This window comes from Mesocricetus auratus, unplaced genomic scaffold, assembly GCF_017639785.1.
Source record: "Mesocricetus auratus isolate SY011 unplaced genomic scaffold, BCM_Maur_2.0 Super-Scaffold_100003, whole genome shotgun sequence".
Lineage (NCBI taxonomy): Eukaryota > Metazoa > Chordata > Mammalia > Rodentia > Cricetidae > Mesocricetus > Mesocricetus auratus.
The window spans coordinates 96,925,355-97,182,703 of record NW_024429188.1 but is presented as its reverse complement, the minus strand read 5'-3'; the positions used below and the strand labels follow the sequence as shown (position 1 = coordinate 97,182,703).

Here is a 257,349-nt window from a genome sequence, read left to right as displayed (position 1 = left end):
GGGACAGTTCCTGTAGCACCCTGAAGTGGGGGAGAGCAGAGCTGATTGCCCCCATAAGATCCAATAAGTCTGGGCGAGGGCAGCAATGGCCTACAGCAGAAATGTCTAGAGAACAATGTTTCTTCGTCTCACTCAACTAACCTTTGCAGTAGAAAGTCAAAAAAGAATGAATGACCCACGCTGGCTACTCACAACCTGGGCCCCTCGGATAAAGATGCTTTCCTTCGCAGTCCCTCTCCTCCTCGATGTGGCAGTTGGATCACAGGCCACTGTCAAGAGCCCTGTCTTATCGCCATGGGGCTCCCTTGATTGATTTGGATAGTTTCCTCGTAGATTCAGTCGCATCTTCAGAAGCGCCAGCTATCTCTGAGGCACTGTTCTGCTGTGGAGCTGCGTTTAGAAGGAAGACAAAGGTCACTTGGTTGTTGACACTTTTGGTGAACGGAGGCTGCCTGTAACGTTTCAAAGATTCTTCATAGTATATATCATGGATTTCCACATCCTCTGTGGTACATTGAAACACTGTCCCATGTACCTTGCAGATACGTTTGGATGTAGATTTGGAACAAACTGCCTGGCTTGCTGCAAGGTGGAAACACCTTTTGACTTGGTCTTTCAACATGTGTTGAGTGCCACCTATGTGCAGAGAATGATATTGGGGAGTTTGGAGAGAAGATTGAGACCGCAGGGTCCTGTCTTAGGGGATTCCCAGTCTGAGGAAAGAATCGGTGCATTTCTTTGGGATCTCCCAGGCTGCAGAAGGAGCTAAGAGTCCCGAGTGGACAGACAAACGACCCCAGGGCCCTCTTATAACGGGGAATCCCAGTTGACTGTAAAAGAAATCCAGCTGAGTTTGGATGGAGCCTAGAGGTCTCTCCCCGTAAGCAGACAAAACTAGGTAGGGGACAGCTCCAAGCAACAAGAAAGGGAGCATGGCAGAAGCTGCAGAATGTCTCCCAGCAGTAAAGAGGATCCAGGAGGCAGCATCTCCGGTGGGGGGGCGGATTGGGGCACAGGTCAGGAGGGTGCCTTTTTTAATTGGGTGGGATTTTGAGGTTTTGCAGCAATCACGGGGCCAGTCCATGTAGAGGGTACTCGCTGAAAGACAGGAGAAATAAGGGAGGCAGATGTTACCCAAGTCTTTGTTTGTTTTGTTTTTCCCAGACACGGTTTCTCTGTGTAACAGCCCTAGCTGTCCTGGAACTAACTCTGTAGACCAGGCTGGCTTCAAACGCACAGAGATCCGCCTGTCTCTGCCTCCTGCACGCTGGGATTAAAGGTGGCCCCGTGCACCACCACCGCGGGCTAGTTACCTCAGTTTTACACGCAACCTAGGCAACCAGCCCAATTCTAAATCAGTTGCAGATGCAGAGGAGAAAGAAGGCAGAGTCAGGGAAGATCTTGAGTAAGCCCCTACTTGGTAATACAGAGGGACGAGGGGAGAAAGAACATGTTCAGGGTCAGAAATGGATTAGGGTGTTGTGGGGATCCCAAATAGGGTCCTTCTCCAAATGCCCAGGTATCCTGACAGCTGTTAAGGAAATCAGGTAAGAAAGGGTTAAGTGTGCCCCTCCACTGATCCAAATGCTTCCTTGTTTGAAAGCCTTCAGGTCTCTACAAACCCTCTGGACCCCGGCCAGGCAGGCATTGTCCGGCGAGCGGTTGTGGGTTGTCCGAGCAGCCGCTCAGCCTTTGTTGTGGGGCCACCTCGGGGTTCCCTCTCGCGTCCTGGATAGGGCTGCAACGTGCTTGCCTGGAGGGGGGGGCGGTGCGGGAGGCTCTCCCCCTCCCTCTTCCTGCTCTTCTCCCCCCCCCCCCGCCAGCCCTCCCGATGACCACATGACCAAGTGGGCTCGTGGCCAAACCACAAGCTACAAAATGCAGCCCCCAAAGTGAGCCGGGAAGCATTCTCTCTAGCAGCCTGGACCAAAGGATAGTTGCGAGTCGCGGACCGAGCACAGCCAGCTACTTGGAGAGTTTCTGCTGCTGTCCCGGAGCCACCTAGGCCAGCTTCTCCGCGCTGCCCCGCGGCAGGAGAGGAGGCTGCTGCAGAGCAGAGGCGGCGAGCAGGCGTGGGGCCGGCAGCCAGCGGCGCTGCTGGGGCACGCACCCTCCCGTGGTCCGAGAGCCACGCGAACTCCGTGCCCGCACGAGCCAGCCCCGGCTCGCGCTTTTCTCGGCGTCCGGGGTGCCCGGCCTCTCTGCCCACGCGCCGGCTCTTCAGGGCGGTTGTGGACCGAGTTACAACATGAATCTGCGACTCTGCGTGCAGGCGCTGCTGCTGCTCTGGCTCTCCTTGACTGCGGTGTGTGGAGGTGAGTGCCTGCCCTCCCTGCTCGCCTAGGCTTCCTCCGGGACTCTCCCTAGCTACAGCCTGCGCGATCCTCTCTTTCCACCCCACGCGCGCGCTCTTCCCGCCTCCCAGGAAACCCGGCGCGAGCCTTGCAAGAGCAGCCACGCGCCAGCCACACCGGGAGGCCGATTGACAGGGCATCTGGGGCCAGGGAGAGACGTGCTTTGAAGCCACTGCTTCCCGGGACAGTTCGGGGTTTGGTATTATCACGTACATCACCGCTTGGCCCTTCTTGAATGCCCCTCGCAGTTTAAGGCGCTCAGGGCCACAAACTTGCACCCTATGTCCTGCACCCTGCACCCCACGTGGTGGCGGGGAGAAGGATGGGGGCATGTCCAGCTCATTTCGTGGATCAGTGGATCGGGCGACTGACCTGAGCTGAGTGGTCAGGAATCATTGTTGAAGGTCTCTAGGTCTTGGAGTTTAGGGGCCGCTGGCAAGTTCAGGGGCTTAAGCCGCTGGGGATGATGTGCCAACATGTAGACGTGACACTTGTTGCATAGTCTGGAGCACGCTGCGGGGGCGGGGGCGACCGCAGTGGCTAGTGGATCCCAGCTGTTGCCTGAGTGCAAGCAGAGGAAGCCTACTTAGGCAGATCTGGACCGGACAGGGTCAGACTGGTCTCCTTCTGTACTCCAAGGCCATGGATGATCTTGGTACCTACTCCGTTGTGGGACACCTGGCCCACAATCTCCATCTCTCCGGAGACTTGCTTCTTCTATATTCTGGCTTTATCTTCCACTCTTGCCCCAGGTAGAACTTTGGTCCCCCTGTCTCCAGGTACCAAACCAGCAAACGCAGGCCCTTCATGCAACTCAGGGAAGGGAAGTCGCCTTCAATTCCACCTGTACCCATCTCCCACCTGGAAATTCTTGGCACTGGAACTCCTTTGCCTACTTCGGTCCTGGTCTTCAGTATCCCAGGAGCCCCTGCCCAGGCTGCCTGCCCTCTGTGCGTCAGAGCCTCCTGGAGCTGCCAGCTCCCACCTTCAGCTGCCCCAGTCCTGTGATCTGGCTGTCATCGCAGCCTGCCTGGCACAGCAGAAAGGGAAGGTCAAGACCAGGTGGACAATCGCCAGTACCAGGGCTGGCTGGAGTCACAGGGAAGTGGGAGTGAAGAGAGAGAGAGCAGGACAGTGGGTTTCCTAGAGGAAGAGCCCAGGAACTTATTTAGTTTGACCCCCCCCCCCAGAAAAGGAGGATGGCGAGCTGCCCGGGAGCCTCTGGGGTCCTGGCCAACTCTGCCCGGCTCTCTTGGTAGCTACCTCCTTTCTGCACTCTTGTTCTTTGTCATTGCCCTGCATTCGGTACATTGTCAGGCTTCTCAGGAAAGTACATTGGCCTGGTTGGTGCCTCCTGCCTCCAGGTAGCTGTGCAGTAGTCTCCTTCAACACCCTAGCACCCAGACGGCCACCTCCTTGGAATGAAGGGTGCAGACTTTCTCCCCAGAAACTCCTGCCACCCGGGCAGTGGCAGGAAGGGAGCAAAAGCTATGAATAAAGACACCATGGCAGCCTGTCCCTTTACCCTGGAGCTTACACAGCCCGCATAGTCGGCAAGACAACACACCTTCATAGTTTGACTTCAGGCAAATAGTCTGAGGAGTGCCTTTAGAGAACATGATTGGGTACAGAAAGGGTACCTCAGAGGACGCTGGACCACTTGGAGCTGCATACTTCCCCAGAGGGTGAGGGGCGGGAATAAGGGAAGCTTTGGCTAGTAGATACTCTGTGATATTACTAGTAAAGGGGCGAGCTAATTTCAAGGAAGTAAAGCAGGCTTCCAGAACATTTTGGGTTTCTGGTCTAGATCTTGAAACTTCTTGCTCTGTCTCCTAATTTTACATTAAATCTTCGACACACCCTAATGTGAGTATAAGCATCACCTTTACACTTTATTTAAGACAAGCATTGGCTACCTTTAAAGCTCTCCCTAGTTTCCCACCTCTTGACCACTCCCAGAGCCAAGGAGGGCACCTTCTTAGAGGTAGCCAGCAGCCAGAGGTTCAGGTATGCACACTCCTCCTGTGTCCTGGTCTAGAAAGCAGGGCCCTAGAGTAACTTTGTCCTTAGCACAGACTTGCATGAGCCAGTCCCCACAGTTCCAGGCTCAGAAACTTCGTCCTCTTCTCTTCCACTTTCTGTTCGGACTTGGAATGCTCACCTTCCCTCTTCTCCCCTCCTCCAACTCCCGCAGACTCCCCACTGCCTCCTGACCTGGGATACACTTTGCTCTTCTGAGTCTGAGAGTTTCTGAGTCCAGGCCAAGTGTCCCTTGGTCTCCGAGCACCATTTTCTCTCGGTCTGCTCCCTGCATGGCAGCTTCTACTCCAGTGTGCAGTGTAAGGACAGCTTACTGTACCCCTTCCACTGTGGAGGACATCTCCACTCCATCCCCAATTCTAAACTCCAGGCATCCTTGTAACCTGAGCTAGGACCTCAATGGGAAAGTCCTAAGGCTAGTCAAGTGGAGGGCAGGCTTTTCAGAGCTTGATGGAGAGAAACAAGGCTGGCAGTAGGAGACAGCACAGAGCCTTGGAGAAGGTGAATGTGCAGGAGAAGAGCGTCTCATATCCCAGAGACACAAGCATTACTACAAAGCAGTGGACACAGCGTCACCAGTGGAATCTCCACCGGAGCCTAGGGGTGGGCTTTTAAAGCAATCACCATACAGAGCAAACCCTGAACGAGAAGCTTAGTGCACCATTCCTGCTGAGGTTGGCATGTTCCTGAAAAGTTTCACAGATTCCTTTCTGTGTCTCAGCAGGGTTGGAGCTCAGGTTGTGTGAAAGTCCAATCCTGTTCTTCCCCTGGCTGCAGTTCCCAGCTTGAAAGTGCTGTTGCGTCACTCTCATGAACAAGGGCTCCAATCCTCTTGGCTTGAGATTCTCTGGAATATAGCTCCTGCTTCCTTTTAAGCAGAAGATGAGTTGGAATGGCATATTGAAGTGTATTGGGGGTATTCCCTGTCTCCAAATGGGGAATGCCTTTTGTACAGCCAGGACCTCTGCTGTGATGAGAATCAATGGCCTCTAATTTGTTCTTTCAGACAGGAGAAAGCCAGGGTTTCAGGTATCGGCTTATCTGACTAGACTCAGCAGCAAAAGTAGGAAACAAGTGGGAGATGGGATCAGAGTGCAGGAGGTGCCCATAGACTTCCTGCGATGGGGAGGACAATGAGATCCAACCCAATAGGATGGAAGAGGCTAAGCAAGTTCTGGGGTGGCCACTTTCCCAGGCCTGTCTGAGCCTCAATAGGCTCAGGGTGGATCTTCTCTGCAGGTCTAGAGTCTAGACATCTTCCTGGCCTGAGTCCGAGTCACTGTCAGCATGTTGCTCATTCTGGCTTTTGACTTCCCTTCCTATAGTGTGTGTGTGTGTGTGTGTGTGTGTGTGTGTGTGTGTGTGTGTGTGTATGAGTAAGTGAGTGATACTTTCTCCCTCCTGGCACTATCCATACCTATTTACCCCATGCTTGCTATACCTCTAGGATACCATGGCTTGGACCATTGTTCCAAATCCAGTCTTTGAAGGCATGGACATGAGAACCAAGGTCTCAATTTTTTAAGGCCCATAGGGTCTTCTACCTATGCGTGGCCACATACATTCTGGGCACAGTTCTTACTATCCCCTACCTGAAACATGTCTCTGGTTCTGACTTCTTATCAGCATCACTAAAACTCACTCTCAAGGCTCAGGGTAAGCTTTGATAAGATCTAAAAGTCAGAACATTGGCTGGATCAACTTGTGGGGACCGAACAATGGTGTCCCTGAGCCCCTTCACAGATGGTAGCAGGAGGGCAGTTCTGGATGAGTCAAACAGAAGCAGTCCCTAACCCTTGTCATCATCATTCCTCCACCTCCAAAGCACTAATATTATTTTTAACTCTCGGCTCTCGTGAGTTAGAGGTTTAGAGCCTCAGCGAACACATTGACGCACTTTAACCATGAGCACAGAAGTGTGGCAAGTTAACCCGTGTAAACCCCTGGGTCCTAATGTGTCTGGTGTATTTTCTTGGACGAGAATGGGAAGGTGTTTCAGGGATAGAGACTGGGGGTGGGGTGGGGGAGGGGCGGGGGTGGGGACATGTAGTGTGCCTGTCTGGGGAGGAAGAACAGCAGCCCTAAAGGTCTGCACTGAGGGACACAAGGACAAACCTCGCCCACTTTTGGCCCAAGAGGATGCTAAATGCCTGGAAATTGTGTGCAAGCTGAGAAAGACTCATGAGAACCAACGGGCCAAGGAAAGAACTAGAGTATGGGGGTGTTGGAGGCAGGGAGGGTTGTGGGAAGGAGGAGTAGCCAACTGGATGCTGTCTGGAAACTGTGAGACAGCGGTGGGAATTCCTTGATGGATAGCACCGAGACTCCCTGGATATATAGCTGAAGGCAAATCTGATGGTGTGCAGGGAACAGGGGCTGGCATTCATTATCATTGGCCTCAGGCACTGCTGTGTTTCTGAAGGCCATTCCCATACTGGGCATTGCATAGACATCCTACTCCTCTGCCTCTTCCCCCGAACCATCTCATCCCTGCACACTGTTTCTAGGGTCCAAGGGAGTCTCTGGGTATTAGCTCAGCTTTCCTGGCTGGACTTCTGGCTCTGTGAGAGCTGGCAAATGTGCCTTCTCCCTCATCTTCCCCAAGAACATCCTGCACAACTTGGATTCCATTAGGGCTCAGTGGCATCAGATGACTTCTGCACTAAGCCAGATGTGGGCAGATGGAGACAGGAGCCTGGAAGGGCATAACAGAAGCCAGGTGGAAAGAATTCATATTAGAATTTGGATAGGAGGTGTGATCTAGAATGGTAGATCGGCGGGGTGGTGCCAACCCCAACAGCCTACACCACTACTCCTGGTGCGTAGGCATATTTCTTCAGGGCGACAGCTCCTGCACTCATTCACTCACTTGTGCCATATTTATTAGGCTCTGGTCACAGGCTGAATAGAACCCAGTGCAAAGCAGGCTGAGTCAGTTATGTTCTAGCCACATTCGCAAGGAAAAGCCTCAAAGATACCTAACTACTGATGAGGTGCCCGAAGGGGGCAGATAAGATCTCTAGCACACTGAAGTGAGTCACCCTGTCTATCCAAGGATGTAAGCATAGGGTGACATGCATTTGGTATTTGCTTTAAAATATTGCAGCCAAGAAAAAAAAGAACAAGCGAAGCACCATTCAATAACTGTAATGTTGTGTGTCTGAAATGTTTGCAGTACACTAGCTGTAGCGGTGCCATAGGGATCAGTGTCTGTGCACCCCAGCCAAGTTGTGCACTCCAGTCACGTATAGGCTTAATGCTGCAGAGTACACCCCTAGTCATGACATTTCCAAAGGAAGCGCTTGCTTGTGCATGTCAGATACATGATATAACTTTCCAAAGGATATAAAATCAGTTACCTCAGGCAAAATGAGTGGTTCCGTTTGCCCCAGAACAGGGTACGAATGGCACATCTTTTCATCAGGGTAGAATAGAAAATTATGAGGGGCGCCATCTTGTGGAGAAGTTGCCCTGTCCCTTGGACCGTGGCCTCTGCTGTCTCCTCCATCTGTCTTCCTGGCTAACAGATTCTCTCCTCTCCACAGTGCCACTGATGCTGCCTTCAGACGGGAAGGGGCTAGAAGAAGGCAACATGCGCTACCTGGTGCAGCCCAGAGCTTCGAGGACTGGACCAGGCCCCTGGCAGGGAGGCAGGAGGAAATTCCGCAGACAGCGCCCCCGTCTCTCCCATAAGGGCCCCATGCCTTTCTGAACCAGGTATTAGAGCCCCTTGTCAGGTGGTAGCCCTAAAGGATATGGACAGCCTACTATGGAAGGCCAGACACAGTAGGGTCTTAGAGCTTCCTGGGAGCTAGTATAGCAGTTTAGCTACTCTTCTGTTTTATAGAAGAGGAGACTGGCCCAGAGAAGGGCTTAGTGCTTGGAGTCAATCTCCTAACTCCTTCCCAAGAGTGGAGCATTTTATGTTCCTCTGCTCTTCTGCCTGGGATTGGACAGGCTAGTGCCGCTGGAGAGTTCTGGAAGTCTTAGCAGGCCATGACTGGAGAGGTGTGCTGATGGCATGCCTACAGATAGCCAGTGTGTACGCTTACCAGGACTACAGGCGAGTGCGAAGGCCGCAGAGAGCCTTGGGACTGTCAGGCAGGGGACAGAAGAGGCTTGGTGGTAGTGTCCAGAGCAGTGAGAAGCAGAGAAGAGTAAAAGGTGGCCAGAGAGCAGGGCCCCTGTGGCCTGGCCTGATTCCCCTCCCCCTGCAGCAGAAACAAGGGGATCAACTTGGTGCCCTGGGAGTTAGGGTGGAGTGGACATGACTTCTGTTTCCTCTCTTTTTTCTGGAGGATTCCCCTGACCTAGTATGTGTCTGTGACTTCTCTTTAGGATTGAAGAGCTTTCCAAGTGTCAGATGGGTGCCGTTCTCTCTACTCCACAGATTCTTACCATCTCTGGGACCCTCACATCCGTTTGGCTCTCATCTTGCACCTGTCATGGCTGCTGCTGGTCCCGGCTCCTCTCACCCACCAAGTTCCTCTAATGCCGTGATCCTGCCCCTCATTTGGATGATTCCATTTCTCTCACAAGGATCCATTTGGCTCATCATCCTGGTCACTCCTTGGACTGCCACTGGAGACCCAGCTTCTCCTTGGCCTGATCCCCATTCTAGTCCCTATCTACTGGCCTTAGCATTCACTTGGCCCGTCCCTCTTCTTATTATGTTGGGAACTGGACAGAAACACTCCCATCTTCAATGGATTCCTGCACATTCATACTTTCTTAGCAATCGGACTGCTCACTTAGAAGGGAGTACAGAGACGTGCAATGAGAGACTTTGGTTGAGTGGGATTGGATGTTGGGATCCAGAGGAGGTACACTGGGGACACCGAAATGTGGGCATGGTGGAGGGATCAGGAGGAATTGCTGTCACGGCTTCTGCCTTAGCTCGCGCTGGTCCTGCTAAGGAAGAGGCAAAGGAGAGGGGCTCATGAAGTGTTTTGTGACTGTGTCTTCTAACATCCTTGTCCTTTCTACTCTCCTGAAGCCAGTTCAGTCTCCAGGTCAGAAGAGGAGAGTGCTGAGCATGACATGGTTCCATACTCTCCCGGGAGTAAAAGTTAACTAAGCACGATACTTGTTTTTGCCAAAAAAATAAAAAATAAAAAATAAAAGTTACAGAAAGTCAGAGCCCAAAGGACCTTGAAGATCACTTGTTTCCTTATGCAAAAGCTTGCACAAACAGAGGCCCTGGAGAGAGAAGTAGCCTGCTCAGAGTCACTGCAGAGTCTCAATGGGGACCAGGTCTCCCAACTCCCACTTTATGATGTCCTTTTTCCTCTTGATGATGTCCTTTCAAAGAAAATGAAGTGCCTTTTCTGGGTTTAGTGCAGAGGGTAGCTGGGAAGGATGGGGAGGGAGAGGCTGTGAACTGCCCTGTGTGAGCATGGAACGTCCTTCTCCCAACCTGGCCTGGAAGAGTTCATAAATGGTGAGATGTCCCCACCCCCCACCGATAGGCCGGGTTCCAGCCGCACGCCCAGGCTCAAGCTATTTTAATTGGGGTTCTCAGGCACTGAAACTACCATTTGACCCCTGACACTGGTTATCATGAGCCCCTATGTTGACTGGACCCTTGTTCTTGTGGCTTTGGGGGGAGTGTCAGAGGATGGAGAAAGGGAAAGAAAGGAAAGAGAGAAGGAAGAAAGGAGGAGAGATGGGAGGATATGTAGATACGGTTCATCACTCCACCAGGAGGCCCCATCTCTTGGCAGGAGCCCTTTGCAGCCCCTCCCTGGAGGGACACCCTTATCTTTTGCCTGAGCAGTTGTTCTTCTCAGAGGCCTCCCAGGAGGGAGAAAAGAGAAAACAGAAGCTTAATATTCACTTACATATGTGTAGGGCAGGGGGAGTCAGGACCCCCAAGCCCCATAGTAACCCCAGGATTGCCTCTCCACCCCTCCCCAAAGCCTTTTCTTCCCGTCTGCTGCTGCTGCTGCTGCTGCTGCTACTGCTGCCATTTCAGAGGCCACCCCAGGGATCTGGGCCAGGCATGGGGTCCTAACCCCTTGAAGTGGGGGCTAGCTGGTGCCTCTTCTACTGCTGGTGCCTCTCCTCTACCAGGGACTGTGCCTTCTTTCTCTTTGTCGTTTCTGCATCTCCTGCCTTATCAGCCTGCCATCCCCAGCCCCACAGGGAGAGAAGAGGACTATGGCTGAGAAAGAGGAGAGATAGCAAAGGAAGAGAGATAAATGGGCCTGGTGGGCTGTCTTATTTAAAGTGGTTGTGTATGATTCTTATACTAATTTATATAAAGTTATTAAGACCTTTTGAGTTTAAGAAACCTGTCCCCCGAAGGTGTTCGCTGTGTTTGTAAAGATTGTTCTGTGTAAATATATCTTTATAATAAAGAGATAAAAAACTGACAATTTGCCCTTACTCTTTGAGGTCATATTCCTTCCCCCCAAGGACCATGCTTGTCCCAGAGCCCACAGATTGCACGTGTAGGGAGGTGTTTGCATCCCGAATCGGTTCTAGGTCAACTGGCCTCAAACTGATTTGCCACAAGCTCACAAAAGGGCTCTCTATGTCTAAGGGCCAGTTCACATAAATTTGAGCCCCTTTTAAGTCCTTTGGCATCTGTTCGAATGTCCTCATTTTTTCTGGCAGTGTCATTTAAAGTTTTTTTTTTCAGAAGCAATTCATTTAAGGACATACTGATCAAAGGTGGGATTTGTACTAAACGTTGTTTTGTATCCCTGGTGGGTGTCTACTGTTTTATCTGCTTTTGAATACTTTCAGGACTTTTTCGCCAGTTTGCCTTTCTTGAAAAATGTTGTTTTCAGCCATAAATACATTTGGTAATGACTTTGTATGTATCATTTTATGTTTCACAAAGTGGAGTTGCTTGATGAATGAGATGGCCTGAAAAATAAAATGTAAGGAGTTCAATACAATTCTGCCCCATCTGTCTTACTTTCTCTTGCTTATTGTCAAAATGTCAATATCTTTCAGAATAGACAGGAACATTGGGTACATGCTAATTTGGTTAATAAACCCATTAGGTGCGCACAAGCATACACAATGCAGAGAAAGACACAATGAGGACAGAGAAATTGTCAGAATAGATACGTTTGATAAATCTTGTGAGAAATTCTGTAGACTTGCCAAGTATTTAATTTTAAAGAAAATGCCTTCAGACAAACTTGCTAAAGAGTCATAAAACTGCTCAATAGGCGATAACACTGAAAAAGTCACCTACAAGCACGCTTAAGTATCTCATCATTAACAGCTTGCTGCACTTCGTGCCATAGTGATTTAAAAATATGGCATTTTGTTGGGAGTGCCTCTTAGGAAAACGTGTAGTTTTGGAATTGCTGGTTTGCTGTTTAAGTGCACTGGTCGTCAGAGGAACTTAGCGTGTTTAGGCAGAACTTACTTTATACAGATTGGTTTGTTATCTCCCTAATCCATCTACCCCTGGGTTTAATTTCACATGGAATCAAGGACAAAGGGGATCATAAATATTCTGACCCACAAGTGTTCAGGCTTTTAGCCCTTTAAAAGAAAATAATCCATTTTGTCGTTATGACATCATGGACGTAAAGGCTGTCACTGCTTTCTTACAGATGAGAAAACACACTAAGAGAGGGGAAGAAGCACTTGGCCCAAAGTTTCATAATGTGACTATGGAATCTACATCGTGAATTCCAGAATGCAAACTCTGTAGAGTAGGTTTCCTAAACATGAGAAAATGAAGTATAAAATATGGGTTTTTGTTCCAATAAGTGAAACTGAACTTTGGAGTAGGAGACAGCATAGCCTGATGATATCAGGGAGAGTGGAGAGAGGCTGAGTGATTAAAACTGACCCATGAAGACCCAACAGCATCTGGGAAGAGGATGGTGAACGGGGGAGGTAGGGGATAAGAAAACAACAGCAGCCGCCAGGTTGCACAGGGCAATACACTTGAACTGGGTACCAGTGAGTTGGAGTGAGCTTGACTTCCTTGAGACAGCGGAAGAAAAACTAATAATGTCCCTCTGTCAAGATGACTTGAGACCTAACTAGAGCAGGACCATATAAGTTATAGCCATTGGAGATATCTTGAGTTGAACAAATATGATAGTATCAGAGTAGTATCAGTGTTGATTGTCAAAATGCTGAGCTTTCCAGGAATATCCAGTGCTGACCTTGAGACCACCCATGGCCCAGGATCACTATGAATGTGGCCCAGCATAAAGGCATAACTATACTTTTTTCCTATTTACTTATTTGTGTATGTGTGTGCTTGTGTGTGTGTGGCCTTGCTTTCCACAATGCATATGTGGAGGGGCCAGTTTGTGAAGTTCTTGACTGTGGCAGTTGTAGATGTCAATGTCACACCAAATAAATGCACGCATACTCTTATAATCTACAAGTTGAGGTTAGACCCCTCTACTAGACAATCAATAGCGCCTCACCTGACAAGACTGAGTTGTTCAGGGTGTCGTGCAAAGAACCTGAAAAACAATGCTGCTTCCAAATCCACCTAGAAACTGGGCGCCTTTGAAGTGACAGAGATTGGGGAAGCAGATTCGGGACATGCATGGCTTTTCACACCCAGGTGTTGGTGTCAAATGAGCATTGGTTGCTATGGAGCCTTCCTCTTCATCCTCTCTAATTGACTTGGGACCCCTAAGTGGGGCTGGGCTTCTCTTCCACAACCAAAGTGCCCATGGGGCCTGGCCGAAGCGGTCATTCTAGGGTGCTTATGTAATTCTCCTTCTAAGATCTAAAAGCTATTCAGCGGCGTTTCTCAATCCAAGGGTTCTCTCTGCCCAGATTGAACCAGTGCCAGCTAGCCACCAAAGAAAATGGTGGAGAAGACATAGTCAATACTTTCCTGTCCTGGCCGGCAAAGGCTGTTCACTCTGCCAGCGTTTCTTTGGAACACCCAAAAGGAAGGCCTCGCGAGGTCTCCTTTGAAAACCTACTTTTCCCTTCCTAGTGGCCAGTGTTTGGAGAGGTAGCCTGGCAAGGAACTCCCATGCTGTGGCTCTGGACTACAGCCGAAGGGTCAGAGGTACACGGAGACACTTCCTTGAATGTCTCACCTCCGGGGGTCAGATACTTTTTCTGTACAGTGTTTTCAGATCTGTCCCACCTATTAATTATGTCTGTCTTATCCTACAGAAGCAGCCATAGCACATAGATCAATTGGCGTGGCTCTGTTCCAACCAAGCTTTATAAAAACAGGTGGCAGGCCAGAGTTTGGCCAACTCCTCTCTCAGGAAGCATCAGCCAGTTTTTTTGCCTCACCTGCGGCAAGGCGGGAAGACTAACTTTTTGCAGCCAAGTGTACAGCTGAGGGACTGTCATCAACTGACTGCAATATGATCACTGAACCGGGATGCGATAATAGTGTCCCAAAGTGCTTCCAGTGGAAGGAGAAGCATGACTTCAGGATCATGGGTCAAGCCGGGCAGTGGGGCTGCACGTCTTTAATCCCAGCACTCAGGAGGCAGAGTCAGGTAAGATCTCTGTGAGTTTGAGGTCAGCCTGGTCTATAGAGTAAGTTCCAGGACAGCCAGAGCTGTTATAGAGAGAAAGAAACCCTGTTTCAAACAACAAGCAAAAAAAAAAAAAAAAAAAAAGAAAAGAAAAGAAAGAAGAAGAAGAAGATCATGGGTCAAATCCTGGAAGGCAAGGTCATGGCCAAGGTGAGCCCTCTTCCTTCTTGCCTTGGATGCTGCTGCTTACTTCCCAGCTGTGATTAGGAACACGTGAAGTGTTCCACACAGACCTCAGCTCCCAGGGCTGGCTCACTAAACAGGTGCAGTTATTATGTGCACTCAGCCTCAAACGAGCCCTGAGAGGTGAATAGGGAAACCATTACCTCCTCTCTATACAGGGAGGGAAAAGGGCTTGAGGAGGTGAAACTACTTGTTCAAGTGCATGGAGTAGCTCTACTTGGCAAGCCAAGCTTTAAACCTAGGGCTAGCCTCAGCGTGGGTTCACTGTTCTGCTCCTAAATGGTCTGCATGTCATGCGAGTGTGCCTTGGTCACTGGAAACTTCAACTCTCCTGGACAACACACAAGGCCTTCTCCAGGGACAGATTCGACCCACAGCGTTCTCCCTTGTGCCAGCTTTGGCTTGGGCTGCAGCCTGGAAGGCCTCTCCAAAGATGCCAAGCACTCAATATTAGCCCTCCATCTGGGGACCCTGAGATGACCTTGTCGGGCTAGACACCTGCTCCAGGAGACTTACTTAGTAGTTAGGGGTCCTTCCTCTAAGGAGCGGGGCCTGTGAACCTAGGTTCCAGTCCTGAATCTGCCTCTGCATTGCTTTTCCAGGCATCCTGGCCATGCCTTTCCTTGGCTGCTTTAGGACTCAGCCTCTCCCCTCCCCCAGCTTGAGTAGCTAGATGGCTTTGAAGCACCTGGGGATGAACGCTGCTTATAGAGTGGATCCCAGCAAACTGAAATGCTTCAGGTGCATTGGGCTGTTGTCCCATGGCTGAAGTTCTGGTCTGGGAGACGAAATAGACATAGGGTAGGACGTGAACTCCAACTTGAGAGGGAGGCTGTTGCTGGATTCTGTGGGTCGACACCACTTTCCTTTACTCCAGGGAGGCTGGTACCTCCTTGTGCTCCTCCCATTGTGCAAACAAAATGCTTTCCTGTCTTCTTTGGTGTTGAAGAATTGGTAGGCCATAGTCGAGGGAGCTCCCAAGTTCAGAGCTCTAGATCCGACCTCAGCTTGGCCAGTAGCTGATTGCGTGATTCCAGACAGGTCACTTCATCTTTTGGAGTTCCAGTTTCCCCTCATCTGTTTGCATAGGAAAATCTACAGGTGGTTTCCCTGTCTTAGCCATAAAGAATCCCAAGGTCAGAGCAGACGAGCCTGGGAGGTCATTTTGTAAGTCAAACCCTTCCATCTTTACAGACCAGAAAAGTGACACTTGAAGGAGGGCGTGACTAGGTAACTCCAGAGTGCTTCTCATGGGCCACCTGCTTTGCCTTAGTCTCCATCACAATCCCATTCTGTAGCCGAGGAAATGGGGCATCGAAAAGCTAAATCACCCACTAGTGTAAGAGTCTTGCGTGACATATCTAGGTGAGCTCAGAACTAAAGTGTGTTTGCTTTAAAGGAAGCAATAGCACTGGAGACAGGATCATCACACCATCTTCCCGGGCCTCAATGTTTTCCTTTCTGAAATGAAAATCACAATCGTCCTTTGTAGGCTTACACTAACCGAAGTTCTGAACTTAAAATGTTTGGTATAGTGCCACTGTTGTAGAATATTATCTTAACTAGGCAAAGATGTGTTACATTTGTTTATGCTGCAGAATGTTACTTTAACTGCGTAAAGATGTGTTACTTTTGTTTATGCTGAATTTGTTTTATTATGAAAAGATGTGTTGCATGAAAAGCGGCGTTGAGTCTGTCTCGCCTTGCCTGCCTAAGGCACCTGATTGTTCTATTAAAGAGGCAGAGAAAGGATAGGCGGGGCTAGGCAGCAGAGAGAATAAATAGGAGAAATCTGGGCTGCGAAAGGAAGAACGAGGAGGAACCAGAGAAGGAGGCAGAGAACGAGGGACAGGCCTCGGGCAAGAAGCCAGGCAGACACCAGCCGCAGGACATACGAAGTGAAAGTAAGAAAGGTAACGTTCCCTGAGGCAAAAGGTGGTTAAAGGGAAACAAATTAATTTAAAAGAGTTAACCAGAAACCTGCCTGAGCTAGAGCAGGCATCAAGACTAAGAAGTCTCTGTGTCATGATTTGGGAGCTGGTTGGTGGCCCCAAACAAAAAGCCTGGTACAATGCCATGAGCCAGTATCCGTGCATGCATACATGTTTGAGTGTGTAAAATATTGCTTCCTTCAGCAGGTGCTTAATACCCCTCATGCTTTGCATGCAAAAGTGTTTTATAGGTGTAGAAAGCTATAGAAATTCTTTTCTCAGCATGTGATAGAGTTCAGTGGTTGAGTATGTGCTTAGTATGCATTAAGTTTAGGATTTCACCCCCAAAAGAAATTTTAACGTTTGCCAAATGTGTATAGAGTGCCTATTATGCATCACATTCCATATAACTTGGAGAGAGGGAGGGGGAGGGGAGAGGGGAGGGAAGGTGGGAGCGAGGGAGAGACAGAGACAGAGAGGTTATTCAAAATCGCAATAGATGTTTAACCACAGGGCCCTGGAAGAAAGATGAGGGCTTCTAGGCAGTTTCTCTGGGGACTATCCTGGTGTCAGAGAAGGCTTCTTAACAGGAGACTTGGAAGATGAGACCCCAGGAATAAGTCTGGATCAAAAAGGAGGGGAGGTCCTTATAGAAGGAGCCCAGAGCTCCTGTTGAAACACCGAGGTAGGACGGGATAGACATGATTTCTTTTTAAAGCCACTTTCCAGGTGAGGAAAGGAGGTTGTGAGACACTGACTTTGCCCAGTGAGATTCCGTTGGACTCTGACAGGCTGACTGATTTCCTTTCCCTACCCTAGCCTGGGAAGGCAAGGTACCTGATGGTAGTTAAGGCATTGTCTCAGCTGCTCTTATCAATTTTACCAATTGCTTAGGAAGGGCAATGCCCCTTCCCTTACAGGAGAGTGTGGTTGAGTGCACCTGGGCCAATTTTCAAGCTGGCAGGATACTTTAAACGCTTCTAAGTTTTGCGATCCTATCCGGTGGCTCAGCGGGGCTATGTCCAGCCTGCTTGCTCAGTTTTTGTATGAAATCTGGTGTGGCGTGAGAGGCTTCCCCCTGCTGGTGTAATGTTGGAACCGCAGAGATATTTTCTCCATTGAGCTCCACACCTGCCGGTGAATTCTTCAATGGCTGTTTGCTTCCGATCTATCTACTACGACTACGGCAGCCTCTGACTACACGAACTGTGTTTGAGCAGAGTATGTGTTTGGAACACGGAGAGAGATTGACATCTAAGGGTGCCAAAGAGCAGTAGTTATGCCTTTTTTGTGGTCTCCTTTCAGGGCTGTTCTGGACTGGTTTCTGGCCCTCAATGACTGCTTCCTTCAGTGAACTCCATGTTACCACTGGTGGTTTCTTCCACACCAGGGTCCCATCTGCCACCCTGCAGTGCCTAAGGGAAACTGCATACCTTCTCCAGACAACAGCAGATATTATTGCATGTGTTTTGGGGAAACCTTGCAAGGAGTGTGTCTAGCCTCTAAGTCCCATTCCCTGGGCTCTTATCTGCCCCTGTCTGTGCTGATGAAGCTGTATAGGGTGTTTTCTGCCCAGAGAACACTCTGGTTACAGAACATTTCTGGGCCACGATAGTTAACCAAGATTTTCAAAGGTGTCACTCCACCTACTTTCCACACTCCAGGTACTGTGTGTATTTTAATCCAGAGCTTTGGGAGACATGAGTTAGGGTATCACTCCTGTTCCCAAGCCTCTTCTAAAAATACTAGCCCACCCTGCATAGTCTCAGCAAGCAAAATCCCCTGGTGAGGTCATTAGCTGAGTATCTGAGTCACTACATTGGGACAAAAGTGTCAGATATATCCTAATGAATCCCTGGACTTCACTCAAAGGGAAAGCTTCCGGGCGAGCTCAGAGACATGGGAGCTCTGGAAAAGCCCACTGGACTTCTAGAAACCAGCTTCAAGTAAATGCTCACACACAGGCATCACTTTGTCCTTTCCCCATGGGTAAAGGCCACCAGCCCCACCCAGAGCATTTCTAGGAGTTCCTCTCTTCCACTCCCCTAACTGTGGCTGCGACTCTTTTTCATGCACAAGCACGAGCAGGGAGGAGCTGCTTCCCTCGGGTTGCCATTGCCAGGCCTGGCTCTTCTCCTACCCTACACCTTGCTCTTTTCATCTGCTGTCCTTGCTCTCGATAGGACGGTCCTGAGGTCTGAGTGATGTTGTGACAAAGGAAGCTGTCATGCCAGCTCTGCACGATAGATAATGAGACCTCTCCTCATCATCCACCTTCACTTCCCTTAAGTATACTGTGGACCCTTGCTGGGGTCCTTAGGCTCAGTGAAGACACGGAAACCAAGAGCAACCTGAAAAGAAAAGTCACTACTAGAAGCATGCAAATGGAAGAGTCCAAAGCCTCTGGGTCAGCAGCACAGAGCCCTGTCCTTGGCAGGATGCCTTCCTTTCCTGGATGGTGCAGGAGGATGCGCAGCCTATATATAGTCTTAAGCATCCCACACTTAGTGGGAACTTAACCAGAACCATCATACCAAAAGGCAAGTCAATATTTATCAAGCACTGATGTGTACTAGGTACTATTCTGTGTGCTTTATATCTACAAGACTCAATGGATCCCCAGGACAACTCCACAGGTAAAACTCTCACCCCCTTTGTGAATGGGAAAAATAAGGCTCCATAAGCCTAAGCAAATTGCCTAAAGTCACACAGCTAGTAAGCTGTGCCAAGATTTAAAGATCATAACCTACCTCCAGGAAGTCACTACTATGATCTAACAGTTTATACGATCTGTGCTGAGTAGTAGTTTGGCCTATGCTTGCTTTCGTCTAGTAATGAGGAGTTCATTACTTCTCAATGGAGCCTGTTTTGGTTTCACACTGATAGACTCTTTTGGCAAGTCCGGCCAAGTTTTAGTGACCCAGACCTCACAGTTATCTAAGTTCCCTGGAGATACAAGTGTGGAGTAGGTTATAGGAAATGCTCTCCTTGTGCATCGTCACAGAGAGCGATCTTGGCATCACTTTTCTTTTGCAGGAGTGTTGCTGTCATTCAGTCACATCTGTCTCCTGATCACAGAATCCTCCAAGGCACCTAGGCTTCTTTGCTCCCTCACGGTCCTGATGCAGTGGCTGAGAACGAGTCAGGATGAGTGACTTGCCCAAGGTTCTGTGGCAGTTGAAGCGGAAATTAAAATGGTTCTGTCTGCCTCAATAGTCTTTTCAGTTGAGGACAGTGGATAATCAGGCCTTCTCTCTAGTTCTAACCCAGAACATCCACAGCACAGTATTAATAGGTGCTCACTAATGCCAAATGAATGCATGGGTTCTAAGAGTGTGACGGGCAAGCCCACAGCCTCCTTTCTGGCTGGCCTCAATTTCCTGGAAGAGTTAGTTTTGATTCCTGCTTTGAGATCCTTAAAAGCAGCATTTCCATGGTAACAAAGCATAGACTTGCCACTCTAAGGCCAAATTCTTTTCTGTCGCAGAGAACCTGAGCTCAGTCCAGAAAAAATACCCTAAATGCCTCCAGTGTCTGAGGAGCAGGCCACTGTCACTTGGGAGACCTGAGGAGTAGGCACTGCCAAGGGCGGATCCCCCAGAGCATATCTCCTTGGGGGAAGTTCTTGGGCCCATCGACCTTGCTAGGGTTTCCATGGTAACAACACTAGGCTAATGGGTTGCCAGGGTGACGGCGCTCTACTGCTAAGATTGCACAGGACTGGACCACACAGGGCTGCTGAGTTGAAAAGATGCTAATAACACCTTTCTGAGTCTCTATGACAACAACACTCAAACACCCTGTTGGCTTTGTCCCGAATGCAGATTAGGCCCCCACACTTCACCCTTAGCAAAGAACACCCTGGAAGGTGGGCCCCCTAACCCAGTGTGCTTAGGATTTGACCCCTGCCATTCCTTTTTAGAGGGAAGGAAAGGTCCAGGTTTATTTCCCCTCCTCAGTCTCACTCTGCTTATGACACTGCTTCTCAGAGAACATGGTTGAAACAGCCTGGGACAGGAACAGGGCTTGGCCTGATAGGTGTAGGAGCAAATAGAGCTTCGGGAACCTCTGGGGTCCAATGCCTCTCTTACTGAGGCTGCTCTCAGGCCACTTGAGTTCATGTATTCGAGGAACAAAGCCAAGAACATGAGGCCAGACTTTCCAAACTCTTTCCAAAGCCATGGCACATATAAATTGTATCAAAGCAAGATCAAGCTCTCGGCGTCAACCATGGCGTCTCATTCTTCCAGTGTCTTCCTGAGGCACCTACTGTTCTGTGGAACACAATTAGAAAAGTCTCACCTTTGGGTAGGTCCATTTTGAGTTCCCTATGTGGAGAGACTGAGAACCAGAGAGGTTGAGTGACTTGCTTAAAGCCAGAATGAAATCCCCAGGGTTCTTGTATTTGTAGTGTCACTTCTCTTAAATCAGATGCTATGAACTTCTGGATGACCTCTTGCTTGGACTTTTTGACTTTTAGTTTTTCTGCTTGTTCCTACAGTTTATAATAAAGGTGTGTTGGGAGGAGAGAAGGTTCCATCGTGGGGCCCGGCAGAAACGTTTAGGATGGATCTTCCAGAACTGACTTCCATACTTGTGTGCTAGCCAGTAGGTTAATACATTCTTTCTGTGCTAGCCAAAGTGATGCCTTCATAAGATACCACCAAAGCAGACATGGTTGGCTCCATTTAATGGAGAAAAAGGAAGGGGACTTGAACCTCAGTGTACCAACCTGGGTGAATATCTCTTCACAAGGGTGCTATTTAATAGCTCCAGCAGAGAATTTTGTGGACAGTGCTGACCTATGACCTCTCTCTGGTGACACTGAACTGAAGTATGTGGATTCATCCAAGTCATTAGAGACCCTTTATACCTGCTTCCCATCCCCCACCCCCACCAATAACCACATACAATAGACCGCCTTGTCAGGGGGACTGGAGGACAACTCTATTCTCTAAAGCAGGGAGCATTATTTTTTCGCAATGCTGTGCACTGCAGGCCATAACAGGCACATGATCTTATTACTATGATTTCTAGTTACCATGGAAACTCAGGAAGGTGTATGAGCATCCGCTGCATCAGAGGTTTGTACTGATTGGGTGTGGTATACACACCTAAAATCCCAGTACTTGGGAAGCTGAGTCAGGGGTATGAAGAATCCAAGGCCAGCCTGGTCTATAGAGTAACACCTTGTCTCAAATAAAACTAAACTAAAATAGCAATGACAAAAATGGTTAGTAGGGCTAGCAGGATTGCTCATCAGGTAAATCACTTGCTGTGCAAGCCTACTGACCTGAGTTCAATTTCTGGAACCACGTAAAGGCGGGAGCAGAGAACAGACTCAGCAAAGTTGTCCACTGATTGTTGCGTGTCCTCTGGCACCCGTTCACCTACATGCACATCACACCCATAATAACAAAGTTGCTTTAAAAGGTCTGTGTAATCCCTTCGCTCTCAGGTAGTAGCACAATCACCTCCGTGTTTCTTGAATGCATGGACTTGTTTGGTGGATGCAGTTCCCAACTTTTTGGCGCTACAGCAGCTGACCAAGTATACAGGCTGCTTGTGGTGACTTTTCCAGGACTTTACCTGGACTCTGTCAGCACTGAGCTTTCTCAGGGTGCACCCTCCCTCCACCTGAATAGTCTTTTTTTTCCGCTAAAAGTTTATTTTCAGTTTTTATGTGTGTGGGTGTTTTGTCTGCATGTATGTCTGTGTATCACATGTGTGCCTGATGCCCATGAAAGTCAGAAGATGGCGTTGGATCGATGAAACTGGAGTAACTGATAGCTGTGAACCACAATGTGGATGCTGGGACTAGAACCCAATGCTCTGGAAGGAGCAACCAGTGCTCTTAATTGCAAAGCCATTTCTCCAGCTCCTATCTGAACATTATTCCAGTCTTGAACCCTTTGGGTGCTTCTGACAAAACTCTGAACACTGGATAATTCATCAACCACAGAAATTTAATTCTTGTAACTCTGGAAGCTAGGGATCCAAGAGGAGGGTGCCAGTAGGTCAGGTACCTGGTGAGGCCTGCTGTCTGCTTCAGGATGGCACCCTGTTGCAAAGTCTTCCAGAGAGGAGGAACAACATGTCCTCACATGGCAGAAGTGAAGAATTGGATACCAACATCCTTCTCTAGTCATCTTTTAAGTCTCCAGTCCCTGAGGGCTCGACCCTTGAGACTTACCTCAAAAAGATGTGTAAATATATCTGCATATGGGTATGGAAACATGAGGGAAGGTCTTGCCCATAGATGCCACAGGCATGAGATCCCCTGGAGCTGGAGCTATAGGCAGTTGTGAACCACCTAGCCTGGGTTCTGGGAACCAAACTTGGGTTCTCTTGAAGAGTAGTAAGTGCTCTTAACTGCTGAGTCACCTCTCCAGTCCAGGATCCCATCTCTTAAGACCAGCACATTGGACTTAATTTAAGTAATAGTTCTCCCTTGAATTCTTTCTGCTGTGGGGTCACTTTTTTGCTTCTCTCTGCTTCACAGTCACATAGTAGGTGCCTATGAACAGAGATAAGGACATCTTTCCTCTGTTCCTTTGTGTTTCTACCCTGGTTTGGTGTTTTTAAAGCTCTGCTGTTCCTACAAAGGTCAGAGACCCTCATGAGAAAATAGATCTTTCCCTTTTGACAGGAGGCCAAGAGGGAGGTACTTCAAACACTTTGGCATGTACAGGTTGTATGGAGAAGTATGGGTTTCCATCAACCTCAAATCATGCCCTGTTGTGCCACTTCTAAGGGGCCTTGAATGAGAGTGGCTCCTTGGCCAGCAGAACCAGCAAGCACTACTACAAGCATCTTTCCAGGATGGAAACAGTCAAACCAGATGGCCTGGATTCCAGTTCCAGCTCTGCTACTAAGCAGCTGTGTGCCTATAGGCAAGGTGTGGAACTGGCTAAAGGCCATTGTCCTCACCTGGAAAATGGAGGTCCTGCTAGGTCCTACTTATAAAGCTCTTCCATGTTAGCTTTCTCTGTGTGAGTTGATGCTTGGTACCAAGGATACACCCAACAAAAATGGAAGGCCTAGAAGTGCTGTAGTTGTTGTTCGGTGGCCAAGCATTCATGCAGTGTGTGTGTGAGGTTCTGGGTTCACATCTCAGTGTCACAAGAAAGGAGAAGTGAAGAAACTCTTTATCCCCATCAAGGGTGGGACATTCCTCCCTCCCACTTATGTAACACAAAAAAATAAAAGACCCAGAGACTGTTACTGGGTTTGAAGCTTCAAGTCGAAGATAGAAAAGCAAAGCAGCTGGTCACTAACCTCTTACCTCTACCTGGGGCTGAATGGGCTGATCGGGCTGATCCTATCTCCACAAGCTGTCACCAAGCCTCAGACTGTGACCTCTCCCCAGCTTGGCTAGAGAATGAATGCCTCTGATCCTTGCTTCTGACTTTCCTAATGTTGGGATTAGAGGTGTGAGCTATAATTCTCTTTTAGACTGATTTTACTCCTGTGTAGATCTGGGTGGCCTTGGACTCAGATTCATCTGTCTCTTAATCCTAAATTCAAGGTGTACTACTACTATTTAGCTTCTGGCTTCTAGAACTAAAGGTGCGTATCACCACTGCCTGATCTCTATAGCTCGAGACTGACTTTGCTTTTCTAAATCCTCAGTCAAGCTTTAATCATAAGTAATATATGACTACACACTTATGTCCCACCCATTGCCACCACTCCACTTTCTGATCAGAGTTGTCCTATTGTCCCATGGGAAGAAAGCCCCGACTGTCTATTCTAGTCTTACTGATGGGGACTCAGAGCAGGGTTTTGTGTTTATTTATGATACATTTGTTGAACACCTAACATGTACTACTCTCATGGTCCCTTGAGTGTCCTTTGGAGCAACTCTAGCACTGCACAGGAGAATTTCTACTGCAGCTGCCCAGTGCTCTTTCCTTCCAGCTGCAGCGAGCTTCTGCCCTGCCCCAGTGGCTCTGCACTATTGAGCCATACTCCCTGTTGCTTTGTACTTCTGTTCTAGAACATGAGAGTCTGCATAGTCTCCGGGCCCCCTGATAGCACAGTCAAGTGTGTTTCTACTGGGTTGTCCTAAGATCAATCATGGAGGGCTGGGTTCCCTGGCTACTGTAAGGGCTCTAGTTCTGTCTCCTGGGGAAGGGTGGAAGGCCAGGTCAGCTCAGGTATGTGGCCTAAGGTAGAGGTTCCAAAAGGAGACCCCAATCTCACCAGTAAACTTATGCTGCAGTCCAGGCAAAGGCTGGATGAAAACAACCTATCAGCTGTGCCTAGTGCTTACTAGGTCTTGTGTTGTGCTTATCAGCTTCCTGAAGAACAAGAGAGGCTGAGCAGTTGGGGGGGCATATAATAGGTAGATCCCAAGCAGGGCTGCCTGCCTGCCTGTTGTCCCTGCAGGCATTGTTGGTTGGCATTAATCTCCCATATACTATTAGGTCTCATCCAAGCCCAACTAAATCCTGTGGCTTGAAGTTCAACAGGCCAGTCTGTAAGGGTTTTCCCAACACACCACCTTCTTACCCCCAGTGTCTTAGTTTTTGAGTTATGGCCTGCTTGTTTTCCTGCATGGACCTAAGATGTGGTTCTTAATTCAGTTCTTTGTGCTGTGAGGACAGTGCCTCATCCTCATAGACACAAGGACGACAGCTAAGGTCGCTTTTGAGCTGGGACACAGGAACCAGCACTGAAGTTGAACCACCCAGAGGCAGAATGCCTGATTCTCCATTCTGGTTCATGTCTCCATCGTGTATATGACTTGGGGAATGCCATTTCCCTTCTCTGTAACTGCTTCCTCATCTGTGAAATTGAGGTGATAGCCTACCAGTCTCACTATGTAAACACGAGGTTCACATAAGAATGGATCTGTGATAACTTTAAGCTGCACTGTGCTTATAAATACTCATAGGGGATGACAAGATGTCTGTCTTAGGGTTTTTATGCTGTGAACAGACACCATGAGCACAGAAACTGTTTTTTTTTCTTTTTGATTTTTGGTTTTTCTCTGTAACAGCCCTGGTGGTCCTGGAACTCACTTTGTAGATCAGGCTGGCCTCAAACTCACAGAGATCTACCTGCTTCTGCCTCCCAAGTGGTGGTATTAAAGGTGTGTGCCAGAAACCCTGTCTGGAAAAACCAAAAACTAAAAAAATAAAGGCATGTGCCACCACTGCCTGGCTAACCCTGACAACTTTTGTAAAGGAAAACATTTGAGTGACTTATAGTTTCAGGGGGTTCAGACCATTATCTTCATGGTGGGACATGGCAGCCTGCAGGGAACCTTGGTGCTGGAGAAGGAACTGAGAATGGGAGAAGGAGCTATATCTTGATCCTACAGGCAACAGGAAGTGGTCTGAAACACTCTGTGGCTTGAGCATATATGGGACCTCAAAGAGACACACTTCCTCCAACAAGGCCACACCTCCTAATAGTGCCACTTCCTACGAGCTTATGGGGGCAATTATATACCGCAATGCCCTTCTACCTCTTCTGGCTTCCACCATTCTCCTCCATGCCCTGAAGTGTATTTCCATTGACCAGCTCCTTGCCCTTCTTCCTAGGCCCACAAATGTGCTCAGAGATTCCTTGTCCATCTCCAATGTTCTTCCACAACCAAACTTCTCATTTAGATGGTGTTCAACCATATGCCTTCATTTTTTTATTCTCACATTCCTATCTCTTGATGCCACTCTCCCCTCTCAACTTCCTTTATGGTCTCAGCAGCCCCTTTTGGTTCTAATGGTCCTCAGAGCACCACTTTCTGGCATTCGTATCTTTGTCCAATCTACCCCACCTTGACTGTAGGCTGAACCTAGAAAGGTAACTAATGGACAATGGTAAGATGGATAGGGAGGCATTTGTAAGACTATGCTATAAGACAGTGATACCTGTCTTTCTCGTATTCTCTCACCACCCTTTCCTTGCTCAGAGGAAGCTAGTTACCATGTTGTAAGCTACGCTCTGGAGAGTTCTACATGGCAAAGTACCAAGGGCTGCCAAAACCCAGTAAGTTACTGAGACTCTCCATCCTATAACCAACAGATACCAGGACACTCCTGCCAGGATCAATGTGGTTGAGCTTGGAAGTGAAGTCTCTCTCAGTTGAGTACCTTAGCCAGAGACACATCTTTACAGTGTAAACAAATATTCTGCAACAGGATACCATTTTATATAAAGTTCAAATACTCATAAAACCACTTTTTACATTGCTTATAGATGCAATGCATTATAAAAGTATTAAAACACAAGCTCATTTCAGCTGCACATATGGTAAAATTTGAGCTATATGGAGTAGCATGGCCTCTGCACAAATCTGTGAAGTATTTTATATGGAGAATCTTGCCTATGCCTCACCATACTAACTGTGGCGTTTTGAATGAAAATGACTTACATGTTTAAATACATGGCTCCCAGTTGGTGGGGCTGTTTAGGAAAGATTAGGTGATGTGACTTTGGAAGAGGTATATCACTGGGGGTAGGCTTTGATATTTCAGAAGACTTGTGTCACTCCTTTGTCTCTTGCTTGTGGATCTAGATGGAAGCACTTGATTGTTCCTGTTGCTGTGTCTATGTTAATGGACTCTACCCCTCTGAAGTCATGTCAAATTAAGTATTTTCTTTTATAAATTGTTTTGATCATGGCGTTTTATCATGGCAATAGAAAAATAACTAAGATGGAAGTTAGTTCCAGGGAATGGGCTGTCGCTTTGAAGAACGTTACCATGTTGTTTTTGGAGGAATATGGAGGACTTTGTATTAGAAACAGGGTTGAATGTTGAAAACAGAGGTTGATGGACCATTTTAGTAGGAGCATGGAAGACAGTAGTGCTAAGAGTAATGTGGAATGTGGAGGCCTTGCTTGAGAGGTTTCAGAGGGGAACAATATAGCAACTGGGCTAGAGACAATTTTTGTGATATTTTGACAAAGATTGTAGCTGTTTTCTGCCCTTGATCTAAGAATTTGCCTGGGACTAAATAAAAAGTAGTGAACTGACTTCTTTGCCAAAGGAGATTTCAAGACACTGTGGTTATTATGTAGGTATACAATGAAAAGGAGGAAGTGGGGCAAACATAAATTAAGAATACACTGTTTGAAGAGGAAAAGCACCAGGGAATTTAATGTAGGCACCCAGGGTTGTGCTGAACGAGATGAAGAGACTGAGAGGCCTGATAAGCACTGGAATAAAGGGAGGGGTGCCCCCAGGCTAAGACCCTCTTCCAGCTAAGCTTCCAACTTGTAAAAGGAAAAGGCCCAAGGGATTTTCTCCTCTTAGAAAAGAAAAACAAATCAAAGCCACTGTGAATGTGATTCAAGGCGGGTAAGTGAGCACCCCAACAGTGTTACTCTTGTAGGGCTAGCTTCAGACTCATAAAGGGGTGCTTGAGCGAAAGGGTCATGGAGGCTTCTGTGGTTAAGGAGAACCACTGAAGCCAGACATGTGGCAGGGGGAGTCCCTGCATGGAGGCCCTGAGAGGCCTTTACATGAAGCTGTAAGTGAAACCCGGATTTCATTGGAGATTCCAAGACGTTAGAAGTGCCAAAGCTGTGAAATGCATGGCAACAAGAGCTGCACATAGAAAGTGGAACCAGCCCATGAAAGAGAAGTGTATTGAAGGCAACAGAGGCAGAAGGGTGGAGCCATCTAAAACTCTCCAACCATCAGACAGGAATGATAGAATTTCGAGTTTTTCCTACTAGGTTTTGGTCTTGTTTTGACCCAGTATTTCCTCAGTAGGCTCTGATCCCTTCCCTTTGCAATGATAATATATATTATGTGCCATTCATTGTATGTTGGAAGTATGTAATTTGCTTTGCGATTTTTTACAGGGGGTTACAATGAAGAGATTGCTTTGAGTCTCAGAAGAGAGACCTGGACTTTGGATTTTTAAACAGTGTTGAGACTGTGAAAGACTCTGGGAACTTCTGAAGTTAGACTAAATGCATTTTGCATTGTGATATGGCTACAAGCCTAGGGTGACCAGGGAGTGGAATGTAGTGGTCTAAATGAGAATGCCCCCCCATAGGCTAATATGTTTGAAAACTTGGGTTCCCCAATTGATGGGACTGTTTGGGAAGGACTAGGAGGTGTGGCCTTCTTGGGGGGGTGATATGTCACTGAAGGTAGGCGTTAAGGTTTCAAAAGACTCACCATTTCCAGTGTTCCCCCCTTGCCTTCTGTTTCCGGATCAAGATGCGACCTCTTGGTTGTTTCTGCCGCCAAGCATTTGCTCTACAGTTATAGATGCCAAATCTTTAGCTGTTAAACATTTTCTTTTATAAGTTGTATTGATCATGGTGCTTTATCCCAGTAGAAAGGTAGCTGAACACCCACCATCCCGCTGTGAACTAATACAGCACTAACTTTCACCTCGAGTGTTACAAAAGGCTTGAGCTCGGTCTTCCTATCTCCGACCTTTCAGTTTATTCCCTGGAATGGTCATTGACTGTCTATGCTTAGGTGTCTGCCCAGAATCCTTTGCTAGCACCCATCTCCTTCAGTATGATGACAAATGACCCTTTCAGAATTAGTCTCAATGCTTTCTAGCCTGACCTTTCTGCCATTATCTTAGGCCCTCCACTCCAAACAGAGCAGCTTGCTGGCCAGTCCCTGTCCACTCCGTACAGTCCCACCTCACAGCCTTTGTACTCGCTACCACCCTGGTCCAGAATGTCCTCTTGCATATTTGCTTTAAATGATGCCTCCTTATAGCGCCCTGATTTTAAAATAAAAATACTCCTCTAAAGTCCTCTTTCCTCTCTGCTTTTTGCCTACACCACTAACCATGATATACTATATGTTTTATTTCTTTATTGCTTTCCTCACATGAAACTGTAATCTCTAAGTCAGTGGTTCTCACCTTTCCTAATGTCTTGACCCTTTAATACAGTTCCTCATGATGATGGTCTACACAGTGGTTCTCACCCTTCCTAATGCTGTGACACTTTAATACAGTTCCTCATGTTTGTCTAGACAGTGGTTCTCACCCTTCCTAATGCTGTGACCCTTTAATACAGTTCCTCATGATGATGGTCTACACAGTGGTTCTCACCCTTCCTAATGCTGTGACCCTTTAATACAGTTCCTCATGATGATGGTCTACACAATGGTTCTCACCCTTCCTAATGCTGTGATCCTTTAATACAGTTCCTCATGTTGATGGTCTAGACAGTGGTTCTCACCCTTCCTAATGCTGTGATCCTTTAATACAGTTCCTCATGTTGATGGTCTACACAGTGGCTGTCACCCTTCCTAATGCTGTGACCCTTTAATACAGTTCCTCATGTTGCGGTGACCCCCAACCATAAAATTATTTTCATTGCTATTTCATAACTAGAATTTTGTTACTGTTATGAATTGTAAATAATCTGACATGTAACCCCCATGAAAGGGTCATTTGACCCTCAAGGGGTCATGACCCACAGATTGAGAACCACATTAAGACAATTGGATTTTTCTCGTGTTTCCTGAAGGGGCTGTGCAGCAGCTGGGCATTAGGGACAGCCTCTATCCAGAATATTTTGCGTTTTTGTCATTGAAGTTTTCCTAGATGTGGCTCAGTTCTACATCTACAGCAAAGGTAGCATCCGGCCCTGCCATTCCTGAGTGTTTCCCAGATAATAGATCAGATAAGAGTGAACATATGAGAGTGTGTGAAGACGTGTGTGGATGTGGGTAGGATTGGGAATAGAAGGCAGGGTGTGACTGTGGGGCTAATTGTGTGCTTATGCTCTGGGGAGAGAGGTAAGATATGCTCGGCAGGATAAGGGTAAGCCCAAGGCATAAAGGCCTAGTTAGCCCCAGAGAGTCCATCTTTGTGGCCAGCAGGTGTCCTTAGTATGGCTGGCACCAGGATCGAGTGATATCCTCCCAGTGTCCCTGGAGGAGCCAGGAGTGCTGGTGACTAGTAGGCCAAGCATCTCTGAGGAGGTGGGGGCCAAGCCTCTGGCATTTCCCCTCATGAGCCAAAGGAATGCCGGAGAAGCCCCAAGAACAATGGGGAGCTGACAGCCTCTCAGAGGATCTGTGACGTGGGCCCTAAAGAGGGAATGCACAGCTGCTGGCCAGAACTTGGGAGGGGAGGGGTCTGGCAGGGATACAGAGAGGCTAAGGAATCCTTGAAGGAAGAAGACGGAAGCAGCTGGGGATGACACTGATCGGCATTTCCCGCCTCAGGATGCCCTCCTGCTTTCTTCACTTCCACTGCAGCTGCAAAAGCAAAAGCTGCAACTTCCATCCGGTCCCCAAAGGCCATTCTAGAACTTCTGGAGTTGTAGGCCCCGGTGAGCCACGTCCACTCTTCCACCCCACCCAGTCCCAGAGGAAGGCAGGCAAACTGTCTACCTCAGAGTAGAGTGCCTTCGTGGCCTAAAGGAAAGTGTTTGCCTATGTAGCCCTTTTCCACCTTTGCCCAAAGCGGCTAGGAGGGCATCTGTCTGAAGGTGTGCGCACCTTCTTGCTCTCACTGATGTGCATCTGCATCCGTTGCTCAGCCTCCGTCTTCTCTGTGGGTGCTTCAGTGAACAGTGTTTAGTCACAGGCAGATTGAAGCCTTTCTCTTTAAGAACCTCTTGGTTTTTTTCTCACCGTGGTAAAAAAAAAAAAACTTCCCATTTTTAGAGCAAATGCCTGAGATAAACACATTGTAAAGAGGAGAGGTCTGTTTCATTTTAGTGCTCTCAGTCCATAATCAATTGGCCCCATTATTTTGGCCGTGCGTAGCAAGGTAGCACACCATTGTGGGAGCATGCAACGGAGAGAATTGCTCACCTCATCCCTGGTAAGGGAAAGAAAGCAAGAAGATGACACGGAGTCCCACAGTCTCCTGCAAGAGTAGCACCCCTATGTCGGTTGGGATTGACTGTGAACTTGACTGGATTGAGAGGCACCTAAGTAATTAGCAAAACACACCTTTGGGAGTGTCCATTAGGCTATTTTCAGGGAGGATACTTGCTTTATTCTGTTGCTATGATAAAGTGATCTGACCAAAAGCAACTTGAGGGAAGGGCTTATTGGACTTACATTTCCAGGTCACAGTCCACCTTGAAAGAAGTCTGGGCAGGAGCTCATCAGGAACTGAAACAGAAATCAGAGTAATTCTGCCTACTGGCTTGCATACTTAGCTTTCTTGTACAACCTGGGATCAGCTGCCCAGGGATGGTGCTGCCACAGTAGGCTGGACCCTCCTGCACCTATTAGCAATCAAGACAATGCCCACACATTCTTTTCTCCTGTAAGTTACCTGCTCAGGTATTTTGTCACAGTGACACAAAGTCTGTTTAATGCAGCTCCCAGTGACCCAACTTCCTTCTGGTAGGCCCTATCTTTGGAAGGTTTCACTACGTCGCAACAATGCCATATTGGGTACCAAGTCTTAACACGTGGACCTTTAAGGGACATATAAGAATGACCCTATATTAGACGGTCCTTCTGCAGACACCTGAACACTGTCGGGGTAGGAATGACCTCAGGTGTGGATACAATAACAGTTACCCTTGGTTGAACATCTTTAGAGCACAGGGGAGCAGCCTGCTCATCACCTTGTAGGTACACAACAACAAGCTGTTGTTGACTTACAGCAGGTCAGCTGGGCTGATTCAGAGAATCGAGTGGCTGAGGACCAAAATTAAGGGTGAGCTCTGCTGGAGATCAGACACCTTAGAACCGTTCAACATGAGACCCGGTACCATAGTCTATTTTGTTACTGTAACAGAATACCGCAGACTTGGTCATTTACAAAGGAGAGAAAAACTTATTTTTCTCATTGTTCTGGAGACCGGGATGTCCCAAGGCATGCTGAGAGCATCTGGCAAGGACTTGAGTGCTTCAGTGCTGTATGGATGATTTCACACGAGGGCAAGTGACAATGTGCAAAATAACCACAGTGTAAAAAAGCCACTCTAATAAGAATGAGCATACTCCTGTCAAAACAAACGCGTTCCTTTAATCCATTCATGGTGGCTGCACCTGCCAGTAAGCCTCACTCCTCAACACTGCTGCACTGAGACTTAATGGTCCAATACATGGGATTTCAAACCAGAGGAAAAAGTGCTTAGAAATCAATTAAACTTCTGCTGTGTAGAACCATTACCATCAACCACATCTGGCTAGAGAGCATTTGAAATGTGGCTATTGCAAGAGAAAAGATGTTCTCTAATAGACAAATATATATGAGAAGTAGAAGAATTTGCTTGAGGAAAATAATGTGAAATATTTCATTAATACTCTATACTGATTATATGTTAAGATGATGACATTTAAATTTTTGTATATAATCAAATAGACTACCAAGTATATAAAGGGGGTGCTGCAGGTATGGCTCAGTGGTTAAGGATACTTGCTGCTCTTCCAGAGAACCTGAATTCAGTTCTCAGGTTCCATGTCAGAGGTTGACTGCTTGTAACTCCAGTTCCAGAGGATTCAACTCCATGTTCTGGATCCCAGAGGCACCTGTATGCATATGTATGCCATGTGTACACATACACACAAATCAAAAATAAAATAAACTTTAAAAGAATTGCGAAGGGGCAGGAGGAGCCCTTTGAAGCGGAGGAATACATTCACTATCTGATTGTGACGATGGTTTCCCAGATGCTAACATACATCAAACCACACACTTTCAATATGTGTACTTCATTATGTGCCAGCTGTATAGCAATAACACTGAAAAAAATTCCCACAATAGCTTCACCATTACTGCACGAGAGGGTGGAAGGACTAATTTCCTCTCTTTAAGCTTTTTCAGTGAGGCTACTAGAGTATTTTGAGTTACACATGCGACTTGCATTGCATTTCTATTAAGCAGGGCCAAGCTAGAGGTTCTTTTCATTTTACATATTGTAAAACTAAGGCACAGAAAGGAGAAGGAGCCTGCTCATATAATGAGATGGAGAAGATATTTTACCTCACAGCTAGCACCAGCATCCACAGAAGTAGGGGTATGCTGGCAAAAACCTTGAAGTCTGCTTTTAAGGGTAGAAAAAGGATGCTCGTCCCTGGCTTTCATACCTATAATAGGTACAAAGACCTTTGGAGGCAAGGGAAGAATTTGGAATCACTTTGGAAATCTTGAAGGAAAATGGCAAGGAAGAGTGGAGAAAGGGACTTGGAAGATGCAGGCAGATGGAGGAAGCTTGGGTACTCCCCCAAGAGCTCAAGAGCTCAAGCTCTTGAACTTCCTGAAAGAAGTTCTTGCTCTCTCATCGTGTGCTTGGGAAGAACTGAGGAAGGGCCAAGGTTTCAAACCTTGGTCACTGTGGTAGGAGACCATGCCCAAAAACCACAGGAACTGGGGGGGGGGCAAAGAGGGGCACAAGGTGCACTTTCCCTATTTCCACATCCAGTGAAATTCACATATCATGGGTAGGACTCTCTTGTCATTGACCTTGGCACAGAGGTGAAGGGAGGCTAATTAATGCCATTTAGGTCTTAAAGGTCATGGGGACCTGGGGAAAGCTTAGGAATCCACTTGAGTGGTTAGAAATGCGAAGTCAAAGAACAGAGGGACTGTAGATTTGATTACTATCTCCCACCCCTTCCCTTGATTTAACAATTGAATAATAATAAAAGGATTCAGGAAGCTTTTGACACACAAAGCCAATCTCCATCCCCACTCACCATGCTAGGTGTTGCAAAATGCACAAAAGAAAGCACAATCACTTGAAGCCTACAGAGAAGTCACTTCAAGAGTGCAATGGACAGGAATCAGATAGCAGGGTAGTTGAAGGACACAGGGACTCGGGAGAACACTGAGAAAATAGCTCGGCAGGGTGGTAGAGCCCAAGTCCAGCCTTGCTAGATAAAGGGCCTGATTCAAGGGACTTCTGAGTATGTCTAGAATCCTTGGGGAGGCGGGAAGGGTGAAAGGAAGCAGACAGCATCTGGCAGTACAAGCACACCAGGAACCGAGTAAGTTGTCTGAGAAGGATGCCACTTCTGTTTTCTGGGAAGTACTGACAATTCTGAGCTGAGAATAGGCGGAAAGCTGTCTAGATTGGCTCAGGGTATCTCATGATCACCAAGAGGGGTCAGTGTGATGGAGACCACTTGGTACGCACTTTCACTCTGTTCCCTTTGGACTCTTCTCCAAGGTCTGCTGTTCTGACGAAGGATCACTGGCATGTACATCTTCCCAACTTGATAGTGACGGGTAAGTCTAGCTCATGACATCGTTCTGGGAAGAGATGAAGTCCTGAGTAAATGTGTGTTGTTGACCTGAACACATCCATGTTGATGACTCCAATGCCTAAGACCCACTAGAATATCAAAACCCTCCCCGGGTCAGGATAAGGGAAATGGCAAAGCCTTCCCCTGATTCAAGTATCTTTAGCTAAAATCAGTGCATGCAGAAAATCTTAGCTTCTTCCTTCAGGAGAACAGCAACCTGAAACTCTTCTCCAGGAAAGATCCAGTTAAAAGGTTGGGGGGGGGGACATTTCCCCTGAAGTGGGTCAGAACATGGCATTTGATTTGGGCTTCAAAGGAAGGCAGGGATGGCAAGTTATTGATACTTTATGAAGACGATGACTGTATTATTAGATTGCCTTTTGAAAAATTATTTTATTGAACATGTGTGTTTTGACTGTCTGTATGTTGACTGCCTGCATGTATGTAGATGCACCTGAATGCACCTGGTGCCCATGGAGGCTAGAAGAAGGCATTGAATCCCCCTAGAACTGGAGTTACAGATGGTGGTAAAGCCACCACAGGGGTCCTGGAAGCTGAACCCAGGTCGTCTGCAAGAGCTACAAGTACTCAGCTGTTGAGCTCTCTTTCCAGCCCCGTGCTGTCTTTTTCTATGTGCACTGCAAATGAGTAATCTAGGCTCACCACAATCCTATGAAGTAAGTACCCTTACCATCCCCATTGAACAGATACAGAATAGAAGCTTAGCAAGGTTCAGTGTGTTGCTCAAGGCCACACAGCTGGTTAGAGCTGGAACTAGAATCAAACTTAGCAGATTCTATGCTGTAGCTACTATTCATACTACCTCTGGGATGGGCACAAATGGTATGAGGGTGGGTGATACAAGCTATGCCTTGAATAAGCAGAATCAGGGATTGATGCAAGAACACCTGGCTGGCATCTTGTGGAAGGCAGAGGTTGTCTGGATGGCCTGAAGGAGAAGTCATCCAAGAGCAGGTAGAAAAAAGTGTTTCAAGCTCCATCTTCAGGTACCCAAGGGTGCCATAGTGCTTTGGAGGATTCACCAGTAGCAGCATCCATTCATGCCTGAATCAAGCAAGGAGATGCCCCTCACCCCGACTGTACCCAGAGGCTGCTCACTTTCCAAAGGGCTTCACTGAGCCCCCACTTAGTATCTGTGAAGCTCTAAAGTCAATGTTCATTTGAGGACAAGAATGGAAAATCCATCATGCTCCAGGCAGGAAATTCCACAGTGAAGGCCCTTGAACTGTATCCCTGCGGCATGAGCCATCCCCCATGCAAGACAGGTTCCGTTCCTGTTTTGTTTGTTTGAGGACTGGATGTTGTTATTCCTGCTCTGCCTGTGTTTATGTCAGAGGACGTTTACCATCAGAAAACAAAGTCCAGGCCAGGGTCGGGCCAGTGCAGCCCACTGTGGAGTCCTTCACTGTGGCATTTCCGGGCTTGCTCGTCCTGATGAATTTCTCAATTGAACAACATCAAAGATCTTCTCTTCTAGCCTTTCTCTCATCTTCAAGGGACTGTGGTGCTGAGAGGAAGCCATTTGATTCTTGAAGCAAGGCAACATTCTAGGCTTGACGTCCCTGCCTGACTCCAGCCTGAGTGCCAAACAGAATAGTCTCGTCCATTATACCCAGTAAGCAGCATCATAGAATGCCAGGCCCTGACCATCAGTCTTCCTTCAGGAGGTATTGATTTTCAGGAGGCCAGGGCCAGGCCTGGAAGGGTAGCCTTGGGCATCACTTCTCATTGAATCAGATCTCAGAAGTGGAATGCTAGACCGCAGAGGCAACACCACCTGCCTCCAGTAGGAGCGTCTTCATTTTGCAGATGAAATAACGGGGAGGCAAGTGGTCTAAAGACGAGGAAGTGTGCAGGAGTGGTGCTGAAGATCAAGGCTAGAAAGAGAGAAGATTGAGAGTTGGAGAACAAGGGCTACACACAGGGTCTCTGAAGCCTTCATGCCCGAAGTCCCTCAATGCCTTTCCTTCGTTTCCTCTCAGGCCTCCATCTTGGGTGCTTGTCTTCTGGCCTGGGCCAGAGCAATCTCTTTGACTCTTTATCACCTACTGGTTCCTGCTACCAGCTGACACGTAACTAATTCCATCTCCTTGACAGTTCAATGTAAGCCCCTTTGTCTGATGTGGCTCTCACTGTCCTTCCGTTCCCTGTGGGCGCCAAAATGTCTAGGCTGCAACATTTTGCATTGTGCCATGTACCAAATAGCTGTGGGTTTCCTAACATCGTCCTATGTGAGTGAACCCTATCCATCAGTCAGAATACAGACTTCTCCTCTCCCTCCTTGCCTTCCATTCAGTAAATGATGCCCTGTGGGCCAGTGAGGTATAGATTTAATCCAGGTTCCTGGTCAACATGGAAATGAACTGACCATTTTGACTACTAGTGACTGAGGACAGGGACAGTGAATGGGCTGGTAACAAATAGAATTAAATGCAAAAGATAAGAGGAAAAGGGCAGGCCCTGTAACCCAGTTGGTTGAGTGCTTTCTTAGTTTGTACACCAGCCATGGATCCTATCCCCAGCATTACAAAATTTGTAAAGTATATAAATACATAGGAAGAATTTGATTGGGAAAAGAAGCCACTTCCCAAGCAAATGGAGGGACATGGTGCATTGGCGATATCCAGAAACTGAGGACAGTAAAGAGAAAAATGCTGACAGGGGACCCCTCTCCTCCACTGTCAGTCCTTCCACCTGGCACTGGGGGATAGGGAATGGGCACTGTACCGAACCAGCCAGAAATATTCCCTGGCCTGGGTCTTGTGGACATCATACTACATGCTCATCCCCCTAGATTTAAGGTCTTCCGAGTGAGGCACTTAGATCTGAGCATCAGCACCTATGAGAGGAACAGGCAGATTGGTCCTTCTGTAACTTTGGTTCTTCTCACTACTTCTCCCAGCACCTAGCATCATTCCTGGAGTGTACAGAGTGCTCAGCATGGTCTCAGTAATAGAATCGTGTGCTTATATATCACCTACTACGTGACAGGCTATGCTAGGTGCTTTACAAACACAACCTCAACCTTGACAACCCTACCAGGACAGTATTATATTTTAGGTTCATTTATAGATGAAAAATCAGGGTTGGAGCTATAGCTCAGTTGTTAGAGTGCTTGCTTAGCAGCCATAAGGCCCTGGGTTTACTACCTATTACTGTAAAAACTAGGCATGGTGGCATATGCCTGTAACCCCATCACTCAGAAGGTAAGATCAGGTTTAAGTCCATCCTGGACTACACAAGACTGTTTTGAAATGTGTTAAGTAAATAAGAGTAAATGCTGTTCAGAAGGTGAAATGGACCTTTATGAAAGGTCAGACACCAAGTGTATGCTTAGGTTGGTACCCAGTTCAAATCTACCTGATGCTAGAGTCAGGTTCACAATCAAGCTGCACGCAGTGTGGAATTAAATCCCCGACAATGACCTCATCAGCACTGTGCTAAAACCAAAAGACATTATAAATCTATGAAATCGGGTCTGAGATATATGCCCCCCTGAGCTTTGAAGGTACCTCTTCAGATGAAACTCTTAACAGGGGAGTGACTGCAGTATGGGGACTGATGGAGGATACCTATGCCAGGGCTGTTTTCACACTGAAGATAAACTAGTAAACTAAGAAGGCAGGCAGAGAGCAAGGCTTTTGTCCTTGAGGCTCCCTGCCTGCCCCTTTCATTAGTAGGGAATGGGGTCCTTCGGCATGGCTACTTCTAAAGCTTGGGGGTGGGAATTTACCTTTGGACATAACCTCTTATGCCAAGCCCCATCCAAAGAGAAAAGATCCACCTAGGCCATATCAGGCCAGTGCAGAAGGCCTTGTACATACAAATCATGGGGCCTGGCTCCTGGTGGCAGCCCCACCCACTTCCGGTCTTTGTTCAGGAAGTCACTTTCTTGGTAACATCTATCCTGGTCACCATATTTAAAATTGCTCCTATTCCTTAGTCTCCTTCTACCTTTTATTTTTCTCCAGTGATGTTGATCACCAAGTGGCATTTCTGCATGTTCAGTTTGTCTTCTGTCCCTCTCTACTGCACTGTGCACACCACAAGAGCACAGGACTCTAGGCTGCTGCATTTCCTAATAGAATCTCAGGACCAAGAATTGTACCTGCATGAGGGAAGTCGGGGCTTCAGCTGTTTGTGAGCTGTGTATGACACTCCTCACTCTGTGACACTCCCTGACTCTTCCTCAGGGACACACATGGGGCTTAGGAGTAGCCTTCATAGAGTGAACTAAGCAGGCCAGTGTGAGACCCTAACTTCAAGTAGAGACAAACCCTTGCATACATGACTTCCCTGCTGAGATCAGTGACTGCACCCTGTGTGCTCAGAGAAGGGCTGAGGTTCAGGTACGAAACTGATGCAAAAACTCAGCAGTATTGGGGAAGTTGTTTGTTTACCACAACTGTCAGCAGACAGGATCTAAACTACGGGAGGAGTTGATGTAGCACTTCCTAAGCAACCTGGGTCAACAATAACCACAACAAAAACAGGGGAATTCCCCAGGTTAATGACTAATAATAGCTCATTTTATGCTTGCCAACTGTGTGACCTCGGGCAACTTCTTTGACCTCTCTGAGCGTAGACTCATACGTTAAAAAGTGGGCTTCTATGAAACTAAGATGAATTAATAGAAGGGAGGCCTCAGAAACAATGCACAGTAGTGGGTGATCAGTATATACATGTTACTCACTCTTTGGGGTGGTGTTTTTAGATCATCAGTGTCTCTAGAGTGGACCCATGGTCCCATGAGTCTAGCACAAAATACATAAGCTGAGGGAGGAGACTATGATGCTATTGTGGACAGTAAGAGCACTATGAGTTGGTAGCATTTAAGCTGAGACTGGAATGATGGAAATGGTATAGCCTGCAAAGACCTGGGGGAAGAACTTTCCAGACACAGGGAACAAACAGTGAGTGCAAAACACCAGAGGACTTGGGGCTCTCCTGGAATGGATTTGGAGGCCATTGCTCCTGGATGGCTGAAGGGCCATCAGCTGAACCCAGCAGGACTAATAAGTCACAGAGGGAGGATGCCGATGGGCCCAAGTAAAGGTTGGTCTCACATTAGCTCATTCCCTGTAACAGCCTGTCACAGCACATTACAAAATCATCCACATTCAGTCAGGGAAAGACCCCCCCCCAGTCATCCATTTCCATGCCTGGGTTTTAGACATCTCAGAGCCACAAAGTGTCTCCATCTTTGATTTTGTCAATTTAGACTTCACACTTATTCATACATAAGCCGAGCTTCCATTTTTTTAAGCCCCAGTCTCTTGTAGCCCAGCCTTGAACTTGACTGATATATAGCTGAAGATGAACTCCAGATCTTTTGTCCCCATCTCTTGAGTGCTGGGATTACAGGCATGTACTGCCATGGCTGGCTGAGGCTGGGCTCTGAGATATGACTTTGTTAAGCTGCCTCCCAACAGTTGTCTAATGAAGTTCCTGTGTCAAAGAGCAAGCTTCCCAGTATGTCCAAACCACACTGGGAAAGCTGAGAAATTTACATGGTAGGTAGGTTCCCCAAAACTCCTCCTTGGCATCATTCTACTATGATTGATTTGTAGTGGTGAATAATTGGAGGGAAGAAGACAGACACAGAGAGAGTGAGTGTTGCAGTATGTGATAGTCTATGGATTAATGTTAGTCTTTGAAAAATTCATCTCAATTTCTTGAGTGACTCTTGATATCTATGGTGAGACATGTTCACACACTGAGTAGGAGACATTAGGCCTTCAAAATGTATCAAATTCTGGAACGAGTTCCCCACACTTCACCCTCTGCACAAGAACCCCCATTCCAAGTCACGTTGGACATCTTGATGGCGGCTTCTATTTTTTTAAACAAAGTCTCACTGTGAAGTTCAGGTTGGCCTTGGATTTATAATCCTTCCAACTTGGCCTCTAAATGCTGGGATTATAGGCAAGTGTGTTACCACACTCAGTTTGTTTGCTCTTTGAAACTTGGTGGATAATCCCCGTCTGTCTCTTTCTCTTTGTGAGTTTCCTATCTGACATCTCAGACTTGTCCTTTGAGCCTAGGACATAGTATATGGTAAAGATTATATGCAACCAATATTCTTGTTAGCCTGTAACTTCCCAGCATCCCTTGCAGTTAAGTTTAGGCAATATAATAGTTTTAACTGAGAACGAATCGATGGGAGTACTGTGTGCTCTTACTGGGACACAGTATCAGGAGTTGCTATGCTTTTATGGACTGGATTATATCCCTCAAAATATTTGGAAGCTATTTTAGAGTATGTGGATCTGGAGCAAAGAACTCGGGGTAAATGGGTTCAGAAAGGTGGGACGCTAGCTCAGTACAATTAGTACCCTTATCAGAAGGGACCTTTCTCTTTGTCAAGTGAAGATACAGTGAAGACACCATTCCCAAGACAGGAAGCTGGCCCTCTGTAGACACAGAGCCTTCCAGTACATCAATGGTGGACTTCCCTACCATCAGAACTGAGAATGGGTGCCCAATGGTTGTTGCTCTAGCTGTTGGCTGCGGTAGCCTGAGCTCCAGCTCCATGTGTCTCCGGGTCTCTTTAGTCTGGAATTCTTGGAAGGTGCTGGTTTCAGATAGTTTCCCTAGCTGCTCTCCAGCCTCTGCTAGACTGTGAGAAAGAAAGGGGCCTTTGCTGTGTAGCTGATTTCGGGGAGTCTGTTACTGCAGCTTGCCCTGCTGAATACACTTTGCAAACAAAAGGACTATCCAAGCAAGTACAGACTGAGCTGGGGGAGAAGGAATTGGGGGGGGCAGGCAAGTCCTGGGAATTAAGACAAGAAGCTTTGCTTCTTGGCTCCCTGGATGCAGCAAACAGTGACTGTTTAAACTGTGAAAACAAGAACGGAGTTGGAGCTGTTCACAAGATGGGACATAGCGAGAGGTAAGGCATTGTTTCGAGAAAAGCTCCGTTCAAATGCGTACTGCTTCCTTACAGGGGTCATGCCTTCATCTTCTGAGTCCTTTCTTCAGGGCTGCTTTTCAGGGGAGGGCTGAAAGGACCGGGCCAGGCCATGGGAGCCTTCCTGGTCACAAAGCAGGAAGTGGACTGCACAGTGGAGCCCACAGTTAGCCCTCTGCTGCCCCGTGAGGAGGTTTGGGTATCTCTCCTTGTCTTCAACTTCCTTAGGATTTCTCTCTCCTTGTCATACTCTCCTGGGCCATGCCACCCACGTGCCCAACGCTTTAGGTCAGGGGTTCTCAACCTGGGGGTCGCAACCCCTTTGGCAAACTTCTGTCTCCCAAAATATTCACATTATGACCCATAACAGTGGCAAGATTACAGTTATGAAGTAGCAGGGACGTAATGTTATGGTTGGGGGCCACTACAATGGCAAAATTACAGTTATGAAGTAGCAAGGAAGTAATGTTATAGTTAGGGGTCACTACAACATGAGGAACTGTATTAACGGGTGACAGCATTAGGAAGGGTGAGAACCACTGTCTAGACCATCAACATGAGGAACTGTATTAAAGGATCACAGCATTAGGAAGGGTGAGAACCATTGTGTAGACCATCATCATGAGGAACTGTATTAAAGGGTCACAGCATTAGGAAGGGTGAGAACCACTGTGTAGACCATCACCATGAGGAACTGTATTAAAGGATCACACCATTAGGAAGGTTGAAAACCACTGTGTAGACCATCAACATGAGGAACTGTATTAAAGGATCACAGCATTAGGAAGGGTGAGAACCACTGTGTAGACCATCAACATGAGGAACTGTATTAAAGGGTGACAGCATTAGGAAGGGTGAGAACCACTGTCTAGACCATTAACATGAGGAACTGTATTAAAGGGTCACAGCATTAGGAAGGGTGAGAACCACTGTCTAGACCATCACCATGAGGAACTGTATTAAAGGGTCACAGCATTAGGAAGGGTGAGAACCACTGTGTAGACCATCAACATGAGGAACTGTATTGAAAGGTCACAGCATTAGGAAGGGTGAAAACCACTTCTTTAGACCATTCATGAGAAAGGTTGGAATTTAAATTGGGAGTCTTCAATTTTATTTTTGTCAAGACTCATCTATAAGAATTTTCATCAATCAGAGGAAGCTTTCCAAATTCTTTTCCTCATTCAAAGCTAAGCTCAAACCTGAGCCACCCCTTGAACCCCAAGGAAAGCTTCTCTTAGTAGTAATGCCCATGGACCCTCGTAACACAAATTATAACTGATGTTCACTGAGGTCACTATTTCCCGAGCATGGTGCTCGCGCATTTTGTTTCTACGCTGTCTCATCTGACCATCCCCACTTTACACCCAGGGAAGTGACTTAGCTAGACTTGCACAGGTAGCAAGCATATGGCCTAGCTGGAAAGCAAACATTTCTGATTCCCAAGCCTTCATCCTGCTCAGCACCCTCTGTGGTTCCCAGAAGCCCAGGCCCCATCATAACCTGTCTTGAATTGTTCTGAAACAAAAGCTAAAGACAAATGAATTTCCCATTTCCTTCAAGTGTTGTATGACCTGCAAGGTCTTAGAGGGCAGGGGTGCCTGCTTCTAATTAAAATTTACTGATGGGCTGGAGAGATGGTTCAGTGTGGTTAAGAGCACTGGCTGCTCTTCCAGAGGACCAGGGTTCAATTTCCAGTACCCACATGGCAGCTCACAGCTGTCTAGAACTCCTGTTCCTGGGGACCGGACACCATCATGCAGGCAAAACACCAATGCACATAAAACAAAAAACCCTTCCCCCGTTGGACAGGACTGTACAGTTTAAACTGGTTGCCTGCATCTATACTCTCATCTAATCTTTACTCCATTCCTGACATACTTGTGTAGTTTATAGACAAGGCAATCAAAGCTCAGGGTTTCATGATACGCAAGGGCGGGGAGGGAGGTGTATCCGGTGAGCAAACCCAATTTGTTTTCTTTATCACAAGGTGCCTCTTACTTGCTAAGGGGGTCTCTGCTAATCCTGCTAATCCTTTTGCCTCTCTTCTGGCAATTTGCTATGCTAAGCCTTATTTCCACAGGTTCTAAAATAGCTCAGGTCCGTAATGGCACTCTCTGGTTTCATCTCCAGTCTTTGGTGTTGGAGCCAAGGCCCAGTGAGTTGTTGAGTGGACATTCACCAAGCAGGGTGTGAGTTAGCTTCTGGAGACCCTGGGACTGGCAGCTAGGCCTCAAAGCTGAGGACAAGGCTCAAGAAAGATGTGCTGAAGGACTTTCTACAACAGGGGAGCTAAGGCTTTCCTTAAGGGCTCACTAAGTGCTTATCTACTGTTTCCATCACCGTCTCCCTTGATACAAGTGAAAAGTTGGGCACATCATAGAAACGGGAGTCTCTAGCCTAGCACTGTGGCTTCTCCATCTAGGCCGGCAGAAGGGCCAGGGGGTTCCAAGAGAACTTCATCAAGAAGGGTAAGGCTTGGATGCCGAGGACGGAAGAACGGCATACCTGTCAGAAAGCCATTCTTGGCTGGACATCTGCTTGGATAGCAGGCTTGTAGCGCTGCCTTCACTCAACATACGGCAGCATGGGAGAGGGCTGGGCAGTGACCATTGTAGCGGGCCCCACGGGCAGCACATTTTTCCTGCCATCAAGGAGCCACCTGAGAAGGTCACGTTTCATGAGTTGTGTTACCTTATTCCACCCCCAAAGACTGGCTGAGTGAGGGGCCCTAGAAGCAAAGATCTTTGGAGATCCCCTGGAAGGGAAGATAAGTGTACACTGGAGGGGTGTGTGTGTGTGTGTGTGTGTGTGTGTGTGTGCGTGTGTGCGCGTGCGTACGTGCACACCTGTGCTCCCCATTGAATTTAAGGCTCTGCAGTGAATCAGTAGGGGCGAGACCCAGTCCCCCATTACCCTGGATCCGTCTTACCTTTTTTTAAAGGACTTCCAGCATCCCCCATCTCCTGGAGTTTCCTCCAAGGCTAGGCTGGCCTAGCAGTGAGAGAAGACTAAGGTTTGGAGTTCAACATTATGCATCAGGCCTACGGGTGAGGCCAGTGATGCTCCTGGGCACTGAGTGTTCTGAGGTGTACACTCTGAGCTATGACCCTGCACCTTCTCAGGTGGCACCTTCGAGTGAGCAAGAGCCTTCCTTAGGTCCTGGGCTGGAACTCAGACGCCCATTGCAAATTGCAACATGAGAACCTCTTGAGATTTGACGCTGAGGATGTAGGGATATGAGGCTGGCACAGCAAGCCCGCCTTACAACAGACGTTGACTCCTGCAAAGCCACGTCAAGTCCACACCCCAAGGTCGAGTGGTTTTCGGAGTGTGAGAAAGGACAGGGCATCGAAAAGGAGGTCTGGAGATCTAGTTCCAAGCCCCCCTCTACCAAAGCAACTTGGTGCCTTCCCTCCTGCAATTTAGGGACAGCATCTCCCTCGTAGAGAGACAGTGAGGACATGGGGTCTTGCCTGGAGAGCTCTGGCCTCAGATCGGCTACTACCATTCACTGCTTCTCTGACCTGATTTATTCTTCGTAAGCCAGAGGCTTCCCTGCGAACAAATAGTTAAGTAGAAATAGGGAGATTTCTCTCAACTGTGTGAACAGAGGCAATTGATTCAACTGCTTTCTTAAGGCTCCTTCCTGTTTCCTGTTTCCATGATTTTAAAACAAAGCACAACAAAACAGAAATCTCCTCGAAACTGATGCTGAGAGCCAAGTCAGCTTTCGGCACCATTTCCCCTCCAGCTCCGCCCACCAGCTAAAACTAAGCGTATACTGCCCTCTGGTGTCCACTAGTGTTACTGCACTCCTAGTGGCCTATTGATGCTTCAGATTTAGAATCAATACTTCATTCACACGTCTTCGTTCATTCACACCTCACACTTCTATTGATTGGTTCATGCTGGCCAGCAGCTGTGCTGTGCACTGTGGCGACAAAGATGCAGAAAGCCGATAGATTTCCTTTAAAGAGGCCACACTCTTGTAGGAGAAACAGATTAAAGACGAAGATAATTTTATTTTTACTTGTGTGTGTTTGTAGGTACGTTTATATGCTGAGACATCTTGAGACCCGCATAGGATGTTTGAATAGTAAAATAAGTGTAAAGGACCATTTAATCCTTTGCTGAGCAGTGCCTGGCTTGAGGGGGGCAGTGAGAGATGAGATCTTAGCAAGAACATGCTTTTGTTTGTTTTTGTGGTTTTTTGAGACAGGGTTTCTCTGTGTTAACAGTCCTGGCAATCTTGGAACTCACTCTGTAGACCAGGCTGGCCTCCAACTCAGAAATCTGCCTGCCTCTGCTTCCCCAGTGCTGGGATTAAACGTGTTTGTTTTTAAATTATGTATACAGTAGTCTATCTGCATATATGTCTGCAGGCCAGAAGAGGGCACCAGATCTCTTTACAGATGGTTGTGAGCCATCATGTGGTTGCTGGGAATTGAACTCAGGACCTCTGGAAGAGCAGCCAGTGCTCTTAACCTGAGCCATCTCTCCAGCCCAGTTGTTGCCCCTTCTCTTTTGCCTCACCTGGATTCCATTCTCTCTACCCTTAAGCTCTTTTCTCTCACAGTCTCCTATGTACCCCCTCACACATACCATGGGGGGGGGGGTTAAAATCTGTACTCCACATATGAGACAAAACAAAATACTTGATTTTCTACGTCTGGCTTGTTTCATTTAATGTAATGTTCTTCAGTTGCTATCCATTCTCCCATGATATGATTTCATTCTTATTCATGCCTGAATAAAATTGTTCTATGTTGCCAGGTGGTGGTGGTGCACACCTTTAGTCCCATCACTCGGGAGGCACAGGCAGGAGGATCTCTGAGTTCGAGGCCAGCCTGGTCTACAGAGTGAGTTCCAGGACAGCCAGAACCGTTGCACAGAGAAACCTGTCTCAGAAAAAAAAATTCTATTATATATATGTACTGTGCTTTCTTTTTGCGTTTGTATGTTGATTGGAATTTAGACTATTCTGTCTTCCGGCTATTGTGAATGACGTGGCTGCTCAAGTGTTTCAAGGATAATCACTGAGAGCCCTTTGGGCACATCCCCAGGAGAGGGCTGGATCATTTAATAGTCGTATTGTCAGTGCATTGAGGAACCTCTATAGTTACACCAGCTCACCCCATATAAATGTTCTACTCTCCTCATATGCTTGCTAGCATTACAAATTGCTTTTATTTTAGATGTATGAATGTTTACCTTCCTGTATGAAAGTGCACTCTGTCTATGCCTCTTACCTATGGAGGCTAGAGGAGGGTGATAGATCCCTGAAACTGGACTTCTACATGGCTGTGAGTTGCCAAGTTGATATCTGGTCTTCTGCAAGAACAGTAAGTGTTCACTGAGCCATCTCTCTGGCCCCAGCATTTGTTTTCTGACAGCCACTCTGAGTTGAGAGGGAGTCCCAAAGCAATTTTAACTTGTACTTTCTTTATGGCTAAGGATGTTGAATGTTTGTTAAAATATTTATTGGTAATTTCTAGTTCTCTTTTTGAGAACTGACTATTCAGTTCATTATCACACACATTAATTGTGGGAAATTGGGGCTTTTGGTGTTTAATTTTTGCATTTCTTTGTATGTTCTAGATAGTGATCCCCTGTCTGATGTACAGTTGGCAAAGATGTTCTCCTAGCTTGTAGATTCTTTTCAGACTCTGGAGATTGATTTTATGCAACCCAATTTGTCAGTTGTCAGTATTACATCCTGTGCTATTGGTGCCTTCGTCTTGAGGCGTTTTATCTTGCATTCCCATAGCAGAAAGCTTCGGATCTTACATTAAGGCCTTTGATCCACTCTGAACTGATGTTTGTATTAGGGTAAAAGAGACGGATGTAGTTTCATTCTTCGACATGTTCTTATCTAGTTTCTCCCTCACAATTTGCTGAAGAAGTGGGCATTTTTTTCTTATGTATGTGTTTGACACCCTTGTCAAAGATATGGTAGCTATAGGTACTTGGGTTTGTTTCTGGGTCAGTCCTCTATTCCAATCCTTTGGTCTATATGTCTTGTGTGTATGTGTGTGTGTGTGTGTGTGTGTGTGTGTGTATGTGTGTGTATGCGTGTGCGCACGCGCGCCACTGGTGGTGGTTTCTGGATGAATGAATTTGAGTTCTTCAGGTGATTGGACACACACACACACACACACATCCATATACAAAGAAGCACATTTAGGTGAATACAGGATGTTTGGTATGTTGGGGGTATAATGTGGGTTCAGGGTACCAGAAGGAAATGAAGGTGAGGAGGCATTCAGGCAGAGATAGTCTTGTGTGTCATGTGAAAAGCTTGGACCTGATCCCTGGATGAGCAGGGATTATTGATGGCTTTGAGTAGTCTGAATGTCTGTAAGTTTGTTTTGGTGGTTTTGTAAGGGATGAAAGGCTGGGAAGCTCTCGGTCTGGTTGCTAGGTTTAGAAACAAAACAAAAGGAAAAAAGAGTAATAAACAAAATGAAACACAGATGGTCCAGTTAAATTTGAACTTCGTATAGAGAACATTTTTAAGTGTGTGACCCAAATGTAGTACAAGATAGACAGAAAGAGATTCTATTTATCTAAGATTCAAATTCAGCTAGATGGCTTATAGTCTGTCTGTCTTCCACTGGTGATTTAGAACCATCACAGGGATGGCGACGGTTACTGGCTTGGGCTGCGATGGGGACGGAGTTTGATAGAAGTGGCAACAAACTTGGGATGATAAGGATGTACGAACACGAAAGAGAGGGAGGTGTGAACATGAGTGTGTCCAGTTTGGTTATTTAGCCACACCCTAAGCCTACCCGCCACACTCCCTGTGGTCAGGTGTCCTTCTAAAGCACGCCCAGTACTGTGGCAGCCGGGAACACAGCCATCTCTGCACAGCCCTGGCATTCCCAGTTCAGTCCCGCCTCCTCCATTTGTCATCACGAACCTCATCCCTTGCTTGACTCAGGTCATCTGCTAGGGGCTGGTGCCTAGGAAGAAACTAGGGTCTCTCTGCATTTCTGTTGCTTGCCTTTCTGCACTAGTGTGCAATACAACCAGGGGGTGCCCAGACTAAGTCTCACGGCAGAGCAGGATAGATTCCTTCCACCAGGGAGGGAAATTCTGGTTCATTAGTATTCTCCAATTTCCTTTGAGGCTATTTTTTACCTAAAGAAAGCTCAGAGCAAAATAGCATTCTGATTTCGTCAGGCTTCTTGTGGCCCCAAAGTGCCTCTGATTGGTCATGGAACGAAGGTGACTTGGGGCTGGTCTCTAGATCAGTGGAAATGCTTTACATTGGAATCAGAGATCCCGCTCCTGCAATTGGCCACGCATCAAGAGTGCTGTCGATGCTCATAGCCCTTATGGTTGTGGGTCACACGTTTGCTTGGGAGCCTGCTGGTGAAGAGCCCAAAATAACATCCAATGAATCAGCCGTTCCCTGGGTTCTCCTCGCTTGGCAAGACGTGGGAAGATGCTCCAGGATAAGCAACCTACTCAGGGCCTTCAGAATCACTAGCCTTCTTCTGTATCTCACAGAGCCTACCTTACAAATAAAGCTCCTTTTGTGTACACTTCCACCCAGAAAACTGATGTGGGTATGAGATCTCACAACATGGTTCCTCGTGATGGATACACGGTCAGGGCAAGCATCTAGACTGGCCATCTCAGCAGGTGACTGTCCCATTCTCCATTATACCGCCCTCCCTTCTGGAGTCACAAGAATCACAAAGAACCGTCTATCTCCTCCACAGAGCAGATTGGGAGTATGCAACAGGAGGCAATGTTCAGGACTCAAAGAAGGGGAGGTGAGAGAAAACCAGGCCTCAGGTGACTCTGTGCGCTGGCAATCAAGGCAGCAGTGTTAGGATCAGATCTTGGACACTAACAAGCCAGGTGTAGCAATCCGTCTTCAATAGGCCAACTAAACAAATAAGCAATAGTGAAAATTCACAGGAGAAAAGGGTTTTGAATATTCATTTTCAACTCTGAGCAATAACAGCTCACAAAGTATCTGTCCAAGCTAAAGAAAGTCAAATGCATAGTGTTTTTTTAAAAACCCTTCTAATACTTTTCAGATTGTAAGATTTGAGCCTCTATAAGGATCATTTTGCTGGCTCTGATCTCACGTTCCCATCTCTCTCCCTTGTCCACAGGGTCTCTTCTAGTTGTCTACTTGAAAAATGAATCAGGGATCACTTCATCTTTTCTGGGATTACCTCAGTTCCTGGAGCAGCTCCACAGCCTACAAATTTTCCAGAATTGTGAGCCTCTGGGGGTTTAGTGAATCAGGGGTGGGCGGCACTGTAGTCATGACCCTTGAGTTGTGCAATACCCTCGCTTCATTCTAGCAACTAATGAACGATGTTTGTCCAACCTCCTGGCTGAGGGGCTTGCGTTCTTCCTGTGTCTTCGAGCCACTGGCCTGCTCTGCTCCCCCCTGAGAAGCCGAGCTTTATAGCCCTATTTCCTGGTCAACTCCAACATACACATTGTGCACATACACACTGTTGGCTCAAAGTGAGGCGCCTGGACCAACTTCTTCCCAGCTAAGGGATCTATCTGCCTGCTGTGTACTAGCTCCATAAAACCCCGATCCCACAGTTCCCACAAGGCATTTGCCTATCTACTGTGTCTCTAACCTAATCATCTTCCAGGGACCTCCTTAAGCAGACGGAACTCCTGCAGTGGTGGGAATTTATCTTGTTCTCAGTGTATGGTGTGGATCCAACTCTGCACTCTCCAGATGGCTATCCAGTTGTCCCAGCACTGTTGATTGAGTGCAGACATGAGAACCAGTTCAGCACAATGAGAGGCTTGGACAGCGAGAAGCGCACAGGGACTGGGAAAGCGTGTGGGAACAGCAGGTGCACCAATTCCCATCCCCGCCATGCTCGCTCTAGCTGCGAGTGATTAGGGGTGAAGTGGCTGCACCAAGTCATATTTATCTTTCTGTTGGCCTTCTGAGCATTTATATGTGCATTTTATTGAGTTAAATGTTCGATGTCGTGGACTTACTAGCAAAGCCTGTGTAAAAGGGCCCAGTCTTCCCTGGTGGGGCTCAGAGCAGCCCAGGCTAGCTTACAATGTTGAGGAAAAATTCTGCAAAGGGCCGGGCAGTAAATGCTTTTGTCTGCGGGTATCTGTGGCAACTTCTCAACTCTCATATTGTAGTAAAACACAGTTAATAGGTAACATGGAAAAATAGCATTGTTGTGCTCCAGTCCGACTTATTTTCAAAATCAGATGGTATGTTGGATTTGGATCATGGTTTGCAAATCCCTGTGAGCCAATAGAACGGAATTCTACAGGATTTGTCCAGAGGCAAAATACACACTTGTCATACTGTATAGTATAGTACTAAACATATTCACCAAGAGTCCTTGTGGCTAGGCAGGTGGGCAAGGCTTCTGGCTAAGGTCCCTCCGTCTACTCTCATAAAGCAGGCTGTTTTGTCGTTCTGAGTTTCCCAGACTGTCCCTGAATTTAGTCTACATCTCATCTAGGCCCATTATACAGAGGTGTGTTCACTCCCATCAATCCCCTACCACCGACACCAGACGATACTGCAATTCAACGAGTTCACAGAATGCTCAGAAAAGATGGGTTTGTGGTGGTATGATGTTTTAAGTAAGAGAGAAACTGGGACATATACGCATTTACTTAATCTCAACCTGATTTATGCCTACATAGAGTGAGAAATTGCTGGTACAAAGTATTCTGAATTATGCCTGACGCAAGCAAATGTGTTCTGGAATCAACGTGAGATGTCACTCTGCCGCTCCTTGAGCCGGTGGCAGTTCTCAGGTAGGTTTTGTGATAATATCACTTCCCATGACTGAGCATAATGCCTATATTTAAAGAGAGCAGTGTGTGCCGGGCATGGTGGTGGCACACACCTTTGATCCCAGCACTTGGGAGGCAGAGGCAGGCGGATCTCTGTGAGTGAGGCCAGCCTGGTCTGCAGAGTGTGTTCCAGGACAGTCAGAACTACATGGAGGAAATCCTGTCTCAAAAACGGAGAGGGGGATAGAGGGGGAGAAAGAGGGAGAGGGAGGTGTAAGGGGTAGAAAGGGGGAGGAGGGATGGGTGCATATAAACTTGTATCTTCTGGGAACATTGGGAATACTCAAGGGACATCCCCCCGCCCCTGGGATCATTCAGTAGTTCCTTAAGTATCTGTCTTTAGAACATAAACCGAGTAGGTCATGACCCACTGTGAAATGGCAGGGATAGATACTGCTTCAGATAGAGGTTTGGGACTTGGTACACATACTTGGCAACCGCAGGCAAGAGAATGAGCTAGGTTAATGGAGAGTGCAGTGTAAACCCCAGCACACGGCACCAGTTTGTGGTGGAGCCAAGAAGCAAAGGGAGCCTGCCACAGCACCCCCAGCTAGTGAGGCTGGAGGAAAACTAGGGAAAGTGTTTTCCAAATTAGGTCACATTCATGGGTCCTGCGGATTAAGACTTGAACATATGCATTTGGAAGACTCTAATGCAACTCACAGCTACCGTCCACCTCTGTTCTTGTACTCCTCCAGCCACACGGCTTAGGGACCGTTCTGTTTCTTCCAAGTTCTCATTTGTGGTTCCTCCTGTCCACTCCCGCTCCTCCAGCTGGTCCAATCACTTTTATTCTCTATAGAAGATCATTAACTGTAGGCAGCAAGATTACCTCCCAACCGCGGTTGGCGCTTTCAAAATAACTGACAAAGGAAAATGCTATTTGATTTGGCATGGTGTTTTGTGGAATACAGGGCTGAAATCTCCACTGCCTTTAGATAGTTTCAATTTAATTTTGGAAAAAGGCTTTGTTTTTGTTGGCTGTTTGAGCTACAGTGGAAGAGAAATGATGCCAAAATAAGAAAAGAACTCGTTTTAAATGCTTTTAACTGAGAAAGTCATCCTCTGCTGCCACCTACTGGCCATAGCTGTATCCTGCATGTGATCCTTGTTCTTCAAAACCAGAGTCACTGTTACAGGCATTATTAGCTATAGCTCATTGTCAGTAAAGTGGTGTGTGTGTTTGGGGGGGTCGTTTTGGATATTTATACTCTGTAGAACTCTTCCTAGGGGGTACAGAGAATATGGGACATTAGTAATCTTCTTTGTCTAAGTTGGAGGAGAGACACCCCTCAATGTGAGGGTGAGGACATGGGACTCGCAAGGCCTCCGTCACCTCCACATTTGAGCAAGACACTGTGTTCATTCATCCCAACACACAGACATTTCATTCTTTCATGAAATAATGTTTTCATTAATCTTTTCCTGAGCATGACAAGCAATACAGGCTTGCTGGGAAACCTCTAGAAACCCAGAGAAACAGCAACGTTAACTAAAATCATTGAGGTTGGCAGCAAAGACTGACTGGGGGGCTCCCAGCAACACTCCCAAAGTCACCGTGGGTGCGCATATCATTTAGGGCAAAATTCTGCTTTCTGTATAAAGGCAATGGGCATCATCAAGACAAACCTTCCAGTTTCCCTCTTAATGGCCACCAAACGTCCCTCCATGCACATTCTGAAGTCGTCGTGATCGAAACTTCTGTCAACAGTTTAGCATGCCATTTCCTGGTATCAGTATTCACATGTACTAATTGAGCAACACAGCACGCCTCACAATGAGGTTTCCATACATGCATGCTTAAATCACATGTAACCTAATCACCCTTTCATTTTCCCTTCGTCCCCCTCTTTGGTGTCCCCTCCCCTCAAGTAGTCCCCATTCTACTTTTTTGAGTTCTTTACCTCTAGTTTGCACATAGTAGAAAGATGTGACCTTTTTTGTGAGACTGGCGTATTTGGTTTAACATGACCATCTCCAGTTCATCCAACTTTCCCATGAATACCCTGGTTTTGGTTTTCTCTGTGGCTGAATAAAGTTCCATTGGGCATACATAGCTCATTTTCTTTATCCATTCGTCTGTTGATGGCCCATCTAGGCTGGATTCATTTTCAAGCTATTGTGAATAGTGTACCAACAAGCATGGTTGTCCATAGCCCTGAGTACATCTACTTAGAGTCCTTCAGTATAGGCCAGAGTGGTATAGCTGGGCCATATGGTCATTGTATTTCCAGCTTTTTGAAGAAGCTCCAATCAATTTCTATAATTGCTGTACCAGTTTACATTCTTAGCAGCACTGAATACTCACCAGCATTTTTCTTCCTAAAAGCCCCTCTGACTGGGTTAGATGGAATCTCCAACATAGTTTTCTGTTTGTTTGTTTTTGTGGTGTTTTGAGACAGGGTTTCTCTGTATAGCCTTGGCTATCCTGGAAACTCACTCTGTAGAGCAGGCTGGCCTTGAACTCACAAAAATTCACCTGCCTCTGCCTCCCAAGTGCTGGGAATATAGGTGTGTGCCACCACCACCTGGCTGTTTTTTTAATAGTAGAGCAAATGTGGATTTATTAAGGAGAAGTGAGAAAAGTACAGGGAGGGCAGGGACTCTTTAATGTTCCTTGCACTGATGGCTAAAAATACCGAACATTTTCATATGCTTACTGACTAATTGTACCTCCTTTGAGAACTGTCTGCTCAATTAACTTGCACATTAAGAGGTTGGATTATTTGTTCTTTGAAAACCATTTTATTTATTGCTTCATAATATTTTTTGGTTTTTTTTTCTTTTTTCTTTTTGAGACAAGGTCTCTCAACATTGCTCTGGCTGACCTGGAACTCCCTATGTAGACCAGGCTAGCCTCAAACCCACTGGGAGTCACCTGCCTCTGCCTTCTGAGTGCTGGGATTAAAGGAGTTGCACCACCACCAACTGGCTCAATATTTGTTCTTTTGATGCTTATTTTTTGAGTGTTTTATCTATTTTAGAAAGGTACTAATTTATTTGTCAGAGGAATACATGGCAAATATTCAGTCATTCTGTGGCTGTTTCTTCAGTTTGCTTTGCTGCACGTCCACTATTTTTGTGCGTATATGTTATTTTAAAATTTGATTTTTGAAAATTGGGAGCATTTACATAACTATACATAGCCTGCCTGGCTTTTATACTTAATGTTACATCTTACCAGTTTTTTTATGACACAATTCTTCAAAAATATTACCTGATGAGGGGTGAGAGCTATATTTATCTATAGATACAAGGATAAATATTGGCAATACAGGAATTATGCTGGCTTAGTAAAGTGACAGAGGTTTTCCTCCAATATACATGAGTTTACTAGCCTTGGGGTAGGTGGCTAGGTTTTTCAGTACAGGCATGTTTTCTCTTGTTGAGTGGGCTTTAAGTCCAGTTATAGAGCTGTTGGTTACTGCCAAGATACTCATGCCACTAATGTACTTACTCTTAGGACTCTTGTGCCATGATGGTTGTTTTAGTTCATAGGTGTCATATCTGAGTAGGACTTTTAGTAGCTTCCCTACTTTGGAAGCTTACACAGCACCTTTTGGAACCATGAAACTAATCCTCAGGTCGGAGGCTTTCAGGTCAAATCTAGCTCTGATCATTTGGGTCTTGTGTCCAAAGTACATGGTGCCTTCAGCAATAGGGAGTTAACCTTCAACTTCTGGAAGGCAACCATGGTCAACAGCAACTATACTGTTTTGGAAGTTTCTTGGACTTCTTGATCAACAACTTAAAAGGGTTTTCATGCTTGGAATTGGGTTTTCTTTGTAACTAATGTAGTCAATTACTGAAAGCCACAACTGATCAAAATGTAGAAAACAAGTGATGGTACCTAGCCCCAACTGATACATGTACCACACAACTTCTGCCTCTAAGGCCCAGGGAACATCTCAAAAGAGATGGCAGAAAGTATATTATAAGACCCAGAGGAACAGGAAGTGAGATTGAGTCTCCTACAAATTTCAGGGAAGCTACACCTGTAAAGTCTTACCAATGTGGCTTTCTAAACAAGACTTGAGCAAAGTCAACAGCAATATACCTGATAACATGGAAGGGGGAGATATCATGGAGCCTGAACTCTAGACCAAGAACTATAGGCAACTAAGGAATGCTGAGAATAGAAGAAACAGTCATCCCAAGGCATCCCATTGGTTATCCAATACCAAGTGCTTAGCCCAGAAATCATATACATATAATTAATGTTATATAGACTGAGCAGGTGTATTTATATATGTAAATATGTGTATATGTATATCAAGAAGGAAAAGAGGTCATAAATTTGAGAGACAGCCAGGATGAGGGTAATATGGTAGGGTTAAAGTGTGAAAAGAGAAGGGGGAAGTTATGTGATTATATTGTAATTACAAAAAATAAAAATTAAAAATATTAGTTATTGGGGGATGATGAGATGGTTCAAAAGGTGAGGTGCTTACCACCATACCTGAGTTTAGTCACCAGAACCCACATGGTGGAAGGAGAGTACCCAACATCTACAAGTGACCTTCTCACCTACACACACACACACACTAAATATTGAAAAACATTAAAAGCATGTGTGGGGTTGAGAGTCTATCTCAGTGGTAGCATATGCCTAGCATGCTCGAGACCTTGTGTTCTAGCACTGTAAGAAAAATTACTTGGAAAAATCTCCATACTAACTTCCATAATATCCTATCCATAAAATTCTAGGTATTTAAAAATAGCCTGTCGATTGGATTCACTATGTAAATGCTTTCTAGTTTTTGACCTGAATATATGATTCTGGGTTAAATATTCACAGATGTATTTATGCTTGTTTTCCTGGCCTGTACCAATACTGCAATAATCCATGATAGAGATTATGGAATGCCAGGCATTGGAGAAGACGATGGGGATAGCTAGTGAGAAAGAAAAAAAACAGAATCTTGTTACCCACAGAAGTTCTGGTCTGGTGACAGTGTGGCTTTGATCAAATGGTGAATGTATAATTACAGACTGAAGAGGAGACCAGTCCTGACTGGGTGGTGGCCAAGGAAAGCTCCTCAAAGAATATGAGTTACCGTTGAGACTCAAGGTAGTTGTTGCTAAAGTAAGAAGGGCCAGAGTATTCCAGAGGGAAGTACAGTCAGTGCAATCCAAGAGGATTATGGGTAGCAATGCACAAGAGAAGACTTGCACCTGAAACCTTCAGGTCAGCAGGAACTTGTGGGTCCCTGTAAGCAACTGGACGGTTGCAAACAGAGGGGTAATGTGATCAGACTTGCCTTCTGAGGATCAGTGTAATTTTATTGAAGCTCTAATTTGGGGGAAAATTCATGACATACAATGTGCTGCCTTAGCCATTTTAATGTACACAGTTCAACAGTCTTAAGTGTAAACACATTGTGGTCCAAAAATTTTCCATCTTGCAACAGTGAAGTTCCATACCCACTGAAGAATTATTTCCCCTGTCCCCAGTCCCTGGGAGCCTCCATTTGACTCTCTCTATGACTTTACTACTCTAGGTGCCTCCTTAGTGGAATCATTTAATATTTATCTTTTTGTCATCAAAGTTCATCTGTATAATATCAGTAGAGCCTTCCTTTTAGAGACTAAATATTCCATTATTTGTACACACAACATACTATTTATTTCTCCCTTTACGGATGGATAATACAGTTGCTTCTGCCTTCTGTCTATTGTCAATAATATTATGAACACAAATGAGCAAATATGTCTTCGAGAACTTTATGTAAATTATTTTAGATATATATCCAGAAGTATGTTTGCTGGATTATATGGTAGTTCCATTTTTAATTTTTTGAGAATCCTTGTTAAGAAAAGTAAATTCAAGGGCCAGTGAGATGGTTTAGCAAGTAAAAATGCTTGCCACCAATTCTAACAACCTGAGTTCGATGCCTGGGACCTACATGGTGGAAGGCGAGAACCAACTCCTATGAAACGTCCTTTAACTTTATATTTGTGTCATGGTATATATATGTGTGTGTGTGTCTCTCTCTCTCACACACACCCAAATAAAATTTGTGAAATAAAAAAATTAAAAAGCAAATTCAGGGCTGGTGAGATGACTCAGTGGTTAAGAACACCCTGCTCTTCTATGATCTGGGTTTGATTCCCAGCACCCACATGGCAGCTCAGAGCTGTCTGTAACTCCAGTTCCAGGGGGTGTGATGCCACCTTCTGGCCTCTGTTGGCACCAGGCATACATGTGGTATATTACATGCTTAACAAACCTAAATTCAACACGATTTGTTGCCTGCAAATCAAAAGAAATGATAGTATTGCATGGCTGTTAAAAACTATCGTAAGCAGGGTAGTAGCCCATGTCCTTAGTCCCAGCACTTGGGAGGTAGAGGTAGGTGAATCTTGGAGTTCAAGGCCAGCCTGGTCTACAGAACGAGTTCCAGGATAGCCAGGGCTACACAAAGAAACAGTCTCTAAAAACCAAACCAAACCAAAAACTTAACTTCTTGAACTATATTAATGTACTCCACTAATCCCCCAGCTGCTCACATACAAACACGTAAGTTTCTCCAAAGTTAGCAGAACTCAGAATGAATAATTGTATACACATTTTAGGAACAAGTATTGCACACAGACTTTTTGTCGTCATGTATTTTCAGGAATAATTTTTGTTAACCAAATACTATTCAGCACTTGTCCTTTGCAAGGCTCTGTGGGAAAACTCTTGACATTCTCAATTTGGTTCCCTCTTTCTTGGGGCTTCAGGCCTGAGGGGCAGCGACACTTGGTCAGGTGGCGTTCTAAAAGTGGCCCAGAGGGCAAGTTCAAGGAAGGCAGGAGGTACGGTGCAAGGCAGCGTTTCTAGAGGAGATGATAGCAGGTTTGCTTGGGCCCGAACAGGAATTGCATACCAGATTTCTCCTGCATATCAGATATTTACATTATGATTCATAACAGTAGCAAAATCACAGTTATGAAATAGCGACAAAATAATGTTATGGTTGGGGGGGGTCACCACAACATGAGGCACCGTTACAGCATGAGGACGGCTAAGCTAGAGGAGGCAAGGGACTGACTGATAGGACTGGGCAGTGATGTAGGTTCATTTACGTGAGGGGAGCGCATAAGGACGTTGGGAGATGCAGGCCCAGAAGGGGGCAGAGAAGGCTCAGGCAGGGCTCTGAAGCCCAGGTTGAAGTAGGGCTTCTGTGGTGAGTGGGATTGAGAGGGCACTGCCGCAGGACGTTAGCGAAATGCAGCGATGTCTGAGATACACTGAAAGAATGAGGTAGGGTGGACGTCTCTAGCTGTGCGCCTCAGATCTGTGACAGCAGCTTGAATTCTGTGGGGCCCAGAGAGTGGGCAAAGAGGGCCCAGGTGCGGGAAATTTTGAATGTCTTAAACTTGGCTCCATTTCTTAGGGTGCCTCTTCATACATTTAAGTCCATCCCCCAACTCTCTTTCCTCTTTCCCCTTCCTCCCACCCCTCATCTCCCTCTTTCCCCCTTTCTTCCTTCCATCCCCCTTTCCTTTCTCCCATCTATCCTCCCTCAACTCTCTTCTTCTGCATTTTTGTCTGTTTTTCCGCTATCTTATCTTTCCTTTTTAAAAAAGTCTTATCTGCCGTCTGATCCATTTCAGTTTCTTTCAGAACCTTACAGAGTGGCCTGTAGTTAGTGCTTGATAAGTACTTGCTGAATTCTAATTGGTACGTGACTACAACTGGGGCTCAGGGGCCTGGAGTAGGCAAAGGCTGAGGCTTTGAGACAGAGGAAGCTATCTGGAGAAGCTGGTTAAAGTCTAAGCTGAGTATCGGCTACCAGCAGGATATTCAGCTGATGCTATGTGCTGGGGATGAGGCTAAAAGGAATTTAAAGGGGCCTCTCTGGTTTAGATGTTGAATGTTTCCTGAAAGTCCACGTGGAAAGAGTGTGGATCTTCAGGGTGATGATACTAGGAAGGTGTTGTGAAACTGTCTTCCAGGCGTGACCTGGCCATTGCCATCTTGGGATCAGAGCAGCTGAGATTGAGAGCCTCATGAGATACTCTATTATCATTTCTGAATAGGAAGTTTGAGGGGAAGGGAACGAGGCCTTCCCCTGAGATTCCAGACACATGCTTCCTCTCGTCCGTCCCTGCTTACACGTCATCTTGTCCCAGCAGCACATGGTTTAGGGAAGTGTAGAGTGTGTATAGGTGGTGGAAGGCTGCCTGGGGTAGACACTCCAGAGATGCAGCTCTTCTGAGTCATCACTTGTGCTGGGTGGGGCTTTGTGGTGATGCAGCTGTTGGTGAGTCACCCATGCCCCTGTAAGGAACTGGAACAAATGCACTCATCCACCAAACTAGACTTGGCGAGAATCAGTTCTTTGCTCTATTGCTGTCCTGCCTATCTTGGGGTAAACCGACTCTCCAGAAAAAGTAACACAACAGAGGCTACTGAAACTTTTAAGAGGTAGGGCTTAGTGGGGAGATCCTTCGATAAGTGGGGAGCATGAACTTCAAAGGACTTGCGGGACTCCATTCCTTTTTTCTGTCCTGGCTTAGAGACTTTGTTCACCACGAACTTCCCATGACTACCATCTGGCAACCCCCCCACCCCCAGGAAGCCAAAGAAATGAGGCCACTTGATTATGGACCAAACCTCCCAAATCAAGAGCTAAGTAAGTCCCCTCTCCTTTAATTATTTCAGGTATCTTATTATAACAAGGGGAGCACACACCTATATTTATTCATTTTCATTTCAGTGGGGGAGATAACAATTGTTCCTAACAGCCCAATTCAGACTCTGGGGTCACATTCTACTCAGTCATTAGCAGAGTAAGTTATGTCTCTTTGAGCCTTTCCTCAACTGGAAATGGGGATAAGTAGTAGTTTATAAGACCACTGTCAGGGCTAAAGGTGATGAGAAATAAAACAGTATAGCACCATGATAGCTCTTGTGAAAGAAAGGAGCAGGGGAAGGATAGGGAGGGAGGGAGGGAGAAAGGGAGGTGTCACTCTATCACTCTTTGGACAAGAGACACCCATAGCTTCTTGTTGCAAACAAAATCAAATGGAACTCCTGTCCTTGACTTTCCAGGCTGTCTGCGATCTAGTCCCCAGCTATCTCTTGTCCAGCACAACCTCCCCGTCTGTCACTGCGCTCTGCCTGGCTGTTCTCGGAACACAGCAAGCTGTTTTTCTGCCTTAGGACCTTTCTTCCCTTCTTTTGTTGAGATGTAATCTTGGCTGGAGCCTGAATGTTTGGATTCTGTGGTATGTATTGTGTCACCGCCATTCAAATACAGATAAGGTATCTTTTAGCTTCCAGGGAATTTGGAAGATTACCGACACATCCTTGAAGGCACCGTCCCTGAGCGGGTCCTCTTGCTGTTGTACTGTCTGTTGCTCGAGCTACTGTGTTCTCTCCATGGTGCTTGCGATGATCTGCAGTTGCTCTGTGAACTATGTGCGTGTTGTCTCCACCCCCAGCTGCTCCACCCTCCCATGGAAAGCATGTGTCTTGTTTACTTCTATGAGTCTAGCACCCTGAATAGCAACAGTACATATAGGTACATATAGGAGGCACCCAAGAAAAGTTATCAAAAATGAATTATCAAAATGAAGATGCAAGAGGAAGTATCATGGTTGATGGGCCCGGGGTGGGGGGAGTCTAGCAAGGGTGGGCGGAGAAAACTTTAAAGGCACAGATGGAAGAGTTGGCCTTAGCGTGGAAGGACGCCACTTACTTCTGAGATAGGTAAGAACGAGAGGGTGAAGACAAGAGATACTGTCATGTGCGGGGCAACTACTTGAGAGGGCTGCTTCTGCCAGATGGCTTTGACATGTCACAAAGGGTATGGTTACCTCCTGGGAGCTGAAGGGCAGAAGAGGGGTCTGAGCTTGGAAGTCAATTGTATATTAGAATAATTAGGTTGTCATTTATTGAGCACTTGTTTACAAGGGGCTGTTCTAAGCCTTTAAAATATATTAACTGAATGTGTCATCACCATGAGTTGATGAGAAGGAGGACTATTATTGCTTCTATTCTAAGGTTGGGATCACGGCAATTTGGATATATTTTGAGTGTATCAAGCCAAAGTTCATGTATTATAAGCTTGGTCCCTGGTGTTAAGATGGCAGGAATCTTGAAGAGGTGGCACTGAGTCATTCCTGGGGATGCTGCCTTTGAAGGGGTTTAATGTAGTTCTCAGAAGATGTAGGTTTACTCTAAGTGGGTTGCTGCTAAAAGAGAAGAGCTGCCCCCTAAAACTCTTGCTTCCTGTGTGCCCTTTTCCTATTGCAGTGTGCCTTACATGATGTAATCCACTATGATGTGATGTAGCCAGAAGTCCCTCACTATAGCTGAGCAGATTCCAACACCATGCATGACACATCCAAACACTGAGCTGTAGGAACTTCTGTAGATAAGAGCCCAGCCTCGGGTAGTTGGTTATAGCAATATAAAATGAACTAAATATATATCAATTTTGACTTGCTAATTATATAGCAGTGGAGCTGTGGAAAATGTGGAACCAAGGTGGCAGGGGTGGGGTGGGGAGAAGAGACAGAGATCAATTAACTTTTGCCTAAGGAAACGCACCATACACAGCAGATCTGGGATTTGAACTCATGTTGGAGTCTACATGGAAAGGCAATAATATTTCCTATCTCTTTAGTTCTTAGTGGAACATGTAAGAGATGAGCTAGATGTGGATAGGAAGCTCATGGAACCACTTGTGATGGACACAGGGGTAGTCAGCCATAATGCCATGAAAGAAAGCCAAGGAATGGGAGGAGAGAAAGTAAATGGGACAAAATGGTGAGCTAGTGTTCGGCACAGCAAGCTGGGATCTGAGGCTTTCTGAAATGTGAGGCTTAAACTGGGAAAGAATTCTCAGCTCATTGAGAGGGGTAAATTCACACATGTGTATGTGGAGAGAGATTCATTCCATAAACTCTGTGACTCTAGAGAGCCCTGACTAATATATCAAACCTCCTAATGGCATGACCCTTTAATAACCGTTCGCCATGTTGTAGTGACATCCAATCATAACATTTATTTCATTGCTACTTCATGACTGTACTTTTGATACTTTTATGAATTAATCAGTCAAAATAAATATCTATGCCTCTTAAACTACCTAATCTTGTCTATGGCCATACCACTCTGAACATTCCTGATGTCATCTAAATTACCCAATTCTCATGTATTCTGTTATAGAGACAGAATGTTGAATAAGATACCTACCTATACACCTACTCTGAAATTTGGAGGTGAGTTATATTCTTCCTGGTAGTTCTTAATCTCTCAGGTGATTCTGTGTAGTGTGAAGACCAATGTCCTAGGATGCTCTAAAGATACTTTTATGCCTACGACCTGAGAGGGAAATCTCACTCAAGGGTCTTAAGTGGGGCCATGGCAGTGGGAATTTTTAAAGGGGGCAACCATTAGAATAGCTTGCAGGTGTTGCTGATGCTGCTTGGGGACCACAGTCTGAGAACCATAGCTGTAGATGACTACTATGAAGGTCAGGACTGAGAACCACTCACCTAAATTGCAGATGACACCCCCCAGTCTGGCCCTGTCATGGCTTGAAAGCAGGATTTGGGAGCAGGCAAACACCTTTTCTTTACCAAGGGAGTTAGAGGGATAGGAATAGTTTCCCCAGAACAAAGGCGATGGAAAGTAGCACTGTGGGCTAAGAATCAATTCAGGGAAGGAGTTAGAGGTGGTCCGGGTAGCAAGGACCATAAAGCAGGGAGAGGCAGAAGTCAGGCACACCAGATAAGGCAGAGCTCCTTAAAGGGAGCAAGAGGCTAGAAGGGAGGATGGGGAGGGCAGCCAGTGTGGCTCCCAACGTTGTACAGCAGCCAGGTGTTTCACATGGGTGTGCTTGTTGTTCAATTTTTTAAAAATTTGAGCATGTGTAACTGAAGAGATGTCTCAGTTAAGAGCTGGTACTTTTCTCAGGAGGATCTGAGTTCTGTTCTCAGCACCCACATCAAGTAACTCACAACTACCTAAAAACACAGCTCCAGCTCCAGGGGATCCGAGGCCATCTTCTGCTCTTGTGGGTACCTGCACATATCTGCAAGCACATGCACACAAATGAAAAAATCAAACAACCCCAATCAAGACAGGGTCTTGTTACTTAGGTAAGACTAGCCTTCATCTCAGCATATAACCCAGGCTGGCTTCTAAATTGGTTTGGTCTCCCAAGCAAACAGTGGGCATTACAGATTATACCACCATATTTAGTGTTAAGTTATATCCCGATTCTACTTTCTAAAAGATTCCTGTGGGCCATCATGATGGGCCAGTGAGTGACAGGAACTTGTCACACAAGCCTGACAACCTGAATTCAATCCCTGAATCCCAGTATAAGGAGAGAACTAAATCCTGAAAGTTGTTCCCTACCCTCTTCCCCCACAATAATAATAATAATAATAATGATAATGATGATAATAATAATGATATAATACTAATAATTTAAAATGTGTTACAGGTAAGGTCTGAAATAGAGGCATAGGTGTGGTATGTGACAAGTCAGATGGTGGAGAGCTGAACAGACTGAGTACAAGCTGGTTCTCGTCTAGCTGACAAGGTTATTATCATTAAGTAAGAAATCTTAAAGCCTTAGGTACAGTCAGTTTGATAGCAACAGAAAGCTGGGAGTGGGAAATCTATATAGCAGCTTCTATGTGCCGTGCTGGCAATAGTGCATGGCACATATTAATGTACTTTCCATTTAACAATGTCAGACCTCGAAGGCCAGGAGAAAGTTGGGATATTGTTCTAAATGTACCGGGCCATGTTTCAGGTTTTTTTAAAACAAGGAAGTGATGAGACTGATGTAATTATTCCACATAAGGTCAGTATTATACTTGTTTCATTTTACAGGCAAGGAGACTATAGGGTAACTAGTCCAAAGTCACGCATAACAAAGAAGCGGCAGAAACTGAATTGAACAGCAGACTCAAGGCAACTGTGGTTAAATGTTAACTGGTGAGTGTAGGTTAAGGTTATGTAGGGTGGTCACTGACCCATGTCAAACTGTGAAGCAAAGCATGGCAGGTCAATCATTGTCCCCTCTGAAACTCCCTATTTGAACAATGACAATGGATTAGATCATTTACTAAAGCTCTCTCCTTAACATTTTGTGGTTTTATAGTTACACTGCTTAGCTACGGATTATTAAACCACACCGAGAGCCGGTTCAACTTGCCTTGCAACAAAAAGGCTCTAATGGGGTCCCTATAACATGAGAGCAGCAGGGATGGTGCAGATGCAGCCTCTCTAACTTCAGGCAAGGACAGCTATGGTGCCTGCTATACCATATACCCCCTGCTACAAAGAAACTGCTGGGTGTCAGTCTCCATTCACAGAAGGAAACGCCTTCTTCTGCTAAGCGTTTGGGTGGAGCTAGAACCCCCCCCCCCCGACGATTCCTAACACTGAGTCAGCACATGCATCTGGCAGGCTCACAGAGGGAAGGAACTGGAAAAAGGCCCTGGTTGAGAAGAAACCTCCGGCTGAAGTGTCTTCAGTCTTAAGGGGAATGAAATCGGAAGCCACACTTCATGCTGCAGACGGGCCAAGGGAACAGTGGTGTTCTGTTGAGCTGGGAAGCATCCTCTCCAAGTGCCAGAGAGCTCATACCAGAGCCAACCCAAAGTGTTTGTAAATTTATGCACCTTATCACCCCAAGTACTAAGCTGGTTTTCAGAAGTTATAAAATGAATGATGTGCAAACAGGCTTTTTGGGAATCACATCTGATCTACCTGGGCTGAGAGCAATGGCTCCTCTGAAATGTGTGTATGTTAAGGACTTGTCAGACTTCTGGAGCTGGTGAGAGCATGGATGTGACCTTTATAGGATTAGGAATCAATATCCACCTGGGCAAGATAGTGTGTGGTATGACTACAGCACTAGCTACAAGGGAGGCTGCATCAGAACCATTGATTGAGTGGAGAAGTTCAAGACCAGCTTCAGCAATATACTAAGATTCCATTGCAGATCCCATCCCAGGGGATGGGGTGGGATGTGTAATGGAACAGATGAACTCACTGTTGCCTGAAACCTTAGGGTCAAAATAAGGATCTTTGATGGCCCCAAAAGTACATGACTTTTTTTTCTTTTCGACACAGGGTTTCTCTGTATTGCTTTGGAGCCTGTCCTGGAACTTGCTCTGTAGACCAGGCTGGCCTAGAACTCACAGAGATCCACCTGCCTCTGCCTCCTGAGTGCTGGGATTAATGGAATGCGCCACCAATGCCTGGCTAGTACATGACTTCTTTATCAGTCTCTGAAAATACATGGCTTCTCATCTCTTAGGGAAAATGTTTTTATTTTTTCATTAAACAGATCTATCTATCTATCTATCTATCTATCTATCTATCTATCTATCCATCCATCCATCCATCCATCTATCTATCCTGCTATAACTCCATCTCCTGGGGATCTAATTACTTCTGCAGGCAACTGCACACATGGTATGTGAGCTGCCAGATGTGAGTGCTAGGAACCAAAGCTGAGTCTACTGTAGGAGCAGTAAGTGCACTTAACAGTTGAGACATCTCTCCAGCCCCAATTTTATTTATCTGTGTGGTCATGCCACAGCAATGTGTAGAGCTCAGAGGGCAGTTTTTACAAGTGGGTTCTGAACTTAGGGCATCAGACTTGATGGCAAGTGTCTTTACCCATGGAATAATCTCAGCAGCCCAAGAAAACATACTTTTGTGGTCCTGGTGTTGTGGATCAAACCCAAGGCTTTGTGCATGGTGAGTAAACACTCTAAAATGGAGTTACAGACCTAGTGCAAAAATTTTAAATGGCATTTCTCTGTAAGCTGGGTGGTGACAGGTACAAGTATAGTTGATGGGGACTGCAAAAAAGCCAAGTGAGACCAAGTGACATAAGCCTCCTCCCTCTAGTTCTTTCTTACTAAAATAACAATTTTCACACAACATATATTTATTCAGAAAATTGCAATAAATTATAATAAAAAAGATGACACAAAATACAGAATCCCACTAGCAGCTTTGCTTAGTGATAAGACATTTTTGTGAAATATAACGTACAACTTCAGATTAAGAATCAGAAAACAGGGAAAGGGAAACTAACGTAATATCCAATAGACTTGAGTCATTTCTTCCCTAAGACACTAGGTGCTGAGTCTTTCCCTACCATTTGGATCTGAAATCCTTAATTTAGTACCTTGGAGGAAACAGGGATTAGAGGTTGGGGTGCTGGATAGGCAGCATAGGGAAGCAGGTTTCTTCATCTGATCTGTTTTGTATCCCCTATGTAGAGATTGTCTAAAACCCTCAACCCTATATACATCCTAGGCCAAGGTGAACAAAAGGTTGAGGCAGTGAAGCAACTTGGTGCTTTGGCCTGATGAAGGAAGGACACTACATGCATGCTCCACAGAGCCCTACTAACCATATTCCTGGTCACCCAAAGACCCAAGGTTGGCAAGATACAGAATGGGCACAAGAGAGGCATTTGCCTGTGGACCACCTTGCCCCAGCTCCTATCATTTGCTTTTTCAGCAATTACGTTCTTTTTGGGGGTGGGGTTTGAGACAGGGTTTCTCTGTATTGTTTTGGAGGCTGTCCTGGAATTTGATCTGTAGATCAGGCTGGCATCGAACTCACAGAGATCTGCCTGCCTCTGCCTCCTTAGTGCTGGGATTAGAGGCGTGTGCCATCACCGCCCGGCCAGCAATTACTTTCTAGCCTAATAGACATGACAATAATCTTTGCTCTCAGTCTTCCACTAACCAACTGTTGACCCAATCAGATCTTCAGTGAGCTGGCACCAATACTTTATTTCCCAACTTCCAATTGGGTAAGGGCTTAAGTGGTCTATTGCAGGATACATACCTTTTGTTCTCCAAAGAACTCAATTTTAAGGAGACGAGGGAACTGGAAAACCATTTGATAGATGTTTCCCTAGCCCTTTCCTGGTTGTTACAAGAGTCATGGAATCAGTACCCAAGATTGTACACACAGCCTTAGACAAGCTTGTTACACCCAATGTTAACAGGCAAGAATGACACCACTTGGGTTGGCTTCGATGAAAGAAAACCAAGCAAGTAAATTTCACCAGGCAGTTAGTAGTCAGTAGCTGGTGGCTTGTATGTCAACCAACATATTAGTTTTTAAAAAGTCTGTCTGTCCCTCAAAGCTTGAATAAAATGAAAACCTTGGAGTCATTTCTGGTGGGAGAGGTAATGTGTGTGTGGCTGGTCCCACTGACCAGTCTCTCTTACACAGCACTGGATATGGTATTTAGGAGTCAAGGGCAGTCTTTAAATTCTTTACTTGAAGGAGCCAGATGTGGAGCCCAGAGTCAGCTCTGCTGAGAGAGGGCAATGTCTTCCCCTGCTATGTCAGAAGACAGAAGAAAAGATTCTGAGGGTTACCCTCAATATTTGGTCTGGGGGAAGAAGGAAGGTCCATGGGGCCTCACTTGAGGTGCACAGACTCCCTTTATGACTGTGATGCAAACATTATTCTGGAAGTGGGTTTCTAGTGGAAGATGAGTTCCCTACCACCCAGGATTACTCCTCATGTCAAGTGTGGGTACTAAGAGGTAAGGGGGAGTAGGAAACAGGAGCTGTCAAGCATGGATATTATCACTCCTGAAATACTCACAGTGCTTTCCTCACATCAGTGGGATGCCATCTCTTATAGTCCATAACATCATGTAACCAAACATGATCTCAGACAAGGGGATATGCTTCCACCAAGTGTGGATCCACAAGACGACCAATATTACAGTGTCACATAGACATCATTGTAGTAGAAATGCACAAATGCATGTAACAAGCACATGGAGACAGTGAACTTCACTGTTGAGGACACCCACAGAGTCTCTAGCCTCATCCAGGCTTCCTTCAAAGTGATAGCATGAACAGAGGAAGAGTGCAAAGTAGTGACACGGGGAGAGGGTGGATCCAAAGTGCATTATAAAAGGACCACAGCCAAGTCTGAGTTACAGCAAGTAGTGCTTGCAGGCCTAGAATGGGAATGCCTCACAATCTAGGCCTAGGGTATTAAGGTAATTATGATGACTGGGAAGCAGGGCAGAAAACACACCCCTAGGTAAAGGAGTGTAAATGCAGACCTCTTTGCTTTACAAAGAGTAAACACAAAACACCAAAATATGGTAACTTTGGCTTGGCAATATAGGATTTTACTGTGTAGGATATGGTGAGGAGGGATTAAGAAATTCTTCCCTTTGTACTATTAACAAAACTTAAGATCCTGCAGTAGATCCTTTTTTTGTGTCATGACTTTTTCAAATAATCATGAAATACTTGGAGCCCAAGATCTTCCTTCTCTAGAATCTTAGATAGGGAAAGACTTAGTCGTCTTCACTCCCGAGCAGGAAGCCCAGAAGGAACTGGATGGCACGCTGGCGGTCACTTGGAGTCTGTCTTGCTATGAGGTTTGGTGGAGGCCTTAGGAGAAGGCTACTGAAGAGAGTAGCTGGAGGGTAGGAGAAAGAAAAGGAGAAACCCATTGTCAGACATGACCTAAGCAAAACCTCAAGGTTTGGTGTGCAGGGAACAAGAACAGTAGTAGGAAAATGACTGTAATGTTCCCGAGCACCAAATATGGTATACGCTATGCAAAATGCATACAGATTATTCTTAGCAAGCACTCCACACCGACTTTATCATGAAGTATCCTTACCGATCATGTTGGCGCTGACATTGTTGTAGTCAGAGAATTTTAGGAGTTCACGAAGGAATGCCATCAAGTAGCGGAAAACATTTCTATGGCATCTTGGAAGCTGGGAAATTACCTGATTATTAAAGAGGAGTATGTAGTGAGGTAAATAGCTTAAAGGAAATAAGAATTTATAGCCGCCATAAGAACAATTTGTAATCTAACTCTTACAGGTCCCATTTGTCTGTCACTACCCTCTATTACTTGCTCATGACTAGTATATTACATGCTGAATTCTAACTCTGAAGTAAGTATGGTTTGGTTTCTCCCTATTCAATGACCAGGTCATGCCCTCACCTCAGAGTCATATTCACAAAGTGCTTCACCAGAAGGTAAGTGTTCATCTGTTTATTTCATTTTCCCCCAATAGCAAAGGCATCTGTCAACGTAAGTTTTTTTCTACTATATTACTTGGAAATGATGGGTATATCATACCAACACTAACTAATGTGATTTATAGCTAGTTTCAGCCATTGTGGACCAAAATATTCTCAAGATTAAAAAGAAAAGTTGGAAGGAGGAGGAGGGAGGAAGGAATGAAAGGGGAGGGAGGGAAGGGAGGAAGGAGAAAGGGAGGGAGGAAGGAAAGGACGAAGAGAGGAAGAATGAGGGGAGGGAGGGAGCATGGAGGCAGGAAGGAAAGAAGGGAGGGGGAGGAGGGAGAAAGAAGGGAGAGAAGAGGGAGGGAGGCAGGAGGACAGAAGGGAGGGAGAAGGGTGATGGGGAAGTCCGTCTGTGTATATGTTGTCTTATTGGTTGATAAAGCACTGTTGGCTAATAGGGAAGCAATATAGGTGGGACTAGGAGTTGAGGAGGAGTCTGAGAAATGTAGTCAAGAGTTGAGAGTCACCATGTGATCCCGGGAGGAGAGGGCGCAAAGTCTGGTGTTCTTGATAAGATAAACCCTTATAAAATATATATTAGTAATTATGGGTTAATAATTAAGACAGAACTAGCCAAAGAGAAGCCCTGGATAGCAGCATTGCAACTAATAGAGTGCCTGTGTGCTATTTGGAAGCTGAGACAGTGGTGGGACCCAGGCAGCTGGCAGGAAGAGTACAGGTTACAAATGGCCCCAACGTTGGTTGCATGAGTTTCCACATAAACTTAAAAAAGTTAAAAGGATTTAAAAAAAAGGTACAGAGACAAGCATGGCTTCTTGATAGCAGCATTTTCTTGGGTGGGCTGTTTTGCTACAGACAAGCAGAGACTTGCACTGCCAGTGCTGGCGGTAAACTTACACCCACCATCTTAGAAATTACAGCAGTTAAAACAGCCACAGCTTTTAACAGATAAGACACGTGGCCAGAAAAACAAAGATTTACAGTAAAGTCAGATTCAGATGACGGAAAACCTCTAAAGGGTTCCTGCTTCATGGAAGAGTCTGCCAGACATTCTGCAGGACACAGAAAAATGACTGACAGTCTGCCAGTGCAGACAGACAATTTAAAATTTCCTGCTTTGTTGAGAAGTCTGCCAGACCTACTGTGGCCTATGGGCTGAAGACGGATGGCCCAACTTTACAGAGGAACTTTGGGTGACTGTTCAGGTAGCAAGATGTCTGTCAATTTCAGTGTTTATATGTTATCCTTCAGTGGTCTCTGGTGGAGTTGAAGATAGATATAGTTTTCCTTAGTTATGATAAAAGATAAGCTACATATAAGACTTTAGACTCACACAGATAGGATAGATGATAAAATACTTTCTTTAAATCTTACTAAACATTAGTGGACTAAATATTGTAACTGTGTTCTTGATAACTGTTCTGTTATATATAATTTGACTATGTTAAAGTTAAAACCTTTCTTTTTATTTAGAAAAGAGGAGATGTGTATGTTTTGTTGGTTGATAAATAAAGCACTATTGGCCAATAGGGACGCAAGTTAGGTGGGACTAGGAGTCGAGGAGGAGTCTGGGAAATATAGTCAAGAGTGGAGAGCTGCCATATGATCCCGGGAGGAGAGGGTGTAAGTCTGGCATAATCAGTAAGATAAAACCTTATAACAATATATATTAGTAATTATTAAGACAGAACAAGCCAATGAGAAGCCCTGGACATTGGCCGACAGCACTGTAACTAATAGAGTCTCTGTGTGTTATTTGGGGGCTGAGACAGCAGCAGGACCCAGGCAGCTGGTGGGAAGAGTACACATTACAGAAGGGAAAGGAGGGAGGGAGAGAGATTGGGTGGGAGGGAGGGAGGAAGTGAGATTGGGAGGGAGGGAGTGAAGGAGTTTGGGAGGGAGGGAAGGGAGGAAGAGGAAAGGGAGGGAGGGAAAAGGGAAGGAGGGGGGAAGAAGAAGAAAGAGGGCTTCTAACTGCTACCTACTTTTCCTGGTAATGACAGCTAGAATTGCACTTAAAATTAGTTTTGGCAAATACCACAAGGGTTCAAATAACCACCCCACTAAGTCTTGTGTTAACAGAAATAGGTTAGCCAGGAAACATTCTAACATAGCAGAAAATAATAGTACCTAAATTCAAAAGTTTCAACTTCATTTAACTTATAGTGTGTGTCGGTGGCAGGGCTCTTGCGACCAGAGAACAACTAGTGAGCATTGGTTCTTTCCTTTCATCACTTTGGTTCTGGGGATCAAACTCAGGTCATCAGGCTCGGTGGCAAGGACCTTTATCCACTGAACCATCTTACTGGCTCCCCTAAGGGTTTTAAACAAACCCAGGCCCATTCTATCACACAGCTTTGTTCTGTATGGGAGAACCTGCACTGGGCATATCCTCAGAGCAGCAAAACTCACCTGTCTGCAGATCCGTGGATCATGAGCAGAATCAAGACACCGCTGATACAGCTCATAACAGATGACCGGCTCTGGCAGGGCTTCCAGGAAAATAAGCAACGCTTCAGCCACAGAGTGGTTACTGCCAGCTGAGTAGCCTTGAGTTAAGGGAAGAGGGACCCAGAGAAAAGCCACACAGACGTCTGACTCAAGCCTCTATAGGGATGTTTTTTTCTTCTCTTTTAGGACACACTGCTCCTGACTGGTGTTTGATAATGGCCCAGGTACTCGCAGCCAAGGAGGTACAGAATTGGCCAAAGGCCTGGAGGGTCCCTTCACAAAACTAGAGACTCAGGGAGCAGAGGCAGCCCAACAATAGTGTCCACTGGATGGAGGAAGAGACAAGGTGCCAGTGTTTGTCTCATTCTTCTTCCTGCCCTGGTGATAGCACGTGAGCGGGGAGCTTAGCAGGAAGGAGCAGCTGGCTGAAGCAGAGCAGTACTGGGGTGTACATCCTACGTCCCATGCTCACTACAAGTTGTTACCCACCCCTGATTCCTTAGTCTGACACTAAGGGAGACTAAAAGTGCCTGAAAGGTCTTGAGAAAATAATTGGATAGTCAGTGACTCTCCTATAAGACAGCAACAAAAATCAGTGCAGAAACACAAATTTCAAATGCAGGTGGGAAAACACTTTGGCCATGTATCTGGACAGCTTTTCAAACCTTGGGCAGAAAGGATACGGATTGTCTCAGGAATACTGGTATCCAGACAATCGATGATCTGCTGCAACTCCTCTTGCATTCCAGGGGTTTGGAACAGGTCCTCCTACCAAAGAAGTCAGCATGAAGGGAAGAAGGCAAGCTCTCCATCTACTGAAGTTCTGAAGCTTGCCCAGAAACCGGGAGAGCAGCAGAAAGACGGGTAAATGTGGCACTCACATTAATGGTTAGGGAAGGAGGTGTGGATGGGGTATTGCTTTCCTTCAGCGTTTCTATAACCCACGTGAAAGTTTATTTCAACAAGAAAATGACCTATCAAAAATGACATGTCAGCCTCTACCTGATAGGGCAAAGGACTAGATGGCCAGATCAGGAAGCCAGGCAGTCCACTGACCTCTGGAAAACAAGACAGAGCACACCCCGCATAATCACAACCATATCAGATGTGGACAGAATTGGATGCCAGGAAAGGAGGAAATGGCACTTTTATGATAAAACTTGGTTTCCCAGTTATACTGGTCTCAGTATGTCTGAGAATACTATCTCCAATTTGATTAAAAAAAGTTCTTCTTGTAGGGGATGACTTGGGCGTGGCTAGTGTTTTAGTACAGGATTGATTTAAAAGAAAACTCAGTGCTATGGTAAAGAAAGGGTCTTGAAGTTTGCTTCAATTTTAAAACTCAGCTAGAATAGGCATTAGACTGGAGTACTCAGTCGTTCAGGGAAAAGTGCATAAGCCACAGACATTCTCAGTTCTGGTCTCTGCTAGTGGACTCAGCGTGTGGTCTCAGGCACCTGCTTAGCTTGTGTGCTTTAGAGGTCTGACAGGGCAGCTGCATGGAGGTTGCTTGGGATGGGGGAAGCACTATGCTCGCAGGACGCAACATAATTTCCTATAGGACTCTCACACATTATGCAGCTTCAGGGAAGGTTTTCACACTTACCTGGTGGCATGCATATCTGAATAAGTGATCTACCAGAAGCCAGATCTCCTTGGGAACCTGAAGGGGTCGCTCACTGGCACCTTCATCCAAGGGGACCATCTGCAGAAGGGATTTCTCCTAACAGATGAAAAGGGGTGAAAATCAAAGGAGCCTCAGAATAAAGAGACATTTCTTTAAAAATGTGCTCAACTGGGTGCAACGTGATCTTTGTCTCTTATGTTTTTGCATTTTTTTCTCACAAGGGCCATCCACGTTCAGAAGGCACTCAGTGATGATCCCAGTGGTTAAACAAGCTCCTTTCCAAACTGCTTCTTCAGTCAGTCAGTAAGCATTTCATTTGTACTTGTGGTGTGCATCCCGTGGATGCATTCCACTTTCTGAAGTGAGAACCAGCATGGCAAGAATATAATATAGCCACAGTAGAGTCTACACATGACCAGTAGCTAGACCATGAAATCACAGTTGTTTGTTCCGCACCCCGAGGGGCCATGTTTACACTTAAGTTTCAGTTTATTCTACACTAACTCTCCCTTCAGGTCTCACCACAAATACTACTGGGAGTTCTCATTGTTTCTTGAACTAAATTGATTTGCTTCTGAGGAATTAAAGATAATTCTGCATATTAGATGCACAAATATGAATGCTTCAGGCTTGATCCAAATTTCCAATCATAAGCTCAAAAATTCAAAACTAATAACCTGGAGCTAGTACCATGAAAACTCAAGGGTCTACTTCCAGAAGTTATTATTTATATTAATAGCTCAGCAAAGATTTCTAGGGGCCATTATTTGTTTTACCTACCTTTCTATTTTTAGTCTTCTGAAAGAATATAAGACAAAAATCCAGAAGTGACATATCAGACAAATAACTAAATTCAATGTATAAAATACACCCATTTATCTACCAGCACTCAAGTAAATGTTGATTTATTTTAGGTTTATAGATTCACATATAAAACATCTGAAAAACATATCTAAAATAGGCTACAGGGCACCTGAAGGCCGCCTCCAGAAGAACCCCAGTGGACACAGCCATGTTAGCTTTTACCATCCTCATCCTTTTGCCACCTCTAAGTCATACGTTATATATTGTCAACTTTCAGCTTCTTGTCTGACACTGTTCTGTCCAGAACCTCCAGCCATATAGCTTTAAGGGAAAGAAAAAAACCATGTAAATATGCACACAGGGGCCACATATACTACAGCAGTGCCCAGGTTTTTCTTAACATGTAGCTTTTTATTTTTTAAAAAATGATTACTTTTATTTCATGTGCATTCATGTTTTGCCTGCATGTATGTCTACATGAAGTTGATGGGTCCCCTGAAACTGGAATTACAGGCAGTTATGAGCTGCCATGTGGGTGCTGGGAATTGAACCTGGGTCCTCTGGAAGAGCAGTCAGTGTTCTTAACCACTGAGCCATCTCCCCAGCCCCATTGTGGTGCTTTTTAAATAAGCACCAATGAACTTTCTGAGCTGCTACACCCTTTTCAGGGAAGAGAAGGGAGTATAGTGATTGTTGGTTACCATTTCAAATCTCTATACATATCTATTTTCACATTTATTTCCTTTCTTTTCCTGGGATGCTATGTGTTGATATTCACATTTTGTTGGTGACTCACCCACTGACTTCATTCTGGTTGTATTACATGCAGGCATCCACTTGCTATTTGGGCCCAAACACTTCATAATGCATTCTACTAACTTTCTGGATCAAACGGAACACATGGGCAGATTCTTTAGCAGATGCCTCCAAATTTACCATATATAAATTATTCATCATTGACTCATACATTAAAAAAATCTGACATCCAACTAAAGGTTTTAACCTGTCCTATGGCATTAATACAACATAAGGCACTGTCTAATTGAATAGACAGACATGGACTGCCCTTAACAGAGAAGAGCTAAGAAGCAAAGATGTCTCAAGCCTTAGTGGTTTAAAAGGTTAATAAAATGTCAGTAGGTTATATACAGCATCTACTCTCCCCTTCCAAATTCACGTGTGATAATAGGAAATGTCACACTTGTGGTTCTGAAGTCTAGAAAAGGATACAGTAAGAAAATGGAGAAAGAATATTTATAAAAATGTTCTGTACATTATTGTGAACTCTGGTGTTCGAAGGGGAACCAAGACACTCTGCCTTCTTTCAACAAGACATACTCTTTGCCCTATAAGCCTATACTTTGTCATCTTAATGCTAGTACTTAAAGAATCTCCACTTCAAAATGTATTCAACTCCACCCAATAGAGAGTCTCAAGCACTCTATGAACATGCCCTGGAATATCTGTTGAGCTCCTGCTCCTGCATTCGGCAGCCCTGAGGGGAGCCTGGAGTTTCCAGTTGATGATGGAAGAGGCCGTGAGGCACAGCAGGAGGGACATACCACTGGACAGTCAGGAAACAGTACCCACACCTTACATTCGGGTGCTCAGAGGCAGTGGGACTTTTTATAGCATTTTCTACTTTTTTGGACATTGGACCTTGCCTGCTAGAACACAGAAAATATCTTTCTCTGTCTAAAGACAGACGGCTGGATTAGATGATTTATGATTTTACTCCATTTATGATTTAGCTCAACAATTCTATGCTCTGTTTCTTGACCATATCTGGGTATTCTCTGAGTAGTTAACTGCTATTATCAAGACCCCTAAATCACTCCTTTGTGTGTATGGTCCATGTACATGTGTGCATATGTGTGCATGCAAAGCAGAGGTTTCTACCAGTTGCCTTTGTGAGTCTATCTCCATCTTATACTTTTTGAGATAGGTTCTCACTGAGTCTATTAGACTGGCTGGCTAGTGAACTCCAGGGACCTACCTGCTATCTGTTCCCCAGGACTGGCATTACAGATGTGTGCTACTGTACCCAGTTCTTTTGTTTATACTGGTGTTGAATCTGAACTTGAGCCCTCATGGTTGCATGACAAAGACTTTATTCACTGGGCCATCTCCACAGCTTCCACATCACTATTAATGCAACCAGAATAGCATTTTTTTTGTTTTACTATCATTGGAAGCAGGGGCAGCTAACTAGAACCCTCCAACTTACGAGTTTACAGATAAGATATATCAAGACAAATCTGGGCTAGAGATGTAGCTGCATGGTACGGCACTTGTCTGGAAATTAAGAAATGCCAAGGTGGCTGGGGTACAGCTCAATGATAGTGCATTTGTCTAGCATGTGTAAGGTACTAGGTTTCATCCCTTGTAAAACGCGCACGCACACGCACACACAACACACACACACTCACTCTGATGGCTAGAGATGAAGCTAAATTGGTAGAATGCTTATCTATCATCTACTATAAAGTCCAAGTTAGATTTTCAGGACTTCACAGAACCAGGAGTGATGAAATTCCAACACTGGGGAGGTGGAGGTAGACGGATCAAGAAATAAAGGTCATTCTTGCTACATAGTGAGTTTGAGGCTAGCCTGCAATACACAAGACTCTGCCCCTCAAAAAACTGTATCCTTGAGTTTTATTTGTTTTACATGCAGAGTATCAACAACTTGTCAGATGGATAAACAAATGTTCCTGTACTTTGAGCATACTTCAAAACACCTGGCAGGACAACAGGGCTTATTAGGGAATTCTCACCGAGTCAGAGGCCTCTGATATGAGAATGCTTAAGGACAAGTTCCAGGGACCACAGTTAAGTGTTAATCAAGCACAGGGAAACCTTCATTACCACCAATGGATTGAATTACCTTTTCTAGGAAGCTGTCTTCTTCCTGAGAGCAGAGTAGGAGAAAAGTCATTGGCAGATAGACAAAGATCAGCGTTAATTCACAGAATTAGAAACAGCTCAGTATTAATTAGATCTTGCTAGCTTGCTAGACACATAGGCTTTTAAAAGCTTTGAATCCTTCAAATGGTGAACATTGAAAACAGAACATTCTGCACATGCAAATTCTTTGTCATGCATATAGCATATTATACAGTTCGCTGCGATTATCACTTAAAACCATCCTTCTACAGGCCTTGGCTTTGTGCCCTTGGGGAGTTGCCTGAGGAGCCAGTCAAGCCTGGTGCTGGGTCTTCCTGTTTACCTGCTGTCATGGGCAGTTCTTAGCTCATCCTCATGCTGTTTCCATGGAAGAACTTGGCTGCTGGACCTGAGAGTAGACACTCAGAAGCAGGGGTAAGCTGCTCCTTTCTATTGCTGTTCTCATCCCAGATAGTCCCCAGAATCTCCAAGAGCCTCCAAGAGCTTTGTCCCTCTCCTGGTACCCACCCACCTCCTTGAAGGCCTATATAGATTCACCAGATTTTGAAGGTCGTACTGAAATGTAAATGAATTTCATCTCAGAGCTTTGTGGATCAGAGTCAATCAGATTTCTATTTTCCTAGTGGACATAAAAGACAAAGAAGCAGCAGGGGAAAGGGCACTTTTTGTCTTCCTTGTGATTTCTGCAGTCATTACAACCCAATGAGAGTGAGAGCAGCAGCAATGATACCACCACCTGAGGAATATCAACCACATACCAGAAGCCATGCAAAGGGTTTATATATGATGTCACTTTATCTGCACATCAGTGTGAAACATTATTCCCTTTTTACAGATGAAGAAACTGAGGCTTTGAGAGGTTAAATTATTTGCCCAAGGTCACACATAGGTAATAAGTGACAGAATCAGGATTGGAGCCCAGGTCTGACTAACCCCATTCCATTATCACCATACTTATATAGACAACTCAGAGAGGACAACACACAAGTGCTTCCTAGATAGAGAGGCAGAGAAAAGCTGTGAGAGTACTTCTATAATCAGCTAAGCACAGTGAGAGATGCTATTCACAAGGCAGCATGGTTAATGCTGATGTTAGACAAATCTTCCCCCTGCCAGACTTCATACTGTCTCAGTGTCTTCATCTCTGAAGCAGGTAAAATATTTTCCTCATAGGGACAATGAAGCAATCTAAAGGTAGGAGTGTGTGGTACACTGCCCCAGAGACACTCAACTGGATTCCTCCCGATCCCATTAAAGACCACTGAGAAAATCGAGTATAAATCACATCTCAGGTCTGGTAGGTTTATGGAGAAATCCGAGTCTTCCTGTCAGAGAAACAAGGATTCCTGGAGTGGGAGTGAATATGTATTCCCTGACATTCCAAGTGATAATCCTGAACCTATTTTCCTGAGTTGTTACACATAGCAATTAGGGCTTTCAGTATTGTTACATTATGAATTAAACACGATTTTCCGAGTTTACCTAAACTTAAATACTATGTGCAATAAAGTAGTCAGAATCCTAGTAATAGTACTGATAAGGTACACACTATTCTATCATTATTATATGTCTATAGCTAAAGTTGATTCTGAGTGCCAGCCATCTAACTTAACAAAAGTTTGTACTCTACCATTTTATTAAATTTAGAAATACTTGTTAACAAATCTGGCAGGCTTTACATTTGTCTTCTGATGAACACATGACACATGATATACTGAACAAAATGAAGCAGGGATTGTGTCAATCTAGGCCCTGAAAGAAGTTGCCTTTGAGTGGTGACCATCTACCAGTACAAAGGGATATGCTAAATACTTTCTAAGAGGGCAGCAACAAATAAGGACAGAGAGAGAAGAAAGATGTGGTTGGTCTTTGACCCTGGTTTCCAATTGAGTCTGGGTCCTCCTTAGTCTTAGAACTTACAATCTGATATTCTTAGAATTCATATGTACAAGTTCTCAATACATGGCTACTTGTTCTTAAAAAAGAAAACAAAAAAGGATTTTGTCAGCTGGTGTTGGGACCCGGAGGTTTGTGCATGCTGGGCAAACTTTGTACTACCGAGTCACATCTAAGGCCTTAATTCACATCATTTGGAGGAAGGGATATAACAAGTGGAAGTAAACTAGGCACAGTGCTGCAGGCCTGTTACAGCAGTGAATCAGGAAGTTCACATGGACACAGGAGTTTTAGGGCCAGCCTGGACAACACAGCAAGATCCATGCTCTAAGAAAAGGCTGAGAGGCCAGCATGGGACTGATTCACCATCAGTCTGGGGTCATGAGCTCTCCCTTGTTCAGATCAGCTGTTTCTCTGGGTTTCACCAGCCTGGTCTTGACCCCTTTGCTCATCACTCCTCCCTCTCTGCAACTGGGTTCCAGGAGTTCAGTTCAGAGTTTAGCTGTGGGTGTCTGCTTCTGCTTCCATCAGCTACTGGATGAAGGCTCTAGGATGGCATATAGGTAGTTGTCAAAATAATTATCAGGGAAGGGCATTTAAGGTAGTCTCTCCACCACTGCTTTGATTGTTAGTTGGTGTCATCTTTGTAGTTCTCTGGAAATCTCACTAGTTCCAGATCTCCCCTCAAACCTAGAATGACTGTGGGTGTCAGTGAGGAGGCCTAGGCAATCTATAGTAGATCAGTATTTATCCCTGGCACACAAATGGACTTTGGGTGCCCATCCCACAATGAGAGATGTTCTCCCAGCCTGAACTCTTAAGGGAGGGACTAGGTCCTGCCCTGGATGAAATGACAGACTCTGGAGATCCACCATGGAGGGCCTCACCCTCCCTGGGGAATGAAGTGGTGATTGGGTGGGGCGGGCGTGGATGGGAGGGAGAGGGAGCTGGGACTGACATGGGAAGCAAGCTCGTTTCTAATTTAAATATATAATAAAAAGTGTTTCAAAAATCACAGAAAAACCACTTTTAATATACACTTAAGTAAAAGTTACAAAATCAGAACAAAGAAAAGGTGAACGAGGCAGAAAGAAAAACTGCACAGAAAAGCTAAACAGGGTGACAAAGAAGAACTTACCTTGTTTGTGGGGGTGGGGCATAAGCTAACCAGACAACGTTGAAAAAAATGTCACGGAACAAAAGGTGACACTGAATGACAACTTAATGAATCTAGATTGTCTGCAAACAGGCATGGGGGAACCACTCACTACCTTTGATAAAGGAAAAACATCACCCACCAGAGCACTATTACAGAAAGTCCAATCTGGTAACCCTCAATGGGAAAACATGAAGTGCAGAAACAAAGGGAAACATTATGGTTATCAACATAGATCAAGAGGGAGAAAGAACACCTTAAAATTAATATGGGGGCCAGGCAGTGGTGGCACATGCCTTTAATCCCAGCACTTGGGAGCAAAGGCAGGTAGATCTGTGAGTTCAAGGCCAGTCTGATCTACAGAGACAGTTCCAGGACAGGCAAGACTACACTGAGAAATTCTGTCTTAATAAGCCAAATAAAACGTAAGAACAAATGGAAACTAATATGGGGGCCCATGAAAGAGCTCAGCAGGTAACGGTGTTTGCCACCAAGTTTGACGACTTAAGTTAAATCTCTGAAACTCACATGGTAGAAGAAAAGAACAACCCACAAAAGTGTCTTCTGACCTCTACAGTGTGCCTTGGTGTGACTGCACAAGCTAAATTCTTCCTCATTGGCATTTTCTCCATCCGTCTTTCATCTTTTTTCATGTTTGTACTTGCCACCAAAATCCTTAACCACGTCTGGCATGCCAAACTGGTTTCCTTTTCATTAGCTCATTCTATATGCAACACCAGAAAGTGGTTCCTTCTAATATGTCAACTTACAACCTTGTGTTCATCCCCAGAGCCTCCTGACCGTTCTAGGTAATCTCTGGCTCAAGCACATCTCTTGATTTTGAGACCATTGCCTACCCTATACTACAGGACTAGTTTCAGGCAGCATAACCTGACCCCTCACCCTTCCCAGGGAAATCTTAGAATTTCTCATTCAGTCGCCTTTCTCTTACTTTGCATCCTTTTATTCAAGATGCCCCTTCTAGAAGAGTTACTTAGTCTATACTTAAATACATGTTTGTTTCTTAAGTACTCTGATTTGATTGGGAAAAAATGTCTATGGTCAACTACTACTAATCTACTTTATTCATATGTTCTGAACATATTTCTAGATCATGTTAAAGCTATAAGCATCAAATATACATTAAGACAAAAGAGGCCAATTCTGAGATTGATTTTACAGAGATTGCCTGGTGAATCGATAAGTTTTTATAGCACATAAGGGCTTGAGTAACTATGTAGGAAAGGAATCTAATGTGAATACAAATTACAATCTCCATAACATTCACTTTAAATAATTCCCCCAAATAATGACTTAACCAACTACAGTTAACAGTCGCCAGTAAAGATCATTAATGTTCAAGTGATCTCTAACAAAACTTTCTATTAATCATGACTTAGAATTTAGCTACATTTTGCATGCAAGTATACTTTCATGACCACTAAATTACAGAAACTAACATAATTTCCATACTGCTTTCTATCTAGTGTGTAACAAATATTGGTCATTATTTGGTAGTTAACATGTTAGTTAATAAATCAGAAAATGGTCTTTGTTCTGAAAAAGAATAAAAACAATTACAACAGCAAATAATTCTCATTTGTTCTCTTAACCTAATCCCAACTACCCTAGGACTTATAGAGTCTATTATTGAAAATGGTAGAAAGAACAAAAAGATTCATGACAGTTATCTCATTTTGCATTTGGCAGGAAGCAAATGTAACATAAGAATCTTCCTGAAACAGTATATGGAGACAAAGGACATGCACTGAACTCATTTCTGGCTTCACTATGAATTTATAGCACAAAATACAATAGGGGACATGTACCAGTACTAAGAACACGGTCTCATGGGACTTGAAATATTCCATTGGGTCCTGGAAAAGCATGCGTGAACATGAGACCTCAAGAAGTATTTCAGAGTCAAAATAGGCAGAAAGGTGTTCAGAAAGGAAGTGATTATTTTAGATTCCTGTTCACTGCCTCACAACAAGATGGATAACTTTTTTATTGATGAGATACAGTAATTTAATAACACTGAAATGCAATAAACCATGGAAAGAATGAGAACCCTAAAGTCTACAAAATAAGAACTTTTTAAATGAAACCACTAAACAAAAGATACATTTTGTGTTAAGAGAAATGTTCATTTGTAAGGTTATCATCCAATAAAAAAACTTTTAAAAAGAACAAGTGATGATCATGCATGTATAATTTAATAAAAAGTCATTATGTAGTTACAAATGCCCAAGGTTCTATTTCTTTAACCCTGAGTCAATTACGTCCTAAAAGAGCACAGAGGGCCCTCTACAGAGCCACTGATTACTCTAATGATTTTGTATACTTTCTATTTATGGATGTGGTCAAATTGCCTATAATATATTTTATATACAGTAAGACCTTTTAAAGTTGGTTGAGCCTCCTAGTCACTCCTAGAATAAGGAAAAATTATGGTCAGGGTACTTTATAATGCTGCCACACTATAATGCTGCCACCAACTTTGAGAAAATTAAGTCAAGGTCTAATTGATAGGAAATCAAAAGTAAAGAGGGTATATAAGGATGTTAAAAAAATACCAAGAATGGCCAAATTTGGGAAATATAGACCCTTGCCTGGGCAATTAAACTAGACTCTTAAAAAGCAAATGACAATAAAGAAAAAAATGTAGGATTGCTCTACTATGAAAGGTACTATATATATATAGAGAGAGAGTATATGTGTGTATATGCTATACTGCATGAACCAAGGTTGCATTTTGGTTTTTAAAAAAAATCTAAAAAGAAATTACTAGAAAGTAGAAAAATATGAACATAAACTCTAGATGTTAGATGGTATAGTGGATTGCTGTTAGTTTTCTGAAGTGCAATAATAGTGCTGTGTGTATGTAAGTTTGTCCTTAAGAGATACAGGCTGAGACTATGTTGACTCCTCATGGGAACCCTTATTTGTGAGGAGGAGTGGACTGGGTGGGCTAGGGGGGGTGGGAGGAGGAGAGGTAGCAAGGAGAATTGTGGTTGAAATGTAAAATGACATCAAAAATTAAAAAAATGGAAACAAAGATACAGGCTGAATTAGTGTCAAGCTGATATATTGCCACTTAATTTTAAATGGCACAGAAAAGTTTGTGTGCATGAGGATGAGGGAGTTCACTGTATTCTGTTTTTTGTTACACATTTGACTTTTTCATAAAAAGCAGGACTAGAGAGATGGCTCAGCAGTAAAGAGCATTTGCTCTTGCAGAGGACCTGAGTTAGGTTCCCATTACAGTGGCTCACACCTACACAGTTCCAGAGGAATCCAACTCCCTCTTCTGCCCTCTGTGGGGCATGCATGGCTTACAGACATATATATATATATATATGCCTATATATATATAGGCAAAACACCCATATATACAAAATAAAAAACATTTTCAAAAGATGAAAAATGATAAAATAAAAAGCAGAAACAAAGAAAAGAAAGATAAGGAATAGTGTTTGGAATAAAGTAGAAAAATCATGCAGAATCTATTCTAACAGCTGAAACGCAAAATTTGAAGAGTCTGGTAGGAGGCCCCATGCTTAGCAGGAGATGGCTACTGATAAATTAACCCAATGGTATTTTTGTAGACTTTTTGTCTCATTGCTTTGTTTGGGCATTTTTTTGTCCTACCAGTCTTTTGCATGTTTTCCAATCTTGTGTTTTTATAGTTTTTTGTGATTTTTTCCCCTAGTTTTTGTTTGCCTCTTTGTTTGCTTCCTAAAGCCAGAGAAAGAAAAGGGGGTGGAGTTGGTTGTGTGGGGAGGGAAGGATCTGGGAGGAGCTGGGGGAGGGGAACTGAGATCAGACTATATTGTATAATATTTTTCAATACAAAAAGGGAATATGGTGCTAGAAAAAAAGCAATTATGAGAAATACCAGACTGGCAGGATATGAATTTCTGTAGAAAATGGTTTTCTTTCAAAAACTGGTAGGTAAAACCTTCCATCATGAGAGCTCTATGGAAACAAATACAATTCCCGGGTTGTAATTTGCTGTCTGAGTCACAGGTGCAACAATTCCATGGCAACGGCACAGATACAAGCCAGCAGGCTGCTGCTGCCGCTCTAACCCTTCCTGCTGGATGATACAATCACTAGCTCTGCCCAGGTCTCAGCTCCAATGTGATTTTATACACATGATAACATTTAGCCCTTCATTACATTTGGTAAAAAAGCGAGGAATAAACTTGTAGTGCCACCCTGTACACAAATCCAACAATAGTTTCATCTATCAGAAAGGTTTTTTAATAGGATGAACTTGCTATTAAACCACATTTTTACTGAAAATAATATACTTTTCCTCTTAAGGATATACATATTATATATAATAACTTGGCTTGGGAAAGGGGAGGGAATAATTGTCTTTTCTTGAGTCACATTAAGTGAACAAGCCTCAGTGTACACGCATCTATGGACCGAGTTTACATCTCAGTTGGCAGAGTGCCTACCTAGCATGTGTGAAGCCCTGGCTTTGATCCCCAACACTGCATAAACCAGACATGTGACGTATACCTGTGATCCCACACTGGGGAGGTGGAGACAGGAAGATCAGAAGTTTAAAGTCATTCTCAGTTGAACAGGAAATTCAAGTCCAGCCTGGGTTACCAAAGATAAAAGCTTCTGGAATGTTAGTAAATGCGGATTCATAGGCTCCATATCTTAAGATTCGGTTACTAGTGGTGAATGGGGATAGGGACCGCTACTTGCAGTAAGCTCCCCTAGGGAGTATGATGCAAGTTCTGTAAGCTTTCGCTACAGCCCTTGTTCTCAGCAAAGTTGATATAATGTAGGGAGGGATACTGGAGTGCAAGCCAGAAAATCTGGGTGGTAGATCTCATTTGACTATGGGCAACTGACTGCCTCTGGGCCTCAGTTTTCTTGTATTATGCTTACATAATGAGGATAATAGTGCATGTTTTACTTGCCAAACCTAGCATACATGACAATTTATGTGAAAGTGTGGTAAGCTTGAGCTTAACAAGCATGATAGCTTTGAGAGAGTCTTTATCTTATTTTGGAAGTATATTAACTCTTGTTTTGACTATAGTAGATAATGACGGATTAGCCTCTTCTCTTCCCTCTTAAGCTTAATTTAATTAAAGTAGTGCTAAGATAAAGTGACATTCTTCTGTAATATTTGTCAATTCCCCTGATCCCAGAAGAAGAGAGAGAAGGCACAGGAATAACAGGGATAAAACATGCAAATTAAATGTGAAGACAGTTTATGTTTTAGGATGCTTCTCACCAAGTCTATGAGTTTGGTGACAGGAACTTCTCGGATTGGTCTTTTCATTCGACACAGAGCCTCTAAAGATGTTCCAAAGCAGCTTGGAAGGTAATTTCCACTGATGGTCAAGAAGTAATCTTTGCCTCTGTCCAAATGAAGGACTAGAATATCTTCAATCTTATCTTCACCAGAGTTCAAGATGGTTACAGAGTCTTTGCTGACGTATACATCAAGAGAAATGTCCACTGTCTCATCTAAAATGAAGGAGATGGTGCATTGTAGCACAGAGCTGTCCAGAGGAAAATCAACTGTCCTCCAACACAAACACAAACAAAACAACTGGGAAGGGAGGGGACACAATGAGGTTTCACTAATATGAAGACAGTCAAGTGAGAGACAAGTGGTTAGAGACCTAGAAGTTAAGCCAAGGTGGTGGCAAGCAGAGGCGATGGTAAAGAGAAAACTCACTTGGCTCCAAGTAGCCCTCAAAAGGTTCAGCTCGAAGCCATGGCTTGCAGTATTGGCTGTCATTAAGTTTAGGGATGAAAGAAAAATGGCAGGGAACCTGTCCATTGTTGCTGATCTGGAACTTCTCCTTTTGCAGCTGCCGAAACTTCACATTCTCAAACATAAACTGGGGAATAACAGACAGACACAACCATGCATCACTAGTAGGGGAAGTAAGTTGGATTATTCATAGACAATATGAATCAAGAATAAGGTAATTATTAATCATATATGTACCACATGTATTCACAGACTGAGACAACTTCCTAGCACTGACTTTCATGCGTGATTTAGCTAACACCAGCAAAGAAGGTGTTAGGTAACTTTTGACCCTGTTCAAGGCTACTCTGTTTGTTCCAGGGATCTGAGATGAACATGATCGTGGCCCAGGGTGCTCCTTCTGTGACTAGGCTCTGTTCCCTCAGATACATTAACTGAGCGCCAAACAGTGTAAGTAACATGAGGGCTTTCAAGCTGCTAGGTGCTGCTGTAAGAGCTTATCGTGTATGAGCTCATATGATCCAGAAAAGGGAGCTGCATCTCTGAGAGGGTAAGACACTTCATGTGCTCCTCCATCGACCCAACTGCAAAGCTGACAAGAAACAGTCTGACACCAGTGGAGATGTTAGCCTTGATGCCATTTTAAGTGACGTGGTTTCCTTTGTGTTAACTAATAATGGACAGTAGACAGGAAGGAAAGCTGTGTAGTTTTGCTCACCTCTCTCCTACTAAGTTCCAACGAAGGAAGGAAATCGTTTTCCATTCTGTCCATAATGCGTACGATATCTTCAAAGACCTTCCGATACCTCCGTTCATCGACAACCTTCACCTAACAGGGAAGAAGGCACCATTTTCAGCTCCACATGCTCCTAGCTCATCTCCATGAGAGAGCATCTAAAAATTTCAAACTGGGCATTATGGCAACACCCTTATAAGAAACTGTGGTACAGTCAATACCTTCAAAACTGTAATATTTGCTTCATCCATAACTTTTACCTCAAAGGAAATAGATCTTTATTTAGTCTTATGTAATATCAATTCTGCCATTAAGAATCCTAAATAAATTTTAAAAGTTACTAAAACAAACTAAAATAATAGGCAGTATAAAAACACACTTTAAGGGAAAGATAAAGTCAACTGGCTACATTTCTGGAAAAGTGCAATTTCTATGATGCTTGACAGTAGTACCTCTCTGGGAAGCACTTTTCCTTGCTCCATTGTTAATTATCTGACAGTGGAGAAAATGAGATAATTGCAGTAAAAATGATTTCTTACAGTGTGTAAAATGACAGTGCTAAAGTCCATCCACTGCTACTTTTAACAAGCATAAAGTAGTGAAACTGTAGAAAATATGATTAAAGCATTTATATCCATTAGTTGCTATGCACGTTGGCAGGAATCAGATAATTGCTCAATTACATAACAGGAAAGGTATGGTGTTAATAAATGGAGCCAGCGACCGTTTTAGAAAAGGCCACCACAAAATGTCCTGGAGTAAAAGCATGACAACAGACAAGCCATTTGGAATAATGGGCCAAGAAAGTTTCTAGGTCACATAGCACTTCCAACTTCCTGATATAGCTGTATTAAAACTTTATAAAACTAATGTTATCATTTAGCATAAGTAATGTAACATTTTGTTATATTTGAGACATCAGTTTCCTTTTTACATAAAGTGTAAAATTTCACAAAAATCCATGTTAAAAAAGATTTGTGTAAATGTGGAAAACAGCGGAGCTAAACAGACTAGGGAGTTGTGTTTTTTTTTTTTTTTTGGTTTTTACGAGACAGGGTTTCTCTGTATTGTTTTGGAGTCTTGAACTCATAGAGATCCGCCTACCTCTGCCTCCCGAGTGCTGGGATTAAAGGCGTGCGCCACCAACGCCCGGCGGGAGTTGTGTTTTAAAACACACTGGAGCCATAACTTAGAGAACAGAGAATTGATCACTTTAGCCCCACAGTATGTATACATTAGGCTAAGATGAATCCTAAGTTCTTACAAGGTTTTGTAATTTTTTCTTTCTGAAAAAGTATTTTTAGAACTTTCAAGGCCACAGAAACAAGGAATATTCTGAGAGTTGAGCATTTCTTCTAACTGGCTCCCTGGCAAGGTCTAGACTACTATGTGGATCCCATCAGAAAGACTAGGTAAGCAACAGACTCAACCTGGCTGAGGTGTAAAATCACAGGTTCCGGGGCCTATTAATCACAATCTCGAGGTATGGGCTTCATGAGTTCATCTCTTTCCTTTGTAAAAAGTTCTCAAGGCAACAGGTATTCCCACTAAAATCTGAGAGTCAGTGCTGCAACAGATCACAACCCAGGACAGGGTGAAACACTGTCTCAGAAGAGCTTCATCTCAGACAGCACACAGCAAATCTTTAGAAACTAACTGACAACAGAACACTTGGCTCCTTTGCTAAAAGTCACTGGTGCCAGTGTTGGGGCACAAATGTGTAATGTAGATTTTTGTGTAATGCAGTTTTTACAGCCTCTAATTATAGCTATCCTAAGGCTCTAAAGTATGATGTAGTCACTCAATAAAAGTAAGTCGTTTCTCAGTGGATTGACTCGACCTAATGGGGCATCCAGGATAACAGGATGGTGGGAAGAATCTTACCACATGATACATTCTTTTCAGAAAAGGAAATTCCCAACAAATTAGGAATTTTGTATACAAGGAAAATGACCTACATCTTAACATAATGACTTATAGAGAGATAATACTATATATCACAAGCAAATTTTGGATAAGCACATAGTATGAGACCATTTACAATATACAGACACTTATACACAAAACTATTAATCAGAAAGACATATACAGATGTCTGGCATGGATATAGGACATTTCTATCATCACAGAAGGGGCCAATAATGACACACATCTGTAAAGACAAATAATCATAAGTGATATCAACCTGGCTAGGAAGTAGGGATTTAGGAAAAGTCTCAAAGTGGTTGACCTGGAATGCAAAACCAAGTAGTAGACTACCCAGTTCATCCTAGTGAGGATCACACTAGTTATATCCTGACAGGTTACAAAACCATATATGTGGAAAATCTACAAGAAATAATCAACATATAAATCAGCAAGCTTATAAAATAATTTGCACACTAATAACACAGCTAAAAAAGGGAGAAATGCATTCACAATAGAGGCAAAACATTAACTGACTCTAAATTCAACCCAGAATTCAACCAAATACAAAACAACATAATACCTATGCTGTTTGAGGAGAGCTATAGCACACAGGATGCTCTCTCTTTAATGAGTAGATCTGGTCCTAGTCTGACCAGTCTGTGCCTACATGGCATAAAATATACCTGTACATCAGTAAAAAGACTGAACCATGAAGACATCTAAGGAAAGTGTTTGGGAGAGTTGAGGGGTACTAACCACTCAACCCTGCAAATGATTATTTGTTTAGAGAACATTTATGGCATGCTGGATTACGAACCCACTCTATCTACATAATGTTCTGGAAATAGCTACTTAACACAAACAAATGAATGAGTAATCAACTATTTACCCCAATATGGAACAGGGCGCTAACAGGTTTGTGGTCACTAGTTTTGAGTTCCATGTGACTCCGGTAATGAAGCTGATTAATATTTATTCCTCTCCAAAGAATTCGGTCACACCAGGCTGGAACTCTGCATTTCCCACTGTAAATAAAGGCATGAGTCACAAACAGAGCATACCACACTAGAATGTAGTAACACACATTGGTTTAGAATCACATTAGACCTCTTTTTATAATTTCTAATGGGGCACACACTTCTCTTTCCTGCAGGACCCCACCACCTTCTTCTCTACATTGCAAGCACTGATAATGGCCTGTCTGCTTGTCAGCCACTGAACAACTAGTACTGCTGCCCAGTACAAAGTATGTGCCTAGTATCAACTAGTGGATGGATGGTTTTCCTAAATTTAGGTCTGTATCATAAAACAATGTCACCACAAGGAAAGATGGAACAGCATCTTCTTAAAATAGTCTTCTCAGGTTGGGGTTCCATTCTGAATATTTTTTCTTCCTTTGCTCCACCTGACTGCAATGGTACTTCATAATAGACAACTAATTGAGTTGAAAACTGGCATCCTCAGTTGGGAAGCCTGGGAAATCTATGGGGCCCCTGGTAGTGGATCGGATCAGTATATATCCGTATATATCCCTAGTACACGAATGGACTTTGGGAGCCCACTCCACATAGAGGGATACTCTCTCAGCCTAGACACATGGGGGAGGGCCTAGGCCCTGCTCCAAATGATATGACAGACTTTGAAGATCCCCCATGGAAGGCCTCACGCTCCCTGGGGAGCAGAAAGGGGGTGGGATAGGGATCGATGGGGGGCAGGGGAGGAGGGGGAGAGAGGAAACTGGGATTGATGTGTAAAAGAAGTTTGTTTCTAGTTTAGATAAAAAATGAAAAGAAAACTGGCATCCTCTATTGAAAGACTGGGTTTAATCTCTGGAGAAGAGTAGAGCTTTCTCTTCGAAGCCTGGACTTTGATGAATACATCTAGCTTCTTTGATCGAGATGAACTAACATGCATGCACGCAAGCCTGAGACTAGAACAGTCCACGGAATATCCAGGGCAAGAAAAACTTATTCATCATTCATTAAAATAGAAACGCCTTGTACACTTGATCTAGTAAGTGACTAAAAATTCCTGATCAGTAGCTCTGGAGCTGAATGTTAAGTGGCAGAAGCAAAACAAAGTAAAAGAGGTCCCTTGGTGTCCCTTTTCAATTGTTGACTTGCTCCGTGGGAACACGGGACCCTCACCCCCGCCCCCAGCACCCCATCCAATGCTCTCAGAGTCTGAGCAGATGCGTATGCCCATGGATTCTTTTGTCTTTCAAGATTCTGAACTACTCAGGAAACTAGAAAAAACAGTATGTAGGGGACAAGCAGTTAAAGATTTATTGACAGGGCAACTTTGCTGGTGAAATTAGGAAATCAAAGGGACTCCAAGAAGTAAAGTTCTCTGTTTTTGGCTTCAGACATTAGGATTTCTAAGAAGCCATCAATGGATTATTTTAAGATCTATTTTTAATTTTTCATTTATATGTGTATATATATATGCAGGTTTCCTCAAAGGCCAGGAGAAGGTGTCAGATCTCTTGGAGCTGGAGTTATTGAACTTGGGATCTCTGTAAGAACACCAAGTATGCTAGCCTCTGAGCAATCTCTCCAGCCCCTTACCAATGGATTCTAATGTTCTCAGGACCAAGAATGACAATGCTAGAATTGCTTATGATTCTTTGTTCTCACCTTCTGGTATCCAAAGTTAAGTAGCAGAGAAGCAGTTTGGGAGAGGGGGCTAAGAAAAAAGAATAAGATTGGGAAGGCAAAAATCACTAGTTTGCAGAGGTGACAGAAACAGGGTACCAGAGGCAGAATTCATAAAGTGTCACCAGCCCCGACATCTAATTAATACTTTCCTAATATAAGCTCAGTTTGAAATACTCTTCTGTAACAACAGTATCTTGAGTATGTGATCTTTCCCCTACACTGAGCCATTAGATTTCCCTTTCTGCATATTGAATGTTATAAAAAAACAATGCTAGGATACAGAAAAGATCAAGCCTTAACCTTTTCTGTGAGAAGGTTCTTATCACTTTACCTGGAATCCCATCTGTCAGTTTTAGAATCATACTTGTAAGTGGGAATAAACTTGATTTCCCCTTCATTGAAGTCCACAAAGGCTTTTTTCTGTGTGCGCTGAATGTTTAACTACAGACAGAAAGAAACACCACATAAGCACAGTAACACCACATTAGCAGAGGTGATAATCGGGGTGAATGGCCACTGTTCCCTTTCTAGGCATCCAGTTTTACAGCCTTTTCAACTGTGGAAAAATACAGATAAGATTGTGTATCCTTTTTATTCAATGTCAACATTGCCATAGCATCAGAACTCACCTTCTGACAACCCTTGCTATTAGCACATTGCCATTTTATTGCCAATTATGGCCAAGATAAAATTGTGGAAACAAGGACTCTGAATAATCCTACATTGTTTAGAACTGGGCAGGCATGACCTAGCATAATTATAATTACAACAACAATGACAACAACAACAAAACACCCACAGACACCTTGAAAGAATAACTTCTGAAACCAGTTTCAGTGGGTGAGTCAGGGCTATAGACACGGTCCAGTGGCTAAGTGCTCTTCCAGAGGACCCACACTTGTTGGATGGGTCGCAACTACCTGTGACTTCAGCTCCAAGGTATCCACAGCCTTCTTCTGGCCTCCATGGGCACTACACGCACATGCACCAACCCATACTCACACAATACACACAGTGATCCTCCTGTCTCCACTACCACCTGCTAAAGCTGGGGTTACAGGTACATGTGACCATGCTTGGCTTTTTCTGTGGATGTCGGGATCCAAATTCAGGTCCTCATGCTTGCAAGGCAAGTACTCACTTCTCCTGCCTTATAATCCAGTGTTGTAAAAATTATCCTCACTCAGATATTTTACCAGAGTTCCACAAGACTCAACATTTATCCCAACTGTACCCTTTCTGGAGGCAAGAAAGAGGAGGAAATACAAAGTAGCCATTCAACTTCCGTGTAAAGGTAGATAGCCAAGAAAGACTCACTAAAAACTACTGTGCTGCAAAATCCCTGAATTTTTACTGTGGCAAAAGGCAGTCATAAGGATTTAAAGACATTTAAATCAAGTCATAACTTTGCCTTTCCTCAGTAGGAAGCATTTAACTTCCTTCCTGTACCATGATGTTCTGGGTACATAATCAAAGGAAGTGAAATCAGCATACCGAAGAGATATGTACACATATATTTACTGTGGCATTATCATAATAGCTAAACATAAGGAACCAAGAAAAGTACTTGTTAATATTGACTAGATGAAGGAAACATGGTACACACACATACTATTCAGCCATAATGAATGAAATACTGTTATTTGTAGCAAAATGGATGGGGTTAGACATAATTTGTGTTAAATGAAATACACCAGACATACAAAGACAAATGTTACATTTTAGCTCTCAGGCGTGAAAGTCAAAAGTAGTCAACCCGATAGTAGAATAGTGGTAATCAGAAAGTAGGATGTGAGGGGAGGTAGCATGAAAATAACCTGAGTGATTTTTATGGTGCTGTAGATTGTACCCACAGCATAACACAGATTATGCAAGTGTTCTACCACTGAGCTACATCCCCAGATCCCAGGCGCTGAATCTGACTCTCCATGCTGATACATCACAATAAACACAATGACCATGTGCAATTAATACATATTAATCAAATATAAGATGACATGAAAGAACATTCATTTTATTGTCCAGTGCCTATATTCCAAAAGTTTATTTTTATGTTCAAGGTGGGTTGGCATGTACCTGTAATACCAGCAGTTAGGAGGTAGGGGCAGGAGGATCATAAGTTCAAGGCCAGTCCTGGGCTATACAAGTAGTTTCAGGCTAGAATAGGTTTGATAGTGAAACTGTAGCTCAAAAAGAAAAAAAAATATGAAAATAAAATTTCAACTCATTTACCAGGTTTACACATCAACATAGAGGCTTATATTCATAGAGACTCGTTTATTGAATATCAGGTTTTGTCTGAGCACTGCATAATCAATACTTTTCTCACAAGGACTTTTGTTCTTGTTTGTTTATATGTGTGTGGGCGTCCATGTGGGAAAGTGCAGAGGTCAGAGGGTGATATCAGGATGTTTTCTTTAATCACTTCTCTGTCTTATATTTTGGGACAGGGCCTCTCATTGAACAAGGAGCTCACTGTTTGGACTAGGCTGGTTGGCCAGCAAGCCCTTGGGATACACCTCTCTTTCCCATAGTGGGGGTTACAGATACATGCTACTGTGCCTGGCTTTTACATGGGTACTGAGGATCCTAAGTTAAGTCCTGATGCTAGTGCAACAAACATTTTATCCACTGGGCCACCTTCCCAGCCCTTTCCACTGGTTTTTAACATCGACAACTAAATACCAGTTAGCAGCAACTTATCAACCAGTTCCTATTAGATTATAGCTTATGCTATTCATCCCAAACAAACTTCTTTTATTAGTTTCCCAGTCTCTTTAACAGGGCCTTCCTCTCTCTTTTACCTCCAAGCTGTTGCTCAGCCTGTCAAATAATCATAGAACAATTTTCCCTGTTGCATCTGCTAAACCACATCAATACAGTGGAAGACCATTTCCTCTAGGAAGTATACTCCAATTAACCTCATCCATTCTGCAACCCATGTATATAAATCTCTAAAATTTCTGCCTGATAACGACATGCTAAAAGAATTTTACATTTGCTTTTTGTCACCAATATTATCTCCCTTGAATCTTAGCACTTAAAGCACTCCAAATCTATATATCCTCAGCCGCAATATCTTATGAGACAGTATGAACTTGGCATCTTTTTCTAACATAAACCATGCCTACCATGTGTCTACCTCATAATCTTCACAATCTCTGCCATCGAAAATTCACTTACCTGGTCGAATTTCAAGAGCTTCTGAAGGTCATTTTTATTAATAAGACTTTTCACCTCATTGGCATCAGGCATGCAAAGTCTGTAGTTCAAGTCTCCCAACCAAATGACAACACTGAGGATCAAGAAACAGATTAGAATAGCAGTAATTAGCATTAAAGTCAATCAGAGGTGAACAGAGAGAAGAAAATGGGTAGACTACTTATAAGGATCTATTTATCACTGACAAGGGGTTTAAAGCTATAATTAATTCTTTAGGGGGAAGGTACTGCCAGTACCTAAGAAAGGCAATAGATCACAAAAGAGCTGCAAAAATAGGCACATCACACACAATGGAATGAGAATGGAGCAATACAGTATACATATGGGATTTGGAAGCCAAGGAGTTAATGGACTGAGAAGCATGCAGTTTACTTGCTGGATTAGCTTCAAAATTTTGTCTGGCTGCCTGCCAGGTCTCTAGGCGAAGAGAATCTTGATGCCTTTTGCCTCTCAGAGACCTGAGGTTTTGTAGGCACTGTGTTATGGTTTGGACGGTGGAAAGGACTGACAGAGCCCACTAGGAAAATTAAGTCCGGCTCTCCAGTGTAGCCAACTTTGCTACATCTGTTTAAGATCTGAAGTTCAAGTTCCAGTAAAGAAGAAAGCAGACATGTTAGTCCTCAATCACAACACAGCACCAGGACTTGAGACATGCTAAGACCCTGAAATTACCACATCAAAATGGGTCCCTTTTGAGTCACCTCAAGTTCTCAAAGGCAATGGACTCATGGGAAATAAATTTACAGAATTACTGGGGACTTCATGATTATAAATTTTGAGTCATGACTTTGTCACCATGAAACAGAATTCTATATGATCCTAACTGCTGAAACAATATGGAGACATTCAAATATCACTCTTTCCCTAATTACCCTAATATCCATTGCTTCTAATAATCCTAAATTATCTTTTGATTTACTTACTGTAATTCTCATCTCACACTATTTCTTCCAAATCACCTCTCAGAATTTCAAAGACCAATTCATTTCTTTACAACTGATTATTTTCTATCAGCACTGAGCCCACTCCTCAATGGATTTCTGCTCCTGTCCTTATGAAACCCCATTTTTTGCAGACCTATTACTGCCATCCTGTTTCTAATAATCACAGTGGTTAAAAAGAATAATGTAGATCTGCAGACACAATGTTGTAAAGATAAGTAGGGCAATATGTTCTCATGAAACAAGTATGTGTGTCTGTATATGTATGGAGAGAAGTCTAGAAGAGACTGTTCAGTGAAATGATGCATGCCTCCATAGCCTTTAACTTTCCTAGTAGCTGCACTTAAAATATAAAAGTAAAAATGATTTATTTAATGCAATACATCCAAGTCATTAATGTGTGATTAACATTTTGCAAATTAAGGTATCCCACATTTCCCCTAATAAATTTTCAAAATCTAATATAGTTTTTGCTTACCAACCTCTCGGTTTGACTAATGACTTCCAAATACCAAAAGTCAGATGCTGGCTATCATATTAGACAGTGCAGCTCTAGAAAGTTCTACACTCAAATGTTAAAGATGGTCTCCTTTGGAGAGAGGACTGGCTGGGGAGAAGAGGATTCTAAGCCATGTTAATTCATTTTATCTCCTATTATCACACTTCTACCTCATTTTTAAAAATGACACTAATGCACAGATTCCTTCAGCATTATTTTAGAAGTGACATTAATACAAACCTTTCTTACCCCAATGCCAAACCTAATTTCTCTGCCTCAGTGGATCTCCTATTTCTTAACCACTGAGCCATGTCTCCAGCCTATGAATCTGCTATTTCTAAATAACATTCTTTTCTTTGTGGCCTAAATCCCCCACTCTCCACAGCTCCATAGCTTCTTACTCTATTTAATCACGGTTACCTCTCTATCAAAGGCCATGGAGTGGTAAGCACTTACTCATGCTTCATGATATTCAGTTGTGGGAAAGCCTGATTGGGGACCGTAAAACTCATTCTTGCACAGATGTCTTTATAATCTTGATTCCTTCTTTCAAACTCTTCCACATGGGCAGCCAGATGGGAATTGACAATGCAGAAGGTGGTATTATGAAATACAAATCTCACAGCTACTCCACCTTTGTTTCCCTGTTAGCAAAAGTCATTATCAAATTAGGGATCACAAGGTGTAATCGAATTTCACATAGATATAATCAGTAATTAAATTAATTGCCAAAGTAACTCACCATTTTCCCCATGATTCCAGTTCCAACTGTTTCTGTAGCAACATCACGGATATACCGACATTGATCTTTTCTGGCAAATATAAGAAGCATCATCCCCACAAGGCGGACTAGTTGAACCTATGAGTTTCAGGGAGTTACAAACAGCTAATAAGAGCATCACTCTCTGCTACATAGCTACCTTCCTAGAATGATCAACAAAGATGTCCAAATCTGGATCTGCATCCTCTAATTTCCTATTATACCCCATAAACTGGAAGCCAAGGTTCTCTGTGGAAGTTCTAGTCTCAACTTGATTAATAAAAGTCAGAATCTCTGAGGGCAATGCATAAGTTTGTTCCCCTCTCTCTGTTTCTATTTGTCAGACTGGGGATCAAATAAAGGATCATGAGCATGCTATGCAGGTACTCTACCACGAACTCTTATTCCCAGTTTTAGCTCTCTTTTTAAATCACTCTGTAGCCTATGGATAGTACATGAAAAGTTCAAATAGTAAAGAACAAGCCATTGTTCTTCCTTCTCCCTCCTAGACTCTGATTTCTCATTGTCTCAGATATTTAAATCTACAAACAGTGATCCTTTGAATTTTGATTATTTTTGGTCTAAATTTGAGCTAGAGAGCTGTAACAACTTCACGATTTATGCCACCTACATACATTGTTCAAGAGCATAGAAGAACATTAAATTACTCCTTTTGAGATTAGAATAGTCATCTTAAAATGAAAATAACTCTCCTAGTAGCTAAATGCATCTATCAGATATCTTCTAAAGACTAACAAATTGGACCACCTTGCTAAAGTCAAATTTATTATTTTTCTTTTTTTAAATAAATAGCTAGGTGTTGTGTCACACACTTTCTAAAAACTATTTATTTTGATTTTATGTGTATTTGTGCTTTGCCTGCATGAGGGTGTTAGATCTTGGAATTAGACACAGTTATGAGCTGCCATGTGGAGGCTAGGAATTGAACCCAGGTCCTCTGGAAGAGCGGTCAGTGCTGTTAACTGTTGAGCCATCTGTCCAGCTCCTCAACTTTATTCTTTACCTACAAAGAAGTCTAGAATTTGTTTAAATCTGTATTGCTATTCTTGTTCTGAATGTAAAGCATACTTTATGCACCCATAGGCTTCATTCTGCTTTTCTTGTAGGCATTTAATTTTGGCCATGTTGGAAAACAATTGTAAACTTTCATTACACAGACAGATCAGTTAGCTTATATGTAATTATTCTGAATTATTAATGTAAAAACAATAAATGGTTTTCTTCTAAAAACTACCTAAGTGATAAAAAATTATGAACAGAAAGCTTATGCTTCCCCCATCCCAGAAGTAACTATGGTAGTCTGCTATAGCACAGTATATCATATGGGGAAGAATTCAGCTATTTACCAAACCTTTTGGAAGAGGCTCAGAAAATGGGATAACTCCCAGTGAGGTTTACTTAGTTATGTACTGAAAAAGAGAATCCAGTGCAGCTTACTTTTTTATACTTGGCCTTTGAAGGCAGACCCCTTTCCACAGCCATGGACCATTCTTGCTCTTTTATAGACTCAAAGTAGAAAAAGGCTTCTGTGCTCAAATCCAGCTCCTGGAATCTGAGGGAAAAATGGATGCAGGAGCTATACACAGCCCACAAGTTTTTGGCTATCCTCTTTCCCATTTGCTGAGACATTAGGTAAAGGAAAAAAGGCAAGATAAATTTTATAAAACACACGTAGTTTTTCTAAAGAATCCCCACCACTCTATTCATAGATTATGCAGAAACTAATAACAATCAAAAATCTCTTAGGGTTAATAGTGAAACTTTTCTTTTATAACCGTTTAATAATCACTATGAGAATTTATCTCATCTGTTTCTAGGATGAGCAGTTTCCTTTGTGTTTCGTTCATTTTTTCTTTTGACCCACAAATTAGCCCTCATATATAGTCCACATCAAGTTTTTACCAAACAAGTTTTAGAAAACATAGGAAGACCAGGGATGGGGAACTGGATCAGTAAGTAAAGTGCTTGCTGTACAAGTGTGAGGACATGAGGTTAATCCTCAGCATTCAAGTAAAAAAAAGCTGGGTGTCTAAGCATATGTATGCAATTCCAGCAAGACAGGAGGATCTCTAGGCAAACTCCTGGTTCAGTGGAGAGACCCTGTCTCAAAAAAATAAGGTAGATAGAAGTGGGTAGCAGTTAATGTAGGAACTCACAACTGGCCAAAGTGCTGAGAATTAGTGATGGTGGAGTGCTCTGCCACTATGGGAAAGCTACATCACACATTCCAAGGCTCAGGGAACATGTCAAAGAGGATATGGAAAGAATGTAAGAGCCAGAAGATCGGGACACGTACAGCAAAAGACATCTTCTGGATGACACAGTCATTGCTCCCCTTGAACTTACTACAGCTGTGGTTATCTGCATAACACCTGTACAAGATTGGGCCCATCAACATTTCATCATGGACAGGGGAGGGGTTCATGAGGTCCTACCCCTCTCTGATGGACAATGGGCAGTTAATAGTTGCTGGTAGAAGGGTTGACACTTTCTTTAGTGGTATAGCCACAGATATGTTGCTCATGTGCCAGTAAATAATCTCCCATCCATGCTCACACAAGAAACTCCAACTAAACGCAGTGGGTTATGTATATAAAGTAGACATGAACGTAGGAGGGAGACTTGTTAGGAAGAAAGGTTTCAGCAGGAGACAAAGAAGATAATGGGGGTAGAAACAACTAAAATTCATTATATACATGAATGAAATAGGTAAATAAAAAGGAAAGAAGAGATGGTGATTGTGGAAGATGCCCAATGGTGCTCACATGTACACGCTTACAAACATTTACATACACAAGCACATACACAAAGGTGAGAGAGAGAGGCCCAAGTCATGTTACATTAATACCAAATAGAGGAAAAGGAAGGTCCTGAAGTGGTCTTTACCCAATGCAGTAAATATCAGGAGGATTTGGATCACAGTTCAGCCAAGGTTCTAAGCTGCTATCTGGAGACTGGCCATTCACATTCCATGTTCCAACAAAAAATCTAATACAGCACAACAAAAAATTAATTTGAAAACAAAGATAAAGTATGAACACACAATACTGCTTTTAACACTTCTATGAAAGGGTATCTTGATTAACGTAACTCATCAAAGTATTTTGCCAGATACATAAGAAAAAAATTTGCTCGTAGAATACAAAGGCATAGGTTTATTTTCTCTCTATTTTACATCAAGTGAATCAACAAAAAGGAACTAGGTCCATATTTCAAACAAATGCACTTAACTGTTTTGCCAAATTTCCACTCAATTAAACACCATCCAAATTCATTAAGGGAGAGCTTTAGGTTAGGAAGGGAAAGAGGTATCTTTGTGCTGGGCATATCTAATATGGACAACTGTTCTGTAAGGAGCTCTAGCTAAACTGAAAAAAAAACTACTTCCTGAGGATCATGAGGACAACTGTTTGGGAAATTTTGATGAGGCAGATAGTACACTAAGCAGGAAGGCAGAAGAGATGACTCATGTGACCGTCTTAAATGTTCACACATAAGCGCTGTGTAGAATATGAGGAACTGCAGTTGTGACTGAATTCGAGGAAATGATGCCTGGTAGGGTAGCAGGTGGCACTGGAATCTTGGATTAGAAAGGCATATTCTGCCCGTGAGTAACACACTGGGGATACTTGCCATGCCTCATCTCCTCCCCTTTACATCGCATATACCAGGGTCCAGAAAAGGGGTTGCTAATGAGCCAAGGTGCAATGAAAACTAATAGGAAAGGAATCAGGATAGAACTTCCAATCAAGAGGGCTGGGTGAAAGTTTAGTTAATTCATCGAAACAGTAAATTATGGTAATAATGAACTTTAATTTTTCAGCACTGGCTGCAAAGATTCAACAGGCAAGATGAGACATATTGTTATAGAAGATGTGAGAGGACAATTTTCTATTATATGTGGGTTTGATTTGTTTCTCTAAGTGTGGACAGAAATATTAGTAGACATGGTATCATTAGCAGTTAGGAAATTGAAAGTATAGCTGCTTCATGATTTTAGATATATATACACTTTTGGCCAGTAGAGACACGTGCTGGAGTCAGATGATCATTGCCTTACAGTGTGCTTTGACTCTTAATGAAGCTAATATTTTTACAAATTAAAATACTGCTATATCTAAATTTTTAGACTCAGTGAGTAGAAGACAAGACAAACCTGAAAGACTGGAGGTTGACATACTCTTTTTCTCGCTTTGCAAGGATATGTTTGATGAGACCCTCTCGCTGCCCAGATTGGGTATTTGGTACAAATAGCTTCCGCATAGTGTTGGTCACTTTGGGCTGTTCCTTGTTTGAAGCTTCCTTTTCACGTGGAGGCCTAGCAAATCAAGCAGGGATTCAAAAGAAAAACCGGCTAAAATGTAGGCTTCTTATATGTGGGGGGGGAGACATATGCTGCAACATGGGACTTACAATCTATTCACTGAAGGAGGTGGAGGGGGTGGCTCCCGATGAATTGCTGTGGGGTGGTTTTGTGTGTTCATTTTCTTTTCTAAATGCATAGATGAAAAATTATCCTCAAATCCAAGCAGCCCTGAAGAATACAAGATCCAAAGTCAAACTGAAGATCCAGAGACTCTCCAACATAGCCAGGATAGGCAAGGCTTTTGTTTGCTTATGATCAGTAATGTTGCTAAACAGGAGGATACCACAAGGGTAAGAATCACTTATATTAGGGTAAGACTCATATTCATCCCAGAAGCACTGACACACTAACTGTAATGATAGAAATTTATACTGATCTTGACCCTGAATAATAGAAGCCAACATTTACAGAAGGAATTATCATTTGTCTTCCTTACATTAAAATAACTTCATAAGGTATATAGCATTAAAAATCTTTCCACAATGTAGAGAAGGAAACAGAAGTTCAGAGTTGTTGAGTCACTCGAGAATGATGACATAATTTGTAAGTTTCATGTCAGTATTTTACTGACTTGACATTTGAACCTAGGCTGTCTGGCTGTGGATTCTGTACTTTCTAACCTTATTTTGCCAAGTTGGCTTATAAAGAACTACTATATCATAGAGTGAAGCATTAATTCATGGTCATGGGTTCAGTAAAATCACTCCACACAACCAATTAATTTGAACTAATACAATCTACAGACTCTAAAATGATCACAGCAACCAGAGATAAAGGAGTCTTTTCAATACCTGAATAAGCAGGTTTATCCTTAGTGTCTAATTTCTGGTACCAGCTAGATGAGTCTTTTTGTTCTGGAACAAGAAGCTGTGACTGAGCTGGGAAGATAAGATGTAGGTCAGAAACTGGGAAGACCATTACCAAATTAAAACCCAGAGCTATTTATTTATTCAAAGTCCTTGAGTGCATGGTCAGCACAATTCTAGAAAGGAATGGAAGAGACTAAGGAAATACCAACAGCTCTGAGTCATCTGGGGGCAGAGGGAGGGGGATTACAGGCTGCAGTAAACTGCATGCCATGCCACTGACTTTCTTTTTAGAGCTGGGTAGACTTGTTCCTTAATCCATCCTGGCTTCATTCCTGAAGGGAAAAAAAATCAGCTATCAGGGCTCAAGGGGCAGGGGGTTTTGTTAATGGCTACGTTATGTTCCTCTGAGTGGGCGTGTCAATATTTTACTCCCATTGAAATAGTGGAAAGAAAATTGCTGAGTCTTGAGTTACCTTCCTGAGCCGCAAGGACTTCTGAGAGAAACTTTGCACAGTGTTCTTCATCAGGAATTTCAAAGTGGCGCTCTCTGGTCCAGTCTCCCTGCACGCGAATTTTGCAGCCACCTTTAAAAAGAATGAAATCCACAGATACCTAGCTGTGGGAAACACTGCTTTACTGGGATAATATTCTCAGATTTTCAGTCAGTAGGAGATCTGGATTGCAAATATTCTAGACCCTTAATAAGGTGCACATGTCCAAGAGCAAGGGCTCCGGTGTTGTTGTGTAGAGGGACTGAAGCAGACAGGAAACCCTATGGGAAGACAGTACTCACAGTGCTGAGGAACTGTGTCAATGAGCAGACGGAGCTAGCCATAGGCACACTACAGCATAGCTTCCTATGGCCCGATCTCTCAGATGTCAGTGCAAGCTTTCTGAGTTCTAGCAAGTGATATAGTCATCAATCATCCTCTTCCTACCTCCATACTGGAAATCCCTACCATTTCAAGTCCAGATTATATGGTGTTCTAAAGCATGAAGGCAAGACAGGAAGTAACATGGTTAGGTTCCGAGTAAGTTAAATTTAAAGCCAACTTAAAAAATAGCGGGACTGGTTTCAAGTGTTCTGAGAAGATGTACCTATACCTCCTTAACAAAAGTGAAAAAAAAACTACAAGTAAAGATGAGTATCTTGAATAATCTTGACAATGCAACATAATGATCTATTCCAAGAGTGGGTTGGTTCAAGTATAGTCAATTGAGAAAGAGAATTATAAGCAAATTTACTGGGGCTGGAGTGACAGCTCAGCAGTTGAGGGCACTTGATGCTCTTGCAGATGACTTGGGTTCAATTCCCAACACCCACATTTTACATCACAACCTTCTGTACTCCAGTTCTAGGGGGCTCCAATGCTCTTTTCTGGTCTCTGCAAGCACCAAGCATGCATATGGTGCACATACATACATGCATGCAAAACACCTATACACAGTAAAAAAATAGTAATACTTAAAAGCAAATTTACAAAGGGCTTAGATTTTAATTATTAAAAATATTTTTATTTTTATATGTATAGATATTTTGCTTACATGTATGTCTGTGCACTGCATGTGTGTCTAGTGCCCTTGGAGGCCAGAAGAGGAACTGGGTCCCTCTAGAACTGTTGTTCCAGACAGTTGTGAGCTACCCTGAGGGTTCTGGGAATTGAACCCAGGTCCTTAGGTTGAGCCAGTTGAGCCATTTCTCCAGCCACAGGCTTAAGACTTTTTAAGGGCACAACATACTCTCCTGTTTTCTAATGCCCTAAAATTACCATCTGACAACTATTCAGATTTTATGATTCAAGAAGCCTATGCTTTTGTTTATATTCTTACTATAATTGGTTGACTGCATACATTGTTTTCCTGTGTTTCCAAAGCTATACATTCCTTAGTTAGGTGGACTGTCCTCCACAGTCGGGGACAATCAACCATTTCAGAGTTTGTCTGAGACTTAAGGACTTCCCATGTGTGCTTCAAGACTTTTCATATTATTAGGATGGAAAAAGTCCTGAGCTAATTGGCCACTCTCCTAGTGACAATGAGGACAGACTTCAAGCTAGAAGGCATTTAGCAAATGGCTATGGAACAGGGCTTTTCTACACTTATAAATAATAAAGAAAGGAGAAGATGGAATCCAAATCCTAGTTTCTTCTGTTGGTAATCTAGTTTTGTTTTTGTCTTTATTTTTATCTTCAGAGAACACAGTGATTTTGTTTGGAAATTACCAGTGAGAAGAATAAAAAGGATGAAAGTGGAGATAAAGGAAGACAACCAGGAGTGCCTCAGATAAAATACTTAATGGGGAATCCATCTTACAGAGCAGAACAAAGGCAGGTAGGTAAGTGTCATTTAGGAGCAGTCGTACAGCTACTCCCTTTCTCATGTCAGTTATCATCAGAGTAGGAAAACAAAGCAATCCCTATCTGATGCAAATTGAGTACAAGAACATTTTCTCTCTTTCCCATAAGTCTTGAAAGACAGAATTTAGCAAATACAAAATAGAACTATTTAATGGCCAGAAGATTCCAGAAACTGTTTGCAAATTATCATTGGATGCTCTCTTATGACACTGATTAGAAAATAGAATAAATTATTTCATAATCCAACCTTCTCTCTCCTTTCTTCCACCCTGCCCCAACTTTCTGCCTTCTGTGGGCAGCAGACATTTCTATGTCTTTCACTTCACCTGAACAGTCTTTGTAGCTCATGGTAGTTCTCAGCCACGATTGCCTTGCATCACCAGAGGTTTATTTATTTGTGTGCATATGTATGTAGCCATACATATGTGCACATACAAGTGGAAGCTAGAGATTAAGCTCTGGTATTAGGCCTCACTTCCTCAATAATATCCTAGATGTTTCAGCATGGAAACCCCACCACCTAACACAAGTCAAATCAAGCATCTGACTGTGACCTATTATTCCTCTCAGTTTACTTGCTTATGACCTTTACTGTAATTGTCCTGACCTCACACAACCTCGGCCCATTAATCCCTTCACTTTCTATCCATGGAACCCTTCTTGTTTTCACTTCCCCTTTTCTCAAACAGATGCCATCATCACAGTCTGTTGCAAAAATCCACAACTGCCTTACCTCTGGTCTCCCACAGCACCTATTTGGCTAAATTCCAACCCACAAAAGTCCAACTAATTGCTTTCTCTGTACTTTCACCAGAGCAACCAGAGGAAATAAGCACACAAGTACACATACGGGTTGGGCTGGCCAGATTTATGCCAACTCGACACAAACTATAGTAATGTGAGAGGAGTATATCTCGACGGAGAAAACGCTTCCCTAAGATCTGGCTGTGGGCCAACTTGGAGAGCATTTTCTTAATTAGTGATTGAAGGGGGAGTGAGCCAGTTTGTGAGCCAGTTAGTGGCACCCCTCCATGGCCTCTGCATCAGCTCCTGCCTCCAGGTTCCTGCCCTGCTGTTTGAGCTCCTGTACTGACTTCCTTCGATGATGAACAGTAACATGAAAACATAAGCAAACTAAGACACATATACATTCAGATTTGATAACATAATAAAAGTTTGATCACCAACCTCAAAATGATCTGCTAGCCTACAAAACAATTGTTTCCCATAGTTAACTAGCTTCCTAATATTATCTGGAATAACATCTTCTCATGTATTCTCAGTCAGTGGAATAAAACTCCTTCTCACGTCCTCTCGCACCTCAGCAAGTTGCTTAACATAGATTTGAAGGAACTGAAGCCTACCTGTTTGTACTCATCTCTTCTATCTAATTAAAAGAAGATCCCTTCTACTAAGATTCCAAGGATCCCTCACACATGCTCCAGTCCTCTCAGGAATCATATTTCCTACTATTCTTTGACTAGATGCTCCCCATTCCAAATTTACAAAACCACTCATCCAGTCTGTCTCCTAGGGACATTAGTTGTTACTATTTGAATTGACTCCTCCTCTACGTAATTTTAAAGAAACAGACTTCTTTGAATTAGCCCAAATTATTTTCTCATTCTATATAGCACTGTCCTAACTTTTCTGTGATGATGTGCATGTTCTATGGCTTGGCTGTCCAGTATGGACACATCTGGCTAGTGAGCTCTTGAAAACTGATTACTGAAATGGAGTCCTGAATTTGGATTTTCAATTCTAATTCACCTAAGGTATAAGCATCAAACAGTACTGTGTGAAATAGCACAGTTCTCGATACAAACACATCATTTCTCATGGTTTGTGTATCATTCACGTGCTAGTGGTTTAGATTTTGCTTCTGCATGGCATCTGTTTGACAGTTTGTCATCCACACACAATTGTCTGAAAGAAATCTCATTTAAACATGGCTAAAACTGCATTCACTGGTACTGTGAATCCAGCCATAAACCCATGGTTGGGATACTCAAAAGCCCTAGGGGTAAACCTACTGCTATTACTCTGCTAAATGGACACAGTATCAACCTGCCCTTAAAGCTCTCAGACTTTATCCAAAAGTTTGTGCAGTGGGCAGTGGTTAAGAAAGAATCTCCCAACTTGACAAAAGGCAAAGAGTAAGTGTTAGTGGCATGCTCAACCACAAACGGGACTTCTTTATCATATCCCTTTCACAAGGCTCAGGGATCATCTGAAAGAGCCAGAGGCTGGGGAGATTGAAACAAAACTGTCTTCTTGGCATGACAGGACCATTCTGGCTCCAGCTCACAGAAGCTGTGGCTATGTGCATAGGACCTGCTAAAAACCAGCCAATCAACATTCTAGCATCAAGTGTAAAGGGGCTCATGAGCCCTTAATCCTAACTGAAGAGCTATGGACAGCTGATGGCTTCAAGGGGAGGAAGAGTCAGTTTTATTTAACTGTGTGGCTCCTGGTAGGTCAAGCACCCTGTAGAGGATAACTCCATGCCCAGGAGTAGGTAAAAACGATCAAAATGTATTGTATAAAATTCTAAAACAAATAAGAAAATGTATTTTGAAAGATGAATTCTTGATGGTCCTCTCGAAGGAAAATTCATTCCATCTTCAATATAGTTTTGCAAATGGGCATCATGACCTAAGTTCCGGTTAGAAACCATGTATTCAACCTTGACACTTCTCTTCTTCTCACTTCCCACACCCAGGCCAAGTCTTCTTGATCTTACTTCCAAATTTATCTACCAAATCTGCTCACTTCTCTCCATTTCTATCATCACCATACTCTCTAGCATATACAACCAAAGTAGCCTCCTAAGTGGTCTTTCTGCTTCCAGGCAAGTGATGCTATGTCAGCATAAAATCCCTAACTTCTCATTTTTGAAATCTAAAAATGTAGATTCAACACTGTGGCTTACAAGATTCTACTGGATCAGGCTATATCTTCTCTTGCCTTAGTGCTAAGCCCTATTCCAGGCACCCTAGTCTTTTATTTCCCAGAAAGTATCAGGGTACTTCTAAATTTGGAGTCTCATGACCCCCCATATTCCTCACCCCACCAGTTGTTGCCCGTCTCTTAGGCCTTCTGTTCCAATCTTAATGTCTCTTCTTAGTAAATGTCTTGCCTGACTACCATGCCCAATTTAGTAACCCTTCTTGTAAACGCTGCACTTTTTCTTGTTAGTATTTATCAAATCCATATGCGTGTAAGCATCTAATCTGCTGAAAGTCACTTTCCTGTATTAAAATACATGATCTACCAAGAGTGAGTTGCTTTCTCTTGTCTTTAGAGCCTAGCACAGTGCATGGTATCCCAAATGTACTCAGATGTTTATTGAGTAAATTATAGGCATCTCTATGGCCCTAGCAACAAAAATCACAGAAGGGACTCTTATCTCTGCTATGCTCTGATGATTTTGTGGGATTTACAGCCAGGTCTGACAGGCAGAAGGCACTCAACAAATATTTGTGGAATAATGAATAAACTAGGTAGGGCAATATTTAAAAATTAGCATAATAGGGTTCATCTAAAGGTCATAAAATATAAAGGAAAGAAACGGAAAATATATCCATCTCCATGAACAACAGGGAGAAAATGTAATAAAATTCAATATATACTCACAAAACAGCAAAAACTTAAATGCATTTTTTGCTGTTGGTTTTAGTATGTGACAGAGTCTTTCTGTGTGGCTCAGGCTGGTCTTGAACTTGCTATATAGCTCTAGCTTTGAATTCATGACCATCTTGCTTAAACTTCCAAATATTCTGACTACAAGCACATGCCATGTCTGATTTAAATGCAATTTCTTAATTTTTTAAAAGAACCATCAGGCAAGAATGTCTTTAACTGGGAAATACCACCTGAAGCACCCTCACTAAAACCAAGAGCTACACAAGGATTAACACCATTATTTAACATTGGTCCTCAAATTCTCATTGGTACAGTAAGAGATGATACAGTCAATGGCTATAGATATTAGAAATAAGGCAGGATAGTTATTTGAAGATAATTAAGGTTATCTATGTACCAAAGTTGAAAAACCAGCAAAAATGTTACAAACTAATTAAGTGAAGTGTCTGGATAAACTATCTGTGACTCACTAGCTGTTCAATATGCTAGTAATAAGCAATCAGATGATAACAAAAACTCCTACAGTACCAGCAAATCAAACACACCATGAAATTCCCAAAGATCTGATGTACATTTAAAAAAAACAAGATTTTACTGAGAGCTATAAAAGAGTAACCAAATAAAGAGATTATTATATTCCCTCAAGATGATTTAATTTAATAAAGAAACTATTTAATAAAACTGTGACAAAATAGCTATGGTGAAATATTGGTTATTGGAGGGGCTACCTTAAATGCCGTCCCCCAATAATGAGATTGATGACTATCTTATATGCCATCCTAGAGCCTTCATCCAGTGGCTGATGGAAGCAGAGACAGACACCCACAGCTAAACACTGAGCTGAACTCTGGGAACCCAGTTGCAGAGAGGGAGGAGTGATGAGTAAAGGGGTCAAGACTGTGCTGGTGAAACCCACAGAAACAGCTGACCTGAACAAGGGGGAGCTCATGAACACCAGACTGATAGCTGGGAAACCAGTATAAGACTGATCCAGACTCCCTGAATGTCGGTGTCAGTGAGGAGGCTTCAGCAATCTATTGGGCCTTGGGTAGCAGATCAGTATTTATCCTTGGCATACAAATGGACTTTGGGTACCCATCCCACAATGAGGGATGCTCTCTCAGCCTGGACTCTCTTGGGGGAGGGCCTAGGCCCTGCCCAGGATGATATGACAGACTTTGAAGATCTCCCATGGAAGGCCTCACCTTCCCAGTGGAGCGGAGGGGGATGGGGTGTGGTGTTAGGAGGACTGGTAGGGGGTGGGGGAGAAGGGGAGGGAGAGGGAGCTGGGATTGACATGTGAATATTGTCTATTAAAAATGATGTTTAAACAACCAAGCATGGTGGAATAAGACATTAATCCTGGCACTGGGGAGATAGAGGATCAATGTCATCTTTGACTACATAAGGAGTTTAAGGCTAGCCTAGGATAGGTAGAACTGTCTCAAACAAAGAACAACAACAAAATTATGTTTAAAATCATTTTAAATGACATAAGGGAAATGTCATGGTAAAGTGTTGAGTGAAAATCCATGATAAAAATTGTAAATGAAGCAGCAGGGGTATAGCTCAGTTGTAGAGCACATGTTTACCATGCACCAGGCCCTTGGGGTCAAAGCTTAGCATTACAACCTTCCCACAGAAACTGTGTAGAAGGATTGCATTTATTTGGAAATATAATCTGAAGCAGTAAGAAATCAATATCAATGTTAGCTACAGTATAACCAAGACTATATGATAATTTTCAAAGATTTTAGTTTTAATTATGTGTGTATGTTATGCATGTATGAGGGCAGTTGTCTGTGGAGTCTAGAAGAGGGCATTGGATCCCTTGGAGTTGGATTCATAGGCAGTTGTGAACCACCTGAAGTGGGTACTGGGAACTGAACTTGGGTCCTCTGCAATTGCAATACTTGCTTTTAATTGCTGAGTCATCTTTCCCATTCTACCTAATAATTTTAGTTTGATACTTCAAAACTTTTGATGGCACAAACTATATATAATTAGGATGCACTAAGTTTATAACCAGAAAAATCATTTTCAAGATGTTTACTAGTGATATCTAGACAATATACATTTACACTAAAATCAGTCTTGCCCATTAACAAAGGGTACTATTTTCTAGGGGCTGAACTCAGACTTTCAGTCTTGTGCAGCAAATGTATTTACTGAGACTTCTCCCTGATCCTGTATTCTTAAACAACAACAATAACAACAACAACAACAGGGAGGGTTTCATGTAGCCCAGGCTAGCTTGGAAGAACTAACTATGTAACTAAGGATAAGCTTGAATTCCTGACCCTCCTTCCTGCACTTCAATCACTGTGTTTACAGATATGGACCACCACACCCAGTTTATGTAATGCTGGGGATGGAACCAGGGCCCACTATCAGCTGAACTACATCTACAACCTGCTGCTGTTTTGTCTTCTCTTGTCTAGCTACGAGAAAACACAGATTCTGTCTTGTGTTATTTTCTGTCTTGGATACCTGCAACAGAAGCTAGCAGCTAGGTTTACATAACATGTTAGGATCAGCCTTTAAGATTTCCATATTCTACAATTAAAGAAAGTAATGATAAACCCAAGGTAAAAAACCATTCAATACAAATTAATAGTGCCTAACAGCACCAAGGGCAGAGACCGTCTCCAAACAAAATTATGTACAACCTGTAGCCCCAAGCTAAATGGCAAGTTCTACTTATCCACGAACTCAAGCAAGAGATAAGGCGAACCATATGATTTAGATTCATGTGGCCAGATACACTTTCCATAGCAACCACACGGTAGTCACGGTAGCAATCAAGTGCCCATTTTCTCCTCTCCAGAGCACAGTACAATTAGATGATAAACACAGAACATCTTGCACAGAAAGTCAGTGATTTGCATCTAACTGATAGAAAAATGAAAGCACAGAAACAGCAAAAAGAAGACCATGTTCCCTCTGATGAATGGAGGCCTTGAGGGAACAGGGCTTAAGTAGGACACAAATTATTTCAAAACAGAAAAGAGAATGCTTGAACAAGTAATTTAATGGACTTCGTGCCTTTCAAAGTAATATAAGGAATAGGTGGAATCATTGTGAATTTACACAAAAACATAAAAAGAAGGTGGGAGAAAAGTCTACAATATAATAGTAGTCAAAAGATTACCATTTATTCAGACACAAAGAGAAACAGAAGGGTGACATTTGCAGGAAAATGGGTGTAACAAATTACACTGACAATGTTAACAAAGTATCTCAGCCACAGGAAGACAAATGCTGCATGTGCTTCCTCACGTGCAGAGCCTAAATTTTAATATGTACACGGGCATCTGTGTGCGGGGGTACAGGTTATGACACTGGAAAGGGAACCATGAGAGGAAAAGATCTTAAGGGAAGGGTGGGGAGAGGAGAACAGGGTAAAAGAATGTATGTGGCGTGCAGGCAGGAGGACGAGCAGAGAGGTGAAGAACGGGGTCAGCAGGACGGAGGCAGGCTGGTGTGGGAGGAAAACCAATATACCCAAAGTAGTTTTGAAAATGCCATGACGAAATCTATCCCTTTGCATGCTAACAACAAAGAAAAGGCAACTAATGACTGTCTCGAGAGGGAGAATTAGCCTCACCCAGGGATGAGTCCCTAATTGTTATCCAATACAAAGTGGTCAGCTCTGAAACCATATACACATAAACTATTTCAGCAGATTGTATTTGTACACTTATGCATACATGCACACTTATGTAACAATAATAATAAAAAAGAGGCTATCAATTTGAGAGTAGGGGGGATGTAGAAGAAATTGGAAGCAGGGGACTTTAAAGGGAGAATAGGGAAGAAGGAAAAGAATGTAATTGTATTTTTAATCTAAATACATACATACATACATACATGCATACATACATAAAAATACCTAATATGGCTGGGTAGATAGCTTAGTCAGTAAAGTGTTTGGCATTTAAGCATGAGGACCTGAATTTGATCTACAGAACCTTTGTAAAAAAGCTCGAAATGATGGAGCATACTTGTAATCTGTGTTGGAGATACAGAAGCAGGTAGGTTCCTGGTGCTTACTGGCCACCCAGCCTGGCTTAATTGGTGAACTTCAAGCTGGTGAATCCCTGTCTCAAAAACAAAGGTGGATAACACCTAAAAATGCTACCTACTGTTGTTGGCTCAAGGCCTCAACACAAACAAATGCACACACATATACTCACACATGCATGCTCATCTGCATATATAGACACACACACACACACACACACACATACACACACACACACACACACACAGAAAAAAGTGACCTGTAAACCTTAAGTGCTTTAAGGCTTTTCCTACCTCTTCTTTACAGTTAATTAATTAATCAGTCCTGCAGCAGTGATGCCATCGGTAGTGGCAATACTTGCAGCTGCAAGTGAGTTAAAGCTCTTCAGCACATTTCAGCTTCATAAAGATTCTTAGCGGCTACCTGTGTTTTCTCAGGCTCAGATGGAATGGCTTTGAGAGATGAGGATAATGGGTGGGGTGGCCTTAAGAAAATGGCGACTACAGAATGAGATGGCAAAATATAAGATGTAACCCCAAAAGTTTCTTAAATATAGAGTAATAAAGTTAGTATTTGTAGAATGACAACCAACTCCATTCAGAAAGATACTCACTGTTTGAAGCAATATCAATCAAAAGAGTTTCTTCTGCTTCTGAGGGGAGGAAAAAAACACAACAGAATCACAGAGGAGAAAACTACTCATTACCACCAAAGCACTATTTCATAACTAAATAACAGCATCGCCCAGTCACCCCTTCTGAGTCTTAGAACACATTAAAGAATCCTTTCATTAGTTTTGTTTGGCATATTTTTAAAAAGAATTTTAATGGCCCCAGGTTATAAAGACTATGTACAATTCAACTTAAAAAACAAACAAATGGGAAGCAAGCTTGTTTCTAATTTAAATATATTATAAAAAAGTCTTTCAAAACAAACAAACAAGCAAACAAACAAAGAACTGATCAAGGGCCAAACTGGAGCTCTTCAAAGAAAAGCAAGGGATGGTGACTTAATAGTAGGGAACGTGGTAACATGTTCATGCAAGTGAAGGGGAGTTTAGCTCTCGGTGTTCTTTAGATCTTACAGAAAGTCAGGGAATGGCTATATGCCTCAGAGCAGGATTATTCTCACACAGTTATTCTTTCAACTCAGACACAGTCTCTGAAACTTTGTCAATGATCTCATTATCTCTGTTTTTGCCTTGTCTAAGAGTAGAGTATACTTCAAGTTCTTCCCTCTTAGAATCCAGTGAATGGATGTGGGCCCAAAAGGTATCATACTCAATAAGAAGTTTCGGACACTTATAGAGTACTGTCTTAACTGGAACATTATTCGCAAGATCCATCTACTGAAGTGACCACAGACAGATGACTAAAGGAGATAAAGTGTACACCACACAGTGAATACTATTTAAGGACAAAAAGAATGAAATCCAGTCTTTTTGGCTATTGGATGAAACTGGAGGATATTATGCTAAGGGAAATAAGTCAGTTACAGAATGACGCATATTGATCTCACAGAAGCACAGAGTAGAAGTAAGTACTAGATATTAGGATTGAGTAGTGGATAAAGGGATCAAGAGAGAGAGAATAATGGATAGGAAGTACAGTTAGATAGGAGGACTAAGTTCTGGTGTTCTATAGCATAACATGGTAACATCAGTATATCACACAATATTACAGATCTTAGAATAACTAGATGACTTTGGTGGCTCCCAATACAAAGAAATGTTATTTCAATTTTATCATTACATGTTTCAAATTGTTACACTGTGCTCTCTAATATGCACAAATGTTGTGTCAATGGGAAAAAAAGAAGACACCACAAGCTGTTTGCAAGTTTAGAGTTCTCTTTTCTCTCGCTGGTTTTCCTGTACTTCCTTTTTTTTTCTCCGAGTGTCTGAACTCAACCTACCTTTTCCTCTCTGCCTTCCCTAGATTTGAGCACAGGCTACTGCCTCATGGCTGACTGTGGTTCTGAGTTGAAATCAACCAGGATCTCTGTTGATCAGATGGGAAGCTACACACATTTCTAGCTCCCTCATGACACAAGATTCAACACCAGGTTTCTACTACTCGGGTACAAGAAAGCAATTAGTAAGGAACTAAGTTGTCTAATTGCAGACTGTCTCTTCCAGGGTGATGTAAGTAGGAGATGACGACAGTCTATATTCACCATTGTTCTGTGGTACCCTTTAGTTCCACAAAACTCTGAGTGATTAGTTTTCCAAACAGATACGCAAGTCAGGAAGTAGAAAGGAAATGAAAACCCAAGGGCATAACATTTCAATTTGTCATGGGGGAAACAATGGCATACATGTTTTCCACCGCAATCTAGCAGCTGGCCAGCTACTTCTTATTAAAAAGAATAGAAATGTGACCCTAGAAGTCGTAGGAAAGACCGAAACGATGCTGGGACACTAAAACCTTTGCCTCTTTTGCATCAGGCTGCCACTTATAAAGTAAGGTGTGTGCAGTAACCTATTACAGCATGCACGTACTTTGTTGAGAATGTCTTCCACACAGGGCAGACTCAATAGCTGACTTGCTTTTCCACACACTGTAGACACCACTCCTCTTTCCCTTCCTCCTTTCCCGTCTCTTCTCCTCTCCCTGTTCTTTCTGCTTTTTGTTGTTGGAGGCAGGGTCTAACTACATGGTCATGTCTAGCCTGGGATTCTTGCTTGGCCTCTAATCTGCAATCCTCCTGCTTCTGCCTTCTTCTGGGATATAGGTGTGAGTCACTATGGCCAGCTCAGTAGTTTTGAGTTCTTAATACATACTTTGTTTTCTTTTCAACACACTGTTTTAAAAGTCATATGCACTGACTGTATTCACTTAGAGGGATAAATCCTGAGCAAATAATAAATATGTGGGAAGATTTATGTACAGAGATGTTCACTCCATTACTATTTATACCAGTGAACAGTAATCTAGATGTCAACCAGAGCGAATAATTAGATTATGAGCATAAAATGGAACAGCATATAGACATTGACAGCATGGACAACACTCAATACAGTAGCAAGTAGATAAGAGGAAAAATGTTGCATAGGGTGAGTCCTGCTTAAATGATGTGTTACATGCACAGAGAAAAATAGATGCTAGTTGCCTCTAAAGGACGAGAACGTAGGTGACTTGTTTTCTTTGTGCGCTGCTGCTCTTTCCAGACCTTTTACAGTCATGCATGTTGCTGTTGCGAAAAGATAAAGAGTGAAAGGTGGGACTCAAGTTCTCAGGACTCTGCCCTGGACATAGAGTGCTTCTCCCTGAAAGAAGCACTAGACCTTTGGGAGACATAATCCATTTGTTGTCTAGTAAGCAGCTTTCTCTCTAGAGCAATACTTCCTATACAGCTCTCCCAGTTTTTGAGTTTCATTGTAGCAAATGAAACTCCTCTTTTCAGTCCTCAATGTGAGGGCAGAAAGCCAAGTATTTCCTCCCCAGAGTTATGAATCACCAATGTCAAGACTTGAGAAACCACCATAACTGAGTATGAGATATTACAATCTGATACTTCATGTTACCAAGGTGACTTAAATCCAGCACTTTGGAAACAAAGTGCCAAATGTGTGAATCTTTTACAATGGGCAGAAGCCCAAGGTAGTCATTTAAATCCACATATGCCAGTCATCATAAAAGATTACTTACACATATCTCCAACCCTACTCAGGGGAGCAGGTGGTATATACATATATATTTTAAAATATAATTCTTCAGCATTTTAAACATAACACTTATCTTTTCAATGGCAGGTTAGAAATGTTAACTTTTTCTGTGAAGAGTAATATACTTCATTTTACATGCAGTGACAAATTTGAATATGTATGACATTATACACTGCATTAATGACCAAAGCAAGGCCTTTTTGTGTGTGTGTGTGTCTATTCTTTTTTTTAGGTATTTTTTATTTTTAAATTTAAATTTAAATTCAAAACAAGGTTGCTTCACATGTCAATTCCAGGTCCCTCTCCATTTCCCTCCCCTCCTCCTGTGCCCTCCCACTCTCCCAATATCCCCTCATTTCGCCAGGGAGGGTGAGGCCCTCCATGGGGGTGTCCATAGTCTGTCATTTCATCCAGGACAGGGCCTGGACCCTCCCCCAAGAGTTCAGGGTGAGAGTTCATCTCTCATTGTTGGATGGGAGCCCAATGTCCATTTGTATACCTGGGATAAATACTGATCTACTATCCAAGGCTCAATAGATTACCTAGGCCCCCTCACTGACACCCACATTCAGGGGGTCTTGATCAGTCCCATGCTGGATTCCCAGGCATCAGTCTGGGATTCAAGAGCTAACCCTTGTCAGGTCAGCTGTTTCTGGGGGTTAAACCAGCCCAGTCTTAATGCCTTTGGTCATCAGTCCTCCCTCTCTGTCACTGGATTCCTTGAGTTCAGCTCAGTCAAAGCAAGGCCTTTTAAACTAGCTAAGTCATTAAAGCAAGTACCTTGTACACATCTGAAGTGGCTATTTATAGGAATGACATCTTGGACATGTTGCTCCTTCCCATGCAACTGGATTATTAACCTGGAACACAGAAGAATGCATCAATGAAGAGCTACTGAAAATGCCGAATCTTTCATAACAAAACACCTTGCTATTTGGCTACACAAATCTAATCTGTGTTTGTTAGACTTGCTGCATTAGTCCACTTCATCTGAGTATCCCAATTGGTAGATGTTGCTCAAAGGCTAAAAGGATAATAGTGGTGATCAATCTCTGACCACCCAAACTGGCTTACATGCATAAAGAATATATAATAGTCCTTGTCTTAAAAACAATCTTAAGATTCTTCATTATAAGTTACACACCTTCATGGTATAAACATCAGACTGAGGAACCTATAGCTTTAAGGGAACTCACTTATGACAGGCTCTATGGCTATCTTTTGTCATGGTATTTTTAGTGCTTAGTGTAGAGCCTGTCATACCACAGACACTCATGTGCATTGAATCAATGGATGAGGCAACTTCATCTGAGTATCATCAGCTTTTCACATTTGGCTTCATGTCTTTGACCAAAGAAGGGTTCGGTCTCTTTCACACATACATGCAGGTTGCTGGAAGAATAAAAAGAGTCATTCCTTGACCAATTAAAATAACACCAGAAACCAAAAAGCTAGCCAAAACTCTAAGTGGGTTGCCTTCACACCCTTTGTGTACATCCTCTGTTTCTAACTTCAAGCTGGTATTTTTATGCGAACACGAAGGAATCCAGCTCCCAAGTATTAAGTGAAAGACTTCTAAATTCACATATACTCACTCTCTACACCATTGAGACAGGGTCTCACTATTGTACTTCAGACTGGCCTATAACTCAGTATATAGGTCAGGTTCATCTCAAGTTCATTTTCCTGCCCAGACTCCAAAGTGTGGGGATTGCAGATTCATGCCACCATGTTGGGCTCATTTTTTTATTACTTCTTTTTAGTGGCACAGAATCAAGGTATAACCTAATTGGTAAACAGCCATTGTAAACATCGACTCCTTCCCACATCAAATACTCTTCGTATTTTTTTCAAGAATACCTCTTTTCTTCCCGAGCCCCAGTTCAAATATGACCTCCTCTGTGAAGCCTTTCCCAAATACTTCCAAGCAGAACCAGTAGTGTTCTCCCCTTAGTTTGTCCCTCCAATAGAACACTCAGACAGCAGTTACATTTATTTCTCCTCATTGCCTGGAGCTCCTTGAGAGCTCCAGTTCTGTCTACAGTCCAATAGATACTCAATGACTGCTGGTTGAATAAGTGAACAATTTTATAAGCAGAGGTAAATTTCTAAATGAAACTCCCCAAAAGAAACAAACATTTTAGCATTTGGTTGTCCCCCCCACTCCATATTTTGTTTTTCATTTTGGTCTCTCAAGCAAGGCTCTTCTATATTCAGAACCACAGATCTAAATATGGAGATAGGCTTCAAGTTCTAAGACAAAAAAAAAAAAAACAAAGTAAAAACTTCTGGAGAGAAAAAAACTGTGAGGCTTATAGATGGTATTATAGTTTTAGGTGTCTCTAATGAATGCTTTCAGAAGAAATTTCACTGCCATATATTTAATCCCAGCACTCTGGAGACAGAGGCAGGTAGATCTCTGAGTTCAAGGCCAGCCTGGTCTACAGAAGAGTTCCAGGACAGCCAGAGCTGAAAACAAAACAAGAAATTTCTCTGTGGACTTCCGAATTATACTGCATAGGTTTTGAACTCAGCTATGCAACGTTGTAACAGAGTAAGTAACTTAACTTCAATTTCTAGATCTGTAAAGGGCATGATAAATGCTTAGTGCTGTCACCAGGCCATTTCACATTAGTTGTTGCTGGACCCTTATCATTTGTATAGACTTAGACCACAAGGATTTGATTTCTCTGTAGGGAAATAGTCAAGAGTGCTCCCCATGCCAAGTTTCGATGTTCTTCTAGGACAAGAGATTAGACAGAACAAATTACTTATCCCAAGATCACCTGCTGGCTCCCACTAAGGGAGGGGCAATTCCTGTGTTGTGGTTATTTCAACAATGTAGCGATTCCACTTGATTCTTTTAACTTTGTTTTTAATAGAAGAGGAAACCAAGATACATAGAATCTACTGGTTTGTGCTGGTTCCATTTCTACACACCATTCCCACCTCTCAGCATGGTATTGGAACCATACTGTTCAAGTCACTGTTCCCTTAAATGTATTCCTATTAAACGACTCTTTCTGGATTTTATAAAGTTTAGGGAAAATAACATGAATGTCTCACATCAACACAACCAACCAAGCAGGATCGAGGAAAGAGCTACTTCACAGATTTAGTTGACAATTAGTTACAGTGACATCCACAGCTCCGGCTGAGCTCAGGTCAGGCAGGCAGTTCTTTTCTTCTGTGTGAATTAGACAGCTTGAGAAATAGGATTTAAAAGTAGGGCCCGAAACAAGCACTTTTTCATGCAGAATCCAATGGTAAGAGATTTAAGTGATCAACAATTGTTAAACAGGGAGGAAAATTGATTCCCAGAAACCAGTGAACCAAGGGAAGTAGCTTGAACATATACAGTGATAGGGCACTGCGATATGTAACGGTAACCATGGAAACTTAGGATGAAGCATTATTGGCAAGGGCACAAGGTTAGCAGCTGTGTGATAGCTTATCAAAATAATCTTTTGCTTAACCAGTCAAAAAGTATTTACCGAGCTCCTATCGTCCAAGGAGGTGACTTGCACTGATAAAATGTCAAATGTCACTTTATTTCTATGCATTTCTTTAGCTTTTCTTTCCAACAGTACAGTCTGGTGAGACAGTTATTGCCCTATACCAACAAATTAGTGAATTAATGAATATGCCTTCAAGCAAATAGAAAAAGAGGATCCAGGGACTGGAAGCGCCAGTCGAATGGGGGAAATGTCTGGAACATTAACAATATAGCATTTCCACAGCACTTTTCCTTTGTAAGCCACTTTTGTATTTATGATCCCCCAATTATAACTCCAAAAGGCATAAAGCAGTCTATGCTTTTATTCAACTTAAGAAGAAAGAAAGCAAGGCTCAGACAGCCTTATTAACTTGGTTACACAACACATGTGCAGGAACTAAGAACCCAGGCTTCCTGCTTCCCTGTCCATTGAGCCCTTCCACTGAGCACAGGGCCTGGAGTTATCTTGCAGCTTAGAAGTTGGCGATGGGAGGCCTCTGCTCAGGAAGTGCTAACTCTTCACACCTGGCTGTGAACCTGTTGCCAGCTTGCTTGGCCAAGGTGGGGGGCTCCTTGCGGTTTCGGACTCGGGGAGGTTTATGGAAGAAGGTTCTCTCCTCCGTGGGAGTCAGGTGGCTACTTACTCATATTGCCCGTTCCTCTGGGCTAGGGTCAGGGCGCAAGGCTCCCGGAGGGGACCCTTCATCTCCAAACCCTCCACCATATGCAGGCACTTGGTCAAGGGTCTCTCTCTCTTTTTTTTTTCTTGCAAACTAAGCCAAGGAAGGGTGACACGGGGGGGGGGGGAGCGGGCACACACCGGCCGTCCTCCTTGGTTCCCCCAGTGTCCCCTCCCGAGCCGCCCCCTTCCCCTGCTCCGCTTGCCCCCAGATGCACGGCACCCCGGCCCGCGCCCCCTTCCCCCCGCCCGAGTGGCCTCCCTTCCCCTTCCCCCTTCTCTCAGACGGATACTGCCAGAGGCTGAGCTCCGACCGGGAGCTGCGGCTCCATCAGGGCGGCCTCCAGGCTCTGCGGGGCTGCAGACTGCCAGCGCTTTCCACGACACAGCCTCCTGCGGCCTGCCGCGCACCCGCCTCGGCTTGGCGGACCGAAAGGGCTCCGGCGCCACCGGGCGCTGGGAGCCTGGGAGCCCGGGAGCCCGGGATCCAGCCGGGGAGCTGGGGAGCTGGGAGGAGAGAGTCTGACCCGAGAGAGAGCGGCGCCTCCCGCCCCCGCCCGCCTGCCAGGCCGCCGCAGATTTCGCCCCCTGCGCCCAATCTGGGGAACTGCAGCCAGACATAAGAAGGACTTCAGGACTCCAGACCCCTCCGGACTAGCCGAAGGCGGGCTTCAAAATGCTATCTCCAGCACACCAGAAACGGTTCTGAGGACTTTGAGGATTGTCAGAGAAAAGAAACAGTCACACCAGATGAGCTGGGCCGATAGGATCCACGGCATGCTGCCTTAAAAAAAAGTCCTGAAGTTATGAAGTCCTCTAAGGTGTTTTCTCTTTCCATGTTTTTCCTTCATCCCCTAAATTGGAAAATTACCCATAGCTCAGCCCTCTGTCTCACTCTCTATCCCTGCATTTTATCCTCATCAGGTGACTTCCAACTATGTGAGTTCAAACACACATGCCTACTCTAGGTCTCTTAATATAGCCCATTGTAAAATAACATCATTCCACAATAACATCATTCCACTCAGACATCAACCCTGAAAACTTAAAGCTACATGCATGCTTTCTTCCTGTCTGCTGATCTTTTTAGCCGAATAACCCTTATTTATATTTTCTTTGAAATGACCTTTTCAAATCCTTGTCTTCTATCCTTTTGTACTGCCATGTAAGTTTTTGTGATACCCTACCTGGGTTACTGAATCCACCCCCCCAAAGAAATCCTGTTAGTTTACATCTCTCCTTTAATGTTTCCAGCCTGTTAATAGTCACCAAAAGCACTACCATTTCAGTTGTGTTATTCATTTGCTCCAAAATCTATATTTGACTACATAACAAGACTTACTTTAAAGTTATGCTAGTTAAGATTATACTATGAACAGACTGTAGTATGAATATGACCCTCAAATTGACCCATACACACATAGACCGATACTCACTATATGCCATTTCATATCAGTGAAGAATAGATTCTTCACTAAATACCACTGGGGACATTGATTTTTTCCCATATGGAAAATTTAGATCCTTAACTTACACCATGGATGAAAAAATAGATTCCATGGGGTATTATAGTAAGTAGACAGCCTGAGATCATCAGACAAGTTGTGCATGCTCTGGATATCAGAGCTGGGTAGGTGAGATTAACCAGGTACTTTAGAGCCCAAAAGGTCACAAAAGAGTCCCAGATATCTGACATTAAACTTTTTACACTGTTAGATTTTCACTTTGCCTTGACCTGATTTTAACTGTGTCTAGGTTCTTCCCTCTGGAATAAGAAGGTATGTAAAATTTATTTTGGATTTTATAGTTGGAGCCTGTAGTTTGGATCCTATCGTTAAGAGACTTTAGATCTTTAAAGAGAATGTAGTCTTTTAAAATAATTGGTGTTTTTAAAAGGCTAATTTTTGTTTGTTTTTCTAGATAGGGTTTCTTTGTGTAGCCCTAGCTGTCCTGGAACTCACTCTGTAGACCAAGCTGGCCTCAAACTCACAGAAATCCACCTGCCTCTGCCTCCCAAGTGCTAGGATTAAAGGTGTGTACCACCACTTCTGGGCTAAGACTGAAACTTTTAAAACTCGTACTAAGATTAACATGAGATCCCAGAAAAGAAATAAAATGGATGGTTTAAAATTGTGTGTTTGTGCGTTCAAATTGACAAAGGGTGGAATGTCATAGGTCTTGTAAGCTCAACAAAAGCATAGGCATACCTAGGAGGAAGGAATCCTAACTGGGGAATTGCCTTTATCAGATTGGCCTGTGGAGGTGGGTTCCTGATTACTGAGTAGGTAAAACTGTGCTGTGCTTGAATGGTAGCTAAGCAAACCAAGGAAAAGAAGCTAGTAGGCAGTATTCCTCTATGATTCCTACATGAGTTCCTGCTCTGGCTTCTGCTGCTGATGGATCCAAACTTGTGAGATGAAATAAGCCCTTTCATTCTCAAGTTGATTTTGGTCAGTGTTTTATCACTACAGCAGAAAAAAAACTAGGAAAGGTAGATTAAATATTCAATGGTGAAAAGCAAAACTTTGCAACTTACAGTAGGAAGTGAGAGAGTAGAGGTGGGGGCTATGGGTCAGTGACGCACAAGTCACTGCAACCCCCAGCACTAAAATTATTATCCTAAAATAGAATGAGTACGATACCTTTAGTTGCACTATTTTTCACAGTGTATATAGTTTAAGACAATAGAGTTAGGCATGATGACACATGCCTGACAATCAGTACTCAGTGGCTGAAGCAGGTTGTCTGTGAGTTTGAGGCTACCCTGGGTAGCACAGAATGTTCAAGACTAGTTGAAATTATATAATGAGAGCTTATTCCATGGAAAACAAGGAGATGGAACTCATCTTAGCAGTAAAATGCTTGTTGAACATATACCAGGCTCTAGGTTTAATACCTAACAACACACACACACACACACACACACACACACACCATATAGTAGAAGACAAAATGTGTGAATAATTAATTGTCAAGTATACTTTAGTGACTGCTAAAACATAAATGGATGCACAACTTTATTGTTATTCAGGGAAACTAAAACCTAAAACCATGAAATATTTCTTCACAATCATTTGTTTGGCAAAACATTGAAAAGTTGGGTAGCATGTGTTAGGTCTTAGGTCCTCCACATGTCTAGAAGTGACCTCAAGCTGGGCTATAGAAGGATATCTGGTGGTTAGATAAAAACCGGCATTCCTCAGGAACTTGTGAAACGAGTTATCCATCCTAAATGAATCTCTCCCTCCAGCTACCTTATAATCTGTATGGGTTGTCCATTCTAAGCTCTTCCTTGCTACTCTATTCTCCACTCTCTCCCACTCTCTCACTGTGTCCTCACTCTTGTTATTCCACCATTCTCTCCTGCTTCCCTAGCCCTGACCATGTCCAGTCTTCTTTCTTTTCTCTCTGCTCTGGACTTTTCCAGATGCCTCTCGATAGTTCTCTGTTTTGCTCCCAATAAAAACCTTGCCCCTCCTGGAGCTGTCATGTTGGCAGTTTCTTTACTGCATTCCCTTAGATGCAGCACCAACTGTTTTTGAGGATGTAGAACACTGAGGACTTGAATAGAATTCTAAGCCGGTAAAGAACAATGGACAATGTCTAATTAAAAAAAAAAACCTGAGAACATGCCTTGTGAGAGTTTGAATGCAATTGGCCTTCATAATCTCATAGGGAGTGGCACTATTAGGAGGTGTGGCTTTGTTGGAATGGGTGTGTCCTTGTTGGAGGAAGTGTGTCACTGTGGGGGCCGGCATTGAGGTTTCCTATGCTCAGGATACCGCCTGGTATCTCACTTGATTTCCTGTTGCCTGCAAGATGAAGGAATCTCAGCTGTTTCTCCAGTACCACATCTGTCTGCCTGCTGCCATGCTCCCAACCATGATGATAATGGACTAAACCTCTAAAACTATAAGGCAGTCCCCGCAATTAAATATTTTCCTTATACGTGTTGCTGTGGTAATGGTGTCTCTATATAGCAATAGAAGAAACCCTAACTATGACATTTCTAGGCAGAGACCCTGGCAAAACTAAACTTTCTGAGCAAAGAAATAAATGAATGTCTTATTTTGCATTCTTTGTAACAGATAGAAGCAAATCAAATGCATTTTGGAAGGTGAATGGCTAAATTATAGTTTTCATGAAGGTGATAACTACTACTATTTTGAAATGAAAATGAATGAATTCGACCTTTAAGTAGTAGCAGAATTAAATGTCAGAACGATGGAGTTAAGCAAAAACGTATCATATAAAATCTATGCAAAGTCTGAAAGTTGCAGCACATGACTACATAGATGCACTACATAGCAAAAGAACAATATATAAGGCACAAAGGTGCATGGTCACAAAATTAAAAGTGGAGAAGAGGCCTGACAGGGTACACGTAGCCCTGGCTGCTTTGGAACATACTATGTAAAGCAGGCTGTCCTTGAACTTGTGTTGATCTTCTTGCCTCCTCTCAAGTACTGGGATCATAGCTGCATGTCCTCATACTCAGGTTTTACTATTTATTTCTTAAAACACAAGATGGAAGTTGCTGTTGTTAGATTAGTTGGAACTGGGTGGGGTGTGTGTGTATTTATTCTGTTGTTCAGGTGTTTTCCTCCATTGGGAATCATTTGCAACCAATGAAAATAAAAAGGGAATGATCTGTGGGAGAGGGTGAGCAATGTCAGGTGCTAAAATTAGGCCAAGGAAAATGAAGGCCAAGAGACTGGCTTTGACTGCTGCAAGGAGCCCACTGGTGAACACCAAATGTGTGGTTTCAATTAGATGTGAGTAGAGAAACAAAATTACAGAGAATGCAAGGATGGAGCTCTGTCTTGAGAAAGTGGAGACAAGAGACCACATATTGAAGAGCTTTGAAAATAAAAAGGAGAAAAGTAATTGACTTAACAAGAAGTGTAAAACAGGTTTTTGACAGAGCCCGAAGGCACTTTAAAGCCAGGGAAAGGAGCAAGCATATGTTAGATTAAGTAGGCTGCGAGATCCCATGCAAATTCCCCCAGTAATTGGGAAGGACAAGGATCCAAGCTGGAGATGGAGGAATCAACTTTGGAGAAAAGGCTAGGTTCTCTTTCTTCTCAGTTTATAGTCTCCTCTGAACCAGATAGTGGTTTTTAAGGTTACTCTTTGTTGGATAAAAAAGTAAAGGGATTGCATAGATACTGAAGTTTATTGATGTAAGAACTCTAAAAACTAAGTCTTCCATAAAGGTAAAGATGGCTGCATAGAAAAGACATTCAAGCCGGGCATTGGTGGCACACACCTTTAATCCCAGCACTAGGGAGGCAGAGGCAGGTGGATCTCTGTGAGTTCGAGGCCAGCCTGGTATACAGAGCTAGTTCCATGACAGCCCCAAAAACAATACTGAGAAACCCTGTCTCAAAACACCAAAAAAAGAAAAGAAAAGAAAAGAAAAGAAAAGAAAAGACATTCAAAGGCTGGGGATATAGCTTAGTGGTTGCTTGCCTAGGAAGGTGTGGGAGTCCCATAAAGAGTTAAATGGTCATGGGAGAAAGTTCAAGCAAATGTATTTTTAGCCTTAAGGAAACACAAATCTCAGCAGCATCCCAGTGTGACCGACTTCTCAGTGTGTATCTTTGATCTATCACACAGTGTCAATTAGAACTCATAGGATTTTCAAAAATGAAAACTTGAGATCTCAGGCAGAGTTCTTGGCTAGTATGTGAGATACCCAGGACTCCCTCCCTAGTACTGAAAAAGAATTGACATCTTAAGGCTATAAAATACTAAATGAAACCAGCAGACAAAAGTAGAATAATTTATAATCAAGTAGCTACAATATAATGTGTTCTATCAAGTATATCAATTGTTATTTTTTCCAAAACTCATTATATTTTGTTCTTGCTCTATTTGGGACTTCCTTGTGCTAGTTTAATGCTCTACCACAGAATGTTCAATCTCTGCTTGGTATGCTCCTAGCCCGAAGCTCATGATATCTGAAGCTTGTTTTTAGGTCGAATCTCCCTGCTTCCCAAGTCTGCTTAATTATTACGGAGAAATCACAACTATCATAAATTAAATTAATTATGCACAGACAATTTCAAAAGCAAAATTGCAAAAGCCCTTTCAAAAATTTATAGTAAAATATAAATGTTTAATGCAGTATGGGATGCATTTTAATATGTTTAATTTGAGGCTGGCTGGAGCTTCCACAAGTGAGAGTGCTTAGGGTCTGTGAAGGTAAAAACGACGAGGCCAGGAGGAAAGATTGCATGTAGGTGAGTCAGCAGCCAGAGGCTGGAAGGCAGGCAGACAGAGGCATAAATGATTCATTGATTTTTAAATTACCACTAGTTGAAAAGTCTTGCTTTTCACACACAGAGGTCCAACTACTGGTATTGTTTTCCATACAGCACTGCATGAAGAGCCCATTCTTATTTACATATTTCTGTTTTACATTTCTGTGATGTATTTCTAGCTAGGCATTTCTATTTTGTTTTCATATATTTTCCTTCTGGGTAGAATTTGCACTGAGAAAGGTTTATTACCTGGGGTCATGTATACTGTAGAGAAATGGCAAGAGGCCCAGCAAGCAGAAACAACTAGCCTCCTTTGGCACATATTGCCCTCCAGACTCTCCTTTCCTGCTAAGCCTCACCTCCCATTTGATATTTCCTCCTTTGTTGGCTAAGTTCTCCATTTGCTGCATACATCATTCTTGTCTTTGGACCAGGTCTTGTCTTTGGCAAAGCCAGGCAATGTCCAGACATTCTTGCCTTCCCCTCTCAGAAGCTAGGGAGATCCTACTGGAACAATATGGAATCAGCCTGTTTTTCTAGGATCCAAGGATCTGCCTATGTTGCATTTCTTTTGGTTGGTTGGTTATACATTTTCTTTTAATTTTTAAAATTACATTTGTGTGTGTGCGTGTGTGAGTGTGTGTGTGTGAGTGTGTGTGAGTATGTGTGTGTGTGTGTGTGATATGTGGCAGGCAGAGGACAATTTGAAGGAGTCAATTCTTTCCTTCCAGCATGTGGGTCCCAGGGATTGAATTTATGTTGTCGAGCTTGACAATAGATGCCTTTGTACTCTAAGTCATCTCCTGAGCCCTGACTTTGTTTTGTTTTGTTTTGTTTTTGAGACAGGATCACCCATTCTACAAGTCAGGCTGTCTTGGAACTCACTATATAGAGCAGGGTGGTCTCAAATCATAACAACCCTCCTGCCTCCACCTCACAACAGCAACACCTGCTGGGATTACAGATGTGCATCACCACACCTGGCTTTGAATATATTTTTCCTTCAGTTATATGAGGAAGAACCTTGGGATTTGCACATGCTGTGTCAGTATTGTACCACTGAGCTTCATCCACAGTCCCTGGGTATGTCTTTTCAGGGTTGTTGCTTAAGACTTTTCTTATGTTCTAGCCATCATGCCTTTGGAATTGAAATGTGCAGTAGTTTGACTCAACAAGATAGGTGGGATCATGGCACCAGTCTTTAGTTGTTCATCCACTTGGACACTGCTAGCTTGCCATCTTGGTTTTGACCTTTATAGAAGGTTAATAACAAAAATGGTTATAAAATTTTTGATACCTTTCCAAATATTAGAGGTGGTGATGTTGAAATAGAGTATGCAATCATAAAAGCTCCTGCAACTTGTCAAGATGATACTCATCAAACCCATAAACTGATCAAAATTCTTAGTTTTCATATAAAATTTTCTCAAGTACTTTGGAAAGCCTAAGGAAAAAGCCAAGCTATGGCTAAATTACAAATTGTTATCTCATTCATTAATAATAAAATCATCCACTTTTCCAAAGTTAAGTAAAGATCTCTAATTTTATGTGTAAACAAAATAAAAATTAATGAAGTGAGTGAGTTGATATTTTTTGAACCATGGAATTAAATAGTTACAGGCAGATTTTTTTTACAGGAGAAGACAGACTTTTAGTCATCTTTTATTGTTCTTAGTAGTGATGCATTAGATACTTAAGCCATGAATTTAACCAAGTGACTGGGTAAGTACTCACAAAGTTAAAGTGTATAAGGTCATATACCAACCAAGGTCACCACTGAGGGGTTTTAGTTATGAGTTATAAACATCAGATGCTTTACTATTAGTTTTTAGTGTTAATATACAGAGTAATGGGTTTAATCATAGAATTTTCATACATATGTGTCATTATTATAGTTGGTTCTTATTTATTCTTCTCTCTAGCTTCCCTCCCTTTTGCCCTCAGTAGCTGATTCTTTTCTTTTCACAGCTCAGTCCTCCCTTCCATTTTGTTATCAGAAAACATTAGATTTTGAAATCAGTTTCTGTTTGTGAATGGTGCAAGGTCAAGTAATATTTAATCAACACTGCAGCGGATGCGGTAACATGATCTATGAAGATTGCCTGAGTGCACCTATCCTCACCCTCATGACCCTTACTGATGTATGGCAATGTGGTACGAGACTTGTCTCATGTCCAATGTAGGTGTTACAGAGGGAAAGCAGAATGTATTCTTGATTTTCATTTTAAGTCTCAGTCCAGGATTTAAGAAACAGATTTGGGAAGAGTTCCTATTGATAAATTCATGTTACACCCCTCACTTCTGTTTCTCTGGCTTCAACAAACAAAAGTCAAAGAAGTGATAGGAACATGAGTGGGAAGAGAAGAGAAATTAGGAGCAGAGGTCTTGTGGGAATGATGAGATGAAACTGTGTTGGGGAACAGTAGAGGCCTTGCCCTCAGAGGCCTAACAGAAAGATGGCTCCCTTAATGGATGGCATGTGTGGATAACTGTACACCTCTGGGAAGACCTGTGAACACTACAGTCAGAACGTAAGGAATAGGCTCCTCCCTTCTCCCACAACTGATATTTCGGTCTTATTTTTATAAATTATGGAGTTTGAAAGTCAATATGACTGTTGAGAAGAAGGGAGAAAACAAATCCTAAATTTGATTGATTCTAAGTAGGAAATGGCTGAAAGAGTCCCCAAATAATGAATGAATTGACTGGGTTTTATGTGGATAACCTAATGTGGTGCCTCTGGAAAGAAATTATGTCCAGATACAGGCAGAGTAAAGTCCAGAATTTAGTCCCTCTTGCTTCTGGAGGTATATCCAGCGATATATCTCCCACACAGTAGCAGTAGCATTTCCATTGGCATCTGTAAAACATACAGTATTTTCATAGGGATCTGTTAAGTATTCCTTACAGAAAAAGATTAATGACTTAGGATTTTCCCAAGGATGTTAAACATCAAAACAAATTGCAAAATGCTGTCTCATTTCTTGGGTACATACTCCTTACTTCAATGTCAGTACTAAGTATAGCTCTATCCTCTATCTTCTCTGTTATTTTACCTGATGGAACCTTTGATTCTTCAATACTCACCTTAGGGCCTTCTTCTTTGAAGCTCTTCTCTCATTACTGCTCAACTGGAAAGGAATGCTCGCTATTCTGAGCAACAGTGCCTCTTTGTACCTTTTACAGAACTTCTTGGAACTCTTCAAGGTCTGTTTTGTATCATATTGTTGCAGAACGAAGGAGCACATGATAGCCTCTGTTCATTCTTATCTCTGTTTACTATTTTCTTAGCACTTTATAGTCACACTTTTTAAAGCAAATGCCTGTAGGGTATCTGCTTATATTTTCCACAGTGTGTCTGCTATTTCCTCCCTTTAATGTGCATAAAACAGATAAGCACACTTAACAATTGTAAAGCAAATGCCCGTGTAAATTCTACCTGGTAGAAACAGGAAATCAAATACAGTTGGCACTTGGGACAATAGCTCTAGAGCAAGCATCTCTCCCTTATCATTCCTTCCCCAACCCAGGATTAAATCTGGGCCAGCCGCTGTGCCAGAATTCTCTGAAGTATAGAAATTTCCATTTATTTTCATTTGTCAGGGTTTGTGCCATCTGGGCTGCTAAAAAATCTGATGATTGGGCTAAAGGAGCAGCTTAGTGGTACTAGGCTTCCTTAGCATATTCAGAGCTGCAGATTTGATGCCCAGTACCACAAAAATTTTAGTATCACCTCTGTATATAAATCACTATCTTGACTTTTGTGATCATCATTTCCTTGTTTTTATTTCTGCATTATAACATATGAATATGTGATACATTATTCATATGAATGAATATTTCATATTTTGTTAATTTCATCTAATATTGTGTCATGAGGGTGGATGCATATAGATGTACATTTTCATTGACGTACAGTGTATTGTATTGTGTAGTGACTATATCACAATTCATTCCCCCTGATGAAAGACATTAAAAGGTGTCTTGAAGCTGTCTTTTTCAAGCTATTAAGAATTTTTCTGGTGCACCTAGGAATGATGAATGATTTTCTGTAGGGTATATTTTCCCAGTGGATTTAGTGATCGATGATAAGAAGCAAAGATGCATAGATGATGTATTGTGTGCAAAATTTTTGTTAGAGACCAATAATCATGAAAGAAAAGCACAAGAAGAAGGTTTGGGAAGGCAAGGTGAAATGCAATATAAGAATGAAACTTAAGCCAATCTTTGGAACAAGTAAAGCCCACTGGTGTGTGAAATGGTCCTTTGCATCTCCGCCTTACTTATTCACCTTAGATATGCAAGCATCTCTGTGCAGCTGGGGCAGACTTAGGAAGCTATTAGTTGCAGACGGTCTCTTTACTTTGCTTTTCAAATCTGAACAGAATGCATTTCCCGAAGGAGAATCTAGGTGGCACATCTCTGTCTCTACCACAATGTATGTCTTCAACTCTAGTAACGTAACATAATACCAGACAGGTAGCTGCATAATTTACATTCTCACCTGCAATGTGAGACCCACCTGCTCCTCATCCTTCTCAACTTTTTTATTGTTAGTCTTTAAGGATTCCAGCCATTCTAGTTGATGTACAGAAGCTCTATTTTGTGTTTTTCAGTTTGCTGTTCTCCCAGTGGCTATAGAGGTTACACATGACTTTTGCTTTATTATGTATCTGTTTATCCAGTTGTACTCTATTTGTCTTCCTTAAATCCTAAATGGATAGTGTTCTGCAAATCCTGTTCAAAGGCCAAAGATTAATCTTTGTTTGATCAGTTGTTCTTTGATTGTTTGTTTGAGACAGGGTCTTGCTTTGTAGACCAGGTTGTCCTGGAACTTGCAACTCAAAATCCTTCTCCTCTTAAGTGCTGAGATTACAGTTGTGTGCTGACACACCTGACCATTTATTTGTTTTGTATTTTAATTTTTAAACAAGTCCTTCAGACGATGCTGATGTGCAGGCATGAGACTCACTAGTTAATTCTTGGACAAGGACTTTATCCATTTTTTAATGAGCCATCATGGTAGTTGGTTCTATATATACTGTGTGGTAGTTTAAATGAGAAATGTCTACCATAAGCTCTGGTATTTGAACACTTGATACCCAGTTGGTGGTGTTGTTTGGAAAGTTCTAGATGGCACAGTCTTGTTGAAAGAAATATGTCACTGAGTTGGCATGGACTTTGAGATTATACATCCTGCTCTTAGTTCCAGTTTGCTCTCTCTTTGTCATGCTTACTGTGGAAGATGTGAGATCTCAGCTTCCTGTTCTTGTTGCCTTCCTTGCTTCTTGTTGCCATGCCTCCCCACCATGATGGAATCTTACCCCTATGGAACCATATGTCAAAATAAACTCTTCCTTCTAGAAAGTTCCATTGTCCATGGTATTTTATCACAGCAACAGAAAAAAAGTAGCAAATACGAAAATTGGCATCAGAGAGTGGGCTGTTTTGGAGAAGAATCTAACTGTGTTGATTATTGGAGGAATATGGGAGTAACTGAAACCTTTACCTAGAAGAACGGTTGAGTGCTGAATCAGAACTAGAGACCATTCCTGTGTTATTTTGGCAAAGAATCTGGTTGCCTTCTTGGCCTAAGTACTTTCCTGAGGCTATGTTAAAAAGTAACAGACTCATTTTATTGGTAGAGAAAATTTCAAGAGAAATAATGTTGAATCCGTGGTGTGGTTGTTACTGATAATGGTTATGTAGGTATACAATGAAAATGAACAAGGGCAGAGTAAAATACTAAGTGTCCACTTAGAGAGAAAAGAACACCAGGAAGCTTAATATTCCACTCAGGGCATGTGATGGATGAGATGTAATTGTTAGGATTATCAACATAAAGAAGAAGCTTCTTGCTCTATTGTGGAACAAAGAAAGAGATGTCCCTAGAGTAACACCTCACCCAGCTAAGCTTCTGCTTTGTGAAAGACTGCCCAAAGACTTTTTGCTCCTAGAAAGCAACTGAAAAAAGAGGCTCTTGCTAATGTGAGTCAAAGAGGCCAGGGTCCATTCTAAGATGTCAGCCAAACTTGGTAGAGTTGCTCATCTGAGGCTGATTTTAGAGCGGTGGAGGATTCAAGAGTAGTGGGCTCATGGATTCTTCCTCCTCAGGTTTCAAGGGCCATTGGGACTAGACTGTGTATAGCGGGATAGTTCCTGTGTTAAGACTCTGAGAGTGCAGGTGACCATTGTGTGAAGGCGTTAAAGTGAAGCCTGGGTTGCAGTAGAGACTCCAAGATTACAGAGATGCCAGAATCATAGGATATCTGCCAATGATAGCAATATACAGGGAGTGAGGAAAACCCAAGAGAGAGATGTAGGAGGGCTGGAGCCATCTAAGCTGTTCTGACAATGGATATGAGGCTACTGGATTTGCTGTTTGCCCTGATGGGTTTTGGTTTTGTTTTGGCTCAGAATTTCTTTACTATGCTCCCCCTTTTCTCTTTTGTAATGGTAATGTGTATTCTGTACCATCATATGTTGTGTGTAGTTTGAATAGAAATGGCTCCCATAGGCTCATAGAGTTGAATGCTTGGTCACCAGGGATTGGCACTATTAGGAGGGTGGCCTTGCTGGAGTAAGTGTGGCCTCTAGTTGGAGCAAGTGTGTAACTAGGGAACTAGGGATGTGCTTGAGGTTTCAAATGCTCAAACCAGGCCCAGTCTCTCCCTCTCTGTCTCTCTTTCTCATCTGCTGATCTAGATGTAGAACTCTCAGCTACCTCTCCAGCACCATATCTACCTGCCTGCTACCATGCTTTCCGCCATGATGACAATGAACTTAAATTCTGAACTGTAAGCCACCACAATTAAATGTTTTCCTTTCTAAGAGTTACCATGGTCATAGTGTTTCTTCATAGCAATAGAACAATTGCTAAGACACATTGGAAGTATGTAATTTGCTTTTGGGGATTTTATATGGTGTTACAATTAAGAGATTGCCTTTAGTCTCAGAAGTGATTTTGGACTTTTAAATAGTGTTTAGACTAAGAAAGACTACAGGTACTTTTAAAGTTGGACTAAGTACATTTTACGTTATGATATAGCCATAAATCTATGGGTACCTATGAGTGGAATGTGATAGTTTGAATGAGAAATGTCCCACATAGGCTCAGGTATTTAAACGTTTGGTTCACAGTTGGTAGCACTGCTTGGGATGGTTTAGGAGGCATGGCCTTGCCTGAGAAAGTGTGTCACTACGGGGGATACGTTTTTGGTATTTGTATTCTCATAGCATTTCTAATTTACTTCCTTGAGTCTAAAGATATGAGCTCCCAGCTACCAAGTCTGGAACTTGCTGTCATGCCTCCCCACCATGATGGACTCCTTTCACTCTAGAACTATATGCCAAATTAAAACTCTTCCTTCTAAAAGTGACCTTGGTCATTATATTTTACCCCAACAACAGAAAAAGTAACTGATACATACTGTAAAGGAGCCTTGAAAATGTTATATACATGGCTCTTTCTCTTTGCTGCTGCTAGGCTCTGAGTTTGGATTCTGTGTCCCAGAAGTTGTAATTCCCAGGTGCTGTGTGCTTTTTTTTTCAAGAGAAAAGAGAATGAATACATCATCTGTGGAGTGGATGCATTTGAGGATATGAATGTGAATATTCCCTGGGACAAATGACATGACCTGGATAAATACTCAAAAGACTGTAGGGGCATGATGCCAGAGAGAAATCCATAGCATACTGTATATAAGGGATGCAGTACCAGATCTGAAGTGATCTTCAAACAAACAAGAATCATACTGGTGGATGGATGAAGATATTCCAAATCATAGTGTCCCACATGTCTAGAAAGTAAATGGCCAGCATTAAAAAGGTACCATGAAATCTGAGACAAATGGTTGTGGTAACTTGTCAATACAGATATCAATGCATCAACCAAGGAGAGCATTCATTCAAGGTGAAGATTTGAACTCAAATTGTATCTCACTGTGTTATAAGTAGTAGAAACTAGAGATGATGTCTACATACTTGAACAATGTTTTGTTTGTTATATGTGTGACATCTGGTAAAACTGGACACCTAGGTAAAGATAGAAGAAGGGAAATGGGAGAAACAGGAAAAGCCAACCTAGAAGTCCAAAGGTACGTGTGGAGGGCGAAGGACCCAATGTAGCAGTTTGTTAGTTTTTGGACTGAGCACTCCTATATACTTTTCAAAAAGTGAATCATTCCATTATAGTATTCGATATGTAAATTGTATTGTCATACACAAAGTATGTTCTTTAAAAAAACATGAATTAGATGTATTTCCTGCCTTCAGGTAGGTGTCAGTCTAAGTCGGGAAGTGCCTTGATTCTCTTTTGCCTAATTTACTGCCTTTCTTTGGAACTTGCCTTTAGAAAAGTGCAATTGCATTAAATTGTTGACCTTTAAAAAGATAATAGACTCAATTAACTTGGCAACTGTTTAGGGCTGATTTCCAGCCAGGTTTTTTTTTAATATCCTTGCCTCAGTCTGAAGTTTGAAGTGTTACCTTGAGTTTTGTCTTTTTGTTAATTAGCATTGACTGCATTTTATACACCAAGACCATCTATTCATTTATTTTACAAATATTTCTTCATCTATTATTATGGTGAATCTTTATTAACCACTTTAAGTTATGTGTTATCCTAACAGTTTCACAGATGCAAATGTGAAGGCAGAAAGTTTGAATAACTAGGTAGAATTTTAAGTTCAAGCTTTTGGACTACAGTGACAACCAAAGCCAGCCACTATTCTGCCAGTAATAATTTTTACCATGCATGATATTATACCTTTAATAAACTCAATTTAGCGTCTTTCATGTTTTAGGGCATTGTGGATGGATTGAATTTCAGGATTACAAAGCACCTGAAAATTTTGATATGTCTTTTCCTTGGCCTATGTTTTACATGATAATTTCTACAAGTAGAGAAATATTTTTACACATACCACTTAAAGCAGTTCCTCACCCAAGCTCACATAATTGTAACCAGTATAATATTTTCTATTGCTTCTGCTACTTTATACACCATGGCCACATTCCTTCTTTAGGATAAAATGCTATTGTTTTTCTCATTATTATCCCAGGCAGGCCCTAATCTCTACAACTTCTAGCCTCACCATTCTGTGTGATTATTGGTGTATGCTGTTTTCCTTTCCAGTTTTTGACTCATTCTACTAGCTCATACTTGTTTTGATTTTCATCCTTTACCATTTTCTTTAGTCCTTATGTAAAGAAGCAACTTCATCAAGGAAAACAGATATACTAGAAAATAAAAAAAAACTAGATATAATAGAAAAACTGTCTCCCATAATCTGACCACATTGCTGCAACTACTGGTAACATTTGGAGCAGGATTTTCACCATTTACATACATTTTCTTTGATTTTCAACTGTATATTAAGAGCGTATTTGTTTGTAAACACACACCTATTTACCTAATCATTACTTCTTTAAAATTTATTATTTATTTATTTTTATTTTATGAATGTTTTGCCTGTAAGTTTGTGCACCGTATGAATGCAGTGTGCATGGAGGCCAGAAGAGGGCATCAGATCCCTTAGAATTGTAATTATTGATGGTTGTGAACCCCCATGTGGGTTCTTTGAGTTGAACTGGATCCTCTGAACAGCTGCCAGTGCTCTTAACCGCTTATTCATCTCTCCAGGCTACACATAATCATTCTTTTTTATATATTTTATTTTTAAATTTAAATTTAAATTAGAAACAAGGTTGCTTCACATGCCAATTCCAGGTCCCTCTCCCTTTCCCTCCCCTCCTCCTGCGCCCTCCCACCAACCCCCCCAAATATCCCCTCATTTCCCCAGGGAGGGTGAGGCCCTTCTTGGGGGTGTCCATAGTCTGTCATTTCATCCAGGGCAGGGCCTAGACCCTCCCCCAAGAGTTCAGAGTGAGAGTGCATCTCTCATTGTTGGATGGGAGTCCAAAGTCCATTTGTATACCTGGGATAAATTCTGATCTACTACTCAAGGCTCAATAGATTACCTAGGCCTCCTCACTGACACCCACATTCAGGGGGTCTTGATCAACACATAATCATTCTTAATGTTTGTTTCCCAATCCCTTCTTGAATATCTATGTTGTTTCCCTTAGGGTTTCCCCTCTGAGCAGTAACTGTCCAAAGAATCATTACTGTTTGGGTAATTTAGAGGAAACACCAGGGAGATAGGTTACAGAAATAATTTTTCAATAATTTTCTCAATATAACTTACAGTATTATGGAGGAAGCCCAGTGAAGAACAGGGAACTTGATAAAGATGAAATGGGAAAAATGAGATGTTGAATGAGTTTGGAATTTGAATCTGGCTTATGACACTAGCTATGGAATCTTAGATGAATTGTTTAACCTCCTTAAATTTCCATTTTCTCATCTGTAAAACAGATGTGCTGATTTTTATTTGATGAAATTATTAGGAGCATAAGCAATATTGGATAGCAAGAATGTAGCATACCAAAGACCCAGGAAACACTGCAGAAGAAGAAACAAAGGATTGAAAAGGCAGGGGAGATGTGCAGCAGAAAGATGTCTTTAGGACATGTCACAGCCATTGCACTGAAGCTGTGGCTACATTCATGAGTCCTGTACAAGACTGAGCCCATTAACCTTTCATCATGAATGAAAGATGGGTCTACAAGGTCCCGTCAGTCCACAAGGGACTATTGGCTGTTAAAAGTTGTCGGGGTAGAGGTGTTATTTTCTTTAGTGAGGTAAGTTACTGGTGAATCACCCTTGCTTCAGTAAATAAACTCTTACCCATGCATGGGTAAATTTCTAATTCAGTCAGTGGGTCACACAAAGGAAGATGGGAAAGTAAAAAGTGATTTGCTGAGAGGAAGGGTTTCAGCAGGAGGAGGGATAGCAAATCGGAGAAGGGAGGTGAACGAGACTCAAATTCATTATATAAATGTACGAACTGCCAAACAATAAAAAACAAATTTACAAAAATAATTGCTGCAGAAAAACTTAAATACGTTAAATACTAAAAGAAAGTATAGTATTAGGTGATTAAGAAGTATCTCTATTCAATATGACCAATAGCTTTTCCTTAACACTGTCAGCACTAAGGACATATGGCTTAAAAAATGCCACCACCACAAATTCAAAAAAGACCGAGAAAGATCGTTAGTTCAGTCTGGTATCATAGTTGCAACCAGAATTCTGTGTACTAGCTTCTAAAGATAATGATATGGTTTGAAGCCATCATGTGGGTCCCATGACACATTTCAGATACAGGATAAGAGAAGGGACACAAAGCCCTTGAAGTGGCTTTGAGGAATTTAGTGAATCAATTGAATACCACATGTGGATGTGCATTCTGGTAGTTATGAGACAAGTCTCACTCTGTCTAAGCAACAACTGCAAAACTTCTATGATGTTCACATCTGCCAATACACATTTAACAAGGAGGTGAAATTAATTTTGAGATTCCTACATTCACATGGCTTCCATTCTTTATAAACATTCACCTTGTTCTCCAACTCCAATGGAGTAGCTCAATGAAAGACTATTTCACAAGACAAGTTCATATTGGGGTGGAGTAGAAGCAGATAGAGCAGGGTGTTGACAATCGTAAGTGAGGGGACTTGAACAAAGTCTGCAGATCATGAATTCTAGGCAGATTCACAAATAAGAGGGTACATGCTCTGTAAATACCAGCTGTTGCCATAAACCAAAGGCCAATATTTGCACGAATCCTGTGGCAAATTCTATTGACTAAGCACTGACCTTTCCAGCCAGATTCTCATACTTGAATGCACTTTAAGCCACACTGTCTTAAAAAGGAAGAATTGTCTTATACATATATAAAAATTTGCCAAAGTACAAATATTTTCTATCTCCCAACCCTAAATCAATTCCCAAATTCTTCTTTTGGAATCTGGAATGCATATTTACACAGAAAAAGATGTCTTGAGGAAAGTACATTTAATACATGGTATACCAGAAACATTGTATCATAGCAATAAGGAATATGATACCTTAAAAGCAGGGATACAGCAAAAGACAACAAATATTTCTTGGTCCTGTCTACTCTTTCTGCCAGCTGCAGTTAACAAAAAGGGAAATTCTATTTTCTCTCAGTAGCAGTTTGATTAAAAAAAAAGAAAGATCCTCTATTTCCTTTCTTTGGTAGGTATGTGTATGTAGCCTACTTTTTCCTTTCAGGTCTTCTGTAATTTGTCGACCAAAGGACCTTATTGATTGATTGAGGAGATTGGACAGACAGTGGGGAAGGGATAAGAATTTGCATTCCTTAATGTATCTATATTTTAATAGAAAATTCATATTTTAATGGACAATTAGTTGACTTAATTCCCTTCTCCTCCTCCTTCTTCAATAGAATCTGATGCTTCAGGATATATATATATATATATATATATATATATATATATATATAGTCACAGAGAAACACACACATACAGACAGAGAGAAAGAGAGCAGAGAAACAAGACCTAGTTTAGGGACACAATCTCACATCCACATCCATTCACACTAAGGCATGAGTGACCAGGAAGAGATAATATTTGGGCTCACCTGACTGCTATGGTACTATTTGCACAAATCACACTTTATTTTAGATGGGTTATTTAGGAAGGTATGCTGATAGAAGCTAACCATGTGACAGCTGCTTTGGAAAGCAATTGCTTCATTTTGTAAACAGTATGCTTTGTGACTGTTTGCTATAATGTTTCTTACATGTTTTGTTGTCTGTCATCTCTAATAACTGAACTTTAAAGGCTAGGGGGTCAATCTTCCCATTGTTGGTAAATAGTGAGGGGACATAGAAGCGAAAATTTATAGTTGTGTTTATGCACACTTGCACCTTTTACAAAATCCATTCAGTGATCATTGATTAATAACAAGGGTATGAACAGGACAGAAGCAAAAAATCATAGCTGTTTAATTCAATGACCACTATAAGGTAACCTATCACAAGTTGCCCTAGGTTTTGTGAAAGACTTTGACATTGTTCCCTTTGAATTTTAAAATTCAGGGGTGCAGTCAAAAGAAGGACTCGTGAATATTGGCCATCTGAGAAAACCAGAGTGGAAAGCAGAACACATATTCATAAAATCTGAGTCAGGTACTGCCTTCTAAGGGATCTGTGCCATCAAGTGATTCAAACTCTTTTTCAGCAGAGTTTCTGAAGGTGAGTGTATACTAGCAATCTAATCCGTTCAGAAACCTGCAAAAGGGCAGTCCCCAGAGGGGTTCTGAGCTTTCCAAAGAAAAACTGTATACCGAGAAAGACCTTCTACAGTGCAGTCATAAGCAGAGTTCTTTGTGCAAGAAGGGAGAACACCCCGAGGCACAGAGGTACAGAATAGGTAGAGCAGATCGAGGGAACGAGAATTTCTTCTGCACATATCTGTGAGGGGAACCCAGGCTCACTGTTGGGGGCATATGGAGAAGTAGAATTTTTAAGGGGCCATGAGCTGTGTGGGCTTCATCCTCCACCCCTGAGTACACCCCACATTCAGGCAACAGTTGGTCGTGTGGGACCAGCCCGGGCTCTGGGTGGGGAGGGGGAGTCTCGCGATTGGTGAGGGGGGGTGGAGGGGGGAGGGTGATGGGGGGAGGCCATGACGTAGGGTGGGTGGACGGAAGTGGGGCAGGGTTGAGGGTTATTTAAAGAAGGTGGGGGGCGAGCGAAGGGGTTGGAAGCTAGTATTCCCTACCCCTGCTCTATCCAGCTCTTTCCAGTGCAGCCACTGCTGCCGCCCAGGAGCCTGCCTCCCTTCTCCCCTTCCTCATCCCCTCTCATCTTTCCCGCTCCAACGCCATGGAGCCGGACACGGCCACAGAGGCAGCCACCGTGGCAGCCTCGGATGCCAGAGCCACAATCGTGGTCATAGAGGATGAGCAGCCCGGGCCGTCCACCTTTAAGGAGGAGGGAGCCGCTGCCGCGGCCACCGAAGCCACCTTGGCCACTGAGAAGGGCGAGAAGAAGAAGGAGGTAAATAGGAAAGGGGTGTGTGCGCGCGCTCTGTGTGTGCTGGTCACATCCTGTGCCTGGCCCCTCATAGGGGCCCAAACCCTGACCTTTTGGCGCCGACAGGTACAGGGATCACTGCAGAGATGGGGGCAGCAGGGCGGCAGAACCATCTAGTATTCTCTCCCCTCCCCCTTTCCTGCCGGTCGCCTGCTGGGCGGGGGCGGGGCAGGCTGAGGGCGCGGCTGGGTGGTGGGGTGTCCCGGTCCCGAGCCCCAAGTCTCTCCTAGCCCCGGGCCTCTCCACCTTCCCGGAACTGGGGGAACGGTATGGGGGATGGGGTTGTGCAGGAAAAAGCCTCCGCCTCTCCCTTTCCTTGCTTGTTCTCCTACCCCCCTCTTCCCATCGGCCTCTGCCTAGGAAATCTGGGCCCTTCAGTCCTACCATCCGTGAAGGGGGTTTGACTGGGGCTTAATTTTGTAATTTAAATTTCAAGGTGCTGGTGGTAGGGGGAGCAGGACTGGGAAAGGGGAAGAATGGTTGGAAGATAATGTTTGCTTTGATTGGCAGTGTCTGCCTTTGGGATTACAGAAATAAAAAAAAAATAATCCTCCTTGTTCCTTTGATCCCCACCTCATGGTGAGGAGGGGGTCTCCTGTCAAGAAAACAATCTCTCAGCGGTTTACCTTACAATCCTCACACCGAGGAACCATGCTTGCTGTCTTAGGAAAATGTCCAATCTTTGCACCCTCACCCTCTCATGCTCCGCCCCTGATGTTATAGTATTTTGCTCCAGACCACCCAGATGACCCCCCCCCCCCCACATCTGGACTCTGGCCTTCCAGCCTTTCACTCCCCTTGCCTACCGGGGCACCATTCACTCCTGGACAAAAGCAATATTTTTTTTGTAAATGTTGTATAGTCCTAGCCTGCAGGATGAAGTACTACTGATACATGAGAAGGAGAAACTGTCACACCTAATCCAGACAAATCCAGGAAGTAGGTATTATCTCACATGAATATGGAAGTAAAACTGTATGTTTTGAAAACTGATGTTAACGGATAGGATAGGGTATAAGAAGTTTTCATGTCTAATAAAATTGAGGAACAGATCGTTTACAGGTGGATGCTTTTTCCATTTATGACACACATGATGGTTAAAAAATGGTGGGTAATTGAAATTACGCTTTAGAGATCTCAAGTGGGTTTGTATGAATCATTATACAATGCTATATGACTAAATGGACAACTTTTGGAGAAAATTAACACCTTTTACCTTGAATTAGAAAAGTGATGCTAAATCCAGCAGTTACTCAAATCACATAGTTTACTGTTACAAAGTTGACTAAACAGAAGACAACTGTAGTGCTAAGTGAAAACCCTGGAAAACACTGGATATAAGATATAATACTTGGATCAGTAAGACAGCATTGGTGATTACAGCTGGGCCAAATACCAAGTATCAATATGAACTGGTTGAGAAATTCAGAAATGTGTCTAGTGCCTTTTACTCCCTGGACTGGGCAAATATAAGTGCTAAATTCTTCCTTCCCTCCTCCTCCTTCCTTTTTGGAAAGGTAGTCAATTTTTAATTTTGAAATTGTATAAATTTTTGGATTTCCATTGTGAAAAGACTGAGGATCAATAAAAATATATTTAATAAATATGCCTTGTATTGCTCTATGTTCTTGAACTCTATACACTGCTCTGGTGGGACCTCATTTGTCCACTCAGGATAGAAGCTGCATATTCTGGGTCTCCAAAGTTTCCTATTTTGGTCAATATATATTTTTTAAATTTTCAATTGTCCTTAAAAGCTTAGTTTGGGATGCGATAGGAGAAAGGGTTAAGAACACTTGATACACAATCTTGAGGACTAGAATTGGGGTTCCACCAACCAGGTAGCATACTAGCCTTCACACAACCGAAGACCTCATTTTGAGGGTGACAGATCTAGGAGGACTGATTGCTGGGGCTTGGTGGCTATAAGCCTAGTGGAAAAAAGGTAGTCCTTGGTTGAGGGAGAGATATTGCCTTGAAGGAATAAGTAGAAAGCAATAGAGGAGGAACCTTGGTACTCTTTTCTGTTCCCCACGCTCGATGCATAGAACTTTTACACTCACATGTGCATACACCCAAACAAATGTATAGAAACACACATATATAAACCCTTTAAAGTGCTAAGTATATTTTGAACTACCTTGAACATGTAAGAAGTACATATTTATTCTTTCCTCATAGTCATTGGTTAGTATACTTTGACAATGATACAAATCCAGTTGACATTAAGTAGATTGCTTCCCCTCAACTAAATAACCATTTCTCAGAATTTTTTTTAGTAATAATAGCTTCTAATTATTTTTTAAAATTATTTCTGCTTCTGATAATTTTTGTCTCCTCAAGAGTAGGGTATTTACTTTCACTTTTTAATGACCTCATCTACTTTCATCAGAAAGAATTTATCTCCCATACAGTGCATAGGTATAACAAAGGCATATGATCATTTACATCATCTGTAAAATACAAAAATAATGGTGATGCTCAACCCCCATGGAAAATGATTTCAGTTAAGGAGTTCTGCCATTTCTTCCTGGTGTCCTGGATATACCTTGTTTTAGTAGTCTTTACTATGTCATTTGGTATTGTTTCCATTCCCTTGGGTGTGCAAAGCTGAACTATCAAATGAGATAGAATTGGACAGAGCTATTTATTAATGAACTGATTGTGACAGCTCACATGGTGCATTTTTTCTTATCTTATGGTTCTTGAAAAATTAAAAAAATGTTGTGGACAGTAGTGTCAATGAAGTGATTACCCATATCTCTTAATAGTATTTATTGTTCAAGATGAGGGATTCAGTTAATGTGTGATTAGATTTTTAAGCACATAATTAATGAATAAAATGTTTTTCTGAGATGTTATCTTCTGAAAATGAAGTTTGTTTCCCACATATGTAAATATTACTTCATCATATATATTTGATGAAGTAATTGTTATTGTTTTAAAACTGGAAAACTTCATCTCATTAGCCTTTTAAGATGAAAGTTTGTATTTTTAAAAATGATTTATTTATTCATCTATTTTATGTATATTTTAATACCTAAGATTTTGTTGCTCTGAAAATGAGACTTGTAGTATATGTGACTTTTTTGGTTGTTTTTGTTTTTTTGAAACAGGGTCTCTCTACATAACTCTGGCTGTCCTGGAACTCATTCTGTAGAGAAGGCTGGCCTTGAAATCATAGAGATCCACCTGCCTCTGCCTCCTCAGTGCTGGGACTAAAGGCGTATGCCATGACTCCTGGCATATGTGACATAATGAAAGCATGATCTTCAGTTTCCATCCCAACCCATACATAATTATATTAACGACATCTCATATAGTTTATCGCTATACATGAGATTCTGTAAATCAACACAGTTGTTATGTGATCAGGGCTCCAAATAGGACTCCAATCAAGATCACGTTCCATAATCTTTCTTTGAACTTCCTCAAAATAAAACTTTAAGCAAATGTTGGAAGACACTCATGAATTATTGGACACATTTTGTTTTCTTGTTTAATGTCACATTCTGGTGCTGAATTATTATGGAAGACTTCAAAGACAGGTTGACAAATCTGTAATAAAACTGACCTCATTTCTTTTGTTTTCACAAAAAAAGTTTTGTGGTTTAATTTCTGCAAAGTGTGTGTTCAAATTCAGATATTTTTGGTATTGATCTTAATGAATGGATTCTTTTTTGTTATTTTATCTCTTGATTTGTCCCAGAGAAGGGTATTTATTCTGTTTTTACATAAGACACTGACCTTGTATTGACAGGTTATTGCTAATTGATGTTAGTGTTCACTAAATTACAGCTTTAAAAATATCAACAGTTAATAGTGAATAGCTCTGATGAATCACTTGTGTAAAATGTTTTGTAACACGAATAAAATAGTTTTCTTTCTAGAGGAAATAAAGTGACCAGTTTGAAGCCGTAATATTGGATTATTTTAAGTGTATGAGCTCATGTCACGTTGTATAAAAATGTACATGCTTTAATTAGTCTAGGACAACAAATTTCAAAAGTGTTGTTTCAGGAACAGAAGCCAGAGTCTTTTATTCTGAAAGTCTGGCTGGTTTCCAGTACATAAAGAAGTGTTTGGGAGGGTTATTATTTACATTTCTTGAATTCTTTGGTTTGTGGCCGAGCATTAGCCTGCTCGGGATTTCTAAGCCTGCTATTTTATGGTTACACATTTGTTCGGCTTCAATTAAAAAATAGACAAAAAGGCTTAGCGTTTTATTTTGGTTTCTATTCTAATTAATGCCATTTCTGTGATATTTCAGGTTTTTTATGGGATCTCAGGTGCACAGGACTGGATTAATCATAAACCCTGCTTCATAACTTGCTCTCATCATTGTTCCATGCATGTCCCTCAGTGATTTATTTATCAAGTTATTTAATTACTTTTGGCTTTCCTTAAGGGAAAACATTGACCAGGTTAAAGACCTTGCTTTGCAATTGGCTGATGTTTATTTCCTTTGAATTCTAGAAAAGCACTTCTCCATTGCAATTAAAACTTGCTGCTAACGCTTCCAAATCTGAAAAGGAAATGGACCCAGAGTATGAAGAGAAAATGGTAAATATACCCTTGGTAAGGTAGTGACTACTGTGATTCTCTTTGTTTGTTTGTTTGTTGACATGTCTGGTTATATAATTCCAGCCAGAAATTCTTGAACTTGTGACTCTTTAGCTTTATTGTCCCGATTTCTATGATTATTGGTTTCACTTTCCATGCCTTATAGTTAATTTTTATAGAGATATGGAAGATGAAAAAGATTTTTCTGTTCATGACACATGACCAGATTTCATAGTACAAATGTAATTTAATATATTAAAGTGTCACAAGTGTGTGTATGTCAGTGCTGGGAACATGGATGTGTTATACCCATCTATCTGGGGGCTAGGGCTCTGAACTCAGGGTATTATATTGTTGTGACAAGCAATTTAACCACTGAGCCAACAATTACTTTTTATTGAGTAAATGAATCTCATTTTCAAAGGAGAAAACTAAGAATCATGGAGACTATGTGGAATAGTTGAGAAGAGAAGCCACATCACACTTTTGCTTGCTCAGTGGTCTTTAACCAATACTAAGATATTCTGTACTCAGTGATGAAGGTATCAGTGGCAGTATTTGTATGGCTTTGTGTATGTCATGATGCCAGATCAGCATTTCTCCTTCTGAATTTGTATATAAAGGAATGCTATACACTGAGGAAATATGTAGTATATTCAGGCTTATTTACCCAGTGCATGAAAGTATTACATATTTAAGTAGTGAAATCTTTGTTAAGCACCATATATTGCGTTATGCTTTGTCTAATTTTCAGTCACCAAGAGCTGGCAGGTAGTTGGAACTGATTTCCCCCCCTGAAGGACTATTTTTGCAGTTTTAAAAATAAGTAGGAAGGAAATACATGTTTCAGTTGCTGATAGCCATTTTACAAGAGTCTATGCCTTGAGGTTTAAGACCACATCTAAGGAGACAGTTAATGTTTTAACAGTTCTAAAAACAACATTCCAGAGAGGATAACATGAAGTAAAAAAGTTTTGGCCTCCTTCCAGCTCGTCATCTGAATGTATTTTTTTCTAAGTCTTGTATCTGTGCTAATGAATATTCCCGTACATTTTTGGTGGTATTAATTTTTCACCATCAATCAATTATTCTCTGCTGAATAGTCAGAAAGTGACTCTAAATAAAAAGAAAAACAATTTAATTTCTTCCTTTGTCTAGGATGAAGTACAAGTCTTTTGATCTTTTAAGGTTTTGTAGTGAACATGTTTATTTTTTAATTTTTTCCTATTTCTCTTTATTGAAAATAGATTTTTTACTATATTCTGAATATGGTTTCCCTTCCCCTTATTCTTCAGATTCTCCCCAACTTGCCTCCCACCCAAATCCACACGCCTTCTTTCTCTCTCTTATTAGAAAACAGGCATCTAAAATTGACAATAAATAAAATAACTCATTTATTTTGATGGTACAAGTTATATGCATTGCTCATAATTAAAATTTTAGACTACATCAGCATTTAGTACTTAATATAGATTAACTGCTTCATACATGTGTGTGCCTATATTTTTTCTCTAAGTTCTATTCCCTTGGTTAGAAACCTCACATGCTAGTAGCGTAAAATATTATTTTCCAGATTGCCATAATTCAAAGCAATGTTCATTGTATTATCGTACCATGACATTGAAAATATTTTTGAGAGCACCTAATATTGTATTCTTAGATTTCAGCTATTTCTCGGTGCAGCTTGGTAATTCTCAAAGTTAAGTTTATAGTATATTTCTCTTGAGAATATTTACAGAATCTTTGGAGTCTTCTGTTCAAACTATTTGAAACAGCATTTTAAAATTTGGTTACTTACAAGCTGTGGAACCCTGGGAACAGGCTTTGCTCATTCTGTGCCTCCAGTTTAGCATCTGTAAGATGGGTGCAAAACTGGTGACTATCTCATGGATTTATGAAGGGAATTTGGTAGATTAGTATGTTAAAAGCACTGGGGATATTGCATAAATTAAGCAGAGTATAAATGTTTACTGAATAACTTTGAATGAATGTAAAAAGAAAATCTCTCCTTTTCCCCCTTTTATAAATTAGAAAGCAGACCGAGCAAAGAGATTTGAGTTTTTACTGAAGCAGACAGAACTTTTTGCACATTTTATTCAACCTTCAGCACAGAAGTCTCCAACATCTCCTCTCACCATGAAAGTGGGGCGTCCTCGAGTAAAGAAAGAAGACAAGCAGAGTGTGATTTCTGTTGGAGAGTATGCACCCTTCTCTCTACTTTCTTCCCTCTCAATGTCTCTCCCTTCCCATTCAGTTTGCTCAGTAGAAATACATAAAACATGATCATTGACAATATAAATATGTCTTGAGAAGGTAAATATGTCTTGGAGATAGCTGTGTTTTTTCTTTACCAGAACTTAATTAGTTAAAAATGTAGACTGCTTCTAGCACATTCTGTGCCAGACACTAGATAGACTAAATAGCAAGTTCCTTTTTCATAAAAGATGTTAACAAACCTAACTTAGTTGGTGCTTCAGCATTGGTGTTGAATGTGAAAGGTTTTTTTTTCACTTTAGCTATCGCCACAGGCGCACAGAACAAGAAGAAGATGAAGAGCTGCTGTCAGAGAGTAGGAAAACATCTAATGTGTGTGTTAGATTTGAGGTTTCACCGTCCTGTGAGTACTTTATCACAGTCATGGTTGCTTTTACAGTTCAGTTTGAGAAAAACAAATTTCCTCGAGTATACTAGTGGAAGTTTGAGAGGCTCTTCATTTCTGTTTTCAGATGTGAAAGGAGGACCCCTGAGAGATTATCAGATTCGAGGACTAAACTGGCTGATCTCTTTGTATGAAAATGGAGTCAATGGTATTTTGGCTGATGAAATGGTAAGGCTCTGGTATTTAAAGTATGTTCTGAGTCACTAGAAGTTTTTAATGTAAATTTGAACTGCCTGTGCCGGAGTTCCTGCAAGCACTATGCCTGGAAAACTATCTAATGGCAAAATTATTTACCTTTTAGATTTATTTATTTTTCTTTCTGTGTGTGAGCGGCTTGCCTGTGTACCAGGTATTTGCAGTGCCTGGGGAGGTGAGAAGAGGGCATAGGATCTGCTGGCACTGGAGTTATGGATGGTTATGAGCCACCACATGAGTACCAGGAATGGAACCCAGGTCCTCTGTCAGAGCAACAAGTGCTCTTAACCTCTGAACTATGTCTCCAGCCTGGAAAAGAATGTTTGTAGTCTACGACTGTTCAAATAACCTTTAGAATATAGCCTTTTGCACAACACAGAGATCAACGGAGATTTCCTGAAGTGGTACAACACCTTTTTTTGCTTTTGCTATTGTTTGCATTTTGGCTTCCAGGAAGCCCAGAGAAAAGTGTAATGTCAAAAGGAATATCCCTTCAGCCTTTAAGGTCCGCCCTTGGTGGTTTCTTTTTCTTTTCCTTTTCTTTTCTTATGCTTTACCTTCTAGTATAATTTTCCTTGATAATTTTTCATTTCTGTTTTGCCATTAGTTTCTGTTCCATGATTTTATAATAGGCAACCTGGTGTCTTCTTGGGAATGAGGTAGGATATATAAACCAAACAATAAGTAAATGAATGAATGAACGAATTCATACATGAATGAATGTTGTCCTGTAACTAATTATGATAGGCCACTGTTATATGGCCTCAGACTAATGCGTTTCAATTATTTTGCCTTATCTTCCTAAGTGTTGGTTGGGATTATAGACATATAATATTCAGCTTCAGTGTTGAGTCTCCTTAACAGTAGAATACCAAGTGGCAGTCTTTTGATAAGCTAATGAATCATGGTCATGCATGTAAAATAACTGAAGATAAAGTAAGACCATACAAGATGCTAATTGAGTAGATGAGGGAATTATATGAAGGCCCTAATTTGTATTTTAAGATAAAATTAATAAAAATTAAAGGGCGGATAGACGGAGTTATAGATCTATTTAACCCAATAATATAGTATTTATGAGGCCCAGGAGTCATATTTTCAATCACTATTCTCCAGAAGGCCAATTGATGAAATGCAACTTATGACATTTAGTCACTCCCATAGGCACTCATCTTTGGCTGAGCAGCTATTAGGCATGTGGCAGAGCCATTTTTTTTAAAGCAAGGGTCAGTAGCTCCTTACATTTACATTATCCTCTTGAGGGCCATGTTAAGCTCAGAGTGGGAGTATCTTGGTTTATCTGTCACCAGGAAGACTGGGAATATTTACCCCAAGAATTTCTTTGCTACAACCTGTCTAAGACAAATGATCTAAAAATCCTTCCAGATTCTGCTGATGTTTTAATTTTATCTTATTTTTTATTGTCTTGCTTCCTTTTCCTTTTCAGTACTGGAACTTAAACCTAGGACCTTGTGTGTACCTAGACAAGCACCCTATTACCGTACTACACATCAATCCCTTTTATATCTTTTGTTTTGAGACAAGGTCCCAAGCTTTGAACTTGTGATTCCCCTGCTTTGGTCTCCCCAGTAGCTGAGATTACAGGTTATACCACCATGTCCAACTTGTTTTGATTAACAAAAGAGGAAGATATTTTAGAGAACATATGCAATTAAGAAAAATAAAAAGATATTTTTAATTAATTACTTTTAATTAAGTAATAGTAATCCTGTCATCGAGAAATAACCACAGTTGACATTTTGGCATGTTTCTTTTTAAGCTTTTTTCCTAGGAGTTTAGTTGAGATCATATTGTATGTGTAATTTGGCATTCTGACTTCTTCACATTCATATGTATTTTTGTATCATCAAATTACTTTGTCAAAGTAAGTTTTTTTGGTGTGCAATAGTCTTAAGGAGGTACCATTGTTTCTGCCCATTTCTCTCTTGATGCTGCCCATTTATATTGTTAGCCCCTGTGGTATAAATAGAGCTACTATGACAATCTTGTCCTTAGATTTTCTGTTTCTCCCAGGTTGTTCTACAGGACTCCGGGAAGCGGAATTGTCTTCTTAAACATTTTAAGGTTTTGGTGGATATTGCCCATAATAACCCATCTTAAGTGACTTATCCGATAAGATATAGCCCATAAAAGTGGCATTTACCTTAGATTTATAGAGTGAACTTCTATGCTTTGCTTAGAGATAAAGGCAAAAAGCTGCTTAATTATTTAGTGTTTACTTTAACTCGTGAAGCTGGGATCAAACCCAGGGCTTCCTACTAAGCAAGTGCTCTTCACCGAACCACACCCCAACTCTTATTTTAAAAAGCTGACTTTAAAAGGCTGAACAGCATACTGCATAGTTACCTTTCCCATGGGCTAGGTGGCAGGCTCACGGGGGTTTGATATATTACTTTAAAAGCACACTGCGCTAGGTGATCTCTAAGGTCTTTTCTCACTGCACTGCTCAGTTCCCTCTTGATTCCTAAGGTCATTAAGGGGGTGAGGTGTAAGTAGACAGCCGGAAGTCTCTTGAGAGGCACAGTCTGAATATTTAATGCCTGGGCTGGAGAAATGTTGGGAACAATAGGAAAGAAAGGTCACTATCTCAGCAGTTTCTAGAAAGAAGTCTATTTTTGTGAAACATATACCTCAAAATTCCTAGTTTTTCACCTACTAGAAGAGATTATGTAATCACTTTGCTTGCTCCTAAATAGAGTCAGCATGTCCTAAGTGGAAGGGTAACTTATTATACAATAATTTGACTACAGGTTGTGGGTTCTTTTCCTCTCCATTCACGACAAATACTGAACTGAAATGGTCTTGTATCTTTCTTCTTTAAAAAAAAAAGGCTCTTCTTACTTTTCATCGGTGTAAGCCTAGTTCCCAATGTGAGATTGTTGGCACCTATTTTTTCTAATGTTGTTTCTAACAAATCATTTTATTTAAAAATGTGTATCCATGTGTTTTCCCCTTTGTGATGATAATGCAGGGTCTTGGGAAGACTTTACAAACCATCGCTTTGCTTGGTTACCTGAAGCACTACAGAAACATTCCTGGACCCCACATGGTTTTAGTTCCAAAGTCTACATTACACAACTGGATGAATGAATTTAAACGATGGGTTCCGTCTCTTCGTGTTATTTGTTTTGTTGGAGACAAAGATGTAAGAGTAAGTTGAGAAACAGCTTTAAAACTGCTGTCAAGGATACCATGTCTAGACTGCAGTTGCATATTTTTTGCTGTTAAAGATAGTTAAGTCAGCTATGAATACTGCTGCTACTAAATAACACTCCAACGGTACCAACTCTGAGCTAGGCTCTGTTGTACTGTGCATGTATTAACTCATTTAGTTGTGAACTGTGTTTCCTTTTACATAGTATGCACCATTAGCAACCCCATCATTTTTGGAGACAGAAGTTGCAATGACTTAAATCTTGCTGTTTGAAGTTTTGGATTGTTGGTGCATTCACACATTTGTCCACATATAGAAATCTTCTGAGGCTGCAGAGAACCTCTCCATTCTCTGTTTAAGCAAGACTTGTAATGTGTCTGTGTGTATTCTCAGATAATACTAGAAATTTGGATTTTGGCAGGGGAGGGAGAGATATTTAAATTAGCTATTTGTCTAGTTAGTAAGCTATAATCATTTAGGACTGTAGAATCAATCAAAAAGTAATAAATTATGCAAAACACAAAAAGAATAATTTGCTTAGAAAGCATATTATTGAACTTTGTCTTTATTTTGCCCTCAGAGAACACAGTTTAAAATAAAAGTTTATACTATTTTACATATTTAGATAGATGGATTATCAAGAGGTACTCTCAGAGGTATAGTACCATAATGAATTATGTAATTTTATCATTATCATTTTGCTTGAAGAAAATTTGCTTAAATTTATTTAAATTTAACTTATAAATAATTTAAATATTGAAATACTGAGTTCATAAATTTAGAATCACAAGGTTGATTCCTTCCTAAGCCTATTATTTCTCCATAGCAAATTGGTCACTTAGAACTCTTTTCTTGTCATTGCTATTACTTAATGTACTGCAATTGCTAACAAAATTGTATTTCTAAGATATTGATACTTTGCTGAAATCATTTCTTGAAAATTATAAGTAAAAGGACAACATCCAGGTGTGTGAGTTCTCACAGTACAATAATAAAACTATTTTTTTTTGAGGTAGGCTCTCACTATTTAGGCCTGGTTGGCCTGGAACTCACTGTGTAGACCAGGCTGGCCTCAAACATCTCCATCTACCTCAGCCTCCAGAGGGCTGGATTAAAAATGTGAGCCACCATGCCCAGTGCATAAAAATGTAAATCAATGGATTTAAATATGATACATAGATTCTAAATTTTTTATGAGTTACCGCTGGGGAGCTTTAAAGAGAAAGAGAGTGGAGGTACATTAATCATGACTGTCCTGCCTCCTGGGAGGCTGGGATTATGTTGACTTGAACAATCTCTTAGCTTGAAAGCCAGTCTGTGAAGACAGTAGTTTACAAATTGTGAGTAGGTTGTGGTTTCATCTTAGTTGGTAGTGGCAACATTTTTTAAAAGTATCAGGAGGGAATAGCAGAGCAAGCAAGCAGTTTCATAACACTGGCAAATAAAAGTGTTGCTTTAATAAATTGTTTAAATTGGTTTTTGGATACATAAATTCTAACACTTATGCATAAATTAGATCACAAGTTAAATACAGTTTATTACAGTTCATAACTAAAACTTTCTAAACCAGGAATTATCAATCTCATATATAATTAATGTGGTAAGTTCAGTTCTTAGAGATTGATGTTGATGTATCTAAAATTCTGGATGATCATCTGTAGACCCATTTGAACCTTGGTATCATATGGGATAGATATGTTGACCCTCCCATTTTTATGGCTTTCTGCAAGTAACTTAGGAGGCTAATATTTAACAATGAAAAATTTAATTTCTATACAAGCATTTGAGTTGTGAAGTTGTTAGAGATATAATTGATCTTGTCTATATAAAGAGATGCTCTTTTTATATTCATTTTATTAATTTATTTTTTATATTCCAAGCCCATTTCCCCCTCTCCTCCTGCTCTCCCCACTCCCTCCCACCTACCATCTGCTCCTCAGAGAAGGTAAGGCCTCTCCTAGGAAGTCTACTAAGTCTGTCCCATCATCTTGTTGAGGCAGGACCAAGGCATCTCTCCACCCCCACACCCCTATGGCTAGACTGGGCAAGGTAGAGAGATGCTCTTGATCCTGACTGATATAAAGTTCTCTTGAAGTCTATTGCCATATTGCTTTTTTTAAATCTATCACAGAGGAATCCATACCTAGTGAACATGGAAACAGATATGGTCTTAATTCCAACATCACTACTGATTGTGCAGTTATGAGTGAGTTTCAATGTGCACGGGCTTAATACCAACAAAAGGAGAGCTTTGGGGTCATGTAGCCTTCAATATTTTATCAAGATATCTAACTCTAAATCTGGCCAATAGTTTCATAATTTATAAACATGACTTAAGTTAAATAAAAAGGAAATCCCAATTCCACAAAATTCTTGAGAAACCATGAAGCTGAATCTTTTACTCAGTGAAACAAAGATTAGATATTGGTTGGAATCAGTGAGATCTGGTACCCAGCCCACCCCTAACAATCTTCTAAATTTTAATTGCCTTTTAAAATGTGACAATTTTTCAACATCTAATCGAGGTGGCTACAAAGCTATTTTTCTGTCCTAGGAAAGCCTTTTAATACATACTGAACCCTTATAAATGTTGTTGAATGAATCAAAGTGTGCTTGGTGCATATTTATGAATTAAGAAGTAGAGATTTTTGTCCATAACCCATTGATTTTCTTTCTTTAGGCAGTGTAACTCTCAAGATACAGTACCAAGTAGTTCCTTTTCACATAGATTTTTTTCTGCTTCCTTTAAAGTTTTGTCTTTTTACTTTGGTGCATGACATCTGGAATGAAGTTCCTACTAGTTGCAGATGTTTTCAGTCTAATTGGCTACCATGTTGGCCACTACCTGTGAAAATATAAAACTAGTTGTCAGTAGTCTCATGGTTTTTACTAGCTTCCTTTACTACATAGTGAAGATTCCCTTCATTAAACCACATCTGTAGCCTTATAATAACATTAAGAACTTCACAAAATTATTACCAAAATATCAATTCTTTTCGACCGGGAAATGAAGGAATATATAGGATGTCCCCAAAGGTGTGAACTGTTACTATATGTTAGATTATGTTAGTAGTGTTTGAATCTTTATAGCACTAAGGTGTTCAGTTATTTCTTCCATGTCCTTTTGGGCCTCTTGTGACACAAAGTGATTTTCTGGTTCATGTGATATGAGCTTATGCTTTTCTTTTGTTGATAAGTATGTTCTCAACATAGCCAGATTGTTGACCACAAAGTTATTTTTGGGTCCTGATTTTCCTATCTCTCAAACAAACAAGACAAAGTGTGGACCATGATGGTCCACACAACTCTTAATATTTTTAGACAATTTAATTTGGTGATCACCCTGTCAACATGTTGTAATATAGCAAACTTTATTTTGGTTTAGGCTGCTTTTATTCGTGATGAAATGATGCCAGGAGAGTGGGATGTCTGTGTGACTTCTTATGAGATGGTAATTAAAGAAAAATCTGTCTTTAAAAAGTTTCATTGGAGATACTTAGTCATTGATGAAGCACACAGAATAAAAAATGAAAAATCTAAGGTAAGTTCTCAATATCCTTTTTCAAGTTTTCATTTACATAGTAAGCTTGTTCGTTCACTTTTCTGTGTTTAAAATGAAAACAAAGTACTAGAAGATTGTGGTATTATACACAGGCTGTGGATGAAAGTCATTTTTTAAAAGTGTTCATAAAGGCTAAATTATTGAATACAGGACCTATAAAAGTTGAGCACCAATTTTAATGCAAATTAGGTATTTATTTGCTACATTATTTTAATATTACTGAGACTATTTGTTGTACAAATATAATTTCCATCGACTAATTTTTTTATTGAGGAGTTACTTATCTTATGTGTATTTCTATGGATTAGAAAAAGGAATTTCCTGCAATTATCTGACTTATGTGAATTAGAACATTGAAAAATATCAATTATCTGTTGTCATTTAACTTCATTGACAGTAGGAAAAACTTCACTTATAATGATGAGCCTCTCTTTGGATCACTGGGCTACTTTGGGAGAAACAGGGACAGAACTGGAGCAAAACCACCAGGTGGAGCGTACTAATTTCACACTGGAACTAATACTTGATAATGCTTCAAGAAGAGCATCCTAAAATTACTGATTTTATGTTTTGTCACATTTTTTGTGGTAGTAAGCTTGAAATGTTAATACATAGTATCAGGGAAAATGAGCTCAATTCTGGTGCGAAAAATTGTGGTCAGGCTGAGTTGGAATTTAGCTGTGCATGTAGATAAACATGGTTGGTGTGGAGATTTTGTTACATAAAGTGCTAGCCTGGATTCCACTAAATAAGTTTTATTTTCTGAGCCTCAAAATGGGAAACTAAAACATTTCATGAAGCCGGGCCTTGGTGGCGCACGCCTTTAATCCCAGCACTCGGGAGGCAGAGGCAGGTGGATCTCTGTAAGTTCGAGTCCAGCCTGGACTACCAAGCGAGTTCCAGGACAGCCTCCAAAGCCACAGAGAAACCCTGTCTCGAAAAACCAAAAAAAAAAAAACATTTCATGATGGGGAGGCATCTCAGATATAAATATGACTTTTATTCTTTCAGGTGTGGAAATGTCTAGGATATTAGTGTGCAATGTCACCTGAACTAAGATGTTTTTCCATAGGAAGTTAATTTCCATGTCTTAGTGTACCACAATGTATTGAGTGAAGCATATAACTGAATATTGAGCATTCCAAGAACCAGAACAATGCTTATGTAACTGCTATGTATACATATTATTTTTAGCTTTCAGAGATTGTTCGTGAGTTCAAGTCCACTAATCGCTTACTTCTAACTGGGACACCTTTGCAGAATAACCTGCATGAACTCTGGGCTTTACTTAACTTTTTATTGCCGGATGTCTTTAATTCTGCAGATGTAAGTTTGAAACATAGTATTTGTGTGAGGGGTGCTGGTGCTCAGGGTTGAACCCAGGGTGCTTAGCTGATATCCATGTTAGGTGCCACTTTACTACTGATCTCCAATCCCACCTCCAAATCATACATCATAATGTATTTTCCTAATGTTCATAATCATTTATGTTCTTCCCTCCCTCCCTCTCTCCCTCCGTCACTCCCTCCATCTCTCTCCTTTATTATTATTGTGTGTACATGGTGTCTGTATGTGTGGAGACCAGAGGAAAACTTGACCAAGTCACTTCTCTCCTTATATGTGTACTCTCAGATTGAACTCATTTTCTTATGCTGACCCTGTGAACTATCTTGCTGGCCTGAGACATCTTTTTTCAAAGTATAGACAATAGGTTAAATTTATACTTTTTTTCCATTTGTGATTCTTTATTTGTGTGTTTCAGTTTTCTCAAGAAAGTACAAGGCCCAAAATTTTAGAGTAAGCATATTTGGGAAATAGTGCATTTCTATTCTCTCTAATTATTCTCTGTTATTTTGCCTATATCACAATTTTATCACATTTATATGATAGATTGAGTCTAGAATAGTGTATTCAACATTTCCATTAAATTTAAGACTTATTTTTCATTATTATCAACATATTTTTATGAGAGCAGCGAATTGAATAGAATGATTCAAGGATTTTGTCTTAATTTTTATATCCCATTTTCTTAACTAGGTATAATGTGTGATATAGTGAAAATAATATATTCTAAGGTGATAGTGTTCCTTTATAGTGTCATTAAAATTTTGTCAACCATTACAGTATTTTCATCTATTTTAAAAATAAGACATATGACTATCAAAATAGAATGTTTAAGTACTTTTAAAGTGGACTATTTCTATATTGGTTGTATATAAATGTATAGAGTATCAAGTTTATGTTTTTAAAAATTGTGTACTTATTGTAGAATTTTCACCCCTCCACAGGACTTTGATTCTTGGTTTGACACTAAAAATTGCCTTGGTGATCAAAAACTTGTGGAAAGACTCCATGCAGTAAGTAATAGTAGTTAAAAAGTCAATAATAAATTTAATGGAACATAACTGAGCATATTTAAGCATAACACAACTTTGGGAAAATTTTTTCAGCCTCATGAGTCCAACAAAGCTTAAGACATATTTACATTGAAGCTCTTTACAAAGTAATATGGCTTTGTCAGTAGCATGGGATCTTGATGACTTAGAAACAATGCTCAAGATAAGGGTCTAGGGAGTGTGACTGATGTAAACTTAATCTCTTTGGCAGTCAGGATTTGGTCTGGCCCTGATATAACACAAAACTCACTTAGGCTGTTGTAAAGTATAAGTGACAAGGATAACTTTATGACTCAGAAGCAATGCTCAAGGTTTTAGGCAGAAAGGGCCTGGGATAAGTAAAACATAAATTCTGGAAGATATGGGCAGAGCCTGACGCAAAGGATCACCAGACTGTAAACTACATCCATTCCTAGAATTCTAGGAGGATGATAACTTAAACATCTCTTTCCTTTGAAGGATGCCTGTGAGTTTAACTTCCTGGCTTCTCCAGTTTTTACCTGTGTACACAAGCACTTTTTGCCCCATCCATCCATCCATCCATCCATCCATCCATCCATCCATCCATCCATCCATCCATCCATCCATCCATCCATCCATGCTCCCTCAACTTTGGGTCTTTAACTATGATTTTCTTTTCTTGACAGCCAATTTACCACAAAGAGTAGTTTACCTCTACATCTTCACTGCCTAATCTCCAATTTACTCATAAATCTGCTGATTATTGATGTCTCTCCATCCCATATGAGTGAAACCTATTTTACATAGTGTTCAATGACTTTTCAGTTGCTAAATTCAGGATATGCCAGTAGTAATTAGCCCCACTAATCAATATTAGAAACTATTTGGTTTCTCTGGAGATCCACTCCCATGTTTTCTCCTACCTTAGCCTCTAACTCTCAAGTTTACTTCTCATAACTATTTTATAAAATCTATATAGTACCTCTCCTTTATCTATCATTTTGCTTTCTACTATTTCAGTTTTCCATAGTCAATAATAGTCCAAAATATAGAAAATCATAGAAGGAAAACAATGATTAATCTCTATGCATGAACCACCACTAGTTTCCATACCATTCTTGAAAGTATTATTATCCTTAATACAAAATACTGTCTGCTGTTGAAAGAAAATATATTCAAATAACTTATATTGCTCTATTATATTTTATTATTATTTTACTATATTTCTGTGTTGGATTTATAAATTAGATTTATCATAGATATATATGTATGAGACATCATATTGTATATAGGATTTTTTATAACTTGCTATCTTGAGAATCTTCTAGGGATCATGGACTCTGTTTCCAATGGGATAACTGGGAACTACTGACTTTATTTAACTTCCTACTGCAACCTGAGGATTTTTTTTGCTGTCTTACAGACAGTTTAAATTTTTAACAAACATTTAGATAAATTTAAAAGGCTCAATCCAGAAACAAACAGTCTCATTATCTCTTATAGATATCTAATAATAATGGCTTATTACATGTTCACTACAAATAATCTCTGTACATGAATTACCACAAATTTTCATAGCAGCCTAGGAAATAAGTACTATTATTTTCAATGCAAAATACATTAAAATATATGTGTTGAAATATTTTTAGATGAATTGAGAAATGAACTGGAAAAAATTAAAGTCTGTTTAATTCTGCTTCTACTTGTTAGCATAGTGACTTTGGTGGACTCACTGAAATTGAAATAATCATATTGATCCAGGTGGTGATGGTGCATGAGGCAGGTGGATCTCTGAGTTAGAGGCCAGCCTGGTCTACAGAGTAAGTTCCATGACAGAGGAACCATGTCATGGAAAACACAAAAACCAAAACTAAAACAAACAAAACCAACAAAAAAGAAAATAAACACATTCAGAACTGGAGAGATGGCTCAGCAGTTAAGAATACTTGTTGTGCAGAAAGGACTTGGGTTCACTTCTCTACGTGGAGTCACACAGCCAACCATATCTTCAGTTCCAGAAAGTATGATGCCTTCTTCTGGCCTCCATGGGCAGGCACACACATGTTGCACATACTATAAATGTAGACAAAACATATATATTAAATAAGATAAATATATCTGAAAAATTGAGAAAAGAAATAATCATATTCCCTTCGATGATTTATTATAAGGATTTAACTACTACCTATAAAGTTAATGGTGCAGTATGTGGTATGTTGCTGGTAGATACTCCATGAATTGGAGCATCATTTTCTTGTGACAAAAATCTGTGTTCCCGATATACACTAATTACCTTTTATCTCTATTCACACTTGTCTTTCTTTTTTAACATTGAATTTTCTTCATTCATTTATTTAATTATTTTAAATTACCTGAATTTTAATTTTATTTTGAGGGAATTTAAACTGAAACTCTCATTTCCTATATTTCCTAAGTTAAAAAATCTTGTATTAAAAGTAGTATTTAAAGCAAGAATTCTTCATTGATTACTCAATAGACAACAGCCTTTTCTTAATTTTTAGCTTAATTCCTCCTGTTATGTCATGAATGTTTAATTTTCCTCCCTCATTTTTACAGGGGCTTGGAATTGAACCTAGAGATTTGTGAGTGCTGATCATTCTCTCTTTTTTTTTTTTTGAGAAATACCCCAACCGCCATTTCTTCTAAGATGGTTTCTTTGTGTAGCCTTTGCTGTTGTGGCATCTGCTCTGTAGACCAGGTTGGCCTTGTACTCACAGAGATCCATCTGCCTCTGCCCCCCAAGTGCTGGGATTAAAGGTGTGTGCTATTCCAATATTTTAAGGAGTTATTTTTTGGTGGTTATTTACTGAGAGATTAGGCAGATTTTGGCTTTTATTATTGTTAGTGTTTGTTAGATTATGTATCAGGATGAAAGCTTTAACAGGTAGTATTAATGAAATACACAGTTTGAAATTGTAAATGCTTTATGTGCTTTTATAATAAACCTTGCTTTTTAGGTTTTAAAACCATTTTTGTTACGCCGCATAAAAACTGATGTAGAGAAGAGTCTGCCTCCTAAAAAGGAAATAAAGATTTATTTGGGACTGAGTAAAATGCAACGAGAATGGTGAGATATTTTATATCCACTCACACACACACACATGCACACACACACACACATACACACACACACACACACAAGAATTTATTAAAAACTGTATCTGTTGAAAGTTCAACATGATAATTACACTTTATACTTAAATGGCAAGTTAGGTTGTTCAAATATTCTATTAGTAAAATGTGTTTTATTTAAAATGGAAGTTGAGATTACATTTAGCTCAAGCATGAATATAGCTCAAATGAGTCAAAAGTTCGCTGTAAACTTTCAGGAAATACATTAATTAGTGGATATTGTCAGACGTAATTGCTGGAATCACTGGTAACAAATGACAATTTCTAGTAATGGATGTGATATAGGGACATTGTCACTGGTAACAAATGACAATTTCTAGTAATGGATATGATATAGGGACATCGGTCCATAAACAACATATAAATAAGTAACATTCAAAACAAAATGTTCAAATCTTTACTTTCTTAGTTTTTCAGATCATATGTTCTTTCAAAAAAACCCTTTTGTATCTTCTGGGGTTAAACCCGGGGCACTGTGCATATTAGGCTTTCATTCTACCATAGAATGATAACTCCAGCCCTCAAAACAAATCTGCTTTGATTTACTTTATTACTATTAAATAAGAATCTAACCATAGGACTGTGGGAACATTTATTTATGGCATGAAGTGTTCTTAAAATTGATTAATTATAGTTTAACATTTTAGGTATACAAAAATTCTGATGAAAGATATTGATGTTTTAAACTCTGCTGGCAAGATGGACAAGATGCGACTCTTAAATATTCTGATGCAGCTCCGAAAGTGTTGTAATCATCCTTATCTATTTGATGGTGCAGAGCCTGGCCCACCTTATACAACAGATGAACACATTGTCAGCAATAGTGGTAAAATGGTAGCTCTGGATAAGCTATTGGCGAGAATTAAAGAACAGGGTGAGTGAGGGAATTTTTATTAGCATGGAATAAATTTACAACAATGGTTTGTGTGTTAATAAAATATTTCTTATTCATTCATCTACTTGATTAGTAGACATTGTTGAGTACTTACGGTTTGTCAGGAGTTGTCCACAGGCTAGGAATCCAAAGGTGAATATGACAATGGCTTTGCCTTGGAGAAGCTCACAGTGTAGTGAGAAAGAGGAGCTGCAATTCATTGTACTAAGTGCACTTTGTTGTGCTGTTGAGAAATGGGGTTGCGAGTGCCTTCACAGTGATGATGTTTGAAGTCAAGACTGGGGAATGTAGTTAGGAGTGAGCTGTTGATAATGGGAGGGGATTGCTTTTCCAGGGCAATGGAACAGTGTGAAAGAAGGGAACACAGAAGAGGAATTTATGGTATGTGAGGTAGAATGGCATTTGGTGAATTTGGTAAGGATAGATGGTACCAAATTATGAAAGGCCTTTAAATCCATACTTCAGAAAGTGTTTAGACTTCTATTTTGGATGCAGAGTCATCATAGAAGTTTAGTGAAATGAAGTAACATGAGCAGAATTGTATGTCAGGAAGATAACATTGGCAGCACTTTGTGGGAAATTTACTGGGGATGAGAGATTAAAACCAGAAGACAAGGTAGAAGACAGTTGTAATAGTAGTCCAGTGGGAGATTATATGGATCATTGTAGATCCTTAGAAAAAAGAGTAGGCAGAATCTTAGTTGCAGTAGTGGGTGTGAAAGATTTTTGAAGATCTAATGAAAACCTTGTTGATCAACCAATAATTTTGTATAACATTCTTTGTTTCTTGTGTGTGTTTGTGTATTCATGTGTCATATTCTTTAGGTTGTCTATGATGCTTTATTTTGTTTTTGACTTTCAAGTTAGCTGAAATTACTAGCATATATTAATTGCACAAAGACAATGTGTTTCATTATGGTGTTTTCATACTTTACACAAGTCGTGTAACCCAATTTTCTGGTGAAATATTTTAGGGTCAAGAGTTCTCATTTTTAGCCAGATGACTCGTCTGCTAGACATTTTGGAGGATTATTGTATGTGGCGTGGTTATGAGTATTGTCGACTGGATGGACAAACCCCACATGAAGAAAGAGAGGTGAGGGCAAGAAAATGAAGCAAGACTTTAAAAATCAGAGCTCAGTTACACAATACTTTTCTTTACCAAGTTGTTTTAAGCTTTGGTCTGGTCTACTTCTAGGTGGTACTGAATTTCTCACTGCCATCAAGGTCTCTCTTCCATATTTATCTTCTATTTCACCAGTTTTCCCAATCATCCCAAGATCTTCAAAGATATTCTTTTCTAAGAATGCTATCTGATTCCATTCTCATCTCTTTTAGTCAATATTCCATTGATTACTGTTTCTCAACTTAACCTCCGACTTCTGATTTTATGTTACTTTCTTAATTTGTCTTCCAACTGGAGACCCTTGTCATTTATGGAGTTTAATGGTGGACATTTTGCTGACTTATGAATAACTAACTTTAATATTGAGTTAAGGAACAGTCTTGTCTGTGGTGGACTTTTATAAAAATAAGTTATGACAAAATAGGTGTAGGTACATAGTTGTTTGGGATTTTAGGACACTAAAATGTTGGTTTGGAAGCAAGAGTAAGTATGCCTATCTATCACCCAATGTCTTCTTCAGATTTGGAAATTCTTGTCTTTGTTATTATTATCTATCACAAATACCATGACTCGAAGAAGGCATTTTAAACACATTATATCACTTTGTTGATGACTTTGCTAATTCCTTTTCTCTTTCCTGTGATCCTTTAGGTCTCTGTCTTTGCTTTCTTTTTTAAGTCAATACTCGTCCTCTGGGCAAAAGAACAAGATTTTATGGTACAATGGAAAATACACAGAACTTGGCTTGGAGAGCTGACTTTTAGCACCATTTTCTCAAGTGTACAGATCACTTAATTATGTGAGCCCCAGTATCTTTAATGTCATAAAGATAAAATTAATACTAAATGCTTCTTTCTGATGACATTGTGAAGTTTGGTGGGTATAATAGCTATAAGCAGTTTAAAATATACAGTCCACAATATATTGTGTGCCATGAAATTGCACACAGGTCTGTATATGTTCAGGACACTTCCTTAGGCTATAGAAACCCCAGCTTATGTCTCTCTCCTTACACAGCTTCTTCCACTGACAAGGATTTCTGTCTTTTATTCACACCCTTATTGAAGCCTGGGTATCACATAGGATAGTGTTACCAGCAGCACACAGACCTCTCTGTGTTAAGGGTTTTCTGATACCTGTTGAAAGGAAAAAGTTCTGGTAACTTTTACATGTAAAAGAATGTTTAAATGCTTCAATTACTTCCCCCGATAGTTTGAAGTCCTCTAAGACAGTTACTTGAAACTTTAGTTGACTTATTTCTGAGAACCTATTCCTTCACTAAGCATAGCATCTCTGGTTCTGTTCAAGGCGATTGACGCTTCTTTCTAGAATGAAGAGGATACCAGGCAAAATTTAGTATGTATTATCTGACCTCAAAATGCCAGTTGTCACTTCTGACCTAGCTCCCTGACCATTACTTAGTGATGTGGAAGTTCTTCCTCCTCCTCCTCCTCCTCTTCCTCCTCTTCCTCCTCCTCCACATTTTCTAAAACTCCAAATATTGGTCTCCATTCAAACTTTTTGAATTACATTATCAAATTTGAATACAAAGAAGTAATTTCTTTTCCCTGGGAGATGTTCTGCTTATGTTGCTATTCATATAATAATTTCAAGTCTTTTCCTAATACATTTGATTCTTTGCTCTGTCTATGAGCAGTGGAGACTGTTCCTCCTTAATAATTGTGGCATTTACCCTTTCCTATGGATAAATTAAGCCATTTAGGCCTCTGACATAATTGGTCTCACTTTTTATAGGGAAACTTAACATATGTATATATGTTATGGGCCAGGTACTTTGAAGTTCCAAATGGTTCTCCCGGTAGTCTGGGTAAGAAACTTATAGGATTTTTGCCACATGAGGTTGTGTCTCAGAGAAGTTAAAGGCTCATGTCTCATATGTATATACACGGCTGAGTTGTGCTTCACTCCAAGGTTTTTGCGATTTCCTTTAGACCAGGGTGACCATCACCAATCTTATTGTGTTCTTTACTACATGGTTTCATGCTCTACTGACTGGTAATACTAGTCACCTTGTCTGCCTAGAACTTAGATCATACTTGTCTATTGTGTGAAAAATATGTGTGCATTTTGTGACTATATAAGTAATTTATGAGGGAGATTTACAAATCTATTTTCTCTGGGAAGTATTTATGAGAAATAATATGTAAGAAATTGATGCCATACTTTTAATCAGGATTATATTGTGCTTTGTCAGTAAAAATAATCATTATAAATAGTTTTAGGAAATATTTAGCCTTAACTATGTACTCTAAAGTAATGTGTCCCCTTATTGTTGGTGATTTAGGTTGTTTCCAATTTTTCACTGTTGTAACAAATGCTACAGTGAAAGTCTTTATACATAAATCTTGTGTACATCTCTGATTATTTCCTTAGGATAAGTTCCTGGAAGTGGAATTACTGGGTCAAAGGGTATGAACATTATTCAGGCTCTTGGTGCATGTTGCCAAATTGCTTTCCAGAAAGATTGTTCCAATTTACACCCCAGAAGCAATATCCCTCATCAACATTGAGTATTATCATTTTTTTATCCTTAAAAATGTCAATATATTATTTGTTTGCATCTATTTGATTACTAGTGAGAAATGAACATTATTCTTGTATATATATATAACATATATATATATATATTCTGTTGAAGTTGTTTGCTTCTCAGGTTCCTTTTTCTACTGGCGTCATCATTTTCCTAATTACTGTCTATGAGATCTTTGTATAGAGGATATTAACAATATATTAATTCTTAAGATTTTTACTAAATATCCCTGGACATGTTATTCTGATTTTCCTGATTATTTACTCTTTCCCCTTTGTCATTTTCATATTATTGATCATCTTTCTCTCATTTGCATTTCTCAACTTTTCTCTCTCTTGATTGATCTTAGCCACATCTTGCTTGTCAGTCTTCAAAATATTGTTTCTGTCATTTTACTTGAAGACATATTTTAGCTCTTAATTAATTAGAATGCGAATGAATTATTTGCTTAGTTAACCTTATTTGTATGATTGCTCTGTGTTTGTCTTCATTGGTTAACATTTATAAACTTCATATAGAAAAACATCTTTTCTTCACCTACTTACACAATGCAGTATATAGCTTTGAGGAATATTATAAAGTAATGGGTTATGGAAAATATTATATATAAAGTATAAAATTATTTTCTGTGAGCATGTTAACTTTTATATTTATTAAGATTTTCTGTTTTTATGTTTCTTTGTTAATTAAAAAAGGGAGCGATAGAGGCCTTCAATGCTCCTAATAGCAGCAAATTCATCTTTATGCTGAGTACCAGGGCTGGAGGTCTTGGAATTAACTTGGCAAGTGCTGATGTGGTTATCCTATATGATTCAGACTGGAATCCACAAGTTGATCTACAAGCTATGGTTAGTAATGTTTAACAATACCATGAAATTATTGAAGCTCAGAATAATATTTTTATATAGCGCAAAGTTAATGAATGATTAAAAGGTAACAATCTTGGAGTGATTTTGTGCAAATTAGAATTAAAGTTGTTGAGCTAATTGCAAAAACAAAACAAATGAAAACTAATATATACTTCAAATATAAGTGTAAAACTTACATATATATGTGTACATATATACATATATGCATATACATATGCATATACATATACACATGCTTTCATCACAGAATAGAAATGTCAGCTTTTTCCTATTCTTAAGTATTGAGGAGACTTCCTGAGTTTTTTTGAAAAGAGGATTAACAATCAATCTATTATTTTACATAACAAATGCATATTAAAATCTTTAGGCCAGGCATGGTGGCATATGCTTTTAATATCTGCACTCAGGAAACAGAGGTAGGGGAATCTCTATGAGTTTGAGGTGACCCTGGTCTACAGAGTGTGTTTCAGGTCAGCTGGGACAACATGGTTACACCCTGTTAAAAATGTTTTTTTTAGTACTAAAGTTAGAAAAGGTCAGATTTTGACTTTTGTGATAAAATAATTGGAAAGAGAAGGTAAAATATGAAAAAGGAAAATGCCGTTTGAGGACATGATTTGAAAACTTTGAGTGTGTGTGTGTGTGTGTGTGTGTGTGTGTGTGTGTGTGCTTTCATTTGTGTGTATGTGTGTTCCTGAGAGATTTGGAAATCAGAGACTGACATGAAGATGTCTTCCTCAGTTGTTTCCCATCTTCTTTTTGAGACATGTTCTCTTATTGAGCCTGGAGCTTGCCTCTTTGGCTTGACAGGTTGGTCTATGAGCCTACGCCTGTCCCACCTACCCTCCAGCCCTGAACCCACTTGTTGCAACCTTTAGAATACACTACCATGCTTGACATTTATATGGGTGCTAGATATCCAAACCTAGGTCCTCATGCTTGAGCAGTAAGCACTTTACCCACTGAATCATCTTTACAACCTTTTAAATAATTTTGTGAGCATGTGTGCAATTGCGCGTGTGCACAGTCTCTCTCTCTCTTTCATACACACACACACACACACACACACACACACACACACACACACACAAAGCTGTTTCTCTTACTGTTTATCATAGTCTGGTCATTCAGGGATTGCTGTTTGGAGTTTAAATTTTTAGATGTTTGTAGAGCATTAAATTCTCTTTGAATGTGCTTTATCTAAAAATTAGTTATTGGACTATAGTGTTTTTATATTTACTACAAGGACTGTTTTTCAACCTTGTTTCTTTGTTCCTCCTGGCTTCCTCTCTGTTCCCATTTGCCCTGGTGGTTTCTGCATTTTAAATACACTCTCCCCACATGCTTATATTTTGCCAGAATTTGTCACCTGCCACCTTTGCTAATTATAAACCATTGAAGCAATTCTAATATAGTAAAATTATGACGATCTCATTAATATTTATGAACCTTTGTTATGTATCCCAGAATTGCCTTGGTAAGCAGAAAGAAATGCTTGATGGATGATGAGATAAAGCAGATTTTGTCAACATAGCAGCCCTTGCGAACTACATTGTTCCTTTACTACAGAAACTCCTTGCTTCTCCTAGGGATGTTTGTATCTAGTGAGTTAAAGCTACATAGTAACTTTATTTGTCCTCATCTTAAAGGGGATTTGCCTCACGAAATTCTGAGTTTCCCAGTAGTAGCACAGCACGCTTTGTGATTTCTTTGTTCCCAGAAGTCTTTGGACATTCTCAGCATCCATCACCCACCATTCATAAGTGACAGGTATAGACAGATTGAAGTCTGAATTTTATTTTGGGATATTTATAGCACTGTAGCTATGTGTCTAAGTCTTAACAAGAGTCTCTAGCATCTTACAACTGGACTCTTTCTGCTAGGATCGGGCACATCGCATTGGTCAGAAGAAGCCAGTACGAGTCTTCCGTCTCATTACTGACAACACAGTGGAAGAGAGGATTGTAGAGAGAGCTGAGATAAAACTGAGACTTGATTCAATTGTTATACAGCAAGGTATTTCTATATGGAAAGTTCATTAGTTGGAGGAGAGGTAAAACACATTTAGTTTCCTGCGAAGATTAGTTTTCAATTATCTTTTTCCCTTTTAATTTTAGCTTATAATATAATTTCATCATTTCTTCCTTCCCTTTCTTCCTTTCAAACTGTCCTATATATATACCCTCCTTGCTGTTTCAAATCAATGGCCTATTTTTTAAGTGATTGTTATTACATGCTTATATGTATATTCCTAAATATAACCTGCTCCGTCTACATAATGTTATTTATAGGTAAATAACCCTTGATATTTGCAATCTTTCTACTTTAAGCCTATGCCTACAGTATATGAAATAAACTCATTAGGTTATAGTTGAATGTCAATGACATGGCTTTTGCAGTACCTTATTCTATTTAACAGATAAATATCGGCTTCTGAAAAATTTACAGAATACATACCAGAGCATCTTTTCCATAAGGAGAAGTTATCTGAAAAAATGAAATTGGAACAAAAAAAGTATTACTGACCAGGGTTTTTAACTTAAATAGTGAATTAGAAAATGTGGTAGAAAAACTATCAGTTGCTTATTAAGTAAATAACATTAACCTCACCAATGTGTGTCACAAAGCTGCTTTAGATAGGATTTCATCCAATAGTGTCTGGTCAGAACCATTATAGTGTACTTCCTTTGAAATAGAATTGACTGTTTCATTTTAACTGTTATTAGGAAGACTCATTGACCAACAATCTAACAAGCTGGCAAAAGAGGAAATGCTGCAAATGATACGCCATGGAGCCACCCATGTTTTTGCCTGTAAAGAAAGTGAGCTAACAGATGAAGATATTACAACTATTCTGGAAAGAGGGGAAAAGAAGGTTAGTTCAAAATAGCATTGTATTTTCAAGATGGGTTATTTACAATCCACACATGTCCACATACATGTTGTATTTGGGCTGAACTGCATGTTTCAGATAACTTGAGTTCTTTCTAAGAGCTTGTAGAATTATATAGGGTAGGGCTTTATTTTTTTTAGCTCAGCAACACTAGGCACATAATTTAAAATGAAGTGATTTATGTCTTCTTGAAAATACTGTATTTGAACACTCTGTACGTAATTACGTGTGGAAGGACTGCATTTTGTGATTTTTTTTGCATTGTATTAAGATACAGTATACTACTTGAAAGCTTTTTATAAGCATTCTGTGAAACATTAAGTAATTCTTGGTCAAATAACCCTAAGTGGTTTTACAGTATTGCAATTTTGTATCTAATTTGCCCCTTCCACAAATTATGTTTAGTTTCAAACATAAGATAAAGTAGATAGAATGGGATAATGAATTTCCACGTGCTTTCACCATTTACATTAAAAATAAAGAGAAACACAATCATCACAGCTTTGTCTCACCTGAAACTATCTTGGTATTTTTAAGAAAATCAGATATTTAATATCCAGTAACTACTCAAACTTCTAAATATTTCATAGCTAGTTAGCTGTACTTAAAAATATTTTTCTTTTTTAAAAAGGTAAACAAAAAGTCTGTACATTTTGATTGATGAATATGCTGTCCATTATAACAATATTCGATGGTATATAAGGAAAAATATATATTTATTTACTAAAGAGAGAGAGACAGAGGGTCGCACAGACCAGGAGTTAGAAGCCTGGCTGGCTTCCAGGAGAAAAAGGGAAGTCCCTTTTCCTTTCACTTCCTTTTATCTACCTTGACCCCGCCCTGTTGGGCGGATAGCTTTGTGGGGTTCACTCCTACAGTCCATATACTCACCCTCTGTTTGTACATAAGCCCCCCAAATTTACTTGGTTAAAAAAAAACTTGGTTGTTTGCCTTTTGACTTAATCATTGTACAGATTTTGTGGATTGCGTATCTATGCTCCCTTTAAAACATGTCCAAGATTGTCTCAGTTCTTTTGATCTTTCTATAACAAAATACCCAAGACTGACTCCAGGGAAAAGAGACTCTTGTTAAGTCCAAGGGCCAGGTGACAGCTTTGACTTCCAGTGAAGCGCTTCTGGAGGAGAGCATTATATGGGGGGGGGCATATGTGTACAAGAGAGTGGAATCAAGAGGATTGCAGAAGAAGGTGTCCTGATTTTATAGCAACCCACTGTCATGACAATTAATCCAGTCTCACAAAGAGATAGAGAGCAAGCCTATGAGACCTAAGTTACTCTTGAGGGAAAACCCTTAATCTCTCTTAAAGACATAACCAACACCTTTTGACATTCCACCAATTCCACACCATTACAGTGGGGACCAAACTTGAAGCTCAAGAGTCTTTGTGGAATAAGAAACTATTGGGTTTTTTATTTGATTCTCAAAAGCAATTTTATTCTCAAAATGCTTTTGTTTTAAAATTATAGAGCAATCTTGTGTTACTATGTTTTATATCAATATGCAAAAAATGTTTAGTTTAACTTTGCCTTTATGACAGTATTAGCTATTCCTCTCATTAAAATTTTACAATGGAAATTATGATATGGTTGCATCTTCAGTGATAAATGTTGTTTAAAGATGGCCTGAGTGAAAATATTTGGGAATGAAACATTTAATTAAAAAAAACTTGAGACAAATTAGAATTTTAGAACTATTGTGTGTGTGTGTGTGTGTGTGTGTGTGTGTGTGTGAGAGAGAGAGAGAGAGAGAGAGAGAGAGACAGAGAGAGACAGAGAGAGACAGAGAGAGAGACTGGAGATAGAATGTAGAGCCTTGCATGTTGTATGTAAGTACTCTATTACAGAGTTAATAATCACCTCAAGAAAAGTATGTTCCGTTCCCTTCTCTCAGCACTGCATTCTTTAAAATTATTTTATTTTATGTTTATGGATGTTTTCCTGCATGTGTCCCTGGAAGATGGAAGAGGGTGTCGAGTAAACTTGAATTGGAGTTATGGATGGTTTTGAGGCAACATGTGGGTGCTGGGAATTGAACTCTCGTCTTTTACAAGAACAACAATGGCTCTAAAACGGCTGAGCTATCTCTCTAGTCCCTAATATTGCATTCTTCCCTTGTAACTTATCAGAGTAACTATTTCATAGCATATCCGACTTCCAGAAAAATAGAAATTTCCCATTTTTTGTGACTTGATTGATCATTTTCTCATTTCAATATATTCAACTTTAGACTGCAGAGATGAATGAACGCATGCAGAAAATGGGAGAACCGTCTCTAAGAACTTTTAGAATGGACCTTGAACAAAGTTTGTACAAGTTTGAAGGAGAAGATTATAGAGAAAAACAGAAGGTAACCTTATACTTGCAGCCATTAAATGGGGAAACTTTTGATTTTCCTTGTAGTATCTGTAAAATGACACAGGCATTTATGTAGTAGAAGGACAATCTTTAACATGATGATGATCATTGTATTTACTGTCGTCACTGCAGGTACATACTCTTTTCCCAAATACTGGATCAGAAGTGTTTCTTGTTTTGGAGGGCTTTTTAAAATTGATTTTGGAATATTTATAGAGGTATTACTGATCTGTCAATTTGAAATCAGAAATATTACAAAACTTTTCTTAAAATTTGGATTTTTGGAGCATTTTGACTTCAGATTATTTTTGGATTGTTATCCTCAAGCTGTACTACTGCTTTGTTAGGGAAAGTAAATACGGGGATGTGGTTGAGTCCTGAAGCTCAAGTTGAAATCTCATCACTAGGGAAATGACTGGGTACTCAGAGATGTACCCAAAGGAGGATGTAATAAGTATACAGAGTGATTCTCATAAGGAAATGGCTTATTATTTTAAAGTAACTCTAATGCTACCTGGCAGGAAGTGTTAGCTGCTTTTCCTGTTGCTGTTATGAAATTCACCTACAAAAGCAAGTTAAGTGGGGCTAGAGAGATGGCTCAGTGGTTAAGAGCATGTACTGTTTTTCCAGAGGACCTGGGGTTTGATTCAGCATCTGTGTCAGGTGGCTGACAATCTCTTATAACTCCACCTCCACGGGATCTGTCATCTGTGTACCTGCCTATGTGTATCTGAATACACACTCACACACACACACACACACACACACATCTAATTTAAATAATAAAATGTCTACAGAAAAACTTAAAAAGGGGTGGTTGTTTATTTTGGCTTACAGTGCAAGGTAAATAAATACATCATGGCAGGTGGAACACGGTAGTAAGAGTTTGGAGCAGTTGATCATATTGCGTTCATAGTCAGGAAGAAGACAATAATAAATGCTTTTGTCAGCTAGCCTTTTTCTATAAAAAGCATTTTTTTAAAAAAAGAATTGTGTGTGTATGTATGTAGGTCAGAGGATAACTTATGGGAGTTGGTTCTCTCTTTCTTCTAAGTGGGTCCCTGGCATTGGACTCAGATTGTCAGGTTTGGAGGCATGTGATTTTATTGGCTGAACCTTCTCACTGCCCCCCCCCTCCTTTTTATGTTGTCCATGATCCCATCCCATGGAATGGTGTCACCCACAACTGGCCTTCTCATCGACATACTACACTCCCAAAGTTGATCTTCTCACTAACATGGGTACATTACTTTAAGAACAACAATATTAAAACACAATTCTTTCTTGTCTGAAAGATATGCTTTTATATAGTTTCCTTTTCTTCAGGAGGGCCCCATGTCTCAATCTCTGTGAAAGGCAGAACTTGATAAGGCATATTTTCCCATCCCACCATACCATACTTCTTACACTAATATAAGCTCCTGTGTATGGTAAAGATGGATCTATCCATCCCATATTTTGCATTGAATTTTTTCCTCTTGGAGCATACCAGATCCTACCAATGATTCTATATGCTTGGCGTCCAGGGAGCTTACTCTCAACAGGTGGCACTGTGTGTATTCCTGAGGCCTTTTCGCTATTCTGTGTATACAAGCCTTACTCTCCTTTCCAGAACTGTGAGACATGATTGATGTTCCAAGTGTTGTTCTCTCATATGTACCTAACTGTTTCTATTGAGACAGAATAGTTCCCAGGATTAGGAGTTGTACTTAGTAATTCCACATAAGAGATCTGAGAAACATTAACCCCCTGCTGAATCTTAGGGAAAACATTTGAGAAAGAATAGAATTTCCAGGGAAAATTACAGCTGTCGGATATGTGACTGACAAAACTAAAGACTTCCCCAAAGAACCAGCAATATAATGAGAGAGAAAAGAGCCTGCAAGCTGCATGAATTTTGCAACTTCCTGTGCTGTTCCATAGTCTACTGGTCCTTGAGAAGTAAAAATCCATTTCCATGGGTACCTTGCCCTGGGGAAACCCATTGGACAGGTAGTCATATACTGAACTGAGACTAGGCTGCAGGGCTCTTGACTACATTTTTATCTGTGGTCATGAGGATAAATATTCAGAGTGCCATTAGGACTTATGCTGGTTTAGAAAAGTGGTGTTTGTAGGATGTCTGCAAAGATCAATGGCTTTACTAGCCCTGGTAGTTGGTTAAGCTTCTAGTACCAGGCATGATAGCCCTCATTTTGAGTGTGTCTTAAGTTCAATTAAAGAGCTCTTGGTTACTGCCAAGTTGTGCATAGCACTACTGCCCCCTTAGGGTTATTGTGATGGCTAGGAATGTTGGTTGCTTCCCTGCTTTATAAGTTTACATGGCACCTTTTGCTACCATGAAAGCTAGTCCTCAGGGAGGAGACATTCAGGTCAGTTCCAACTCAGGAATCTTCAGGCCTTGTGCCTGAAGTTCATGGTATCTTCAGTAATAAGAACTTACCTTTCACTTCTGGGGGGCAACCAAGGTTAATAGCAATATTCTGTAATGTTTGGGAGTCTCTTGGGTCCTCTGACCAACAACTCAAAAGATCGATTCTCATGTCTGATGTTGGGGATTTTATTAGATAACCTATGCCTCTTTGGTGGACCATTGCCAGCTGAGATGGGAAGATTTCATTTAAACAATATATGTATATTTATACACAGATGTGACACATATTATAGGTATTTTAAGGTGATAGTTAATGTATGATTCTTTATGATCTTTTTCAGACATCCTTACTGTTATTTTGTTCTCCTCCCTCCTTCTGTATTTATCTCCCTCCTCCTCCCTAATTGATCCCTCCATTTTTCCCACGTCTCCCTTCAGATCATCTGTACCCTGCTATTCCCTTCTCTACTTCTAACAGATGCAGAGTGTTTTCTCCTTATTTTAATCTGAAACGTCTCGATGTCATATTGAATGTATTTTCAATATACTTAGCTACCATCTCTTTGTCTTCTTTGATTTAAGGCTTCTGTCCATTTTATTTGTTTTCAGCTGAATTGTTTGGTTTGTTTTTGTGTTGGCAATATTTGAATACTTACTTTAGTTTTTTTTTTTTTTTGGTTTTTCGAGACAGGGTTTCTCTGTGGCTTTGGAGGCTGTCCTGGAACTAGCTCTTGTAGACCAGGCTGGCCTCGAACTCACAGAAATCCGCCTGCCTCTGCCTCCCAAATGCTGGGATTAAAGGCGTGCGCCACCAACGCCCGGCTACTTACTTTAGTTTTGATAATGGTCCTTTAATCAATTTTGTCTTTTGCTAATTTTTTCTCCCCATTTGTAGTTTATTTTTCATTCTCTTACCCATGTTACATTTTTTTTTGCTGGGTATGCTCTCAGTCTCTCCTGGTCTATGTGACTTCTCCAGTAGTTGTTTTTCATTCCTGACCTGGACACTTTGGAAAAGCGTTTATCCGTTTTTTGTAACTTTTCTCTCACTTTGTGTTTTTGGACAGTTTTCCATGATTTTACTGAGATTATGAATTTTAGTGAGAATATCCCACAAGGGATGTTGCTTCCTGTACATATTATCAGCAAATAAAAGATCTTTTTTTTTGTTTAACCTTCTGACTTCAAAAATTTAGCAGAATTTCTTACATATCTTTTTTTTCCTTTTTAATTTAAATTAAAAACAAGCTTGTTTCACATGTCAATTCCAGTTCCCTCTCCCTCGACCCCAACCAGTCCCTTATCCGATCCCTTTTTGCTCCCCAGGGAGGGTGAGGCCTTCCATGGGTGATTTTCAAAGTCTGTTGTATCATTTATAGCAGGGCCTAGGCCTTACCCCATGTGTCTAGGCTGAGAGAGTATCATTCTATGTGGAGTGGACTCCCAAAGTTCATTCATATGCTAGAGATAAATATTGATCTACTGCCAGAGGCCCCATAGACTGCCCAGGACTCCTAAATGACACACATGATCGGAGGGCCTGGGTCGGTCCTATGCTGGTTTCCCAGCTATCAGTCTGGGGTACATGAGCTCCCCCTTGTTTAGGTCAGCTGTTTCTGTGAGTTTTTCCAGCCTGGTCTTGACCACTTTGCTCATCACTCCTCCCTCTCTGCAACTGGATTGCAGGAGTTAAGCTCAGTGTTCAGCTATGGGTGTCTGCCTCTGCTTCCATCAGCCACTGGATGAAGGCTCTAGGATGGCAATCAAGGTAGTCATCAATCTCATTATCAGGGGAGGGCATTTAATGTAGCCTCTCCACTATTGCTTAGATTGTTAGTTGGGGTCATCCTTGTGGATCTGTGGATGTTTCCCTAGTGCCAGATTTCTCTTTAAACCTATAATGGCTCCCTCTGTTATGGTATCTTTTTTCTTGCTTTCCTCTATTCTTCCCCTGATTCAATCTTCAAGAATAAATGATCTTAACCAATCTTTTTATGGGTGATATTAACCTTTTCACTTAGTGGATGGGGATGGCATCTGTTGAGATTCTCTCCTGTGAATTTAGTATTTTTACATTTGTAATTGATAACTATCTTGGAGGATGTTTTCAAACTTGTGCATGATGATCTTAGCATCTGTTGGAGGAGTTATTGTTATGATGTTTGCCTGAGGGCATTTCCTCATTCCATCTATAATTCCTACTTGGGAATTTCTATAAGAAGTAGCTACCCTTTCTCTGTCAGTTATTTCTGTCCTCATTTATTTATATCACCATAAATATAAATAAATCGTTCTGTTTATTTTTGACTTACAATATAGTTTTATTATTATTGCTCAAATTGTTCCATAAAACACATTTTTGAACTGACTGAGATGATGTTTCATTAAAGTGAAACTCTTTTTAAGTCTTGGTTTTACTGAAAAACAAGAGCTGAAACATTTTAAAGTACATTGTACCCCCTGACAATGCTCTCTTGCTGTCATTTGCCCCTGATAGGTTTTGTTCCTTGACTTATACTTGTCTGTTTTATTTGAAGTCTTAACTCAGACGCTTTGTGTCTTATCCTGCTTAGATGGGGGATGGCCTTTCTGCACAGGGTAGAAATTGCCTGTCTAATATGTTTTTAAGATATAATTACATGATATGAATTTATTTACTCTTCAATTATTCCTATGGGTTATTGGTACTGTTTTATAAAGTGGAAAAATATTAATAGAACCTGAATATCATTGGAACTTCTTTTTTTCCAGTGCTGGTCGCTCTCATGCTCAGCACATCCTATAGTAGTGAACTACATACATAGCCCCATTCACACTAAGAGTAAGATTAGTGTTTGTAAAATACTGGTGTATGTGTAATAAATAGGCTTTCCCATGCTTCAGTTTCTAGCAAACATGATAATTTACAGATAAGATATAGTTTAATGATTATGATTATCCCTGTAATTGAATGCCTACTATTAACAGTAATATCCAAAATTATATTTTTTGATTATTCTCAATTGAGATTATATTTTGTTTTTGTGCATTCATGTTTTCTATGTAGGGTCATAAATTAGGCTCATTGTTTCTGAAGAGAGTTGAAAATCTGAAGGTATATTGTTCATAAATCTTAGAAAATATATGTTAAGGTAGATTTTTCACTTATGACTTGTTGAATCAGTTACATTATTTTACTAGCATGCTGGTAAATTTAATCATGGGAGCTGACATTAATCCTTGATAAATTGAGTAAGTTAGTATTAATATGCTAAGGCAAGCCAATTCAGTATAATTAATTCTGTTTTTGAAAGTTCAAGAATTGGACTTTAACACTTATTTCAGATTTCAACATCGAGACTTTCCTACATACAGATTGAGTGGCCAAATGCATTGCTTTTAAAAAGTTAGTTTCAAGTATACATTTTTACTTCAATTTAGAAAGATTAAATTACATGTGATGTATAAAATATTTTCGCAAGTGTATATGTTCATATTAATGCGGGTGCACATGTATGTTCACATGTGTATGGAGGACAGAGGTTGATATTTGATGTCTTCCTTGATAGCTATTTGCCTTATATATTGAGGCAGGGTTTCTCATTTGTTCCCAGAGTTCCCTGACTGAACTAACCTAGCTAGCCAGCTTCCTCTGGGTAGTCCTCTGTTGTCATCTTGTGAACTATTTATGAAATCTTTTCCTCTATCACTGTCACCTCACACACTAAGTGGTATAAGAATCACAATTTGCCTCCCTCTTTACTTTATTCCTTCCCTCTCTCTCTCCCACTTTTCTTTCATTTCTTTGTTTGGTATTGAACCCTGGGCTTCTTACATGGTAGGCAAGTTCTCTACCACTGACATGTTATTTCTAGCCCTGGATGTGGATATTTATTTTATATAAGCACCACCTTTTAACTTCTTATAACCTCTTAGAGTTAGAAGACATTAAAAGTCATTTACTCTAACCTTTCTTGTAATTAAGAAATCTCACTTTATAGGGTGAGCAAGATGACTCAATGAAAGGTGCTTGCCACCAAGCCTGACAACTTGAGTTCAATCCTTGGAATCCGTATGGTGGAGAGAACCGACTCCTAAAAGTTGTTCTCTGATCTTCGCAGGTGCGACATGGCATGAACATGCATGCACACATACACACATGTGCACACACAAATAAATGTGATTTTTAAAAGAAATCTCATTTACAGCATCTACAACAATGATAGCTTACATTTGAATTCTGAAGTGCTGGGAATTCTACCTCTCTTAGGGTAGTTCCTTTCACTGCTTGCCATCTTGCCTGTGTGTATTCTAGGCAAACAGTCTACCAATGAGCTACACCCCCAGCCCTGTTAAATTATATTGCAAAATGGTATTGTTTCTTATAATTTTGCACATTGGTTTGAATCTTATGAATCAACAGAAAACTATTCTTTGCTATTGCATAGACTTTGACTTATGAGCCTGAACTTTGGGATTTATTTCTCTAGACACTGTGACATTATAGATCTCTAATCACCCTCATGATCTTAGTTTATTATCCTTGTTTTTCTTAAGTGGTTTTGGGGATTGAGTCAAGGGCCTTGTGCATGCTAAGCATTTGTTCTACCAGTGGGTTACACATGCAGCCTTGCAATCCATTCTTTGTGTATGATGAAATATTGAAATCAGCCTTAACGTAGGAGATCAGGACCATTAACAATAGTTTGATGGTCTTTTAAAGGCCTCCATGGTTCATTTAAAGTCACCAGTGAACTGGAAAAACACCACGAAATAGAGAAAAACAGGAATAAAAAAATTTTCCTTGGACTCCAGAATTTTTGTGTTGTTAGCATTGTTTGTTGATTATTAAAATACATTTCCTAGTTGATAATGGGGTAAGTTTTGTAATACTAATTTCCATATATATACAATACCTTAATATTTAACTGTTGGCTAGTTAGCTAAAGTTTTCAATCGCTGTGTTTGATGTGGCTCCAGCCCAGGGCCTTGCCTAAGATAATCATACAAGGTCCAACTGAGCTAGATTCCCAGATCCTTTGTGGTCATATGTAATCTTCAAGGTAAGTGTCAATTGTTCTCATTTCACAGAAAGCAGAAATAATACTCAAAGCTGTGTGACCTGTGAAATGGTAGGATTTGGATTCAAATCTGAATCTTTCTGGTTCCAGTGACCTTTCCCCACTCCTCTATAGCTTACCTTACTAGAAAGTTCCCTTTGGACATTTTTCTCTTTTGCTTTGAAAGAGATGTGCCTGTCACGCTGCTCCTTGTCATTTACTCCTCTGTTTAAATGTCCCAGAAGCAATACTTCTCTTTCTTTTATGAGAATTCCTCCATATTTACTTAAATTAGCATCAGATACTAAACAGGTCGTGTGAATTATTCATAAGGAGGAGGTAATTTTAAAACTGTTTTCAAAAATGCGAAAAAAACCCTTTGCTTCTAAACTTGATTTATAGCAATGTTATAGAATTTGCAGGTAGGAGTAGGATTTATGGAGCGAGTTGTAATTGCTTCTTGTTACTGCCTTATTACCTGTGGTACTGAGAAAATAGTTTGGAGTAATTAAACCTCTTGCTCTTGCTTGTGTGTAGCTTGGTGTGGTGGAATGGATTGAACCTCCTAAACGAGAGCGCAAAGCCAACTATGCAGTGGATGCCTACTTTAGAGAGGCTTTGCGTGTCAGCGAGCCAAAGATCCCAAAGGTAAACGTGCCCAGGGCCAGTTTTTACATGCTGTTGTAGAATTTTCTTTTAACATGGTTTGTGATTCAGATTTTCTTATAGTATTGCCAAATCATAGTTCCTCAAATATAACAATACAGTAAACACTTGCTATAGGCCAGCCACATGAATGGATTCAGTTGTATTTATTTTGTCATATGTACAAATCAGTAGAGTTATAGTAGCTTTGTTTTTTATGAAAACAAATATGTAGGTATGTATGTAACATGTTTTTTCCTCATAGGCTCCTCGGCCTCCAAAACAGCCAAATGTTCAGGATTTTCAGTTTTTTCCACCACGTTTATTTGAGCTCCTGGAAAAAGAAATTCTTTATTATCGGAAGACTATAGGTTATAAGGTAATTTTTCAAATTAGTGTGATATAATCTTTTAAAAATTGTTTTTTTCTTTATATGGGTGTTTTCCTTGTATGTGTGTCTGTATTCCATATGAGTGCCTGGTATCCACAGAGGCCAGAAAAGGGTGTTAGATTCCCTAGAACTATGGATACAGGTGATTGTGAGCCACCATGCTAGTGTTAGGGATTGAACCTGGGTCCTCTGGAATAGCATCAAGTTCTCTCAACTACTGAATCACCTCTTCTAGTCTCAATAATATTTATATGCTGTTGCAGAATTCTCTTATGACATTGTTTGTTATTCCAATATTCTTATATTATTGACAAATCATAGTTCCTAAAATATAGCAGTACAGCAAGCACTAGTTAAAATAGACTATGTACTGTATTTAGTATTAAAGAATGTAAGATCATATAACAATGTTTTAAACTAGTAGTAATGATTAAACTACTGAGTCACATGATTAAACTACTGAGTCATTCAAACGTGTCATCAATGAAAACAGTTGGTCTCCAATATTTCAAAACAGTAACATCTGTAATAATGTTATTTCAATAATACAATATATAGTGTTTAGATTGTCAAAGGATGTGTAGAGAAAACAAATATGTGGTTGGAAATGAATTTTGATATATGATATGATTTTTTTTGGTTTTACGAGACAGGGTTTCTCTGTATTGTTTTGGAGACTGTCAGTCCAACCTGGCCTCGAACTCACAGAGATCCGCCTGCCTCTGCCTCCCGTGTGCTGGGATTAAATGCGTGCGCCACCACCGCCCGGCTATGATATGATTTTTAAATAATTTTTGTTAGTAGAACTAAGAAACAGTATTTTTTGTTTATTGCTAATAGGTTAATAAAAGCCTTATTGGTAATTAATGGTCACTTAGATGTTAAAGATAACAATACACATGGTAATTAGTCACATCATTTTAAAATTAAATGATATCTGGAATTCAAAAATTTTTTTTCATATACAGATATAAATTTTAGTAATTAAAATTTAATGGCTGTAATACTACATCTATATTATTAAGAGATTAAAAATACAGAGTTATTTCTGTATGTGGAAATTGACTTCCTAGTCAATGGAGATGGATGGCTAAATGTATAAGAATCACTAACATAAAGACAATTGGAAAAGGAGCAGCAGAATTTTAATCTTAAGAAATTTCTGTTTGTGAGTTGGAAGTTATGTTATATCTTTATTAGAGTTGGAACTTTGATCAATTACTTTTATCATTAGCTAGGATGTATCTAGAGAAACTACATATTTATGATAATTGAGTTGTATTTCAGAATGTACATGGGTTAGTTATAATATTGTTAGAAAAATGTGGTTAGATTTGGACATAGCTATCAAGACCAGAAAGATTCATTTTTAAGACAGTGTAGCAGAGTAAGGTGACCATGTTAGACTGCTCAGATTGTGCATAAGATTGCTTTCAAAGAAAGTGAACACAATATAGAAACAAAATGCAAAATGCAAGTTGTTAGATAGTTATTAAATAGTTAATTTCCTGGGGTAAACAAACATATAGTAATTCATTGAGGTTTATAGTCATTCTTGGTCATAGAACACTATTTTCAGCTTCTTTTATTGACTGTTAGCAGTAAGACTTGAACGGAGAATTAATTGAAATACTAGATCTTGAGTACTAAACGAAATAGTAGTGTAGAACATTTTATAATTTATACAATGCTTTAACATCTATTTCATTTGATCCTAACAACCTCATTATATACGTTTGATTGTCTTCTTGTAATTGGTAAGGGAACTGGAGTTCAGCAAGGTTCAGTTACTTTGTGCAAGGTCACATAGATAATGAGGTTGCCCTGCTGTCTCAAACCCATTTATTAGACTTTAAATACTGTGCTCTTTCTATCCAGACATTCTCAGCTATTTCTGCATGTGATATAATCCCGTTTGTTTCTGCAGTCCTAAATAAGGACTGTGTTTATTAGTGGTGTGAAATGTAGTTTGGGGGTAAGCCAATTGGTAGTCAAGTAGGAGCAATAAAAATCATCTCATCTGACGGAGCTGTTTATTTTCCTTCTTTGGAGATAGTGTGATTTTGTTCCCTGTGAGAATTCCACTGGCCACTACATTTGGGCCACAGATTCAGTTGGAATGTAAACAGTGCCTTTCATTACAGGCAGCTTGTGGTTAGGAGTGAGGTCTCAGAATGTTTGCTTGGGTGGTGGCCAGCTGGAAGAACATGGAGGAGGGAAGAAACCTTATAAGACACCTTATAAGAAACCTTATAAGCAGTAATCAATGGACAAATGTAAGGGGTGAGAGAAAGGAAGAGGGAGGAGGTATAAGAAGAGAGGAAAAGCATGACTAGGAAGACGAAAGATGCTACAGAGTTCACATTCTTGCATTTTGCTATTGAATTTCCCTCCCCTCCCAGAAAGTGTTAGAGAAAGAGGCAGAGGGAAAGGGGGACTGACTCCATTTAATAACTGTTCACTGAGCACTGCTTTGTGTTAGGTGCTGGGATAGGCACTTGGGAGAAAACAATAAACAAACTTGGGTGCTGGATGGCTTCCATGATGGGCTACAGACATGCTCCTGGGAAAGGCCTGTTCTTGTTAACGTCCCTTTGCTTCACTATCCCTACTGAATGCAGTTGACATCTGCCCATTTGAAGCGGCACATTTGCAAACTGAGGGAGAAGGTCCTGACTCTTTCAACTCAGAATGATATTTAGAAGCTTACATTGTGTCACAAAGTACCTGTTGTGATGGATAATAAAATCATGGAAATCACAAGGAGAAAGGACGTACTCCTTCCTGAAGATTGTTACTGTTTAACTAAGGAAATAGTTGCTGTTTGTAGGCATCTTGAGGGGAACTGAAAGGATAAGAATACTAAATTCCATCTGATTTGGATAGACCAATTCACTCATTAACATGATACTATTAAGACCACCACTTTCCATTGGAAATATGACTAATTTACTGCCTCTACCCTAGAGACAAAAGGTGTGTACTCAAGTGGTAAAATCATTGTAATAGTAGTAGTAGTAGTAATGATAATGATAATAATGATAATAACAACAACTAATGATAATGAGAGTAAAGAAAATGACAAGATTGAGAAATTAGATTATAGTGCCAGAGACATCCATTAAACAGATCCCACAGAAGTATGATTGGTATACAAGGTAGGCTGGAAGATGAAGGCAGTGCTCCCTAAGGAAGTATCATTTAAGCAGAGATTCAAAAGATGATGGGACTGAGCCTTTGTGTTTTGATTGAACCATCACAAGCAGCTCCTTCAGGTGGGAGAGGAGGCACTTTTCCAGAGGTGGAATGTGCTCAGGTGGAGATGTGTATTGGTCACAAAGAGGCTGAAATTCAGCTTTGGAGGAAAGCAGGGATGTTGCTGGGAAGAAAAATGATACTGATCTAAACTTTCCTTGTGTTTTGTGATGTTCCAAGTTGTATATAAAATATTAGCTCGGCATCCTCATTGTAGGAACTACATCTTTATTTTACAAATGGAGAACTGAGGTATAGTTTACTTTTCTCAGAGTTGTAGGACTTGTAAGAGGAATGATCAGATTTTACATTTTTTCAGAATTATTTGAGTGTGTGTGTGTGTGTTCCTGTGTATGCTTGTGTGCACAGGAAGAAGTCAGAGTGTGGATTGCTGGAGTTGGGTCTCTCCTTTTATCATGTGAGATCCAAGAACTGAACTTAGATTGTCAGGTTTCTGTGGCAAGCACCTTTTATATGCTAATCCATCTTGTTGACCCTTGATTTATATTTTCAAACTATTACCCTGAATGTGAAACTGTGAATGGTGCATTTATTAGAAAACCCTCCCAGAAAACTGTTGAAATATGAAAATGAGGGATGGTGGTGACAACATCGACTACAGATGTGGCAGACTTGGTGCTGGTGATGGTCATTTCCCTGCAGCTCTGTTCCTAGCTTTGCGATCTCTTCATCTGCACCTTGGATTGCAACTGCACTATCCAAAGACTCGCTGTGATTCTCATTAGGAATCCCTGGCTGAGGATTTAGCAGACAAATACCACATTCTGGATGCTGACTCTTTCTGAACTTTGTTCCTTCCATTCTTTCCCAAGAACTATGGGTCTGAGCTAAAGTAGATTATCTAATTGGAAGGGTCTCATGTTTGAGTTCAGAGTACAGACAGACCAGCATGGCATGTTAATCATCTGCAGACCTCCAAGGATAACTTTATACATATCTGTAAGGCATATCTTCTCAAGAAATACCTAGGATTTTGGGCTGAACAGATGGTTCAGCTGGTAAAGGCATTTGCTTCCAAGCCTAACGACCTGAGTTTAATCTCTGTAACTCACATAGTGGAAGGAAAGAATTGACTTTCTCAAGTTGTCCCTACACCCATACACATGGCATGGGAGGGCATGTACTCTTGCTGCCATGAACACACACAAAATAAATGTACATGAAGTTTAAAAATAATTATTTAGCACTGATTTCTATCCTATGCATCTAGAAAGCCCATCGAAGCTACAAGATGAGTAAAGCAATGAGTTCATTTTTACATGAGCAAAGCTGATGTAGTGGAGTTAACTGATGTTTTGTACACACAGGCTCTCAAAAATTAGAACTCCTCCCTCTTTTCTGTTTAAATTAATAATCATTCAAGGGTGTCCAATGTTTTGACATTGCAACATGACTTTGCAATCTATAAAGTTTACTCTCAAGAACCATACAATCGAGTTATAAAAAATAACAAAGAAGCTATGTTTTAAGTAAGCCTATGCTTTTGTGTTGGGCTGCATTCATAGCTCCCCTTGGCCAAACACGGTACATGACTCCAGGTTATACTATGGGTTAAGAAGAAATAGGTGTTGTCTATTTCTTGGTATACTATAGCTAATGGAGATGATTTATCTATTTTGAGTCTATTACAAAGTCTTAGCCTACAGTGATTGAAGAGATGGAGTAAGGGGCTCACTAGTTTGTTTATGTTTTTGTTTTGAGGCAGGGTCACATTCTGCAATGCTGACTGTATATAAATCAGAGTAACCTCAAACTCATGGGGATCTGTCTGCCTTTGTCTCCTGCCCAGTTCTAGGATTAAAGGTGGTCACTATGGCACCTGGTATGGGCTTACTAGTTCTGAAACAGTTGGTAACACTTGTTTGTGAGGGTCTGCTTATTATTAGCTATTAGCATTTTTATTTTCTATTTGTCCTGCCTTCCATATTCAGTACACCAAGGCCACAGCAGCAGTGTAGCTGGTAAGATTTGTAGTTAAAATATTTTGTGTTATTTGGGGCTAGGAGAAGTATTTGTTTGCTTTACTGTAATCTCTTTGTGGCTGGCAGTGTCAATTCCTCGTTATCTAAGCTTTGACCTTGCTGTAAGTGAGACAGCTTCAGAGGTTTTATTGCTCTCTAAAATTAAAAGAGTTGATATTTAATGTACTTACTTGTTCGCCAAAGTCTTAGCATTGGAAGAGGGTGACAACTGAAATTTTAACTGCAGAATATAAAAAGTCCAGGTTATGTAAAAATTGAAGTTGATCTAAGAGCACAAGTGAAAGCCGAAGAAAGCTTTAGGACATTCCAATAGCTGTCTCCAAAAATGATTTCTTTAGGGACAAATATAAACATTTGACAAATGGACAAAGTTCCATATACTTTGGGAGCTTTGGTAATGTGCCATTCTAAGCTGCCTGTTGAACTGTGGGGAGCTGATTTCAGGCGACTGTTCTCATTTTTTTTGTGCTGCCACATTTAATTTTGCAATCCATATTTCTATGAAATCTTGCTGAACTCCTAAGCAATAAAAGTTTTTTCATTACCTCATGGAATCTAGACCCTTTTTCATTCATTTATTTATTTTCACAGAGAGAGAGCGAGCGAACGAGCGAGTGAGAGACAGAGAGACAGAGAGAGACAGAGAGAGTGACAGAGAGAGAGAGACAGAGAGGCAGAGAGACAGACAGAGAGACAGATAGGGAGAGAGAGACAGAGAGAGAAACAGAGAGACAGAGAGAGAGACAGAGACAGAGAGAGTGACAGAGAGAGACAGAGACAGAGAGAGAGACAGAGAGAGACAGAGAGAGTGACAGAGAGAGTGACAGAGAGAGAGACAGAGAGAGTGACAGAGAGACAGAGACAGAGACAGAGAGACAGAGAGAGAAACAGAGAGAGACAGAGAGAGTGACAGAGAGAGAGGCAGAGAGACAGACAGAGAGACAGACGGGGAGAGAGAGAGGGGGGGGAGGGAGGGAGAGAGAGAACTACTGTGTGACTGTGTGCCTGTGGAGGTCAGAGGACAGCTTGTGGGAGTCAGTTCTTTTCTTCTCCATCTGAGTTACAGGGAATGAACCAGTTTGAACCCAGGCTTTTTTTTGGCAAATGCCTTTATTTGCTGAGCCATTTGGAACGAGGCTACCACATCACCAACCCCTACATTTCATTTTTAATTTATACTTTTTCTATTTCTTTTGTCACCATACTTTATTTTCAAGTTACAATGGCTCAGAAAATTCTCTGCCTCTGGTAGCTTCTTTACTTTGCTCCACCTGCTGGAAGGATTATAGTGAAAATAGTACATTTTGGTATTTTATTTCCTTGATCCAAAGTCTCCTGTGGAGTTGGGACCCTCTGCATTTGTCTTCCTGGTTTTGTTTTTTGATCCTTTTCTCAATATTAATACTAGAAGTTTTCCCCCAGGGCTTGGGATAGAACCCAAGCTGTTACACATACTTGGTAATTGTCCTCCCTCTCAGCATACCCCATACCTAATATAACTCCCGTGGATCCCAGAGCATCTCCGTCTTCATGCCTTTGCTTATACAGCTCCAGTTTTGAAAAGTCATTACCTCCCATCTCCTCAGAACTTTAGGCTTTTGATCACTGTCCAGTCCTTTCATTTCTTTTCCTTCTCCCCTTTCTTCCTCTTCCTACTCTCCTTTTCTCCCCTCTTCCCTTCCTGCCACTGCCTCCCTTTCTTTTACTCTCCTCTCTGCCTTTCCCTGTCCCTTCCCCCGCCCCCGCCAGTCTGTCTGTTTTACTGGTAATCCATTCTCCTGACTCAGCGTCCCAGCTGGTAAGACAAGAGGCTGTGTGCTATCACAGTCATCCCTTTCTCTTTTTATAGGATCACTTGTCATGTAACCCAGCTCTCCTTGAACTCACAAGGTAAACCAAGTTGGCCTCAAGCTTGCACTCTTCCGACCTTGGCCTCCAAGTACTAAGATCCCAGTTGTGTGTCATCACATCTAGTGAAACTAGGATGCTTAAGATAAAGGCCAAAATCACAGAATTGGTTTGGGAATTTCTTGTGAGCAAGGACTGTGTCCAGCAACCTAGTCCATACTTATTTTAGTACTAACAATATAATAGACACTCAATACATTCTGATTTGGTTAGCTGTTGCTGATGGTTACAAATGATCTGCTTTTTAATATACAACATTTCTTTTAAAATATATATTTGGTAAGTTATTATCTGAAGAACTGTTGGATACAACACTTTAAAAATGCTCACCTTTAAGTTATAATGATACAGTTTTATTTCCCAGAGAAGAGAAAGGGTTCCTGTGTATAACAGTCCTGACTGTCCTGGAACTCTCTTTGTAGACCAGCCTGGCTTCAAACTCACAGAGATCTACCTGCTTCTGTCTCCCAAGTTCTGGTATTAAAGGTGTGTGCCATCACGCCCACCTATGACAAAGTTTTAAATGTTATAAAATATGTATGACAATGAGAAAAGTATCCTCTAATAAATGTTATAATTTTATTGTGCTACGTATATTTGACATTTCTAGGAAGTGAGTCATTTATACTATGTGTGCATTCCAAACAGTGGAATACTTACTGCTCAGCCTTTCATTTCCATGTTTAATAGAATGCTATAAAATGTACTATACATGTTCTGTACCTGCTTTCTTAAATCATTAAGGTGTGTTGTGGCTCCAGATGTTGGTATGATGACAGAAGACTTCAAGACTGGAAAGCAGATTCGTCCTTCCATACAAAGAATGCTGTTCAGTGCTGCTGAGCCACAGTGGATTGTGGCTACTCTGCTATATGCTCCCAGGAGGCTTTAGGCTCTTTAAATGCCAAGCTTAGTGTTTATTCTATATAATGCCTTATTATAAAGATGTATTTTGTTCTACAGCATAATGAGACTTAGAATACAATGTAGCATTCATTTACCAATGGACTGTAATCCTAAAATATTATATCATGCAGTATAAGAGTGGTTTTTATTAGGGTAATACCATCCTGGTAGAAATGTAGAGAGGACCATTTGTCATTTGCTTCTGAGTTTCTACTGTTTATTGTTGAAATGACTCTCCAGGTTGATATGTGTATGTACACTCTTCCTGATTATTATTTTTTCATCAGCTTAGTTATCATTTCTCTCTTGATTTTAGGTCCCAAGGAATCCTGAGATCCCTAATCCAGCTATAGCTCAAAGAGAAGAGCAAAAAAAGATCGATGGAGCCGAACCTCTTACACCACAAGAGACTGAAGAAAAGGATAAACTTCTTACCCAAGTAAACAATTTTAAGTGGCCGAACTACTTCTAGTTAACAGATAGAAAAAATGTATAAGTGGTACCTACTTTTTACTGTGTAGGTTCAGTTGTCCCGATCTGACATACCCATAAACACATATTTTAACCACATATCTTTATGTTTTAGAAAATGCCCTTTGTAGAACATACTCTTTGGGGACATTGGGGCAACATATACATGGAAAATAAAAGTGTCAATTATTAAAATTAAGACATATTTTTGCCAGTTATATAAGGTCAGTGAGTTGAGATTTGAATTTTGATAAATAATAATTTCCAATGTATACCTAAAAATTAGCTTTGTTGATTGACTTGATCCCTGAAACTGTACTGCACCAATTTTTTTATTTATGAAAAATTCCCTTTGAAAGAAGTTAGAGGTCTCAGGAAAGACCTTGAATATAATGATGAGAAATGCCTGAAGCATTTTAATGTGATCATTGTATAATTAAATCTAACATTAAATAGGGAAGGTTCCACCTTAAAGCTGTCAAATCATTGTTGCTTTAATAAATTTTCTGTAACACTTCTGAAATGAGTTTTGGCAAAATAAACAAAATATGAAGTTATGACACTACCTTAGTCAACTAAATTTATTTCTTCAAATTTTTTTGGAGTAATGTGCATGAGACAGTAGTAGTCAATTCTCCAGTGTAATAGTTAACTGATAGTTTGGAATGTTTTCTGCACAAAGAAAGGATTGCTGCTTGAGGTGACGTACATGTCAGTTGTATTATGTGCTTTATAATATCACACTGTGTCCCAGGAATATGTGTTAATTAAAAGTAAAATAAGAGTTTTGTATTTATATATCGATACAGGCCTTTTACTTTTAATAGCCTATAATTTTACTGAATGAATTTTGACAAAATACTTCCATAAGTTTTTGAAGAAATGCCTGGAAGTTACCAAGTTTAGTTTGAAAGTATAATTGCAGTTGACAGAGTTTTAAAAAGTGTCACAGAGTAAAACATTTAAATATTCACGTTTGCTTTTATTTTATCTTCAAAACTTATTTCCTGAACACAATAATAAAAGTTGTACCCTTTGAATACTATACTGCTTATAATACATTCTCAGTATACTGTATAATGTGAATATGTAATCCTAATTGAGATAATTGAGTTTATAATTAGAAGCATAATCAAGTTTTTGTCCCTCAGAGTTGAATTTAAGCCATCTTTTTCTGATGCTACAAATGTAATGCTTAATTTTTTTTAGTGCTTTATGTTTCCCATGATGGCCTTGAATTCACTCTGGAGTTGAGAGGAAGTCCTTGAACTTCGGATCCTCCTGCCTTCATCTCCTGAGCGTTGGAATTACAGGCATATGCTACCATGTCTGATTTATGTGCTGCCAGGAATTGAACTTAGCTCTTTAACTATGCTAGGCAAGGTCTCTGCCAACTGAGCTACATTATCATTGATGAAATAATAATTGTGAAGTGACTTAAAAAACTGGTTGTTACATATTATAATAAAAAAAGATCAGATGACTGAGTAATATTCTGCTTATAGAAATTGTATTTGTGAATATAATCTTTAAAATGACTTTATTATTTTGGGGAGAGGCATGTGCATATTGAGGTATGCATGTAGAAATCATAAGACAACTTTTGAGAATCAGTTCTCTGCTTCCACAGTGGGATACAGGGATGGAACTCAGGTTATCAGGTTTTTGCGGTAAGCACTTTCAACTGCTGTTCCATCTTGCTAGCTCTTATGAATACAATTTTGAGAAGAAACTACTTATTTACTGTAGTTTGGAATGACCTAGAAAGCTACAAAAGTTTCACTACATTCTTTCTGGATTTTCTTTCAGTGTTCTTTCAATTCAGCCCATCCACATCTCTCTCTCTCTCTCTCTCTCTCTCTCTCTCTCTCTTTCTCAATTTACATGAGAACAGATCTGTGGGAAAAGTCATTGAAACATTGACATATCAGAACTTAAGCATTTACATTAGAATTTATACTAGAAGTGTATTTTAATGTTATAGGCATCTGTAAAATACGAAATTAAGACTGTGATGTCTTGGAATTATAAATAAACTTAAAGTACTTGAAAAGTGCATTCCTTTAAGATAGAAAAGCAGTTATTTCTCTAACAACAAAAACTCAGCTTTTGATTCCACATTAAAGAAATGATCTTCATAAAGGGGCACATGTTAAGTGTTTTAACTGCTTTTATTGCAGCATTGTATGGATACAGGTAAGATAATAACAGAATTTATTAATTTAACATCTACTGATGATGTTTAACTTTTTATCCATAGGGTTTCACAAACTGGACTAAGCGAGATTTTAACCAGTTTATTAAAGCGAATGAGAAATATGGGAGAGATGACATTGATAATATAGCTCGAGAGGTAGAGGGCAAATCCCCCGAGGAGGTCATGGAGTATTCAGGTTTGTATGTCATTTGAAACATGATACTTCATTTTTCATGTATGCATTTCTGTGAAAAAAGATTTATTTTTAATTGTGTGTGTGTCCATATGGATGTATGTTATCTTTGTGCATGTGCTTATGATGGACAGAAGAAGGCATTAGATCCCCGGGAGCTAGAGTTACAGGTGGTCGTGAGTTGCCTGATGTGGGTGCTGGGAACCAAACTTGGGTCCTCTGGAAGATCAGCAAGTGCTCTTAATTGCTGAGCCATCTATCCAGTCCCTGTTTCTTTGTCAATAATTTAGTTGTGTCTTTTTGTTCAGAGATGTGAAAACTTTTGTGTGTGAGATGTAAGTAAAGAATAAGATATGACTGTATTTGTACTCGGCTGTCTCTGGGAGCCAGCTAAGGAAGCTGAGTAAAGCTCTGCAGAAACAAAAGTGAAAAACTCTGCATGAGTTTCTTATTCTTTCACTTCTCTGCCTTGGTCTTTTAAAGGTCTAGTCCTGAGGCTTCTGCTTAGTGGTTTGAAATAGTCGTTGTTGGTCATCCTTGAAGTAGAGAGTTCTTATCGGGCCCATTTAGAGACTCAACTGCCCTCAAGGAATTCAATCAGGTAGCAGCGAGCCCTATTAACTTAAGGCAATTTGGAATAGATCTAAAAAGATTTCTTGGCTAAATCTGTTCAGTGGTCCTTGAATCATTTCCCTGTCCTACGCAGCTGTGTCTTTAGCCTCAACCAGAATCAGAGGAGCTGCACAGAAGCATGTGGAGTCTTACTAATTCCTGTGTCAGAGCATATGGAAACTCAGGCTTCTGAAATGCAGTCTCACTAAAATCAGTTAATCTATCTGTTTTCTATGTGTGGTTATTAAATTTAAATTGGCCGAACTTTCAAATTTAGTCTGAATCTCAAGTATTTATAATCAAGAACATTTCCCACAAAGAAGCAATGTTAAAAAGTAGTTGTGTGGTTTCTTTGCCATGTCTCCTAGTTATTTGAGATTACTATTTAAATTCTGTGTTTATTAGGAAAAAAGGTTACAAATCTCATAAACAAGTCCAAGTTTTAATCGTTACTAGGTATAGCTTTTTATTTATCTAGAGTACTGGTCAGTGCTTGAAGAAAATCTGTTGTAATTAGAGAACACCTATTCTGTTTCTTCCTTCTGGAAATCTAAAGGGGGATTTCGAAGTTAATTGTGTCTGAACTCTATTTCATATAACACTGGATTCATGAACTTCTTTTTCTTTGAACACTAGCATAACACTACTACTTGTCTTAGGGTTGAAAACATAGCTCAAGGGTATTTGGGGGACAAGAGATGGGAGAGAGATATTTTCATGGAAGCTGAATGAAACAAATGTAAAGGGCACACACACAGAGGGACATAGTATTGGTGTGGGTCAAGCTGCAGGTTATGGGATTCCTAAAAGATATCAGGTAGCTACGCATTGTTATACTTGTCTGCAATCCCAGCATTCAGTGTCTGAGGCAGGAGAATCATAGGTTTGAGGGCACCCTGGTCTGTATGACATGCTTGAGGCTAGCCTGGTTTGTAGTGAGAGCATGTTTCAAAAATATAAGGACTAAGGTATCATGTCTAGGGCCCTAGGTTCCACTCACTGCACTGAAATAAAGAAGGGAGGAAAGAGGGGAAAAAAGAAAATGGAAGAGAAAAGAAGGAATAATATGTTGAGCTTGGGTTTTAGTTTAATGGTAGAGATAAAGATCTTAGATCTGATTCCCCATACCATGAAAACAAAATGACAAGGAAAAAAAAAGACTTCTTGTCAGATGCTCCCTTAAATTTCTCACTAAACCAAGTACCATAAAATGAAGGGCAAATGAGATTTTTGGAATTTCTATGGAGTAAGCTCAGGGCTTTTAAGTCCAGGTAAATGCTCTACACTGCCTCTACATACACTGTCAGAATTTCTGAAGAAGTTTCCTCAGAATACAGGGAGATGGCAGGACTATTTCATTGTTTTCATCAGACTGGAGGCCGTGTCCTAGGGTAGGGAGATTTGAGTGGGCTTATTCAATTGGTAGAAGATTGTACACAATTGGATGTTTGGGAGCATACTGTGTCTTAACAAAAAGAAGTGTGCGTGCAAGTGTGTATGTATGAGTGTATGTGTGTGTTGAATAAGTGGAGTACTGCCTAAGTGAACATGGGTGCTTATACAAACCATAAGTGCTAGCATATCTTTCTTGCTATGGTCTAAAAATGAAGAATTTGAGAAGGTGTCACTGGAGTCATAAGATGTGACTTACTAATACAGCAGATGATTTGGCTCATCTGTAAAATTTGATTGGTGGCTCAGTGATTTAAATATTCTTTTCTATATGTGTGGTGACATATTGTTTATGATCTAATAAAGCCACTGAAGATCAGAGAAGCAAAGCAACCAAGCCAGCAGATCTTACCTCTGCCCAGTTGAATTGGCAATCCTGTCTCCATGAATCCTCAGAGGCAACAAGTTCTGAGTTCCTGTTTCCTCCTCCTTATATTCCTTTCTCCATCAGCCATATCACTCCCTTCTCTACCTCCTGAGTGCTGGGATAAAAGGCATGTGATCCCAAGTGCTAGGATCAAAGGCATGAGCTCTGTTACTCTTCACTCTTGTTGTAGGTCAGGGTGCCTTGAACTCAGAGATCCACCTGCCTGTCTCCCAAGTCCTGGTATTAAAGGTGTGTGCCAACACTGCCTAATTTCTACAGGTAACTAGTATGACTGGCTTTACAAACTGATCTCCAGTGGCTTTATTAGATCATAAGCAATATATCACCACATATGTGTCCAGTTAAAATCCCACATCTTTAAAGAAACTGTAGGTGACTGGAAGTATAAAATTAATGAATGATTGCAGACATAACCAACAGTTTTTATAGAAAGCGCCACTTCATAGGAAAAAGGTGAATGATCTGGTAAAGGGTTTATTTTGATTTTTGCTTACTAGAAAGCTATATTTATATTTATATGCTTCTTGATTCTGTTTCACTTTATGCATTTGGTTTCTTTTGTATCACATTTGGGTAAAATGATAATATGGTCATTTAACAATTGACCATATTACATACACACAGATGACACCATATCTGCCTGTTAATTCTTTATCGTATAATTCCTTGGATTCATTTGCTTAAATGATAGCAGTTTAAAGTAATAACTTTCTTTTTCAGCTGTGTTTTGGGAACGCTGCAATGAATTACAGGACATCGAGAAAATTATGGCTCAAATTGAACGTGGAGAAGCAAGAATTCAGCGAAGGATCAGTATTAAGAAAGCACTGGATGCCAAAGTACTCTATTGTGTTTCAGTTTATTAGTAGATTATTTTATTTGCTGTAGTGATTAGCTTTGAGTTGCTATTGCACATTAAATTAAAAAGGGCCATTTTGTTGAAACTTACAGATTGCAAGATACAAGGCTCCATTTCATCAGTTGCGTATTCAGTATGGAACCAGTAAAGGAAAGAACTATACTGAGGAAGAAGACAGATTCTTGATCTGTATGTTACACAAAATGGGCTTTGACAGAGAAAATGTGTATGAAGAATTAAGACAGTGTGTACGGAATGCTCCCCAGTTTAGATTTGACTGGTTTATTAAGTCTAGAACTGCCATGGTATGTATTCCTTTTGTTGCTTATTTTGAAAAAGTACACATTTCTAGTCTCCTCCTTCAATTAGTTCTTCTGATTGTTAACACTACTTGTGATGCCAAGTTTAGTCACTTGGTTTCTGCTATGATTTCCAGAGCTTACCCAATCATAGCTTTGCATTTTCCCTTTGTAACTAATCAAGTGAATTTTGAGATTTTCCTGCCAGCCAGCTCCCAAATCATGACACGGAGACTTATCATTAATTAGGAATCCTCCGCTGATAGCTTAGGCTTGTTTTAGCTAGCTGTTATAACTTAAATTAATCCATTTCTATTAATGTACGTGCTGCCCTGGGGCTCATTTACCTCATCTACATACTGTCCATCCTGCTTTCCTGCTTCCTCCCTGTTTCCTTGCACCTCTGCCCTTCTTTCCAGCATTCTCTCTGCCCAGAAATCCTGCCTAGCTCTTGGCCATTTAGCTTTTTAGTAAACCAATCAGAGTGCCACTTATTCACAGTGTAAACAAAGATTATTTCACAATTAGGTGTATGGACAGAACAGTTGTTTGATAAGGTTCTTCAGATCATTGAAGTAGGTTGTTGAAGAACAATGTAGACTTTTTAATTCTCTTTTGGGAATGAGATTTCATTTTGATTGTCATCAGACTTTGGCAGTGAGTTGGTTTGCCATCTTGCTCTCGGTAACTATGGCCACATTTAATAGACAACTCCTTTCAAAGCCATGCATTTAGATTTATAGCCACTTGGGTTTTTATGCATATAAAAACATAATTTGGGGCAGCACCAATAGTTTGTAAAAGAAAAATGCTTAACTGCATTTTTCAGGGAATCATTTTCAAATATATGTGCCCTTTTATGTGATGAAACATTTATTGAATTCTGTGATATTTCAGTGATATTTTACTAATTTTTAAAAGGTTGAGAGCTTGATGTTGGGTCTAGTTTCTGCAGTTATTAAAGTAAGGCAGTAGGATGAAAGAGATTCAAAGTGCAAGAAAAGATTTAAGCTGTTTGCAATATTATGATTGCAGAACTCTACAGCTTTCTCACTCAGTTACCAAGGAAAAAACTCCAGTATATTAACAACCACTAGATGTCTCTGAACTCCCTTGTAACGATTCTTATTTTTCCTCCATCTTATTTATTTTTTCGCAACGTTTACCTCCATGTTCTTTCTTTCTCTAGATATTTAAATCTTCAGAGCATATTTGCCAAAAGGCACATATTACCTATATAAGTAATCACAAATTGCAACCTGCATTTTGTATAGTAAAATTGCAGACACCCATGTCTTTTATTACATTTAGGAAGTAGAATTTCTAATTTTTATTGAATCTTTTGAAAATATAGTCATTTAATTTGTATTTCAATATGTTAATATAAGGTTTTTAAGTAAAGTTTTCTATTATGCTGAAATTTGATTTTCCTTCTAGCTAGTGGATAAATTTTACTTATATTTCTTGAATTAGAGTATGAGTTATGTATTTAAAATATGTATATATTTATACTCTCTTTTTAGATTGCATTCATATCAGTAATTATGGGGCTATAGAAATTTATTATTAATATGTCTAGATCATCTTCCTCCGTTTGTTTCTAAAATAGCTTCCTTTTTAGTGAATCATTTTCATAATCTAGAGAGTAAAACTACCTTCTTGAGAGAAGCAGCTGTGATTTCTGGAATAGAAAACATTGGTTTCGTTGAAAAATCCTATCTTCGAAATAGAGGATGCAATTTGATTCATTTTGTGACTGTAGCTGTGTTTAAATTAAAATCTTTCTAATGATTGAAGTCAGCTTACTAAAAGATTCTTCTTTGCCAGACACACAACAAATAGTGTGAAATCTTTCTTCGAAAAAAATATAAGAACCTTAATGGTTATATTTTATGCACAAGTCTCAAAGTACTGAATTCATGACATCTGACTTAAGTAACACCCACAAAGTGCTTAAAGGCACGAATCTCCGCTGTCAAATATGCCTCACTTTGAAAGGCTTCAGCTACAGGCTCTTCTCCATTTAAAACTGCTGCCTGTACAAAAGAGAAAATAAGATTCAGTTCCATCTCTCTGTGCTAAAAAGACTGTGAATTTTTCTTGGAGAAATTGTGTGATCTTTAAGTAAGTAATCAGCCTCTATTGAACTTCATAAACAAGTAGGAAGCATATGCTGAACCCGGGGTTTTAAGCTCAGAGCAAATGAATTGCCTTTGCTACTTTCATCCTGGGGCTGGGGGTTCTTAGAATAGGGCCTTAGTGCTTGGTCATTCCAGAACTATCCCAAATAAAAGGCTGTTTATGAAATGACTATGAGAGGAAATGATAATGTACTGCATTTATGAGTAGTATCTCTTATATAATGCTGACCTGTCCCGTTGTCAACATTAGCTCATTAATTTTGTTGCCATCTCTGTTCATTTATTAGTGAGTGATGTGACATATTTATTAGTGACTGATGTGACAGAAATTTGAGGAGAATCTGAGAGTTCCAAAGGCAGTAACACAGTAGTCAGTTCATTGGACAATGCACATGGGGAAAGTACCTAGCCCTTAACTAGTAGTGCCTTGATTCTTTTTAGTTTCCTTTTAAATATGTAACAAAGAAAAAGTAAATTTAATTCTCAGAAATAAGCATTCATTGATCAAATGCTTCTCGTTTCCTCTATTGGATGGCTTTGTTTCTTAATTTTAGTGAGAAAATGTTTTCCTTTCAATTGCTGAAGAGCATTGTTTTTCTCTCTAGCCAGCTCAGGAAGCTGTGTGTTGCTTTGCCCGTGGCCAAGAACATTACAGTTGAAGCTGAGTATTAGTAGTTAGTCATTACAATTACCCTGTCTTTTGTAGTAGTTTAAATGAGTTTTGGCGATAGCATCTCAGAGAATCACATACTGTTGAATACTGGGTAATAAAATTTTCATGTTATTAGTTTGTTTTCAAATCACAACTTTATTATTAATGAAATTGTGCCTTATTTAAAAGTAATAAAATGGCATTTCTCATTAGAACTGTAGGAGAAAAAAACTACTTCCTAGAAAATATTGCTATAGCTTTTTATGAACTTGCTTCCCACTTTATATGGTTATCACAATGGCTAGTAAATGATAATTAGGTTACTAGTTCCACACAGAATGTTTTTATAAATATTCAATCTAGTCGGAAAGGATGTTTCTTTTTAGATATTTTAGAGGAATAAGAGGGGAATAGAAAATTTCCTGGTTGTTCTATAACCACAGTGATGCTTTGTTCCTTATAACGTTATAGTTTTAGTACTTAACTGCATGTTGGCAGCTACCATTGATATTTTAGCACATTACATTCTTAATGAAATATAAGAAGGATTAATAATACAGTGGCAACATTGCTAACTGGTAAAATGTTCTGACTGGTTCTTCTTGAGCATGGCATTATATGTGACCTGAAAATGGAAAGAAACCGGGAGTAGGAGGGCAGAAGAAAAGAACACATGGGGGGAAAATGGGTATAGGAAGAAACTGCAAAAACAAATTTTGTTTGAAAAAACGCAATAAAACTTAAAACTTAATTCTTTGTAAGTTAATAAAGTCAAGTACATTTTAGCTCATAGGAACCTGTTTTTTCCCCTGTGCTTGAAAGGCTAAACTGTGCCCTCTATGCCTTAATTGTGAAAACATCCACTGGGCAGGTGGCTCATGCCTTTAAACCCCGTACTTAGAAAGCAGGGGCTGTCAGAGCTCTGTGAGTTCAAGGTCACCCTGGTGTACAGAGCGAGTTCCAGGACAGGCTCTAAAGCTACACAGAGAAACCCTGCATCGAAAAACAAAAAAAGGAAGAAAATGAAAACATTCTATAATAGGGGAGATGGCGGTTAACTGCTATATGGCAAAGGGATCAGAAAATCCCTTTGCACAGAAGGTGCATTTGCGGTTGTGGAAGCAGGATTATACAAAAGGGATAAGTAAGTCCAGTATAGTCCAAAACTAGTGGTGTGCACATGGGGAAGGGGTAGAAGATGTTGTAACTAACAACCAAGTGATGAAGGAAACTGATGCATTGAGGACTAGCTATGGGTCATTCTTGTGGAGGAAGTAGGAGAGTCAAAGACAGATTTTAGCAAGGCAATGGCATGATCAGCTTTATGTATTTAAAATACTTCTCTGCTCATTACGATTGGACTTTGGGAGCCCACTCCACACAGAGGGATACTCTCTTAGCCTAGACACACGGGGGAGGGTCTAGGCCCTGCTCCAAATGATGTGACAGACTTTGAAAATCTCCCATGGAAGGTCTCACCCTCCCTGGGGAGCAGAAAGGGAATGGGATGGGGGCCAGTGGGGGCAGGGAGGAGGGGAGAGAGAGGGAACTGGGATTGACATGTAAAACGAGCTTGTTTCTAATTTAAATAAAAAATACTGCTCTGCTGGAAGTAGGTAGATGTATACCCCACTTACCAGTTATAGTAAAAATAAAAGGTCTTTAATTTCTATCCTGTTTCCCATCTTGTTTTGCTTCTTTTGATTAATGTGCCGCTGTCTGTCCAGGAGTCAGTTTTCCTACCACAGTTTTAACCTGAAGTGAAGTTGGTTATATTCAAGGAGATCAGCATAGGATCTTATCCAGTGTAGGCAATAGGTCAGAAAATCAACACAGAATATTTAGACTTCAGTTTGTTTCAACTCCTACAATTGGACAAGTTTTGGGTGGAAATTGAGGAACTGCACCAATATGCTACAGTTTATTTCTGACCTTTCTCCTGCTAGACTTTTGATTGTAGTTCATGCAGCTTTTATTTATTGGTAAGTTTGTGTATCAAATGTCATGTGTGTTACACATGTAGCTACAGTGTTTCATTTGTAATCCTAAATTCTTTGAATAACTAGAAATACAGTTAGTGCCCTAATAGGGATTCATGTTCGGTATTTATACCAGCCCATCATTATGTGAAAAGGTTACACATTATTTCATGAAATAACAATTTTTAAGTGACAATACTCATGTAAAAGCATATGACATTCAAAATGTGTTTGGGAAATGTAGGCTACTTTTATTTGAACATGTATTTCCATTCAGCTTTTTCCATTCAGGGCTTGTAACACAAATTAAAAAAAAGACCCGGAGACTGATATTGGGATTCAAGCTTCAAGCTGAATATCAGAAAAGCAAAGCAGCTGACCACTAGCCTCTTACCTCTACCTCAGGCTGAATGAATGTCTCCTACTGAGACATTGCTTCTGTCTTATATACTTCCCTCATGTTGGGACTAAAGGTGTGAGTTATAATTCTCTTTTAGACTGATTTACTCTTGTGTAGATCTGGGTGACCTTGGACTCATAAGAGATCCATCTGTCTACCTCTTAATCCTGAGTCCTAGGATTAAAGGTGTGTACCACCGATTCTTAGTTTCTGTCTCCTGGGATTAAAGGTGTGTGCCTGGCTTCTATAGTTCGTGGTTGACTTTGCTTTCTGAATCCTCAGGAAAGCTTTAATAAATTATAAACAATATACTACCACAGAGTCTAGTATAGATTGTCACTTTTTTGTTAGCATTATAGATTCAAAAGTGATTCCAAAAAAAAGGGATCCAAATTGCAGAATTTGAAGATGAAGATATTGATTTCAAATAAATAGGTTTTGGAGGGATAATATATAGGAAATGTATAAAAAAGGAGAAAACCTACCTATTTTGTGATACTGAAAATTCTAGAACAGAATACTAATGTTATAGAATTTTATCTACGAATTCAGAGACGTACATGTGGACTGTAGTTGTTTTTCTTTTATTTTACTTTTTTGTACCTTACTAATTTATTCACTTTTGACTTTTTGTTTCATATGGCATATAGACTAAGAATTATTTTTACATTTTTATAAAGAAATTCAAAGGACAACATTTTGACATGTGAAAATTATCATACAAAATTCCAGGGCTAGTATTTATAACTAAAGCTTTATTTGAACATGGGTTCATGCTCAGTTACATATTTTCAGTGACTAATCACAATGCTACAGTGGAAGAGATTAATAGTGTGATGGAGACTGTATCATTTCCAAAATTGAAAATATTTGCCATCTATTCTAGTTAAGTTTCTATTACTGTGGTAAAACACCATGACCAAAAGCAACATTGGGAGGAAAGAATTTGTTTCTTTGGCTTACATATCCTGATTCACAGTCCATTGAGGGTTGCCAAGGCGGAAGCTCAAAGCATGAACCTGGAGGCAGGAATTGAAGCACAGAGAAACACTGTGTACTGGCTCGTTCTTAATGGGTTGCTCAGCCTGCTTTATTATATAACCCAGGATCACCTGTCCATGTCACGGCATCACGTACAGTGTGCTGGGCCTTTTCACATCAATCATTAATGTCCTACAAACTTGCCTACAGGCAATCTGATGAAGGCATGTCCTTAATTGAGGTTTCTCTTCCCAGATAACTACAGTTTGTATCAAGTTGACAACAAACAAACAAACAAAACCCCACCAGGGTGCAACTCTCCTCCTTTTTGTTCATGATTTTCCATGTAAGTTTTGCAAAATAGAGGCAGCAATATGCGCATCATATTGTTTGAATGGCACACTGCCTTGGAATTTTCTCCACAGATAAATTAGTTCACAAATTAACCTTTACCAAAAGAGTTTAGGGAAAGAAGAAAGTGTATTAAGGTCTTTGGCATGGTATAGCACATGACCTCTAGTCCAAGTTTTAATAGAGTCCCCATTTTCATCTGAAACCCCATGAGCACAGTCTTTATTCTCTTTACACTTACTGACATTCTGGTCTTTGGGGCTCCCAACCAGAATCATTCATTAATCCCTCATTGCAGCATTCTTTTCTATCCAATTTCCAATTTTTCCAAATCCCTCCAATAAGCTGTTTCCTAGGGCATCTGAGCCACATTGTCAGGCAGTCACAGCATGAAAACACCCTCACAAGCAGATTGAGGACTCTGTTTTACTAATCTGTGTATTTCTCAACTCAGTCAAGTTTACAGTCAACATTAGTCATCGCAAATAGATTTGTATGTTACACAGTCTTCCAAGAAATGTTTTACATGAAGGCTGGGTAAAGAGAGAGGATATTTACTCTAAATATGAGGTGTTTGTGGTTCTGCAGATGATTCTGAATGACGCATGGAAGCTGCCTGGAAACATAGGATTGTTAGGTGGGATAGAGTTTGGATTCTTCTCTTTGACTGCACAAGTTAGATATGGAACCAGTTGTTAGGTACCATAAGGTAACAAATAGCAGCATTGCACAAGGAAAGGTGTTAAAGTTGTTCAGAGTTGGAATAGCCAGGCTTAGAAGGTAGCCAGTACTCTGACATTAGAGGAAACTACATAGATGACCAGACTCATTAGCAAGGATCTAGCATTGGGTAATCATGATCAACCTAAATAGTTTTTAATGTTAACCCCTTTCTCATTTTGAGTCTAAGATTTTTATGAAGTGACAATTTGTTTAAAGTAGTTTCTGAGCATAAAATGAATATTTAATTGTGTTACTCATCCTGTTCAGAATTTGTCATGGAGGTCCTTTGGTCAGTTAAATTACATGAAAACCTTTGTATTTATTTTTTAAGCTGTAAATAACTTAGCCTTAGCTTTGCTGTTACCTTGTGTATGATTTGCCAAGTTGACTTCTACAAAACATTATTTCAGGACCAGAAAAATGTTTTGTGCTGAAATAGATTTGGGGCATGCTGACATTGAATCTTGCCACCAAGACTTCCGATCTACATTAGAATGCTAACAGCTCTGAGAAGTCCTGCCATGGATAAGTTTGTTTGCCGCTTTGAATTTCCCACCAGTGTGAACACAGAATACTTAACACATTTCCCACAGTTTTCAACACAGCAGCACACTTTTTCAATTTGTCGTTTTTTATTGTCTTCTGTTGCTCTTAATTGCTTTGGCATCTCTTTTTCTGACTCCCCAGTGTTATTTTTTCCTTCTTCTAAATTCATTCCTAAATCAAGAGTGGGGGATTGGTGAAAGAGGTAATTAGACTGCAGAATTATAGAAGTTGTTTGACACTCCACGAACCATTCCCTTAACCTCAGAAAAATAGAAAGCTACATGGGAAGAAACAGAGAAATTGAAGAGAACAAAAGTGCTTGTCCTTTCTTTGATGCCTTTCTGTAGAGTTTGTTTTTTCTATGTTTGGAGTAGCTAGTGACAGGTTCAAAGGAATGAAGGTGAGAATTTATTATTGTAGTCTATTTTGAATCGTTTTGGGATATTCTATCTCCTTAAATATAAGACTGTCCGAAAGTATTAGTATTTGTCCCTGAATCATTCATATGAACTATGAATATGTATCTAAAGATATCTGCAGTTGCAGGTAGGTATGACTTATTGAGAATAATAATAGCCGTAGGGTACACCTTAATGATTCAAGAATCAGCTTTATATAAAGAATCTTTGTAGTCTCCCTAGAAACCAAAGATCAGATCTCATCAGGGTTAACTTAGCCCTTTCTATAATAGATAAATTGAATAACATGCTGTTTAATTTGTATGTATATATATTATTGAATGAAACTGTGAGGAGTATTTGGTCTGCATATTAAACATATCACCATTACTTTGGTAAGTACTGGAAATTATAGTGTTATTGTTATCAGTTTATTTAACCTTGGGATATCCAAGAATCTTGAACATTCTGGTGTTATGAAGGCTGTTTTTAATAGGGAAACACAAATTTGTTAATGTGTAATATCTTTCTGGCCAGGCTGTCTTTTATTTCCCATTTCCTTGGTGGCTTAAATTAGAGAGTAGATGATGTTTGGATAGTTGGTAATATATTCAGTTTTAACATTTCCTGTGTTATGTGGCAGTTTTCTAGATCTTACTTAGAAAGATAAAACCATGTTTTAAAAAACTTGCCATTTTTTACAACTTTATAAATTGTTTTTTAGAAAATTTGGAAATATAGACATGTATAAAGAAAAAAATAAAAGGTACTAGTTTAGCTATATGACTTGCTCTGGCAAAATCTCTTTTGAACTGTGGTACAAATGCATTCTCTACAGAATAAACAGACCCTATTTTTTGCTTTTTTATTAATTTATTTTTTACATTCCAATCCTAGTGCCTCCTCCTTCCTCTCCTCCTACTCCCCTCACCCCAACTCCCATCTGCTCCTCAAAGAGGTTAAGGCCTCCCCTAGGAAGTCTACTAAGTCTGTTCCATCATCTCATAGAGGCACCTCTCCACCCCCCACACCTCTGTGTCTAGGCTGAGCAAGATATCTCTCCATATAGAATGGGCTCCAGTAAATCAGTTTGTGCATTAGAGTTAGATCTTGGACCCACTACAGTGGCCTCATATATTGTCCCAGCCGCACCATTGTCACCCATTTTAATGGAGTCTAGTTCAGACTTATGTAGGTTCCCCATTTGTCAGACCTGAGGCAGTGATATCTCATTAGCTTTGGTCAGCTGTTCTGTGAGTTTCTCCATCATGCAGACCCCATTTTTAAAGAAAAAAAAGCCCACCACTGATCCTACTTTCAGAGCTAGCTGATAGTAACTGCTAGTTAGCATTCCTTCAGCAACTTCTAGTGTCTATATCTTTTATTCCCAAGTAACAAACATTTAGTTTCCAGGAATTCCCTGAATTCATTGTTCTAAATACTTTCTTGAAATATTTTCTGTATCTATTGATTATAGTAAGTGTCTAAGAATGGGATTGTTAAGTCAGAGGATATGAAATTAAAAAAATAGTTCTTTGCTCCTTCCAAGTCATTTTCTTGAAAGGCAGTGTGTTAGTTTGCTGCTCAATGCTGTAACATAATACCACAGAATTGATGGGATACACAGTATTTCTTTTTTGTTGTTGTTGTTCTTGTTCTGGAGACTGGAATCCAAGACTAAGGTGCCAATAAGGGTAGTCTGTTGGGTAGATGACCAACTTTTGCATATAATGAGGTGATGGGAGACTTAGTTCCCTACCCTTTTTGGACTCATTTAGTCTTAATTATTGCCATAAATCACCCTTCTCCAAATATAGTCAGAATATGGCATTGAGCATCTCAGGATTCCCCTAAATATGAACATTAGGACTTTAATACATGAATTTTGGGGAGAAAGTTTAGTTTATAACAAGTAACACTGCCATTCAACATCAGTGACTATAAATTCTCATTTACATCTTACTGCAACCAAGGTACATGCTACACCTATGTGTGCACATAGCATGGACAGACACATGGGCACTGTGAACATGGGAGAAATGGCATTGTTTTACTTCCAAATTCTTTGAGACTTGGTTTCAGAGAACAAGTTGGTTTAGTATGTGTGTGTGTGTGTGCATGCATATATGCTGTAGACAGGTTGTACAAGTGCTTTACCATTGCACTACATGTTCAGCTCTTGAAACTTTAAGAAAACCACCAATTCTTATACCAGGGATGTAGAGATGAAGCAGTGGATAAGACCATTGACTGTTCTTCCAGAGGAGGTGGATTAAGTTCTCATAACCCACATGGTGATTCATAACGGTCTATAACCCCAGTTCCAAGGAATCTGATGCTCTGTTCTGGCCTCTGCAGGTACCAGGCACACATGTGATGCACAAACATGCATGAAGGCACACACTCATAGACACAAAATAAAAGTAAATCCTGAAAAATTCTTTGATAGTTTGCTGAGTTTTCTATTCTTATACTTTGATCATTTTTCTTTTTCTTTAGTTTGCTCTTAATTGCCAGAAAAATATATTTTGGTTTAAGTGTTTAACTGTTTTGTGTTTTGTCAGGCATTTTTTTTACACAGAAAAGGAATAATGTATTTAAATATTATGTATCCTTTGGTATTAATTCATTATATACCTTTAAATACAGCAAAGTGTAAAGGGTTACTAATAAATGAGTTTCCATATTAATGAATCATATGTTTAATGCTTACCATGCATTCATAAAATCTGTTTATAGTTTGAATGCATTGATTTGCTGGCAGTAAAATATAGTAGTGGCAAGGTTAATGCAAAAATCTTTTCAGATAGTGTTTACTCTGAATTAGCAAGTTCGGCCCTGATTCCCCGAACTTAAATCCCATAAGATGTGTGGTGAGAGACGTTTGTTGGCTAAGAAGCTTTGGGAACAGCTGCGTCTTATATGCCTGACTAGTGGTTTGTGGTGAGGATCAGGATCTGGAAGGTTCCATAAAACTTTGTAATGAAGAAATCTGTTTCAACAAACCACAACCAGCCAAAAATGCAGAGTTGTAGAGCTCAGTCCCAGTGGATACATCTAAAAAATACTGTTACATCTGAGTTTCAGGTAACATTGGGAGGGGGAACAGCAAGATTGTAAGAGCTGGAGGATCAGGGAGTTTGCTGTGGGACTGTTTCTCTTAGGAGTGTCAGAAGTTACATCCATAAAATTTCACCAACATGATTATCCAAGTATGAACTGAATAAGGAAAACAACAGTGGTCATGACAAAGTAGACAGGGGAAAAGCCCACAAGGCTTCAACCCTACACAAATAACCACAGACAACGAAGGAAAGAGGGGGTGGGACAAATGACTGTCCAGCGTCAAAGATCAGCCTTGAAAACACAGAACAGGTTATAATTAGGAATATATGTTCATATACATATATGCATGTAATAACAGTGAAAAAGATGCCATGGATTTGAAAGAGAACAAGGAGGCCATGTGGGAGAGTTTGGAGAGAGGAAAAGGGATGGGGAAATGATGTCATTATATTATAATCTCAAAAAGAAAAAGAAAAAAGGAAATCTAACTTGTACGAACTCCATGTTTCCAAAACACAAAGCATATGTCCTTAGCCATAGAACATCTATTTATTCTTTTCTGTTTATGTGATTTACATTACGATTTTATTTTGAAATATTTATAGCTAAATAGGAAGTTATGAGGAAAAGTACAGTGAGATGAAATTCACCTTTCATGCAGTTTTCCCCAGTGGTAACAAGTTGAATAGCTATAGTTTAACATTGCAATATGAAAATTCATATTAGTATAATCCACAGAACTTGTTGTGATATCATTTGTACGGGCATTGTGTGTGTGTGTGTGTGTGTGTGTGTGTGTGTGTGTGTGTGTGACATACTGTTAAATTTGCAGATTTGTGGAACCATCATTTCCACAAGAGTCACTTGTACTGTCTCTAGCCACAATCATTCCCTTAGTCTCCTTAGCGTCTGGCAACCATTGATCTGCTCTCCATTTCTCTATTTCTGTTCCTTTAAGGGTGTTACATAGCCAGGCAGGGTGGCACATGCCTGTTATTCTAGAACTTGGGAGGCTGAAACAAGAAGATTGCTGTGCATTCATAGCCAGTCTGACTAAATAGTGAGTTCCAGTCTAGTACTCTGCCTCAAAAATATGTTATATAAATGGAGCACACTAGACATAACCTTTGTGACTGGATTTTTCACTCAGAATAATTCCCTGGACTCCGTGATGTTTTGTATATCAATAGTTCCTTCCCTTTCATTGTCAAGGGAAGTTCCCTAGTAAAATGGGGCAGCTTGTTTAATCTGTCATCCATTGAATGACACTTAACCCCTCCTCCTATTAATATCCTATACAACTGGTGTTCTAAAGAATACTGGTTTCGTTGGGGGGGGTGTAGAAAAAAATACAAATTTTGGAAATTTTCTTCCACAGAAATGATACAGTTAAAGAAGTACCTTATCTTAAAGGATTGGATAAATTTTAGAAATTAAGTTCTTTATTATTTCATTTAGGAATTCCAGAGACGCTGTAACACTTTGATTTCATTGATTGAAAAAGAAAATATGGAAATTGAGGAAAGAGAGAGAGCAGAAAAGAAGAAACGGGCAACTAAAACTCCAATGGTAAAATTTTCAGCATTTTCCTAACTTTTAGGTAGATTTCAATTTTTTTTACATCTTTACAAATGTTTATACTATGTTTAATGACATAATGATACCCTTTACCTAGATGGGTTTTTTGAAATTCTAATTGGTTTTAGACAGAAGAAGAATCACACCACAAACATGCCTCCTTTTTGTTTGAAGAACATATGGTTAGGAACTCCCTTGTTACAAGACTCAGTATTTAAAAAATCCCTCCCAAATCTAAGCAGAAGCATAGTGCAAGCAAGATCCTATGAATTGAAACTAGGTCGCCGTGGGAGTAGGGAAAGTTTAGAGTTCGGATGGGACAGTGTGGGAATTGAAACCTGGAGTTCTGAGTTGATCAAATAAGTTGTTTGATATTTGTGGAACTGTGTGTGCAAATGGAATCCCTGAGCAGGCAAGAAAGCTTTTTTTCTGACAATAAGTTAATTGCTGGATAAAAATGTGATTTTAATCCTGTCTGGTTGCTGTGTATGTCTATGATTCAAAATGTTCTTTAGAAGATCATCCTGTTTGAGTGTGTTAAGTAGACTACCACATTTTATCAAATCTAAGATGCTTTCTTGTTGTGAGACATAGCATTTTTTGTGCCACTGAGAGATATGATGCCAAGTGTCATCTGTTATCAGTTGTAAGATACATCCTGATGTCAGAGATACTCAAAGGGGAAAGAAATCTGCATCATAGAAAATATGAAACATGGTGTGTTAACATCTACCTTAAGGTTATAAAATAACACTCATAAATAAAACTTTCCCCCCAAAACTTTAAATATTAAGTAGTTCTTTAAGATAAGAGTACATTTATAAGCCATGTGTAAGTAGATACTTGATGACTATTTTTGATGGATATTTTATGTCTTTTCATAAAAAGAAACACCTTTAAAAGTTATTTTCTGTTGGGTTATATAGTTTGTTGGGCTACATAGAACAATGACTGTGAGTGTAACGCTGAAGTGAATATTCATGTTAAAATTTTTAATGCATTTACATCCTAGATTTAACATTGTTGGGCCATTTAAAAGTGTGCATATTGGAGCAGAACATTAAATCTGTTTCCATTTTAGTCACAGAAAAGAAAAGCAGAGTCAGCTACTGAGAGCTCTGGAAAGAAGGATGTCAAGAAGGTGAAATCCTAAAGCCTAGAAATAAAGTTGTAAATGGGAAACTGCTATTTTCTTGTTCCCATCTTCAAATGCTAATTACCAGCTCCAGTCTATTCATGGTACTCTAAGGAAAAAATCTCTTTGGTTTTTGATTTCTTGCATATTTTATATATTTTACAATGCTTTCTACCTGAAATGTGTAGCTTTCTATTTTATGCATTCTAGTATTTTGTGTACTGTATTTTGTGCATTTCCTGTCTTCATCGAATTCCTCTCAGTCCTTGTTTTTTTGAAGCTTGTGCTGAGGTTTTAGCTTTTCTATGTTTTATATGCCGCTGCTTTGAAAGAGAACCTAGATTCTATAGCTGTATTATTGTTTTCAGACTTTAAATTTATATGGCTGTGGAAAAATGAATTAAAATGATTTGAGGAGAAAGACTTTTTCACTTCTTTGTTGTTTTCTTTTCTATTGAGTCTGGGCTTGTATGTGTTACTGCACACTGTGATTAGCATAATAATTGTTTCTTTGAGGTCATCTAAATATTTTTTTCCTAAAGAAATAAAGGGTGAGAAAAGAAAAATATTAAAAAAGCCTAATATTTGATACTGTGCTTGCTGTCAGTATACGTTACATTTAAATTATTCTCTAAATATTCAAGTGGGAAAATATAATAAAGAAATGTCTATAAGAAATGTAATTATTTCCTGTTTTTTGTGCAGTAGAAAGCAATTGTATTTACTGAATTGTATTCCTCATCATTACTATGTATTTTGCTTAAAAGGTAAAACTTTTCTTGCTGATTTGTGCATGATCTTCTGTCCCACAGAGCCAACAGAGAACTCTGGGTTAGCATATAGATTTAGTAACAACTAAATTCTAAGATGATGAAATGATTGTTGTGCATTGCAGAAGAAGGGAAGCTGTTTTCATTAGGAATGCAGTTATGCTCAGGTAGCAACCTCAGAGCATCAGGGGTTTTGAACACCAACAATTTGTTTCTTGCTCACACTACAAATCCCGTCCAGGTCAGAAAAATAGGATGGGAGGGAATGTGCTCCACACAGTCACTCAAGCGTCTACACAGACTGAAGTTCTGCTGTTCTGTAGTATAACCATCCAGGACCTGCAGTATTTTCATGTCACTGTAGGAGAAGGATAAGAGAACGGAGAATTTCATACAGGTTCTTTACTGCTTTAGCCCTTAAGTGATACATGTCACAACTACTTAGATTACATTGTCTCCAACTAGCCACATGGTCCTGTGTATTTCCAAGAGAATGCAAATGCAGAGGAACAAATGGAATGACCTACATTACTGCCTTCACTAACTTGTGCTATGACCCCTAAATTGCTACTCAGAGCAATTAAGCCTCAAATCAGATTTTGGGATTTTCCACTCAAATGAGTTGAAAAGCTCCCATCAGTCACCAGAGCTGGAGAAAACGATACCTGGAAGAAAATTACTGATGCCCTCAAGTTCTTTGCACTAGAGAAACCCTTTTTTTTTCTGGGAGGTAAAGATGAAGGGTGGGAGCAAGCACAGTTGGAAATGTTACAGTCTTTACTTCTTAGTCCTTCTCTGTTAACCCAAAGTGTTAATGGCTGAGGGGTATGTGCCTGCCCTAAGGGAGGATTTGCAGGTAAGTTCTTCAAGTTTTTTTTTTCATGAGGCTGTTTCCTTGATCCATAGCATGTCTCTTAAGGTTCTTTCTCGAACCAAAGAGTCGTGCCACCCAGATCTTGAAGACTATCAGTGGAATATTGAGATGTCATCCTTAGAAACTTATGAAATGGTTTTATGTAAGAGCTGGAAAGCACACACTATAGACAGTGAAACATGTCTTCTGTGTGTAAAGATAGGCGACTGCATTACTGAATTTAGTCTTCTAACAAGACCACCTATACAGCAATTATCAGATGATGGCACAGTGTAAGTGATGTCATGTCAAGGGTACAAAATGCCCTAAGTCTGACTATGACACCCTTTTTGATTGTCAAATTTTTACAGAGATATTAAACGGGCACAGAAGATTTAAAAATCCCAGGAAAGAAATAACATTTCAAACAAGAGACCTAGCATTACTGGATCATATCCCTAGAGCTGGCTGCCATGTTGCAGAAAGAAAAAAAGATAGACAGTTAATCACATCAGCTGCTTGACGGCCAGAGGAAGAGGAACAGAATGTCGTATATTTCTTTGGAATTTTATAAGAGCATAATGACTCCACACTCTACTCTCTAGCAACAGAATTCTAACTGATGACACTGACTTCTGACCCAACTTGATCCTTTGTTTGGAAATTGTGCAACAGGGAAAGGGGGTAAAGAAACAGGGTCTCTGAGGAGTCTCCTTCACTCAATCTGTATTCAATCTGTATTGAAGACAAGGGGTAATTAGGTCTCCCAATAACAGCAAGGATTCTGTGGAATCGCTTGTAAAGTATCCATCTTAATCCTATGTCTTAATTTCCTTACACTCAAAGGATGGTGCTATGTCATCACCCTCTTATTGTCACTATTTGTATCTCCTTGGTGCACAATCTGATTATACAATTTTTCTATGAAAAGTGTTCACAAAATTTTATCCTTTGAGACCCTCTGTGTAAGACAGTTTATTGAGTGGTATATTTGTGGCTACATTGCTTGCTATGATATATGTTTTGATTTAAAAAGCCTCTATTCAACTGGTGGAATTACCCACTATGACCAAAATAAAATGCCATTTCCCCAAGTTTTGTCAAAGGTTTGTACTTGTGGCCTAATTGTTCCTCCTCTTAGCAGTGGTTAAGATTTCCTGCCTGGTGTCCAGGCCTGCCCCATGATCGATGCTTAAATTCACGTTGCTTTCTATCCAGGTGTTTTTTTTTACTTCAGAAACCCTCAAATTGCCAACAGATATCTATTTTCTTGTATCACTTATCACTTTGCTACTCCTCAGTGTCAATTTTCTCTTTTGCTTGTTCATATTTCCCCTTCTTTTACAGGGTTTAATATGTAGCTCAGGCTTTCCTCCAACCTATGTCCCTACTGTTTCAGCCTTTCTTGTGATATGGTTACCCACCGCATGTGCCAGAACAACTGGCTCTGGGGTTGGTTCTTAAATACATTTGCCTGTATCAGAACTGATGTCTTAGGCTCTGTTTCTGAGAAGATTCACAGTAAGACATCTTATATGCAGAGCTCTTCTTTGCCCTTAGTGAATTCATGAAAAGCTGAAAGATGTTCAAGGGTAAGGAAAGTAATGACCAGATACTAAATCACAGATCTGTTCTTATAAGCACTGTGCTCTAAGAAAATTTAGTATGTGGTATGACGGGATTGGAACTGGTATAACATATTGGGTACTAATTTCTCTCAATTTATAAATCTTTCTTATATTACCAATAGCTATTGGAATTACTAGGTACAGGTTACAAGATATACAATGGTTTGGTAAGGCCAAAGCTGTTGTTTAGGCTAGTGGTTCGTTAAAGTAATTGGACCAGGTCTTGACATTTCTTGTTGTGGTATGGTGTACAAACAGTACAGAATTCTTGTGATCCCTGACATTTTTCATCTATTGGTCTGGTGGATCAATCATTTGCTTTTCTGTTGGAAAAATTATTTAGGCTATTATAGTCAGATCCAACTTAAATTTTACAATCAGTTTTAAACCTTGCTTTCCATATTTCCTCCAAGACTTGCCTTTTGCATATTTTATTTTCCCTGTCATATAGATGTTAGAATTCAATAATATGTTAGACTAGTAAATAATGTAACCTACTTATGTGGGTCTCTGTACATCTACAGTATGCTGATAGTAAGCACTGGATATCCAACTGTTTAACTCTCATCATAAATACAGTTTTTAATTATTATGTTTCCTGCAAAGCCTGTTTGTTATATCCAAGACAGAACAAGGTCTGTGCATAAGGCCCATCTTTACTGGACTATTTGGTATGGTACTAATCACTATCAGTGACTTTGGCGCCTTGGTTATCTCTTTATTTTGTGCTGGCCATTTAGTTTACTATTGGCAGTTAGTATTGCCAAAATATGACCATTAGTACCTTTTTTTTACTAAAATTTCCATGGCATTCCACATACTTTTTTCCAGCTTGTGTTATCTGTATTGTTTACAATTGAGTAAATAGTCAGCATCTGGTCTGTGGATCTGAAAAGGAGGCCACACCCCTTTGGGTGTGGCTTCAGGTGGATGGAAGCTGCAAGAGATGAACTTGAGGCGTGGCTTTCCTTTGGGTGCTCTTTCTGGTGGGCCAGCGGATCCAATAAACACCCATTTATCATTTATCTTGGGTCTAGTGATATAATTACATCCTTGCCTTCAGTAAATGGCTTCCATTAATTACAATTAGGTTTGAGATCTGAGTGTATCTTTGTGGGTATATTCCCCACTCTTTTCATATGTCTTTTTGGTTTCTAAGAGCTAAAGCTTTCTTCTTTTCCTCTATTTCCTAATTCTTTCCTGGTTTGTCTCTTATCACTTCTAAAACTAATACATTCCCTGGACAAACATTTTTGCTCATTTAATATATACTGTAGTTACTGCTTGCTAATCAAGGATATTTTAAGTGTGTCTAGGCCAACAACATTCTCAAAGCAAAAGCGTTCTGGGTCCTAGTCATTATTTACTGTCTTTCTTACTTTGGTCTTGTTTGTTTTCTCATTAAGTTTACTTCATCTCAATACTTGAACAATCGCCTTTTTCCATGTAGTAAATGCAGAGCTTAGTCCATTTTGTTACTGAGCTCTCTCTACCTTCAGTGGTTGCATTTAGACTCTGAAATCCACAACTTTTAGACACTTGGCCAAGAGTCTGTTGTCAACTGGATGGATAGTCCTTGAAGTTCACTAGTGGTTGTTTCTTTGTCTTCTCTTCAGAAATGTGAAGATTAAGGGTTGTCCAATGTCTAACTTAAAAACAACACTAGAACATATTCTCAGGAAACTATAGATGTCCGTAACAGCCTAGGATTTTATCGCACTGTCAGTTTTTCCTTATTTCTGAGCATAGTTTAAATGGAGAGCAAAGCATAATTTAAAAGAAGAGCAAAAAAGAACAAGCTGAGTTTGCCATCTAGATGACTGCCTCAGTATATGCACTTTGCCATGCCTCCTGTGCAGCCTGCATACGAGAATATGGCGAGGTGGTCGGGATTGATGACACAGAGACCAGTCGGTTGTGTTAAGAAAACTTTATGCTCCCCAAATCGGCTTAGGAGAACTTCCCAAGAAAAATGCTTCCCTTCAGAAAAACTTCTGCCATCCATACACGCACACATTTCCAACAGACCTCTCACACACCTCTCCTTCCTCCTGGCTGGTGGTTAAATCTCTGGCACCAAAATCAGGAACAGCAGGGAGTAGCTAGCCAGCGGGAAGATCAAAGTCAGGGTGTTTCAGTGACCGAGCCCTTATCAAGCCCTTATCAGGAATTTATGGCACTAAATTGTTTTCAGTAAACATGTTTTCAGTAAATATTGTCTCACAGCTGCCTGCTCCCAGGCTGATGGAGGAGTGGGTTTCCCGCCAGGGTCTATGATCCCCACACACCTTATAATCTAATAGGCCAAATGTGGGAGACACTGCTATTTCATTTATGTGAGAGATAGTTAGTTCATATGGAACCTTGCTTTTGCAGGTTGAAATCATGGTGAAACTAATCTTAACTTCAAAACTGCATGTTTCCGTGAAAACTAACAGCTGTCAGTTACACACAGTGAATTATATTCTAGTATTCCACCACCAGTGATTCATGTATGAGGGCTGCCTGTTCTGTGTAATCTTATTTTCCAAATTCAGTGCCAGAGGCAAATAGTTGCTCTTACGTTCTTAGACCAAGTTACTGCTAGGGATGGAGATGAGTTCCAGATGCTGTTAAGACATAAATCATAGTGATACACAGCCAGGGAATATTTGAATCTTTCTTTAGCCCTACCATTCATTTGTATTCTACACAGGATGCACGAGCCCAAAGGCTGAGACAAGAGGCACATATATTTTATTAAGTAGGACTTCAGTCCCAAACCTTAGTTCAGCACTGTACTGAGCTAGTCTTTATCATAAGGGGGCTTTAGGAGAGAGGCAGCCTGGAACTCAAAACCAAAACAGGATGAGTGGCTAAGTATTTCCTTTAAACCAACAATCAACTTTCAGAATTTGCTCTTCCATCAAGAAAAATGATCATAGCTACCATCCCAGAAAAGTGCCTTTTCCTGTCTGTGTAGGGATGCTTATATTCTTAAGGTTTTCTACACTAGAAATTGTTGTTCTTCAGTACCCAAAGTTATTGGCAATCATCTCAGTACTCTTCTGCTACTTAGAGGTAGCTGGAGAGTGTATCAGAGAGGATCCTTGAACTTCTTCCTTTGGAAATCAATGTGGTCACTATGCTTAGACTACTCAGATTCTGTAATGGGGTCAGTTCCTACAGCACATAATTGATTATATGTTCACATGTGACTAGAGCATTGAGTAACAGAAAGTAAGGCAAGAGGTGCTGTGATACATACATGAATCTAACATTGAGGAGTCTATCCAGGGTTTTGCATATGCTGAGTAAGTGCTCTACCACTAAGTTATACCCCAAATCCCAACTTGTGATGAGAACTATAGTCTCTCCATGAGTGGTGTGGTGTGGTGTGGTATGGTGTGTGTGTGTGTGTGTGTGTGTGTGTGTGTGTGTGTGTGTGTGTTGGTGAGACTTTCATTGAGCTTGAGTCATTGAGAACAATCGTTGGGTCTTCTGAGAGATGGTAATGGCTTCTGGTCACCACACCAGCAGAAAACAGCTCCTTTTAAAAAAAGCTATAATAAACACACATCTGCTGCACTTTGAATATGCCTGGGCTTTAAAATAGATTGTTTTGTAGTATTTAAAAAATCACTCTGAACTATGCATGCATAATTTGCATGGTGTAATTTTCCCTGTGGTAATCTTCCACAGTGCTAGGTAAGTGCTGTGACACACGGACAAGTTGCACCGGGTATGGCTCATGGGACTGGAACCTGGGATTGTGTTGGAGAAGAAAGAGATTTGGACTTGCTATGCTGAAAGCAAACATTCTGAGTTGTATTCAGAATTGTTAACCTGAGGCTTTGACAACAACTGTTTTCTTTGAATTTATTTTAGTTAGACACTGTATTCGATTTTGTTGCATAGCAAACCACCCTAAAACTTAGTGCCTCCAAACAATACTATTTAACTTGCAGCTGTGTTAGGTGGGCAGTTTGGGTTAAACACAATATTTCATGTGTTCAGTGGCTTAAGCTGTCAAATTCCTGTTTATGCATCCAAAGAAATACTTTTTTCATTATATTTTATTACATTTTTTAGAAAAAAAGCTTGCTTCACATGTCAATGCCAGCTCCCTCTCCGTCCTCACCTCCTGCACTCCCGCCAACTCCCCAGCCTCCCACCCTATCCCCACTCCCTTCTGGAGTCTGTCATTTCGTTCAGGGCAGGGTCCAGACCCTCCCCCAAGAGTCCAGGCTGAAAGAGCATCCCTCTTTGTGGTATGGACACACAAAGCCCATTTGTATGCCAGGGATAAATACTGATTTACTGTCCAGGGCCCCATAAGTTGTCCAGGTCTCTTCACTGACTCTCACATTCAGGGAGTCTGGATCAGTCCCATGCTGACTTCCCAGATGTCATTCTGGGGTCGAAGAGCCCCCCCTTGTTCAGGTCAGCTGTTTCTGCTGGTTTCACCAGCCCATTCTTTACCCCTTTGCTCATCACTCCTCCTTCTCTGTCACTGGGTTCCAGGGGTTCAGTTCAATGTTTAGCTGTGGGTGTCTTCCTCTGCTTCCATCAGTCACTGGATGAAAGTTCTAGGATGGCATATAAGGTAGTCATTAAGTTCATTATCAGGGATGGGCATTTAAGGTAGTCTCTCCACTATTGCTTAATTTGCCAGTTTGTGTCATCCTTGTAGATCGCTTGAGATCTCACTGGTGCCACATCTCTCTTCAAACCTATAATGACTCCCTCTATTATGGTATTTCTCATCCTGTTCTCCCCTATTCTTCCAAAAAATACTTATATGCTGAAAGTGGATATTAAATGAAACTCGGGATAAAGTCAAATTATTATAACTAAAGTGGGCCATTTTCTGAGTGGAGGAAAATGCAAAATGCAGAACAAGAATGCTCCTGTAGTCAGAATGGCAGGGTCAAAACAGGTTATCCTTTTCTGTCAGAGAAGGCCCTAAGGTCCAGAGATGGCCCTACTAATCAATTACTACTGTCACCAGGCCAGCACTCAGTAATCCTTTTTGAGGCGTGAACTTCCAACTGTGTTATCTAAGGTGTTTGCTTCCAAACACGTCTTCACATCTCCCCTTGTCTGCACCCAATCTGTCAAGGTCCCTGATCCCTTGATTGCTATTTCATTGTCGCTATTGCTGCTGCTTTATTGTCTCCCGTTATGACTAAATCAATGTGTCCAGGGGTAAAATGTCCCTCTCATCTTACTGGCCCCTAAGTGAGATTTTTACTGAGGCCACCGTTGAGCACAGGTGCTGTAGCAAAACCTGTTCTAGAAGTTAGTCACTTCGGCTCTTAAGAAACACTAATCTTGTTGAGTATGTCGCCTCAGAGATCCAGTACTGTGTCTGGATCCAGGGCTGTGGCAAGGCCGAACTCACTGCTGCCATTCTTTTCTCTTTTCTTTTCTTCCCCTCTTTATATTTTTTCTTTTATCCTTTACTCATACGTTATATCCGATCACTGTTTCCCCTCCCTCCACTCATCCTACTCCTCCCCCTGCAGCTCCCCTCTCTCTTCCAGACCCACTAGTCCACTGCCATTTCATTTGTACTTACTGTTATTTTGTATTCAGAATTTTTTGCTGTGCTGTATGCCCTGGCCAAACTCACCTCTGTCCACTCCGATGAATGTTGCTACTGTAGTCACTCATTCAAATATACTTACACATCTGTCATTCATGCATCTATTCATTCTTTCATGGGCCCATTTCTGACTAGACCTTAGATTAAATCTCTTAAAAGAAGGAGTTGTGGCTATGACCAGTTATCTCACAGAATGCTATTCAAGCTTTGAAGTCACAGGGAGGAACCGTTTGTCTCAATTTCGTTTTTCCATTTGTCTGTGCTTCTCATCAGTTGTCTCTGTCTCTGTATGCTTAAAGCAGATGCTTAAAGTAAATGGTGCCCCCTGCAGACATTCTAGTAACTTGCTTAGATTGCATAAGGACGGTGGCTAATAGAAGGGCCTCACGCATCAGGAATATAGAAAGGTAAACATACGTAACATGATCTCTCTCTCTCTCTCTCTCTCTCTCTATCTCTCTATCATCTATCTATCTCTCTATCTCTCTATCTATCTCTCTATCTCTCTCTCTCTCTATCTCTCTATCTGTCTGTCTGTCTATCTATCTATCTATCTTGACTTCCCTGTCATTGTCTTTCTCTCCTTGTCTTTCTATCTGTATGTGTCTGTTAGTGCTTAGGCAGTCGTTCTCTACTTTCCTAATGCTGTGACCCTGTAATACAGTTCCTTATATTGCGGTGACCCCCTACCCTAAAATTATTTCATTGGTACTTCATATGTGTACATTTGCTGTTTTGGATAATTATATAAATATATGATATGAAGACTATGGGATATGTAACCCCCAAAGGGATTGTGACCCACAGTTCTAGAGGGTTAGAGTTTATTACCATCATTGGGGAGAACATGCAAGCATGGTGGTGCAACAGGCAGGAGGGCATGGCCATGAAGCAGTAGATGAGAGCTTACATGTTGAGATAACAACCACAAGATACAGAGAGGTAATTAGGAATGTAGTGGCTTTTACGACTTCAAAGCCCACACCAGTTGACACATCTCCTCAAACAAGGACATACCTCCTAACCTTTCCCAAACATTTACACTAACGGATTCAAGCATTCAAATATACGAATCTATGGGGCCATTTTTCATTTAAGTCATCACAGGTACTGAATCCTCCTTAGGGATGATGGTCAGGGACAGCTTTGTTGACTTAGTAATGTCTCATTTAAACATCAGATAACTAACAGAGTAATCCTAACAAGGGTGGTAGTTGTGGATAGAGAATAGTATGTTTTAGACAGAAACATGCCAGGCAAAAGACTGTGACTCAGTTGCTAGTGGAGTGAATGCTTAAAACATCTATCTTCCTTCCCTAGTACATTTCATGACAAAGTACTCCTGTCTTCACCCTTGCACGGTTTCATTTTTTGGAATTCCATGTTGCTTCTAATTTATTACGATTTCCCATGTTTATTCTGACCTCTGGAGACATTTTTGTAAGCCTTTACCCTTATTTCTAACTGCTAGAGAATTTCAAATTAGTGCACTAAGATTCTCCCCAAGGCAATCGCAAAGTTGTCTTTGCCTAACCCCATTCAGCTGTTATATGTTAACCACAAAAAAACCTGTCTTCCAGAAGAAAGACAAGCTGGGTTCATTTAGAAGCAATGCCAAAGGAACATATTAAAAACTGCCTGTCAGATTTTCAGTGTCTGTATCTTTAGGGGACATCTCCATAGTTTCATTTCTTCTGGTCCTGCCATTTCCTAGAGTACATATTGCATCATGTAGCTACTTGGAGCTGAATAATTATTAGATGGAGGCAATAAGCATAATTGTATTGCAGAGAAATGAATACTTTATCAGCATTTATGAGAAACTGGAGAATCTGCCTCAAGGGGTTGTTGCCTCTGTGACGCCCAAAGGACAGAAGCAATCTGCTTGTAGGTAATTTTGGTACCCTGGGCAAAGCCAGCTTATAGATTTGGTTCTCCATTTTGATTATCATTCAGAACACCTGGATGGCCTGTTTTAAACCATGACTGCTGAGGTTCATCCTCAGCACTTCCAAATCAGTGGAAATTTGCATTCCTTACAAGTTTGCAGGTGGTGTTCATGTTGTTGGGGGGCTATATTTTGCAAACCACCATTCTTGGATGTTGCGTTGAATCACGCCATTAGTGGCTGAGTAGAAGTGAGTTTTTGCTGCATTGTCGGTAAGTTCCATCCAGAAAAAAATTTCTAGGTTGTCTGCTAGTTGCATTTCTCTGAAGCCTTCATTTTGTTCTGTCCCTCCTGGCAGCTGGTTTGCCACTCTTCCTCATGTGCTGATTTTCATATCTGCAGTTACTTTTTTATAGCTTTTTTAACACCTTTATATTGGTTTGTTTTTTTAAAAAATTTTATTTTTAAATTTAAATTAGAAACAAGGTTGCTTCACATGTTAATCCCAGGTCCCTCTCCCCTTCCCTCCCCTCCTCCCACGCCCTCCCACCAACCTCCCCATTATCCCCTCATTTCCCCAGGGAGGGTGAGACCCTCCATGGGGGTGTCCATAGTCTGTCATTTGAAAATCCAGGGCAGGGCCTAGACCCTCCCCCAAGAGTCCAGGGTGAGAGTGCATCTCTCATTGTTGGATGGGATAAATGCTGATCTACTACCCAAGGCTCAATAGATTACCTAGGCCTCCTCACTGACACCCACATTCAGGGTGCTGGAGTCCCAGCCATCAGTCTTGGATTCAAGAGCTAACCCTTGTCAGGTCAGCTGTTTCTGGGGGTTAAACCAGCCCAGTCTTAACCCCTTTGCTCATTAGTCCTCCCTCTCTGTCACTGGATTCCTTGAGTTCAGCTCAGTGTTTAGCTGTGGAAGTCTTCGTCTGCTTCCATCAGCCATTGAATGAAGGTGCTGTTTCCCAGACTCTCTGGCAATGGGATTGTAGGCTGGCCTGCAGTTACTTTTGCAATTAACTGCTGCCGCTTGGGTAGATCTCCAGCTCTTGTCATCCACTATGTATTTAGTGATACTATTGTTAGAACTTATCCTGCTAGGAAAGGATTAACCTCCATGCACATCAGTCTCTTCAGGTTTCCTAACTCAAATTCCCAAGACTGGGGATGTGGTCAACTGATCATGTTATCTTTCTGTACCAGCCACGTAAGGTTTGATTCTGATTGTTCATTCCGAGTTCCATAGTGGCTGTAGTTAGTGGAGACCAGACTCACATGGTAAACAACATAGATGAACAGGCAGTAGGTGCTAGTGTAGTTGGATCAAGGGGTTGGTGTTTGGAAAGTAGTACTATAGAGTACTATAGATTAACTGGCAGGGTTAATTTTTCAGATGGAATCCAAAATAATAGTGGTTTTAATAATACTAATATATAATGTACAGTTGTATAGAACACCAACTAAAATATAATACTAACAATCATTTAATAACTGAACTAATGCTCAAGTGATCTGATCCATTCCTGCAACTTTCAATAACTTCTGACTAGCCAGCTACTACAGATTTGTTTGTGTTCTAAGCTTCTGCATTAGGGCTAAGGCTAGCTTCCATTTTGACTTGCTGATTTCTGTGTCATAACAATTACTAAATATTCTGAATGCCACTCCTATACTTAGATAGAAAGAAGATCCAAAATGACATTGCAAAGAAAAATACCCATGTTTGCAAAATATGTTCTATGCATACTTACTTTGGTATCGTTGTGGTTTAGTGGTTTGGTTGATTTTTCTAAAGCAATTTAGCACTGTATATTTTGAATTAATCATTTACCATAAGAAAAAAACCACAAGAGGAGAAATCATTTGTTAAATTTTTTAAAGTGATAAAGTTACTTAGGTTCATTAACTTTTGCATGAAAAATAAAATTTGGCCCTAAATAGGATTGATTAGATTTTCTGTAGATCAATATGACATTCCAGCAAAACTGAGCTAAAGAAAAAAATCCTCTATTATTTACAGAGAAGAACAGATTTCACAGCAGAAGCAACTCTATTAGAATGTTCTACAGGGCCGTAATGGAAAACAACATCAGAGTAAACCAAGCACTGTTGAATATTTTTATTCCTAGTAGGGATGCTGTATGATGTGCAATGTCTGACCACAGTGGTGTGCAAAATGGCTGATTGAAGGATTCAATAAATAGCCATGTCCCCACATGGATATATAATGAGTCCTTGGACACACAATCATTTGAAACATTGTAGAATTCATCATCCAACAGTGAAGTGTATGGGGCATAAACTATTGCTCTTTACTTCAATGGAACATCATTATGGTGGGTATATTTTCTAGAATTGACATATGTTTACTAAAAGGAGTTGCATTTTGTAGATCCCATTTAAAGAAAATAGACTTTAGGAAATGCAACAGGAGCAAAGAACATTACTTAATAATTGTCTCTTGTTGCTGACCCTTTCAGTGTATAAAGTAATAAAAAACGTATGTCTCAGATTTATTAAGATAACAAAGCATGGAATATAAAGCAGTGTCTGTACTTGTGTGTGATGTGGGGAATTAGGGCCATTACTTTACAGTGATAAATTCTGCTGATTGCTGTTCCTGGAGGTGAAGTAGACTAGTGAATGGATTCTCTACTAGATGCCCAGAAACACACTCCTACTTCCCACACCCCTGCTATGTGTTAGAAACAAGGGAAAGGCATCAAAATATAGGTACAGTACAGCATTGGGTAATGCAACCACTCTGAGTCTAATTGTCCTTTTTCACTTTGCTGGTATGTGGGCTGGATACATTCAATATCTTACTTCTGAGCTTTCTCTTGCCTATCTGTAATGTGGGCATGATATGCTTAGGACTGACATTCAGCTAATGCTTACAGTATGAGTAGAACACTTGTTCATAGCTGAGCCTTCTTCTGACTTGAACAGTGTCTACTCTGATGGATGTCCATGATATCCTGGTTATTAACTATTTTAGCTGTCACAACTAAGACTTGATGGGTAGGATTATTAATAACATAAAATGAAATAGTATTTGTGAGGTTCCTGATACATAGGTACCACTATTTTCCCTAAGAATTGAAAACATATATTTTTCAACCTAAATTAAGGGAAAGAAAATTTCTTTTTTTTTAAAGAATATTTTATTTATTTATTTATTTATTTATTTATTTATTTTTATTTTCCATTTTAAATTTAGATAAGAAACAAGGTTGCTTCACAAGTCAGTTCGAGGTCCCTCTCCCTTTCCCTCCCCTCCTCCCGTGCCCTCCCCCCATCCCCCCCCTTATCCCCTCATTCCCCCAGGGAGGGTGAGGCCCTCCATGGGGGTGTCCATAGTCTGTCATTTCATATAGGGCAGGGCCTAGACCCTTCCCCAAGAGTTCAGGGTGAGAGTGCACCTCACATTGTTCTATGGGAGTCCAGAGTCAATGTGTATACTTGGGATGGGTACTGATCTGCTGTCCAAGGCTCAATAGATTACCTAGGCCTCCTCACTGACACCCAGATTCAGGGGGTCTTGATCAGTCCCATGCTGGATTCCAGGCTGATGCCTGGGATTCAAGAGTTAACCTTTGTCTGGTCAGCTGTTTCTGGGGGTTAAACCAGCCCAGTCTTAATCCCTTTGATCATCAGTCCTCCCTCTCTGATACTGGCTTTCTTGAGTTCAGCTCAGTACTTAACCAGCCACTAAATGAAGTTTCTGTTTCCCAGACTCTCTGGCCATAGGATTGTAGGCTGGCACTCCCCAGATCTATGTCTAAAATCCATATATGAGAGAGTACATGCCATGTTTCTCTTTTTGTGACTGGGTTACCTCACTCAGGATGGTTTCTTCTAGTGTCATCCATTTGCCTGCGAATCTCATGATTCCATTATTTTTTTCTGCTGAATAGTACTCCATTGTGTAGATGTACCACATTTTCTCTATCCACTCTTCGGGTGAGGGACATCTAGGTTGCTTCCAAGTTCTGGCTATTACAAATAAAGCTGCTATGAACATAGTGGAACAGACATCTTTGTTATATGAATGGGCATCTTTTGGATATATGCCTAAGAGTGGAGTTGCTGGGTCTTGTGGTAGGTTTATTCCCATTTTTCTGAGGAATCTCCATACTGCTTTCCAAAGTGGCTGAACCAGTTGGCACTCCCACCAGCAATGGAGGAGTGTCCCCCTTTCACCACATCCTCACCAGCATAAATTGTCATTGGTGTTTTTGATTTTAGCCATTCTGACAGGAGTGAGATGGTATCTCAGAGTTGCTTTGATTTGCATTTCCCGGATGGCTAAGGATGTTGAGCACTTTCTCAAGTGCCTCTCAGCCATTTTAGACTCCTCTATTGAAAACTCTCTATTTAGTTCTGCAGCCCACTTCTTAATTGGGTCCTTTGCTGTTTTGGAGACTTGCTTCTTGAGTTCTTTGTAAATTTTGGAGATCAACCCTCTGTCAGATGTGGGATTAGTGAATATTTTTTCCCATTCTGTGGGCTGCCTTTTTGTCTTGCTGACTGTGTCCTTTGCCTTACAGAAGCTTCTCAGTTTCAGTAGGTCCCATTTATTAATTGTTGATCTCACTGTCTGTGCTACTGGTGTTATGTTCAGGAAGCTGTCTCCTGTACCAATTCGTTCAAGGGTACCACCCACTTTCTCTTCTAAGAGGTTCAGTGTGGCTAGATTTATGTTGAGGTCTTTGATCCATTTGGACTTAAGTTTTGTGCATGGCGATAAACATGGATCGATCCGCATTCTTCTACATGCCAGTCTCCAATTATGCCAGCACCATTTGCTGAAGAAGCTTTCTTTATTCCATTGTATATTTTTAGCTTCTTTGTCAAAGATCAGATGTTCGTACGTGTGTGGGTTAATACCCGGATTTTCAATTCGATTCCATTGGTCTGCCTGTCTATTTTTGTGCCAATACCAAGCTGTTTTCAGGACTATAGCTCTATAATAGAGCTTGAGGTCAGGGATAGTGATGCCTCCGGACGTTGCCTTGTTGAACAGGGTTGTTTTGGCTATCCTGGGTCTTTTGTTTTTCCATACAAAATTGATTATTGTTCTTTCAAGGTCTGTGAAGAATTGTGCTGGGATTTTAATGGGGATAACATTGAATCTGTAGATTGCTTTTGGCAGGATTGCCATTTTTACTACATTGATCCTACCTATCCAAGAGCATGGGAGATCTTTCCATTTTCTGAGGGCTTCTTTAATTTCTTTCTTTAAAGATTCAAAGTTCTTACGATACAGGTCTTTCACTTGTTTGGTTAGCGTTACCCCAAGATATTTTATGTTGTTTGTGGCAATTGTAAAGGGTGATGTTTCTCTGATTTCTCTTTCAGCCCTTTTATCATCTGTATATAGTAGGGCTACTGACTTTCTTGAGTTGATCTTGTAACCTGCCACTTTGCTGAAGGTGTTAATCAGCTGTAAGAGTTCCCTGGTAGAGTTCTTTGGGTCATTGATGTAAACTATCATATCGTCTGCAAACAGTGAAAGTTTGACTTCTTCCTTCCCAATTTGTATCCCCTTGATCCCCCTTTGTTGTCGTATGGCAATAGCTAGAACTTCAAGTACCATGTTGAAAAGGTATGGAGAGAGTGGACAGCCTTGTTTTGTTCCTGATTTTAGAGGAATTGCGTTGAGTTTCTGTCCATTTAGTTTGATGTTGGCTGTTGGTTTACTGTATATGGCTTTTATTATGTTTAAGTATGTCCCTGTTATCCCAGATCTCTCCAAGACCTTTATCATGAAGGGGTGTTGGATTTTGTCAAAGGCTTTTTCAGCATCTAGTGAGATGATCATGTGATTTTTGTTTTTCAGCTTGTTTATATGGTGGATTACGTTGATGGATTTTCGTATGTTAAACCATCCCTGCATCCCTGGGATGAAACCTACTTGATCGTGGTGAATGATTGTTTTGATGTGTTCTTGGATCCGATTTGCCAGTATTTTATTGAGTATTTTTGCATCAATGTTCATGAGGGATATTGGTCTGAAGTTCTCTTTCTTGGTTGTATCTTTGTGTGGCTTGGGGATCAAGGTTATTGAAGCCTCATAGAAAGAGTTTGGCAAAGACCCTTCTGCTTCTATTGTGTGGAACACTTTGAGAAGAATTGGTATAAGCTGTAGAATTGGTATAAGCTGTTCTTTGAATTTGTGGTAGAATTCTGCACTGAGGCCATCTGGACCTGGGCTTTTTTTGGTTGGGAGACTTTTGATGACAGCTTCTATTTCCATAGGGGTTATAGGTCTATTTAAATTGCTTATCTGTTCTTGATTTAGTTTTGGCAAATGATAGCTGTCTAGGAAGTCATCCATTTCCTTTAAATTTTCGAATTTTGTGGAGTACAGGTTTTCAAAGTATGACCTAATTCTCTGGATTTCCTCAGAGTCTGTTGTTATGTCCCCCTTTTCATTTCTGATTTTGTTAATTTGCGTGTTCACTCTCTGCTGTTTGGTAAGTTTGGACAAAGGTTTGTCTATCTTGTTGATTTTCTCAAAGAACCAACTCTTCGTTACATTGATTCTTTGTATTGTTTTCCTGGTTTCTACTTTGTTGATTTCAGCCCTCAATTTGATTATTTCCTGGCGTCTACTCCTCCTGGGGGAGTTTGCTTCTTTGTGTTCTAGAGCTTTTAGCTGTGATGTTAATTCTCTGGTATAACTGTTTTCCTGTTTCTTCATGTGAGCACTTAGTGCTATGAACTTCCCCCGTAGCACTGCTTTCAAAGTGTCCCATAGGTTTGGGTATGTTGTGTCTTCATTCTCATTGAATTCGAGGAAGTCTTTAATTAATTTTTTTATTTCCTCTTTGACCCAGGGATGGTGCAGTTGAGCATTATTCAATTTCCATGAGTTTGTAGGTTTTCTGCAATTTGTGTTGTTGTTGAATTCTAATTTTAAGGCATGGTGGTCTGATAAGATGCATGGAGTTATTCCAATGTTTTTGTAGCTGCTGAGGTTTGATATGTTGCCAAGTATGTGGTCGATTTTTGAGAAGGTTACATGTGGTGTTGAGAAGAAGGTATATTCTTTTTTATGTGGATGAAATGTTCTATAGATATCTGTTAATCCCAGTTGGGTCATTACTTCTATTAGACCCTTTGCTTCTTTGTTGAGTTTCTGTCTGGTATTCTTGTCTAGTGGTGAGAGTGGTGTGTTGAAATCTCCCACTATAACTGTGTGGGGCTTTAGATGAGATTTAAGTTCTAATAATGTTTCTTTAACGAATGTGGATGCCTTTGTATTGGGGGCATAGATGTTCAGGATAGACACTTCATCTTGGTGGGTTTCACCTGTGATGAGTATGTAATGACCTCCTTCATCTCTTTTGATTGATTTTATTTTAAAGTCTAGTTTGTTAGATATTAGGATTGCTACCCCTGCTTGTTTCTTGGGTCCATTTGATTGAAAAATTTTTTCCCAACCTTTAACTCTCAAGTAATGTCTGTCTTTGAGGGTGAGGTGTGCTTCTTGTATGCAGCAGAAGGAAGGGTTCTGTCTTCGAATCCATTCTGCTAGTCTGTGTCTTTTTATGGGTGAGTTAAGGCCGTTAATATTGAGGGATATTAATGACCATTGATTGCTCATCCTTCTTCGATTTGCGATGGTTGTTGTTGGTGGAATTATGGGTGGAATTTCACCCCTTTGTTCTTTTGGCTGTTGGTAGAGAGGGATTCTCTAATGCTTATGTTTTTCTGGTTGTAGTTAGCTTCCTTGGGTTGGAGTTTTCCTTCCAAAATTTTCTGCAGGTCTGGGTTAGTGGACACATATTGGTTGAATCTAGTTTTGTCATGGAATATCTTGTTTTCTCCGTCTATAGTGATTGAGAGCTTTGCCGGGTATAGTAGTCTGGGCTGGCATCCATGGTCTCTTAGTGTAGGTAGAATATCTATCCAGGACCTCCTGGCTTTCAGAGTTTCCATGGAGAAATCAGGTGTAATTCTGATAGGTCTGCCTTTATATGTTACTTGACCTTTTTCCTTAGCTGCTCTTAATATTCTTTCTTTATTCTGTATGTTTGGGGTCTTGATTATTATGTGGCGAGGGGATTTTTTTTGTGGTCCACTCTATTTGGTGTTCTGTAGGCTTCTTGTACCTTCATTGGCATGTCTTTCTTAAGGTTGGGAAAGTTTTCTTCTATGATTTTGTTGAATATGCCTTCTGCCCCTTTGAGGTGGATTTCTTCTCCTTCTTCTATACCTATTATTCTTAGGTTTGGTCTTTTCATGGTGTCCCATAATTCCTGGATGTTTTGTGTTAAGGATTTGTTGGATTTAAGGTTTTCTTTGGTTGATAAATCCATTTCTCCTAGCGTATCTTCAACACTTGAGATTCTCTCTTCCATCTCTTCTATTCTGTTGGTAATGCTTGTATTGGTAGTGCCTGACTGTTTGTCCAGCTTTTCTATTTTCTGCCTTTCTTCAGATTGTGTTTTTTTTAGTGTCTCTATTTCAGTTTTCAACCCTTGCAGCGTTTGCATTGCTTCTTGCAATTTTCTGTTTATCTGTTCGTCCGTTTGTTGCCTTTTATGAATTTTTGGTTTGTTCTTTCTTCCATTTCTTGCATTTTTTGGTTTGCCTTTTGTTCCATTTCTTGGATTTTGTGCTTTGTTTCTTCTTCCATTTCCTGCCTTTTTTGGTTTGTTTCTTCCTCCTTTTTTCATTTTTTGCTTTGTTTTTTCTACCATTTCTTGCATTTTTTGCTTTGTTTCTTCTTCCATTTCCTGCCTTTTTTGGTATGTTTCTTCTTCTAATTCTTGCATTTTTTGCTTTGCTTTTTCTTCCATTTCTTGCATTTTTTGCTTCATTTCTTCTTCCATTTCGTGCCTTTTTTGGTTTGTTTTTTCTTCCAATTCTTGCATTTTTTGGTTTGTTTTTTCTTCCATTTCTTGCATTTTTTGGTTTGTTTTTTCTTCCATTTCTTTGAGGGATTTTCCAATATCCTCTTTTAGGGCCTCTATCATTTTCATGAAAGTGCTTTTAAGGTCGTTCTCTTCTGCTTCCTTCGCGTTAGAATATTGGGGTCTTGCTGGTGTGGAGTCTCTAGAATCTGGCGGTGTCATATTTGTTTTTCTGTTGCTGACTGTGTTTTTGTATTGTCTCTTTCCCATCTCTTCTCCTAGTGGGTGCAGAAAGAGCCCCTTCCTGGTCTGGGGACCAGAGTTCCCTTTTGGTGGGTGCTAGTAAGTCCAGTAATCTGGTGGTTCTTCTATACCTTGTCCAAATGCTGGTCCGTGGGTGGAGAAGAAGAACAGGAATCTGGGGCGCTTAGCCTCCTACCTGGTCCCCTGGACCCTATGCTGGGTCCTGTTGTACCTGATCCGGAACAGCTACTCCCCTGGTCTCCCTGGCTCCTGTGGTTTCCTGGTCTCTTTGGTGGGAGAGAAGATCTGGAGTCTGGGGTGCTTGGCTCCCGCCGGGATTGGGAGCTCTGTGCAGTTCCCAGGCGATCTGCAGGCTCTGGAACACAGGCCGGGAAGCCGGCCTGTTTACCTGATGCTGCTGGAGGGACAGCTACTTCCCTGTACTCCCAGCCTCCTCTCGTTTCCTAGACTCGTTGGTGGGAGAGAAGATCTGGAGTCTGGGGTGCTTGGCTCCCGCCGGGATTGGGAGCTCTGTGCAGTTCCCAGGCGATCTGCAGGCTCTGGAACACAGGCCAGGAGGCCAGCCTGTTTACCTGATGCTGCCGCAGGAACCGCTGCTTCCCTGTATTCCCAGCCTCCTCTCGTTTCCTGGTCTCGTTGGTGGGAGAGAATATCTGGAGTCTGGGGTGCTTGGTTCCCGCCGGGATTGGGAGCTCTGTGCAGTTCCCAGGCGATCTGCAGGCTCTGGAACACAGGCCGGGAAGCCGGCCTGTTTACCTGATGATGCCAGAGGGACAGCTACTTCCCTGTGCTCCCAGCCTTCTCTAGTTTCCTGGACTCGTTGGTGGGAGAGAAGATCTGGAGTCTGGGGTGCTTGGCTCCCGCTGGGATTGGGAGCTCTGTGCAGTTCCCAGTTGATCTGCAGGCTCTGGAACACAGGCCGGGAAGCTGTCCTGTTTACCTGACGCTCCCGCCGGGATTGGGAGCTCTGTGCAGTTCCCAGGCGATCTGCAGGCTCTGGAACACAGGCCGGGAAGCTGGCCTGTTTCCCTGATGCTCCCGCAGGGATTGGGAGCTCTGTGCAGTTCCCAGGCGATCTGCAGGCTCTGGAACACAGGCCGGGAAGCTGGCCTGTTTACCTGATGCTCCCACCGGGATTGGGAGCTCTGTGCAGTTCCCAGGCGATCTGCAGGCTCTGGAACAGGCCTGTTTACCTGATGATGCCAGAGGGACAGCTACTTCCCTGTGCTCCCAGCCTTCTCTAGTTTCCTGGACTCGTTGGTGGGAGAGAAGATCTGGAGTCTGGGGTGCTTGGCTCCCGCTGGGATTGGGAGCTCTGTGCAGTTCCCAGTTGATCTGCAGGCTCTGGAACACAGGCCGGGAAGCTGGCCTGTTTACCTGATGCTCCCGCCTGGATTGGGAGCTCTGTGCAGTTCCCAGGTGATCTGCAGGCTCTGGAACACAGGCCGGGAAGCTGGCCTGTTTACCTGATGCTCCCGCCGGGATTGGGAGCTTTGTGCAGTTCCCAGGCGATCTGCAGGCTCTGGAACACAGGCCGGGAAGCTGGCCTGTTTACCTGATGCTCCCGCTGGGATTGGGAGCTCTGTGCAGTTCCGGGAAAGAAAATTTCTAACAATTCCATTTTTGATATTAATAGAAAAAGGAAACAATTGGGAGCATCCAGCCATTTGATGTTGTGACGTCATAATCTACAAAGGTGTTGGGCTGCATTCATAGCTGTCATGGGTGTGTCCCTGAGGCTGTGAATTGGGCAAGTTTTGTTACATGCTATATTTATTCAGCATCAATTACACAAACATTAAGTTCTTACTGTATGCCAGAAGCTGAGAGCATTTTGGGACTTAACAGATGAACTTTACATAGTTTTGATATCATAGTCTCCAGAGAAATTCTCTCTCTCCCTTTTTCCCCCTCCCTCCCTCCTTGTCCCTCCCTCCATTCCTAATTGTCTCTCTCTCTCTTCTTACCTGTCTCTTTCCTTCTGCATTTGTGTTATGTAAGGGAGTGTGTGTGTGTATATATGTGTGTGTGTGCAAGTGTGTGTGTGTGTGTGTGCACATGCACCCATATGTACAGAAGCCAGAGGAGGATGTTGGGTGTCCTCTTATTCTCCAAGTTATATCTTTGAGATGGGCTCTCTCACTAAACCTGAGCAAGGCTGGCAGCCAGAAAGCCTTAGCAAGCTTCCTGTATCCACCCCAACATTGCTGGGTTTGTATAGGTACACACAACCTATATGATGATATTCCTGTTGGTGCTGAGAATTTGAGGATTTGAACTTAGCTTCTTATGTGTGTGATTTTTTTGTTTACTGGAGCAGTTACACAGCCTATCTCTGATTTTAATCCAAACAACTGTAGGATTCAATATAAACCTATAAGATATTTCTGTGTAAATTTAATAAATAAAGACTGTCTTTACATAGGTACAGCCTAGCTCGGGTTGACAGTGGACAGCAGGCTAGATTTTTAACTCCTTAATGATTACATATGGTGGTCTTGAGAACTGTTATAACAGTGGCATTTCCCATATGCTGGTAGTGGGAAGAGGAAGATTTTGAGGTTTGCAAAGTAAATGGCACTTGGCCAAATGAAGATGCAGGAAAGAGCATTAGAATTTGTGCAATGGCAGAGCTGTGAAAGAGGTAGGAAATTAGAAACATTTTAATCATCAGGTAATATATTTGGACTTGTTTTAAATAAAGAGATGACAATTCTTTTAAATACTAAGAGGATATTATGTGTAAATGAATATTTCTCCATTTCTCTAGGAAAAGTGCAAAATAATCCTAGCTAATGTTTTTTTTTTTTAGATTTTCATTTATATTGGAAGCCTTGCTTTCAGTTGATGAGAACACACTGTTCCCTCAGGTTATTTGAGATCATCTATGATTTTCTTACAGGCCTTGAGCTCAGACAAAGATCAGTGATCAACAGAGGGTAAATGAGTCAGTGAGATGACGTTTACTCAGAAAGATTATTGAACAACTTGCCTCTGAATTATGAGTTAATGTTTCCTTCATAGAACATTAAATCATAGTTATAGTGTTTGGAGAACTTTGGATACCATTGGCTCTAATTCTCATTTCAAAAATGACTTTTTTGTTCTTTTTTGGTACATGTCCATTATAAAAATTCTACTAATTCAAAATAAAAAGTTGAGAGCTAAAACTTCCCTAAATCTTGCCATACTGCTAGGAGTATTAAACACAAGGTTAGTAGAATTCCATATATATCATTACATACATAGACAGGTGATAAGTGAAAGGAACCATTTTTATGAAATTGGATCATACTATACATATTTTAATAAAAATGTAATTTTGCTAGGATTTAGTGGAATATGTAAAATAATATAAAATGGAGACATACATTCATTTCCTGGTTGGGATGTCAATTTCAGACAGATCCTTTTAAGGTAGAGGAAAAAGTGATGAAAATACTCAAAAGGTTGGTATTCTTTTATTTTCTTCTTTAAAAAACATTTTTTCAATTGTAAATAATATTGATTGATACCCGGTTACACAAGTTGAGGAAATCCCATGTATTTATTTATTTTCTTTCAATATTATATAATTAATAAAAATGATACATTACCTTATCAACACTGTAGCATTTGCTTCATGATGTAGGAATCATTTTTAGATTGTTTGCTGGTTAATAAAGGCAAAACTATAGAAACTTAACATGTAAGAACTTAGTTTTGATCCAGGCTTAGTAATTGACTCCTTCAATTCCCAGCACTTGGGAAAATGAGGCAGGGTGATTGTGTATTTGGGCCTACCCAGATCTCCACTGACCTGTGCAGAGGACCATGTCATACAAAGCCAAAAGCAAGCAAAGAATTTAGTGTCTCATGGGAAGCAAGCCCAGAGTTCATATTCAAGGCTCCATGATGCATTAGAGATCCAAATACTTGTGGCTTCCTGATGTGCCATAATTAATGTGTGACTCTCATTGCCAAGGTTTTTACAGCTGTTGAAGTTTAACTTATGATGATGGTTCATACAAGAAACAAAGATGTAGAAGGTTTTTTAAAAAGTCATTCCAGCAGTTCCAAATACTTTTTGTGTTTTTCTGCTTAGCTTCGTTTAGGGTAGGGAAGATTGCCTGTGGTGAACAGTCCTTGTAAATCTCAATTTCCACAGTTCTTGGATATATATATATATATATATATATATATGTATGTATGTATGTATATATTTCTTCTCTCATACAATATATCCCTGCTGCAGTTTCCCTTCCTTCCACTCCTCCCAGGTCCCCCCACCTCCCCTCTCCCCAATATCCATTCCTCTTCCATTTTCCTGTAGAAAAGAGTAGGTCTCTTGGGGATATCAACAGGACACAACATAACAAGTTACAAAAAGACTAGGCACAAACCCTTCTATCAGGGCTGGGTGAAGAAAGCCAGTAGGACAAAAATGGTCCCAAAGGCAGGAGAAAGTGTCAGAGAAACCCCCACTCCCATTGTTAGGAGTCTCACAAAAACACCAAACTAGCAACCATAACTAACATAATTCTAGAGGACCTAGTATAGCTTGGTTATTGCTACTTCAGTTTTAGCTTTATTTTACATGGATTTATTTTTTATTTTTTAAAGACTTTTTTATTATATATTTCAATTAGAAACAAGCTTGCTTCCCATGTCTGTTCCAGCTTCCTCTCCCTTCCCTCCATGTACGCTCCCCCCACCAACTCCCCAGCCTCCCACCTAATCCCCACTCCATTCCCCAGGGAGGGTAGGGCCCTCCATGGGGGATCTCTAGAGTCTGTCATTTCGTTCTGGGAAGGGCCCAGGATCTCCCCAAAGTGTCCAGATTGAGAGAGCATCCCTCATTGTGGGATGAGAACCCAAAGACCATTTGTGTTCCAGGGATAAATACTGATCTACTGCCCAAAGCCCCATAGATTGTCTAGGTCTCTCCACTGACACCTACATTCAGGGGGTCTGGATAAGTCGATGCTAACCTCTCAGCCATCAGTCTGGGGTCCAAGTTCTCCCCCTGTTCAGATCAGCTGTTTCTCTGGGTTTCACCAGCCCAGTCCTGATCCCTTTGCTCATCACTCCTCTCTTTCTGTCACTGGGTTCCAGGAATTCAGTTCAGTGTTTAGCTGTGGGTGTCTGCCTCTGCTTCTGTCTGTCACTGGATGGAGGTTGAGGATTGTATGTAAGATAGTCGTCAAAATCATTATCAGGGATGGGCTTTTAAGGTAGTCTCTCTACTATTGCTTGGCTTGCCAGTTGGTGTCATCTTGTAGATCTCTGGAGATCTCACTAGTGCCAGATCTTCCCTCAAACCTAGAATGGCTCCCTCTGTTATGGTATTTCTCATCCTGCTCTTCTCTATTCTTACCCAACTGAATCTTCCTGCTCCCCATGTCCTCTTCTACCCCTCTCTTTTTCCTGGCTCCCTCTCCCCTCCCCCAAGCTCCCAATCTGCTCAGGAGATCTTGCCTCATTCCACCTTCTCTAGGGTACCATGCATATCTTTCTTTGGGTCTTTCCTTTTCCCCAGACTCTCTGGCAGTGGCATTAGGCCTGAACTCTCCTGATTCATGTCTAAAAATCCATATAGGAGTGATTACATACCATGTTTGCCTTTTTGTGACTGGGTTACCTCACTCAGGGTGGTTTCTTCTAGTGCCATCCATTTGCCCGCAAATTTCAAGATTCCATTGTTTTTTTTTCTGCTGAGTAGTACTCCATTGTGTAAATGTACCACATTTTCTCTATCCACTCTTCATTTGAGGGGCATCTAGGTTGCTTCCCAGTTCTGGCTATTACAAATAGCACTGCTATGAACATAATGGAGCAGACATCCTTGTTGTATGAATGTGCATCTATTGGGTATATGTCTAAGAGTGGAATTGCTGAGTCTTGTGGTAGACTGATTCCCATTTTCCTAAGGAATCTCCATACTAATTTCCATAGTGGCTGTACTAGTTGGCACTCCCACCAGCAGTGGAGGAGTGTTACCCTCTCTCCACATCCTCTCCAGCATAAACTGTCACTGGTGTTTTTGATTTTAGCCATTCTGACAGGAGTAAGATGGTGTCTCAGAGTTGTTTTGATTTGCATTTCCCTGATTGCTAGGGAGGTTGAGCACTTTAAGTGTCTCTCATCCATTTTACTCTCCTCTATTGAGAATTCTCTATTTAGTTCTGTAGCCCATTTTTCATTGGATCCTTTGGTGTTTTGGAGACTTGTTTCTTGAGTTCTTTGTAGATTTTGGAGATCAGCCCTCTGTCAGATGTGGGGTTAGTGAATATCTTTTCCCTTTCTGTGGGCTGCCTATTTGTCTTGTTGACTGTGTCCTTTGCCTTGCAGAAACTTCTCAGTTTCTGAGTTCCTATTTATTAATTGTCAATCTCAGTGTCTGTGCTACTGATGTTAGGTTCAGGAAGCAGTCTCCTGTACTAATTCATTCAAGGGTACCCCCCACTTTCTCTTCTAAGAGGTTCAGTGTGACTGGATTTATGTTGAGGTCTTTAATCCATTTGGACTTACGTTTTGTGCATGTCAATAGACATGGATCTATCTGCAGTCTTCTACATGCCATAATTCAGTTATGCTAGCACCATTTGTTGAAGATGCCTTCTTTTTTCCATTGTATAATTTTAGCTTCTTTGTCAAAAATCAAGTGTTCATATGTGTGTGGGTTAATATCAGGGTTTTCAATTCGATTTCGATTCCATTGGTCTACCTGTCTATTTTTGTGCCAATACCAAGCTGTTTTCAGGACTATGTCTCTGTAATAGAGCTTGAAGTCAGGGAAGGTGATGCCTCCGGACATTGCCTTGTTGAACAGGGTTGTTTTAGCTATCCTGGGTCTTTAGTTTTTCCATATAAAGTTGAGAATTGTTCTTTCAAGGTCTGTGAAGAATTGTGCTGGGATTTTAAGGGGGACTGCATTGAATCTGTAGATTGCTTTTGGTAAGATTGCCATTTTTACTATGTTGATCCTACCTATCCAAGAGCATGGGAGATCTTTCCATTTTCTGGTGTCTTCTTTAATTTCTTTCTTTAAAGACTCAAAGTTCTTGTGATATAGGTCTTTCACTTGTTTGTTGTTTGTCGCAATTGTAAAGGGTGATGTTACTCTGATTTCTTTCTCAGCCCTTTTATCGTCTGTATATAGTAGGGCTACTGATTTTCTCGAGTTGATCTTGTATCCTGCCACTTTGCTGAAGGTATTTATCAGCTGTAGGAGTTACCTGGTAGAGCTTTTCGGGTCACTTATGTAAAGTATCATATCATCTGCAAATAGTGAAAGTTTGACCTCTTTCTTTCCAATTTGTATCCACTTGATCTTCTTTTGTTGCCTTATTTTCTCATATTTGGGAAAATGTGTGAATTTCACTGAAGAATCTCACTGAGATTTTAATTTTGATGATCTCTCTTTTGGGTGATTTCATCATCAAAGCAGTGCTTTCTAGAAGGTTCTATTGAAACTATTACCTAAGTTTTTGATTGTATGTTTTCTCTGTTAATTGTAGGGCATTGTCAATTTGTCTTCTTGGATTTCAGTTTTAAAGTAGGGTATACAATTTCTTGATTCCTGTTTTTTTTGATTGATATCTCTGTCCTAGAGTTAGTTCTCTTTCCTCTCACTTAAGTCTGATGTGATTGCTCTCTGATCCCAAGATACATCAGTCATCCCTTGAGTTCTTTTTACTGCAGTCTTTAGATGGATCCACTGGTTCTTAGATCTCAGTGACTTCTTTTTCTTTAGTTTACTGCTCTATCTAGCTGGGGTCATGCCTCAGGTAACTTTATAATAAATAATGTGTGAGATGGAAACTTTCTGATGGAAGCTAGTTTGATTCTTTTGTCATTTTTGATTGATAGGTTTGTACTACAGAATTCTCAGCTGAAAGTCAGTTTCTTTTGGAAGTTAATGCATGGCTCAATTGTCTCTTAACAGCCAGTGTTCCCAATGACTCATGGTATTATTGGTACAATGAATCGGTTTTTCTAGGTCATCATATTTCTTCATTTCAGAAGCTTTTAGTAATCCCTTTGTTTTTATGTACTAAAATTTAGGGTGGTGCTGCTTTTTGTGGGGTATTTGATTCATTGTACTGGGATTAAATGATCTCTGATAAATCATTATTCATGAAAATTGGATCTTGGAATCAACTGTTTATATTCCAACTATTATTTAATGCCCAAATTGTTAATTCTACCTTTTAGTCCTATTCTTGTTCTCGTGAACATCAGAAAATGATATTTTCTATTCTTTAGGGCTACACAACTCGTTTTGGCAGATTAAATTGCAAGAATAGATGATGTAAGCTACTTCTTGGCTGACGGAGAGAAAATTCTCTGTGATTTACATTTATTAATTCATTCTCTTTTCTTCCCATACCCCTTTCTGATTCTGTGTCTATCTTTGCTAAGATACATCAACTGGCCAGACAAAATGTGTTCACTCATGTAATTATAGTAAGTCTGTTACTTGTGTAACCAACCATATTCTGATTTACTAGCTTATGTAAACCTAGTCAAAACCTGTGACTAGGAAAGCTATAGACACTAGTGGGTTAGGAAGGGAGGGAGGGAACAATGAGAGAGAGAGATTTTATTTATTTTTCCTTTTTAATCTAAATTAGAAGCAAGCTTGCTTTACATGTCAACCCCAGCTCCCTATACCTCTCCTCCTCCCCCATGCCCACCAATCCTCCCAACCCTGTACCTAATCCATGCTCCACTCTCCATGGAGGGTAAGGCCTTTCATGGGGGATCTCCAAAGTCTGTCTGAAGGGGAAGTCCTGTGTATATGTCAATAAAGCACTGTTGGCCAATAGAGAAGTTAAATAGGTGGGACTAGGAGTCCAGGAGGACTCTGGGAAGGAGAAACACAGAAGTCAAGATGTAATGCCATGGGATAGGAAGCCCGGAAACTTCTCTGGTAAGAGACATACTTAGATTAACAATTTGGGGTAATTACTTAAGTCAGAGCTAGCCAGTAAGAAACAAGCAAGGCCAACAGCTTCATAATTAATATAGCATCCTGTGTGTTTATTTGGGACTGATGCGGCTCTAGAACCAGGCTGGTGGGAAGGCTTCTCTCAAGGAAAAGGCTTCCCTTTACATCTGTCATATCATCCAGGGCAGAGCCTAGGACCTCCCCCATGTGTCCAGGCTGAGAGAGCATCCCTCCATTTGGAATGGGCCCCCAAAGTCCATTCAGATGCCAGGGATAAATACTGATATAGTACCCGAGGCCACAAAGATTGCCAAGACGTCCTTACTGACACCTACAATCAGGGGGTCTGGTTCAGTCTCCTGCTGGCCTCTCAGCCATCAGTCTGGAGTCCAAGAGCAACCCCTTGTTCAGGTCAGCTGTTTCTGTGTGTTTCACCCACCTGGTCTTGACCCCTTTGCTCATCACCCCTCCCTCTTTGCAACTGGTTTCCAGAAGTTCAGTTCAGTGTTTAGCTGTGGGTGTCTGCCTCTGCCTCCATCAGCCAATGGATGAAGGATCTAGGATGTCAAACAAGGTAGTCGCCAATCTCATTATTGGGGAAGGGCATTTAATGTGGTCTCTCCATTATTGCTTAGACAGCCAGTTGGTGTCATCCTTGTAGATCTCTGGAAATCTCACTAGTGCCAGATCTCTCCTCAAACCTATAATGACTACCTCTATTATGGTATCTCTCATCCTGCTCTCTTCTATTCTTCCCCTACTCAACCTTCCTGCTTCCCCATGTCCTCCTCTCCCCTCCTCTTCTCCCCCATCACTTTTCCCCAGCTCCCTCCCCCTCCCCCATGCTCCCAGTCCACTCAGGAGATCCTGTTCCATTCCACTTCTCTAGGGTACCATGCATCTCTCTCTTAGGGTCCTCCCTGTTCCCCAGACTGTGGCAGTGGGATTGTAGGCTGGAACTCCCTGATTAATATATAAATCCATATATGAGTGAGTACATATCATGTTTGTCTTTTTGTGACTGGGTTACCTCACTCAGGATGGTTTCTTCCAGTGCTATCCATTTACCTGTGAATTTCAAGATTCCATTGTTGTTTTCTGCTGAGTAGTACTCCATTGTGTAAATGTACCACATTTTCTCTATCCACTCTTCATTTGAGGGGCATCTAGGTTGCTTCCAGGTTCTGGTTATTACAAATAGCACTGCTATAAACATAGTGGAACAGACATCCTTGTTGTATGAATGTGCATCTTTTGGATATATGTCTAAGAGTGGAATTGCTGAGTCTTGTGGTAGACTGATTCCCATTTTCCTGAGGAATCTCCATACTAATTTCCATAGTGGCTGTACTAGTTGGCACTCCCACCAGCAGTGAAGGAGTGTTACCCTCTCTCCACATCCTCTCCAGCATAAACTGTCACTGGTGTTTTTGATTTTAGCCATTCTGACAGGAGTAAGATGGTGTCTCAGAGTTGTTTTGATTTGCATTTCCCTAATGGCTAAGGATGCTGAGCACTTTCTTAAGTGTCTCTCAGCCATTTTAGACTCCTCTATTGAGAATTCTCTATTTAGTTCTGTAGCCCACTTTTTCATTGGATCCTTTGGTGTTTTGGAGACTTGCTTCTTGAGTTCTTTGTAGATTTTGGAGATCAGCCCTCTGTCAGATGTGGGGTTAGTGAATATCTTTTCCCTTTCTGTGGGCTGCCTATTTGTCTTGTTGACTGTGTCCTTTGCCTTACAGAAGCTTCTCAGATGCAGGAGGTGGCATTTATTAATTGTCGATCTCACTGTCTGTGCTACTGGTGTTATGCTCAGGAAGCAGTCTCCTCTACCAATTCATTCAAGTGTACCTCCCACTCTCTCTTCTAAGAAGTTCAGTGTGACTGGATTTATGTTGAGGTCTTTGATCCATTTGGAGTTAATTTGTGCATGGTGATAGACATGGATCTATCTGCAGTCTTCTACATGCCAGTATCCAGTTATGCCAGCACCATTTGTTGAGGATGCTTTCTTTTTTCTATTGTATAATTTTAGCTTCTTTGTTAAAAATCAAGTGTTTGTAGGTGAGTGGGTTAATATCAGGGTTTTCAATTTGATTCCATTGGTCTACCTGTCTATTTTTGTGCCAATATCAAGCTGTTTTCAGGACTATTGCTCTATAATAGAGCTTGAAGTCAGAAATGGTAATGTCTCTGGAAGTTCCTTTATTGTACAGGCTTGTTTTGCCTATCCTGAGTCTTTTGTTTTGTCCATATAAATTTGATTATTGTTCTTTCAAGTTCTGTGAAGAATTGTGATGGCATTTTGATGGGGGATTCCATCGTAGTTTGGGGGATTTAAGAAGCAAACCATAAGAAATGACAGTTTTATTTCTTTCTTAATGGTATCCTATTATATCTATCTGTCTTTCTGTCTGTCTGTCTGTCTGTCTGTCTAATGTTCTGACACTTATTGTTGAAATATATTTGGTGTAAATAGTGCTGAATTTGTTTTATTTTCCAATTAGACTGGGTGTGGTTCTACTGTTTCACTATCAACTATGATGTTCCTAGAAGGCTCTTGGTCTCTTTTGTTAACTTAAGAGGGTTATTTTTCTCTTCCAGTTGGCTAGGAAGTGTCTTCTTTATTTTATCATGTGAATGAGTGTTATATTTTGTCAAATGGTTTTTTCATTCCTACTGAGACTTGTTGTATTTTCTTCCCTTAATATTTATGTTGTGTACCATGTGACTTTCCTAGTGTTAAACCATAGGCATATATAACACTTGGCTATAATGTTTAAAAAATGTAATATATGGATGGATTTGGTTTGCTAATAATTGACTTAGGATTTTACATTAATAGTCACTATTTTTATTGTCTTTGGCAGTATTGTTTAAATTTTTACTGTGGAAGTATAAATGAGACTCATCAAATGAGTGGATAAAATTAAATTTTAATGCATTTTTCTGGAAAAGATTTTTAAATTATTTATTAGTTGTATATGTTTATGTGTTTAATGTTTCTTGGTGTGTGTGTGTGTGTGTGTGTGTGTGTGTGTGTGTGTGTGTCTGTGTCTGTGTATATGTGTGTTGATGTCAGAGGTCAGTTGTTTGGTGTTGGTTCTCACCTTTCCAACTTCATGAGGCTTTCAGGAATTGAACTCAGGTCATCAGATTTGAACCATCATGCAGAAAGCACCTTTACTTACTAAGCCATGTTACTAGCTCCTGGTTATATTATATAAAATATGAATTATACATTTTTGAAAATTTGATCATTTGCTGCTGGATTTGTTGTTTTTATTTATTTTGATTACTGATATATTTGGACTTCTTAATTCATTACTTGTGGTCCTGGGATTTAAACTCAGATCCTCATGTATGCAATGTATGACAGTACTTCAAGCTTTGCTTCTTTAAAAAATTAGATTTCTTTTGATCTAATTCATATACAACAGTATTTTTTAACTATTAACACTTAAACAGTAGTGGCTTTGCTGTATTCTCAAAGTGATACAGCCACCACTGTAACTGGACTGGCATAAATGAAGATATGTTAAAGAGACCCCATGTCTTTCAGACTATTGAAATAATGGGCCTCAATGAAATTGGAAATTTCCCAGGATTCTGATTCTGGGAGAAAGAAATGGTGCCAACTAGAGGGGGAATTTGCCTCCTGGAAAAAGATTTCAAACAGTTCTAACAACATAGGTAAAACTGAAATACAAATAATGATGGATTAATGTTGGGATGGACACCATTTTGATTAGGATTACTTATATACACGTATCCTTCGCCCTCTGTTCAAATTTTGATCTCATTTCAGAACTGCAAAGATGGACTTGCAAGGTTTGCTGGATTTCTTTGTTCATCTTCCCATTGTGGCCCCATTGAACACATCTCCTTTATCCTCTTCTTTTTTAGTTTTGTTCTTTTTGTTTGCATATTGAGAAGAGGTAGGTATAGTGGACTTGGGGCACAGACTGTGACCCTCTGCAAATCTGATAACATCACTGCAGTCTAATATTAAAACATGCTCATTTCATAAAAAATCCCTATACACATCAGCAATCACTTCCAATTATCCTCCTCTGCTAACCTCTGGCTGCCACTCATCTCTTTTCTATCCATGAATTTGCCTACTCTGGACTAGTCATAAAATGGAAATGCAAAGGGGGTTGAAATGAGGCAAACACATACAATGTACTAATGTATGGAATCCTCAGAAATAAAAGATGGTATATAAACCAAATATTCACTGGTAGTAAATAATAATTTATTTTAAAACAATAATTTGGTATACATACAATTTTCTCATTTTTTAAAGACTAGAAATTTGCTTTAAAATGCAATCGCAAATGTGCCTTCTACGTCAGTATCATGTTTTGATGGCTCACCCATGTAGCATGGTGGTATTCATATCTTTTGTGAACAAATTGTATTTCATTACATGAGTAAACCACATTTTGACTTCCTGTTCATCAATTGTTTGGTGTTTCCATTGTTTGTCCCTTCTGGTTGCTGTAAATAGTGCTGCTCTGAACATTTGCATGTAAGTTTTGTGTAGACACATGCTTTCAGTTCTCTTGGGTATGTGGCTGGGCCTGGAGTTGCTGGACCACATAGTAACTGTTAGACTTTGAGGAATTGACAGTGGGGGTTCTTGTTATTGGTCAGGTTCCCTTTGTTTTTGTTTCTACTATCTATTCATTTGGAAGTCAGACATTTTATGTCTTCTCTTTGGGTAGTTCCTTCTAACATGGAAATTATAGAAATAATGTGACTTAATTGTAGGGACTCAGGCATCTTATTAACACCGCCCCTTGATGACCAGGCACGCCCAGTGACGCGGCTAGGTCATCAGTATGTCACTCCTGTGGGACTCAATGCGCATGTGCCCCATCCCCTTTATAAATCACCTCCAACCACCCCCCCTCTGCTCTTCACGGGTTGGTTACCTCTCACCTCCCTTTCCCTCCCTGTCTACCAATAAAACTCCACGTGGGATCATTGAGTCACAGTTTGTGTCTCCTTACTGGATAAACCTAAACATTTTAACAACATTGGTTCCTTGACTGGGAATCGAACCCGGGCCGTGGCAATGAGAGTGCCGAATCCTAACGACTAGACCACCAGGGAAAACCTAAACATTTTAACAACATTAAAGAAATCTAATAGATACTTTTGCAATGGTGTCTTGTTATAGAGACCAGGCTGGCCTTAAACTCATTCATGATCAATGAGCCTGTTCTGCCACAGCTTCCCAAATGCTGGAAGTGCTACCATGCCTGACACAAAATCTGTTTTTCTGAATAATGTATGGAAATCACCACTGTCTTTTCCATGTTATTTCCTGTATATTAATTTTACCATGTAGCTATTCCTGACTGTTCTCACTGCTTATTTTAGAACTATGTGTCTTTTCTGTTTGAAAACATGTTCTTCATCTTCGTTGTTTACCAATGTTTCTTGTGCCCTAAATGTTCCTTTCTGAAATAGTGTCTTGCTTCTTACAGAAGTACATATTTTCATTGTCTTTCAGCTAAGGTCTATGAATGGAAAATGCTCTTAAACCTTGTTTATCAGAAACTGTCTTTTGTTTATTCTCATTTCTTAATGACTGTTGAGCCAGGAACAAGCTTCAGGGTAGCAGTATTTTTTCCTCCTCTCTTTGAAGCTATCATTCCATTTCGTTAGAGTCTCTATTGTCAATCTAATAGCCATTTCTTTGTAAGACTATTTTGTTTTGTTCTGTTTTATCTTTGGCGTTCTGCATAATGAGTTGCCAAAAAGCCAATGATTGGCACTTAGGATAGAAGAGTTCATTACTTTGAAGCTAAATATAAAACTGCTTCCTGAATATTCAGTCAGTGAAAAAACACTCAGCTGGTTTGTGGTGATTTGGGAAGTTAATTTAAACTTCACATGGCGCTGTGTTAAAGAAAAGACGTTTGTACAGCATCTGCAGAACTGATGTATACTCCATTTCTTGAGCTACAGTGCAGTGTCAATAGCTCAAGTGACTTTTCTTACAAACAGAAGACTGCAGGAGAATAAAAGGAAGATTAAAGAGAAATGAAACATAAAGAAAGGAAGAGTGTAGCATTATGTGCCAGATCTGACAAAATATGGAAGGGCCCACTTTGTGAACACTTGCTGTGTCATGCAGCAACATGCTGTGCATTTTTAATAACAAAGAAGATCAGCATGGGATTTCTTTTATTTATATCAAAATCAATAGTTTACAATATGCACAAAGCATCTTTGAATGTAAAAGCAAGAACTGACACAATGCTGTTTCTCCACCCTCTCACCCTCCACCCCAGGGTTAAATCAAATGTTAGTTTTTAATTGTGTTAGTTGTTAAAAATGTTAGTTGGAAATGTTAGTTGTTACCATGTTATAGGTTTCATAAAAACACATTTACAGAGTAGAATGGAAGGGCAATGACACTTAACTCACAATTGTGTATCTCAGCAAGTAGCTTATGTCCCATAAGACTTAGGGAGTGACATCATGCTATCAGAGTGCCAAGAAGAAATGGACTAACTTTAATTCCAGTGAGAATTCAGGATGAGCAAAAGAATATCTAGAAGGAAGGAGTTCATTGAATTATTTCACTTTTGGGTCCCATGCTACATCTTCAGAATTTTAAATGAGCCTAGTTAATGATGGAGAATACCATCTTCCAGGGAGCATGAGTGATCATGCAAAGTCATCCATGTATTAAGGTCAGAAAGCTGATTTATTGAGTTGGGTAAGAACAGAGTTGGGACAGAATCTTAATTCTTAGCTCAGTGTTCTTTCTGCCAGTTCATATAAATTAAAACCTGTTGTGTTGTTTGACTTTATTTTTTTCTAAGATGTGGTTTCAGGGCTGATGGTATGGCTGATGGGTATGGTACTGGCCTGTTTTATACAAGTCCTTGGTTTTGATCTCAGCACCACACAAAAAGAAATGATATATTTGTCTCTTAAGGGTACTATAACAGAACACCATGAACTGTGTGTCTTAAAACAATAGGGATTACCTCTAATTTTTGGAGGTTCAAGTCTAAAATCAAGGTGTTAGCATGGCTACATTTCCCTTCTGACCATGGGACCAATTGTTTTTTAAATATTTCTAGATTCTAGGAGTGATTTTTGGTTCCCAGTGTTTCTTGGTTTGCACTGCAACACGCCATTTCCTTTCCCTCTTGTCAAATGGCACTCTTCTTGAGTGTCATTGTTCAAATTGCCTTCTGCCTATAAGGGCTCTAGTAATATTGGAGTAGGGATCAAACTGATGGTTTTGTCTTAACATGAGTACAGCTTTAAATACTCTGCTTCTGAATGAACATATTTTTTGGGGGGGGGAGAAATAGTTCAATTCACAGTGATAGCTTTGTTGAAAAGTAATTAACATTTATAATCATCTGTTAAAATGACAAGGTCTGTCTGTGGGTTTTAGTGTATTTGAAGTATTGTACAACAAATTAATTTCGTAATTTTTATTCTTCCTGATAGAAGTCCCATACAATTAGTACACCCTCCCAGCTTCCCTCCATCCTGCTTCAGCCCTAAACACCTATCAATCCAGTTTATGCTCTACAAATATGCTTGCTATGGACACTATATACAAATATAATCATGCAATGTAATCAATTCTGACAGCTCTTTCACTTAGAAAAAATGTTTTTAAGGTTAATAAATGTTATAGCATGTAGCAGTACTTTTAATTTGTGTGGCTAAATGGTATTTTACTATAGAGAAAATACTACACTTTGTCTACCCACTCATTTGTTGGTGGATGTTAGAGCTATTTTCCACACCAGGGCTGTCTCTTATGGATACTGCTACTATGATTGTTCATCTGAAAACTTTCATATGAACACATTTTTATTTCTTTTTGGTGCATGACTAGGAATGAATTTCTGAGTGTTGTGGTAGGTCATTATTTAATCATTTGAAGAACTCCTATGTAATTCTTTCTTTTTTTCCTTTTTTTTTTGGTTGTTTCGAGACAGAGTTTCTTTAGAGGCTGTCCTGGAACTCACTCTGTAGACCAGGCTGGTCTCAAACTCACAGAGATCTGCCTGCCTCTGCCGTCTGAGTGCTGGGATTAAAGGCATGTGCCACCACTGCCAGGCAACCATGTAACTTTTTATAATGACTATTATTTTACATTCCTACCAGACATGAGTGGGGGGTTCAGTTTCTCTACATCATTCCAAAATTATTTTTTATTTTATTTATTATAATCATCATAGTTGGCATAAAGTATTATTGCATCATGGTTTTGATTGCATTTCATTAATAACTAACAGGGGAGCTCTTTTTAGGTCCTATTGGTCATTTGCACATCTTTGGAGAAATGTCTTTCCAGGTCATTCAAACATGCTTTTAATTGAGTTGCTTGCCTTTTATTGTTGAGTTGTTCTTTACACAATTTGGATACATCTCTTTTCAGATTCATGCAAGTATTTTCTTTCTTTCTATTGATTCTATTTTCATGTCTGTTTTTTAAAGGTACATTTTCACTGCATACCCCTGGTTGGCACAGAACTTACCTATATAGATGAGGGTGGCCTTGAACTTACAGAGATCCACCTACATCTGAGTGCTGTAGTTATTAGTGTTTGCCACTATACCTGAATGTGCATGTCTTTTGAATGGCAGCAGTTTTAAATTTTGATGGAGTCCAAATTTTCTGAATTTTTATCTCATACTCTTCTGTGAATTTTCCCCCACATCTAAGTTTGTGAACATTTTACTTTTGTATTTTCTTTTAAGAATGTCATAGTTTGATCTCTTAGATCTGGGAGTTTGATCCTCTTTCAGTTATTATTTCTATGTTGTATGAGATAAAGGTTCAATTGATTTCTTTTGCATATCTCCACACCATTTATTATAAAGAACATGTTTCTTCATTAAAGAGTATTGGCACTCTTGTTGAAAATCAGTTGGTTGAAGGCACATAGCTTTATCTTTGGCCTCCTGACTCTTCTATTATGCCAATTGCCATTACTTTTCAGTAAAATTTGAAATAAGTAAACTTGAGGTCACCTACTTACTTTTCTTTATCGAAGTTTTATTTTTTCTGTTTGGGAAACCTTGTAATTAATTCCATGCAACGTTTAGAATCATTTTGTCAGCTTCTACAAAGAAGTCAGCTGGGATTCTGACAGGGATTATGCTGAATCTGCTCATCAGTTTGCCACACATCTTAAAAATCCTAAGATTTTCAAGCAATGACTATGACATATTTCTTACACATATTTAGAGTTTTAGGTTATTTCAATAATATTTGTTGTTTTAGAGTAAACTTTTTCCTTTATCATAAAATTAACCCATAAATATTTTGTTCTTTCTGGTGCTATTGCAGATGTAATGTTTTTGGGCTTTTTATTTCAATTGTACAAAAAACAGTGTAGTTTTGTATATGAATATGTCATTCTGCAAACTTAGTAGATTTCTTTGTTAGTTCTAATGGTTTTTTAGTGAATTCTTCAGTGTTTTCTATATTCAAGAGTATTCTCTTTTTACCTTTTGCATGTCTTTTTTTGATTATTACTTTAGGGTTGGTTTTTATTTAAATAAGGGGACATACTTGTGCATTACATTTTTTTCTAAAAACAAAACTAAATAACACCCCCTCCCTGCACAAAGCCAAGAAGGTGGAGTGCAAATCAACCAGTATTGATTTTCCAAATTGTTACCTGATGTTCATAAACGTGTCTTTTGCAACGTCTTTTAAATCATAACATATTTAAATTTTGATAAAGTCCAAATTATTTATTTAAGTTTGTTACTCTTTTTACTATATCTAAGAAACCTTTGGAAATGAAATAGTTATACTGTTTACAATGTGTATGCTTTTTGTTTGTTCATTTTTTCTTGCATAATTATCTTGGGTAGCATTGCAGTGCTAAATAGAAGGGCTTCAAGTAAGTAGGAAGGGATGGTGTTAACTAAGGACTTTGAAGCTCTCTTTCAACTTGTTTCCATCTGTTTTCCTACTGACAACCTCTGTGTGCTTATTGCCCGACTCCACCTCAGGCAATTCAGTGGCCTGGCCTGATGTTCCCCTTCTTACCACATACCCAGCTTCATTTTGTATCTGTTGATCATAAAGTTAGGCAAATGCCCATATTGCACAGAAAACTTAACCTACATGCTTCCTTAGGGTAAGACTCTATTTCCTAGATTATGGCACCACTACCTCTCCAGCAGACACAGTGGACACCTACACATCTGGACACATATACTCAACAAAAATGATTTCCCTTAGCTATTCATTTCCTGTATACTTGAAGTTAATTTACATAGTACTTTACCTTGTACTATATCATTTCAGCTCCTAAAGATTCTTTTGTTATTTCACTTGTCTTTGTCTTGGGTCTACCACCTAGAGTATAAGTTTCTCCAGAAGGAGAATGAGGAAGATTATATTTGAATTCATCTCTCATAAAGCTCAACATATAAAGGTGTAATGAAGCAAAACTGCTTAATGAAATATGACTGACTTCATCTAAATTTGTTCTTCTAGAAAGATCTATCCTCTGAGAACTGCTCTGACTGTCAGGGACTACCTGGATGCCACCATAGTCCTCTATCAGTTCCCATCTCTCTTTCCAAACCACCAAGCCATTTCTTTTCTTCTTATATTGGCTGAGTTTCAGGAGGGAGATAATTGGCTCCATCAATTTTTACAACTTAATGAAACTCTCAGCCATGTTTACCTGCTTTCCTTCCAGGGTAAATGTACCACAAGTCAAGGCAAAGTCATTCCCATAGCCCTTGTTTAGAAAATGTATGATTTTTATATTGTCCCCATTAAAGCAATACAGTTCACTAGCTGTAACCTGGAACATGACCTCCTTTAAAAATGAGTGCCTCTCAGTGTGAAACGGTCATTTTCAAGGCCAGGCCCATGCTGGGCTTTGAGAGTTTGTAACAAAGGTCCCAGCTTACTGAGCATAGTGCCTAATGTTACTTTGCTTTCTGTGGCATTTGCTTGTTTTTGGTGCTGTCCTGCAACTAAAATATTGATGTCTTCCTGCTCTACACCACTAACCACAGCAAATGCCACAGAAGGGAAATCCTTTGCAAAACACATGCCACAAATAATGGACTGTAGGTCTTGGTTTTGCAGTCCTAACAGTTTTTAGTGCAGCCCTAAAGCGGCACTCTGTATTCTAAGTAGACTTTATTATACTTTTTGCTGAGCGGAAAGCCAGTTTCAGGAACAGGGGGATAGGTAACTCAATACATGACTGCTGCTTTAGCAGGGTTTATAGTTTTAGTAAAGAGCTAAAAGCAATGCACTTCAGAGTAAGTATAATGCTACAAATGATGGACATTTGCCAAAATGAGGCACAGGAGGACAGGGTCAGAATGAATTTTGAAAGACGGTGATGTCTCACAGTTGACTTGGAAAGGTTTTGATGGACAGAGCAGTATAAGGGATAGTCATAAAGTAATGAGAGGTTAGCGGTAGGGAGTATAGCTCAGACATTAACATGCTTGTCCATACATGCACAAAGATGTGACTTTGATCTTCAGAACACTCATAAAAAGGCAGCTGTGGTGACAATACTCCTGCATTCATAAACTCACAGTGGCTTTGATTTCTCACTCAAGACCTGCACACAAGCCAGGAACCTACACAACCATGTACCCCTATGAACATGTACCCCTACACACCTACTTTTCCCCACAGAAAAATAAAGTAATAAGTCGACCATGTGTTTGAATACATGCACCAGGAATCATTTGGAGAGGATGTTATACAAAGAGATAAATCGAAGGGTATGTTACAAATGGATAGAATGTTGGGGAAGTTTCAAAGATCTTCATTTAAAAAACATTCAGAAATGAGCCTAAGTAAAGAAATGGGAAGAAATTTATAACAGGTCAAAGGTGCACACTTAAGGAATGAGATGGATGGGCTTTTCAAGACAGAGTCACAGTGTAGGAGTTTTGATAGCTCGTATATCAAAGTTAAGAGTTACTCATCAGTTAAGGTGAGGAAAAGCAGATAATTCATTCTAAGAATGTGGTGGTTTTTCTTCCAGAATATAGGTCACTTCTTTTTTCTTTTTGCACATGTGCTTTTTATTTTTATTTTTATTTTTGTTTTTCAAAACAGGGTTTCTCTGTATTGTTTTGGAGGCTGTCCTGGAACTCACTCTGTAGACCAGGCTGGCCTTGAACTCACATGTGCTTTTTGATGTGGTATGATTTCATATGCATTATGCGAACAAAGTTTTAGAAGAGTAGAGATATGAAAATGACTTTACAATGAAGCAAAAAATAGTTGGTAGTCATATTGATAGCTGTGTTGATCCCAGCTTGTTTTAGGAAGTCTTTCTGTAACGTAGATTTATATACACACGTTGAAGTATATACAAAATATAAGGCAAACTTATCTCAGAGCCATAGAATATTAGAGCTACTAATATTGAAGCTAGAAGGGAAATATATAGTCTAATGTTTAGCTCTTGAATTTTTCATTAGAATTCTTCCAAGGCATGTAATTTTTTTCTTCAAATTAAGTCATGTGGTTTTTAAGCCTAATAACCCATTGAGTCCAATTAGTGCTATCCATATACACACGGTTGTAAAAATCCACTGATTAAAATATATTGTATACACGTATAACATTTTCAAAGAGTAAATGAAAATATTATTTAAAAGCTTAATATGGAAAAGAGAAAGAAGTCAAACTACTTTGGTTAAATTTAGGCAAGATCAAGAGCAGCCCAACTTTTACATTTTTCTTTATAAATTTGTTTTTTTCTTTGATAGATTCATATAGGTATGCATATAATTGCCCTGTTTTACTCTCCTCCCTCCTGCTGAAACCCCCTCTTCCTCAAAAGCTTCCTTCTGACATTAATGGTGTGTGTATGTGTGTGTGATTGCTGCTGCTGTCACTCTGGTGTGTGTGTGTGAGTGTATGTGTATGTGAGTGTGTGTATGTGTGTATGAGTGTGTGAGTGTGTGTGAGGTATGATAGCCAGTTTAGAGCTGAGAACTCCATAGTCACATTCCCCTACACTTGTACCAGTTGTGAGTCTCTGTATTAACCTCCATTAATGGCAAAAGAAGCTTCTATGATAATGGCTAAGAGCTCTATTAATGTATAATATTACAAATATAAAATATGAAATCATAAAAACAAACATTTATAATGGATTTTGATGTTGTATTTGCAAAATAATTTTATTCAAACAAAATAATTTTACTACTTTTTCCCCTTGAGTCTATGACCTCCCCAACCACAGATTTTTGGTCAGGTTTACAGTACCAAGCACGAGCTACCTACAGTGTAGTAGGACCTGAAGTCCATCAGGAACCAGATAGTTATCAGTGTAAGAGCCATACCACTATTTCACCAATGGGCGTATCTTGTAGCTCACATGATTCACGGCTGGATGGCTTTTAACCCTGTATTAGTTACCATTCTGTGATAAAACACCATGGCCAAAGGCAACTTGAGGAGAAAAGTTTATTTTGACTTAGAATTCCAGAGGGATAAGAATTCATCATGGCAAAGTAGAAGCATGGAAGGAAGCTGCAGGCATGGTCACAGGAGCAGAAAGCTAAAAGCTACATCTGCGAACACAGGCATGAAGCAGAGAGAGCAAACTAGAAGAGTGGTGAGACTATAAACACTCAAAGCCTACCATCACTAATGTACTTCTTCCAGAAAGGCGTCACTTCCTGAGGGTCCCACAACCTCCCCAAAGAGTTCTACCAACTGGGGACAAGCTGGTCAAATATCTGAACCTATGGGGACATTCTTTTTTTTTTTTTTGGTTTTTACGAGACAGGGTTTCTCTGTATTGTTTTGGAGGCTGTCGGTCTAGCCTGGCCTCGAACTCACAGAGATCCGCCAGCCTCTGCCTCCCGAGTACTGGGATTAAAGGCGTGCGCCACCACTGCCTGGCCTATGGGGACATTCTTATCCAAACTACCACATTCTACTCTCCAGCTCCAATAGGCTTTTGACAATATCATAATTCAGAATGCATTTAATTCAATGTCGAAAGTACCCATAATCTCTTTTCATTTCAACACTCTTTAAATATCCAAAGTCCAAAGTCTCTTTTGAGATTCAAGTTACCTGTCAACCATGTAAAATAAAAATAAAACAAATGACTTTCTTCCAACATGAAATGACACAGAACATCCATTGCCATTCCAAAAAGGGATAGGAACACAGTCAGAAAATAATGGACCAAAGCCAAACCAGAACCCAGCGGTGCAAATACCAAATCCTATACTGACATAACTAGTGTCTCATATTTTAAGTTCAAATATCTTTGATGGTCCTGTTCCTCCAGTTTTGCTGCATACAACATACATCTCTCTTTTGGGCTGGTTCCACTCCCTGTATGCACCTCTCCTTGCCAGAATTCTCATAGCTCTGGCATCTTCAACATCTTGGGATCTCCACTGCATCCCAGGCTTCACCTTGACAGATTTATGTAATGGCATCTCAGGGTCTCCTGCCTTCTCAAGTCCTTCATGCATGGACTATCCTGCCACATACTGCCTAATCCCATCAACTCTCTGAAACCACAAACAATCCATAACCCCTTTATCCTTGCATTAGCTGGGTAGGCTCTTGTCCTGAGGTACCCTTTTCTTTATTTTAGTGCAGAGAAGGAGCCCTCCCCTTAATTACACTACTCTACTTACCTTTTTCAGCACAACCTTGACTACAGTGTTGTTTCATGGTGACTCCTTTTTTCTCTCTTTACACTGGACATTTTATGTTTCTTTCTATCTCGTACTCCTTTTATAAACTTTCATAACGTAAATCAATAATAATAATCATGCCACAGATTCAATGTTATGCTGTCTTGAAATTGTTCTGCTAAATAAATTAGTCCATTACTTTTCCATTTTAGTCTTAGGCAAGTTCTCAGGGCATGGACATATGGCAACCAGATTCTTTCCCAAAATAGCTCAAGAATGGCTTCCAGCCCAGTTCTTAGTCTTTGTTCATGAGACAGACCTCTGAAGCCCACATTGCTCTTAGAACTATTGTCTTAGAGGCTCCTACTAGGACTCCCCATTAAGCACTGCTTATAACATTCAACTGATATTCTATTCCAAGTTTCCCAAATCTTCCCCATTCCTCCATAAGACAGCATGGCTAGGTTCTTCACAACAACAGCCTACTCTCTGGTACCAACTTCTGTATTTGTTTGTTTTTACTATTTCAATAAGATGACATGACCAAGGCAACTTAAGAAATTAATAATTCATTTTTGGCCTGCAGTTCCAGAAGAAAAAAAGTTTATCATGGCAAGGTGGTGGCATGACAGCAAGTGGCAGACATGGTAACAGGAACAAGGAAGCCAAGAGCTCATATATTCAAACACAAGTCTGAAGACGAGAGAGCAAACGAGAAGTCTGGTGAGAGTATAAACACTCAAACACCACTCTAAATTCCATAACCTCCTCAATGAGTGCCACCAACTGGGGACCATGTTCAAGTATCTGAGTCCATGGAGGACATTCTCACTCAAACCACCATAGTTCCCCAGCAATCTGCATAGCTCCTTATACACCATTATGAAAGAAGAACCAGAAGAAAAAAAATTAAGGGCAGTATCAGCTTGATTTCTATGTGCCTTTTGACCAAAGTGTATGGCATCTTCAGCAGTAGGGACTTAACATCAAGTTCTGGTCGGCAACCAAGAACAATGATAACAGCCTATATTATTTTAGAAGTCTCGTGAATCCTTTGATCAACAACTCAAAAGGACTTATCCCATACGCAGTGCTAGAGTTTTTTTTTTTATAACCCATGGCTAGTGGGAAGAGCATTATCCCCTTTTGTAGGACATCTCAATTCGAACTTTTAAAATTTTATATTTTTAGTAAGCTTATAAAATAAATTTCTATATTTTTTTAAAAATCCTTAGTGTTAGTTAAACACTAGCCCATCATCTCTCTGCGCATTTAAGTCTCACCCCATTATATTATTGCACTTTCTTCTCCAATAAGATTCCTCCTCCAAACACTAGACCCTTTCTAGTTTCTTGACTTTTTTTTACAGGTACTCCTAGTTAAATACAGAAGTCTAAAGATTGGAGCTGGGACCCAGGCATGATAAACATCACGTGGCACTTGTCTTCCTGGATCTTGGGTTACCTCATTCAGGATGAATGTTTCCAGTTCTTTCTATTTATTAGAAATTCTCACACTTTAAATTTTCTTTACAGTTTCAAAACATCCCATCATGTATATGTACCACATTCTCTTTTTTATTAATTAACCAATGGATATTTAGGCTGATTCTATTTCTTGTAACTTATGAAAAGAGCAGCAATGAATACAAACATGCAGGTATTGTCATAGGGTATAAAATCCTTTAGCTATATGCTCAAGAGTGGTGTAGATGGGCCATATGTTAGATTTATTTCTAGCTTTTTGAGGGCCCACTACATTGATTTCCATAATGGCTGTAGCAGTCTGTACCCCCACCAGTCATGATTCCTCTTTTTCTACATCCTCATCAGTATTTGCCCTTTTTTCCCTTTTGATATACAGGACGGCTACTGATTTTGGTATGTTAATTTTTTAAACTGCCACTTTGCTAGAAGTGTTTAATTAGCTCTTGTTTTCTGGTGGATTTTTTTTTTTAGATTTAGTTATTTTGTTTTATATATATGAGTGCTTTGTCTATTTGTATGTCTATGCTTTGAGCCTGCTAAGGTCTGAAAAAGTTATGGGATCCCCTGGAGCTAGAGTTGCAGATGGTTGTGAGCCACCACGTGGGTGCTGTGAATCAAACCTAGCTCCTCTGCAAGAAAAAGTGACCTTAATCACCGAGACATCTCTCCAGCCCTGGGTTTGTCAACTGAAAATATTTTCAAAGGACCAATTCTGTTTCATTTGTTATTTTATTGTTGATTTTATTGCTGTTTAAATTCTGCCTTCATCTTTATTATTTCTTCTTGCTTACTGCTGTTGGGATTGGTTTGTTATTATTTTGCCCATGCCTTAAGGTTCAGGTTATTTATATGAGACCTCTTTGTTTTCTTAATGTTGACTCTTAGAGCTATGAATGTTCCCAGTCTTCATTGTTTTCCACAGGATTTGTTATATTGTATTTTCATTTTATTAAATTCTACAAATATGTTTTATTTCTGTCTTTTTAAAATAATTTTTATTGATTCTTTGGGTATTTTACCTCATGTACCCCAATTCCACTTATTTACCAGTTCTTCAATGTCTGCTCTCTACCCTTGTAGCCTATCCTCAAAAGAAACTGAAAAACAAAATTTAAAAAAGCAATCACATTGCTTCTTCATATTTCAATTCTCTACATCTCTTATTCATTAGTTATAATGACCTGGAAAGCTGTGGTATTTCATGTAATAGATCTCCCCCCCCACATCTTTACTTGCAAATGTTCATTGCAATGAGTTGGCAGTCTGGTTCAAGGCCTCTGGCTTCTGCTATACCATCAATACTATATCCTCACCAAGATTCCTCTTCAATATCCTGCTGTTGTCCTGAGTCATTATGATCCTGCAGCTATTATGGTTCAGCAGGATTGGTCTCTTCACATGCTCCAGCAGATCATAAATGGAGTAGATGTTTGCGTGGGCCAACCCAAAGCTCTGGATGTGGGATTAGGTGGTAGCTATGTTGGTAAGCTCAGGCCTCCACTGGGGTACCTCTCCACTCTGTGAGGGGTGGGACCAGCTCTCCCTCACCCTCACCATTGGGGCCAACTCTCCTGCACACATATCATCAGCTTGCTGTCCCATGAAGGGTAGTAGGAGCAGTTCTCCCATGAGGGGTGGTGCCAGCTCTCCTGTGCCTACACTAGAAAGATCAGGTCTCTAGCTGAGGCAGCCAGTGAAGGGCCAGGGCAGCTCTCCCAGGGCCAGTGAGAGGTAGGACCAGCTCAGCACGGTCCTTGGACATCACATGGTCTTAGGTGGCAGTCCTGACCATGGTCCAGTCCGTAGTCATCTGCATGGCCTTTGTAGGTAACACAAGCTGCAGACATCAACATAGATCTTTGCTGGAGTAGGACCATAAACCCAGACATGGTCCTCAGTGGCAGCATAGGCCTGGACATCATATGGGTTCAGGTAGCAGTCCAGACCATGGGTATCGGCATGGCTTTTTGTGGTTACACAGGCAACAGATATCAATGCAGACCCTGACTGTGGTAGGACCAAGAACCCACAAATGGCCTCAGCTACATCATGTGCCCAGATGTCACCATGGCTTCAGGTGGCAGCACAGGCCACACAGATTAGTATGGCCCTTGTGGCAGTAGGGCCCCCAGACATGAACATAGATAGCCTTAGGTGGTGACCTTAGACCATGGACATCATATGGCCATAGATAGTAACAATGGGCCATGGACATCAATACAGACCCAACCTGTGGTAGGGTCATGGACCCAGATATGGTCCTCAGCAACATCATGGACTCAGATGTTACCAAGGCAGCACAAGTCACTCAGATCAGCATGCCCCCAGCAGCAGAATGGCCACTGGACTTCAACAGTCCAAGGTAGCACCCCAGACCATGCACATCCATATGGCTTTGGGTGGTAACATGGACCAAGACACCAATCCTAACCCTGGCTGTGGTAGAGTCACAGACCCAGACATGGCTCTCAGAGGCAGCATAGGCCCAGACATCATATGACCTCAGGCATCTTCATGTGGTGGCAACATAGGCCACAGACTGGCCAACACAGACCCCAGTTGTGGTAGGGTCACAGACCCAGACATGGCCCTCAGTGGCAGCACAGGCCTGGATACCACACGGCCTAGCTGGTAGGACAGGCCACTCCCATCAGTCTGTTCCTCACTGCCATTGCATCTCTAGTTCTTCCTCTCCCTCCACAGCACATAGACTGCTCTGTCTCTCCCATCTCTCCACCACATACCTGCTCATTTCATGGTGCCTAGCAGCATGGCACAGGCTGGGTCTGTAGTCTCCAGCTGGCTCCCTTCTTTGTCTTTTCAAAGAACCATTAATCATTGTGTTTTTAGTCTCCATCAGTTTGTATATTTTCTGTATTTGTATTTGCTGTTGATTTCTAACTTTATCCATTGGAATCAGGTACAGTATTTGATAATAATAATTTCACTTTTTCCTACTTTTCTGCATTGTGTCCAAATATGTGACCAATTTTAGATATGGGTCTATGAACTGTTGAGAAGTATATTCTTTGGTGTTTGAATGAAAGATCCATAGATGTTTGTTAAGTTCATTTGATTTATAATGTTACTTAACTTCAATATTTATTTATTCACTTTTGTGCAGTTGATTTACCTTATGGTGAGAGTGGGATATTGAAGTCACTCACTGTCTTTTTTGTTTGTTTGTTTTTGAGACAGGGTTTCTCTGTATTGTCTTGGAGGCTGTCCTGGAACTCGCTTTGTAGACCAGGCTGGCCTCGAACTCACAGAGATCCGCCTGCCTCTGCCTCCCAAGTGCTGGGATTAAAGGCGTGCACCACCAATGCCTGGCATCACTCACTGTCTTAATTAGAGTTTCTAATGCTATGAAGAGACACCATGATAACTGCAACTCTTATAAAGGAAAACATTTAATTGGGGCTCACAGTTCAGAGGTTAATCCATTGTTATCATGGCAAGTAGCATGGCAGGACAGAGGTAAGACATGGTGTTGGAGAGGTAGCTGAGAGTTCTACATCTGGATTGGTAGATATCAGGAAGTGATTTGTCTCATTGGGCATGGCTTGGGCATAAATTAGACCTCAAAGACTGCCCTTAGTGACACACTTTCTCCAACAATGCCATACTTACTCCAACAAGGCTACGTCTCCTAATAGAGCCACTCTCTATGAACCTGTGGGGGCCATTTTCTTTCAAACCATCACACGCACTAGTACTGTGTTGGGGTTAATCTTTGACTTTAAATCTAGTAGTATTTACTTTATTAAATTCAACAACCCTGTGTTTGGTACCTATGTATTTAGAACTGTAATTTCCTCTTAATGGATTGTTCCTTTGATCAGTATAAAGTAATTGTCTTTTTTCCTACTGACTAGACTTGGTTTGAAATAGATTGTCAGATATTGCACTGGAAATGCCTGCAGTTTCCTGGTCCTATTTGCTTGGAATATCATTTTGCATTCTTTCTCTCTAACACAGTGTTTATCTTTGGTGATGACATGGATTTTTCTGGAGGCAACAAAAGGGAGGATCTTGATCTAGTCTAATATGATAGTCTCTTATGATGTTGGACTCAAAACCAATACTACTCAGTTGTTATTAAAAAGGTTTTGTTGACTTCTGTTATTTTACTGGTTTTGCAGTGTTTGAGGGTTGTGTTTTAGCTCCCTTTTGCTCAATAAGTATCTTAGCATTGTTTATTTTTATCTTCTGTAGCCTCTTGAGATGTGTTTATCATTCTATTTGGGCTAAACTATTCTCACTAATATACTGTAGGGCTGGCTTGGTGACCTTAACATTCTTCATCTTACATTACTCATGGAAAATTTTCTTTCACTTTTAGTTATGACAGACAGTTTTGCCAAGTATATTAGATTAGGTTGGCATTTGTCCTCTTAGAATTTGCTTTTTGTCATTTGGATTGAAAATTCAGCCATCGTTCTGGTGGGCTTGCCTTTGTATTTGACTTGGCTTTTCTCTTTTGCAGCTTTCCTGGAACTTTATCTTCCTTGGCTTGCTCAGGACTATACTCCTTGTTTGTTTGTTTGTTTCTTTGCTTGCTTATTTACTTACTTATCTTTAGTCCTGTTCTTCCCTTCTGGATTCCCAGATCCACTTCTATGAATTCTTGTTTGTTTGTTTGATTGTTTTTCTAAATTGATTGGCTCTGTTCTGTGATCTGGGGAGAGCCAAGGCAAACTGCCCAGCCATAGGGTGGCAGGGTGGCAACAGTTCTGAAGGCACTGTTTAGACTCTGCTTAGTTCCCATGATTTTGTTGTTTCCCATTGGGATACTGATAGTGATCCTAGCTACAGTGACTGGGGGCCCCTTCAATAAGATCCTTATTTGTATAGCTTTTGTTGATTTCCTGGAAGAGCTCTGTTTGCCCTGTTTGAAGTCAATCGCTGAAGTCTGAAGTTTATGTAGCTCTAGTGGCCACTGCAGTTGTGGTCGCATTGTAGTTGCAGTGAGAAATCTAGTTCCCATAGTAGGGAAAATTTGTTGGGTCACTAATCAAGTTGATCATGTGTATTAGAAAGCAGTTGATGGAGCAATAAAATGTTCCTGTTCCCTTTGTTTACCCAACTGTAATCATCCACTCACTCCAATGCGACTCCAGACTGCCTCAATTTCTACATTTTTAAGAGTGAGAAAATTGTGAGTTACATTGTGCTATTAAATCTCAGAGACCATTTGTACCCATCCATACTGTCTTCTCAGCAGCACACTGCATTGCTTACTCTTCCCTCTGGCTTAGCCCTCTCCTTTCCCATGTTGTGTATGACACAACTCTTTAGGCACTTTACTTCCTGGCTTCTCAGTTCCGTTTTGTGTTCATTCTCTCACAGTTAAACTTTGAATACTGCATTTCTCAGGACTGAGTTGCAGACATTTTTCCTTGTCTTCTGTGATGGTTGGTTTTATATGTCGAATTGCTGCAACTTATAGCATTGATTGAAAAATTACTTATGTCAGATTGCCTTGTGGGAATGTTG

At 40.7% G+C, this 257,349-nt stretch overlaps 3 protein-coding genes and 1 long non-coding RNA gene across 19 annotated transcripts; 3 read left to right on the top strand and 1 right to left on the bottom strand.

The window, feature by feature from the left end:
* Window positions 1-1,873: 1,873 nt before the first annotated feature.
* On the top strand, window positions 1,874-11,299 carry Apln (apelin). Of its 2 annotated transcripts, none has more exons than XM_013118214.3 (3): window positions 1,874-2,315; window positions 7,940-8,111; window positions 8,785-11,299. In XM_013118214.3, the coding sequence occupies exons 1-2, from the start codon at window positions 2,249-2,251 to the stop codon at window positions 8,104-8,106; spliced, it is 234 nt and encodes a 77-aa protein (XP_012973668.1). In that variant the 5' UTR covers window positions 1,874-2,248; the 3' UTR covers window positions 8,107-8,111; window positions 8,785-11,299. The 2 variants fall into 2 exon arrangements, with proteins under 2 accessions (XP_012973668.1, XP_005076902.1); XM_005076845.4 differs by having other exon boundaries at window positions 1,889-2,315; window positions 8,733-11,299.
* A 4,580-nt stretch (window positions 11,300-15,879) lies between these two features.
* Window positions 15,880-60,488, top strand: LOC110342162. The gene is made up of 7 exons (XR_002384167.1): window positions 15,880-15,990; window positions 34,088-34,146; window positions 34,612-34,840; window positions 49,230-49,337; window positions 50,767-50,880; window positions 59,428-59,543; window positions 59,963-60,488. It is a non-coding gene; the product is annotated as an uncharacterized LOC110342162 (long non-coding RNA).
* A 5,334-nt stretch (window positions 60,489-65,822) lies between these two features.
* Ocrl (OCRL inositol polyphosphate-5-phosphatase) lies at window positions 65,823-119,894 on the bottom strand. 4 transcript variants are annotated; one of them, XM_040744572.1, is made up of 25 exons: window positions 119,629-119,894; window positions 119,301-119,380; window positions 115,941-116,020; window positions 112,107-112,145; window positions 101,941-102,051; window positions 101,450-101,536; window positions 100,706-100,826; window positions 100,449-100,610; window positions 99,179-99,280; window positions 97,730-97,844; window positions 96,254-96,370; window positions 95,968-96,155; window positions 94,033-94,144; window positions 91,181-91,290; window positions 89,082-89,217; window positions 86,267-86,377; window positions 85,510-85,675; window positions 85,060-85,295; window positions 76,722-76,745; window positions 73,811-73,828; window positions 73,010-73,126; window positions 72,087-72,171; window positions 71,365-71,492; window positions 68,573-68,684; window positions 65,823-68,365 (listed from the first exon to the last, which is right to left on the bottom strand). In XM_040744572.1, exons 1-25 carry the CDS (start codon window positions 119,665-119,667, stop codon window positions 68,241-68,243), a joined length of 2,721 nt encoding a protein of 906 aa, XP_040600506.1. In that variant the 5' UTR covers window positions 119,668-119,894; the 3' UTR covers window positions 65,823-68,240. The 4 variants fall into 4 exon arrangements, with proteins under 4 accessions (XP_040600506.1, XP_040600507.1, XP_040600508.1 ...); XM_040744573.1 differs by lacking the exon at window positions 73,811-73,828; XM_040744574.1 differs by lacking the exons at window positions 73,811-73,828; window positions 76,722-76,745.
* A 1,823-nt stretch (window positions 119,895-121,717) lies between these two features.
* On the top strand, window positions 121,718-209,622 carry Smarca1 (SWI/SNF related, matrix associated, actin dependent regulator of chromatin, subfamily a, member 1). Of its 12 annotated transcripts, XM_021231045.2 has the most exons (27): window positions 121,718-121,785; window positions 138,591-138,746; window positions 139,291-139,553; window positions 144,066-144,167; window positions 146,184-146,350; window positions 146,669-146,769; window positions 146,879-146,979; window positions 149,999-150,178; window positions 153,567-153,722; window positions 154,938-155,069; window positions 156,032-156,100; window positions 159,079-159,188; window positions 159,901-160,127; window positions 161,123-161,244; window positions 163,669-163,704; window positions 164,521-164,673; window positions 166,578-166,710; window positions 167,421-167,569; window positions 169,836-169,955; window positions 177,914-178,024; window positions 178,287-178,400; window positions 186,801-186,923; window positions 189,216-189,348; window positions 192,518-192,636; window positions 192,749-192,961; window positions 205,651-205,761; window positions 206,852-207,328. In XM_021231045.2, exons 3-27 carry the CDS (start codon window positions 139,380-139,382, stop codon window positions 206,921-206,923), a joined length of 3,228 nt encoding a protein of 1,075 aa, XP_021086704.1. In that variant the 5' UTR covers window positions 121,718-121,785; window positions 138,591-138,746; window positions 139,291-139,379; the 3' UTR covers window positions 206,924-207,328. The 12 variants fall into 12 exon arrangements, with proteins under 12 accessions (XP_021086704.1, XP_012973721.1, XP_040600504.1 ...); XM_013118267.3 differs by lacking the exons at window positions 121,718-121,785; window positions 138,591-138,746; window positions 206,852-207,328 and adding an exon at window positions 208,900-209,622 and having other exon boundaries at window positions 139,224-139,553; XM_040744570.1 differs by lacking the exons at window positions 121,718-121,785; window positions 138,591-138,746; window positions 206,852-207,328 and adding an exon at window positions 208,900-209,622 and having other exon boundaries at window positions 139,224-139,553; window positions 205,651-205,792.
* Window positions 209,623-257,349: the final 47,727 nt, after the last annotated feature.

What these genes read in the sequence shown, in the direction of transcription:
- Ocrl (XM_040744572.1), bottom strand. Translation starts at nt 119,667, where the DNA reads ATGGAGCCGCAGCTCCCGGTCGGAGCTCAGCCTCTGGCA. An exon ending in GTCAACCTCCAGTCTTTCAG is followed by an intron (nt 99,281 to 100,448) that starts GTTTGTCTTGTC and finishes GTGCTGTATTAG; the next exon opens with ATTTTTTGTTGGAACATGGA. An exon ending in CTGGAATCATGGGGAAAATG is followed by an intron (nt 96,156 to 96,253) that starts GTGAGTTACTTT and finishes TTTTGCTAACAG; the next exon opens with GGAAACAAAGGTGGAGTAGC.
- Apln (XM_013118214.3), top strand. Translation starts at nt 2,249, where the DNA reads ATGAATCTGCGACTCTGCGTGCAGGCGCTGCTGCTGCTCTGGCTCTCC. An exon ending in CTTGACTGCGGTGTGTGGAG is followed by an intron (nt 2,316 to 7,939) that starts GTGAGTGCCTGC and finishes TCCTCTCCACAG; the next exon opens with TGCCACTGATGCTGCCTTCA.
- Smarca1 (XM_021231045.2), top strand. Translation starts at nt 139,380, where the DNA reads ATGGAGCCGGACACGGCCACAGAGGCAGCCACCGTGGCAGCCTCGGAT. An exon ending in ATGTCTTTAATTCTGCAGAT is followed by an intron (nt 155,070 to 156,031) that starts GTAAGTTTGAAA and finishes ACCCCTCCACAG; the next exon opens with GACTTTGATTCTTGGTTTGA. An exon ending in TGGAATTACTGGGTCAAAGG is followed by an intron (nt 163,705 to 164,520) that starts GTATGAACATTA and finishes TAATTAAAAAAG; the next exon opens with GGAGCGATAGAGGCCTTCAA.